General features: G+C 48.6%; 6 protein-coding genes across 13 annotated transcripts; 4 read left to right on the forward strand and 2 right to left on the reverse strand.

Moving 5' to 3' along the window:
- Nucleotides 1-1,532: 1,532 nt before the first annotated feature.
- On the forward strand, nucleotides 1,533-22,668 carry LOC139229720 (tubulin beta-4B chain). 2 transcript variants are annotated; one of them, XM_070861263.1, is made up of 4 exons: nucleotides 1,533-1,678; nucleotides 12,847-12,955; nucleotides 13,635-13,745; nucleotides 15,602-22,668. In XM_070861263.1, the coding sequence occupies exons 1-4, from the start codon at nucleotides 1,622-1,624 to the stop codon at nucleotides 16,660-16,662; spliced, it is 1,338 nt and encodes a 445-aa protein (XP_070717364.1). In that variant the 5' UTR covers nucleotides 1,533-1,621; the 3' UTR covers nucleotides 16,663-22,668. The 2 variants fall into 2 exon arrangements, with proteins under 2 accessions (XP_070717364.1, XP_070717365.1); XM_070861264.1 differs by lacking the exon at nucleotides 1,533-1,678 and adding an exon at nucleotides 2,889-2,969.
- Nucleotides 22,669-37,207: 14,539 nt separating this feature from the next.
- Nucleotides 37,208-64,073, forward strand: LOC139229719 (serine protease FAM111A-like). Of its 3 annotated transcripts, none has more exons than XM_070861261.1 (5): nucleotides 37,208-37,281; nucleotides 49,655-49,715; nucleotides 57,583-57,643; nucleotides 58,511-58,572; nucleotides 59,113-64,073. In XM_070861261.1, exons 2-5 carry the CDS (start codon nucleotides 49,677-49,679, stop codon nucleotides 60,949-60,951), a joined length of 2,001 nt encoding a protein of 666 aa, XP_070717362.1. In that variant the 5' UTR covers nucleotides 37,208-37,281; nucleotides 49,655-49,676; the 3' UTR covers nucleotides 60,952-64,073. The 3 variants fall into 3 exon arrangements, with proteins under 3 accessions (XP_070717362.1, XP_070717361.1, XP_070717363.1); XM_070861260.1 differs by having other exon boundaries at nucleotides 37,276-37,340; XM_070861262.1 differs by lacking the exon at nucleotides 37,208-37,281 and having other exon boundaries at nucleotides 57,410-57,643.
- Nucleotides 64,074-77,275: 13,202 nt separating this feature from the next.
- Nucleotides 77,276-145,649, forward strand: mdc1 (mediator of DNA damage checkpoint 1). 2 transcript variants are annotated; one of them, XM_070861265.1, is made up of 20 exons: nucleotides 77,276-77,595; nucleotides 80,182-80,691; nucleotides 82,860-82,938; nucleotides 89,368-90,008; nucleotides 100,285-100,386; nucleotides 104,032-104,121; nucleotides 109,176-109,265; nucleotides 113,461-113,550; nucleotides 121,548-121,637; nucleotides 122,746-122,835; nucleotides 127,212-127,301; nucleotides 130,759-130,809; nucleotides 131,870-133,191; nucleotides 136,265-136,456; nucleotides 138,330-138,512; nucleotides 139,635-139,760; nucleotides 140,750-140,860; nucleotides 142,856-143,087; nucleotides 144,098-144,161; nucleotides 144,794-145,649. In XM_070861265.1, the coding sequence occupies exons 1-19, from the start codon at nucleotides 77,466-77,468 to the stop codon at nucleotides 144,133-144,135; spliced, it is 4,257 nt and encodes a 1,418-aa protein (XP_070717366.1). In that variant the 5' UTR covers nucleotides 77,276-77,465; the 3' UTR covers nucleotides 144,136-144,161; nucleotides 144,794-145,649. The 2 variants fall into 2 exon arrangements, with proteins under 2 accessions (XP_070717366.1, XP_070717367.1); XM_070861266.1 differs by lacking the exons at nucleotides 144,098-144,161; nucleotides 144,794-145,649 and having other exon boundaries at nucleotides 142,856-144,070.
- A 791-nt stretch (nucleotides 145,650-146,440) lies between these two features.
- Nucleotides 146,441-185,067, reverse strand: cchcr1 (coiled-coil alpha-helical rod protein 1). Of its 4 annotated transcripts, XR_011587907.1 has the most exons (18): nucleotides 184,877-185,067; nucleotides 180,746-180,953; nucleotides 175,879-176,395; nucleotides 174,325-174,500; nucleotides 172,710-172,845; nucleotides 171,834-171,944; nucleotides 168,574-168,717; nucleotides 167,739-167,849; nucleotides 166,807-166,913; nucleotides 166,160-166,272; nucleotides 164,951-165,029; nucleotides 164,651-164,775; nucleotides 158,820-159,008; nucleotides 157,729-157,830; nucleotides 155,796-155,947; nucleotides 149,323-149,476; nucleotides 147,724-147,869; nucleotides 146,955-147,033 (listed from the first exon to the last, which is right to left on the reverse strand). XR_011587907.1 is itself a non-coding variant. In XM_070862184.1 (17 exons), the coding sequence occupies exons 1-17, from the start codon at nucleotides 184,944-184,946 to the stop codon at nucleotides 146,933-146,935; spliced, it is 2,595 nt and encodes an 864-aa protein (XP_070718285.1). In that variant the 5' UTR covers nucleotides 184,947-185,067; the 3' UTR covers nucleotides 146,441-146,932. The 4 variants fall into 4 exon arrangements, 3 of the variants coding, with proteins under 3 accessions (XP_070718285.1, XP_070718287.1, XP_070718286.1); XM_070862184.1 differs by lacking the exon at nucleotides 147,724-147,869 and having other exon boundaries at nucleotides 146,441-147,033; XM_070862186.1 differs by lacking the exons at nucleotides 147,724-147,869; nucleotides 171,834-171,944 and having other exon boundaries at nucleotides 146,441-147,033.
- A 9,965-nt stretch (nucleotides 185,068-195,032) lies between these two features.
- On the forward strand, nucleotides 195,033-211,696 carry tcf19l (transcription factor 19 (SC1), like). Its single transcript, XM_070862187.1, has 3 exons — nucleotides 195,033-195,333; nucleotides 197,946-198,738; nucleotides 210,400-211,696. Exons 1-3 carry the CDS (start codon nucleotides 195,033-195,035, stop codon nucleotides 210,653-210,655), a joined length of 1,350 nt encoding a protein of 449 aa, XP_070718288.1. The 3' UTR covers nucleotides 210,656-211,696.
- A 15,738-nt stretch (nucleotides 211,697-227,434) lies between these two features.
- LOC139230120 (POU domain, class 5, transcription factor 3-like) lies at nucleotides 227,435-245,891 on the reverse strand. Its single transcript, XM_070861962.1, has 5 exons — nucleotides 245,217-245,891; nucleotides 234,324-234,435; nucleotides 230,583-230,713; nucleotides 229,072-229,236; nucleotides 227,435-227,686 (listed from the first exon to the last, which is right to left on the reverse strand). The coding sequence occupies exons 1-5, from the start codon at nucleotides 245,889-245,891 to the stop codon at nucleotides 227,435-227,437; spliced, it is 1,335 nt and encodes a 444-aa protein (XP_070718063.1).
- Nucleotides 245,892-287,629: the final 41,738 nt, after the last annotated feature.

The raw sequence follows: 287,629 nt of genomic DNA on the forward strand, positions 1-287,629 counted from the left end.
AAGCTGACACTCCAGTGCAGAGCTGAGTGCTGCACTCAGAGGTGCCGCCTTTCAGAGAAGATGTTAATCTGAGGTCCCCCTGTTCTCTCAGGTGGACATAAAAGATCCCACGGCACTATTTTGATGAAGCGCAGGGAGTTAGCCCTGGGAGAGGTGTTCAAAATTAAGAGGGGTCTAGACAGAGTAGATAGAAACTTTTCCCATTGGCAGAGGAGTCGACAACCAGAGGACACAGAATTAAGGTAATTGGCAGAAGAACCAAAACAAACATGAGGAAAAACTCTTTTATGCAGCGAGTGATTAGGATCGGGAATGCACTGCCTGAAAGCGTAGTGGAGGCAGATTCAATCGTGGCTTTTAAAAATTGGATAAGTACCCGAAGGAAATAAAATTGCAGGTCTACGGGGAAAGGGTGGGGGAGTGGGACTAGCTGAGGTGCTCTTACAGAGAGCCGCCATGGGCTCGATGGGCTGAATGGCCTTCCTCTGTCCTGTAACCATTCTACCATTCTATCCCAGAACATAAATACTTGCATTTATATAGCACCTTTTATGACCACCTGCATGCCCCAAAGCGCTTTACAGCCAATAAAGTACTTTTTGAAGTGTAGTCACTGTTGTAATGTAGGAAAACGTAACAGCCAATTTGTGCACATCAAGGTCCCACAAACAGCAATGTGATAATGACCAGATAATCTGTTTTTTGTTATGTTGATTGAGAGATAAATATTGGCCAAGACACCAGGGATAACTCCCCTGATCTTTTTTGAAATAGTACCATGGGATCTTCTACACCCAACTGAAAGAGCAGATAAGGCCTTGGTTTAATATCTCATCCAACAGTGCAGCACTCCCTCAGTACTGCACTGGAAGTCTCAGTCTAGATTTTTGTGCTCAAGTCTCTGGAGTGGGACCTGAGCCCACAACCTTCTGACTCAGAAGCGAGAGTGCTAACCACTGAGCTACAGCTAACACTTGGATTTAGATTTGACTTATTGTCTCACAGTAAACCCAATAAGCTTTAAAAAAAAGTTTTGCTTGACCATCAAGCACCAAATGGTCCTGGGTCCTTACAAGTAATTTGGTAGAAGGATTAGAGGGGATTTGTGGAGAAATTCTTTCACCCAGCGAGTGCTGGAGGTCTGGAACTCAATGCCTGAAAGGGTGATAGGGGCAGAAACCCTCATCGCAGTTACAAAAGTACTTGCAGCTCCATTTGAAGTGCCGTAAGCTACAGGGCTACGGACCAAAAGCTCGAAAGTGGGATTAAGCTGTATAGCTCTATTTTTTGGCTGGTAGACACCATGGGCTGAATTTCAGACCTCCTTCTGTGCCGTAAAATTCTATGATTCTTTTAAGAAAAGGACCACAACTCCCAAAATCCCTTTCGCGGCAGCCCTGCATGACGTCATCCGGTAATTACTGCAACACCTTGGATCCAATGGCATAGGCGCTGCTGTCCCACGTGGTTCCACGGCCCAATAGGAAGCGGCGGTGCCGCGGCGTTTATAAGCTTTGTTGCGAGCGAGCTCCGGGAGCTGAGAGAGGTGCAGTTACACTGTGTGTAGGCGAGCATCGTTATAAATCCATCTTCCCCAGTGCAAATTAATAACACTTTTACAATGCGGGAGATCGTGCATGTACAAGCTGGTCAGTGTGGCAACCAGATCGGGGCCAAGGTAAATATGTATCCATGAATTTTTTTGTTGCAATTTTAATTCCCAACATTAAAACTGATTGATACAAATTTGCATTACAATAGCGAACATGTGCTCAACTCTGATATGCACCTTTTACTTTTAAGTTTCTTTCAAGGAATGAACTGTAGAAATATTTATTTCTCAAAAGGTCATTATGCTTTTGAATCTTTTCCTCATTAAAATATGTATTTCAAGTCTCCCATTTACACACGTGAGCCCATGGTTGGAGGGTGAATAATGGGGTCGCGTTGTGTAAGTAGCGCAAGAATTTGAAATGCAATCTTATTCTAAGCACCCGCTGACCAGTCAAATAGTCCATATGTGGATTGGAGGGATTAAGGATAAATCTGTTAAACCGGTTCAACAAAGCAATGAAACATTTTAAAATTGCATAGCTGTGGACCATCAGTGATAATATGTATGGGGTAGATATTCTATTTTAACCTGCAATGCTATTTTTATTTGCAAGCCACCACTAAAGAGATATTTCGCGCTGACCAATCGGTCCGAAAGGGGAGTTGCATTAGTGCAAGGATTTAAAAAATAAATATTCTCCAACCGTTTTAAGATTCATTGAATGTAACTAGTAATAAACCTCCTGTAATTACAAAATGTTAACCACTTTTAAATATATATATTTTTTTTAAATGCCAGGTGCCTGCCCCTAATCGCTATCCATTCTATCACATTGTGCGGCGGGATCAAATGAAGCAGAAAAAATAACTTTACAATATGGTTATTCCCAATTTCTACTGGGACCTAAAAAAAAAAATATTTTTAGCAAGGTGCAATTTCCTTGCGTTAATTTCCAGGGAAAGGAAATTGATTTCCTGGGACTTTTTGTTGCGAGAGTCAGTTTCCTTTGTTGAATCCTTGGGGAAAAGGGGAGGGATGATCTCCTGATCTACTCGGAATGGGGAACACTGCCAGTCCCTAGAGGGATGGACGTACCACTATTTTACACGATCGAGTTTCTTTCTTTTTTTTTAAATAAAAGAAACTTGGAAATTGAAGGGCAGCAGCTATCTGGTAACTTGCATTATCTGGTCTGCTATTGGTCAGTGCTTTGGAGGGAAATGGCTTCCGTTATGGACGCGCCAATGGGCTGAAGGAAATGTGGCGCCAAACGGTTCATTTTTTGAATTTAAATCTTTGAGTGCATCCCCCAAACCCGCCAGCTTGTTGTTGCCCTCTTTGCTCCCAACAATGGGATGGGATCGAGTCCAGATCAAAGGCACCCTGGTTGTCCCGCATTTTACTGCAACCATCGGTAATTACTTTTTTAAACCCCTTTAAGCAGCAATGCTGATCCCTCCTCGGGGCTTCTACTTTCATAATTTAAACTGATTGATGTGCTTAGTGGAACAGGCGCAACTTGCATTACTGTTCGGACAAAGTGGATTGGGGACGGTAACATTAACTGGATGTGTGTGTGTCTGTATGTAATTTTTATTTTTTTTTAGAATAGATTGGCTTATTTTGCTAAGCTGCAATCAACTTGGAAGCTGCACAGTGACTCCTCCCACCCCTTCCTTAGATCTACCCACCCACCCGTATGAACGCTCCAATATCATACCGTTATACAGCCGATGGAGAGCGCGGTTTCTGTCAAAGCTCTAGACTTTGATCCCTATTGCTGTAACGCTGACCTCATTTAGTGCCCTCGTTCCAAATCATTCATGACTTTTTTTTTTGGCTACAGATTTCGATTTAATCTTTTTTCCTCCTCACTTGTCAGATAGAATCTCTAAGCGCAAGAGGCCATTCGGCCCATCGTGTCTGTGCTGGCCCCTTTGAAAAGCCTTCCAATTAATCGCACTTTCCCCACCCCTGCTCTTCATCGTCCTCCAATGTTTTCCTTTTCAAGTAAATATCCAATTTCTGTTTGAATGTTACTATTACATCTGTGTCCACCACCCTTTCAGGCAGTGTTTAAAAAAAAAAAAAAATCTCCTAACCTAGTTCTAAGAAAGACCTGGTAATTGAATTGCAGAACAATCTGGCACCTTTTTTTTAATATTCCAATTAAAATTAAGTAATCGTCTGAGTAACCTGAGGGAACTAGTCAGTATTCAACTTGTAAGGAGATGTCTGCAGAATATATTCTGAATGGGCTCTTCGGTACACAAAGAAGCAGCTCCTTATACATGGTACTCCTTCTCCATCTCCACTAATGACTGGTAACACAGATTGTATATTATTGGTTGGGGCAGGGATTCATATCCTGTAAATACTTCAAAATGATTGCCAGCAGGCACACAAGAAAACTATTCTATTCTGCTGGTGATTTTTTGCACATTGGGAATCCTAGAAAGTGCACGTGGTTGTCAGATTCCTGTACTTGACTTGCCAGTATGTTTATTTCTGTTGTATACTAATAAAAGCCTGTCTACAATGGTGTTGTTATTTTCCTAGAGCAGTCTTTCAGAACTTTGTGTTGAAATGCTTGGGTGGTGGGGGAGCGTGGGGAAAAGTCGCTGGGGGTGTCCACAAAGTACATCAGTCACTACACTTTGGAAGCAATTCATTGGCTGCAACATTCTTTTGTTCATCCTGGAAACTGCTGTGAAACCCCCCCCCCCCTCTCAGAATGCTCTAGGAATGCACAGATGCTGTAGATTCTTTCTGGATGTTTGATTTTGGATGGGTGAAATTGGCTTCCTCATTTTTCTCTGCTGAGGAAACACTTTAAATCCTGCTCTTGTGCTTTGCTTGGGGTTTGGGAATGTGCCGATGGACTAACACTTGGTAGAAAGGAAATGGGAGGGTTGGGAAAGGTCCACTTGGGAACCTATTCGTCTTGTCAATTGGACCAAGGAAGGCAAATTAACTGGATATTAGCACTTTGCAATCAAATAAAGTACATTGTACATCCCTACATACGTGAACATTGTTGAAGGGAGATGAGGTCACAAGATAATCATTATAGTTTAAAGTAGGTTTTAAATATGTTGGCTGACAATGTGTGGAGGAATAAATGGGGCAAGCAAGTAGCGTTCTGTAGTTAAAATGGACAATGAAGTGTCTTTTATGGTCCATTTGTGGGTGAGGCTTATGTTGCTGAAATTGTGTCTGGCACACTGGATTTGTCTTGAAGATGGTGATGTATAATGGATTTCCCCAATGGCTTGGTGGGTAGAGGTGCCAAGGTCTGAAGTGTAATTATGTAGACCACTAGATGAGCAGGTATTGACTGGGAATAGAATCAACATGATCTTGATTGCTACCCAGTAATCCAAGCTGACCAGAGTGCGTCCATTGCAACTGTAATGCCCTCTACATTTGAATAGCCGTCGACACATGCTGTATATATTGATACATAGATGATTATCAGTTGGCTGAGGTACTAGAGGGTGGTTCATGTCTGTGCAATCGTGCCCCACTGATTTGGCACCAACTAAGATTAGCTAACTTGGCACAGTGGGTATTCATAGAAATTTACAGCACGGAAGGAGACCATTTCGGCCCATTGTGTCCGTGCAGGCCGACTAAGCTATCCAGCCTAATCCCACTTTCCAGCTCTTGGTTCGTAGCCCTGTAGGTTACGGCACTTCAAGTGCACATCCAAGTATCTTTTTAAATGTATTGAATTGAGATCTTCTGATCTACAGGATGATGCGGAGCTCAAATGTTGGACAGATTTGGTTTGACCATTTGGAGTTGAGACCTGGATTCTCACTTCTTACCAAACAGTCTTCCAAACCAGCTGTAGCATGGGTTGGATGGAACCCAACCAGTGCTTCATCTGTAGCAGCTTTTACACGCAGCCATTTGGGACTAAATTATTAGGTGCTCTGTACTGTGGTAGCTGAGCTGATTAATAGCCATTTGGGTCCCTCTGAAGACTTTCACTGTGTTGGACTGAGTCTCAGCCCTGTCATGCAACCAGATTGTGAGAGCAGTGTGCGAACTTAACTTTGTGCTTTGCCAAGATGAGTAGCAGCCTTCCTGTATTAAACATTCTCGCTGAGAGAAAATTATATTCTTGTCAAATGGAATCCATTGCTGGCAGTCCATTTGAAGCCTTGTCCCTTTTCAATTGAGGTTGAATCGGTCTGCCCCTCTGTCATTCCCCTCACCCCACTCCCTCCTATATCCTGCCCCGCTTCCTTGGCTGGATGAAGTAATGGGCTCGGCTCTGCTATGTGGGTCAAGCTGAATTTGTGTACCTTTTTCAGAAATAACTGCTTCTTAAAGCAGGCTTCTAGTTTGGGTTGTTCAGAGGTGTCACATTTCCTATCACACCTGATAGCTTGTGAGTTCACCATCATTCAAGTTCATCAATGGCTTGGTGGGTCAGAACATAAGAAAAAGGAGCAGGGGTAGGCCATCTGGCCCCTCGAGCCTGCTCAGCCATTTAATAAGATCATGGCTGATCTGATCATGGACTCGGCTCCACTTCCCTGCCCACTCCCCATAACCCTTTATTCCCTTATCTCTCTAAGGGCCTTTGCAGACTAGGAAGCTCCCAACTCGATACCCATTCTCTGCTGAGTTGGCTGATCTCAACTCTGGCAACACTTGATGCTACAACTCACCTCGATGTCCTTGGACTAGGGAGGGGGAGAACATTCAGTGTTCATGTACCCGAATGCTTTCCAGTGATTTTTTAAAAAAAATTGGAAATATGGCTGGAAAGTGGAGGCTATGCATGAATGTTGGGTGAGGATTGGGATTAGCTTTTGTTGGAGAACTACTGGCACGTGTAACTGGACCCATCTTCTGAAGGGGGGGGGGCGGCGGTGGGAAGAGATATAGCGTGTCTTGTCTCTCAAAACTCGCCTTGCCTTGTTGGCAAGGACAGCCTGGTGGGGGTGGGAGGTGTGGTGGAAAATCTAACCCTAGATGACCGTTGTGGGCAAATCTGACCTCTGGAGGAGAATGTGGAAGGCTAACATGAGGAGAGAAGTAAGCCATTGCATGTCAAAATCTTTTTCCTTTGACGCAGTGCTGGCTGGTTGCTCTGTCAGCTGTGGTTGAAGGCCTGCTTTGTGACCTGCAGAGAGGAGCTGATGGAGAGGACTCTGCACAATTGGATATAGTACTTTGAGGATAGAGAGGTGGTGGGGGCGGGGGGGATTATTTACTGGATATTAATATCCAGTAACCAATGAAAATAAGAACGTTGGAAGGGTGGGGGGCAGAATGAGGCATCAACAGGGTTAGGACTGGATGTGATGTGTTCAATTGCTGAATAGCCTGCAAAGATTCAAAGTTGAGGCATATGTGAAAACTCATCACTTGGGTGAAGTGCTGGAGGAAAGCAAGTGGCCACCCAGCATAAGTCTGAGCTGCCTAGAGTAGGGGTTAGGGAGGAGGAGGGCAGAGAGACAGGACCAAAGTCAGATTGTTTCATTGCATTCCTTTGTTCAAGTGCAGGAATTCTACTCTTTAACATTCCAGTTGTCTATCTGTAAAAAATTTTAAAAGCTATCCCTCATTCTAATATGCGATTTGAGCCATAGCGCTGATCAAATGGTCTCTGGACTGTTTAATGAGGGCACGAATCCCCCTCATAACATAAATAGGAACAGGAGTAAGCCAAACGACGCCTCGTGCCTGCTCCACCATTCAATAAGATCATAGCTAATCTGATCATGGACTCAGCTCCACTTCTCTGCCTGCTCCCCATAACCCCTTATCCCCTTATCAAATTTCTGTCTTAAATTTATTTAATGTCCCAGCTTCCAAAGCCTTATGAGGCAGCGAATTCCACAGATTTACAACCCTCACAAGAAATTTCTCCTCATATGTTTTAAATGGATGTTCCCTTATTCTAAGATTATGCCCCTAGTTCTAATCTCCCCCATCAGTGGAAACATCCTCTGCATCCACCTTGTCGAGTCCCCTCTCAATCTTATACGTTTCGATAAGATCAACTCATTCTGAATTCCAATGAGTAGAGGCTGAACCTACTCAATCTTTCTTTATAAGTCAATCTCCAGAATCAACCTAGTGAACCTTCTCTGAAGTGTCTCCAAAGCAAGTATATCCTTTCGTAAATATGGAAACCAAAACTACACGCAGTATTCCAGGTGTGGCCTCACCAATACCTTATATAGCTCTAGCAAGATTTCCCTCCTTTTATACTCCATCCCCCTTGCAATAAAGGCCAAGATACCATTGGCCTTCCTGATCATTTGCTGTACCTGCATACTATCCTTTTGTGTTTCCTGCACAAGTACCCCCAGGTCCTGCTGTACTGCAGCACTTTGCAATCTTTCTTCATTTAAATAATAACTTGCTCTTTGATTTTTTTTTCTGCCGAAGTGCATGAACTCGCACTTTCCAACATTATACTCCATCTGCCAAATTTTTGCCCACTCACTTAGCCTATCTATGTCCTTTTGCAGATTTTTTGTGTCCTCCTCACACATTGCTTTTCCTCCCATCTTTGTGTCGTCAGTAAACTTGGCAATGTTGCACTCAGTCCCTTCTTCCAAGTCGTTAATATAGATTGTAAATAGTTGGGATCCCAGTACTGATCCCTGCGGCACCCCACTAGTTACTGGTTGCCAACCAGAGAATGAACCATTTTATCCTGACTCTGTTCTGTTAGTTAGCCAATCCTCTATCCATGCTAATATATTACCTCTGACCCCGTGAACTTTTATCTTGTGCAGTAACCTTTTATGTGGCACCTTGTCAAATGCCTTCTGGAAGTCCAAATACACCACATCCACTGGTTCTCCTTTATCCACCCTGTTCATTATATCCTCAAAGAACTCCAGCAAATTTGTCAAACATGACTTCCCTTTCATAAATCCATGCTGACTCTGTCTGACTGAATTTTGCTTTTCCAAATGTCCTGCTACTGCTTCTTTAAGATAGTGCAGTAGAAAGGAACCTTTTGCCTTGAAGACAGTTACTTTGTTTTTTTCTGGTGGGATTTACTTGTGCAGGAATGCAGCTCCTGAGTAACCAGCAGGGTAGATTTATTTGTGCCTCAGTTCTTCAACCTCCTGTCGTAGGAAGGTGGAGGTTCCCATTTTGGGTGGGGCCTCTTTACTAGAGCTTGCTGCCGATATGTCCTTCTCTCAGCTGCTCCCCACCGCCCCCTCCACAAGCTGCTTCCTTTTTAATACGACGTCCGATTTGGGGAGGGTTCCCCACAACCTGCTGCTGATGCAGGTGTTGGATTTGATCGTGCTGCAACAGCAGGCAGGGTGTAGACATTGTTCAGGCAAGCACACATCGCAGGACTGTGTTTGGGCTGGTGGGAGGGGAAAGAGCAGAATGGTGATCTCGCTCCAAATGAAACACCAGATTAACTTGGCCTCTGACGGTTGGAAGATCTCAGATTGATTCCAAGATCAGCATTAAAATAAAATAATGTTTATTTTGTCTCCTAAACAATCTTCCTAATTGGATTTCTTTTCTTGGTATAAACTGTTGTCACTAGCAGTGAAAAGCAATGCCCTTTTGGATGGTTAATGCAATCCAATTTATAGATATCTCCCTGGAGAGAGCCTTTTGAGATTGATCAGCACTGGAGGATGAGAGCAATTTGAAATGATGAATTCAGAGTTGCCATATGGCAGGTCAATACAATTGATTGTTTAGGAACAGGAGCAGGCCGTTCCGCCATTTAGTTAGATCATGGCTGATCTGTATCTTAACTCCCATATACCCAGCAGGGTTCCATTACCCTTAATACCTAACAATTAATCTCCGTTTAAGAGCAGAGATTTTCTCCAATTAAATATTGGGAAGACTGAAGCCATCGTCTTTGGTCCCTGCCAAAAAAACAGCGTTCCCTCGCCACCGACTACATCCTTCTGCCTAGCATCTGTCTGAGGCTGAAACAGACTGTTCGCAACTTAGAATCATAGAAGTTTACAGCATGGAAGGAGGCCATTTCAGCCCAATGTGTCTGTGCTGGCCAACAAGAGGCTATCCAGCCTCATCCCACTTTCCAGCCCTAGGTCTGTAACGCTGCAGTTTATGGCACTTCAGGTGCACATCCAAATACTTTTTGAATGTGGTGAGGGTTTCTGTCTCTACCACCCTTTCAGGCAGTGAGTTCAAGACCCCCACCACCCTCTGGGTGAAGAAATTTTCCCTCTAAACCTTCTAATTTAAGTTTATGCCCCCCTGATTGTTGACTCCTCTGCGAAGGGAAATAGGCCCTTTCTATCCACTATATCTAGGCCCCTCATTTTATACACCTCCATGAGGTCTCACCTCAGTCTCCTCTGTTCCAATGAAAACAAATCCCGCCTATCTAATCTGCCCTCATAGTTTAGATTTTCCACTCCTAGCAACATCCTTGTAAACCTCTGTACCCTCTCCAGTGCAATCACGTCCTTCCTGTAATGCGGTGACCAGAACTGCACGCAGTACTCCAGCTGTGGCCAAACCAGTGTTTTATACAGTTCAAGCAAAATCCCCCTGTTCCTTGTATTCTATACCTCGGCTAATAAAGGCAGGGGAGTTATCCCCGGTGTCCTGGACGATATTTATGCCATCTTAGCCACCTTATCCGGGATCTGTGGACATGCACTCCAAGGTCCCTATGTTCCTCTACACTTTTCAATAATGTGTATTCCCTTTCCTTGTTAGCCTTCCGAAAATGCATTACCTCACACTTCTCTGGATTAAATTCCATTTACCACTGTTCTGCCTGCAGCTTTCTACTTCATTATCAACCACACAGCTGATTTTAGTATCATGCAAACTTCTTAATCATACTCCCTACATTGAAGTGTCATATTTGACCCTGAAATGAGCTTCCGGCCACAGATCCGCAGCATAACTAAAACTGTCTGTGTGCACCTCTAACATCACCCGTCTCCGCCCCTGCCTCAGCTCATCTGCTGCTGAAACCCTCGTCCGTGCCTTCGTTACTTCTAGACTTGACTACTCCAACACACTCCTGGCTGGCCTCCCACATTCTAAACTACATAACCTTGAGGTCATCCAAAACTCGGCAGTCCGTGTCCTAACTCGCACCAAGTCCCGTTCACCCATCACCCCTGTGCTCGCTGATCCACATTGGCTCCCGGTTAAGCAACGCCTCGATTTCAAAATTCTCATCCTTGTTTACAAATCCCTCCATGGCCCCGCCCCCTCCCTATCTCTGTAACCTCCTTCAGCCTCACAACCTTCTGCGATATCTTCACTCCTCTAATTCTGCTCCCTTGAGCATTCCTGATTATAACTACTCAACCATCGATGGCCATGCCTTCAGCTGCTAAGGGCCCTAAGCTCTGAAACTCCCTCCCGAAACCTCTCCACCTCTAAGACGCTCCTTAAAACCTACCTGGTCATCTGCCGTAATTTCTTCTTATGTGGCTCTGTGTCAAATTAATTTTTTTTTGTCTTATAACACTGCTGTGAAGCACCTTGGGACATTTTAATATGTTAAAGGTGCTCCTATAAATACAAGTTGTTTAATTGGCCCCCAGCCTCGATAGCTTTTGAGAGAGAGAGAGAGAGATCTTTCTGACATTGCGCTGTTGCTGGATTTCCCTGCCCCCTCCCCCCACCGCTGCCTCACAGTTTTGCGTTATCAATACCCGAATAGGCCATGGGATGTTTTCAAATTTGGATATGACTATAGTGGATTTATTTTTTTAGTTGGGAGAGGGGAAAGAGGAAGAGATGGAGGCTGTGGCTGCTTGCACATTTCCCTCATGGTAACAACGTGTGAAATGGAGTGGGCATGTTCTCTTGGTTGTTGCTGTGTGACCCGCCGTGGGCCTGTGTAAAGTGGGCGGCGCTTTGTGTGGATATAATTCCTGTTCTGTGTTCTTCCCTCTGCCCTCCCACTGTTGAATTGCTCCAGAAAGACTCAAACAATGGGCTATTTATAAATCTGCTGAGTGTTCTTTGTACTGTTGGGTGGGGGTGGCGGGGGGGTTGCTTACTGGTGCAGATGCCACTTAAAAACCCATTTAAATTATAGTGAGCCATTGAAATTGAGTAGTGTTTTTGAATGTCTGTAACCCTGCCCCCATTCCCCAGCCTGCATTTGCTTTTAATCCCTTGCCAATGTAGTTTCCCAGCTAGCTGAAGACCAGTGTTGTATCTTCCCAGTCCGCCACAATGGAGTGTCTCGCCAGTTGTACTGGTGCCCATTGTCTGTCATGCTTGGATCTGTGCCTGTTACTGTGCTGCAGCCAGGGAATGATCTCCCTTGATAATCAAGAGTCCTGATGGTAATCAGGAGGTGGCCATTAGCGTGAATGTTCCTCGCTGTTGATTGTGGCGCTGCCACCACCTTGTTTCTGAGACTTGCGGTGATCTTTACAGTGGTGCCATTTAACCCTCTGCATATGTGCCATCACTGAGGTGCTGGGCTGCAATGTCCTTTCCTTTCTTGAACAAGGCAGTGCTCTCGTTTGCTGGCAAAAGAGCAGGGGAGTTATCCCTGGTGTCCTAGCCAATATTTATCCCTCAATCCACATAACAAAACAAACAGCTTATCTGGTCATTATCACATTACTGTTTGTGGGAGCTTGCTGTGCGTGAATTGGCTGCCGCGTTTCCCACATTACAACAGTGACTACACTCCAAAAATACCCCATTGGCTGTAAAGCGCTTTGAGGTTGTGAAAGGCGCTTTATAAAGTCTTTTTCTTTCAAATTCACAGTCCTTTATAAGAGTTGTTAAAATTTCAAGTAGGAGAACAAGAAGCACCATGTCACTATTTATTGTATTAGTCTCCAATAAATCCAATCGTGAATTCAGGAGGAACCTCTTTACCCAGAGATAAAAACAGAAGATCCTCAAAATCTCAGCAGGTCAGGCAGCATCTGTGGAGAGAAAGAGTTAACGATTCAGGTCGATGACCCTTCGGCAGAACTCTTTACCCAGAGACTGGTTAGAATGTGGCACTCCCTACCAGTTAAGACGAATAACACTGGCGCATTTAAAGGGAAGCTAGATAAGTACATGAGGAAGAATGGAAGAGAAGGATATGCTGATAGGGTGAGATGAAGTAGGGTGGAGCATAAACACCGACATAGGCCAGTTGGGCCGAATGGCCTGTTTCATGTGCTGTGTATTCTATGACTGAACTTTTGGAATGGCAATGGGTGGATTTGATGTCACGGGTACTGTTTTTCGAGTTCAGAACTCACCTGTGCTGTGTGCGTGTGTATCTCCCAGGCTGTCCTAACTCCAGCCTCTGGTCTCCTCCACAGTTCTGGGAAGTAATCAGCGACGAGCACGGCATCGACCCCACTGGTAACTACCATGGCGACAGTGACCTGCAGCTGGACCGCATCAATGTCTACTATAACGAAGCATCAGGTACTGGCCTGTCTTCTGGTGCGGAGAGAGTACCCGTTTAGGGAACTGGGGGTTACTGCTTCTAATGTACACACCTGGGGGGAGGGGGGAAAGGAGAGGAGAGGAGAGCTGGGGGGGGGGGGGGAGGGGGGGGAGAGCATGCATTGAATCTTCAGTGACCCTGTACGAGTACAACTGCCTACAGAATGGCCGTGCCTGCATGTTAAGTCCTACATGTGAAATATAGCCACTTGGGTACCACTGGGTTCCTGTGAAACTATTCCAATTGGTACCATTTGCAATGCTGGACTACTGTATGGCTTAACTTGTCAAACGCTGGTTGCAATCTCATTTCTCTGGCACAGTGTAAGCCCCGTGGGTAAATAATGGAAATTGGTGGTGGGCAGTCTCCCAAATTGTGACTATATTCAGGAAAATGAAAAGGAAGTCAATACAAATAACAAAATATTCGTGGTCTGTGCAATGACGTGTACGAGACTGTTTCTTGGGGGGAGGGTGGGATTTTGCTGGATGATGGAGAAGGTAGTTAGAGGTTTTATGGATTTAAATAGTTCCACTGTAGACAGACTGGACTGAAGTCATCCTGGCCGATGCTCCTTATTTCAAAAAGTGGGTGGACTGAAGATGCCGTGCCCTTTTGAGGAAATTTACAAACAACACTGTCCTCTTTTACCCCCAGGAGGAAAATATGTTCCACGTGCAATTCTGGTTGACCTGGAACCTGGCACCATGGACTCTGTTCGCTCCGGACCGTTTGGGCAGATCTTCAGACCAGATAACTTTGTGTTTGGTAAGTTGAGGTTTTTTGAGTTTTTCCTTTGCCGTTGCTTTTTGCTTTGCTTTTAAAGTTGGGAAATCCCTATTTACTATCTGGGCGATCCGAGGGCCCTGCAGTTGCCACATGGGTGAGAAGATGGGCTTCTATTAATACCACGGAAGCTGGAGGAGTTTGGAGCACTATTGAGGCCTAATGGCTCCCTTCCTCTCCTCTTCCTAGTGTCAGGTTGTGGGTACAAGTTCCACTCCAGAGACTTGAGCACAAAAATCTGGGCTGACCTTCCAGTGCAGTGCTGTCTTTCAGATGAGACCTTAAACTGAGGCCCTCTCAGCTCTCGTGTGGATGTAAAAGATCCCATGGCACTATTTTGAAGAGCAGCTCGGGGAGTTATCCCTGGTGTCCTGACCAACATTTATCCCCTCAATCAACATATCAAATAGATTATCTGGTCATTTATCACATTGCTGTTTGTGGGAGCCTGCTGTGTACAAATTGGCTGTCATGTTTCATACAATACAACATTGACTATTCTTCTACTTGACTACTCCAACGCACTCCCACATTCTACCCTACGAAAACTTAAGGTCACCCAAAACTCGGCAGTCCGTAACCTAACTCGCACCAAGTCCTGATTACCCACAATGCCTTTATTTCAAAATTCTCATCCTTGATTTCAAATCTCTCCATGGTCTTGCCCCTCCCTATCTCTGTAATCTCCTCCTGCCCCAGAATGCCGCCCCCCCTCCCCCCTGCGAGATGTCTGAGCTCCTCAAATTCTGCCCTCTGGAGCATCCCTGATTATAATCGCTCAACCATCGGTGGCCGTGCCTTCAGCTGCCTGGGCCCTAAGCTCTGGAACTCCCTCCCTAAACCTCTCTACCTCTTTTTCCTCCTTTTAAGACGCTCCTTAAAACCTACCTCTTTGACCAAGCTTTTGGTTATCTGCTGTAATTTCTTACGGCTCGATGTCAAATGTATTTGTTTTGTCTTCTAACACTGCTGTGAAGTGCCTTGGTACGTTTAACTACGTTAAAGGCGCTATATAAATATAAGTTGTTGTTGTTTAATTGACTCCCAGCCTCGACAGCTTTAGAGAGAGAGACATGGCCCTCGTGGATTTCCCTTCCCCTCCCCCACACACTGTTTTGCGTTATAATGCCCTACTAAGCCACGGGATGTTTTCCAATTTGGAAATGACTATATTTGGGGGAATGTAGTGGATTTATTTTTTAGTTGGGGGAGTGGAAGAGGAGGTGTGGGAGCTGTGGCTGCTTGCACATTTCCCCGTGGGAACAACATGTGAAATGGAGTGCAATTGAGATAGAAGTGCAGGAATGTGGAGTTGAGGTAGAAGATCAGCCACAATCTCATTGAATGGTGGAGCAGGCTCGAGGGGCCGAATGGCCTACTCTTGCTCCTATTTATTATGTTCTTATACCGTTCCCACCTCATGGGGGGGGGAAAGGGAATAGAATGATGTGTTGATGGGATGAGATGAAGAGGGGTGGGAGGAGGCTCATATGGAGCAAAAACACTGGCATGGAGCAGTTGGATCGATTGGCCTGTTTCTGGGCTCTTAATGCCCTGTAACTGTTACTGAGTGAATTTTCAGGTTTTCTTTGGTACTGCCCCCTTTCTTGAATATGCTCAGTCATTGAGTATATTCAAGACAGAGATTGATAGATTTTTGGATATTAAGGGAATCCAGGGATATGGGGATAGTGCAGGGAAGTGGAGTTGAGGTAGAAGATCAGCCATGGTCTTATTGGATAGCGGAGCAGGCTTGAGGGGCCGAATGGCCGACTCCTGTTTCTGTCTCTGATTATGTTCTAATCTCGCCTTGCGTCTTGTTTTGTTTTTATTTCCAGGCCAGAGCGGCGCGGGCAACAACTGGGCCAAGGGCCACTACACGGAGGGGGCCGAGCTGGTCGACTCGGTGCTGGACGTAGTGCGGAAGGAGGCCGAGAGCTGCGACTGCCTGCAGGGCTTCCAGCTGACCCACTCGCTGGGCGGGGGCACGGGCTCGGGCATGGGCACCCTGCTGATCAGCAAGGTGCGCGAGGAGTACCCCGACCGCATCATGAACACCTTCAGTGTGGTGCCCTCGCCCAAGGTGTCAGACACGGTGGTGGAGCCCTACAACGCCACGCTGTCGGTGCACCAGCTGGTGGAGAACACGGACGAGACCTACTGCATCGACAACGAGGCCCTGTACGACATCTGCTTCCGCACCCTCAAGCTGACCACCCCCACCTACGGCGACCTCAACCACCTGGTCTCGGCCACCATGAGCGGCGTCACCACCTGCCTGCGCTTCCCCGGCCAACTCAACGCCGACCTGCGCAAGCTGGCCGTCAACATGGTGCCCTTCCCCCGCCTCCACTTCTTCATGCCCGGCTTCGCCCCGCTGACCAGCCGGGGCAGCCAGCAGTACCGGGCGCTGACTGTGCCCGAGCTGACCCAGCAGGTCTTCGACGCCAAGAACATGATGGCGGCCTGCGACCCCCGCCACGGCCGCTACCTGACGGTGGCCGCCGTCTTCCGGGGCCGCATGTCCATGAAGGAGGTGGATGAGCAGATGCTCAACGTGCAGAACAAGAACAGCAGCTACTTCGTGGAGTGGATCCCCAACAACGTCAAGACGGCCGTCTGCGACATCCCACCCCGGGGCCTCAAGATGGCCGTCACCTTCATCGGCAACAGCACCGCCATCCAGGAGCTCTTCAAACGCATCTCCGAGCAGTTCACCGCCATGTTCCGCCGCAAGGCCTTCCTGCACTGGTACACGGGCGAGGGCATGGACGAGATGGAGTTCACCGAGGCCGAGAGCAACATGAACGACCTGGTGTCCGAGTACCAGCAGTACCAGGACGCCACGGCGGAGGAGGAGGGCGAATTCGAAGAGGAGGTCGAACAAGACGAGGCTTAATTTTTTTTTTTAATTCCTCCGCCGTGTACATAAAACGTCCCCTTTTTTAAAAAAAAAACGATAACCGAACAAGGTCCGTGGGCTTGTTACAGGTTCCGCAGGGCTCGAGTTTGAAAAATCTGCCCATGTGGGAGAAAAGGTTTTCACACCGCGGCGAATACGGTCGTCATAACAACCGCCCGGTATCGTAAGGAATTCCGAAGCTTAGAACCACCCCGCGTAAATCCGAATCAATTGGCCCAATTCCTAGTTGCACGTTGCATTTGAAATCTGCTGCATTCGCTGTGTGAGTGTGGTGATGTGCATTTTTTTTTTGTTTTGTAAGTGGTTAATAAGCACACTTTAATTAAATTGGGTGTGGGGCGGGGGGGCGAATTAGAGAAACGGAAATTGAACGCTGGAAATCTAAAATTTGAAGGAAAAAAATAACAATGGTGGAAAGGAAAGTTGGGTGAAAGGAATTGTCCCCAGATTCGTCTGAATGAGTAGGACTAATTGGATAGCTCTTTCAAAGAGTCAGCATAGCAGTGATGGATTGAATGGCCTCATTCTGTGTACGCTATCATTCTAAGATCATGTAGGTTAGCACCAGAAGTATTAACTTTATCTCTACTCGATTCTGATTTCCATGCTCCCCACCCCCTCAAACCACTTTTGATTTAAGTGATCCAGTGTTGAACTCGAGCCCTGTGCTGCAATACATTAATCTACCGCAATGCTAAGATAGGGTTTTTTTTTTTGGTTTTCTTTTTTAAAAGATTTCTGAGCCGTGTTTTTCTACTTTTTACAGGATTTTTAGATGTCTCTCCCTGTGGCATGGCTGGCAGTTTAGCAAAGCTCTTGTCTAGTGCTGGGCACGCAACAGGGATGGTAGCATTCCTTGAAAATGCACAAAAGCAAAATACTCCCGGATGCTGGAAATCTGATATAAAACCAGGAAATGCAGGAAATACTCAGCAGGTCAGGCAGCATCTGTGGAGAGTAGAAACAGTTAACATTTCAGGCCAATGACCGTTTGTCAGAATGTACATCTCTTAAATGAAGCCAATTCCGCGCAAGTGAATAGAAATCAAAGGTGTCTTACAATTAATGGTTGCAACCACCCTTCTGTTCAACTGGCTGGGCACATGGTATCTCACTGCTTGTTGCTTGGCTAGTGTCTAAATCACGATGAGTAATTATTCATATTATTTGACCAAGACTCATCACACATTATTTGGTCTAAAATGTGGAACTGGTCTTGTTTGGATCGCAGTTGCACACAGTGCTAGTTGGAAACACTTGTTATACTAGGATGTACATGTCGTCATCGTCATAGGTAGTCCCTCGGAATTGCGGAATACTTGCTTCCACTCTAAAAATGAGTTCTTCGGTGACTGAACAGTCCAATACGAGAACAGTCCAATAAGAGAATGTGAGACAGACAGTCGTTGAGGGAAGGGGTGTGTGGGACTAGTTTGCCGCACGCTCTTTCTGCTGCCTGTGCTTGATTTCTGCATGCTCTCGGCGATGAGACTCGAGCTGCTCAGCGCCCTCCCGGATGCACTTCCTCCACTTGGGGCGGTCTTTGGCCAGGGATTCCCAGCTGTCGGTGGGGATGCCGCACTTTATCAGGGAGGCTTTGAGGGTGTCCTTGTAACGTTTCCGCTGCCCACCTTTGGCTCGTTTGTCGTGAAGGAATTTCAAGTAGAGCCTTTAGGAGTCTCGTGTCAGGCATGCGAACACTGTGGCCTGCCCAGCGGAGATGATTGAGTGTGGTCAGTGCTTCAATGCTGAGGATGTTGGCCTGGTCGAGGACGCTAACGTTGTGCGTCTGTCCTCCCAGGGGATTTGCAGGATCTTGTGGAGACTTCGTTGGTGGTATTTCTCCACTTGAGGTGCCTACTGTACATGGTCTATGTCTCTGAGCCATACAGGAGGGCGGGTATTACTACAGCCCTGTAGACCATGAGCTTAGTGGCAGATTTGAGGGCCTGGCATTCGAACATTCTTCCTCGGGTGGTCGAAGGCTGCACTGGCACACTGGAGGCGGTGTTGAATCTCGTCGGCAATGTCAGCCCTTGTTGATAAGAGGCTCCCGAGGTATGGGAAATGACTGGGGGGCAGTGCTGTGCGGCGAGCACGGGCTGGTGGAGGATCTTTGTCTTACAGATGTTTAGTGTAAGGCCCATGCCTTCGTACGCCTCAGTGAATATGTTGACTATGACTTGGAGTTCAGCCTCTGTATGTGTGCAGGCGTCGTCTGCGTACTGTAGCTCGACGACAGAGGTTGGGGTGGTCTTGGATCTGGCCTGGAGACGGCGAAGGTTGATCAGGTTCCCACTGGTTCTGTAATTTAGTTCCACTCCCAACGGGTAGCTTGTTGAATGTGAGGGTGGAGCATGGCAGTGAGGAAGATTGAGAAGATTGTTGGGGCGATGACGCAGCCCTGTTTGACCCCGGTCCGGACGTGGATTGGGTCTGTAACGGATCCGTTGGTAAGGATCGCGGCCTGCATGTTGTCGTGGAGCAGACGGAGGATGGTGACGAACTTTTGGGGTCAGCCGAAACGGAGGAAGGCGCTCCATCGACCCTCGTGGTTGACGGTGTCAACGGCCTTTAAGGTCAAAGAAGGCCATGTACAAGGGTTGGTGCTGTTCCCTGCATTTTTCTTGCAGGTGTCGAACTGTAAAAATCATGTCCGTTGTACCCCGTAGGAGACGAAATCTTCACTGGTTCTGGGAGGAGCTCCTCGGCCACAGGGAGAAGACCGTTGAGGAGGTTCGATCGACGACTTTTCCCGTGGCTGATAACAGGGAGATTCCTCTAGTTGCCGCTCGTTTTTAATAGCGACACTGACTCCATGGAGGCGGCGTTCTTCCTCTGGTTTTCCTTTCCAGAAGGTGGTGTAACTGCCACCTTGTTCCTTGAGTTGGCCTTCTCCTGACTGCAGGGTCTCGCTTAGGGTAACGACATTACCACCGAAGTGTCTTAAGTTCCCGGGTAACTGTGGTGGTGCGGCGCTACAGAGGATGTACATGTCCTCCGTCGGTGAGTCTCTACTTTCTAGAATTTAATTATTGGTTATCTAGTTTTACCCCCAAAAATGTCTGTAGTGTGGTATAAGAATGTCCATTTTACCCACAGCGTGCTTTTAATTTTGTACCTGCCTTGGCATGTACTTCCAAGACCAGATCATACATTTACAACCTCTTTATAGTCTAAATTGCATTCAGTTCAGTTTTTCTGACGCAAGTCAAGTTATTAATTTTTCTGTGGATCTGCTTGAAGCTCAGTGGCCTAGTCTCCTTTTCTTCTTAAGCAGTCCCTCAGAGTTGAGGGATGACTTGCTTTCCACACTAATGAGTTCTCAGATGACTGATGAGATCAATGCGGGACCTACAGTCTCTGTCACAGATGGGACAGACCAGTGGTTGAAGGGATGGGTGGGCAGGGTGCTTGGGTTGTCGTGCGCTCCTTCCGCTGTTTGTGCTTGGCTTCCGCTTGCTCCAGGCGAACGAGACTCGAGGTGTTCGGCGCCCTCCCGGATGCTTCTCCACTCTGAGCGGTCTTGGGCCAGAGATTCCCAGGTGTCGGTGGGGATGTTGCACTTTTTCAAGGAGGCTATGAGAGTGTCCTTGAAGCATTTCCTCTGCCCACCTAGGGCTCGCTTGCTGAGCTGGAGCTTTGAGTAGAACCGGGCATGCGGATGATGTGGCCTGTCCATCGGAGCTGATTGAGCGTGGTCAGTGCTCCGATGCTGGGGATGTTGGCCTGAGCGAGAACACTGGCGTTGGTGCGCCTATCCCTGCCAATGGATTTGCAGGATCTTGCAGAGGCAGTGTTGGTACTTCTCCAGTGCTTTGAGGTGCCTACTGTACATAGTCCATGTCTCTGAAGCATATAGGGGTGCGGGTATCAGTACTGCTCTGTCGACCATGAGCCTGGTGCCGGCTTTGAGATCCTGGTCTTCAAACACTCTCATCCGAAGGCTTGACTGGTACACTGAAGGCAGTGTTGGACTTCGTCATCGATGTGTGCCCTTGACACTGGCCTCCAGAGATATGGAGAATGGTCCACGTTGTGTAAATGAGCTCTGCTCCAGCCGGGAGCTTATTGAGGGTGAGATGGAGCATTGCAGCAAGGAAGATCAAGAATAGCTTTGGTGCGATGACCTAGCCTTGCTTGACCCCGGTCCGCACATGTATGTGGTGGATCCGTTGGTCAGGATCACGATGATGTCATCGTGAAGCAGGCAAAGAGGATGGTTACAAACTTTTGAGGGCAACCCAATTTGAAGAGGACGCCCCATAATCCCTCATGGTTGACGGCGTCAAAGGCCTTTGTGAGGTCAAAGAAGGTTGGTGCTGTTCCCTGCATTTCTCTTGAATTTGACGCATGGTGAAGATCATGTCTGTTGTGCCCCTTAGTGGGTGGAATCCGCATTGCGACTCTGGGAAGAGCTCTTCAGCCATAGAGAGAAGACGATTAAGGAGGATTCTTGTGATATCTTTCCCTGTGGTAGACAGCAGGGAAACTCCTCTGTAATTACCGCAATCGGACTTGTTGCCTTTCATAAAGAGGGTCACGATTACAGCGTTTCTGAGATCCCCTGGCATGCTCGCCTTCCAAATAAGAGAAATGAGTTAATAGATTTGTGCCAATAGTACTTCTCCGCCATGCTTTAGTGCTTCGGCGTGGATTCCGTGTGCTCCTGAGACCTTGTCGTTCTTCAGTTGTCGAATGGCCTTTTCAGCCTTGTGCTGGGCTGGGGTTGTACTAAGGTGGTGGCGAGTAGCATGCTGCGGGATGGAGCCGAGCACTCTAAGGCCTAGTCTCTAGCACCTAACCCTATCCACCATGCATAAAGCACAAGCACCATACCATAGTGTGTACATACACTTGCGTCGCTGTCTTTTGCTGTTGCCTCTTTCAGTGGCAACTACTTGTCCTCCAGTGGACAAGGTGCTGCAGGCCTGTTCCAGGACTGGTACTCACTTCTTGGTAAGATCTGGAGGAACTGAGGAATGGATGGAACTGCATAGTTGGAGCATTCACATTTTCAGATCTCTGATGTTGGGACCAAGGAATACTTCCAATCCCAACGCCAAGGCGCCAGAATCCCAGACCATCTTCATGCTGGCTCACTACTGGGTCTAAAAAAAAACCACTCAAATTATTTATTTTTAAATCCCCAAATTTGATCTTTATTCACTCGCCAATGGAATTGTGCTTGCTGTACAGACGAAAAAATCCTCTTCCCATTGCCAACTTGCCCGGCAACTAGTGAGATTGCTAGACGACCAGCAACACAGTAAATTCTTGTCATTTAGTCTCTCTTTATATAAGTGTGTCTTGTTTTTCAACTTCATGCTTGGAATTTAAACTGTCTGTGGTTGAAGTTTGGAGTTGACCTAATATAACTAACCACCACTTTTTCCCATCCTTAGCCCATCATTTAATGGCCATGGTTTTTTTAAATAAAGATTTGTTTTCATCTTCATAATTGCTGGCTGGCATTGAGGGATGAAGATAAGTTGCATTCCACACCGCCAGCCCTTCCCAGCGGAAGGACTTTGCAAATTGAAGCAGGGTTCTTAATTTGTTTTTAAATTTGAATTTTTGCTTTTAATTTCAACAGTTTGTGTGATGCCACTGGGAAAAGGGCATCTGTCTTTCAGGTGCTGGTGGCCATTTTGAGTTGTGACCATTTTGTGAATGGAGACCGAGGGGTGGAGTGAAGTTGTGTGGGTAACTCTTGCTGTTAAGCCTCAACTCTTGGAATAGCTACTGCTCAGAATTTTGACCTGGAAGCTCTCGAGCTTGTATTCATACTACTTGCTGAGCCCTTTTCAATCTTTCAGACTTGTGGTATTTTTTCCTCACTTTTCACAACTTTTTTGGTGTCTAACTTTTTAAATCTTTTTTTTTAATTTTCCTTTTTTTTGTTTTTTTTCATATTGAAAAATGTAGAGCCAGCCTGTTTCTTAACTGACAAATAAAACAATTTTCCTTTTATGCGATAAAGTCGTCTCCGTTGTTTTGTGTGTACCAGAAATTTCTGCAGCATGAGACTCACTGCACTCTGCTCATTTTTTTAAGGCTCATGGAAATTCACAAAATATTTTTAAAACATTGATAGTATAGTGGTTATGTTAATGCACCAACCACCCAGCTCACGGGGTTGGGGTAATATATTAGCATGAAAGAGGATTGGATAACTAACAGAAAAGAGAGTTGGGATAAATGGGTAATTTTCTGGTTGGCAGTCAGTAACTAGGGATCAGTGCTGGGGCCTCAACTATTTACAATTTATATTAATGATTTGGATGAAGGGATCGAGTAATATAGCCAAATTTACTAATGATACAAAGATGGGTGGGAAAGCAAGTTGTGAGGAGGACGCAAAGAATCTGCAATGGGATATAGGCAGGCTAAGTGAGTGGGCAAACATTTGGCAGATGGAGTATAATGTGGGAAAGTGTGAGGTTATCCACTTTGGTATGAAAAATAAAAAAGCAAATTATTATTTAAATGGAGAGAGATTACAAAATGCTGCTGTATAGAAGAATCTAGGGATCCTTGTACATGAAACAAAATGTTAGCATGCAAATATAGCAAGTAATTAGGAAGGCAAATGGAATGTTGTCCTTTATTGCAAGGCGGGGTAGAGTATAAAAGTAGGGAAGCCCTGCTGCAACTACAGGGCGTTGGTGAGACCAGAGCTGGAGTACTATGTACAGTTTTGGAATGATGGAGTCGAGGGTTCTGGGGGTCAGCTCCACTTTTCTGCCCGGTCCCAAGATCAGATTAGCCATAATCTTAGTGAATGGCCTACTCCTGCTATTTCTTATGTAGAATATCAGTTCACATCCCACCATGGCCGTTTGAGAAATCGAAATGTTTTTTTAAACAAAAAACCTGGAAATAATCGTGAAACACGGATGGTCATAAAAACCCAACTTGTTCACTACTGAAGGAGACCTGTTGTCCTTGTCCAATCTGGCCATGTGACTTCAATCCCGCACCAGCATCATTGTCCCTCAACGGCCCTAATTGTATCAAACTGCTGCCAGTGGTTCAAGAAGCACCACCACATTCACAACAACTAGGAATGGATAGACTTGCATTTATATAGCGCCTTTCATGACCACCGAATATCTAAAAGCATTTTACAGCCAATGAAATATATTTGGAGTGCAGTCACTGTTGTAATGTGGGAAACGCGACAGCCAATTTGAGCATTGCCAACTCCCACAAACAGCAATGTGATAATAACCACATAATTTTATTATGTTGATTGAGGGATTAAATATTGGCCAGAACCCCAGCGATAACTCTCCTGCTCTTCATCGAAATAGTGCAATGGGATCTTTTGCGTCCACCCGAGGGCAGACGGGCTTCGGTTTAACGTGTCATCTGAAAAACGGCACCTCCGACAGTGCAGCGCTCCCTCAGCACTGCACGAGTGTCGGCCTAGATTTATGTGCTCAAGGTCCTGGAGTGGGACTTGAACCCACAACTTTCTGACTCGGGCAGTGTGCTACCCACTGAATCACAATTGACACGATGGGCAGTACTTGCTAGCAACGCCCACATCCCATGAAATATTTGTAATTTTTGATTGAAATAACTAGTGTAGGACTAAGCCATCCAGTTCAGAAAGGTCTCTGGTACCATCATATGGTCCAGGCCAAGTTAGCAATGCCTGTAGTAGGAGTGCTGATCTCTACCTCTGATGGCAGGAGTGAAAGAAGGAAAGACTTGGATTTATATAGCCACTTGCACAACCCAAAACACTTTACAGCCAATGAAGTACTTTTTGGAGTGTAGTCTCTGTTGTAATGTAGAAAACGCAACAGCCAATTTGCACACCGCAAGCTCCCACAATCAGCAATGTAATAATGACTAGATAATTTTTTTTTTGTGAAGTCGATTGAGGGATAAATATTGGCCAGGATACCGTGGATAACTCCCCTGCTCTATGAAATAGTGACCATGGGATCTTTTGCGTCCAGTTGAGAGAGCAGACCGAGCCTCGGTTTAATGTCTCATCCGAAAGCCGGCACCTTCGACAATGCGTCGCTCCCTCAGCACCTGCACTGGGAGTGTCAGCGCAGATCTTTTTGTACTCAAATCCCTGGAGTGGGACCTGAACTCGCAACCCACACCTGGAATACTGCGTACAGTTTTGGCTTCTATATTTACGAAAGGATATACTTGCTTTGCAGGCAGTTCAGAGAAGGTTCACTAGGTTGATTCCAAAGATGAGGGGGTTGACTTATGAGGAAAGGTTGAGGAGGTTGGGCCTCTACTCATTGGAATTCAGAAGAATGAGAGGTGATCTTCTCGAAACCTATAAGATTATGAGGGAGCTTGACTAGGTGGATGCAGAGAGGATGTTTCCAATGATAGGGGAGACTAGAACTAGGGGGCATAATAGAATAAGGGGCCTCCCATTTAAAATTGAGATGAAGAGAAGTTTCTTCTCTCAAAGGGTTATAAATCTGGAATTCGCTGCCTCAGAGCTGTGGAAGCCGGGACATTGAATACATTTAAGATAGAGATAAGACAGTTTCTTAACTGATAAGGGGTTATGGGGAGCGGGCAAGGAAGTAGACCTGGGTCCATGATCGTATTAAATGACGGAGCAGGCTCGAGCGGCCGTAAGGCCTATTCCTGCTCCTATTTCTTATCCCGCGAAGGGGGACGATGAGGAAACCAGCTAGTTGCTGCTCTGGATTAATATCCAGTGAAAACTACCAAGCTACACAGTCAAATCTCTGCTGACTCTCCAGATTCAAGAACTACTAATGACTTGGATGAGCAATCATTTCCTAATCCTCGCGGAACAAATCCCAGTCTGAATGCTGCGCGGGCAGGGGGAGGGGATTGCCTTTTTCAAAAACAAGTCCTTTTGCTGGCAAGCTGTTGAAGGTCTCGGGTTTGATCTCTGCTGTTAGCTGATCTTGCCTGAAGGGGCTGCAATAGTTGATCTCTGTCAGCCCAGGGAAAATTGTATATAGTTCTCGTTCCCCTTGATTGCACCTTTGGTGGAGAGGATACAGCTTTACCGTGTGCCCTACAGGTTTACTTTTCACCGCCTTCGATATATTACGGTAGGCAATTACTGTTGCAAGGCACAATATAGGTATAATCAATTGAAACTGGAGCTACAGTTAAATAAACAACTTTCTGAGCAGATAGAATTCACCCACACTCGCTGCACCGATGGTGTTTGATAGATAAAGGAAGGATATTGTATGGGGAACTAAGTAGGACCCTGTTAACACTGCACTGTAATCACACTGTGGGTGGGCTGTTTCTCAAAGGATTTTACTTGGATCTGAAATGTTTGATTGCTTTGATGGTTTACCACAGGAAATATTTCAGCTAATCCTTCCCTCTTCAAGTAAGACTTAATCCTTCCCCCTTCAAGCACAACAGTCCAAAATACATTTTGTAAAAGTACAACTTGAATCTGGCATCACAAGGGCCTTCAAACTTCACAAAATAGGCCAAATTGGTTACAATCTGCTGTAGTCTGTGGGTCAAATAATAGAGCTAGGAACCTTTGGGTGATTTTCCCCTTTTAATGGCTCATCCCTGCTATCTCAATGGCTTGGTAAGTAAATGGTGTACTGGACTATACGCATAAAGAAAGAGTTGCTCATTGCGTTCTCCTGTCCACTCAGAAAATGGGAAAAACTATACCCTCAGACCAGATCATTCAGGCTAAAGCTTATGGTTGAATCTATTCATATGGAATATAATTACACAGAACCAGCAGAATTCTCAAAACAGTTTCTCTTTTTTTACTCTTGTCACAGCAGCTCTAAAATGGCTCGAGGGGTTGAATGGCTTACTCCTGTTCCTGTGTAATTCTTCTGTGTACAAAATTAACCTTTACTGGAGACTGAGCCATGGCCAATACAGCGGAGTCAGCTTACCTGGGGAAGAGGGCAGACCCTGGGGAGCACCGAGCTTTCTCACGATGGGCTTGCATCTCTCGCCCGACACCAGCACCAACTGCTGTAAGAAATCTTTAAACCCAAAGAAATTGCAAATTATTAAAGAAATAATGATTTTATTAAAGAAATACTAATGCCAGCTCAGCAGGCACCGACCGAGAGCTAAGGTCACAGCAAGACAAGACAGAAAAACAGGCCTTCAAGGCCTAGTTATGGCGATAAAGGATTTAGCAAGGAGCCTTAAAGATAAACAAGCTGTCTCTTGAAAGGGCAACCTGACATTCAGACAGAGCTGAGGAAGAAAATGACCTCATAAGTACACTTTCCCCGGTACTTGGACTATAGAATGGGTGAAAGATGATTGACACCAGATATCCACCAGCCCATCGAAATAAAATATAAAAATGGTTGACCAAGAGGGGGAAAGCAGGCAGTAAGGGGCGCAGGCTTTCTCAGGGTGGATGACTGCTGGCTGGATAACCTAACACCTCCCACAGCTCGAGGAACAACCCAACAGAGGTGACCGATGCAGCAGACTGCCTGGATCCACCAATCTAAGACCACCGCTCTTCCTCGCCCTGCGTCTGTCTGTCTGTCCGGTCGTTTCGCTCCACGTATGACCTCTCTCAACTGTCACAGGCTGAATGTCTATTAGCTATCTTAACCGTATGTGGTATCTGATTATGTTTAAAACTGGCTCTTTAATAAAATACCTTACGAATCCTAAGGCCCTTTTGGGTATCCGTGTGTGACCTGTGATCCTAATCTTACACCGCCGTGACCAGAGAGGGACGTGCAGACAAAAGCAAACTCACTGAAACGACACTGAATCATTGTGGGGCTTGCATTTTAAAATCACAGACCTTTCTAAGTTGGTACCGAATTGTACTTGAAATGAAAAGCAAGGAAATGTATCGAACGGAACTGCCGTCAGCACCCAAATGTAGTGTATGGGATTGCTGACCGCAGCTAAATGTACTGAACTGCTTTTGAATGTACTGTACAAATTTTTATATGAATAAAGTATATTTTGAAATTTTAAAAAAAGTTGGTTTGCCAGCTTGCTGTGTGCCATTGCAAAAACTGAAGAAAAGCTGGCAAGGAAAATTAATTACAGCACATTTTGAAATTCTGGAAAATGCACTAACAATATGTAAAAAAAAAAATCTATATTTGTTTGGGCGGAGGAGGGGGGGACATGTCCGTGGACCCTCTTGGAAAATAAGTGTTGCATTTTCGAACTAATTTTCAACCCCTCCCCCCATCAAAAATGTCTACATTCACCGTTTTAAATGTTTTATTTTTTGTGCACTTAAGACCTGCCTCCCCACCATATGGCACAGCAGATGGGATATTGAGTGAAGCTCAAAATTATGTGTCAGCTGTGGCTCAGTGGGTAGCACACTTTCCTTCTGAGTCAGAAGGTTGTGGGTTTAGGTCCCACTCCAGGGACCTGAACCCACTGTTGAGCACATAAATCTAGGCTGACGCTCCCGGTGCAGTACTGAGGGAGCGCTGCACTGTCAGAGGTGCCATCTTTTGGATGAGGCGTTAAACTGAGGCTCCGTTTGCTCTCTCAAGTGGACGTAAAAGACCCCATGGTATTATTTCAAAGAAGAGCAGGGGAGTTGTCCTGGCCAATATTTACCCTCATTCAACATAATAAAACAAGTTTATGTGGTCATTATCACATTATCACATGTGGGAGCTTGCTGTGCACAAATTGGCTGCATGTTTCCCACATTATAACAGTGACCACATTTCAAAAGTATTTAATTGGCTGCAAAGCGCTTTGAGACATCCGGTGGTTGTGAAAGGCGCTATATAAATACAAGTTTTTCTTTCTTTTCTAGGTAATGACAGGTTCATGTCCTACTGCACTTACATTGTAACTATTGTTTTTCACATGTCACACCTCAGTCCATTAAGTTTAAGTTTTCATTGGAAAATAAACTGAATTGGAGAACGTGATCCCAAAACACCAATAAATATGCTAAATTGAGTGTAATAAAGTAGAATTTGAAAAGAAAAATCTCGGGATATGGGTGTTACTGGCAAGGCCGGCATTTATTGCCCATCTTGAGATGCCCTTGAGAAGGAGGTGGTTGCCCATCTTCTTGAACCGCTGGGATGGGATTAAGCGGGTAGCATTTTCAGTGAGCGAGCCCAAGCATGATGGGCCAAATGGCCTCTTTCTGTGCTGTAAAACGGTATGATTCTAGGTGAGCTATTTCTTAAACATGCGAGTGCAAGACCACCAGTACTCCTACTGTCCCTTGTTACTTCATCTTCTGATTCTTGAGCCCTTTTATTTTATTTATACTTATATCTGAAATGAGCTTGCGGCCGCATGTCTGCAGCGTAACTAAGACCGCCTATTTACACCTCAATAACATCGCCCGTCTCCACCTCTGCCTCAGCTCATCTGCTACTGAAACCTTCATCCATACCTTTGTTACCTCTAGACTTGACTATTCCTTCTTTTTCTTCCTTCTCTTAGGCAGTCCCTCGGAGTCGAAGATGACTTGCTTCCACACTAATATGAGTTCTCAGGTGACTGATGAGCCCAATGCGGGACCTACAGTCTCTGTCACAGGTGGGGCAGACGGTGGTTGGAGGGACGGGTGGGGTGCTTGGCTTCTGCGTGCTCCCGGCGATGAGACTCGAGGTGTTCGGCACCTTCCCGGGTGCTTCTCCTCCACTTTGAGCGGTCTTGGGCCAGGGATTCCCAGGTGTCGGTGGAGATGTTGCACTTTTTCAAGGCAGATTTGAGGGTGTCCTTGAAGCATTTCCTCTGCCCACCTGGGACTCGCTTACTGTGTCGGAGCTCTGAGTAGAGCACTTGTTTTGGGAGTCTGTATTGGGCATACGGACGATGTGGCCCATCCATCTTAACTGATCGAGCGTGGTTAATGCTTCGATGATGGGTGTGTTGGCCTGAGCGAGAACACTGACGTTGGTGCCCCTATCCTGCCAATGGATTTGCAGGATCTTGCGGAGGCAGCGTTGGTGGTACTTCTCCAGTGCTGTACATAGTCCATATTTCTGAAGCATATAGGAAGGCGGGTATCATTACTGCTCTGTAGACCATGAGTTTGGTGCCGGGTTTGATGTCCTTGTCTTCAAACACTCTCTTCCTCAGGCGACTGAAGGCTGCACTGGCACACTGAAGGCGGTGTTGGACTTCATCATCGACATCTGCCCTTGTTGACAGTAGGCTCCTGAGGTATGGAAAATGGTCTACGTTATTCAAGGCCTCGTCATGGATCTTGATAATCGGGGGGCAGTACTGTGCGCAGTGGGAAGGTTGATAGAGAACCTTTGTCTTAAGGATGTTTAGTGTAAGGCCCATACTGACTATTCCAATGCACCCCTGGATGGCCTCCCACACTCTACTCTACATAAACTTGAGGTGATCCAAAACTCGGCTGCCCGTGTCTTAATTCGCACCAAGTCCCGCTCATCCATCACCCCTGCGCTCGCTGATGTACATTGGCTTCCGGTTAAGCAACGCCTCGATTTCAAAATTCTGCTCCTTATTTTCAAATCCCTCCATGGCCTCGCCCCTCCCTATCACTATAATCTCCTCCAGCCCCACAACCCCTCGAGATGACTGCGCTCCTCTAATTCGGCCCAGTTGAGCATCCCTGATTAAAGTCACTCCACCCTTGGTGGCCGTGCCTTCTGTTGCCTGGGCCCCAAGCTCTGGAACTCCCTCCCTAAACCTCTCTGCCTCTCTATCTTTCTTTCCTCCTTCAAGATACTCGTTAAAACTTACCTCTTTGACCAAACTTTTAGTCACCTGTGCTAATTTCTACTTATGTGGCTCGGTGTCAAATTTTTATTGCATAATACTTCTGTGGAATGACTTGTGATGTTTCACTACGTTAAAGGTGCTATATAAATACAAGTTGTTGTTATACTAGTTTATCTTCCGTAGCATTGTGCGCAGGGAGTCAAGAACAAGTGCAAGTGTAGTCTTCAGGTGATGTGTTGTGTCAGATTTGGCCACTCCGGCTAATCTTATTAATGAATAGGTTCGAGAGTCTAGTGTCAGCAACTTTAATACTTTATAACTGAGCAGTTATACCTATCAGGAAAGATTAGACAGGCTGGGGCTCTTTTCTTTGGAAAAGAGAAGGCTGATGGGTGACCTAATAGATGTGTTTAAAATTATGAATGGGTTTGATAGACATAGAGGTTTCTACTTGTGGAGGAGTACAAAACAGGAGGCCATAAATATACGATAGTCACTAATAAATCCAATAGGGAATTCAGAAGAAACTTTTATAATGCGCTACCACATGGAGTGGTTGTGGCAAATAGTAAAGATGCATTTAAGGAGACACTAGATAAACATGTGGGAGAAAAGATAAGGATATGTTGATACAGTGAGAAAAGGAGTGGTGGGAAGAGGCATGTGTGGAGCATAGCACTGGCATGGGCCAGTTGGGACAAATGGCCTGTTTCTGAGCTGTACACTCTATGTACATTCTACGTAAATTAAGCAACACAAGATCGTGTGTCCAACTTAAGACTGGTCAGCCTGTTGGATGGAACCTTGAGATGCCTGAAGTTTACGTCTAGTGCCCGATGTCCAAAGTGCTCACCCTTCACCAGGATGCTTGGACTTTTATGCACTGTAGTGATCCATCTGTGTCATCTGACCCCTCTTTGTTTCCTTGGCTGGGTTCTGGCGGGAAGCAATTATGAGACAGCTGGAACCTTTCTAATCTGTGATACACAAGGACACATTCCTTGGTGTCTAGCAGCATTCATTTGCTTTTCTTTAATGATGTTCTCATTATTCCCAAACCAACTTGCCTGCAGTTATTTCTTGTAGTTTCACTAGGTATAAACATCCCACGTTATAATATAATCCTTTCTATTACTCACTCTTGCTGAAGCTTATAATATGGCTAACGATAGACAAAGTTTGATCTTCTTCCCTTATCTCATTCTGTTCCATCTAGCTGGCTACAAGGAATGCCTCAGCAGTGTTGCCTTGGAAACCTGTCAACACTGAAATGCCTATCTTCATTTCTAACTTAAGCTAGTTCCAGTTTCCCTAATGTGCGTTATATCAGACATTTTATGTGAAAATATGTTAGCCATTTTAATATTATTATCTCTAAAACCTACATGGCACGCCAGTGGTTTGGATAATTGGACATGCTGATGTACTTCAGTCCCCACTTTAATGTTATACAATCTGTTCTTATTTTTACATTTCCAGTACAAATCCCTACATCCACATTTATAATGAAAACTGGCTTTGTAAAATTGCCATGGTGTAATGGCACCCTCCCACCAGCGGGTGCACTGGAGAACTTCCATGGACGGCAGGGTGTATTTAATTATAGTGGCAAGATTATGCAGATAGTTTTCAGTACAGGTATAACAATGGATATAAAAATTTATAAGGTGAAAGTTGACAGGTAATGCACACACATGTAAGATTCTTAGTACAGCACAAGGAAATATGATTTTCTTTTCTTTACTCAGAAAGGAAAAAGGACTTGCATTTATATAGTGCCTTTGACGACCTCAGGGCATACGAAAGAGCTTTACAGCCAAAGAAGTGCTTTTGAAATGATATCACTGTCGTAATGTAGGAAAGGCGGCAGTCAATTTGCAAACAGCAAGATCCCATAAACAGCAATGTGATAATGACGATGTAATTTGTTTTAGTGATGTTGATTGAGAGATAAATATTGTCCCAGGACACCGAGGACAACGCCCCTGATTTTCTTCTAAATAGTAGCTGTGGGATCTTTTACGATCACCTGAAAGAGCAGACAGGGCCTCGGGTTAACGTCTCATCCCAAAAGACGGCACCTCCGACAGTGCAGGACTCCCTCAGCACTGCACTGGAGTGTCAGCCTAGATTTTTGTGCTCAGTAGGGTGGTGAGATTGTGGAACTCGCTGCCACATGGAGTGGTTGAAGCAGAAAGCACTGACACGGAAGCTTGATCCACACACGAGGGAGAAGGGAACAGAGGAGTAAGAGGGCATGATGGGAAGAGGTAGTTAGAGTGGGAGGAGATTTGTGTGGAGCATAAACACCGGCATACACCAGTTGGGTGAAATGGCCTATTTATGTGCTATAGGTTCTATGTCAGATTCTATGTATTTTCTGTTTCTATGTTTGAATACATTTATTTAAACGGTAGCATAATCTTGAGAAGCTAGCAATGGAAATATTTCCTTTGACCAAGAGTGTGTGGGAGCAAAATTAACGTCACAGGGTGTCACAGCTATTAGAAAACAGAAAGGTTTACTGTGATAGTTTAAAGGATTCATTGCTTGTGGGCAAATCTGAAGCTTCCTGTCTGTCGGTTGATATTTCCGATTAGTCTGAAGACATAATATTCTCTGCTACAGATTGTAATAAATGCCTGTGTGTATGTGGGGTGTGGGGCGGGTGTGTGTGTGGTGGGGAGGTGGGTTTGGTGGCCGTTACACATTTTATAATTCAGATCGTTTTATTATTCAGATTATCTGAATGCCCCGGTGTCATCAAACAAAATGTCGAACAAAAGTGTCCCCTTTGTTGGAGGGGCACAACTAATATCCCCCAAATCATAAAAAAAGACAAATGAAACTTAACAATTTAAATAATAATGTTTCCGCCCATGTCCAGTACACACTCCAGCTGCCTGCTTCTCCTCTGTGGAGACGGAGCAGGCAGTGACCATCCACCAGGCTTTCTGCGACCGGTGGGCACTAGAGAGACTGTAGTACGTGGTGGATACAGGGAACAAAATTATAATTTGAAAAGATTTTTATGTTAAGTTTAATTATAATTTGGAACTCATTTAAAAAAGGGGCACTTCTCAATTAAGGGTTTCTGATCAATAATTGAATCATCCTAATTTGATTAACCAAAAGAGAGTACACACTACACTCCCTACTCTTTTTTAGTTATGTAAGAACATAAGAATTAGGAGCAAGAGTAGGCCATTCGGCCCCTCGAGCCTGCTCCGCCATTCAATAAGATCATGGCTGATCTGATCCTGGCCTCAACTCCACTTCCCTGCCTACTCCCCATAACCCTTGACTCCCTTATCATTCAAAAATCTGTCTATCTCCACTTTAAATATATTCAATAATCCAGCCTCCACAGCTCTCTAGTGCAGAGAATTCCAAAAAATTCACGACACTCTGAGGGAAGAAATTCTTCATTTCCGCTACAAATGGGCGACCCCTTATTCTGAAACTATGCCCACTAGTTCTAGATTTCCCCCACGAGAGGAAACATCCTCTCAGCATTTATCCTGTACAGCCCCCTCAGAATCTTATATGTTTCAGTAACATCACCTCTCATTCTTCTAAACTCCAATGAGTATAGGCCCAACCTGCTCAACATAAGAGAGCCCCTTCATCTCAGGAATCAATCTCCTTAAATAAGATCATAACAACTCGCTGTGTATTTATTTTCCACTTGTCCCCTCTGGTCCTTTTGCCAATCACCTTAAATCTATGTCGTCTGGTTATCAACCCTTCTGCCACTGGAAACAGTGTCTCATTTTCAGCCTATCAAATGATTTCGAACACCTCTATCAAATCTTCTCTTAAATAAAAGACTTGCATTTATACAGTGCTTTTCACAACCACCGGATGCCCCAAAACACTTCACAGCAAATGAAGTACTTTTTTTGAAGTGTAGTCACTGTTGTAATGTGGGAAACATGCAGCAGCCAATTTGCACACAACAAGCTCCCACAAACAGCAACGTGATAATGACCAGATAATCTGTTTCAGTGACGTTTATTGAGGAATAAGTATTGGCTAAGACACTGGGAAGAACTCCCGTGCTCGTCTTCAAAATAGCGCCATGGGCTCTTTTACATCCATCGGAGAGGGCAGACGGGGCCTCGGTTTAACATCTCATCTGAAAGACGGCACCTCCGACAGTGCAGCACTCCCTCAGTACTGCACTGGAGTGTTAGTCTCGATTTGTTTTTACGCTAAAGTCTCTGGAGTAGAACTTGAACCCACAACCACTTCTACCTCGCTACTCACTGAGCTACAGCTGACACTATAACTGTCGCTGCTCTGAGCATAAATTAAAATTGACCATTTTTAAAAAAGGACACAAACATAAGCTTCAAATTGTGACAAAACTGAAATAAAACATCAGATAATAGCTATGTAAATTATGTGTTTGTGTGCCAGCCAGTGACTCAGTTGGTAGCACACTCGCCTCTGAGTCAGAGATGGTGGGTTCCAGTCCCACTCTGGAGACTTGAGCACAAAAATCTAGGCTGACACTCCCAGTGCAGTACTGAGGGAGCGTTGCACTGTCAGAGGTGCCGTCTTTTGGATGAGACGTTAAGTCAAGGTTCCATCTGCGCTTAGGTGGACGTAAAAGATCTCATGGCACTATTTTGAAGAGCAAGGGAGTTCTCCCCCACTGTCAAAGCCAATATTTATCCCTCAATCAACATATCAAAAAAACAGATTAATTGGTCATTATCACATTGCTGTTTGTGGGAGCTTGCTGTGTGCAAATTGGCTGCTGAGTTTCCTACATTACAGCAGTGACTGCACTTCAAAAAGTACAGTATTGGGTATCGTAGCATTGTGGTTAGGTCACTGAACTAGTAATCCACAGATCTACATCAATGATTCTGGAGACAAGAGTTCAAATCGCATTGCAACAGCTGGAAAAATTAAATTCAATTAAATAAATTTGAAATAAATAGCTAGTGATTATGAAACAACTGGATTATTGTTAAAAACCCATCTAGTTCACTGATATCCTTAATAACATAACAAATAGGAACAGGAGTAAGCCATACGGCCCCTCTTGGCTGATCTAATCATGGACTCAGCTCCACTTCCTTGCCCACTCCCCATAACCCCTTATTGTTTAAGAAACTGTCTATTTCTGTCTTAAATTTATTCAATGTCTCAGCTTCCACAGCTCTCTGAGGCAGCGAGTTCCAGATTTAGAACCCTCTGAGAGAAGAAATTTCTCCTTATCTCTGTTTTAAATGGGTGGCCCCTTATTCTAAGATTATGCCCCTAGTTCTAGTCTCCCCCATCAGTGGAAACATCCTCTGCATCCACCTTGTTGAGTCCCCTCTCAATCTTATACGTTTCGATAAGATCAACTCATTCTGAATTCCAATGAGTAGAGGCTGAACCTACTCAACCTTTCCTTATAAGTCAATCCCCAGAATCAACCTAGTGAACCTTCTCTGAACTGCCTCCAAAGCAAGTATATCCTTTCGTAAATATGGAAACCAAAACTACACGCAGTATTCCAGGTGTGGCCTCACCAATACCTTATATAGCTCTAGCAAGACTTCCCTCCTTTTATACTCCATCCCCCTTGCAATAAAGGCCAAGATACCATTGGCCTTCCTGATCATTTGCTGTACCTGCATACTATCCTTTTGTGTTTCCTGCACAAGTACCCCCAGGTCCTGCTGTACTGCAGCACTTTGCAATCTTTCTTCATTTAAATAATAACTTGTTCTTTGATTTTGCTGTTTGAAGTGCATGAACTCGCACTTTCCAACATTATACTCCATCTGCCAAATTTTTGCCCACTCACTTAGCCTGTCTATGTCCTTTTGCAGATTTTTTGTGTCCTCCTCACACATTGCTTTTCCTCCCATCTTTGTGTCGTCAGTAAACTTGGCTATGTTACACTCAGTCCCTTCTTCCAAGTCGTTAATATAGATTGTAAATAGTTGGGATCCCAGTACTGATCCCTGCGGCACCCCACTAGTTACTAGTTGCCAACCAGAGAATGAACCATTTATCCCAACTCTCTGTTCTCTGTTAGTTAGCCAGTCCTCTATCGATGCTAATATATTACCCCCAACCCTTTTAGGTAAGGAAATCTGGATTCTTACCTGGGCTGGCCTACATGTGACTCCAGACCAAAAGCAGTGTGGTTGACGCATAACTACTCTCTAAATTAGCCGAGCAAGCCACTCATGCTCATCACCACCTTCCAGAGGGCAATTAAGGATGGCCATTAAATGCTGGCCTTGTTGGTGACAGCCACATCTCGTGAACGAATACATTTTTAAAAAGTACTTTGGAATGTTTAAGAAAGGTGCTGTATAAATTCAAGTCTTTCCTTTTCATTGACAGGATGTGGGCATACTTGCTTGGCTATTTCAAAGGGGCAGTTAAGAGTCAAAGACATTGTCTGGAATCACATATAGGCCAGACCGGGTAAGGGCGGCAGATTTCCTTCCCTAAAGGGGCATTAATGACAATCCACTCTTCTCTTCTTAGGCAGTCCTCTAGAGTCCAGGATAACTTGCATCCACACTAACGCGAAGAGCCACAATCCACGAGCTATATGGGCACCATTCTAGTTCTTTTAAAAATTCTAGATGTACTTAACAAAATTTATATTTCCCTAGTAACATGATAGGATTTGAACCCACAGACTAATTAGTGTACACCGCTCGATTAAACAATTTTACCACTATACTACCCTTCTTGTTGTGACTATATTCCCTTTCTGCAGCATGCACTTTCAGTTCCTCTCTGGGCTCCGGTGACGTCTAGCTCCGCCCCCTCCCGCGCGAGGAAGATCACGTGACAGCAGCAGCCAATCGGAGGTGGCCAGGTCGGGGCCGACGTCATTACCCCGGGCCTGCTGGCTCAGGCTTTTGTTGGTTGCCCGAGTGACGGCAGGTGAGTCAGGGCCGGGGGTCCCGGGGCAGCGTGCGAAACTCCGCGCTCTCTCCCTCGGGGTAAGTTGGTCAGTCGGTGGATCTGGTGAAGCCGCTGCTCCTCCTCGGGCCACGAAGCACAGGTCGAGGCCTCGCAGTGCCTCCGAGCGCAAGGCCCCCCGAGCACTGTCCCCGGGAGCGGGGCCCCGAGCACCCGCTGCAGGGCAGGGATGGGGAATTATCGCCGCAGGCCTCAGTCCCGCCCGGGCCTCCGACACTGATCGGGCCGAATTTACAGATTCCCCCATCTGCCCCTTCCATCCCCCCCCGGGAAATCTGCCCCATCCCCCCCCGCCCATCTGCCCCGCGCCCCCATCTGCCCTGTCCCCCGCCCCCCATCTGCCCCAACCCCCCGCCCCCCATCTGCCCCTACCTCCCCGCCCCCCATCTGCCCCTACCTCCCCGCCCCCCATCTGCCCCTACCCCCCCGCCCCCCATCTGCCCCTACCCCCCGGCCCCCATCTGCCCCTACCCCCCGCCCCCCATCTGCCCCTACCCCCCGCCCCCCATCTGCCCCTACCCCCCCGCCCCCCATCTGCCCCTACCCCCCCGCCCCCCCATCTGCCCCTTCCCCCCCCATCTGCCCCTTCCCCCCCCATCTGCCCCTTCCCCCCCCATCTGCCCCTTCCCCCCCCATCTGCCCCTTCCCCCCCCATCTGCCCCTTCCCCCCCCATCTGCCCCTTCCCCCCCCATCTGCCCCTTCCCCCCCCATCTGCCCCTTCCCCCCCCATCTGTCCGTTCCCCCCCCATCTGCCCCGCGCCCCCATCTGCCCTGCCCCCATCTGCCCCTGCCCCCCATCTGCCCCTGCCCCCCATCTGCCCCTGCCCCCCATCTGCCCCTGCCCCCCATCTGCCCCTGCCCCCCATCTGCCCCTGCCCCCCATCTGCCCCTGCCCCCCATCTGCCCCCGCCCCCCATCTGCCCCTGCCCCCCCCGCCCCCCATCTGCCCACCCCGCCCCCCCATCTGCCCCCCGCCCCCCCATCTGCCCCCCGCCCCCCCATCTGCCCCCCCGCCCCCCATCTGCCCCTGCCCCCCCCCGCCCCCCATCTGCCCCTGCCCCCCCCGCCCCCCATCTGCCCCTGCCCCCCCCGCCCCCCATCTGCCTCTGCCCCCCCGCCCCCCATCTGCCCCCCCTGCCCCCCATCTGCCCCTGCCCCCCCGCCCCCCATCTGCCCCTGCCCCCCCGCCTCCCATCTGCCCCTGCCCCCCCGCCCCCCATCTGCCCCTGCCCCCCATCTGCCCCTGCCCCCCCGCCCCCCATCTGCCCCTGCCCCCCCGCCCCCCATCTGCCCCTGCCCCCCCGCCCCCATCTGCCCCCCCGCCCCCATCTGCCCCCCCGCCCCCATCTGCCCCCCCGCCCCCCATCTGCCCCTGCCCCCCATCTGCCCCTGCCCCCCCGCCCCCCATCTGCCCCTGCCCCCCATCTGCCCCTGCCCCCCGCCCCCCATCTGCCCCTGCCCCCCCGCCCCCCATCTGCCCCTGCCCCCCCGCCCCCATCTGCCCCTGCCCCCCCGCCCCCATCTGCCCCTGCCCCCCCGCCCCCATCTGCCCCCCCGCCCCCATCTGCCCCCCCGCCCCCATCTGCCCCCCCGCCCCCATCTGCCCCCCCGCCCCCATCTGCCCCCCCGCCCCCATCTGCCCCCCCGCCCCCATCTGCCCCCCCGCCCCCATCTGCCCCCCCGCCCCCATCTGCCCCCCCGCCCCCATCTGCCCCCCCGCCCCCATCTGCCCCCCCGCCCCCATCTGCCCCCCCGCCCCCCATCTGCCCCCCCGCCCCCCATCTGCCCCCCCGCCCCCCCATCTGCCCCTGCCCACCCGCCCCCCATCTGCCCCTGCCCCCCGCCCCCCATCTGCCCCTGCCCCCCCGCCCCCCATCTGCCCCTGCCCCCCCGCCCCCCATCTGCCCCTGCCCCCCCGCCCCCCATCTGCCCCCCCGCCCCCATCTGCCCCCCCGCCCCCATCTGCCCCCCCGCCCCCATCTGCCCCCCCGCCCCCATCTGCCCCCCCGCCCCCATCTGCCCCCCCGCCCCCATCTGCCCCCCCGCCCCCCATCTGCCCCCCCGCCCCCCATCTGCCCCCCCGCCCCCCATCTGCCCCCCCGCCCCCCATCTGCCCCCCCGCCCCCCATCTGCCCCCCCGCCCCCCATCTGCCCCCCCGCCCCCCATCTGCCCCCCCGCCCCCCATCTGCCCCCCGCCCCCCCATCTGCCCCCCGCCCCCCATCTGCCCCTGCCCCCCGCCCCCCATCTGCCCCTGCCCCCCCGCCTGCCCCCCATCTGCCCCCCCGCCCCCCATCTGCCCCCCCGCACCCCATCTGCCCCCGCCCCCCCATCTGCCCCTACCCCCCCGCCCCCCCCATCTGCCCCTACCCCCCATCTGCCCCTACCCCCCCGCCCCCCCATCTGCCCCTACCCCCCCGCCCCCCATCTGCCCCTGCCCCCCGCCCCCATCTGCCCCTGCCCCCCATCTGCCCCTGCCCCCCATCTGCCCCCCCGCCCCCCATCTGCCCCTGCCCCCCCGTACCCCATCTGCCCCTGCCCCCCCCGCACCCCATCTGCCCCCGCCCCCCCATCTGCCCCTACCCCCCCGCCCCCCCATCTGCCCCTACCCCCCCGCCCCCCCCATCTGCCCCTACCCCCCATCTGCCCCTACCCCCCCGCCCCCCCCATCTGCCCCTACCCCCCCGCCCCCCATCTGCCCCTACCCCCCCGCCCCCCATCTGCCCCTACCCCCCCGCCCCCCATCTGCCCCTACCCCCCCGCCCCCCCATCTGCCCCTACCCCCCCCGCCCCCCATCTGCCCCTACCCCCCCGCCCCCCATCTGCCCCTACCCCCCCGCCCCCCATCTGCCCCTACCCCCCCGCCCCCCCATCTGCCCCTACCCCCCCGCCCCCCATCTGCCCCTGCCCCCCATCTGCCCCCTCCCCCCCGCCCCCCATATCTGCCCCTTTCCCCCCCATCTGCCCCTTTCCCCCCCATCTGCCCCTTTCCCCCCCATCTGCCCCTTTCCCCCCCATCTGCCCCTTTCCCCCCCATCTGCCCCTTTCCCCCCCATCTGCCCCTTTCCCCCCCCATCTGCCCCTTTCCCCCCCATCTGCCCCTTTCCCCCCCATCTGCCCCTTTCCCCCCCATCTGCCCCTTTCCCCCCCATCTGCCCCTTTCCCCCCCATCTGCCCCTTTCCCCCCCCATCTGCCCCTTTCCCCCCCCATCTGCCCCTTTCCCCCCCATCTGCCCCTTTCCCCCCCCATCTGCCCCTTTCCCCCCCCCATCTGCCCCTTTCCCCCCCATCTGCCCCTTTCCCCCCCATCTGCCCCTTTCCCCCCCATCTGCCCCTTTCCCCCCCATCTGCCCCTTTCCCCCCCATCTGCCCCTTTCCCCCCCATCTGCCCCTTTCCCCCCCATCTGCCCCTTTCCCCCCCATCTGCCCCTTTCCCCCCCATCTGCCCCTTTCCCCTCCATCTGCCCCTTTCCCCCCCATCTGCCCCTTTCCCCCCCATCTGCCCCTTTCCCCCCCATCTGCCCCTTTCCCCCCCATCTGCCCCTTTCCCCCCCATCTGCCCCTTTCCCCCCCATCTGCCCCTTTCCCCCCCATCTGCCCCTTTCCCCCCCATCTGCCCCTTTCCCCCCCATCTGCCCCTTTCCCCCCCATCTGCCCCTTTCCCCCCATCTGCCCCTTTCCCCCCATCTGCCCCTTTCCCCCCATCTGCCCCTTTCCCCCCCATCTGCCCCTTTCCCCCCCATCTGCCCCTTTCCCCCCCATCTGCCCCTTTCCCCCCCATCTGCCCCTTTCCCCCCCCATCTGCCCCTTTCCCCCCCCATCTGCCCCTTTCCCCCCCATCTGCCCCTTTCCCCCCCCATCTGCCCCTTTCCCCCCCATCTGCCCCTTTCCCCCCCATCTGCCCCTTTCCCCCCCATCTGCCCCTTTCCCCCCCATCTGCCCCTTTCCCCCCCATCTGCCCCTTTCCCCCCCATCTGCCCCTTTCCCCCCCATCTGCCCCTTTCCCCCCCATCTGCCCCTTTCCCCCCCATCTGCCCCTTTCCCCCCCATCTGCCCCTTTCCCCCCCATCTGCCCCTTTCCCCCCCATCTGCCCCTTTCCCCCCCATCTGCCCCTTTCCCCCCCATCTGCCCCTTCCCCCCCCATCTGCCCCTTTCCCCCCCCATCTGCCCCTTTCCCCCCCCATCTGCCCCTTTCCCCCCCCCATCTGCCCCTTTCCCCCCCCATCTGCCCCTTTCCCCCCCCATCTGCCCCTTTCCCCCCCCATCTGCCCCCTTTCCCCCCCCATCTGCCCCTTTCCCCCCCCATCTGCCCCTTTCCCCCCCCATCTGCCCCTTTCCCCCCCCCATCTGCCCCTTTCCCCCCCCATCTGCCCCTTTCCCCCCCCATCTGCCCCTTTCCCCCCCCATCTGCCCCTTTCCCCCCCCATCTGCCCCTTTCCCCCCCCATCTGCCCCTTCCCCCCCCATCTGCCCCTTTCCCCCCCCATCTGCCCCTTTCCCCCCCCATCTGCCCCTTTCCCCCCCCATCTGCCCCTTTCCCCCCCCATCTGCCCCTTTCCCCCCCATCTGCCCCTTTCCCCCCCATCTGCCCCTTCCCCCCCCATCTGCCCCTTTCCCCCCCCATCTGCCCCTTTCCCCCCCCATCTGCCCCTTTCCCCCCCCATCTGCCCCTTTCCCCCCCCATCTGCCCCTTTCCCCCCCCATCTGCCCCTTTCCCCCCCCATCTGCCCCTTTCCCCCCCCATCTGCCCCTTTCCCCCCCCATCTGCCCCTTTCCCCCCCATCTGCCCCTTTCCCCCCCATCTGCCCCTTTCCCCCCCATCTGCCCCTTTCCCCCCCCATCTGCCCCTTTCCCCCCCCATCTGCCCCTTTCCCCCCCCATCTGCCCCTTTCCCCCCCCATCTGCCCCTTTCCCCCCCCATCTGCCCCTTTCCCCCCCATCTGCCCCTTTCCCCCCCCATCTGCCCCTTTCCCCCCCCATCTGCCCCTTTCCCCCCCCATCTGCCCCTTTCCCCCCCCATCTGCCCCTTTCCCCCCCCATCTGCCCCTTTCCCCCCCATCTGCCCCTTTCCCCCCCATCTGCCCCTTTCCCCCCCATCTGCCCCTTTCCCCCCCATCTGCCCCTTTCCCCCCCATCTGCCCCTTTCCCCCCCCATCTGCCCCTTTCCCCCCCATCTGCCCCTTTCCCCCCCATCTGCCCCTTTCCCCCCCATCTGCCCCTTTCCCCCCCATCTGCCCCTTTCCCCCCCATCTGCCCCTTTCCCCCCCATCTGCCCCTTTCCCCCCCATCTGCCCCTTTCCCCCCCCATCTGCCCCTTTCCCCCCCATCTGCCCCTTTCCCCCCCATCTGCCCCTTTCCCCCCCATCTGCCCCTTTCCCCCCCATCTGCCCCTTTCCCCCCCATCTGCCCCTTTCCCCCCCATCTGCCCCTTTCCCCCCATCTGCCCCTTTCCCCCCATCTGCCCCTTTCCCCCCCATCTGCCCCTTTCCCCCCCATCTGCCCCTTTCCCCCCCATCTGCCCCTTTCCCCCCCATCTGCCCCTTCCCCCCCCATCTGCCCCTTTCCCCCCCCATCTGCCCCTTTCCCCCCCCCATCTGCCCCTTTCCCCCCCATCTGCCCCTTTCCCCCCCCATCTGCCCCTTTCCCCCCCCATCTGCCCCTTTCCCCCCCATCTGCCCCTTTCCCCCCCCATCTGCCCCTTTCCCCCCCCATCTGCCCCTTTCCCCCCCATCTGCCCCCGCCCCCCCATCTGCCCCCCTGCCCCCCATCTGCCCCTGCCCCCCCCCGCCCCCCATCTGCCCCTGCCCCCCCCGCCCCCCATCTGCCCCTGCCCCCCCGCCCCCCATCTGCCCCTGCCCCCCCCGCCCCCCATCTGCCCCTGCCCCCCCCGCCCCCCATCTGCCCCTGCCCCCCCGCCCCCCCATCTGCCCCCCCCCCCCGCCCCCCATCTGCCCCCCCGCCCCCCATCTGCCCCTGCCCCCCCCGCCCCCCATCTGTCCCTGCCGTCCCGCCCCCCATTTGCCCCCGCCCCCCATTTGCCCCCGCCCCCCATCTGCCCCTGCCCCCCCGCCTCCCATCTGCCCCTGCCCCCCCGCCTCCCATCTGCCCCTGCCCCCCCGCCCCCCATCTGCCCCTGCCCCCCATCTGCCCCTGCCCCCCCGCCCCCCATCTGCCCCTGCCCCCCCGCCCCCCATCTGCCCCTGCCCCCCGCCCCCCATCTGCCCCTGCCCCCCGCCCCCCATCTGCCCCCCGCCCCCATCTGCCCCCCCGCCCCCATCTGCCCCCCCGCCCCCATCTGCCCCCCCGCCCCCATCTGCCCCCCCGCCCCCATCTGCCCCCCGCCCCCATCTGCCCCCCCGCCCCCATCTGCCCCCCCGCCCCCATCTGCCCCCCCGCCCCCATCTGCCCCCCCGCCCCCATCTGCCCCCCCCGCCCCCATCTGCCCCCCCGCCCCCATCTGCCCCCCCGCCCCCATCTGCCCCCCCGCCCCCATCTGCCCCCCCGCCCCCATCTGCCCCCCCGCCCCCATCTGCCCCCCCGCCCCCATCTGCCCCCCCGCCCCCATCTGCCCCCCCGCCCCCATCTGCCCCCCCGCCCCCATCTGCCCCCCCGCCCCCATCTGCCCCCCCGCCCCCATCTGCCCCCCCGCCCCCATCTGCCCCCCCGCCCCCATCTGCCCCCCCCCCCGCCCCCATCTGCCCCCCCGCCCCCATCTGCCCCCCCGCCCCCATCTGCCCCCCCGCCCCCATCTGCCCCCCCGCCCCCATCTGCCCCCCCGCCCCCATCTGCCCCCCCGCCCCCATCTGCCCCCCCGCCCCCATCTGCCCCCCGCCCCCATCTGCCCCCCCGCCCCCATCTGCCCCCCCGCCCCCATCTGCCCCCCCGCCCCCATCTGCCCCCCCGCCCCCATCTGCCCCCCGCCCCCATCTGCCCCCCCGCCCCCCATCTGCCCCCCCGCCCCCATCTGCCCCCCCGCCCCCATCTGCCCCCCCGCCCCCATCTGCCCCCCCGCCCCCATCTGCCCCCCCGCCCCCATCTGCCCCCCGCCCCCATCTGCCCCCCCGCCCCCATCTGCCCCCCCGCCCCCATCTGCCCCCCGCCCCCATCTGCCCCCCCGCCCCCATCTGCCCCCCCGCCCCCATCTGCCCCCCCGCCCCCATCTGCCCCCCCGCCCCCATCTGCCCCCCCCGCCCCCATCTGCCCCCCCGCCCCCATCTGCCCCCCCGCCCCCATCTGCCCCCCCGCCCCCATCTGCCCCCCCGCCCCCATCTGCCCCCCCGCCCCCATCTGCCCCCCCGCCCCCATCTGCCCCCCCGCCCCCATCTGCCCCCCGCCCCCATCTGCCCCCCCGCCCCCATCTGCCCCCCCGCCCCCATCTGCCCCCCCGCCCCCATCTGCCCCCCCGCCCCCATCTGCCCCCCCGCCCCCATCTGCCCCCCGCCCCATCTGCCCCCATCTGCCCCCCCGCCCCCATCTGCCCCCCCGCCCCCATCTGCCCCCCCGCCCCCATCTGCCCCCCCGCCCCCATCTGCCCCCCCGCCCCCATCTGCCCCCCCGCCCCCATCTGCCCCCCCGCCCCCATCTGCCCCCCCGCCCCCATCTGCCCCCCCGCCCCCATCTGCCCCCCCGCCCCCATCTGCCCCCCCGCCCCCATCTGCCCCCCCGCCCCCATCTGCCCCCCCGCCCCCATCTGCCCCCCCGCCCCCATCTGCCCCCCCGCCCCCATCTGCCCCCCCGCCCCCATCTGCCCCCCCGCCCCCATCTGCCCCCCCGCCCCCATCTGCCCCCCCGCCCCCATCTGCCCCCCCGCCCCCATCTGCCCCCCCGCCCCCATCTGCCCCCCCGCCCCCATCTGCCCCCCCGCCCCCATCTGCCCCCCCGCCCCCATCTGCCCCCCCGCCCCCATCTGCCCCCCCGCCCCCATCTGCCCCCCCGCCCCCATCTGCCCCCCCGCCCCCATCTGCCCCCCCGCCCCCATCTGCCCCCCCGCCCCCATCTGCCCCCCCGCCCCCATCTGCCCCCCCGCCCCCATCTGCCCCCCCGCCCCCATCTGCCCCCCGCCCCCATCTGCCCCCCCGCCCCCATCTGCCCCCCCGCCCCCATCTGCCCCCCCGCCCCCATCTGCCCCCCCGCCCCCATCTGCCCCCCCGCCCCCATCTGCCCCCCCGCCCCCATCTGCCCCCCCGCCCCCATCTGCCCCCCCGCCCCCATCTGCCCCCCCGCCCCCATCTGCCCCCCCGCCCCCATCTGCCCCCCCGCCCCCATCTGCCCCCCCGCCCCCATCTGCCCCCCCGCCCCCATCTGCCCCCCCGCCCCCATCTGCCCCCCCGCCCCCATCTGCCCCCCCGCCCCCATCTGCCCCCCCGCCCCCATCTGCCCCCCCGCCCCCATCTGCCCCCCCGCCCCCATCTGCCCCCCCGCCCCCATCTGCCCCCCCGCCCCCATCTGCCCCCCCGCCCCCATCTGCCCCCCCGCCCCCATCTGCCCCCCCGCCCCCATCTGCCCCCCGCCCCCATCTGCCCCCCCGCCCCCATCTGCCCCCCCGCCCCCATCTGCCCCCCCGCCCCCATCTGCCCCCCCGCCCCCATCTGCCCCCCCGCCCCCATCTGCCCCCCCGCCCCCATCTGCCCCCCCGCCCCCATCTGCCCCCCCGCCCCCATCTGCCCCCCCGCCCCCATCTGCCCCCCCGCCCCCATCTGCCCCCCCGCCCCCATCTGCCCCCCCGCCCCCATCTGCCCCCCCGCCCCCATCTGCCCCCCGCCCCCATCTGCCCCCCCGCCCCCATCTGCCCCCATCCGCCCCCCCGCCCCCATCCGCCCCCCCGCCCCCATCCGCCCCCCCGCCCCCATCCGCCCCCCCGCCCCCATCCGCCCCCCCGCCCCCATCTGCCCCCCCGCCCCCATCTGCCCCCCCGCCCCCATCTGCCCCCCTGCCCCCCATCTGCCCCTGCCCCCCCGCCCCCCATCTGCCCCCGCCCCCCATCTGCCCCTGCCCCCCCGCCTCCCATCTGCCCCTGCCCCCCCCGCCCCCATCTGCCCCTGCCCCCCATCTGCCCCTGCCCCCCCGCCCCCCATCTGCCCCTGCCCCCCCGCCCCCCATCTGCCCCTGCCCCCCCGCCCCCCATCTGCCCCTGCCCCCCCGCCCCCCATCTGCCCCTGCCCCCCCGCCCCCCATCTGCCCCTGCCCCCCCGCCCCCCATCTGCCCCTGCCCCCCCGCCCCCCATCTGCCCCTGCCCCCCCGCCCCCATCTGCCCCCCCGCCCCCCATCTGCCCCCCCGCCCCCATCTGCCCCCCGCCCCCATCTGCCCCCCCGCCCCCATCTGCCCCCCCGCCCCCATCTGCCCCCCCGCCCCCATCTGCCCCCCCGCCCCCATCTGCCCCCCCGCCCCCATCTGCCCCCCCGCCCCCATCTGCCCCCCCGCCCCCATCTGCCCCCCCGCCCCCATCTGCCCCCCCGCCCCCATCTGCCCCCCCGCCCCCATCTGCCCCCCCGCCCCCATCTGCCCCCCCGCCCCCATCTGCCCCCCCGCCCCCATCTGCCCCCCCGCCCCCATCTGCCCCCCCGCCCCCATCTGCCCCCCCGCCCCCATCTGCCCCCCCGCCCCCATCTGCCCCCCCGCCCCCATCTGCCCCCCCGCCCCCATCTGCCCCCCCGCCCCCATCTGCCCCCCCGCCCCCATCTGCCCCCCCGCCCCCATCTGCCCCCCCGCCCCCATCTGCCCCCCCGCCCCCATCTGCCCCCCCGCCCCCATCTGCCCCCCCGCCCCCATCTGCCCCCCCGCCCCCATCTGCCCCCCCGCCCCCCATCTGCCCCCCGCCCCCCATCTGCCCCCCGCCCCCCCATCTGCCCCTGCCCCCCCGCCCCCCATCTGCCCCTGCCCCCCCGCCCCCCATCTGCCCCTGCCCCCCCGCCCCCCATCTGCCCCTGCCCCCCCGCCTGCCCCCCATCTGCCCCCCCGCCCCCCATCTGCCCCTGCCCCCCCGTACCCCATCTGCCCCTTTCCCCCCCATCTGCCCCTTTCCCCCCCCATCTGCCCCTTTCCCCCCCCATCTGCCCCTTTCCCCCCCATCTGCCCCTTTCCCCCCCCATCTGCCCCTTTCCCCCCCCATCTGCCCCTTTCCCCCCCCATCTGCCCCTTTCCCCCCCCATCTGCCCCTTTCCCCCCCCATCTGCCCCTTTCCCCCCCCATCTGCCCCTTTCCCCCCCCATCTGCCCCTTTCCCCCCCCATCTGCCCCTTTCCCCCCCCATCTGCCCCTTTCCCCCCCCATCTGCCCCTTTCCCCCCCCATCTGCCCCTTTCCCCCCCCATCTGCCCCTTTCCCCCCCCATCTGCCCCTTTCCCCCCCATCTGCCCCTTTCCCCCCCATCTGCCCCTTTCCCCCCCATCTGCCCCTTTCCCCCCCCATCTGCCCCTTTCCCCCCCCATCTGCCCCTTTCCCCCCCCATCTGCCCCTTTCCCCCCCCATCTGCCCCTTTCCCCCCCATCTGCCCCTTTCCCCCCCCATCTGCCCCTTTCCCCCCCCATCTGCCCCTTTCCCCCCCCATCTGCCCCTTTCCCCCCCCATCTGCCCCTTTCCCCCCCCATCTGCCCCTTTCCCCCCCCATCTGCCCCTTTCCCCCCCCATCTGCCCCTTTCCCCCCCCATCTGCCCCTTTCCCCCCCCATCTGCCCCTTTCCCCCCCCATCTGCCCCTTTCCCCCCCCATCTGCCCCTTTCCCCCCCCATCTGCCCCTTTCCCCCCCCATCTGCCCCTTCCCCCCCCATCTGCCCCTTCCCCCCCATCTGCCCCTTCCCCCCCCATCTGCCCCTTCCCCCCCCATCTGCCCCTTCCCCCCCCATCTGCCCCTTTCCCCCCCCATCTGCCCCTTTCCCCCCCCATCTGCCCCTTTCCCCCCCCATCTGCCCCTTTCCCCCCCCATCTGCCCCTTTCCCCCCCCATCTGCCCCTTTCCCCCCCATCTGCCCCTTTCCCCCCCCATCTGCCCCTTTCCCCCCCCATCTGCCCCTTTCTCCCCCATCTGCCCCTTTCCCCCCCCATCTGCCCCTTTCCCCCCCATCTGCCCCTTTCCCCCCCCATCTGCCCCTTCCCCCCCCATCTGCCCCTTTCCCCCCCCATCTGCCCCTTTCCCCCCCCATCTGCCCCTTTCCCCCCCCATCTGCCCCTTTCCCCCCCCATCTGCCCCTTTCCCCCCCCATCTGCCCCTTTCCCCCCCCATCTGCCCCTTTCCCCCCCCATCTGCCCCTTTCCCCCCCCATCTGCCCCTTTCCCCCCCCATCTGCCCCTTTCCCCCCCCATCTGCCCCTTTCCCCCCCCATCTGCCCCTTTCCCCCCCCATCTGCCCCTTTCCCCCTTCCCCCCCCATCTGCCCCTTTCCCCCCCCATCTGCCTCTTTCCCCCCCACTCCCATCTAAGTTCACCCTATCTAGTTATCAGAAACGGTAGGAGATTCGTCAGAGCTCCTGCACCTTTCATAGTCCCGGGTTTGATTGCTGCGAGAAGCACATGATGCTGCTGAAGTGAAACTAATGTTGTAAATTAACAATGGCAGATGGGTGAAGACCCTCTGGTCCATAGAGCCTGTCCCCCATAACTGTGATCCGTTGTGTATCACGATATATACACACACCCATGTGATTTCCTAGGAGTGGCAAAAAAACAGATTTTTTAAAAACCCAGGCCGATTTGGTGGTGTGAAGTCTGGGAAATTCCCCTCCGACCCATCTAGGTGATCAAAACTAGTCCAGGCGATCACTCAGGACTTCAATTCCCTTCAGCATCCACATTTTGTAAGAGATGATCTCTGCTCCAATCAGAAACGGGTTCCACGCTCACTTGAAGGAGTTCAGTGAATCGTCATCCATTGCACGATGCGGCTGCCTGTTGCAAAGACATCTAACCTAACTGTGGCCTTATTCAACTTAAAATTGAGACTCCTGGTCCTCCCTAACCTATTTAATTGGAACAAGCTGTCAACTGGAACATAATCTATTCCCTTCATTATCTTACAAATCTTATTGATTCCCCTCCCCCCAGTCTGTGCTTCTCTAAGGTACCAACTCTTTTAGCCGATCTTGAGAACTAAGTTCCTTTTATACTGGCATCTGTCTAGTGGCCCTCCTCAGCACCACTTCCAAAGCCTCTAACACATCCCTGACGCTGAAGATGCATTCTTTTAAAGTGGTCCTGATGCCCCACTTCAAGCTGCTTTTTTGGTACAGAATTATGTTTTGCTGTGGGGTCGTGTGGAGAGGTCCTGATGGTGAGACTGCCTCTTTTAAAGGGGCCCCAATGGTTTGATTTCCTCTCTAATACAGTTTTCCAATCTTCCTTCAGTGCTGTGAGATAAACGTACAGGATGAGTTCCTCAAGTGACGAAGGCAGCAGAACACCTACGGTACTTTTCTCATTTTCTTTATCAGCATGGTTCCTGGGTCAGCCGACACTGGGCTCTATTCTGCTGACAAATGCTTGATGTTGATCCCTCCTTTTTTTTCTAAAAGAAAGACTTGCATCGATATTGTGCCTTTCACGACTACCGGACATCTCAAATTGCTTTACAGTCAATGAAGTACTTTTGGAGTGCAGTCACTGTTGTAATGTAGGAAACGCAGCAGCTAATTTGTGCACAGCATCCCAGCATCCCCTTAGTCTGCATCCCAGCATATTTATCAGACCCTGGAGATTTAGTGACCTTCAATCCCATCAATTTTCCAAACACAATTTCCTGACTAATAAGGATTTCCTTCAGTTCCTCCTTCTCGCTAGACCCTCGCCCTAGTATTTCCGGAAGGTTGTGTCTTTCTTCGTGAAGACAGACCAAAGTATTTGTTCAATTGGTCTGCCATTTCTTTGTTCCCCATTATAAATTCACCTGATTCTGACTGCAAGGGACCTACATTAGTCTTCACTAATCATTTTCTCTTCGCATATCTATAGAAGCTTTTGCAGTCAGTTTTTATGTTTCCTACAAGCTTCCTCTCATACTCTCCCTTCCCCCTCTTAATTAAACCCTTTGTCCTCTGCTGAATTCTAAATTTCTTCCAGTCCTCAGGTTTGGTACTTTTTCTGGCCAATTTATATGCCTCTTCCTTGGATTTAACAATATCCCTAATTTCATTTGTTAGTCATGGTTGAGCCACCTTCCCCGTTTTATTTTTATGCCAGACAGGGATGTACAATTATTGAAGTTCATCCATGTGATCTTTAAATGTCTGCCATTGCCTAGCCACTGTCAACTCGAAGTATCATTTGTCAGTCTATCCTAGCCAATTCACGTCTCATACCATCGAAGTTTCCTTTCTTTAAGTTCAGGACCCTAGTCTCTGACTTAACTGTGTCACTCTCCATCTTAATGAAGAATTCTACCATATTATGGTCACTCTTCCCCAAAGGGCCTCGAACAACAAGATTGCTAATTAATCCTCATTACACAACACCAGTCTAGTATAGCCAGCTCTCTAGCTGGTTCTTTGACATATTGGTCTAGAAAACCATCCCTAATACACTCCAGGAAATCATCCTCCACTGTATTGCTACCAGTTTGGTTAGCTCAATCTATATTCGATTAAAGTCACCCATGATAACTGTTGTACCTTTATTGCATGTCTCCCTAATTTCCTGTTTGATGCCATCCCCAACCTCACTACTACTGTTTGGTGGTCTGTACACAACTCCCACTAGCGTTTTCTGCCCTTTGGTGTTCTGCAGCTCCACCCTTACAGATTCCACATCATCCAAGCTAATGTCCTTTCTTACTATTGCGTTAATTTCCTCTTTAACCAGCAATGCTACCCCACCTCATTAGAGCTAGACTGTTTGTCGGGGGTGATGTCAAGATTTTTGATAGGCAAGAGTATTAAGGGTAATGGAACCAAAGCAGGTGGAAGGAGTTAGGACACTGATCAGCCATGATCTAACTGAATGATGGGACAGGCTCGAGGGGCTGCTCCTGTTCCTAGAAGTAATATAAGAAATAGGAGCAAGAGTAGGCCATTTGGCCCCTCGAGCCTGTTCCACCATTCAATAAGATCATGGCTGGTCTGATCTTGGCCTCAGCTCCACTTCCCTGCCCGCTCCCCATAATCCTTCACTCCCTTATCTTTCAAAAACTTGTCTATTTGCATCTTAAATATATTCAATGACCCCAGCCTCCACAGCTCTCTGTCTGGGGTAGAGAATTCCAAAGATTTACGACTGAGAAGAAATTCCTCCTCATTTCTGTTTTAAATGGGCGACCCCTTATTCTGAAACTATGCCCCCTAGTTCTAGATTCCCCCACAAGGGGAAACATCCTCTCTGCATCTACCATGTCAAGCCCCCTCAGAATCTTATATGTTTCAGTAAGATCACATCTCATTCTTTTAAACTCCAATAAGTAGAGGCTCAAGTGGCTTAATAGGTGATAAGCTTTTGAAGAGGAGGATGCAGTGATATGGAGCTAGTGGCATTAGTATTGGATTGTTCTAGCAAAGAGGGATGTTGGGCTGAATGGTTCTCTTGTGCGCTGTACTGCTGTGGTATACCATTTACTATTTTGTATATAACCCCGAGATCCTACTGTAACCTAGTCTTTCAAGACTATAAGATCCTGGGCTTTTCTAATTTTTCCATCTAGCTTATTTCCATGTTGAGAATGGAAAAAGCCTGGAAGGGGTTAATGGTATTTGCGGCTCCACAACAGCACTCACTCGTGATGCTGTGACGATTTGTCTCAGTTAGTGATTTACTTCTGTTGATAATACCAACATTGCGGCTCATTGTTCTTTAAATGGAGAAGCGGTAACCTTGCAAGAGTAGCAATGTTACTTTTTTTTTAATTGAATTTACCTTTGTTTGAAGGGAGGAAGATGATGTAGTGATTGTTAGTAATATAATGCATTGCCTTGTTCAAATTGCAACTGGATAAAGGATTCTCCCCTCCCTCCTCCCTCCCCCCCTCCCCGCTTTCCCTAAATGTGCTGGTTGATGATCGGGTATAGAAACATAGAAAATAGGTGCAGGAGCAGGCCATTCAGCCCTTCTAGCCTGCACCGCCATTCAATGAGTTCATGGCTGAACATGAAACTTCAGTACCCCCTTCCTGCTTTCTCGCCATAACCCTTGATCCCCCGAGTAGTAAGGACTTCATCTAACTCCCTTTTGAATATATTTAGTGAATTGGCCTCAACTACTTTCTGTGGTAGAGAATTCCACAGGTTCACCACTCTCTGGGTGAAGAAGTTTCTCCTCATCTCGGTCCTAAATGGCTTACCCCTTATCCTCAGACTGTGACCCCTGGTTCTGGACTTCCCCAACATTGGGAACATTCTTCCTGCATCTAACCTGTCTAAACCCGTCAGAATTTTAAACGTTTCTATAAGGTCCCCTCTCATTCTTCTGAACTCCAGTTGATCCAGTCTTTCTTGATAGGTCAGTCCCGCCATCCCGGGAATCAGTCTGGTGAATCTTCGCTGCACACCCTCAATAGCAAGAATGTCCTTCCTCAAATTAGGAGACCAAAACTGTACACAATACTCCAGGTGTGGCCTCACCAAGGCCCTGTACAACTGTAGCAACACCTCCCTGCCCCTGTATTCAAATCCCCTCGCTATGAAGGCCAACATGCCATTTGCCTTCTTAACCGCCTGCTGTACCTGCATGCTAACCTTCAATGACTGATGTACCATGACACCCAGGTCTCGTTGCACCTTCCCTTTTCCTAATCTGTCACCATTCAGATAATAGTCTGTCTCTCTGTTTTTACCACCAAAGTAGATAACCTCACATTTATCCACATTATACTTCATCTGCCATGCATTTGCCCACTCACCTAACCTATCCAAGTCACTCTGCAGCCTAATAGCATCCTCCTCGCAGCTCACACTGCCACCCAACTTAGTGTCATCCGCAAATTTGGAGATACTGCATTTAATCCCCTCGTCTAAATCATTAATGTACAATGTAAACAGCTGGGGCCCCAGCACAGAACCTTGCGGCACCCCACTAGTCACTGCCTGCCATTCTGAAAAGTACCCGTTTACTCCTACTCTTTGCTTCCTGTCTGACAACCAGTTCTCAATCCACGTCAGCACACTACCCCCAATCCCATGTGCTTTAACTTTGCACATTAATCTCTTGTGTGGGACCTTGTCGAAAGCCTTCTGAAGGTCCAAATATACCACATCAACTGGTTCTCCTTTGTCCACTTTACTGGAAACATCCTCAAAAAATTCCAGAAGATTTGTCAAGCATGATTTCCCTTTCACAAATCCATGCTGACTTGGACCCATCATGTCACCATTTTCCAGATGCACTGCTATGACATCCTTAATAATTGATTCCATCATTTTACCCACTACTGAGGTCAGGCTGACCGGTCTATAATTCCCTGTTTTCTCTCTCCCTCCTTTTTTAAAAAGTGGGGTTACATTGGCTACCCTCCACTCCATAGGAACTGATCCAGAGTCAATGGAATGTTAGAAAATGACTGTCAATGCATCCGCTATTTCCAAGGCCACCTCCTTAAGTACTCTGGGATGCAGTCCATCAGGCCCTGGGGATTTATCGGCCTTCAATCCCATCAATTTCCCCAACACAATTTCCCCAACACAATAAAGATTTCCCTCAGTTCCCCCTCCTTACTAGACCCTCTGACCCCTTTTATATCCGGAAGGTTGTTTGTATCCTCCTTAGTGAATACCGAACCAAAGTACTTGTTCAATTGGTCTGCCATTTCTTTGTTCCCCGTTATGACTTCCCCTGATTCTGACTGCAGGGGACCTACGTTTGTCTTTACTAACCTTTTTCTCTTTACATACCTATAGAAACTTTTGCAATCCACCTTAATGTTCACTGCAAGCTTCTTCTCGTACTCCATTTTCCCTGCCCTAATCAAACCCTTTGTCCTCCTCTGCTGAGTTCTAAATTTCTCCCAGTCCCCAGGTTCGCTGCTATTTCTGGCCAATTTGTATGCCACTTCCTTGGCTTTAATACTATCCCTGATTTCCCTAGATAGCCACGGTTGAGCCATCTTCCCTTTTTTATTTTTACGCCAGACTGGAATGTACAATTGTTGTAATTCATCCATGCGGTCTCTAAATGTCTGCCATTGCCCATCCACAGTCAACCCCCTAAGTATCATTTGCCAATCTATCCTAGCCAATTCACGCCTCATACCTTCAAAGTTACCCTTCTTTAAGTTCTGGACCATGGTCTCTGAATTTACTGTTTCATTCTCCATCCTAATGCAGAATTCCACCATATTATGGTCACTCTTCCCCAAGGGGCCTCGCACAATGAGATTGCTAATTAATCCTCTCTCATTACACAACACCCAGTCTAAGATGGCCTCCCCCCTAGTTGGTTCCTCAACATATTGGTCTAGAAAACCATCCCTTATGCACTCCAGGAAATCCTCCTCCACCGTATTGCTTCCAGTTTGGCTAGCCCAATCTATGTGCATATTAAAGTCACCCATTATAACTGCTACACCTTTATTGCATGCACCCCTAATTTCCTGTTTGATGCCCTCCCCAACATCCCTATTACTGTTTGGAGGTCTGTACACAACTCCTACTAATGTTTTTTGCCCTTTGGTGTTCTGCAGCTCTACCCATATAGATTCCACATCATCCAAGCTAATGTCTTTCCTAACTATTGCATTAATCTCCTCTAACCAACAATGCTACCCCACCTCCTTTTCCTTTTATTCTATCCTTCCTGAATGTTGAATACCCCTGAATGTTGAGTTCCCAGCCCCGATCATCCTGGAGCCACGTCTCCGTAATCCCAATCACATCATATTTATTAACATCTATTTGCACAATTAATTCATCCACCTTATTGCGGATACTCCTTGCATTAAGACACAAAGCCTTCAGGCTTGTTTTTTTAACACCCTTTGTCCTTTTAGAATTTTGCTGTACAGTGGCCCTTTTTGTTCTTTGCCTTGGGTTTCTCCGCCCTCCACTTTTCCTCTTCTCCTTTCTGTCTTTTGCTTTTGCCTCATTTTTGTTTCCCTCTGTCTCCCTGCATTGGTTCCCATCCCCCTGCCATATTAGTTTAAATCCTCCCCAACAGCACTAGCAAACACTCCCCCTAGGACATAGTTTTGAAAGGTTGGCCGTTCTGTTATTTCTCAGTGGAAACGCCTTTTATAAATCAAATCCTGAGCTCCTAGAGGGTAGTGTCACCTGATGGAAGTGGTCATTGGAAGAAAAATTTACTTGCCTTAGAGGTTGCCAACAAAGGTTCACTAGATTGATTCCTGAGATGAGCAGAGATTGAGCAGATTGGGCCTATACTTGCTGGAATTCAGAAGAATGAGAGGTGATCTCATTGAAAAGCACGAGGTTCTGAGGGAGATTGACAGGTTAGCTGCTGAGAGATTGTGTCCCCTGGCTGGAGATTCTAGAACTAGATGGCACAGTCTCAGGATAAAGGATTGGCCATTTAAGACTGAGATGGGGAGGAATTTCTTCACTGAGGGCTGTGAATCTTTGGCATTATCTGCCTCAAAGGGCTGTGGATGCTGAGTCGTTGAGTATATTCAAGGCTGAGATAAACTTTTGGAGTCTAGGTTTAGGGGGATTGGGCGGGAAAGTGGAGTTGAGGTCGAAGATCAGCCATGATCTTGAATGGCAAAGCAAGCTCTAGGGGCCTATTCCTGCTAATGATCTTGTAACGGCTACAGTAGTGTAGTGCTGATTCTCCAACTTGTGCTCTTGTAGAATGAGGCACCCTCTTGGGGGTATACTCTGTGATCTCACATTCCCATTTGGGAGCTTAGACACCGTGCGTGTCTGAAGGCTATTAACTAATGGAATGTCCAACTCGTACTTGTCCAGTCAGAATCGTTATCTATTGCCCTAATAGCAAGCTGTTGCTGAAGCCCTGGTGGATTTCTTCCCTTCCGCTAGGCACCGAGGCCAGTTGTAATCCGGCTGTGAAGTGCTCTGTAGGTTACGGCACTTCAAGTGCACATCCAGGTACTTTTTTTTAATGTGGGGAGGGCTTCTGCCTCTACCACCCTTTCAGGCAGTGAGTTCCAGACCTTCACCACCCTCTGGGTGAAAATATTTTCCCTCAAATCCTCTCTAAACCTATTACTTTAAATCTATGCCCCTGGTTGTTGACCCCTTTTAAAAGGGAAATACGTCCTTCCAATCCACTATCTAGTCCCCTCAATAAGGTCTCCCCTTAGCCTCCTGTGTTTTGTTTGGAACAAACCCAGCGTATCCAATCTTTCCTCATAGCTAAAATTCTCCAGTCCAGGCAACACCCTCAAATCTCCTCTGCACCCTGTCTAGTGCAATCACATCCTTCCTGTAATGCGGTGACCAGAACTGCACGCGGTACTCCAGCTAAGACCGAACTCGTTTTTTTATACAGTTCAAGCATAACCTCCCTGCTCTTGTATTCTATGCCTCGGCTAATAAAGGCAAGTGGGAAGTGGGATTAGGCTGGATAGCTCTGTCGGTCAACGTGGACACGATGGGCCAAAATGACCTCCATGCTGTAGATTTCTATGATTGGTCCATTTCCCAACTGAGCAGTCAAAAGGAGTATGTTGACCGTAGCATTTTTAAAAACTGGAATAGTGCCACGCAAACCACCCCCAGAAACAGACCAGCATGACTGTTTCAGCTAAAATTTCAGACCTGATTGTTCCCGGCTCTCTTGGCACTGGGAGCTGCTTCAAAACTGTTTACTGTCGTCAAAGTTGATCTCCCGCCGAGTTTAATTGTATTATTTTAATTGGCATAGCATTGGTGCTCACATTGCAAAATTAGTGTCAGTTGGAGCTCATTTTAGTGTGCCGTGCATTGGCAGTGGCTTCGTGTTAAATGGGCTGCCGTCATGTGCTCTCGGCAGTGTAGAATGACCCCCTTGGGCGAGGTACTGTAGCATCTGCTGCCTCACAGAGCTGCACTCCAGCAAGAGTCAGAACTTGCAGGAGAAAGCTTGGGGACAGGAACCTCGGCTCCAATCTTACTGGCTGAATCTAGTGCGGCCTTTAAAATCCCCGTCTTGCATTATATTTTGCATTTTAACCAATTTATGTGGAAAAAAAATATATATATATTTACGAACTTTGTATTTTTTTGGAAGGGTTTCATGTCTGTGAACAAAAGTCCCCAGTAACCTCCTGGGGTGTTCCAGGACCTGATCTGTTGCGGCAAAGTTTACAGTCCAGGCCGAACCGTCAACAGACCAGATTGTTGGACCAGACACAGGGCAGGATTCCAGTTGAGTAACGCACAATGAATCCTTGTTTTACGCAGCCGCAAGATGCCAGTGGCCCCAGAAAGGATGGGCGATCTCTGCAAAGGAACGTAAAACAAGGTATGAGATGGTTTTTTAGACAGAATAGCTTGTGGGGTGGGGTTACAGATGCCTGGAAGTAGTTTGCCTGACCTAGATTAGAGATTAATGCACGGTGACGGGTGAGCAATTTCAATGCTAAAGGAGAACAGTTAGTTTAGTCAAAATTCACATTTCAAATGTGCATTTTCCAGCATAAAGCACAATTTAACAAATAAAATACACTTTTAAAATTCCCAAATTTATATTATAATAGCCATGCTTCTTTTGCAATGTATACTACAAAGGCATTAATAAGCTTTGTTTCCATTTTTGGAAATGAGATTTGCTTTTTTTTTTAAACTTAGATTTCTGCCGATCCCATATTCTTAGAGCTGTCGCCTTCTGCCAGGTGGGCAGAACAGGTGCAATCTTCACTTGAGTTCCGTTTTGCTGATGATTCATTTGAAAAACTTAATTGCTCCATTAAAAATAAGATAAAATCATTAGCCAGTGACCCCTTGCTGGAAGTGCATGTGTGGACAGTGAGTAGGAGTGGGATTTGACTGGGCTGTTGAATGGTCAGTCATTGCCCACTTTAAGACTCTTTCGCATGATGACCACTTGGCTGAGGTTTTGGAGGGCAGTCAGCACTTGTGGAACTGTGAATTCGAATTGATGCCAACAGCCTAGTGCAGGATCAATGTTTTCAGGAGGAGGGAGAGAATTGGCAGTAAGAAATGCTGTAATTTTAAAGAGAAAAGTCAGGCAAACACTTTATCATGAAACTCTGTTAACCTGGAATATCTCCCAGACCAGCTGTGTATTTCCATTCTTTTTCTGTTTGATTTACAGTTTGCCTTTTCATTCTGTATAAAATAACTTGCGTTTATTTTATTTTTCTTCCAGAACCTGATTGCTTAGTTCGATTTGCATTGTCTGGTGCTGAGGAACATTATCAGGACTGTCAGGTACAAATCAATGGGTGACAGATGTAGAATATGTAAATCTAGCTGTGCTGGTTGAGGCTGGTGAACACCTATCTGTTGCCCCTAATGGTGGTGAGTAGTGGGCATGAGGAAATGGTTGAGAAAGATGGCAGCCGGGGATGGGGGCACATGGCGGTGGCTTTGCTGATAGCTCAGTTAGTCGGTACACTGCCCGTTATGAAGCTGAGCACTCCAGAACAGGAAAGTCATAAGTTTGGTCACTGATCCCTCCTCGAGCTAGCTAACCTTGGGAGTACAGATGTTATTATTGGTCTCTGACCCTGAGCAAGAGAGGAAAAAATCAGCTGGGATTCTTGGTCCTGGTTACAATAAGAGGAAAGCAAGTATATTTGCATTCTGATTAAACAGAATGATGTTTGGTTGTAGTGGCACACAAATTTAACATTTAGGGTCGTACTTTAAGAACGGTTGCTTGGCCAGTAAGCGCTGCTGGTCTGTAGCTTGTTTAGACGAGAGAAAAGGGAAAAATACATAAATATTGTTAAATTCCTGTCTCTCCAGATCAAAAATGCCAGAAGCAAAAAGATGGGTGACTGTAACCCATGGGAAGAAAGAAAGCTACAAACGAGCAGGTATACTGAAGAGTCTGGCCCAAAGAATGGGAAAGTTCCCAAGAATGAACAGTTGGACAAATACTCAAACAAGAAGTGTGGAATGCAAAACCTCCAGAAAAAGGAGTTTACGTTCAGTGTGTGTGGGGATCCTGATAATATCCAGTACGCCTTTACTGGCGACCCAAACGACACCTTGCTCTTCGCATTGAATTCTTCCTGTGACTTTGAAGAAAAGGTGAAAAACGACAACACGATCCTCGCCTATGGGGAGGGCCCGCTGAAAGGGCTGGTGAACTTTGACATCCTCTGCCGCTATCTGCCGCAGCACTCCCACTTCCGCCTGCTGTTCCTGCGGACCCAGAGCCGCGGTGACTGTGGCGAGCGGCCGGTGGCCCCCGAGTACCCACGCCACAAGCGCCACGTCCTCTTCTATGTTGAGCCGAGCGGCCGGACGGCGGGCAACACCGCCCAGCGGATTGTCCTGGCCGACCGCATTGCCCAGGGCCAGACCAAGCTCTGCATCCTCGGCTTCGAGGGCGAGACCATCCGGGAGGCTCTGCTCAACGACGGCCGTTTCGACTCCAAGCTCGACGACGACACCCACAAGCTGCTGGAGAAGGTGGACCCGCCGAAGAAGATCCAGTTCAACCATGCGGTGGACGGGCTGCACGGCCGCAGCTTCCAAATCGAGATGAGCGGCTCCAAGAAGAAGGCGGTCAACGACGATGGCAGGAGCCCCAAACTGAAGGCCGGTAAGTCCGCCGAGTCAGCGGCACTGATGCCCAAGAGGGACTCTGACGGGAAAGCCATTGAGGGTGGCCGCAACCTCTTGCCAAAGTGGCACATGGAGGCCCGTCGCGCCACCGTGTTGAAGTTCAAGCAGTCTGTGTCCAGGAACGCTGAGCTGGCAAATGTCTCGGAAAGGCAGTACCTCAACCGGCTCCACCAGGAGGCCCAGTCGCCCGTGCCAGCCAGGGCCTTCCGCCGCATCACCGACCGCCTCTCCAGCGTGGGCTACGTCGCCTGGAAGTCTGCTGCTGCCCAGGGCAGCGGCACCTGCTTCCTCCTGAAGGACCGCTACGTGGTCACCTGCTTCCATGTGGTGGAAATGATGACCGAGGGTGTCGCCTTGGAAAGCTGGCCTGCCACGATCCGTGACTCTGCCGAAGTCTTCTTCGGCTACGAGGTGGATGGCCAGCGAGGGCAGCCATTGAAGCTGGTGGCCTGGCTGGAGATTTATGATCAAGCGCTCGATTACGCCGTTCTGGAACTGGAGAGTTCCCCTGGAGTGATGGGACTGATGGAGTTTTGTGTCACCGCGCCAGAAAGCGGCGGCCTTTACATCACCGGCCACCCAGAAGGAGACAAAAAGAAAATCTGTCCTTGCTCGCTCATGGCTGGTGATCAGACAGCCGGCTACGCACTGCAACATCTAGAGAGTTTAAGGTGCGGAATAACCAGAGAAGATGGTGAAAATTATACGCATGATATGGTCTTGATTGCAAGTCACGCTTTCAATAGACAGAAATACGCCAATGCGATTACATACAAAACAGACTTCCACTACGGTGCCTCGGGATCCCCGATATTTAACTCTGAGGGATCCCTTGTTGCGTTGCATTGTGGTGGTGAGACTTACAAGAAAAATAAGGACCCTGAGAAGTTCTACATTGAACTTGGAAGACCCATTACGCTTATTCTCCACAATATAATTTCCAAGAGTGACGATGCCATAACCGAAAATTCAAAGCAAATCATCATCGCGGTACAAAATTCCTTAAAGTGAATGTACACAGCCAGCGAACAGATCATCGAATCGATACTAAAATGCAGGAAAGAAGTGGGAAGGGCTATACACTGGATACGAAAGCTATGTCGAGTGTATGGAAACAGTACAATTGAGTTTTGTTTTGAAGGGTCCCGCCTGACTCACTAACCCGTCTTTTTCAGAACATAGATCCTGTAGTTTATTAGAATGCAATGATTTGGCTGACAGCCACTAGCTTGCATGTATTTTAAAGGGGCACTGTTGTCTAGCAATGGAGAAATATACTGTGACTCGTTCAGTGATAGGATGATGTACATTTACCCGAAGCTAAAGACTCGAAGAATTGCAGAGTTCGGTGTTTGGAGAAATGTACGAGGGGCGATTTTCGTAAGGCTTTTCTCCAGTTGTGGAACCTCATTATTCTGAAGCGTAGGTGGGAGATGGGGAGTGGGGGTTGCGGTGGGAGTGGGGGAGAGAATGTTGAACAAGGATTCTTTGAGACGGCTGTCTCTGGCTATTCTGACGGTGTTTATTTGCATGAAATCCATGTGAATCAATCTCTGCAAATCCATATCTTTTTGTTTCTGTAACAACTTTTTTTCCCCTCACCTCACTCGTCAGCCAAGTGGCCAATTGTGAGAGCCTAGAATGACTAGTGTCTTCAGCTGGTTATTTGAGGGTTGAGGTGATCACAGCCGAGCCCCACCTTTTGTTCACTTTTCAACACACGATAGCAATTGGGAACAAGGATCCTGGTTGGTTGATTCCCTTCCCAGCTCTGGTGCTTGGACTAATTTTAGTCCCAAGTTCGGCTCGGATTGTGGGGTTGAACCCGTCACCTTTTGGGATGTTCAGCCGACTTCCCCTACCGCCCCCCCCCCACCCAGGAGAGCTCTCTTGTGATCTTTGCGCCCAACTGGTTTATAAAAACAAACGGTTACTTCTGGTTTAATGGTGCTTGACCAATCCTGGACTGAGATTTAGTTTCTGGTAGATGCTTCAGATTTTTGAGTTGCAGATTGCTTGGTATATGCCATTGCGCCTAATTTCAAAACTGTAAACTGACCTGTTTGCATGTGATTTATAAAATGTTTTCATTTGATACAATTTTGTATTAGTAACTCCAATGTGACAATGATGCCCTTTTTAAGAATTTACTTTTTTTCTAAGTACTTGCAGGGACGTAGAAGTAGCTCAATACACATTCTAATGCAGTAGTTTAAGCTTTTCTGTTTGGACTACCCCCATGCAAATATTTACGCATTCCTGAATTCCCCCCCATCCTAACTCCAAAAGACAGGGTTAACTGTTGAAAGGAAATCGGTGCTATTGTGGCAGATTAGTATATATGAAGCTACAGAAACAACCTGCTAGTAAAACTGCAAATGTAGAAGTCAGATGGCTAGGTAGACAAATTTGCTTGCAGATTGCCTAATGTCCCTGTGTGGATCTCAAAGATCCCAGGTTGCAAATCGATGTTCTAACGCCGCTCTGAAAACGGTTATATAGGGCTTGTTTTTTTTCCTTTCAGCGCTGCATTGATGAGTATGCTTGCACTGTATCTGCTGCAGTGCCAAGTTTTCAATGAGGCTTGTACATAAAAAGGACGATTTAAATACAAAAAGGTGCCAAATGCTATTGGTAAAATTGTATCTGCCCACGTTATTTTGGTTTCCTCTTGTGTACTAGTATAGAGTAATGTCCTGCGAAACTGTTTAATGGGATGGCGGGTCCCTCTTTTGATCTATATTTTACTTGTAGATACACAAGGAAAATACTCCCTATTTGTTAAATGAAAAAGTGTTAGCAATAAGAACAAACGATTATAGAAGAAATTACCTATACCAATTTTTTAATTTGAACTCTACTAAAACTGCTATTTCGTGCCCCATATTTGTTCTGCAATTACTCTTTTTATTTTCCCCACCGAGTTTATATATCGGTACTCAAGGGAACTTTTTTTTAAAAAGAGACTTCAGCTTATCCCAACTTGCCCATTGTCATGTCAGCCATGACTGAGTGTTGACAAGCTCAATGATCTCGAGGGGTATCTCAGCCTGACCCTAGTGCCCTATCTGACATCCACATACATTCGTCTGCCAACGGCAATCACGGGAAAGCAAGTAAGAGCGGGAAACTGCTCATTTTTCTTTCTCCAACACAGCTACAGCTGACGTAAATTGGAGCCCCTCCACAGCGGGTCTCTGCTGAGATCCACTAAATGGGCATATGTGAGCAGTCAAACTCTGGGCCTTGCTGACCTGTATGGCAGCGTACCACGTCGATTGGTATATTTAGCAATAACATTGCATTTTTGGAGTGCTCCTGTACGTAACAAACAAGATCACCAAATGCTGCTGCTTCCCTCCCCCCCCCCCCCCCCCCCAAGTCAAAAAATTTTGCTGAATATACTTGGAAAATATTAGGCATTGGGGGCTGGCTTATTTAGTAAAACTGTGCTGTTCACCTCTCCCCATTATTCATGTGCGTGCCTTGGTGAGAGCTGACAGGCTGTCTGACTGATGGGCATCACAGCCAAGTCTCATCCTGGCTTCTATGCAAGTGTGTTTCCAGCTTTGGAGGGGGGGAGGGAGTGGGGGTGGGTAGGTGCCGCTCTGTATTGACCAGATGTTCAAAATCTGGTTCATTTAATTTTTTTTTTTCCTTTCCCTAACCCTGAAGCGCTGTAACCAGTCATAGTACTCCAACCACTGTGGTAACTCGACACAGTCTGGACATGGAACCTGGTCTGTGTGGATTAGAGAATAAAGTCTTTATTTCTGAGCCAGATGGCTAACAAAGTTTCCATGAAAAAAAGTATTCAGATAAATATTGAATATATATATATATATAAAATGGCAAAAGTTCATATTTTCTTTACATAAAGCAGAGATAAATGACTCAAAACATTTTTTAAACATTTGGTTAATAGCTTGAATGGCGCATGTTACTTTTTGTTGAATTGGGATTTCTTTTATAGTAGTGTTAGCATTGAATTTGTTACATAGAGCATAGTTACAGAATACCCATGAATCCATCATATATATATATATATATATAAAACACACATACACACACACACACACACACACACACACACACACGTTGGTCACAATAAAAACATTTCATGGTTAAATTTACTAGTGGCTAGTGTCTTATTTCTTAATACGATGTAGTATGTTATAGTATTAAATAACTTTCATTTATACAGCACCTTTCACAAGTCCTGAAGAGCTTTGGAGTCCATGATTCATGTCTTGAAGTACAGTCACTGTTGTAATAGAGGGAGAAGCAACGGCCATTTTGCACACAAATCCCACAAACAGCAATGAGATAAATGATGATTAAAGGATAAATATTGGACCAGGACACTGAGAGAAATCCCTGCTCTTCAAATAGTGCCATGGGATCTTTTATGTCTATCTGAAATGGCATATGGCCTTTGTTTAGAATCAGCACAGCAGGCAGCCATTCAGCCCATCATGCCTGGGCAAGCTCTTTGAAAGTGCTAACCAATTAGTCCCACTCCCCTGATCTTTCCCCACTGCCCTGCAAATTTTTCCTTTACGGATTTATCCAATTCCCTTTTGAAAGTTACTAATTAATATGCTTCCACCACCCTAAGGGAGAACCAGTGGATGTGTATTTGGACTTTCAAAAGGCTTTTGACAAGGTCCCACACAAGAGATTAGTGTGCAAAATTAAGGCACATGGGTTTGGGGGTAATGTATTGATGTGGATAGAGAACTGGTTGGCAGGCAGGAAGCAAAGAGTGGGAATAAACAGGTCCTTTTCAGAATGGCAGGCAGTGACTAGTGGGGTACCGCAAGGTTCAGTGCTGGGACCCCAGCTAATTACAATATACATTAATGATTTTAGATGAAGTAATTGAATAATATCTCCCAAGTTTGCAGAAGACACTAAGCTGGGTGGCAGTGAGAGCTGTGAGGAGGATGCTAAGAGGCTGCAGGGTGACTTGGACAGGTTAGGTGAATGGGCAAATGCATAGCAGATGCAGTATAACGTGGATAAGTGAGGTTATCCACTTTGGTGGCAAAAACAGGAAGGCAGATTATTACCTGAATGGTGACAGATTAGTAAAAGGGGAGGTGCAACGAGACCTGGGTGTCATGGTACATCAGTCATTGAAAGTAGGCATGCAGGTACAGCAGACAGTAAAGAAAACAAATGGCATGTTGGCCTTCATAGCAAGAGGATTTGAGTATAGGAGCAGGGAGGTTTTGCTGCAGTTGTACAGGGCCTTGGTGAGACCACACCTCGAGTATTGTGTGCAGTTTTGGTCTCCTAATCTGAGGAAGGACATTCTTGCTATTGAGGGAGTACAGCGAAGGTTCACCAGAATGATTCCTGGGATGGCAGGACTGACCTATGAAGAAAGACTGGATCGACTAGGCTTATATTCACTGGAATATCGAAGAATGAGGGGATCTCATAGAAACACACAATTCTGACAGGATTGGACAAGTTAGATGCACGAAGAATGTTCCTGATGTTGGGGGAAGTCCAGAACCAGGGATCACAATCTAAGTTCAAGGGGTAAGCCATATAGGACCGAGATGAGAAACTTTCACCCAGAGAATTGTGAACCTATGGAATTCTCTACCACAGAAAGTTGTTGAGGCTAGTTTGTTGGATATATTCAAAAGGGAGTTAGATTTGGCCCTTACGGCTAAAGGGATCAGGAGGTATGGAGAGAAGGCAGGAGCGGGGTACTGAAGTTGCATGATCAGCCATGATCATATTGCATGGTGGTGCAGGCTCGAAGGCCGAATGTCCTGCTCCTATACCTATTTTCTATAGGGCCAAGTTTCGGCCTGAGTTGCTTTTTTTTTTTGGAGCAACTGGTTTAGAATGGAGTATCTTAGAAATTGCAATTCTCGGCATTCAGTTTGCTTCAGTTCTCGTCAGTTAGAACCGTTTCACTTTGGAACAGAATTTTTTTTTCAAAAGGGGGCGTGTCTGGCCACTTACACCTGTTTTGAAAGTTTAGGCAGTGAAAACTTACTTCAAACTAACTTAGAATGGAGTAAGTGAAGATTTTTGTACGCTGAGAAAAACCTTGCCTACATTTTACAAATTAGATGTAGGGAATGAGAGGGAGGGGAGGGGGGTTGGTGAAGGGAAGTAATTAAATTCTACAATCATTCAACAGTCCTACTTATACAAATAAAGATCCAACCTGAATAAAAATTTATAAAGAAAGCAAAGATTAAATATTCCATTTCCTACCTGTGTGAAGCAGCAGCAGCCTTCGAGCTGCGGTGCTTCAGGCAGGCCTTCCTTCCATCAGTGGCTGGACGGCAGCCGAAGAAACATCAAGCAGCTTTCGAACTGCGAAGAGAACTGAGGCCATTCGGCCACGCGATAGGGGCGGCGTCAGTGGCTGGACGGTAGCCGAGAAAACATAAGCAGCTTTTGAGCTGCGAAGGGGACTGAGGCCATTTGGACAGGGAGAGGCAGACAGATAGACACTTTTAAACTTAAATTTGCAGAATGTGTGCTGTATTCTCAACACCACATATTATGCAATGGTTTGCCATTAATTCACTGCATAGGAGAGAATTGATTAGAGCTCACTGCACCAGGAACATCATAGCCCACAGGTTGATGGGCAGGAGACCTTCCCCACGTCAACAATATCGAGCCAGGTACTTGTACCTGGACATGAGCGAGGCTGATTGCGTCAACGGGCTGCGTTTCCGCTAAGATCTGTGATATGCTGAGAGCAGATTTGCAGCCCAGAGGCAGAACGCCAACTGCCTTGTCTGTTGCAGTGACGATAACAGCTGCACTTTCTATGCCTCGGGATCGTTTCAGGCTACAACTGGAGATGTGTGCGCCATCTCTCAACGTGCAATACGTGCCTGCATTTACCAGGTCACGGCTGCACTGTATACACGAAGGAATGACTTAATCAATTTCCCAATGACCGCACAAGCGATCCATGAGAGGGCTGCGGGCTTCTTCAGGATTGCCGGCTTCCCAAAGGTACAGGGCTACATTGATTGAACCCACATAGCCTTGCGAGCACCTGTGGAGGATTCTGAGCAGTACCGAAATAGGAAAGGTTTCCACTCCATCAATTTGCAGCTCATGTGTGACGATAAGCAGCGCATCATGTCAGTCGATGCAAGATACCCTGGCAGCACCCATGATGCGTTCATCCTACGCGACAGCGTTATATCTGACATGTTTGAGCAGCAGCCAGAAGGGCAGAGCTGGCTACTGGGAGACAAAGGGTACGGCCTGACCACCTGGCTCATGACGCCCATACGCGTGACACGGACAGAAGCTGACCGTCAATACAACATGGCGCACATTGCGACACGCAGCATCATTGAGAGGACCATTGGCACATTGAAACAGCGATTCCGATGCCTGGACCATTCCGGAGGACAGTTGCAATACTCTCCTCAGATTGTCGGTCACTTCACTGTTGTGTGCTGCATGCTCCATAACTTCGCCATCATGAGGCAGCAGGAGCTGGTAGTGGAACCAGAATACCTACGTGAGGGCCTAGTGCATGACAATAGTATTATGGAACAGCAGGATGTGGATGATAACGACAATCAGGAAAGCATGCAAGTGTCTGATGCCGAAGCACGAGGTCGAAGGAGGGCCGTCCATTGTGTTCCTTTAACGATTGCTCGAGCCTTGCGCCAGCAGCTCATCTCATCCGTGAACACTTCAACTAGTGATGCCTGAGGGCTCTGCGACCACTGTTGCGCATGGACATGTTTATTCTTTGCAGTTGTTCCTACGTTGTGTTGTGTTAATGGAACATGAAACAGTTTTAATGAAAAAATATTTTATTAAAAAGCTAATGTCACTAATAAAATATTTGTTGTATCAAACTTTACTTTTTAATATGACTCTTGAAGATCACTTAAAGACTTTAAGATCACTTATAAACTTGTAAAGTTACAAAATAATCTCAATGTGAAAAATCTTACACTCTTAAGATCACTTTTTAGATGCAAAATTAAATAAGTTACAGAATGTGAGAGCATTTACACTAAGATCACTTAAAAACCCTGAGATCACTTATCAGTTGTAAAGTTACAAAACTTGCAAAACAGTTTCAATGTGAAAAACGCTACTACAGCTACATCAAGACCAAAAAACAAAAGCAGCAAAGAAAGGCTGCAACTATGTCTCATCCACATCTCAGTGAATGTTCACTTCACCTCTTCATGGGGGTGTCATTTGATTGGCCGGGCTGTGTGCCCTTATTGCAGCAGCTACCTCTGACGGCCTGTGCTGTAATTTGCATGCCCTCCCTGACGGCCTGTGCTGTCGATTGCACTCCCTCGGACATTCCCTCCCTAAGTTCCCGTGTCATTACTGCTATTTCTCCCATCAGGACCGTCACCTCTTCACCCACTGCACTGACGCCACCGATGAGTGATCGGGTAAGCTCATTGGTCTCCACACCCAATGCCACAACCTGAGCCGCATCTGTTGCAAGCTGCATCTCAGGAGAGCGTGTCTCTGATCTCCTTCTCCTCTGCCTGGGTCTGCCTCGTGGCACCACTACACTGGGAGGTGCGGGCACGGACGGTGGGACGCTCGGTGTTGCAAGTGGTACCACTACACAGGGAGGCGCAGGCTGGGACTGTGGGACGCTCTGTGTTCCAGACGGCAGTACTAGAGAGAGAGGCTGGGATGGTGGGATGCTCTGTGTTCCAGACGGCAGTACTAGAGAGAAGAGAGGCTTGGGCTGGGACGGTGGGACGCTCTGTGTTCCAGACGGCAGTACTAGAGAGCAAGGCACCAGCTGGGAAGGTGGGGCGCTCGGTGTTCCAGACGACAGCACTTGATTGTGAGCTGTGGGCTGGGATGGTGGGTGAATGGGTGTAAACTGCTCCATGATATCACCAGCAGCACTGGGATTCGCAAAGTTGGAATCAAAACCATAGAAGGTGGAACCAGAACCTATGCGAGTGGGAGGCGCAGGCTTGGATGGTAGTGCACTGACTGTAGACTGCTGCATTACACCAGCAGCACCACTGGGACCCACAACATCGGAATCCAAACCATGGAAGGTAGAACCAAAACCTATGCTAGGGGTTGAAACTCTAATGCCCCTTGATGGGGGCTCATAAACATTAATTTGGAAGCTCTCCCCTGCAGGCATTTCAGTCATCGCTGCCATCATCCAGTCTGGATCATCCGCATCTGGTTGTACTGGTTCTTCTTCTGTATCTTCAGGATCCTCAGGGTTGGCAGCAGCAGCAGCATCAACATCATCATTATCATGTTCTGCAAAATACATCAGAACAATCAAATGTTTAACAGCAAGGGAGAGGGCAGGATGGATGGCATGAGTACTCTCACACATAGCAGGCCAGGCAGCAGGTTGATTTAAAGGGCCATGATGCATTTTCAGGACTTACCCTCTTCCTCGCGTGCGGGCCCAGCTTGTGCTGTACCGATTGCTTTTCTCCATGTACGACTCATCATAGCAGCTACCCTCTGTTCCAAGGGTGTCAGTGGATGCAGATTGGGCGTGCCTCCTCCTGTCCAAGTTGCTTCCCTTTTGTTGTGGGCCAATTTCTTCTGCAAAGAGTAAAATATAACTTTTTACAGAGTGCGTCTTTCTGCAAGGCGGGACATACAGATAGTCACGTTACAATTACGATTACATTAAAAATGGAAAATATTACTTACACTAACTACTTGACCAAGGTCGTGCCATTTCTTTTTACACTGGCTTCCAGATCTAATGGTATGCACCACTGCGCAGTAATCTTCTGCAATTTGGTTCCAGCGTTTCTTCATTTCTTTTGGTGGCACTTTTATGCGACCTCTGTTGCTAGTATCTAGCTCCTGCCATCTCTGCTCAATGACGTTGACTAATATCTCCACTTCCACATGCAAGAAATGCTTTGTTCTTGGTGGACGTTGTTCCATTGCAAAATTGAATTGACACTCTTATTTTTCAAAACACACAGTCCTTAATTTGCATGCACCAATGCAGCACCTGTTCTGCAAGTTTAGCAGTGAAAAGCTGCACTCACTGATTTCAGCTGTTGATTTATTCAACAGTGCTGCTAAAAGCACTCCTCCAGACACAAAAAAAATCACTAAAATTAAATCACAAGCCTTTCCAGGGGTCCATGAGACAAATCTTCACTTTTCCTCTAGCCCCTTTAAAAATGGCCGAGTGCCAATGTTTATGTGCCACTGCGCATGCGCGCTCGCTCCAACGCACACGCGCAGGGTTGCCGGCACGACGTCGCCTTATTTAAATTAGCCCCGCCCCCCCACTACTTGTAGAATCGGCGCGAGTCTGTTGCTCCGCCCCCCCGCTGTTCTGTGTGCGCCGCGCCAAGCTGCTGAAGACCTCCAGGGGGCCGCAGAATATGCTAGTATTTTTTCGGCACACTTTCCCGCGGGAAAAACAGGCGTCCAGGTCGGGGCTGCACTGTTCTAGGCGCGGCCCAAAACTTGGGCCCTATGTTTCTATGTTTCTTTCAGGCAGTGCATTCTGAATCACAACAACTCGCTGAGTAAAATAAATTCTCAATCCCCCCGCTGGTTCTTTTGCCAATTACATTAAATCTGTGTCCTCTGGTTACCAACTCTCGCCACTGGAAACAGTTTCACCCCATTAACATTAAAAGACAGAAAAGAGATGAGTAAAAGTGGAGGGCAGAGAAACCAAAGGCAAGAAACAAAAAGGGCCACTGAATATAAAAGGGCTGCAGGAGGGGTAAAAACTAAAAATCATGGTTTAAAAACTAGGATGAAAACACTCTACCTAAATGCACGCAGCATTCGAAATAAAGTAAATGAGTTGACGGCACAAATCATTACAAATGGGTATGATTTGGTGGCCATTACAGAAACATGGTTGCAAGGTGGCCAAGACTGGGAATTAAACATACAGGGTTATCTGACGATTCAGAAAGATAGGCAAGAAGGGAAAGAAGGTGGGGTAGCTCTGTTAATAAAGGATGATATCAGGGCAGTTGTGAGGGATGATATTGGCTCCAATAAACAAAATGTTGAATCATTGTGGGTGGAGATTAGAGATAGTAAGGGGAAAAAGTCACTGGTCGGCGTAGTTTATAGGTCCCCAAATAATAACTTCATGGTGGGGCGGGCAATAATCAAGGGAATAATGGAGGCATGTGAAAAAGGAACGGCAGTAGTTATGGGGGATTTAAACCTACATATCGATTGGTCAAATCAAATCGCAGGGGTAGCCTGGAGGAGGAATTCATAGAATGCATACGGGATTGTTTCTTAGAACAGTATGTAACAGAGCCTACAAGGGAGCGAGCCTACAAGGGAGCAAGCCATTTTGGATCTGGTCCTGTGTAACGAGACAGGAAAAATAAACTATCTCCTCGTAAAAGATCCTCTCGGAATGAGTGATCACAATATGGTTGAATTTGTAATACAGATTGAGGATGAGGAAGTTGTGTCAGAAACAAGCGTACTATGCTTAAACAAAGGGGACTACAGTGGGATGAGGGCAGAGTTGGCTAAAGTAGACTGGAAACAAGGACTAAACGGTGGCACAATTGAGGAACAGTGGAGGACTTTTAAGGAGCTCTTTCATAATGCGCAACAAAAATATATTCCAGTGAAAAAGAAGGGCGGCAAGAGAAGCGATAACCAGCCGTGGATAACCAAGGAAATAAAGGAAAGTATCAAATCAAAGACCAATGCGTATAAGGTGGCCAAGGTTAGTGGGAAACTAGAGGATTGGGAAAATTTTAAGCAACAGCAAAGAATGACTAAAAAAGCAATAAAGAAAGGGAAGATAGATTACGAAGGTAAACTTGCGCAAAACATAAAAACAGATAGTAAAAGCTTTTACAGATATATAAAATGGAAAAGAGTGACTAAAGTAAATGTTGGTCCCTTAGAAGATGAAAAGGGGGATTTAATAATGGGAAATGTGGAAATGGCTGAGACCTTAAACAATTATTTTGCTTCGGTCTTCACAGTGGAAGACACAAAAACCATGCCAAAAATTGCTGGTCATAGGAATGTGGGAAGGGAGGACCTTGAGATGATCATTATCACTAGGGAGGTAGTGCTAGACAGACTAATGGGACTGAAGATAGACAAGTTCCCTGGTCCTGATGAAATGCATCCCAGGGTATTAAAAGAGATGGCGGAAGTTATAACATTTGTTATAATCTATCAAAATTCTCTGGACTCTGGGGAGGTACCAGCGGATTGGAGAGCAGCTAATGTAACGCCTCTGTTTAAAAAAGGGGGCAGACAAAAGGCAGGTAACTATAGGCCAGTTAGTTTAACATCTGTAGTGGGGAAAATGCTTGAAACTATCATTAAGGAAGAAATAGCGGGACATCTGGATAGGAATAGTGCAATCAAGCAGACGCAGCATGGATTCATGAAAGGGAAATCATGTTTAACTAACTTACTGGAATTCTTTGAGGATATAAATGAGCATGGTGGATAGAGGTGTACCGATGGATGTGGTGTATTTAGATTTCCAAAAGGCATTCGATAAGGTGCCACACAAAAGGTTACTGCAGAAGATAAAGGTACGCGGAGTCAGAGGAAATGTATTAGCATGGATCGAGAATTGGCTGGCGAACAGAAAGCAGAGAGTCGGGATAAATGGGTTCTTTTCCGGTTGGAAATCAGTGGTTAGTGGTGTGCCACAGGGATCAGTACTGGGACCACAACTGTTTACAATATACATAGATGACCTGGAAGAGGGGACAGAGTGTAGTGCAACAAAATTTGCAGATGACACTAAGATTAGTGGGAAAGCGGGTTGTGTAGAGGACTCAGAGACTGCAAGGAGATTTGGATAGGTTAAGCGAATGGGCTAAGGTTTGGCAGATGGAATACAATGTCGGAAAGTGTGAGGTCATCCACCTTGGGAAAAAAAACAGTAAAAGGGAATATTATTTGAATGGGGAGAAATTACAACATGCTGTGGTGCAGAGGGACCTGGGGGTCCTTGTGCATGAATCCCAAAAGGTTAATTTGCAGGTGCAGCAGGTAATCAGGAAGGCAAATGGAATGTTGGCCTTCATTGCGAAAGAGATGGAGTACAAAGGCAGGGAGGTGTTGCTGCAACTGTATAAGGTATTGGTAAGGCCGCACCTGGAGTACTGCGTGCAGTTTTGGTCACCTTACTTAAGGAAGGATATACTAGCTTTGGAAGGGGTACAGAGACGATTCACAAGGCTGATTCGAGAAATGAGGGGGTTACCTTATGATGATAGATTGAGTAGACTGGGTCTTTACTCGTTGGAGTTCAGAAGGATGAGGGGTGATCTTATAGAAACATTTAAAATCATGAAAGGGATAGACAAGATAGAGGCGGAGAGGTTGTTTCTATTGGTGGGGGAGACTAGAACTAGGGGGCACATACGGAGGAGCCAATTTAAAACCGAGTTGAGAAAGAATTTCTTCTCCCAGAGGGTTGTGAATCTGTGGAATTCTCTGCCCAAGGAAGCAGTTGAGGCTGGCTCATTGAATCTTTTCAAGTCAAAGATCGATAGATTTTTAAGCAATAAGGGAATTAAGGGTTACGGGGAGAGGGCGGGTAAGTGGAGCTGAGTCCACGACCAGATCAGCCATGATCTTATTGAATGGCGGAGCAGGCTCGAGGGGCTAGATGGCCTACTCCTGTTCCTAATTCTTATGTTCTTATAACAAGTTTAACATCTTGCTTGAAAGAAGGCATCTCCGACCACACAGCCAGCATTCCCTCAGTACTGCACTGAAGTGTCAAGGTTATGTGCTCAATTCTTGGAGTAGGATGCACTTTAGCTTAAGGTGTTTCTTTTTGGGGAGTGGGGAGGAACTATAAATTACTCTGAATAACAAATGTTGAAACAATATTTAAATCTGGATACAGCATTACTGTTGTAACCATTCCATTTTTCTCAAGGCTATGTTTTGTTACACAAAGGTGTTGAAAGCTCAAACAGATTGAGCATAAGCCAGGAGCTCTTGTCTTTTTAAAACGTTTGCTGTTATTTATCTGCGGTTAATTGCTGCCTCATTGCATTTCTCAAACATCTGAAAGAACTTTGCATTCAATGAATTAGTCAAGTGCACTGACTGTCAGCATTTGCACATAGTAAAATCGCACAAATGACCAAGTAAATTTAAGTGTGGATTGCTATCCAGCATACTGGTTTTATTCAAATAGTTTTCAACAGCCACCTGAAGTACTGGACAAGCAGACAACCAAACAGTAAAAGTTATTTTAAGAAAACTGTCGATGTAGTGGGTTAGTGCAAAATTATTTTCATTTTAAAAGCATTGAACCATAAACAGAATATGCATTAAAAGTATGCATTTCCTAAAGTAATTAAACTATTAATTTTGTCTTTTTATTTCTTAAAATTGTCAGCAGTACCGCTGATGTATACCAAACCCATATTGTATGCAAGACTTCAAAGTTTTTGATTTAAAATTAAGATTGTGGTTACTTGGATCAGCCAAACTAGAAATCTGAAAAATCTTGACAAGCATTTAAAAAAAAAATGGGCTAACAAATCTTTTAAAAGGGCGACGGTATGGGGATGTGTATATTTGTTAAAATTGCTCCCTTTTCTAGAATAAAATAGGCTGAGTAGCATTTTTCACTTTTTAGAAAAAATAGCAGGCAGACCCTGTTGTCCTGGAACTTGGCAACTCTGCCCAGTTTAAAGTTGTTGCCCCTTCATTGCGTTCTATGGCAGGGCTCTTGGTGATACGGAGATCCTCCATCAGTATGGTAAGAAGGGACACCCTACTCTTGGGTCTCTATTTGGGAGGAAATGGAATTTCTCCCATCTCTGGTTTACCCCTCTGGAAATCGTTCATCCATCTTCTGTTTACCCTATTCCCCTTGGTTTCCCCTTCTTTGCCTGTTCATAGGTTTTTGCAACTGATGGTGTGGAACCACAAACAAATATTCTCAATTATAAGTGGACTCCACTTTTCTAGGGTACATTTAATACCTACAGGGGAACACAACCTTTATAGGGTAAATACAATAACTACCTTTATATATGTGTACAAATCGTTGAAGGTGGCAGGGCAGGTTGATAAAATGGCTAAAAAAGCATAATGGATCCTGGGCCTCATAAATAGAGGCAGAGAGTATAAAATCAAGGAAATTATAATGAACCTTTATAAAACACTGGTAAAGCCTCAACTGGAGTACTGTCCAATTCTGGCCCACAAGAGGAGTCAGAGGAGCCCCAATCTTCATAGGGTAAATACAGTAACTGCAAGTTGACCCAACCTTCATAGGGTAAATTCAATAACTATAGGGAGATCCAACCTTACAAGTACATATGAAGCAGGAGTAGGCCATTTGGCCTCTCAAGCCTGCTCTGCCATTCAATGAAATCATGGCTGATTTTCTACCTCAACTCCACTTGCCTGCACTATGCCCGCATCCCTTGATATCCAAAAATCTATCGATCTCTACCTTGAAACATAGAAACATAGAAAATAGGTGCAGGAGTAGGCCATTCGGCCTTTCGAGCCTGCACTGCCATTCAATGAGTTCATGGCTGAACATGCAACTTCAGTACTCCATTCCTGCTTTCTCGCCATACCCCTTGATCCCCCTAGTAGTAAGGACTACATCTAACTCCTTTTTGAATATATTTAGTGAATTGGCCTCAACAACTTTCTGTGGTAGAGAATTCCACAGGTTCACCACTCTCTGGGTGAAGAAATTTCTCCTCATCTCGGTCCTAAATGGCTTACCTCTTATCCTTAGACTGTGACCCCTGGTTCTGGACTTCCCCAACAGTGGGAACATTCTTCCTGCATCGAACCTGTCTAAACCCGTCAGAATTTTAAACGTTTCTATGAGATCCCCTCTCATTCTTCTGAACTCCAGTGAATACAAGCCCAGTTGATCCAGTCTTTCTTGATATGTCAGTCCCGCCATCCCGGGAATCAGTCTGGTGAACCTTCGCTGCACTCCCTCAATAGCAAGAATGTCCTTCCTCAAGTTAGGAGACCAAAATTGTACACAATACTCCAGGTGTGGCCTCACCAAGGCCCTGTACACCTCCCTGCCCCTGTACTCAAATCTCCTCGCTATGAAGACCAACATGCCATTTGCTTTCTTAACCGCCTGCTGTACCTGCATGCCAACCTTCAGTGACTGATGTACCATGACACCCAGGTCTCGTTGCACCTCCCCTTTCCCTAATCGGTCACCATTCAGATAATAGTCTAAGTCTCTCTGTTTTTACAACCAAAGTGGATAACCTCACATTTATCCACATTATACTTCATCTGCCAAGCATTTGCCCACTCACCTAACCTATCCAAGTCACTCTGCAGCCTCATAGCATCCTCCTCGCAGCTCACACTGCCACCTAACTTAGTGTCATCCGCAAATTTGGAGATACTACATTTAATCCCCTCGTCTAAATCATTAATGTACAGTGTAAACAGCTGGGGCCCCAGCACAGAATATACTCAACGACTGAGCATCTACAGCCTTCTGGGGTTGAGAATTCCAAAGATTCACCACCCTCTGAGTGAAGAATTTCTCCTTGTCTCAGTCCTATATGGGCGACCCCTTATTCTGAGACTGTGACCCATGGTTCTGGGCTCCCTAGCCAGGGGAAACATCCTCCCTGCATCCCTGTCAAGCCCTGTATTTAACTTTTAATAGGGTACATGCAAGAAGAAGTCAAGACGTCATGTGGTCAGAATGTCAGGTGTTCCAACCTTCAAGCATGCCTCCATGTAGAATTGACAGCCTACCTGCACTGTGTGTAAAATTGCTGTCTGGACTTTGCCCCATTTTTAGGAAACGCCATCTGGTGGGCGCAGTGCTCCGCGCATGCGCGAGCGGCGGGGGCGCGGGGACGCTACGGGATTTGACGGTTGGTCGGGTCGCGGGACAGAATCGGAGCTGGGGAAAAGAGTCAGAGACGGAAGAAAGACGTTGAACAAACACTGCCCCACCTTCCCCCAATATAAAGAGGAGCACGTTGAAACGAAGTAAAAAAAAGGGGTTTAAATAAAGCATAATAACGTGGAAAGGAGCGGATAAAACAAGTTGCCGTTTGAATTGACCAATCCGAAAAGTCGTTGCATTCGACCTCCTGACCCCCCGGCGCACGTCTCGCATAACCCCGGCTGCGATTGGTGCCGTGCTCTGATGACAGCGCCGCCGACCAATCGGCGCTCCGGTGGGGGGGGGGGGTGGGCGGTCGAGACTGACGTTGAGGCGGGAGCTGGTGACAGCCAACGGTCGGTGCGCAGGCGCACTGCAGGAAACGAAGTGGGCGGGACTATGTCAAAAGCGTCAGCCGGGAGGTGAGGGTTTAACGGACGGGGACGGCGGCCAATCAGAGGGATCGGTTGCCAGCACATGCGCAGAAAGGAAAACAGTCGGGGGGAAGGAAAAAAGTGATGAAGTTTTGAAGAAGTCTCTTTATTCCCCCTTCCCGCCTCCCCCGCCCCAGGTGGCAGAGAGTAAGCTGATTATTTATTGAAATGGACGTGTTGGTTCGTGTGAATGTCTGATTCGGGGAGAGACCATGGACCAGACGCAGCTGCTGAACTGGGATCCCGAGGAGGCGCAAGAAGAAGAGGAGAAGCTGAGAGCCTCTGATCGTGAGCCCATGGGCCGACTCAGAGTGTTTGCAGGCAGCCAGCGACCTGAGACCGGTGAGGGAGGCGGCCACTTCATAGGGTAGCGTGTGTGCGTGCTGTGGGCCAGAAGGTGATGGCAATATACTCAGTCACACATGCTGTGGTGATCAGTGCTGCTGGACAGGCCATTCCTGAGGGACTGTTCTTCAAATAGTAAAGAAAGAACTTGCATTCATCTAATTTCCAACATTACAACAGCGACGACACTCCAAAAGTACTTCGTTGGCTGTAAAGCGCTTTGAGACATCCGGTGGTCGTGAAAGGCGCTATAGAAATCCAAGTCTTTCTTTACGGCACCTTTCGCAACCTCAAGACGTCCCAAAGTGCTTTACAGCCAATGAAGTGCTTTTTGAAATGTGGTCACTGTTGTAATGTAGGAATTGCGGCAGCCAATTTGCGGCGCAGCAAGCTCCCGCAATCGGCAACGTGATAATGACCAGGTTTTTTTTCAGTGATGTTGATAAGAGGGATAAATATTCGCCAGGATGCCAGGGATAGCTGCCCTGCTCCTCTTCAAAATAGTGCCAAGCCAAGGGATCTTTTGCGCCCACCTGAGAGAGCCTCTGTTTAATGTCTCGGCCGAAAGACTGCATCTCCGACAGCACAGCGCTCCCTCAGCACTGCACTGGAGTGTTAGCCTAGATTTTTGCGCTCAAGTCTTTGGAGTAGGACTTGAACCTACGACCTTCTGACTCCGAGGCGAGAGTGCGACCAACTGAGCCATGGCTGACGGTGGTCATGGGGTCTTTTTACATCCAGCTGAGAGGGCAGACCGGGCTTCGGTTTAACATCTCACCCGAGAAGCAACATCCTGACAGCGCAGCACTTTCTTAGCACTGCACTGGATTGTCTGCCCATTTTTCTGCTCAAGTCTCTGGAGTGGGGACTTGAACCTGCAACCTGGCTCAGAGATGTGGTTGCGACCCACTGAGCCAAGGCAGACAACAATAACAACTTGCATTCACATAGCGCCCATAACGGAGTAAAAGATCCAAGGCACTTTGTGGGATTGTGGTCAGATGCAAATTGTCAGTCAAAGAATGAGACATTAGGACAAGTGACCAAAAGCTTGGTCAAAGAGCTCGGTTTTAAGGAGGTGGGGCGGTGTGGTTTATGGTGAGAATTCCGGAGCTTAGGGCCCAGACAGCTGGCATCTGCACTCTAGTCAAGTCAAAGCCCCAATTCCCTTGCACTGCTGGAGTGATGGCGTTTGCTCTCGGTGAAGACAGAAGTTTGTATAGACAACTGATCGAGCTGAAGGTGTGTTGGAAATAATTCAATATTTCAACAAGCAAAGAGAAAGGCGAAATAGCAACGAGTGAGTGGATAAAGAATGCATTCATTTATTTCATTTGTGCATTTTCGGGGCATTACGATAGTCACCGATGAGAAAGGGCCTATATAAAAAGCACAAATTCTTGGAACTGTTTGAAATACTGTTTTATATATCAGTGGGCCAGTAGCATCCTATGTTGGAGTGGTGATGTGCTGAATCTTGTGGTGGGATCTGGGGTTTTTGTGAAATTTCATCAAGCCCATGTTATTCTAAAACCAACTGCAATGAGGTGAGTGACAGAGGAGTGACTGTGTTGCTGATTTTTTTTCCTTTGTGGGAATATTTAACCTTCATCTCATGGTGAGGTCGGCAAGTAGGAATGCTACTGTATGCTACAGTACCCCAGCATAGGGAAAATTGGCTGGAGTTTCTACCCTTGATTCCTATTCACTGACTGGATGAAAAGTCTGGATATAGTGTCAGGACAGGTTGGACTACTATCCATGGTCAATATACATGTCAACACTTATGTTTTTTTTGAGGAGTGTGGAGGCTTGCTTATAAAGAAAGAAAGACTCGCATTTATAAAGCATCTTTCACGGCCTCAGTACATCCCAGAGTGCTTTACAACCCAAGTACTTTTGGAGTGTAGCCACTATTGTAATATAGGGAAACAAGGCAGCCAATTTGTGCAAAACAAGTTCCCACAGCTAGCCATGTGATAATGACCAGATAATCTGTTTTTGTTATGATGATTGAGGGATAAATATTGGCCCAGGACACTGGGAGAAAACTCCCCTGCTCTTCTTCGAAATAGAGGCCATGGGATCTTTTACGTCCACCGAAGAGGGCAGATGTCTTTTACGTCTCATCCGAAAGATGGCACCTCCGACAGTGCAGCACTCCCTCTGCACTGCGCTGGAGTGTCATAGTCTCTGGAGTGGGACTTGAACCCACAACCTTCTGACTCAGACAAGATTGCTACTCACTGAGCCACAGCACGTATGAGGATTGGCCGGATGGGTGAGGCACTGTAAGGTCGCTGTTACTTGTGGAGCCATTCTCCAGCACGTCCAAGATAGAGAAAATAAAAGGGATTGGGAGAGGGAATCAACGAGGTTGTAATATAGGGAAACATGGCAGCCAATTTGTGCACAGCAAGCTCCCACAAACAGCACTATGATAATGATTAGATCATCTGTTTTAGTGATGTTGGTTGAGGGATAACTATTGGCCCAGGACAGCACAATTCACATTTGTGCTTATAGGTGGATTCCCAATTTTAAAAAAATCATTGGTTCAGTTTGTTTTCTTCGCTCCCACAGATTATATGGTGTACAGAGGTGAGAATGTCATCGGCAGACACGAGAGTTGCCACGTCCACATTCCCGTGCAGTCCGTGTCCAAGAAGCACGCGGTGATTGAAATCGATGGGGATTCCCACCTGATCCACGACTGCAACAGCCTGAACAAGACCCGGCGGAAGAACGCCATCCTGAAACCCCACGTCCGCTACACGATCGATGACGGGGACCTCTTCCTTTTCGCGGATGTGGCCTGCCAGTACCTGCTGCCGCCGCCGGCCGAAGACGGTGATTCGGGGTCCGAGACCGGCTCGGAGTCCATGTTTCCCCAGGCGAGGTCGGGCACGGGGACTGACCAGCAGGAAGCGCGGCTGGAGAGCGGCGACATGATCCCTGAGGCAGCCGATAGTGATGAGGATTCGCTCCTGTTACCACCCACCCAGCCGTACCAACCCAAGTCGTCGATGTCCTTACTGTCCGACACCTATGTGAAAGAGTCCGAGGATGACGACACGCCTTGGAAGGGGACTGGTAAGCAGACTTGGCAATCTTAAGTTTCCCACATTCCCTTCTTTATTGCTCAAAAAAATAATAGATTTTGTTTTTAATTTACTCTTTTTCGGGTCCCTTTTCACTTTAAAAAAAAAAAAATTTGATGTCACCTCCATTTTTCTTTCCCCAACCCGAAAACATTGAGGCCACAAGGGAGTCAAAGGTTATGGGGAAGCGGGCAGGGAAGTGGGGTTGATGCCAAGATCAGATCAGCCATGATCTTATTGAATGGTGGAGCAGGCTCGAGGTGCCAAATGGCCGACTCCTGCTCCTATTTCTTGTGTTCTTACTTCTTTCGCTTTTTTCACATTAAAGAAAGAATTTGCAATTATACAGCACCTTTCACAACATCAGGGCACCCGAAAACACAGCCAGTTTCCACATGTACACTGACGCCACCCAGCGCTACCTCACTACCACTTCTTTCGACCCCTCCAAGGTCTCCAAATTGTCAGACTGCTTGACCGGTCTGGATGAGCAGAAATTTTCTCCAATTGAATGTTGGGAAGACCGAAGCCATTGTTTTTGGTCCCCGCCACAAACTCCGTTCCCTAGCTACTGACTCCATTCCTTTCCGCAATTTCTGTCTGAGGCTGAACCTTCCTGTCATATTTGACCCTGAAATGAGCTTTCAACCACATATCTGCGGTATAACTAAGACCGCCTATTTCCACCTCTGTAACATCGTCCATCTCTGCTCTTGCCTCAGCCATCTGCTACTGAAGCCCTCATCCATACCTTTGTTACCTCTAGACTTGACGCACTCCTGGCTGGCCTCCCACATTCTACCCTCCGTAAACTAGAGGCGATCTAAAACTCGGCTGCCCGTGTCCTAACTTGCACCAAATCCCGCTCACCCATCACCCCTGTGCTCGCTGACCCACATTGGCTTCCGGTTAAGCAAGGCCTCGATTTCAAAATTCTCATCCTTATTTTCAAATCCCTCTATGGCCTCTCCCCTCCCTATCTCTGTAATCTACTCCAGCCCCACAATCCCCCCGAGATGTCTGCGCTCCTCTAATTCTGCTCTCTTGAGCATCCCTGACTATAATCGCTCAACCATCGGTGGCCGTGCCTTCTGTTGCCTAGGCCCCAAGCTCTGGAACACCCTGCCTAAACCTCTCCGCTTCTCTACCTCTCTTTCCTCCTTCAAGGTGCTCCTTAAAACCTACCTCTTTGACCAAGCTTTTGGTCACCTGCGCTAATTTCTACTTTTGCGGCTCGGTGTCAATTTTTTTTGTCTTATGGTACTCCTGTGAAGTTCCTTGGGATGTTTCGCTACGTTAAAGGTGCTATATAAATACAGGTGATTGTTGTTGTCCCAAAGCGCTTTACAGCCAATAAAGTGCTTTTTGAAGTGTAGATTCTGTTCAAGATCTCACAAACAGCATTGAGATAAATGACCAGATAATCTGTATTTTTAGTGATGTTGGTTGAGGGATAAATATTGGCCCCAGGACACCAGGAAGAAATCTCACTGCTCTTCTTCAAAATAGTGACATGGCACTGGAAGATGGGAGTGTACAGATGATGTATCTCTGAATAGTGCAGATCACGATATCCTGTCAGTCGTGGCTCAGTGGGTAGCACTCTCGCCTCTGAGTCAGAAGGTTGTGGGTTCAAGTCTCACACCAGAGACTTGAGCACAAAATTGAGGCTGACACACCAGTGCAGTGCTGAGGGAGTGCTACACTGTTGGAGGTGCCATTCTTTGGATGAGATATTAAACCAAGGCTCCCTCTGCCCTCTTGGGTGGATGTAACAAGTCCCACAGCCACTATTTTGTCGAAGAGCAGGGGAGTTTTCCCCAGGTGTCCTAGCCAATATTTATCTCTCATTCCAACATCACTCAAAAATAGATGATCTGGTCATTTATCTAATTGCTAGTAACTACACTTCTTTCTTTCTGCTCTGTCGTTTTTGGCATACACCATAACAACAACAACTTGTATTTATAAAGCACCTTTAACATGGTAAAACGTCACAAGGCGCTTCACAGGAGTATTATGAGACATTTGAGGAAAGTTTTCTTTTGATCCCTATTTATAGAGCACAACCATAAAAGCAAATGTAAAGAGCGCCTGTACAGTTTTGTTACAAGTACTGAAACATGTTAATGAGAAATTGCATTCCATCTTGTATTCCAGGATCTTTCACTTCCCAAGATGACCAACATCCAAAAGCTTCAGTTTGCCAAACTCCCTTGGCTCATGTTGTCCCTGAAAGGTATGATTCCTGAACTTCCAGGGTGGGATATAACATTCTGCGGGCATTGGTAAAAACAATTGTGGTATTTCATCATCATCATAGGCAGTCCCTTGGAATCGAGGAAGACTTGCTTCCGCTCTTAAAATGAGTTCTTAGGTGGCTGAACAGTCCAATACGAGAACCACAGTCCCTGTCACAGGTGGGACAGATAGTTGTTGCGGGAGAGGGTGTGTGGGACAGGTTTGCCGCACGCTTTTTCCACTGCCTGCGCTTGATTTCTGCATGCTCTTGGCAATGAGACTCGAGGTGCTCAGCGCCCTCCCGGATGCACTTCCTCCACTTAGGACGGTCTTTGGCCAGGGACTCCCAGGTGTCAGTGTCACTTTTATCAGAATCCAGGGAATTTTGGTAAATTACAATCAATGCATCCACAATCCCTGCCGCTACTTCTCTAAAGACCCTAGGATGCAAGCCATCAGGTCCAGGGCATTTATCTGCCTTTAGTCCCATTATCTTACTGAGTACCACCTCCTTTGTGATTGTGTTAAGTTACACCCCCCCCCACCTGCCATAGCCCCTTGACACTCCACTGTTGGAATATTGTTTGTTTCCCCTACCGTAAAGACTGATACAAAATATTTGTTCAGAGTTTCTGCCATCTCCATGTTCCCCATTACTAATTCCCAGCTAATTTCGTAAGCCTCAGTAAATACGTCGACTATGTCTTGGGGTTCAGCCTCTGTATGTACGTAGACACAGGCATCATCCCCGTACTGTAGCTCGACGACATAGTTGGGGTGGTCTTGGACCTGGCCTGGAGACGGCGCAGGTTGAACAGGTTCCCACAGGTTCTGTAGTTTAGTTCCACTCCAGCGGGGAACTTGTTGATGTGGAGTATGGCAGCGAGGAAGATTGAGAAAAGAGTTGGGGCGATGACGCAGCCCTGTTTGACCCCGGTCCGGACATGGATTGGGTCTGTAATGGATCCGTTGGTAACGATCACGGCCTGCATGTTGTCATGGAGTAGGCGGAGGATGGTGACGAACTTTTGGGGGCATCCGAAACGGAGGAAGACGTTCCATCGACCCTTGTGGTTCATAGTGTCAAAGGCCTTTGTAAGGTCAAAGAAGGCCATGTATAAGGGCTGGTACTCTTCCCTTCATTTTTCCTGCAGCTGTCGCGTTGCAAAAATCATATCCGTTGTGTCACGTAGGGGACGAAATCCGCACTGTGACTCCGGGTGGAGCTCCTCAGCCACAGGTTGAAGAGCACTCTAGCGCCGACTTTCCCAGTGGCTGATAACCGGGAGATTCCTCTGTAGTTGCCGCAGTCCGACTTGTCCCCTGTTTTAATGATGGTCACGATCACTGCATCTCTGAGATCTCCCGGCATGCTCTCCTCCCTCCAGATGAGAGAGATGAGGTCATGTATCCGCGCCAACAGCGCCTCTCCTCTATACGTCAGTGCCTCAGCAGGGAATTCCATCCGTTCCCGTAGCCTTGTTGTTTTTGAGCTGTTTTATGGCCTTTTCTACCTCGTGCAGTGTTGGGGTTTTACTGAGGTGGTGGCGGGTAGCATGCAGGATGGAGTCGAGAACACTCGAGTCAAAGGCAGAGTCTCGATTGAGGAGATCTTGGAAGTGCTCCTTCCAGCGGGCCCTGACTGCGTCAGTGTCCTTGATGAGTGTTTCCCTGTTCTTGGTCAGCAGTGGGGTGGGGCCTTGGGCATTTGGATCGTAGGTGGCCTTGACTGCGATGAAGAATCCTCGCACATCATGGCTGTCGGCCAACTGCTTTATCTCCTGTGCTTTCTCCATTCACCACCAGGTTTTTTGTTGGACCTCAGCCTTAAGTCGTCTATTGACTCTGGATCAGTTCCTATGGACTGGAGGGTAGCTAATGTAACCCCACTTTTTAAAAAAGGAGAGAGAGAAAATGGGGAATTATAGACCGGTTAGCCTGACATCAGTAGTGGGGAAAATGATGCAATCAATCATTAAGGATGAAATAGCAGCGCATTTGGAAAGCAGTGACAGGATTGGATCAAGTCAGCATGGATTTATGAAAGGGAAATCATGCTTGACGAATCTTCTGGAATTTTTTGAGGATGTAACTAGCAGAGTGGACAAGGGAGAACTAGTGGATGTGGTGTATTTGGACTTTCAAAAGGCTTTTGACAAGGTCCCGCACAAGAGATTGGTGTGCAAAATCAAAGCGCATGGTATTGGGGGTAATGTACTGACGTGGATAGAGAACTGGTTGACAGACAGGAAGCAGAGAGTCGGGATAAACGGGTCCTTTTCAGAATGGCAGGCAGTGACTAGTGGAGTGCCGCAGGGCTCAGTACTGGGACTCCAGCTATTTACAATATACATTAACCATTTAGATGAAGGAATTGAGTGTAATATCTCCAAGTTTGCGGATGACACTAAACTAAGTGGCGGTGTGAGCTGTGAGGAGGACGCTAAGAGGCTGCAGGGTGATTTGGACAGATTAGGTGAGTGGGAAAATGCATGGCAGATGCAGTATAATGTGGATAAATGTGAGTTTATCCATTTTGTGGGCAAAAACAGGAAGGCAGAATATTATCTGGATGGCAGCAAATTAGGAAAAGGGGAGGTGCAGCGAGACCTGGGTGTCATGGTTCATCAGTCACTGAAAGTGGGCATGCAGGTACAGCAGGCGGTGAAGAAGGCAAATGGTATGTTGGCCTTCATAGCTAGGAGAATTGAGTATAGGAGCAGGGAGGTCTTACTGCAGTTGTACAGGGCCTTAGTGAGGCCTCACCTGGAATATTGTGTTCAGTTTTGGTCTCCTACTCTGAGGAAGGACGTTCTTGCGATTGAGGAAGTGCAGCGAAGGTTCACCAGACTGATTCCAAGGATGGCTGGGCTGTCATATGAGGAGAGACTGGATCAACTGGGCCTTTATTCATTGGAGTTTAGAAGGATGAGAGGGGATCTCATAGAAACATAGAAGATCCTGACGGGATGGGACAGGTTAGATGCGGGTAGAATGTTCCCGATATTGGGGAAGTCCAGAACCAGGGGACACAGTCTTATGACAAGGGGTAGGCCATTTAGGACTGAGATGAGGAGAAACTTCTTCACTCAGAGTTGTTAACCTGTGGAATTCCCTGCCGCAAAGAGTTGTTGATGCCAGTTCATTGGATATATTCAAGAGGGAGTTAGATATGGCCCTTACTGCTAAAGGGATCAAGGAGTATGGAGAGAAAGCAGGAAAGGGGTACTGAGGTGAATGATCAGCCATGATTTTATTGAATAGTGGAGCAGGCTCGAAGGACCGAATGGCCTACTCCTGCACCTATTTTCTTTCTATGTTTATTTATACAGTGCCTTTCACAACCGCGGGATATCTCAAAGTGATTTACAGCCAATTACATTGTTTTTGAAGGGTAATCACTGTTGTAATGTAGGTAACCCAGCAGCCAATTTGTGCACAGCAAGCTCCCACACAGCAATGAGATTTTTTTTTTTTCTAGTGATGTTGATTGAGGGATAAATATTGGCTTAGGTTACCGGGGATATCTCCCCTGCTCTTCTTCAAAATAGTGCTGTGGGATCTGGGATCTTTTACATCCACCTGGGAGAAAGGAATAGAAGGATATGCTGATAGGGTAAGAGGAAATAAACAGAGTGGGAGGCGGCTTGTGTGGAGCACAAACTCCGGCATTGACTTGATGGGCCAAATGGCCTGTTTCTGTGCTGTAAATTCTATGTAATTCTTTGTAATTATTTCTGCAGCCCCTTTCGAGCAGAATAACCTTGGGCTTAAATGAATTACTAGGCTCTTAAACATGGGAATAAGCACTCCATGTTTCTGAATGATGTCTTAGCCACTGGTTTTTGTAATGTTTGGATTAAGAGTGCTATTTTTAACTAATCTCACATTTATTAGATTAATTTGGTTTTGTGAGTGGTTGTGGTGCTGTTAAGAGTGGCAGAAATGAGGCCAGGTATCCAGAAAGAATGGTTGTAACAGATCCAGTATATTGTGTGAAGGGTACGATATAGTACGTTTCCCTACTTTAGAGTGTCAGCTGTGGATCAGTGGGTAGCATCATCATAAGCAGTCCCTCGAAATCGAGGAAGACTTGCTTCCACTCTGAAAGTGAGTTCTTAAGTGATACCCGCCGTCCTGTATGGCTCAGAGATGTGGACCATGTACAGTAGACACCTCAAATCGCTGGAGAAATACCACCAGTGTTGTCTCCGCAAGGTCCTGCAAATCCCCTGGGAGGACAGACGCACCAAAGTTAGTGTCCTCGTTCAGGCCAACATCCCCAGCATCGAAGCACTGATCACACTCGACCAGCTCCGTTGGGCGGGCCACATTGTTCGCATGCCTGAGTGGGTAGCTCTGCCTCTGAGTCAGAATGTTGTGGGTTCAAGTCGCACTCCAGGAACTTGAGCGTATAAATCTAGGCTGACACTCCAGTGCCGAGCTGAGGGAGCACTGCACTGTCGGAGGTGTCGTCTTTTGGACAAATATTAAACCGAGGTCCCGTCTGCTCTCTCAAGTAGACATAAAAGATATCATGGCATTATTTCGAAGAAGAGCAGGGGAGTTATCCCCGGTATCCTGGCCAATATTTATCCCTCAATCAACATAACAAAAACAGGTTATCTGGTCATTATCACATTGCTGTTTGTGGGAGCTTGCTTGTGCGCAAATTGGCTGCCGTGTTTCCTCCATTACAACAGTGACTCCATTCCAAAAGTACTTCATTGGCTGTAAAGTGCTTTGAGACGTACGGTGGTTGTGAAAGGACAATATAAATCCAAGTCTTTCCTTCTTTTACTGCAGTACTGAGATACAGCTGAAATGTGTACATTTATACAGGGACAGTATTGATTAACAATGTGTTATATTGTGTGGACAGAACAGTGTAGATGTTGCTCTTGGGGAATTTTATGGGCTAGTGAGAGTACGACATCAGAGTACGTGAAAAACCTGAAGGGTGAAATTCAAGTACTGAAGGCACAGCATTGGTGCCTTTCTAAAATATTAAAATTACGTATTCTGGTTAATTGTAAACACGTTGAGAGTTTGCAATTGGTGGATTTTTGATCTTAAAGGGGATAAAAACAAAGCGACATTTGGATTTTTAACAGACTAACCGGACCGCCGCTTCCCACCGCTGAGCACTGCACCCAGCGTCCTCCCATACTCCCTCCTAAAATACTGTCCCGAACTGCTTCCTCCCTTTCACTCCACTTAAAGCCTCTCCTTGCTGCTACACGAGGTGATTGTGGTCACTGCGTACGGTAGGCGAGAATTCCTGCTCTCCAAAGCCAACAATGCTTCCATTAGCAGCAGCAGCAGCAGGAGGAGGGTGGTTGAGGTGGCTTTGAGAGGGGACTGTGGGTGTGCACAAATTTGTATCCGCGTCTTGGGCCTTAAAATGCAGATGGTGTTTGTGTGAGCTTGCTACACCATCGGTCATGCTAAACCCTTCTAAATCACTGGTTAGGCCTCAGCTGGAGTATTGTGTCCAATCCTGAGCACCACACTTTAGGAAGGATGTCAAGGCCCTGGAGAGGGTGCAGAGGAATGGTACCAGAGATGAAGGACTTCAGTTACGTGGAGAGATTATGGAAGCTGGGCTTGTTCTCCTTCGAGCAGAAAAGGTTAAGGGGAGATTTAACAGAGGCATTCGCAATCATGAGGGCTTCTGATTGAGTAACTATGATCGAGTCGATAGGGAGAAACTGTTTCCAGTGGCAGAAGGGTCGCTAACCAGAGGACACAGATTTAGAAAGAAAAAAGATTTGCATTTATATAGCGTCTTTCACGACTACCGGACGTCTCAAGGCACTTAACAGCCAATGACGTACTTTTGGAGTGTAGTCACTGTTGTAATGTGGGAAATGCAGCAGCCAGTTTGTGCACAGCAAGCTCCCACAAACAGCAATGTGATAATGACCAGACAATCTGTTTTTGTTATGTTGTTTGAGGGATAAATATTGGCCAGGATAATACCAGGGCTAACAGCCCTGCTCTTCTTCGAAATGGCATCTTTTACGTCCACCTGAGAGAGCAAACGGGTCCTCGGTTTAATGTCTCATCTGTAAGATGGCACCTCTGACAATGCAACACTCCCTCCGCACTGCATTGGCGTGTCAGCCTGGATTTATAAGATAATTGGCAAAAAAGCCAGAGGCAAGATGAGGTGATTTTCTTTTTGCATCGAGTTGCTGTGATCTGGAATGTGTTCCCTGAAAGAGCGGTGGATGCATATTCAGAAGTAACTTTCAAAAGGGAATTGAATATATATAGTTGAAGGGGGGGAAATTTGTAGGGCTATGGGGAAAGAGCAGGGCAGTGGGTCTAATTGGACAACTCTTTCAAAGTACCGGCTGCAGTGCTTTATGATTCTATGGTCGAGGGAGGTTGAGAACTTTTTATAACAACTTCTTTCTTCCAGTGACGATGAAGGGGGAGACTCGTCTCGTTCCAACCTTCAGTCAATGCAGCTGCATTATGACAGTGACACCGACTTGGAAGAAGATCAACAGCCCGATGAAAACCGGACAGAACCCAGCAACGAGCAGTCAGTCGATTGCAACAATGTAAGTTCCAAAACCGGAGGCGTGGAGCAGCAGGAAGCCGATAACACGGCGCTGGTGACCGGCGTCGTTGCAGTCAATCATTTACACCCCGCCGAAGAAACGGCCAACCACTGCCCAGGGGAGGCCCTTGACCGTGACACGGGAAAGGTGAGCTCACGGGTGCCTGAAGCCTCAGCGCCTGCTGATCTCCTACTTCATTTCAGTCGGGACAGCGACAGTGAGCTGGAGGGGGAGCAGCAGTCGGTGATGAGCACCGGCGGCTCTACAGCACGCACCAAAATGGATTCCGGTCTCGCCATCAGCGCCGATACTGACGCCCAAGAGGCCGCGGCCAACCCCGGGAGCTTGATCGCTGCGGACGAGGAGGGAGAAAGCAGTAAAGCTGGTCGCTGCGCAGACGGCAATGCAGACACCGAGGGAGAAGCCAAAGAGACGGCGGGGGGCGCGGATAAGAGAGAACTTTCGGACATAAACAGTGATACCGATATCGACGATGGTAAGTGTATTGAGGGTTCTGGTTACCGCTGTGGGTTTTAATAATGGTTACCCAAAGCTTCATTGGATACATGCTCCATTGGATGTGGTACGGAGGCACCAGGTATGGTCCTTTGTGCTGAATTTGTTGCTCTTGCCTGGATTGGGAACTGTACCTTTCCAGAGAGAGGGAATGTCAGCCAGGATTCCTGCTCCTGGGTTGCTCTCCAGTAAACCCAGTGTACAAACATAAGTCATCATCATCATAGGCGGTCCCTCAATGAAGGACCCGATGTTCTAGTCCTGAACTCAATTGAGGGGGTGGAAGATACCTGTGCGTGGATTTTTCTAAAGTGTGGTGACCATTGCACACCAGCCACCACACGGGCTTGACAGAGCTCGGCCTTTATCCAGTGGCAAGGGTTAACCCGGAGACCTGCTCTGCTGCACGGACCTAGTGCGCACACATATTGCAATGTGGGCTGGCCTGTGCTGCCCCTGGGCCCTCGGCTCTTCTGGTAGGGGTAAGGGTTGGTTAGGGGTTTGAGAAAGGTTAGTACTAGTTTCTTAAATAACATTCCGTTCAAATCCCAAGAAGACATTTGTAAAACTACTGAACAAAATTGATTTAAAAAAAAAACATTAGTGCATAAGAAATAGGAACAGGAGTCGGCCATTTGGCCCCTCGAGCCTGCTCCGCCATTCAATAAGATCATGACTGATCTGATCTTGGCCTCAGCTCCACTTCCTGCCCATTCCCCATAACCCTTGACAACCTTATCGTTCAAAAATCTGTCTATCTCCACCTTAAATATATTCAAAGACTCAGCCTCCACAGCTCTCTGGGGCAGAGAATTCCAAAGATTCACGACCCTCTGAGAGAAGAAATTCCTCATTTCCGTTTTAAATGGGCGGCCCCTTATTCTGAAACTATGCCCCCTAGTTCTAGATTCTCCCACAAGGGGAAACATTCTGCATCTAATCTGTCAAGCCCCCTCAGAATCTTATACATTTCAATAAGATCACCTCTCATTCTTCTAAACTCCAGTGACTATTGGCTCAACCTGCTCAACCTTTCTTCATAAGACAATCCCTTCATCTCTGGAATCAACCTCGTGAACCTTCTCTCAACTGCCTCCATTGAGAGTCAATCAAGAGTAGGTGTGAGGATTCTTGAACTTATACAAGGAACAGATAATTTAAACTCAGGCCTGCGCCCCCCCACCACTAATACTGGTCAGTGATAGACATTGCTCGATAAATTGGCACCAGCTGATTTTTTTTCTGTCTCGTTCCTGTATTAGATGCAGGGCGGAAAGGTGCGTGCAACATTGAAAATGGGAGCAAGGCGGAAACTCAAAAAATCATAGTAGCCTGTGCTGCACACCCATGGGAGGAAAGACAAACATAAAAATTATGAGCAGGAGTAGGCAATTCAGCCTGCTCTGCCATTCAATAAGACCATGGCTGATTTACCTCAACTCCACCTTCCCACACTATCTCCATATCCCTTGATTACCTTAGTGTCCAAAAATCTATTGATCTCAACCTTGAATATACTCTACAATGGAGCATCCACACCCCTTTCGATTAAAGATGTTGAAAGATTCACAACCCTCTGAGTGAAGAAATTCGTCCTCATCTTAGTCTTAAATGGCCGACCCCTTATCCTGAGTCTATGTCCCCTAGTTGTAAACTCTTCAGCCAGGGGGAAACAGCCTCTCAGCATCTACTCTGTCAATCCCCCTCGGAATTTTAGACATTTAAATGAAATAATCTTTCATTCTTCTAAACTCCTAGTGTACTCGATCTCTCCTCATAGGAGAATCGCCGCTTCCCAGGAATGAGTGGGAGCGGAGGTGCGTTGACCAACTTGAGCCATGGTAAACTTGCACAAACACACGATAAACGCACACTATAGACACGTGCGGGCATGATGAGAGCGCGCGCGCGCACAACGCAAGCATGATATACATACGCATGCATGATACTCCCTCTCGCTCACATGCTTGCTTACACGCTCACACGCATGCTCACACGTTCGTGCACGCTCGCGCACACGCACGCACAAACGCGCGCGCACGATAAACACACACACACGTTAAATAAAAACGCTCATGCACGTGTGGCACGCACACGTGTGGCACACGTGCGCATGCAGATGCGTGCGCAGATACACACGCACGCACACAGATGCACGCACACAATAAACACACACGATACACAGATACGCGCACGCACACAAAGATGCACGCATATGCGCACACATGCGCGCACACGACACACATACGCGCGCACACATATGCACGATAAACACATACACACGATAAACGCACACATGATAAACACACACACGATACGCGCGCGCGCACGATAAACACACGATAGACACAGGCACACGATAAACATGCGCGCGCACACACGATAAACACACACGATAGACGCGCGCACAAGATACAAACACGCGCACGCACGATAAACGCGCGCACACGATATACACAGGCAAACACACACGGTAGACACAGGCACACACACACACGATAGACACAGGTATAGACACAGACACAGACACACGATAAACGCGCGCGCGCACACTCACTCACAGACACACACACGATACGCGCGGGCGAGCGCACATGATACGCACGCGCACACACACACGATACGCACACACACAATAGACACAGGCACACACACGATAGACGCGCGCGCACATTCACTGACACACACACACACACACACACACACACACACACACACACACGGTACACGCACGCACACGATATGCACACGCACACGATACGCACGCACAGGCACACACGATAAACACAGACACAGGCACACACGACAGACACACAGGCGCACACGACAGACACAGGTGCACACGACAGATACAGAGACACACGACAGACGCGCGCACAAACGCACGAACGAGACACATGCGATAAACACGCGCGTGCACACACTCACTCACTCACAGACACGCACACGATACACACATGCACACACGATAAACACACTGGCGCACACACGATAAACACTGGCACACGCACGATAATCTCACACACGATAAACATGCGTGTGCGCGCACACGATACACGCATACACACGCGTGCGCGCTCACACACGACAGACACGCGCACAGACACACGAGACACACACGATAAACGCGCGCGCACGATACACGCACAGTCATACGATAAGCGGCGCACACCCGATAAACACGCGCGCGCACGCACTCGATAAACACGCGCGATAGACAAGCGCGCACGCGCGATAAACACGCACACACACGATAAGCGCACGAAAACCACGCGTGCGCGCACAGATGCACGCGCGCACACGATTACCGCACACGAGAGGCACGCGCGCACGCCGATACACGTGCACAGATACGCGCGTACATACACAGATACGCGCGCACACAATACACACAGGCGATAAACATGCACGCGATAAACCGACGCACACGCGATAGACGCACACGCGATAAACCCACACGCGCACGATAGACGCGCGCGCACATTCACTCACAGACACAACAGGATAAACACACGCACACGATAAACACACGCACACGATACATACACAGGCACACATGATAAACACGCGTGCGCACGCGCACGATAAACACACGTGCACACACACGATAAACACGCGCACACAGATACGCACACGCACAAGATATACACACACACAATACAAACACGCACACGACAAACACGCACGCACACCACACACACATGCACACGATAAACACGCACACATGATAAACGCACGCGCACGATAAACACACGATAAACACGCACACACACACGATAAACACGCACACACAATGCACGCACACGATACACGCACGATTCACACACGCACGATACACACGCACGCACTATACACGCACGCACGATACACGATAAACGCACGCACACGATAAACGGACACAATAAACACGCGCACACGATAAACACATACACGATACATGTGCGCAGATACGCGCGCGCACAGATGCACACGATAAACGTGCGCACACACGATACACATACACGATACACACATACAATAAACACACACAAACGTACACACACACGACAAACACACGCACTCGCGATAAACCCACGCGTGCGCGACGCATGCACACGATGCACACACACAGATGAGCACACACGATAAACACAGATACGCCACACAGATGCACGCGCTAAACACGATAAGCACATGTGCGCACACACGATAAACACGCACATACGCATACACGCGCGCACACACGCGCACGATAAACGCACACACACAGTCATAATGGGAACAAAGAAATGGCAGACCAGTTGAACACGTACTTTCGTTCGGTATTCACTAAGGAGGACACAAACAATCTTCCGGATATAAAAGGGGTCAGAGGGTCTAGTCAGAAGGAGGAACTGAGGGAAATCCTTATTAGTCGGGAAATTGTGTTGGGGAAATTGATGGGATTGAAGGCCGATAAATCCCCAGGGCCTGATGGTCTGCATCCCAGAGTACTTAAGGAGGTGGCCTTGGAAATAGCGGATGCATTGACAGTCATTTTCCAACATTCCATAGACTCTGGATCAGTTCCTATGGAGTGGAGGGTAGGCAATGTAACACCACTTTTTTTTAAAAAAGGAGGGAGAGAGAAAACAGGGAATTATAGACCGGTCAGCCAGACATCGGTAGTGGGTAAAATGATGGAATCAATTATTAAGGATGTCATAGCAGCGCATTTGGAAAGAGGTGACATGATAGGTCCCAGTCAGAGTGGATTTGTGAAAGGGAAATCGTGCTTGACAAATCTTCTGGAATTATTTGAGGATGTTTCCAGTAGAGTGGACAAGGGAGAACCAGTTGATGTGGTGTATTTGGACTTTCAGAAGGCTTTCGACAAGGTCCCAGACAAGAGGTTAATGTGCACAGTTAAAGCACATGGGATTGGGGGTAGTGTGCTGATGTAGATTGAGAACTGGTTGGCAGACAGGAAGCAGAGAGTAGGAGTAAATGGGTACTTTTCAGAATAGCAGGCAGTGACTAGTGGGGTACCGCAAGGTTCTGTGCTGGGGCCCCAACTGTTTACATTGTACATTAATAATTTAGATGAGGGGATTAAATGTAGTATCTTCAAATTTGCAGATGACACTAAGTTGGGTGGCAGTGTGAGCTGCGAGGAGGATGCTATGAGGCTGCAGAGTGACTTGGATAGGTTAGGTGAGTGGGCAAATGCATGGCAGATGAAGTATAATGTGGATAAATGTGAGGTTATCCACTTTGGTGGTAAAAACAGAGAGGCAGACTATTATCTGAATGGTGACAGATTAGGAAAAGGGGAGGTGCAACGAGACCTGGGTGTCATGGTCCATCAGTCATTGAAGGTTGGCATGCAGGTACAGCAGGCGGTTAAGAAAGCAAATGGCATGTTGGAGGGGATTTGAGTCCAGGGGAAAGGAGGTGTTATTACAGTTGTACAGGGCCTTGGTGAGGCCACACCTGGAGTATTGTGTACAGTTTTGGTCTAACTTGAGGGAGGACATTTTTGCTATTGAGGGATTGCAGCGAAGGTTCACCAGACTGATTCCCGGGATGGCGGGACTGACATATCAAGAAAGACTGGATCAACTGGGCTTGTATTCACTGGAGTTCAGAAGAATGAGAGGAGATCTCGTAGAAACGTTTAAAATTCTGACGGGTTTAGACAGGTTAGATGCAGGAAGAATGTTTCCAATGTTGGGGAAGTCCAAAACCAGATAAGGAGTAAGCCATTTAGGACCGAGAAAAGGGAGGGAGAACAGCCAGTTGTCGTGGTGCACACTGGTACCAACGACATAGGTTATAAAAAAAAAAGGGATGAGGTCCTACGAGACGAATTTAAGGAGCTAGGAGCTAAATTAAAAAGTAGGACCTCAAAAATAGTAATCTTGGGATTGCTACCAGTGCCACGTGCTAGTCCGAGTAGGAATCGCAGGATAGCTCAGGTGAATACGTGGCTTGAGCAGTGGTGCAGCAGGGAGGGATTCAAATTCCTGGGGCATTGGAACCGTTTCTGGGGGAGGTGGGACCAGTACAAAGCGGACGGTCTGCACCTGGGCAGGACCGGAACCAATGTCCGAAGGGGAGTGTTTGCTAGTGCTATTGGGGAGGAGTTAAACTAATATTGTAAGGGAATGGGAACCAATGCAGGGAGACAGAGGGAAACAAAATGGAGACAGAAGCAAAAGACAGAAAGGAGATGAGTAAAAGTGGAGGGCAGAGAAACCCAAGGCAAAAAACAAAAAGGTCCAATGTACAGCAAAATTCTAAAGGGTCAAAGTGTAATAAAAAGGCAAGCCTGAAAACTCGGTGCCTCAATGCGAGGAGTATTCGGAGCCCAGGAGAGGGCTCTGAGCTAGTTAGAGTGGGTGAGAGCGCAGATGAACAGGACCCCAAGGAAGAATTCAAAAGGAGGAGGCAACAGAGCAGAGTAGCACTGGGGTAAGTGAAAACCACAAGGTGATAGGAAGGGACAATGAGCCCAAGTTTCCACATGATTTGCGCCTGATTTTTAGGAGCAACTGGTGGAGAACGGACTATCTTAGAAATCGCAATTCTCCACATTTTCTTTTCTGCAGTTCTAGTCAGGTAGAACAGTTCTACTTTGGAACAGAATTTTTTCTTCAAAAGGGGGCGTGTCCGGCCACTGACGCCTGATTTGAAAGTTTCCACAGTGAAAGTAGAATGGAGCAAGTGAAGATTTTTGTAGAACTGAAAAAACCTGTTCTACACATTAAAAAAATCAGGCTCAGGTTACAAATTAGGGGTCCAGAACGAGGTGGTGGGGGGAAGGGGGGTTGGGGGGAAGGGAAGTCATTAAATTCTACAATAAATCCTTATTTATACTTCTACAAATATTATACAAATAAATCCAACCTGAATAAACATTTATAAGCAAAGAAAAGATGAAATAAACCATCTTCCTACCTGTGTGAAAGTGCTTCAGCCAGGGAGAATTCTGCAGCCGTTCGTTGCCGCTGAGCGGGCGGGGGGGGGGTGTGGAGAAAGCCGTTCGTTGCCGCTGAGGGGAGGGAGGGGAAGGAGACAGCGGGTTGTTGTTGTGGAGGGGAGGGAGGGGAAGGAGACAGCCGTTTGTTGCTGCGGAGGGGAGGGAGGGGAAGGAGACAGCCGTTTGTGGGTGGGGAGGGGAAGGAGACAGTGAGAAGGGTAGCCTCAGTGCTGATGGCAATGTGCTTTTATTACAAAATGTTCAAAAATTAAACAGCTACAAAGAACTACAAAAATAGCCGAGTGGCAATGTTTTTTTTCACACTGAGCATACGAGAACGCTCTAACGCGCACGCGCAGAGTTGCCGGTAGGAAAAAAACTAATTTAAATAGTACCTGCCCCCTTCCACTTACAAAATCGGCGCGAGTGTAGGCTCCGCCCCCCTGGGCGCCGCACCAAACAGACAAGGAGCTGCAAAGCGCTCGAGAATAGCGCGTTTTTTTTCTGGCGCCGTTTTAGGCGCGAAAAACGGGCGTCCAGCTCGAGGGGCACCCGTTTTTTATCCTGTGGAAACTTGGGCCCAATATGTATGAATATAAAGGGGCTGCAGGAGGGGTCAAAACTAAAAATCGTGGTTTAAAAACAAGTATTAAAACACTCTACCTAAACGCACGCAGCATTCGAAATAAAGTAAATGAGTTGACGGCACAAATCATTACAAATGGGTATGATTTGGTGGCCATTACAGAAACGTGGTTGCAGGTTGGCCAAGACTGGGAATTAAACAGACAGGGGTATCTGACAATTCGGAAGGATAGACAAGAAGGGAAAGGAGATGGGGTAGCTCTGTTAATAAAGAATGATATCAGGGCAGTTGTGAGAGATGATATTGGCTAGAATGAACAAAATGTTGAATCATTGTGGGTGGAGATTAGAGATAGTAAGGGGAAAAAGTCACTGGTGGGCGTAGTTTATAGGCCCCCAAATAATAACTTCACGGTGGGGTGGACAATAATCAAGGGAATAATAGAGGCATGTGAAAAAGGAACGCCAATAATCATGGGGGATTTTAACCTACATATCGATTGGTCAAATCAAATCGCACGGGGTAGCCTTGAGGAGGAATTCATAGAATGCATACGGGATTGTTTCTTAGAACAGTATGTTACAGAACCTACAAGGGAGCAAGCTATCTTAGATCTGGTCCTGTGTAATGAGACAGGAATAATAAACGATCTCCTCGTAAAAGATCCTCTCGGAATGAGTGATCACAGTATGGTTGAATTTGTGATACAGATTGAGGGTGAGGAAGTAATGTCTCAAACGAGCGTTCTACTCTTAAACAAAGGGGACTACAGTGGATTTGGGCAGAGTTAGCTGTAGACTGGGAACACAGACTAAACGGTGGCACAATTGAGGAACAGTGGAGGACTTTTAAGGAGCTCTTTCATAATGCTCAACAAAAATATATTCCAGTGAAAAAGAAGGGCGGTAAGAGAAGGGATAACCAGCCGTGATAACCAAGGAAATAAAGGAAAGTATCAAATTAAAAAGCAATGCGTATAAGGTGGCCAAGGTTAGTGGGAAAGTAGAAGATTGGGAAAATTTTAAACGACAGCAAAGAATGACTAAGAAAGCAATAAAGAAAGGAAAGATAGATTACGAAAGTAAACTTGCGCAAAACATAAAAACAGATAGTAAAAGTTTTTACCGATATATAAAAGGAAGAGAGTGACTAAAGTAAATGTTGGTCCCTTAGAAGATGAGAAGGGGGATTTAATAATGGGAAATGTGGAAATGGCTGAGACCTTAAACAATTATTTTGCTTCGGTCTTCACAGTGGAAGACACAAAAACCATGCCAAAAATTGCTGGTCACGGGAATGTGGGAAGGGAGGACCTTGAGACAATCACTATCACTAGGGAGGTAGTACTGGACAGGCTAATGGGACTCAAGGTAGACAAGTCCCCTGGTCCTGATGAAATCCCAGGGTATTAAAAGAGATGGCGGAAGTTATAGCAGATGCATTCGTTAGAATCTACCAAAATTCTCTGGACTCTGGGCAGGTACCAGCGGATTGGAAAGCAGCTAATGTAACGCCTCTGTTTAAAAAAAGGGGGCAGACAAAAGGCAGGTAACTATAGGCCGGTTAGTTTAACATCTGTAGTGGGGAAAATGCTTGAAGCTATCATTAAGGAAGAAATAGCAGGACATCTAGATAGGAATAGTGCAATCAAGCAGACGCAACATGGATTCATGAAGGAGAAATCATGTTTAACTAATTTACTGGAATTCTTTGAGGATATAACGAGCATGGTGGATAGAGGTGTACCGATAGATGTGGTGTATTTAGATTTCCAAAAGGCATTCGATAAGGTGCCACACAAAAGATTACTGCAGAAGATAAAGGTACGCGGAGTCCGAGGAAATGTATTAACATGGATCGAGAATTGGCTGGCTAACAGAAAGCAGAGAGTCGGGATAAATGGGTCCTTATCGGGTTGGAAATCGGTGGTTAGTGGTGTGCCATAGGGATCAGTGCTGGGACCACAACTGTTTACAATATACATAGATGACCTGGAAGAGGGGACAGAGTGTAGTGACACAAAATTTGCAGATGACACAAAGATTAGTGGGAAAGCGGGTTGTGTAGAGGGCACAGAGAGGCAAAAAGATTTAGATAGGTTAAGCGAATGGGCTAAGGTTTGGCAGATGGAATACAATATCGGAAAATGTTAGGTCATCCACCTTGGGGAAAAAAAAACAGTGAAAGGGAATATTATTTGAATGGGGAGAAATTACAACATGCTGAGGTGCAGAGGGACCTGGGGGTCCTTGTGCATGAAACTCTTTTAGAGTCCTTGTGCATGAATCCCAAAAAGTTAGTTTGCAGGTGCAACAGGTAATCAGGAAGGCGAATGGAATGTTGGCCTTCATTGCGAGAGGGATAGAAAAGGGATGGAGTACAAAAGCAGGGAGGTCCTGCTGCAACTGTATAGGGTATTGGTGAGGCCACACCTGGAGTACTGCGTGCAGTTTTGGTCACCTTACTTAAGGAAGGATATACTGGCTTTGGAGGGGGTACAGAGACGATTCACTAGGCTGATTCCGGAGATGAGGGGGTTACCTTATGATGATAGATTGAGTAGACTGGGTCTTTACTCGTTGGAGTTCAGAAGGATGAGGGGTGATCTTATAGAAACATTTTTTTGTGTTGTGATCCTACTGTAATTCTATGTCAGCAGTGTTGGCAGTCTGTCAATGGTAGATTTTAGTGATTGTTTCAATGAGAGTGATGCTTTATATCTGATTGCAGATAGTAGTGAGTCATATGCTCTGCAGCCAACTCAGTGCTACACGCTGACCGTTTCAAGCACTCTGGATGAGACAGCGGGGGAAGGCGATTACACACCAGACGGTCAGTGTTTCCCAGATTCTGCTTTCCAGTTATTGTGTAGTTATTAATCCCTGGGGCTGACACACCAGTACAGTACTGACGGAGTGTTGTACAGCCGGAGGTGCCATCTTTCAGATGAGACGTTAAACCAGACCCCGTCTGCCCTCTCGGGTGGTCGTAAAAGGTCCCACGAGAAAGAGCAGGGGAGTTTTTCCCGGTGCCCTGGCAAATATTTATCGCTCCACCAGCATTCATAAAACAGATTTATTGCTCATTTATCTCATTGCCCTTTGTGGGAGTTTGCTGTGTGCAAATTGGCTGCTGTGTTTCCCACATTGCAACAGTGACTACACTCCAAGTAATACTTCATTGGTTGTAAAGCGCATTGGAACAAAACCAAAAGTGTGCTGCATAATGGGTATCTGTGAGTATAGGGGACAATGCAAAGAACTTGCATTTTTAGAACATCTCATCATGACCTCAGGACGTCTCAAAGCGCTTTGCAGCCAATAAATAACTTTTACATAACAACATAAACATAATAAATAGGAGCTGGAGTTGACCATTTGACCCTTCGAGCCTGCTCCACCGTTCAGTAAGATCATGGCTGATCTTCTACTTCAGCACCTTCCTGCACGATCCCCACATTCCTTAATTCCCTTCGTCCTCAAAAATGTATCAATCTCCCTGTCTTGAATATATTCAATGACTGAGCATCCACAGCTCTCTCCGGTAGAGAATTAGAAAAGATTCACAACCCTTTGAAGAAATTTCTCCTCATCAGTCCTAAATGGCCAACCCCTTATTCTGAGACTGTGACCCCGTGTTCTAGACTCCCCAGCCAGGGGAAATGTTTTCTCAGCATTAACCCTGACAAGCCCCTTATGAATTTTATATGTTTCAAGGAGATCATCTCTCATTCTTCTAAACTAGGGAATATAGGCCTAGTCTATTTAATCTCTCCTCGTGGGCCAATCCGCTCATCCCAGGAACCAGTCTAGTGAACTTTTGTTGCATTTCCTCTAAGGCAAGTATGTCTTTCCTTGGGTAAGGAGACCAGAACTGTACACAGTTGCCTTGAATAATTGTAGTAAGACTCACTAATGCCTTGAATAATTGTACTAAGACTTATTTACTCTTATACTCTAATCCCTTTGTAACAAAACCTAACAATCCATTTGCTTTCCTAATTGCTTGCTGTAACTGCATGTTCACTTTCTGTGATTCATGGACAAGGACACCCACGTCCTTCTGAATGCAAACATTTCCCAGTCTCTCACCATCTGTCATTAATAGAGATTGTAAATAGCTGAATCCTTATGGTACCCCACTAGTTACAGCCTGCCAACCCAAAAAAGTCACATTTATTCCTACTCTCTGTTTTCTGTCCATTAACCAATCCTCAATCCATGCTCGTATATTACCCCCAATTTCCATGAGTCCTAATTTTGTGTAATAACCTCTCTTGAAGTGTAATCACTTTTGTTGCAGGCAAACCCAGCAACTAGTTTGCACATGGTGTTGGTTTCACAACGACAGAACTGTTCATCTGCTTTTTTGTCCATTGATGTTGGTTGAAGGTAGTAAGTTAGTCAGGAGAGCTCCCTGCTCCTCTTCGAATAATCCCATGGGGTCTTTTAGTGGCAAAGTAGGAGAGTAATTGTTTTTTTTTAGTTGGCAGCTCTCCTCGGTTCATAACTGTTGGAACCCAGAGAGCTCTTGAGCCTTGCAGCTGTAGCCGTTGTGCATGTTATCAGCGGTATGATTTGCTCCTGGTCTCGGCGATCTGTTCTCCAACTAACGACAAGAAAGAGAGATGTGGATTTATTTAGCGCCTTTCACAACCACCGGACGTCTCAAAGCGCATTACAGCCAATTAACTACTTGTGGAGTGTAGTCATTGTTGTAATTTGGGAAATGCGGCAGCCAATTTACACACAAGCAAGCTCCCACAAACATGACCAGATAATCCGTTTTTTTTTGTTATGTTGATTGAGGGATAAATATTGGCCAGAACATCAGGGATAACTCCCCTGCTCTTCTTCGAAATAGTGCCATGGGATTTTTTACGTCCACTTGAGAGGGTAGACGGGGCCTGGGTTTAATGTCTCATCCGAAAGACGGCACCTCCGACAGTGCAGCACTCCCTCAGCACTGCACTGGGAGTGTCAGCTTAGATTTTTATTGTGCTCAAGTCTCTGGAGTAGGACTTGAACCCACAACCTTCTGACTCAGAGGCGAGTGTGCTACCCACTGAGCCACAGCTGACAGCAAGAACGTAGTCAGGAGGCACAGCAGAGGTGAGGGCCCAGGGTCAGCATGGGCCAGCCCACACTGCGATATGTGTGTGCATTAGGTCCGGGCAGCAGAGCTGGTTTCCAGTCGTCTTGGGTGATCCTTGCTACTGGACCAAGACCTAGCTCTGTCAAGCCCGTGTGGTGGCTGGTGTGCAACGGTCACCACACGTTAAAAAAATCCACGCACAGGCATCTTCCACACTTCAGGATGTAGTTTGGGATCTGGAATATGATTGAAACATCTGTAAACTCATCCATTTTTGGCGTGGAAGCAAGTCATCCTCGTTTCGAGGGACTGCCTCTGATGATGAGTCAGGAAGTGGAGATGTTCTGGTGTTTGCATGTCGTGAAGGCAATATTAGAAGTGATGTATGAAATCGGCAGAATTGTTGTTTTATTCTAATTTCCCCTCCCTCCGCCATGGTTTAATTGGTAAAGCTGCTCGCCGGTGTGTAACTGAGCCATTTAAATCAGGAAAGTCTCAGCTTCAATTACTAATCTGTGACAAATTAAACAAATCTCATCGGGACGGTGCCAAAATTGGCCTCGATATCCGTTGGGGGGGGGGGGGTGGCGGGGTGGGGAGAACGATCGGCAAGGCTGCTATACCTGGTTTATTATCTCGATTGCGATGCACCCCATGGTTAAATACTCTGCTGGGTCACTTGGGTGTGGAAGTGGAGAGTGTCGCCAATGCACGTAGACCCTTAGCCACGGACCGAGTCGACACCTTCAGAAGAGGAAATAATATTTAAAACCGAACATACACTTTTTAGGAAGGATGTGAAGGCTAGGTTAGGGTGCCGAAAAGATATACTAGAATGGATCCAGGGATGAGTGATTAGTTGTTGTGGATAGACTGGAGAAGCTGGGGTTGTTCTCCTTGGAGCAGAGATGGTGGAGACGAGATTTGATAGAGGTGTTTACAATCATGAAGGATTTAGATAGAGTAACTAAAGAGAAACTGTTTTCAATGGCTGAAGGGTCGATAACCAGAGGACACAGATTTAAGGTGATTGGCAAAAGAACCAGAGGCGACATGAGGAAAATCTTTTTTACGCAGCGAGTGGTTAGGATTTGGAATGCACTGACTGATAGGGTGGAAGGTAGCGATTCAATAGTAATCTTCAAAAGGGATTTGGATAAATGCTTGAAGGAGAAAAAATTGCAGGGATATGGGGAAAGAACAGGGAGTGGGACTAACTGGATTGCTCTTTGAAAGAGCCGACGCAGACTCGAGCGTCGAATGGCCTCCTATGCTGTGCTATGAAATATGAAGTCCCGCAGATCTTGGAAATTCCTCCTTGTGACGGCTGCAGTTGCTCCACAGATCTTTCACTCTCTCTCTCTCTCTCTCTCTCTTCCACAGCTGGCATTGCAGCAGGTGCAAACACTGAGGAGGAATCTACGCAGCTGTTCATCTGTCACTCTCCCACCTTCAACAAAGGGCCTTTCAAGGGTAAGTCAGGCATTCAGCGTTTACACTGTTCATAGGCCTTCAGTAACTTGCTTCAGAGAAATGTGTCTCAGCTGCGTTTGTCTCGTTTTATCGCTTAAGATAATAGTTCCAGCGAGAAATACCAACTAATTAAAGAGTCCCAACAGACACAGGAGATCAGTTCTACTGCAGATCAAAAGTAAGATGTACATTTATACAGGGTCTTTCATGACCTCAGAAAACGGTGTAATCACTTGTAATGTAGGAAATGCAGCAGCCAATTTGTGCAAACCATTCTCCACAAACAGCAAGGTGATAGTGGCCAGATAATCTTTTTGGTTGAGGGATCAGTATTGTCCAGAACACCGGGGAGAACTTTCCTACTGTTGTTCGAAAGATTGGTATGGGATCTTTTGCATCCACCGAACGTCTCAAACCAAAGACAGCACCTCCGACAGTGCAGAGCTCCCTTGGTACTGCACTGCAATGTCAGCCTAGATTTTGTGCTCAAGTCCCTGGAGTGGAACTTGAACCCACAACCTTCTGACTCGGAGGTGAGAGTGCTGCCAGTGCATAGAAACATAGAAAGTAGGTGCAGGAGTAGGCCATTCGGCCCTTCGAGCCTGCACCGCCATTCAATGAGTTCATGGCTGAACATGCAACTTCAGTACCCCATTCCTGCTTTCTCGCCATACCCCTTGATCCCCCTAGTAGTAAGGACTACATCTAACTCCTTTTTGAATATATTTAGTGAATTGACCTCAACAACTTTCTGTGGTAGAGAATTCCACAGGTTCACCACTCTCTGGGTGAAGAAGTTTCTCCTCATCTCGTTCCTAAATGGCTTACCCCTTATCCTTAGACTGTGACCCCTGGTTCTGGACTTCCCCAACATTGGGAACATCTAACCTGTCTAAACCCGTCAGAATTTTAAATGTTTCTATGAGATCCCCTCTCATTCTTCTGAACTCCAGTGAATACAAGCCCAGTTGATCCAGTCTTTCTTGATATGTCAGTCCCGCCATCCCGGGAATCAGTCTGGTGAACCTTCGCTGCACTCCCTCAATAGCAAGAATGTCCTTCCTCAAGTTAGGAGACCAAAACTGTACACAATACTCCAGGTGTGGCCTCACCAAGGCCCTGTACAACTGTAGTAACACCTCCCTGCCCCTGTACTCAAATCCCCTCGCTATGAAGGCCAACATGCCATTTGCTTTCTTAACCGCCTGCTGCACCTGCATGCCAACCTTCAATGACTGATGGACCATGATACCCATGTCTCATTTCACCTCCCCTTTTCCTAATCTGTCACCATTCAGATAATTGTCTGTCTCTCTGTTTTTATCACCAAAGTGGATAACCTCACATTTATCCACATTATACTTCATCTGCCATGCATTTGCTCACTCACCTAACCTATCCAAGTCACTCTGCAGCCTCATAGCATCCTCCTCGCAGCTCACACTGCCACCCAACTTAGTGTCATCCGCAAATTTGGAGATACTACATTTAATCCCCTCGTCTAAATTATTAATGTACAATGTAAACAGCTGGGGCCCCAGCACAGAACCTTGCGGTACCCCAGTAGTCACTGCCTGCCATTCTGAAAAGTACCCATTTACTCCTACTCTCTGCTTCCTGTCTGCCAACCAGTTCTCAATCCACATCAGCACACTATCCCCAATCCCATGTACTTTAACTTTGCACATTAATCTCTTGTGTGGGACCTTGTTGAAAGCCTTCTGAAAGTCCAAATACACCACATCAACTGGTTCTCCCTTGTCCACTCTACTGGAAACATCCTCAAAAAATTCCAGAAGATTTGTCAAGCACGATTTCCCTTTCACAAATCCATGCTGACTTGAACCTATTATGTCACCTCTTTTCAAATGCGCTGCTATGACATCCTTAATAATTGATTCCATAATTTTACCCACTACCAATGTCAGGCTGACCGGTCTATAATTCCCTGTTTACTCTCTCCCTCCTTTTTTTAAAAGTGGGGTTACATTGGCTACCCTCCACTTGGATCTGATCCACTGGATCCACTGGATCGGAACTGATCCAGAGTCTATGGAATGTTGGAAAATGACTGTCAATGCATCTGCTATTTCCAAGGTCACCTCCTTAAGTACTCTGGGATGCAGACCATCAGGCCCTGGGGATTTATCGGCCTTCAATCCCATCAATTTCCCCAACACAATTTCCCGACTAATAAGGATTTCCCTCAGTTCTTCCTTCTTACTAGACCCTCTGACCCCTTTTATATCCGGAAGGTTGTTTGTGTCCTCCTTGGTGAATACCGAACCAAAGTACTTGTTCAGTTGGTCTGCCATTTCTTTGTTCCCAGTTATGACTTCCCCTGATTCTGACTGCAAGGGAGCTACGTTTGTCTTTACTAACCTTTTTCTCTTTACATATCTATCGAAGCTTTTGCAGTCCATTTTACTGTTCCCTTCCTCTCGTACTCTATTTTTCCTGCCCTAATCAAATCCTTTGTCCTCCTCTGCTGAGTTCTAAATTTCTCCCAGTCCCCGGGTTCGCTGCTATTTCTGGCCAATTTGTATGCCACTTCCTTGGCTTTAATACTATCCCTGAGTTCCCTTGACAGCCATGGTTGAGCCACATTCCCTTTTTTATTTTTACGCCAGACAGGGATGTACAATTGTTGTAGTTCATCAATGCGGTCTCTAAATGTCTGCCATTGCCTATCCACTGTCAACCCCTTAAGTATCATTCGCCAATCTATCCTAGCCAATTCACGCCTCATACCTTCAAAGTTACCCTTCTTTAAGTTCTGGACCATGGTCTCTGAATTAACTGTTTCATTCTTCATCCTAATGTAGAATTCCACCATATTATGGTCACTCTTCCCAAGGGGCCTCGCACAACGAGATTGCTAATTAATCCTGTCTCATTACACAACACCCAGTCTAAGATGGCCTCCTCCCTAGTTGGTTCCTCGACATATTGGTCTAGAAAACACAGCAGAACCAATAGCAGAAATCGTGCTGAATTATACGAAGCAATCCCATTCTCCCCTTCACTCTCTGGCCTATTGACAGCCTGCTCCGTCTCCTTCCAAGGTGCGGTATGTTGACCACGTGCTAGACTTACTGAGTTTTGTCTTCTATGAAAAAGAGCTGCCTGCGCATCAGAAGAGAAAGAAGGCGTGGAAAGAGCTGAACAGGAGAGAGAAAGGTTTAAGACAACTACTCTGATGAAGGGAAGGAGTGAGTGAGGGAAGGCAGAAAAGCAAAGCAAACAACAGAAAGAAGGAAAGTAGTTGAGCCTAATCTCACCAACAGGAGATGACAATTCAACAGTTTCCTGAGCTCAATCTGGGACGCCCATGTCTCCACCAAGTTGCTTAAGGTCGTTTGCACTTCCTCTGCCTCAAAACTGCGGGCCACACACCTGGCTGATTGTCCATCACCAAGCCTGGCTTGCACATCTTGAACTTTCCTCTGCAGGGTCAAATCCTCTTAACCTCTAGGATGATGCTGGAGAATATGGATGATCCCAACTCCTCAATGGCCAATCGCCTTGGACACTATCCTGCAAGATGCTTAATAGACTTTTGATCTCTTAAGGTTGCGATTACCACCTCAGCTGCTACTACATTCCCTTCCCTTATCTTCAACCACCCCCCATTCCCAACCCCTTGCTCATTCACATCCTATCCCCTTATCATTATATAGCTTCTCCCTTGGCCCTCATTGCACTCTGTTCCTCCAATAGGACTTGATTCCTGCTCTCTCACGAGCCTCCACCTGATCACTCCATTGTATTTCCTTGCCCCAATGCTCCTCGACGTTCCATTGCACAACCTCTCTTTTCCCCCCCCCCCCCCCTTCTTTAAGACTGCTATCTGAAGAAGCGCACCCTGCAACACTCTATCCTCTCGACCCATCGCCATGTCTCTAACTTCTTTTCTTCTCTCGTACTTTAAATATGTAGTCATTATCCAGTTCCACGCTTACCTCTCCCACAATTCTGGGTGAATCCCTTCATTCTGGATTCCATCGAGCCCACAACACCCAGACTGCTCTGGTCATGGTCACCAGTGATGGCAGCCTTTGCAATTGTGACCCTGGTACATTATCCCTCTTTATCCTCCTCGAGCACTTTGTGGCGATATGGCAAATTGAGCCATCCCGTCTTCCTCCCCTGTCTCTCAGTGTCCCTTAGCATTGTTCCACTCCTTGTCTGACCAATGCACATTTACAACAATCACTTCTCCTCCTGTCCCAACACGCTTGCCTCCAAAGTATCACAAAGTTCTGCCTTTGGTCCCCTTTTAAGTCTTGGTTTACACGTTACCCTTCAACAACGTTATCCCAAGGCATGTGGTCACATTCCCAATGTATGCTGCTCAAATCCAGCTCTTGTTAGTCCAACTCCCAGTAATGGATTAAAAAACAGAAAATGCTGGAAATCTCAGCGGGTCAGGCAGCATCTGTGGAGAGAAAGCAGAGTTACTGTTTCGGGTTGACGACCCTTCGTAGACCAGAAACGTTAACTCTGCTTCTGCTGCTTCCTCTCCACAGATGCTGCCTGACCTGCTGAGATTTCCAGCATTTTCTGCTTTTATTCCAGATTCCAGCATCCGCAGTATTTTGCTTTTGTCCAAATAATGGGTCATCTGCAAGTTCCTCCAGTTGAACTGTGGGAAGACTGTTCATCTTGCAAAATGATCACCAGGTCAGCCCATCAAACATTCTGTATCCTTTGCTGGTTGTTGCATTTCTCCCACTCCTCCTGCACCTGATCGCTCAGACCAAACGGTGTCCTGTCAAACACTCTATCCGTCACCACAGTCCCTTCCATCTCCACAGTGATGTCCAACCTCTGCCGTTACCTCACCTCCATTGCGGATGAAAGAAAGAAGGGCAAGTCAATGAGCTCAGGCTAAGTGGGCGCGGAACCTGTAACCTGATTGTATTGGAACAATCGTGCTCTTGTCTTGAACAACGGAGCTGTAATAAGAGGAGCCTGAAAAATGTGTATTTTAGAAGGAAGTGATTTGAGCCGTGGGCCAAGTCTGATCACGCACCTGCTCTGTTCCTCCACAGGTGGCGCTGCGGCAGCGAGCAGCGCAGAGGAAGAGGCCATGCAGCCATTCACCTTTAAGTCTCCGGCTTTCGGCAAAGACCCTTTCAGAGGTAAGATTCAGACAAATGTACCCGTAGCGGAGTTTGTGACTTTGAGCTGGGTGATGCTTTCAGTGTCAGACCTGGGCCCAGATACAAGCCCCTCGTATTGCTCACGGAGAGACATTGGATGTTTCTGTGGGGTCCGACACATGCAGGGGTGGGATGCAGTGATTATGAGGCAAAATCTAGTTTCACACTGGGTACAACCTTCACAGTGTAGGATCTGTAATAAGAACATAAGAATTAGGAAGCAGAAGTAGGCTATCTGGCCCCTCGAGCCTGATTTGCCATTCAATAAGATCATGGCTGATCATGGCCTCAACACCACTTCCCTGCCCTCGCCCCATAATCCTTGACTTTCTTATCTCTCAAATATCTGTCTTATGTCCAATTTAAATATGTTCAATGGCCCAGCCTCCACTGCTCTCTGGGGTAGAGAATTCCAAAGATTCATGACCCTCTGAGAGAAGGAATTCCTCCTCATTTCCGTTTTAAATGGGTGACCCCTTATTCTGAGACTATGCCACCTAGCTCTGGACTCCCCAATGAGAGGAAACATCCTCTCTGCATCTACCCTGTCAAGCCCCCTCATCTTATATGTTTCAATAAGATCACCTCTCAGTCTTCTAAACTCCAATGAGTATAGGTCCAACCTGCTCAATCTTTCTTCATATGACAGCCCTTTCATCTCAGGAATCAACCTCTTCTCTGAACTGCCTCAAATGCAAGTACAGTATATCCCTCCTTAAATAAGGAAACCAATACTGTTCGCAGTACTCCAGATGTGATCTCACCAATGCCCTGTACAGTTGTAGCAGGACCTTCCTTACTTTTATCCTCTATCCCCTTTGCAATAAAGGCCAACATGCCATTTACTTTCCTAATTACTTGCTGTACCTGCATGCTAACTTTGAGTTTCTTGTACAAAGAACCCCAGGTCTCTTTGTACCACAGCATTTTGTAATCTCTCCCCATTTAAATAATAATTTTCTTTTTTATTTTTCCTACCAAAGTGGATAACCTCACATTTTCTCACATTATACTCCATCTGCCAAATTTTTCCCCACTCACTTAGCCTGTCTATATCCCTTTGCAGATTATTTGCGCCCTCCTCACAACTTGCTTTCCCACCCATCTTTGTATCATCAGTAAATTTGGCTACATTACACTCGGTCCCTTCATCCAAGTCATTAATTTAGATTGTAAATAGTTGAGGCCCCAGCACTGATTCCTGCAGCATCCCACTAGTTACAGTTTGCCAACCCGAAAATGACCCATTTATCCCGACTCTCTATTTTCTGTTAGGTAGCCAATCCTCTATCCATGCTAATATATTGCCCCCAACCCTGTGAGCTTTTATCTTGTGCAGTAACCTTTTATGTGGCACCTTGTCGAATGCCTTCTGGAAATCCAAATGCACGACATCTACTGGTTCCCCTTTATCCACCCTGTTCGTTAAATCCTCAAAGAACTCCAGCAAATTTCTCAAACATGATTTCCCTTTCATACAACTATGTTGGCCCCTCTTGATTGCGTTATAATTATCTAAATGTTCTGCAACTACATCCTTAATAATGGACTACAACATTTTCCCAATGACAGATGTTGCGCTAACCGATCTCCAGAATCCAGGGAATTTTGGTAGATTACAACCAATGCATCCATTATCTCTGCAGCCACTTCTTTTAAGACCCTAGGATGCAGGCCATCCGATCCAGGGTACTTGTCAATCTTTAGTCCTATTAGTTTGCCTAGTAGCTTTTCTCTGGGGCCGAACTTGGTGAAAGCCAAGGCCTGCCCAAGTGCTGCCCAAAAGATTGCAGAGACCTAGCGGTACTTTTCCAGGAAGATTCCTCTAAAAGATATGGCAGTACCGCCCGGTGGCAAAATAACGACTTACGCCGTGAATCTGGGCGGCAGCAGGCAGGAGCTCCCAATCTCGGCGGTAAATGCGATCCTCGCCAAAGTACTGCCGAGAATTGAGTCAGGCCCAGGGAAAGGAGGGGCGGGGGGATCACTTAAAATAAACATTTAAAAAAAAACACGAACATTTTCAGGGGACCCCATACACAGAAATCGCTGGGAAAAAAAAGTTAACTAATCTTTTTTTTTCTTACTTACCGTTGGGTTTAGACCTGTCTTCTCGCGTTCCTTTCCCCTGCTGCCGCCGTCTCCCGCCCGCACCAATATGGCAGCTCGGCGGGCGGGAGGGCACTTGCGCGCCTTGCACGCTATCGGCCGTCAACGGACGGCTCCCAGCGGTATTCCCCTCCCGCCATTGGGAGGCCGAGTGGAAACTGGCTCCAAAAAACTCGCCGGCAGCGGTCGGCAAGGCCACCAAGTTCGGGCCCATTGATTGTTTTACCCCCCCCCACCCCCGACAATAGCCCCTTGATTATCAATTTTTGGGATGCTTTTAGTGTCTTCTACCGTGAAGACCGATACAAAATGTTTGTTCAAAGTCTCTGCCATTTCCCTATTTCCCATTATGATTTTCCAGTCTCGTAGCGAGGAGATTTGAGTACAGGGGCAGGGAGGTGTTGCTACAGTTGTATAGGGCCTTGGTGAGGCCACACCTGGAGTATTGTGTACAGTTTTGATCTCCTAACTTGAGGAAGGACATTCTTGCTATTGAGGGAGTGCAGCGAAGGTTCACCAGACTGATTCCCGGGATGGCAGGACTGACCTATCAAGAAAGACTGGATCAACTTGGCTTGTATTCACTGGAGTTCAGAAGAATGAGAGGGGACCTCATAGAAACGTTTAAAATTCTGACGGGTTTAGACAGGTTCGATGCAGGAAGAATGTTCCCAAACCAGGGGTCACAGTCTAAGGATAAGGGGTAAGCCATTTAGGACCGAGATGAGGAGAAACCTCTTCACCCAGAGAGTGGTGAACCTGTGGAATTCTCTACCACAGAAAGTTGTTGAGGTCAATTCACTAAATATATTCAAAAAGGAGTTAGATGTAGTCCTTACTACTAGGGGGATCAAGGGGTATGGCGAGAAAGCAGGAATGGGGTACTGAAGTTGCATGTTCAGCCATGAACTCATTGAATGGCGGTGCAGGCTCGAAGGGCCGAATGGCCTACTCCTGCACCTACTTTCTATGTTTCTATCCTCTAAGGGACCAACATTTACTTTAGCTACTCTCTTTTTATACACCTGCAGAAGCTCTAAGTCCACAGCAAATTGTCAGTCTCCGAGACAAGATAGACGAGTGCAGCATAAATGGAAACAACCTTCCAGTAATACAGGTGTCAGGGTAACTGCCTCTTTTAGGGAAATTGTTGGGGACTTATACTCAGAATCTAACCCATAGTTTACAGAGCCTTCATGAACTGTGTCAAATTTATGACCAGCAAGATCTCTCAAACACCAAGACACCAGAGAGAACTCCCCTGCTCCTCTTCCAAAAATACTGCGAGATCCTGTTCATTCACCTGAAACAGCAGACAGGGCTTCGGTTTAACAACTCATCCGAAAGATGGCACCGCTGACAGCACAGCGCTCCCTCAGTCGTGCACTGGTGTGTCAGCCTAATTTTTGTGCTCAAACATGGGGTGACCTAATAGAGGTCTTTAAAAATGTGAGAAGTTTTGATAGAGTAGTCACAGAGAGGGGGAGAGCAAACCTAGAGGGCATCAGTAGAAGATAGTCACCAAGAATTCAAAGAGGGAATTCGGAAGAAACTTCTTCACCCAGAGAGTGGTGAGGATGTGGGACTCGCTACCACAGGGAGTGGTTGAGGCGAATGCAATAAATATATTTAAGGTGAAGCTAGACATGCATATAAGGGAGAAGGGAACAGAGGGTTGTGCTGATAGAATTAGATGAGGAAGGACGGGAGTAGGCCTGAAACAATGGCATAAACAATGGTAGGGTCTGGTTGGGCCGAATGGCCTGTATCTGTGCTGTATTTCCTATGTAAGTCTGTAGTGTGGCTTGAACCCAAAACCTTCTGACTCAGAAGTGAGAGTGCTCCCCACTGAGCATGGCTGACACCTGTAAGTAACTTGCAGGGGAAGTCACTCAGTTCAGTCTCGAGTGGGCACGGAACCTGTAACCTGAATGTATTGGAACAGTCACGCTCTTGTCTTTAGCAACGAGCTGTAAGAGAAGTCTGAAAAAGGTGTATATTTTAGAAGGAAGTGATTTGAGTCGTGGACCGAGTCCGATCATTCACCTCCTCTGTTCCTCCACAGGTGGCGCTGCAGCAGCGAGCAGCGTAGAGGAAGAGGCCACGCAGCCATTCATCTTTCAGTCTCCAACTTTCGGCAAAGACCCTTTCAAAGGTAAGATTCAGACAATTGTACCGATAGCGGAGTTTGTGACTTTGAGATGCTTTCAGTGTCAGATCTGGGCTCAGATGCAAACCCCTTGTATTGCTCACGGAGAGACGTTGGATGTTTCTGTGGGGTCTGACACATGCAGGGGTGGGATGCAGTGATTATGGGGCAAAATCTAGTTTCACACTGGGTACAATCTTCACAGTGTGAGGTCTGTAATTCAACACCAAATTGGCAGTCTTAGAGACAAGATAGACAAGTGTAGCATAAATGGAAACAACGTTCCAGTACTACAAGTGCTCAGGGTTATAGCCTCTTGTGAGCTATTTATAGGGGAATTTTACCCAGCATCTCACCCCATCATCATCATCATCATCATCATCATCATAGGCAGTCCCTCAGAATCGAGGAAGACTTGCTTCCACTCTTTAAAAATAAGTCTTTAGGTGGCTGAACAGTCCAATACTAGAACCACAGTCCCTGTCACAGGTGGGACAGACAGTTGTTGAGGAAAAGGGTTGGTGGGACTGGTTTGCCGCACGCTCCTTCCGCTGCCTGCGCTTGATTTCTGCATTCTCTCGACAATGAGACTTGAGGTGTTGGCCCCCCCCCGCCTCCCGGATGCACTTCCCTCCACTTAGGATGGTCTTTGGCCAGGGACTCCCAGGTGTCAGTGGGGATGTTGCACTCACTCAGAGGGGACCCAGCATCTTACCCACAGTGTACACAGCCTCATGAATTGTGTCAAAGTTCTGTGTCCTGTTCAAATACAATACCCTATCCATCACCACAATCCCTTATCTTTATCTGAACAGTGTTTTCCATCTCTGCTGTTATCTCATCTCCATTGTAATAGAAAGAAATTAATATTTATACAGTGTCTTCCATGACCTCAGGCCATCACATAATGCTTTGCAGCCAATGAAGTACTTTATAAGAACATAAGAAATAGGAGCTGGAGTAGGCCATTTTGGGCCCCTCAAGCCTGCTCTCCATTCAACAAGATCATGGCTGATCTTCTACCTCAACTCCACTTTCCTGCACTATCCCCATATCCTTTGATTCCCTTAATATCCAAAAATCTATCGATCTCTGTCTTGAACATACTCAAAGACTGAGCCTCCACAGCCCTCTGGGGTAGAGAATTCCAAAGATTCACCCTCTGAGTGAAGAAATTTATCCTCGTCTTAGTCCTAAATGGCCGACCCCTTATTTTGAGACTGTGACCCCTGGCTCTAGACTCCCCAGCCAGAGGAAACATCCTCCCTGCATCTACCCTGCAAGAATTGTTAATGTTTCAATGAGATCACCTCTCATTCTTCTAAACATTAGGCCTAGTCTACTCAATCTCTCCTCATAGGATTATCCCATCCCAGGAATCAGCCTGGTGAACCTTCATAGCACTCCCTCTATGGCAAGTATATCCTTCCTTAGGTAAGGAGACCAGAACTGTACACAATACTCCAGGTGTGGACTCACCAGAGCCCTATATAATTGCAACATTACCGCAGGTCAGGAGTGTTGGAGCTGGAGCGCTGGGCCCCTGGAGCATCGTGGGCTACCCCGACCTGCGAGAGAACACCACCACAGATCGGGAGTGTAGAAGCTGGAGGATGCCACTGCAGCTTCCATTGCAAACCTCTCCCAAGTGTGCGACGGCTTCGAGGTGGGAGACTGGGTGACGTCATCAGTACCCAGGTCGCCGTTTGGAGCGTGGGCAGGAACATCAGCGGGGCCCAGGCAAAGCAGAGGAGCCATGAGGGATTGTGGCTGAGATTTGATGGGTGATCGTGACGGAGGTTCGGCGAATGTTTGAGGCGGAGGTGCGGCGAGAGATCGTGGCGGTGGTGCGGCGAATATTTGTGGCGGAGGAGTGGCGAGGGATTGTGGAGGAGGTGCGGCGAATGATGGTACGGGGCCCAGAAGAGCCGCGGGCCCAGGGGCAGCACGGGCCAGTCCACACTGCGATATGTGTGCGCACTAGGTCCGTGCAGCAGAGCAGATCTCCAGTCGTCCTGGTTAATCCTTGCTAGTGGATAAAGACCTAGCTCTGTCAAGCCCGTGTGGTGGCTGAAATGCAGTGGTCACCACACGTTAAAAAAATCCACGCACAGGCATCTTCCATCCCCTCAAGTGGAGTTACGGACTGGAACATCGGGTCCTTCATTGAAACATCTGTGAAAGCAAGTCATCCTCGTTCGAGGGACTGCCTATGACATTATTGCAGTAAGACATCTTTACTCTTATACTCAAATTATTTTGTAATAAAGGCCAACATACCATTTGGTTTCCTAATTGCTTGCTGTAGCTTCATGTTAACTTTCAATGATTCAAGCCCCTCGTGTTGCTCACAGAGAGATCATCAGATGTTTCTGTGGGGTTTAATGCATGGGATGCAATAATTATGGGGCAGAATCTAGTTTCACACTGGGTACAATCTTTACAGTGTGGGGTCTGTAATTCAACACCAAATTGGCAATCTTAGAGACAAGATAGATGGGTGCAGTGTCAATGGAAACAACCTTCTATACTACAGGCTCTGTGTTACAGCATTTTGTTGATTATTTATAAGGTAGTTTTACCCTGCATCTAACCCATAGTGTACACAGCCTTCATGAACTGTGTTAAAGTTCTGTGTCCTGCTCAAAATCAACAACCTATCCACTGCAATCCCTTACCTTTATCTCCAGTGTTTTCTACATCTGCTGTTACCTCAACTCCATTGTAAAAGAATTTCATAGGATTACATAGGATGTACAGCACAGAAACAGTCCTTTCGGCCCAACCAGTCCATGCCAATGTTTATGCTGTAGTCTCCTCCTGTCTTTCCTCATCTAAATCTATCCCGCATAACCCTCTATTCCCTTCTCCCTCATGTGCTTGTCTAGCCTCAACAACAAAAACAACTTTTATTTATATAGCGCCTTTAACTTAGTAAAACGTCCCAAGGTGCTTCACAGCAGTGTTATAAGACCAAACAGATAAATTTGATACCCGCGCCACACAAGAAGAAATTACAGCAGATGACCAAAAGCTTGGTTAAAGAGGTAGGTTTTAAGGAGCATCTTAAAGGAGGAAAGAGAGGTGGAGATGTTTAGGGAGGTGGAGATGTTTAGGGAGGGGGCTTAGGGCCCAAGCAGCTGAAGGCACGGCCACCAATGGTTGATCAGTTATAATCGAGGATGTTCAAGAGGTCAGAATTTGAGGAGCGCAGACGTCTCGGGTTGTGAGGCTTAAAGAGATTACAGATATAGAGAGGGGTGAGATCATGGAGGTATTTGTAAACAAGGATGAGAATGTTGAAATCGAGGCGTTGTTTAACTGTTTACCAATGTAGGTCAGCGAGCACAGGGGTGATGGGTGATTGTTATTTGGTGCGAGTCAGGACATGGACTGCCAAGTTTTGGATGACCTCAAGTTTATGTTGTACAGAATGTGGGAGCCCAGCCAAGAGTGCGTTGGAATAGTCAAGTCTAGAGGTAACAAAGGCATAGATGAGGGTTTCAGCAGCAGAAGAGCTGAGGCAGGTGCAGAGGTGGGCAATGTTACGGAGGTGGTTTTAGTTGTGCCGCAGATATGTGGCCGGAAGCTCATTTCAGGGTCAGATATGATGCCTAGGTGCAGACAGTCTTGTTCACCCTCAGATTGATGCTAGGGAGAGGGATGGAGTCAGTGGTTAGGGAACGCAGTTTGTGGCTGGGACCAAAGACAATAACTTCGGTCTTCCCAATATTTAATTGGAGAAAATTTCTGCTCATCCAGAATTGGATGTCGGACAAGTAGCCTGACAATTTAGGGACCATGGAGTGGTCGAGAGAAGTGGTGGAGAGGTAGAGCTGGGTGTCATAGAATCCGAGAAAATTTACAGCACGGAAGGAGGCCATGTCGGCCCATCATATCCGCGCTGGCCGACCAAGAGCTATCCAGCGCTTGGTTCGTAGCCCTGTAGATTACGCCACTTTAAGTGCACATCCAAGTATCTTTTAAATATGGTGAGGGGTTGGGGTTCTGCCTCTACCACCCTTCCAGGCAGTGACTTCCAGACCTCCCACCCTCTGGGTGAAGAAATTTCCTCTCGTATCTCTTCTAAACCTCCCCCCCAATTACTTTAAATCTATGCCTCCTGGTTGTTGACCCCTCTGCCAAGTGAAACGGGTCCTTCCTATCCACTCTATCCAGGCCCCTCCTAATTTTATACATCTCAATCAGGTCTCCCCTTAACTTCCTCTGTTCCAAAGAAAACACACCCAGCATCTCCAATCTTTCCTCATAGCCAAAATTCTCCAGTCCAGGAAACATTTTTGTAAATCACTTCTGCACCCTTTCAAGTGCAATCACATCTTTCCTGTAATGTGGTGACCAGAACTGCACACAGTGCTCCAGCTGCGGCCTAACCAGAGTTTTATACAGTTCAAGCCTAACCTCCTTGCTCTTGTATTCCATGCCTCGACTTATAAAGGCAAGTATTCCATATGCCTTCTTATCTATCTGGCCTGCTACCTTCAGGGATCTGTCGACCTGCACGCCAAGGTCCCTTTGTTCTTCTATACATTTCAGTGTCATGTTCCCATGTCTTGTTAGACCTCCCCAAATGCATTACCTCACACATCCAGATTGAATTCCATTTGCCACTGTTCTGTCCACCTCACCAGTACAGTGATTTCTTCCTGCAGTCCGCAGCTTTCTTCATTATCAACCACACAGCCTATTTTAATGTCATCTGAAAACTTCTTAATCATACCCCCAACATTTAAGTCCAAGTCATTGATATGTACCACAAAAAGCAAGGGATCCTGCACTAAGCCCTGCGGAACCCCACTGGAAACATCCTTCCAGTCACAAAAACATCCATCAATCATTACCCTTTGCTTCCTACCTCCAAGCCAATTTTGGATCCAACTTGCCACTTTGCCCTGTATCCCATGGGCTTTAACCTTCATGACTAGTCTACCATGTGGGACCTTACCAAAAGCCTTGCTAAAGTCTATATATACTACATCGTAAGCACTACCTTCATCGATCCTCTTGGTTACCTCCTCAAAAAATTCAATCGGGTTAGTCAAACACGATCTTCCCTTAACAAATCCGTGCTGACTGTCCCTAATTAATCCTTGCCTTTCCAAATGTAGATTTATCCTGTCTTTCAGAATTTTATCCAATAATTTTCCCACCACTGGCGTTAGGCTGACAGGCCTGTAATTACTCGGCCTATTCTTTTCTCCCTTTTTGAACTGTGTCAAAGTTCTGTGTCTTGTTCAAAATCAACAATCTACCAGAATCTCTTACCTCTATCTCCACAATGTTTTCCAGCTCTGCTGTTACATAGAAAACATAGAAAATAGGTGCAGGAGTAGGCCATTTGGCCCTTCGAGCCTGCACCGCCATTCAATAAGATCATGGCTGATCATTCCTTCAGTACCCCTTTCCTACTTTCTCTCCATACTCTTGATCCCCTTAACCATAAGGGCCATATTTAACTCCCTCTTGAATATATCCAATGAACTGGCATCAACAACTCTCTGCGGCAAGGAATTCCACAGGTTAACAACTCAGTGAAGAAGTTTCTCCTCATCTCAGTCCTAAATGGCCTACCCTTTATCCTAATAATGCCTGTTTCACATAAATGAAAACAGAAAGGAGTGATATTTGAATTATTTGCTGCAACCTAAACTTCACAAACTGCTCTGTAACCAACTCCCCACATAATTTGGAGCATCCCCTTGCGTAATAATTCTACATGAAAAATTACCATCTTAAAATACATGTCGTAATACTGTACCAGTAATAGTTTATTATGAATTGTGAAATAAACCTCAATTTTCTCATGACTGTAACCTTCATGGGTCTTTAGTGACATGAAATAATAAAAGGCCACTCCATTCAACAGGCCCAGCAACAGATTATATATAGATAGTGGTGTCTTGTACTCCCACAACTTGTTTATTCTTAAGCTGTAAGAGTTTTAAGCCACAGAATCATCAATGTTACTTTCCCCTGGACCTTCCCTAATGCATCTTTTGAAGTAGTTGTGGGCTTACTATGATGTGGATTCATCTTCTCCTAGTACACTGAATGATTTGATTTTTTACTGTTTTTGTCTTTATGCGGGCATGTCGTCCATAGATCTATATTCCCTATGCTTACTGTGAGGTTTGTGTGACAACCGAGGCATACACCTACATTAATGTCGCTCAGCCACTTGTTGAGCTGCTAATCTGCATTTAAACCTGCAAGGTATATGAACTATTTCATTTTGTAACAAAATAATAAAGTACTGCCACTATAAGGCTACAACAGAACAATACATTCAATGTATTTCAAATTTAGTTAAGCCTATGGGTAACTACAATACATAAACAGTCAATTCTGAAAAAAAAAATCACATCAGCTCCATTGTAAAAGGATTACATAGGATATATTACCTCAGCTCCATTGTAAAAGGATTACATAGGATATATGGCACAGAAACAGGCCATTCAGCACAACCAGTCCATGCCGATATTTAGGCTCCACTTGGGCCTCCTCCCATCTTTCCTCATCTAAATCTATCTGGATAAACCTCTAATCTCTTCTCCCTCATATACTTGTCGAGTCTCCCCTTAAATGTATCTATACTATTCGCTTCAACCACTCCCTGTGGTAGCGAGTTCCACATTCGCACCACTCTTTAGGTAAATAATTTTTTTCTGAATTCCCTATTGGATTTCTTGGTGACTATCCTATATTGATGGCTTCTTCCCCACGTGGAAACATTCTCTCTCTATCAAAACTTTTCATAATGTTAAAGACCTCCACTTTATCTTCAGCATTTTTCCAAGAGAATCTAAAATTTCTGTCTGCGCTATTAATTGATCTATTTTGTTGCGAATGCTTCGTGCATTATAATGCCTTTTAGCTTTGATTTTTTTTCTATTTTTCCCTGATGTCACTGTAATCACCTTTGTTACTCTCTGTCCCTTCCCGACTCACTCTGCTTATTTTTACCCAAAACTCTGCTCTAGAGCCTTGACATTTCTCTTGCTGCTTTAAAATTTACTCTTTACTGAATCTGAATACTCTTCTTGAAGTGTAGTCACCACTGTTATAAGGTAGAGAAATGCAGCAGCTTTTTTGTGTACAGCAAGATCCCATAAACACCAGTGTGAAAATGACCAGATCATCTATTTTATAGTAATGTTGCTTGAGGGATAAATATTGAGGGATAACTATTGGCCAGGACACTGGGGAGAACTCCCCTGCTCTTCGCAATAGTACCATGGAATCATTTATACCCACCTGAAATAGCAGACAGGGCCTCGGTTTAACGTCTCATCCGAAATATGGCACCTCAGACAGTCCTGCACTGGAGTGTCAGCCTGGATTTTTGCGCTCAAGTGTGGGGTGACCTAATGGGGGGTCTTTAAAATTATGAAAAGTTTTGATAGAGTAGTCACAGAGAGGGGGAGGACAATCCTAGAGGGCATCAATATAAGATAGTCACCAAGAAATCCAGTAGGGAATTCAGAAGAAATGTCTTTACCCAGAGAGTGGTGAGAATGTGGAATTCGAGTGGTTAAAGTGAATAGTTTGGAGGCATTGATGGGGAAGCTAGATAAGCACATGAGGAGGAGGGTATAGAGGGTTTTGCTGATAGATTTAGATGAAGAAGTATGGGAGGAGGCTTGAGTGAAGCATAAACGGTAGCATGGACTGGTTGGGCCGAATGGCCTGTATCTATGTCATATATTCTACGTAAGTCTCTGTATTGGGGCTTGGACCTTCTGACTCGAGTGAGAGTGCTATCCACTGAGCCATGGATGACGCCTGTAAGTAACTTGTCGGGAAAGTCAATCAGCTCAGTCTAGAGTGGGCACGGAACCTGCAACCTAATTGTACTGGAACATTTGCACTCTTGTCTTGACCAACGAGCTGTAAGAGCAGCCTGAAAAACGTGTATATTTTAGAAGGAAGTGATTTGAGTCGTGGACCAAATCCAATCACGTACCTGCTCTGTTCCTCCACAGGTGGCGCTGCGGCAGCGAGCAGCACAGAGGAAGAGGCCACGCAGCTATTCACCTTTCAGACTCCAGCTTTCAGCAAAGGCTCTTTGAGAGGTAAGGTTCGGACAAATGTACCCGTAGCGGAGTTTGTGACTTTGAGCTGAGAGATGCTTTCAGTGTCAGACCTGGGCCCAGACACAAGCCCCTCATATTGCTCACGGAGATATCGTTGGATGTTTCTGTGGGGTCTGACGCATGTAGGGGTGGGACGCAGTGATTTAGGGCAAAATCTAGTTACACACTGGGTACAACCTTCACAGTGTAGGATCTGTAATTCAACAGCAAATTGGCAGTCTTAGAGATGAGATGAGTGCAGTCTAAATGGAAATAATCTTCCAATAATACAAACATTTAGGGTTATATCGTGGCATTTTCTCAGCATCTAACCCATAGTGTTCATAGCCTTTGTGAACTGTGCCAAAGTTCTGTGTCCTGTTCAAACACGACACCCTATCCATCACAAGTCCCTTCTAACTCCTGAGTGTTGTCTGCCTCTGACATTACCTCACCTCCATTGTAGAGGAAAGAAAGAACTTGCATTTGTATAGCTCCTTTCATGACCTTAGGACACTTTGCAGACAATTAAGAATGTTTGAAGTGCAGTACTGGTTGAAATGTAGGAAATGCAGCAGCCAGTTTACGCACAGCAAGATCCCACAAACGGCAATGAGATATAATAACTGATAATCTGGTTTAGTAATATTGGCCAGTGCACCGGGAATAACTCCCTTGCTCTTCCCCAAAATGGTGGCATGGGATCTTTTACGTCCACCTCAGAGAGCAGACGGGGACTCGCTTTAATGTATCATCCGAAAGACGGAACCTCTGATAGTGCCACTCTCACTCCGTTCCGGCACTGGGAGGGTCGGCCTGGATTATGAGTTCAAGTCTCTGGAGTGCGACTTGAACCCACACTCTCCTGACTCAGAAGTGAGAGTGCTACTCACTGAGCCATGGATGACACCTGTAAGTAACTTGCAGGGACAGTCAATCAGCTCAGTCTAGAGTGGGCACGGAACCGGCAACCTAATTATACTGGAACATTTGCACTCTTGCCTTTAGCAACGAGCTGTAAGAAGCCTGAAAAATGTGTGTATTTTAGAAGAAAGTGATTTGAGTCGTGGACCGAGTCTGATCACGCACCTTCTCTGTTCCTCCACAGGTGGCGCTGCGGCAGCGAGCAGCACAGAGGAAGAGGCCACGCAGCCATTCATCTTTCAATCTCCGACTTTCGGTAAAGACCCTTTCAAAGGTAAGATTCAGACAAATATACCGATAGTGGAGTTTGTGACTTTGAGCTGAGAGATGCTTTCAGAATCAGACCTGGGCCCAGATACAAGCCCCTCGTATTGCTCACTAAGAGATGTTGGATGTTTCTGTGGGGTCCGACGCTTGCAGGGATGGGATGCAGTGATATGGGGCAAAATCTAGTTTCACACTGGGTACAACCTTCACAGTGTAGCGTCTTTAATTCAACACCAAATTGGCAGTCTTGGAGACAAGATAGACAGGTGCAACGTAAATGGAAACAATCTTCCAGTACTACAGGCGTTCAGGGTCATAGGCTCTTGTCGTGCATTTGTAGGGGAATTTTACCCAGCATCTCACCCATAATGTACACAGCCTTCATGAACTGTGTCAAAGTTCTCTGTCTTATTTAAGCAAAACACCCTATCCATCACCACAATCCCTTTTATCTCCTCTGTTGTTCATCTCTGTCGTTACCCCAACTCCACTGCAGAATTAAAAAACCTGGGGGCCGAAATTCACCGTCCCCGAAGGGACGGCTACCGCACAGTTTGGGCGGGCGACCGATTAAAATAGATCGGCCGCCGCAGTCAGATGATTTTCCCTCCCCGAGACATATTCAGCGCGGGGGGCGGGGGGCGGGATTTGATCGATGTGCACTTCCGCCGGAAATGGTGCGGGCCGCTGGAAAGCCACCGGGATAGGGATTTACAGCTGCAAAAAGGTAGACCTTTTCCCAGCAGCGCCCCCGTGAAGTATTCGAGTCAGTTCTCGAACGGGACACCGGTGGAGTGTTGCTGTGATCGGGGCTCTTTGGTAAGGAAATAGTTTTATTAATTTTGTATTTTTATTTAAGATTACAGCATCCACTTTTATCTTTTAGTAGTTTTATTAATTATTAGTGTTTTATTTAAGATTACAGTATGCACTGTATGTATCTTTTAATAGTTTTATTAATTGTTTTGGCTCCATTCAACCTGCTGAGTGCTGCTCAGAGGTTTGCACGTACTGTTGTACAACTTTCAGGTCTGACTCTTTACTGGAGTCCTGTGGTCTGCAGAGACATGCTTGGCAGTGTTCACCCTGAGGATGGGAGGAGTGTTGGGAGGGTGACACCTGGTACACCTGCTCAGAAGCAGAACGGCACGCAGGAGAAGGCGGCGTCATCAGCACCATGCAGACAGGCAGCGGGCAAGGGAGGTAGCAGCCATGATTCATTCATTCTGCACCAGACCAGTGTGCCCGCTGTTTTCACCAGCCAGAATCAGGATTGCGGTTGTCTGCTTGGGGACAAGGAATATCCCCTATACACTTGGCTGCTTACTCCACTGCGGAACCCCACGACAGCGCCAAAGCATGCCTACATTGTGCCACCAGGTGTATCATCGAGCAGTGGATAGGCAGCCTTAAGCAGAGGTTCCAGTGCCTGGACCGCTCTGGTGGCACCTTGCAGTACTCTCCCCAACGGGTCTCCATAATTGTCGTGGACTGATGCATGCTGCACAACCTGGCCATCATGAGGGGACAGCCGCTGGAGGTCGAACCAGCAGTACCAACCTGAGGAGGAGGAGGCAGCGCAGGAGGAGGAGGAGGCAGCGCAGGAGGAGGAGGAGGGGGCGCAGGAGGAGGAGGAGGGGGCGCAGGAGGAGGAGGAGGAGGAGGAGGCGGAGGAGGAGGAGGAGGAGGAGGAGGCACACAAGCAGGAGGAGGAGGCGCAGGAGGAGGAGGAGGCACAGAAGGAGGAGGAGGAGGAGGGGGCGCAGGAGGAGGAGGAGGAGGAGGAGAGGAGGAGGCAGAAGCGGAGGAGGAGAAGGATCCCCGTCGCCACAGAGCTAGGAGGCGTTGACCCATTGCCACTCTGGAAGGGCCAGGTGCAGACTGGCCAGCACACTCCTGGAAGGGTATGTCCTCACATCTGGAGGTGTCCGACACCTCCCCTGCAATCTCCCTCCATGCATTATGTACTGCCGGTCTGCCAGGTCTCCCCATGTCAGGAAACAGTATTCTTCTTCTGTCCTCCACAATGTCCATCAGTGTCTCCAGCTCCATATCAGTGAACCTGTTGGCTCTCCTTGCACCTCTTACACCAGCCATCCTTCCAAACTCCTTCCCCACTCGGGGCCTTTCTGCAGACTCTGGCCTTTGCAGCTGGCTCATTAGTAACCCTTACCTGCATGCTGAATTTCTCAGTGGTCATAAAGCTCAAATCAAAACAGCCACACTACTGAAAAATCCACTTTGGAAGGGTTCATTAGCGCTGGAACATATTTGTTCACTTTTGGAGCTGAATATCGGGTGGCCCAGCCATTCAAAAATTTCGGCGCTAATGGCCACAAATAGGTGGGGGAGCACCAGCTTTCCAGCGGTACTGAATTTCGGGCCCCTGATATTCACATGGCATCTTTCCTGACCCCAGGACTTCCCAAAGCTCTTTACAGGCAATTAATTATTTTTCTATGGTACTCACATGTTCTTTAGGTAACCCTGAGAGCTAATTTGTGCATAGTAAGATCCTGCAAACAGCAATGAGATAAATGATCTGTTAACCTGTATTTGGCAGTATTGGTTCAAGAACCCTTGCCTACAATTTAGTTACCTAGGGCCCAAGTTTCCACATGATTTGCGCCTGATTTTTAGGAGCAACTGGTGGAGAACGGACTATCTTAGAAATCGCAATTCTCCACATTTATCTTTCTGCAGTTCTAGTCAGGTAGAACAGTTCCACTTTGGAACAGAATTTTTTCTTCAAAAGGGGGTGTGTCCGGCCACTGACGCCTGATTTCAAAGTTTCCACAGTGAAAACGTACTCCAAGCTAACTTAAAATGGAGCAAGTGAAGATTTTTGTAGAACTGAAAAAACCTGTTCTACACATTAAAAAAAATCAGGCGCAGGTTACAAATTAGGCGTCCAGGACGAGGGGGGGGGGGGGGGGGGGGGGAGGGAAGTCATTAAATTCTACAATAAATCCTTATTACAAATAAATCCAAACTGAATAAACATTTATAAGCAAAGAACCATCTTCCTACCTGTGTGAAAGTGCTTCAGCCATCGTTCGTTCCCGCGGGGGGGGGGGGGGGGGAGGGGGAGCCGTTCCGTTCGTTCCCGCGGGGGGGGAGGGGGAGCCGTTCCCGCGGGGGGGGAGGGGGAGCCGTTCCCGCGGGGGGGGGGGGGGAGCCGTTCCGTTCGTTCCCGCGGGGGGGGGGAGGGGAGCCGTTCCGTTCGTTCCCGCGGGGGGGGCGGGGGTGGGGAGGGAAACGGCTGCCTCAACTTTCTGAGGCTTCCTGCAGCCTTCTCACTGCTGCAAAAAGCCTCAGTGCTGATGGCAATGTGCTTTTATTAAAAAATTTTCAAAAATTAAACAGCTACAAAGAACTACAAAAATGGCCGAGTGCCAATGTTTCCTTCACACTGCGCGTGCGCGAACGCTCCCAACGCGCACGCGCAGCGTTGCCGGTAGGAAAAAAACTAATTTAAATGGTACCCGCCCCCTCCCACTTACAAAATCGGCGCGAGTGTAGGCTCCACCCCCCTGGGCGCCGCGCCAGGCAGACAAGGAGCTGCAGGGCACTCGAGAATAGCGCGGGTTTTTTTTAGGCGCGAAAAACGGGCGCCCAGCTCGGATGGGCGCCCGTTTTATATCGTGTGGAAACTTGGGGCCCCTAGAGTCTCGTCTGCAATGATGTCCTTGCTCAGCTCTGACCTTCACCTCACACTAACTCCAACCTGCCCAAAATTCTTCTGCCCGCATTCAGTCCTGCATTAAGTGCCACTCATCAATCACTCCTGCCCTCCACTGGATCCTTGTTCCCCAATGCATTGAGGTTAAAGTTCTATTCTCCTTTGCAAACCCCTCCAGGGTCTCGCCTTGCCCTATTTCTGCTCCTAGCCCTCGCTCTCTGGTTCCCTAGTTCTGGCCTCCTTTGTGTATGTTTCCTCTCTCTCTCCCTCGCCTGCTCTTTGCTCCACCAGTGGTAGCAGAGCATGCAACTATCTCGGATCTGCTCTTTTGAACTCTTTCTCGCTGACTCTTTCTCCCTTGTTGCCTTTTAAATGCTCCTCAAAGCTCATCATTTTTGACCACGCCTTCAGTACTATTCTGCATTACAACAGTGACTACACCTCAGTGGCTGTAAAGTGCTTTGGGATGGCCTGAGGACATGAAAGGTGCTATCTGAATGCAAGTTCTTTTTTTTAACTGTTTCTCTTCTACGAAGTGTCTTAGAATGTTTTCTGTGCTAAAAGGTGCCATATAATTGTACGTTGTTAAACAGTTGTCTTTAGCAACAAGCTGTAAGAAGCCTGAAAAACGTGTATTTTCGAAGGAAGTGATTTGAGCCGTGGGCCGAGTCCGATCACGCAACTCCTGTGTTCCTCCACAGGTGGCGCTGCGGCAGCGAGCAGCGTAGAGGAAGAGGCCACGCAGCCATTCATCTTTCAGTCTCCAACTTTCGGCAAAGACCCTTTCAAAGGTAAGATTCAGACAAATGTACCCGTAGCGGAGTTTGTGACTTTGAACTGAGAGATGCTTTCAGTGTCAGACCTGGGCCCAGACACAAGCCTCTTGTATTGTTCACGGAGAGATGTCGGATGTTTCCGTGGGGTCCGACGCATACAGGCATGGGATGCAATGATTATAGGGAAAAATCTAGTTTCACACTGGGTACAACCTTCACAGTGTGGGGTCTGTAATTCAACACCAAATTGGCAATCTTCGAGACAAGATAGACGGGTGGAGCATAAATGGAATGAACCTTCAATACTACAGGCGCTCAGGGTCATAGGCTCTTGTAATGTATTTGTAGGGGAATTTTACCCAGCATCTCACCCATAGTGTACACAGCCTTCATGAATTGTGTCAAAGTCCTGTGTCTTATTCAAATGCAACAGCCTGTCCATCGCCACAATTCCCCCCTTCTTTCTCCACAGTGTTGTACATTTTTTTGCCAGTAGAAATTCTGTAATTCCACCCCCAGTTGGCAGTCTCATCAGAGTTTAACCCGATCCTGACGTCCACACGTGCTGCTTCCAGCAGGGGTCGCTGGTTAGCCATCTGGAGTCAGAACCACGTGTTGATTTTTCCCTTCTCATCCCCCGACCCAGAGGTGATGCTGAAGCCAACTTCATTGGCCCCACTACCACCCTAGCTCAGAACAGCTAATTCAGCACAGAGCAGGGATTAAACCTGGCACCTCCGTCACAAACTGCTTTTACCAACAGAGCCATCGGGAAGTCTCACATTTAAAAAATATATATATATATAGTTTGTATTCTTTTTAAACTGGGCTGCCTTCTACCAATCCTGCTCTGGAGCAGTGACTGAAGATTGAATCTTGTCCAACTTTCTTTTCTTCCTGTTGCCCGATCAGCTTGGCCCCACTCAGCAGCGCATCTGACGACACTGCCAAGATCAGCAGCTTGTCACCTTGATGAATTATTGTAGCAACTTTTCAAACCAAAAAAAGATACCTTTTTTAAAGGGGAACCTCATAGAATCGTACAGCACAGAAGGAGACCATTCGGCCCATTGTGCCTGTGACTGCTCTTTGAAATAGTTCTTCAATGAGTCCCACTCCCCTGCTCTTTCTCCAGAGCCCTGCAATTTTTTTCCCTTCAAGTATTTAACCAATACTTCTTTGATAGTTATTATTGAATCTGCTTCCACCCCGCTTTCAGGCAGTGCATTCCAGATCACAATAACTTTCCTCATGGCACCTCTGGTTCTTTTGGCAATCACCGCAAATCTGTGTCCTCTGGTTACCGACCCTTCTGCCACTGGAAACAGTTTCCCTTTATTTACTCCATCGAAACCCTTCATGATTTTGAATACCCCTATCAAATCCTTAACCCTCTCTGCTCTAAGGATACCAATCCCAGCTTCTCCAGTCTCTCATAACTGAAGTCCCTCATCCCTTGTACCATTCTGGTAGATCTCTTCTGCACTCTAAGGCCTTGACAACCTTAACTGCAAATTTGTGGTGGGCAAATCACAGGCAGAGCCAGCGCAAGATGGAGTTTAAAAATATGCTTTATAAAGATATATCATAGTTGTCTTATTCAGCGTTGATCATTTGCAGTCCCTTGTATTTTGTGAAGTGGTCAAATTCAACAATTAAGTGATTTTAAAGAATATTGCGTATAATGTCTGTTCACTCTCGAAGCCCTTTGGCTTTTAATGAAACAAACCCACGGTTTCTTCGACCCAACGTGACTGGTGGCTTTTGTGTTGTTACCAAATGGCATTTTGATCATAAATCTTGCAGGTACTTCTTACTCAATAGTGCTACCAGGAGGCAGTTAGAGCAACTTTTTTTTATTAAATTCGTATTAATTTGAGTAGAATAAAATCGAGAGATAAAAACAGAAAATGCTGGAAATACTCCGTTGGTCCGGCAGCATCTGTGGAGAGAGAAATTGAGTTAATGTTTCAGGTCGATGAGCTTTTGTCCGAACTGGAAGAAGTTAGAAAATTAACAGTTTATAAGCAAGTACAGAGGCAAGGAAAGGGCCAGCGGGGGTGAGGAAAGAAAGAACAAAGGGGAAGGTCTGTAATATGGTGGGAGGCATGAGGGATTAAATGACAAAAGTGATAATGGGGCAAGGCAAGAGGGGGTTGTAATGTATGGATCCTTTGCTTGAGAATTCATCGCAACACATTGCTATTAAGAATTAGTTGGTTTATTAGCAAAAGGTTCAATAAACACGACTCGTTAACAGTTCATCCACCAAACTCACAACCACCTGCCTCATCGCGGATCCCCAGACCCAACTGGCTGGGGTTTTATTCACGTGACTGGCTAAACCACCCTGTGAGCAGACCCACAGATGCATACATTACAGGGGTGGTAATGGGACAAGTGAAGAAACAAAAGATGGGACCAAAGGAGGTGTAAATGGCAATAGCAGAACCATTACCAGGACTGATTTCTCCAGTGTGGTGATTTGGTGCGCAGTTGTGCTGTATAAGGCCGGGAAAGTTAAATTTTTTCAACTCCTGACCCGTGCTGGGTCAGCTGGCCGCCTCCTCTCGGGTGCCAGTGAGTTCGCTCAAGTTGTGCAAGGTTGTGGAGGCCGATCGCTGTTTAGTGACCCCACACTGCAAAGTGCACAGGTGCCAGATGAGAAAGGCTTTCCGGCTCAGCTGTGATTGAACAGCCTGTTGGCAATCAGTGTGAAGACTGGCGCTTGAATAATCAGTAGTAGAGGTTGGCTAGAACCCATGGAACCGTAGCCTGGGCAACAGTCAGAGCGAGCATCGAATAAACCCTTCGGTTTCCCTGCTGTGTCCATCTGCCCAATGTCCCGTTGGCTCATTACTCATCTTGATCAGCACGAACCAGATTGACATGAGTTGGATGATCGAAGATGTGTTCCTGTATTTACTAGCTATTTAAAATGGCATGCCAGTAGAGTTAGCGTCCAAGGGAGGGGCAAGAGTGAAGTTTAATAACTGCATTTACTTTTATTTTAAAAAGCGACAGGCTTCTGCCATTGGTTTTAGTGTGAGAAGGAAGTTGTACACCTCCCAAGTTCGCTTCCTGAGCTGTCAAGTTATCGGAGGTCTGCTGGGGTGGCAGTCGGAGGTTCCAATTTTCCAGTGTCCGTGGGCCAGGAAGCAAAAAGAAGAAACCAAGAGATTGCGTTTATACAGTGGCTTTCACGCCCCGGGATTTGAGGTTGTGAGAAGTACGATGTAAATGCCGGTTCTTCCTTTACATTGTTTTTAAGAGGCACCTTTATTTTAAAAAGGCGACCATTATTGGCTGCTACGATTTAAAATGCCTGCCAAGATTTATTTTTCCCTGTGTATTTTATTCGTCCACGTAAACTTAGTGGCACTTGTTCGGAGGATAACTCGAAAGGATGAGCCTCCTCTGCACTATATTCAATATCTTGCATACAGCTGTACTTTTTTTTCCCCTTTTCCAGAGCCATTTACTTCTGGTTTTGATCGAGAGAGTCAACTTGAAAAAGCTAAAGGTAAGGAACTGAACCAGAACTGTCTTCCAGCCAGTATTGAACAGCAGTGAGCTTGGGGAGGTGCAGCGTCTTGGGGCTACTGCACCGAGCGAGTGCAAGCCTGCGATTCTTGCAGTGAGCTTCATATCTTGGCTGTGTCTAATAATCATGGAGTGGTTATAAACGGCCTCATCACGAAGCCTGTGATGTTCGGTCCGGAGACTTGAGGTGGCCACGTCCTGATGTTGATGGAGAAGGAGGGGTTTGAGTCGAGGTCAGGGGTGCTTTCATACAGCTACTATCCGCCAGTTATAGATCAGTGCTTCCCTCACGCGGTGAATGGCATTTTTCCCCAGGAAAGAACAAACTTGCATTGATACAGTGCCTTTCACAACCTCCGGGAGTCCTAAAGTTCTTCACAGCCAGTGAAGTACTTTTTAAAATGTAGTCACTGTTGTGATGCAGGAAGCGCGGCAGCCAATTTTGGCACAGCAAGCTCCCACAAACAGCAATGGCCAAAATAATCTCTTTTTTTTTTAGTGATTTTGGTTGCGGGTTAAATATTGGCCCAGGACACCGGGGAGAACTCCCTTGCTCTTCTTCGAAGTCGTGCCATGGGATCTTTTACGTCCACCTGAGATGGCAGGCAGGGCCTCGGTTTAACATCTCATCCGAAAGAGACACTGGGAGTGTCAGCCTAGATTTTGTGCTCAAGACTGTGGAGTAGGACTTGAACCCACAATCTTCTGACACGAAGCCAAGAGTGCTGGCCACTGAGCCACGGCTGACACCTGTAGCGGTAACTAGAGCACTTGCGTTCTTGTCTTTGGCAACGTGCCGTAAGGGAAGCCTGAAAAACGTGTACATTTTCGAAGGAAGTGATTTGAATAAATACTTGGAAGGAGAACAAATTGCAGGGATGTGGGGAAAGAGCTGGGGAGTGGGACTGACTGGATTGCTCTTCGAAAGAGCCGGCGCAGATTTGGTGGATCGACTGGCCTCCTGTGCTGTACTATCCTCTGACTTTTTGATTTGAGCCCTGGGCCGAGTCTGATCACGCACCTGCTCTTTCCTTCCACAGGTGGCGCTGCGGCAGCGAGCGGCGCAGAGGAAGAGGCCACGCAGCCATTTGTGGCTGACGCTGTTACTCTGTGTCCTGTCGCAACTGCGGCGCGGCAGCGGGACCCTTCGGAGCCCGGTGAGGAAGACCTGTCGGAATCGAATTGTGAAGGCCAGCGGGCGGCCGAGGAGACCCAGCCCTTGTGCCTACAGAAGCAGGCCGCTGAGCCGGAGCGTGCGGCGGAGCACGAAGAAGCCTTTATCGCTCAGGGAACGGTCCCTGCCGCCAGCGCTGAGGACGGGCCGGCGCCCACGTTGGAGGAGCAGCCCGAAGGCTCCACCGAAGAAGAGAGCGGAACGGATCCGCCGGCGGTGACGGAGCAACAACCGGAGGCTCCTGAGGGCGGGGAGAGGGGCTGCAGCCAGCCGGTGAACGAGGAGGTGAATTCCCGGGCTCCGGCGGACCAGCAGGCGGCTCAGGCCGGCAAGGAGGTGAACGGAGAGCCTTCGGGAGATGCGGCTCCGGCACAAACGGCTGGAGATTCGCCAGCGAGCGGTGGAGGGGAAGCGGCCGCTCCTGGCACTGAGGAAGGTAGCACCGAGACTCCGGCCCCGAACCCAGCGCCGAGCCGGGCGGGCGGCAGGCGGGGCAGAAGGAGCGCTGCGGAGACCGGCGGCGGGCGCCAGGGGGAAATGGCCGTCCCTGGCGACAAGAGCGGGCGGCGGAGCGCGAGATCGGCGGCAGCCAGCAACGGGCGGAGCCAAGAGGCCGGAGGGAACGCCCGGCGGGGCAAGCGGAGGAAAGCCTCGGAGGCGAGCGCCGAGGAAGTTGACGTTGCCGCCGCGCAGGGCCGCGAGGCCGGAGGGAACGCCCGGCGGGGCAAGCGGAGGAAAGCCTCGGAGGCGAGCGCCGAGGAAGTGGACGTTGCCGCCGGGCAGGGCCGAGAGGCCGGAGGGAACGCCCGGCGGGGCAAGCGGAGGAAAGCCTCGGAGGCGAGCGCCGAGGAAGTGGATGTTGCCGCCGCGCAGGGCCGAGAGGCCGGAGGCAATGTTCGGTGCCAGCGGCGGAAAGCCCCAGAGGTGAGCGCTGAGGAAGTGGCCACCGCTACACCGGCGGGCCGGCCGAAGAGAGGCAGGGGCAGGCCGACCGTCTCCGCGACCATCACAGACGACAACCGCTGCCTCCCGGAGGAAGAGAGACCCCAGATTCCCAGCGCCCGAGGGCGCAGATCCAAACAGAAGTCCATGGCCGCACCGCAAAGTCAGGCCGAGAGCGTTGAGATTGCTTCCCAAACCGATAGTTTGCCGAATCAGCGCCCAGCGGGCAGAGGCCGGAGAAAGCAGGTGAGTGGCTCCTTCATAGTATTTATAGCACGGAAACGGGCCGCTCGGTCGAACCGCTCCATGCCTGTATTCAGGCTTCACTCGAGCCTCCCCCCTCCCCTCTTCATCAAACCCTATCAACATATCCCTCTATTCCTGCCTCCCTCATGTGCTTATCCATCCGCTGCTTAAATGCATCTGTTCGCCTCAACTACTCCCTGTGGTAGCGAGTTCCACATTCTCTCCACTCTCTGGGTAAAGAAGTTTCTCCTGAAACCCTGTTGGATTTATTAGTAACCATCTTGTATTTATGGCCCCAAGTTCTGGTCTCCCCCACAAGTAGAAACATCTTCTCTGTGTCTACCCAATCAAACCCCTTCATAATCTTAAAATCCTCTATCAGGTTGCCCCCTCAGCCTTTTTTCGAGAGAAAAGAGCCCCAGCCTGTTCAATCTTTCCTGATAGTTACAACTCTCAGTTCTAGTATCCTCCTTGTAAATCTTTCTTGCACCTACCATATCCTTTTTGTAATATAGAGATACAGCACTCTGAGTGTCATCTAAGGTTCTGTGTAAGTGTAACATAACTTCTCTAAAAGATTCCTCTTTTAAAGAAAGAAAAGAAAGACTTGCATTTATATAGCGCCTTTCACGACCACCGGCCATCCCAAAGCACAGCACAGCCAATGAAGTTCTTTATTGAAATGTAGTCACTGTTGTAATGTAGGAAATTAACATTGACTCTGAGTAGATGTGCTGCCTGGTGTGGCAACATAACGAGCAGTTTATTGGTTCAATCTGTTAGCCGATGCCAACCAATGAAATTAACCAATGAGTTCAGGCTGCGATATTTCAGCTAATGAGAGCAAAATGGGGCAGCTTTCTTGCCCCTGATTCTTTGAATTTATATAACACATTTCATGTCCATGAACACCCCAAAGAAAAAGAAAAAAGAAAGACTTGGATTTATACAGCGCCTTTCATGACCACCGGATGTCTCAAAGCGCTTTACAGCCAATGAAGTACTTTTGGAGTGCAGTCACTGTTGTAATATGGGAAATGCGGCAGCCTAATTGTGCACAGCAAGCTCCCACAAACAGCAATGTGATAATGACCAGATAAGGTGCGTTTGTTATGTTGATTGAGGGGTAAATATTGGCCCAGGAGACTGGGGATAACTCCTCCGCTTGCCTTCGAAATAGTGCCGTGGGATCTTTTACGTCCACCCGAGAGGGCAGACAGGGCCTTGGTTTAGCGTCTCATCCGAAAGCAGTCCCTCAGCACTGCACTGGAGTGTATTTGTTCATGGGATGTGGACGTCACTGGCAAGGCCAGCATTTATTGGCGCCCATGGGAAGGTGGTGGTGACCATGCAGATTGTGGTGAAGGTACTTCTACAGTGCTGACTTTGTCGTAGCGGTTTGGTACAACTGAGTGACTGACTCGCTGGGCCATTTGAGAGTGTAATTAAGAGTCAACCACATTAGGAACCAGGTCGCTGATTGGAGCGTGGGCAGATACAGCAGGAGCAGTGGGGTCAGGGCAAAGGAACGGCAAGAGTTCGTAGAGGGATGGGATCCGGGCCCAGGAGAGTTGGAGGTCGGGGCCCAGAAGAGGCGAGGGCCCAGGGGCAGCACGGGCCAGCCCACACTGCGATATGTGTGCGTACTAGGCCCATGCAGCAGAGCTGGTCTCCAGTCGTCTTGGTTTACCCTTGCCACTGGACCAAGCCTGTGTGGTGGCTGGTGTACAACGGTCACCCCATGTTAAAAAAAAATCCACGTACAGGCATCTTCCACCCTTTAAGATGTAGTTATGGACCTGGAATATTAGGTCCTTCATTGAAACACCTGTGAACTCGTCCCTTTTTGGCATGGAAGCAAGTCATCCTCGTTTCGAGGGACTGCCTATGATGATGATGGAGTGTCAGCCTTGATTTTTGTGCTCAAGTCCCTGGAGTGGGACTTGAACCCCCTCTACCTTTTGATTCAGAGGCGAGTGTGCCACCACTGAGCCACAACTTCACAGCCTGCGAGTTATTGTTGAAGTGTGGTCGCTGTTTGCAGGCGAACAGAGCATGGTCTCGCAAACGGCAGTAAGATGGGTGCGAACGTCACACATGAGTGATGGCAGTGTGCTCCGTCAGCAGCACACTGAAGTGTCGGCCCGGATCGTCAAGCCACGGCCCCCTGACTCAGAGTTGAGGGTGCTACCAACCGAGCCACGGCTGATGTTCGTCAACTCTCCTCCTGATTCTGCTGCACAGTCCATGTGTTGGTGAGAACGGGATCTGGCTCCATTGTGACGCCAGCTCCAAGTAGTAAAATATCCTGTCTGCGCTAGCTCGGCTGGAACGTGGGCACTCGAGTGATGTGTCGGAAGCCTGTGGGGCTTTACCATGGCAGTGGCTTCAGGAAAGCAGGCGTGGAAATAGACAAAAGCCCGAAAGGCATCTCGCTGTGGAAAGTACAGCGTGTAAACTCGAGCAGGGAGAAAGGGAAGAGATACCTTAACGACAATCTGTCCACCTTTTTTAAAAAATTAACCGCGCCCCCTTTCCTCCCCCCAACCCCCCCCCCCCCCCCTGGTCCCCGGCCAGTTCATGTACTCGCTAAAGAATCACAGAATCATAGAAATTTACAGCACGGAAGGGGGCCATTCGGCCCATTATATCCACGCCTAATCCCAGCTATCCAGCCTAATCCCACTTTCCAGCTCTTGGTCCGTAGCCCTCTAGGCTACAGCACTCCAGGTGCACATCCAGGTACTTTTTAAATGTGAGGGTTTCTGCCTCTACCAACCTTTCAAGCAGAGAGTTCCAGACCCCCACAACCCTCTGGGTGAAGAATTTCCCCTCAAATCCTCTCTAATCCTCCAACCAATTACTTTAAATCTATGCCCCCTGGTTGTTGACCCCTCTGCTAAGGGAAATAGCTTCTTCCTATCCACTCTATCTTGGCCACTCATCATTTTATCCCCCTCAATAAGATCTCCTCTTCCAAAGAAAACAACCCGTCTATCCAATCTTTCCTCATAGCTAAAATTCTCCATTCCAGGCAACATGCACTCACTTCCCTCACCTGCCTGTTTTTAAGGAATGCACGCAGCCCTCTTCACAGGAGACGGGATTGCCGTCGGGACGTAAGCGCCGCACACGGGCGACTAGTCCATCAGACAGTGAGAAGGAACCCAGCACCACGCCGCCGGTGACGACCCGTCGGCGAGCAGGCCGGCAGTCCTCTCGCACGTCCGCAGGCTCCGTCCCGGAGAGTGTCGCTCCACCCAAGGTAAGCAGCAGATTGTGAATGTTCACGAGTAAGGGTCGGGTCGCGGGTGGAGCAAGGGTCGGTCGGGGGGGCAAGGGTCGGGTCACGGGTGGAGAAAGGGTCAGGTCGGGAGGGGAGCAAGGGTCGGGGTGGGGGCGGGAGCAAGGGGGAGCAAGGGTCGGGCCGGGGTGGGGGGGGGTGGGGAAGTAAGGGTAAGGTCACGGGCAGTAAGCGTGTAAGCGTCACATACAGGGAGTTTAATGTATTACCAATGGAGCACAGCCTGAGAGGCTCCAGTCCAGCATGCTTGACAAATCTTCTGGAATTTTTTGAGGATGTTTCCAGTAGAGTGGATAAGGGAGAACCAGTTGATGTGGTATATTTGGACTTTCAGAAGGCGTTCGACAAGGTCCCACACAAGAGATTGATGTGCAAAGTTAGAGCACATGGGATTGGGGGTAGTGTACTGACATGGATTGAGAACTGGTTGTCAGACAGGAAGCAAAGAGTAGGAGTAAATGGGTACTTTTCAGAATGGCAGGCAGTGACTAGTGGGGTACCGCAAGGTTCTGTGCTGGGGCCCCAGCTGTTTACACTGTACATTAATGATTTAGATGAGGGGATTAAATGTAGTATCTCCAAATTTGCGGATGACACTAAGTTGGGTGGCAGTGTGAGCTGCGAGGAGGATGCTGTGAGGCTGCAGAGCGACTTGGATAGGTTAGGTGAGTGGGCAAATGCATGGCAGATGAAGTATAATGTGGATAAATGTGAGGTTATCCACTTTGGTGGTAAAAACAGAGAGACAGACTATTATCTGAATGGTGACAGATTAGGAAAAGGGGAGGTGCAAAGAGACCTGGGTGTCATGGTACATCAGTCATTGAAGGTTGGCATGCAGGTGCAGCAGGCGGTTAAGAAAGCAAATGGCATGTTGGCCTTCATAGCAAGGGGATTTGAGTACAGGGGCAGGGAGGTGTTGCTACAGTTGTACAGGGCATTGGTGAGGCCACACCTGGAGTATTGTGTACAGTTTTGGTCTCCTAACCTGAGGAAGGACATTCTTGCTATTGAGGGAGTGCAGCGAAGGTTCACCAGACTGATTCCCGGGATGGCGGGACTGACCTATCAAGAAAGACTGGATCAACTGGGCTTGTATTCACTGGAGTTCAGAAGAATGAGAGGGGACCTCATAGAAACATATAAAATTCTGACGGGGTTAGACAGGTTAGATGCAGGAAGAATGTTCCCAATGTTAGGGAAGTCCAGAACCAGGGGTCACAGTCTAAGGATAAGGGGTAAGCCATTTAGGACCGAGATGCGGAGGAACTTCTTCACCCAGAGAGTGGTGAACCTGTGGAATTCTCTACCACAGAAAGTTGTTGAGGCCAATTCACTAAATATATTCAAAAAGGAGTTAGATGAGGTCCTTACTACTAGGGGGATCAAGGGGTATGGCGAGAAAGCAGGAATGGGGTACTGAAGTTGAATGTTCAGCCATGAACTCATTGAATGGCGGTGCAGGCTAGAAGGGCCGAATGGCCTACTCCTGCACCTATTTTCTATGTTTCTATGAACATTTGCAAGCCTTTCATTAGCCACAAATGTAACTAGGCTAAATTAATTTTGCACACAATACCCTTTGCTGCATTTCACAGCACGTTTACACCTATATCTTTGAGCAGATAGTAGTGACCCACTGCTCTGCTCCCCTCCTGCAGACCTTCCTTCCCGTTAAAGCAGCTTATTATTTCCAGAAGCTTTCTTAGGGAGTTGAGCTGGTTGTTAAAAACATTTGGCCTCTGTCACTGACCCAGCTCACGGCATCTCTTCCTCCCCTATCTCTCTCTCTCTCTCTCTCTCTCTCTCTTCCCCGCCTTCCCCCTACTCCCAGATCATGTTCACGGGACTGGTGGATGAGAACGGGGAGAAGGTGATTAAGCAGCTTGGCGGCGAAGTGGTGGAATCGGTGCACGACAGTACTCACTTAGTCACAGACCGCATCCGTCGGACGGTGAAGTTCCTGTGTGCTGTTGCAAGGGGGATCCCCGTGGTAACCCCCGAGTGGCTGATAAAGGTGAGTTGTTACTTCTTTTTAAGTCTTGTATCGACATCGAAGCTGAGCTCGACCCTGTCCCGACTGATCCGCACTTAACCAGCATGTGTTAGAAAACGCGTGTCACCTTCCACACTTCCCTAGTTCAGTCTCCACCTTCAACTCATTCCTTCCCAGGACCTCCAAAGATGTCAGCCATGGCTCAGTGGGTTTGAGTCAGAAGGTCGTGCATTCAAATCCCACTCCGGAAACCTGAGCACAAAATCTAGGTGACACTCCAGTACTGTACTGCCCCTCCGACAGTGAAGCGCTCCTTCAGTACTGCCCCTCTGACAGTGCAGTGTTCCCTCATTATTGCCCCTCTGACAGTGCAGCGCTCCCTCATTATTGCCCCTCTGACAGTGCAGCGCTCCCTCATTATTGCCCCTCTGACAGTGCAGCGCTCCCTCATTATTGCCCCTCTGACAGTGCAGCGCTCCCTCATTATTGCCCCTCTGACAGTGCAGCGCTCCCTCAGTACTGCCCCTCCAACAGTGAAGCGCTCCCTCAGTATTGACCCTCCAACAGTGCAGTGTTCCCTCAGTACTGCCTCTCTGACAGTGCAGTGTTCCCTCAGTACTGCCTCTCTGACAGTGCAGCGCTCTCTCAGTATTGCCCCTCTGACAGTGCAGCGCTCCCTCATTATTGCCCCTCCAACAGTGCAGCACTCCGAGTACTGCCCCTCCGACAGTGCAGTGTTCCCTCAGTACTGCCCCTCCGACAGTGCAGCGCTTCCTCAGGTACTGCCTTTCGACAGTGCTGCACTCCTTCAGTACTGTCCCTACGACAGTGTGGCACTACCTCAGCACTGTATTCGTGTCAGCCTGGATTTTGTGTTCCAGTCTTTGGAGTGGGACTTGAACCCATGACCTTCTGTCTCCGAGGCAAGAGTGCTACCCATTGACACAGCAGACACCTAAACCAAATCATCGTGGGTAAATGAATTCGGGTTTTTGTTGCATTACTTAAGTAACTAGTTTTGATGTCCTTTCTTTGTTTCGTAGCTTGTGGTATAAAAACATTTCTGAGTCATTCTTTGTTTTCTCATTTGTTGTTGGGCTCTCGCTCGCACAATTTTACTCACCACCCCAAATGCTGGAAAAGTGTGGGAAGAGCAGCTGTTTCCTGCCGACGAGCAGCTTCTTAGTAGATGACAGCGAACAGGAGCAGAAGTTCAACTTCAAGCTGGCCGAGTCCCTGCAGAAAGCCAAGGAGCAGCTGCTGCTACAGGTAAGTGGCAGCCCTGCCCACTAACCCAGGAGAGGGGAACCATAAACCAGGCTGCGGGAGAGGGGAAACCAGGCTGCGGGAGAGGGAAGATCAGCACCTGAGGGAGGTCATGCTGGTGGGGTGAGACCATGAAGGGTGGGAGGAGCCTTGTGTGGAGCATAAGCACCAGCATGGACCAGTTGGGCTGAATGGTCTGTCTCTGCTGTACATTCTATGTAACTATAGTTTTCCATCCCTGGCATCACCCTGGTGAATCTACACTGAACGCTTCCTCTTGCTTTAATATCCTTTTTATAAGGTGCCCAAAACTTTACACGGTGCTCCAACTGTGGCCGAACCAATGTATTTAACTGGGAGGGACAAGAGTGATGCCAATGAGCAGAAGCTGTCGCAAGTCAGATTTCTCCCACCGGGGTGGTGGGGGGGAAATGACCATCTTCCAGTCACGTTAACTTTTGAACCTCATGGCGACCTCGGCTGCCCGTGTCCTAACTCGCACCAAGTCCCGCTCACCCATCACCCCTATGGTCGGTGACCTACACTGGCTCCCGGTTAAGCAGCGCCTCGATTTCAAAATTCACATCCTTGTTTTCAAATCCTTCCATAGCATTGCCCCTCCCTATCTCTCTAATCTCCTCCAGCCCCACAAACCCGAGAAGTCTACGCTCCTCTAATTCTGCCCTGATTGTAATCGCTCAACCATTGGTGGGCCGAGCCTTCTGTTGTCTAAGCCCCAAGCTCTGGAACTCCCTGCCTAAACCTCTCCGCCTCTCTACTATTTAAGATTCTCCTTAAAACCTACCTCGTCACCTGTGCTAATTTCTACTTATCGCACAATACTCCTGTGAAGCGCCTTGGGATGTTTCACTATATTAAAGGCGCTATATAAATACAAGTTGTTGTTGTTCATTAGATACTAAAAGCCGAACATGTTGCAATTTGAGGGGGGTGGAGGAACCGGCGATTCATTTGTTTCCGAATCCCATCAGGATTACCGAGTGCACATGACGGCGGGGGTGCTACCTGAGCCGAGCCAGATGGATAGCATCGTCCAGTGTAGCGGAGCGACCGTACTGCCCAAGATGCCGAGAGCGTACAAGGTGAGGCTCGCTGTGATGGCAGCACCGTGCTTATTGTTAGTGAAGACTGGAGTACCATGGCTACAGACTCATAAAGGATAAGGAGGGGGACCTGCACTGAAATTAGAAAGAAAGAGCTTGCGTTTGTTTATATATTTATTAATTAATAGAAATATATTTCATCATCATAGGCGGTCCCTCGTATCGAGGATGACTTGCTTCCACACCAAAAAGGGTTGAGTTCACAGGTATTTCAATGAAGGACCTAATATTCCAGGTCCCGAACTACATGTTGAAGGGTGGAAGCTGCCTGTGCGTGGAATTTTTTAACGTGTGGTGGCCGTTGCACACCAGCCACCACTATTTATATTAATCTGCAGGGCTATGGGGAAAGAGTGGGACTAATTGGACAGCTCTTTCCAAGTGCCGGTACAAACACAATGGGCCGAATGGCCTCCTTCTGTGCTGTAGGATTCTACAGCGTCTTTCATGACCTCACGATCAAAGCGCTTTGCAGCCAATGAAGTACTTTTTTTTGAAGTGCAGTCACTGTTGTAATGTGGGAAACACGGCAGCCAATTTGCGCACAGCAAGCTCCCACAAACAGCAATGTGATAATGACCAAATCATCTGTTATGGTGATGTTGGTTGAGGGATAAATATTGGCCAGGACTCCTTGGGAGAACTCCCCTGCTCTTTGAAATAGTGACATGGGATTTTCTACATCCAATTGAGGGCAGACGGGGCGCCTGTTTTTAACGTCTCGTCCGAAAGTTGGTTCCTCCGTCAGCGCGGCACTTGCTCAGTACCGCACTGTGGAGTGTCGGCCTGAAATTTGTGCTCCAGTGCCTACAGCCGACTGACTCGGGAGGCATGTGTGCTACCCACTGACCCACAGCTGTGACACACTTAGCTGCTGCTGGGTAGAGTGGCAATCGGGACATGTGAATGGATGCAAGGGTTGGTCTCAGCACATCTGGGCTACAGGCTTTTGCTGTTCCTGATACTATTTGATGAATCCTGCTGGAAAGTGCAAGACTTCTGCTGCGGAGAGGATTAGCGTGCGCTGCAATGGCCTTCAAGCATTAGGATAGTCTGCTGACAATCAGTGGGCTCGCAAATAAAGTCAAGCCTTGTAGATGGGATAGCAGAAGGCTGTTAGCAATGTACCCTCGTAAGAACCGTCACCTTCGAGGGCGGAGAGGATAAACACTCAATAGCGAATGCCAAATTCATTGTGACGGGGATCCTTCTCTCCGTGGCTCGGTGGGTAGCACTCTTGCCTCTGAGTCACAAGGTCGTGGATTCGAGTCCCACTCTAGAGACTGGAGAACACACTCTTGACTGGCACTCTAGTGCAGTGCTGAGGGGAGCACTGCACTGTTGGAGGTGCCACCTTTCAGATCAGGTGTCAAACCGAGGCCCTGTCATATTTCAAAAGATCCCATAGAACTATTCACAGAAGAGCAGGAGACTTGTCTTCTGGTGTCCTGGTTAAAATCCATCCCTCCCAAAATAAATTAATTGATCATTCATCTCATGGGGGCCTGCGACCACACTAAATCATTGGCTGTAAATCACTTCGGGACATCCTGAGGTTGTGAAAGGCGTTGTTTAAACGCAAGTCCTTTCTTGAATAAGAAATCGCCCATTTAAAATGGAAATGAGGAGGAATTTCTTCTCTGAGGGTCGTGAATCTTTGGAATTCTCTACCCTCGAGAGCTGTCGAGGCTGGGTCATTGAATAAGTTTAAGGTGGAGATAGATTTTTGAATGATAAGGGAGTCAAGGCTTATGGGGAGCAGGCAGGGAAATGGAGTTGAGGCCAAGATCAGATCAGCCATGATCTTGAATGTTGGAGCAGGCTCGAGGGGCCAAATGAGCTACTCCTGCTCCTGTTTCTTATGTTCTTGCTTTGCCTTTTTCACCCTCGGTGGCGTTCCCTTGTGAGTGGGTCGGCCTCCCGATAATAATGGGTTTGTGATTCTAACCCGGTGTTTGGATTTGAATGTGGCAGGAGAAAACCCTGGTGATTTCGTGCCCGGACGACCTACCCAAGTGCAAAGCAGCCCGGGACGCCGGCATCCCCGTAGTCAGCGCCGAATTCATCCTGACGGGGATTCTCCAGCAGACGGCAGACCTGGCGAGTTACCGGCTGGACGGGGGTGGGAACGGGGTGGTCGACAGCAAGCCAGAGAACAAAGGCAGAAAGCGGAGTTCCACAGCAGCAGCAACGCAGCCAGTCAGCGGTAAGAAGAGGAGGCGCTGACTGTTTTAAAACCAGGTGTAGGAATTTTAGTAAAGCTGTAAATCCATAATGTAATTAAAAAAGAAATGAAACTTCACTAATTGTTTTCATTCCCTATAGTCGGGCATGGAGCTCTTTTTCCCATTAAAAGGACTATATAATGAAATCTGTGAACTATGGAACCTTGGTTAACGGTATTAGCTGTCCTTTGTTCTGCAGGTGTCATTAATTTCAAAATGCCCGTTGTATGAACTGTTTTTAATTGAAAATAAATGTCAGTAGAATGGTGAGCTGTTTACCCAGCATCGATCGCAACAGAGAAACCATTTTATCCCTGGTCTGGAGTCATGCGAGTATTCAATCCCAGAGATAGAGCTGTTTCTCTGTCACTATGGATGCTGGGTAAAAAGCTTGCCATTCCACAAGAGCTGCCTCTTTCGCAAAACCCGCGACCACCTCTTGCTCACCTGCCCGTCCCATCTTTTAAGTTGTGAAAGAGCTTGGTGCATTGAAGGCTGTCAGTAGTTTGCAATTTGCGAGCATCTGTAGTTTCGGAGTGCCTCTTGTATATTTTACCATGTCCGTCATTCGGGTCTTTCCGAAAGTGCCTGTTTTTTTTTTGCAGGCATCCTGTTTTTTTTAGGAATGTCTGCTTATACAGGTTTCACTGTAATATGTGAAGACTTGAATTTATATAGCGCCTTTCACAACCTCAGGATGTCCTCAAGCACTTCACAGCCAAGCGAAATACCTTTGAAGTGCCGTCACTGTTATGTAGTGCAAGTTTGTCTTTTTATGTACCAGAAATGTTGCTGTGGCATCTCTCTAGATTAGAAAATCCTGAACTCCCTGTGGATCAGATGGACTGTTGCGGTGCGGTTAACCCACGAAACAAAAATAAGGAGTTTCTAATGACTTTGTTTAACTTGCTGATGATCATGTTTCTGTGAGACAAAATACCGAATAAACCTTCATTTATTTTGATACCTTGAAAACTACCTTTTTCAAAAGATGCCTATTTAGAAAATGGAAGCTCCGTGCGTGTTTGAAATTTGGACACTGACCTGCCAATTTGGTAAGAGTTTTATAAATTAATTAGTTTTTTTTTAATCTGGTGTCTTGTGCCAACAATCGCATGGGGTTACGTGTGAAGGACATCAATTGGGATCAGGTCCCGGACGGCTGCTGGCTCCCATGGAATTGTACCCAGAGTCATCACCTTCTGGAAATGAGGGCAGTGCTACAACTGAAACCTGTCAGGAGCGTAGCAGCCGACTTATCAGAAGGTTGCGGGTTTGTGCCAGCCCCCATTTCCCACTCCACCTTGACTTGGAATATTCCACTCATCTTTAATCCATTTTTTTTTTGCCAGCGTTGATGGAAATGCACAATGCTCATTAGTCCCATCAACCGGCCCCCTCAGTAATTGCTCCGTGATCACGGTGCAAGCTGTTGGCAGTTAAACACTTTTTGTTTCAAGTATCTTCGAACACTTAATTCCAATGCATCCCCCATACACGCTCAACAAAGCCCTCACTTGTGGTCGGGCTCAGGAGCCCCAGGCTTCTGAATGTGGTCAGAAACAGGAATACGTTCTGCTGGGTGCAATGTGCGAGTGTGGCTGGGGACTGCACTCCCAAATATATATCTGGGGTTCTGACGAAAGGTCATCGACATGAAACGTTAACTCTGTTTCTCTCTCCACAGATGCTGCCTGATGTGTTGAGTGTTTCCAGCATTTTCTGTTTTTACTCTATAATCTGGGGAATGTCTTCTAACATCTCTCTCTTACTGTGGCACAGGATACGAGAGCTTGTTATCCGACGAGCAATTTGCTTGCCTCATTTTGATACTTCAATGGTCACTGCTCGTCAACTTGTTCCTGCCAAGCTCCATTTTATACTAAAATGTACTGAAACCAAGTCCCAGGCACCTGCTTCCTATTCTAATTCATTCCTTCTCAGACCTGTAGAAATAGGCACAAGAAAGATTTACATTTGTATAGCATCTTTCATGACCTCAGGATGTCCCAAAGCACTTTTGAAGTGTAGTCACTGTAGCGTAGGAAACGCGGCTGCCAATTTGCGCACAGCAAGCTCCCACAAACAGTAATATGATTATGACCAGATAATCTGTTTTAGTGATGCAGATTGAAGGATAACTATTGACCAGGACACCGAGGATAACTCCCCTGCTCTTCTTTGAAATAGTGCCATGGGATCTTTTACATCAGCAGACGGGGCCTCGGTTTAACGTCTCCTCCGAAAGCCGGCATCTCTGCCAGTGCAGCACTCCCTCAGCGTCGCACTGGGAATGTCAGCCTAAATTATGTGCTCGAATCTCCGGAGTGAGACTTGAACCTATAACTTTCTGAGGCGAGCGTGCTACCCACTGAGCCACGGCTGACACCAGAAGTCTACCCTTCCTCCTAAGCCACAGCTGGTATCACTAAATTTGACCTGTGATTTCTGTCTCTTTCTCCTTTATTTTTGTCCAATCTTGGGTATTGTGTAGTGCCCTTCACTGGGGTTTGTCAGTAAAGATACAGTGAGCTCATTTTGTTTAAAACTCAGCCCTGCCTGATGGATGAAATAGCAAATTGAAAATAAAATCCATAATGTAAATTCATTTATTTATTGATTTTTTAAAAAGTTTTCTGTGAAAAAATAAATACAAACTGTACAGTTTACAATGGTAAACTAGAGGAATTTGAGGCAATTTCTCCCTGAAAGTGCGACTGTTGTTACTAAAACATTTCAGTTAAGCCATTGTAAAGTACGTCGTACAAAAAGCAATCGACGGTGTTAAACTTGAACAAAGTTGAATCTTGCACATCGGTTAGCTTAAAGGAAAATTAGTCTGCACTCTGGTGATGGATCTTACGCACATCCTTAACCAGAAATGAATATGCAATCCTCTTCCCGTGATACCTGTACTTCTACCAGTTTGTGGACTGTCCCGATTGGTTGCAACGCATAGTGTGTCGAGGCGCCTTGTGGGGGGCAAATTGATTTAAATCCGGCCTTTTTCCAGTACTGCTAAACCAGAGAGAGGGCAGATTTCGAAGTGAAAAGGTACTGCGGGCAGAGTAATGAGCCGTACAGGCCTCATTTGATCCATGACCTGTGCTATGTGAGGTGAGGGGTGACAAATGGTCTCGGCGTGCTTTGGACGATGGAGGGGAGGGAACAGAAAATAACCTGCTGTGTTTCCCACTCCTGACGGCTATCCAGTGCCTCCTCTGCTAGCAAGCCGGTGTCTCGTGCCACAAAGCATCTTTGAGCACAAGGGTGAGAGCAGGTTCAACTGCGATACGCCCCCCCCCCCCCCCCCCCTCACAGCCGAATAGCTTACCTGGGCTCACCCAATGAAGGATGGTCACTTGAGTAATGTAATGGAGGGTACCCCAGTATTGAGTCGGCACCTTCAGAAGCCGAGGAAGGATGAGACAAAGAGATAATTTGCAACAACTGATCACTGTACCGTGCAATAAAAAGTAGCTCTCACCCATAGACGACAGACTGGGTCTGCACAGACTGGGTCTGCACAGACTGGGTCTGCACAGCCTGGGTTGGGTCTGCACAGACTGGGTTGGGTCTGCACAGACTGGGTCTGCACAGCCTGTGACAAGAATCCTACAACAGACCTAGAAAATAGTACGGCCTTGAGAGAACAATGTGATGGAAAGAACAAGTGTTTCAGAGAGCTTACTGGAGGCTGTTTACTTATTCTTCATGGCGTTATAATTAAGCAGCGAGTCATGGAGACCTACGATCTGTCCACTTGGATTGGCTCAGGGGTGATCTTTGAGGAAGACCTGGCGGCTTGGACTTGCCCTTTCTCCTCCTACTCGGTCTCCTCTTCCTCGGTCGTGTCTCTCTCCTCTTGGTCCTCAATCACGGCCGCACTCAAGGTCTGCAGCTCGTCGAGAACCTCAGCGAGGGAGTCTGAAAAAGAAAGACTTGCGGTTATATAGCACCTTTCACGAACTCGGGACGACCCAACGAGCTTTTGAAGTGCAGTCACTGTTGTAATGTAGGAAACGCAGCACAGCAAGCTCCTACAAACAGCAGTGTGATAATGACCAGATAATCTGCTTTTGTTATCTCGATTGAGGGATAAATATTGGCCAGGACACCGGGATAACTCCCCTGCTCTTCTTCGAAATCGTGCCATGGGATCTTTTATGTCCACCTAAGTGGGCAGACGGGGCCTCGGTTTAATGTCTCATCCGAAGGGGAAAGGTGCAGTTACAGAAGTGAGCCCATTGCATCGCTCCCTACCTTGTAGGTTCCAGGCCTCCTTGCGCCTCTGCTGAAGGCCCTGCACCTTGCTGGCAGACAGTGCAACAAACACCAGCAGCCGTCTGCAGCTGACTCTTGCTGGATGTGCCAGCCTGACGCGGGCATTGTAACTGAGAGGAGTAGCTTTGTACCTGACTGACAACCTGTGAAGACAGTTGCTTGCCGCCACTGCCAGTTAGACGCGCAAGGGCTTCAGGCTTAACTACATTTATCATGGGGCGACTGCAGATTTTAAAAGCGTGATAATCCTTCCAGTACGCGGACGATGCCTGCGTCTGCGCACATACAAAGGCTGAACTCCAGGACGTAGTCGACGTATTTACTGAGACGTACGAAAGCATAGGCCTTGCGCTAAACATCCGTAAGACAAAGGTCCTCCACCAGCCTGTCCTTGCCGCACAGCACTGACCCCCGCAGTCATCAAGATCCACGGCACGACCCTGGACACCGTGGATTACTTCCCATATCTCGGGAACCTCCTATAAACACACAGTGCATCGAAATGTTTTCCACACCACATCAAGAATCAAAACTGTACAGCAAGGTGCAGGCATTGATGACGAGATACAACACCGCCTCCAGTGCAGCCTTTGACCGCCTGAGGAAAAGAGTCTTTGAAGACCAAGCTCATGGTCTACAGGGCTGTAGTAATACCCGCCCTCCTGTATGGCTCAGAGACATGGACCATATACAGTAGACACTTCAAGTTGCTGGAGAAATATCACCAACGATGTCTCCGCAAGATCCTACAAATCCCCTGGGAGGACAGGCGCACCAACATCAGCGTTCTCATTCAGGCCAACATCCCCAGCATTGAAGCACTGACCACACTCGATCAGCTCCACTGGGCAGGCCACATAGTTTGCATGCCAGACACAAGACTCCCAAAGCAAGCGCTCTACTCGGAGATCCTTCACGGCAAACGAGCCAAAGGTGCGCAGCGGAAACGCTACAAGGACACCCTCAAAGCCTCCCTGATAAGAATGCGACATCCCAATTGACACTTGGGAGTCCCTAAGTGAAGGAAGTGCATCCGGGAGGGGGCTGAGCATCTCGAGTCTCAACACTGAGAGCATGCAGAAATCAAGCGCAGGCAGCGGAAAGAGAGTGCGGCAAACCAGTCCCACCCACCCCTTCCCTCAACGACTCTCTGTCCCACCTGTGACCAGGTCTGTGGCTCTCGTATTGGATGTTCAGCCACCAAAGAACTCCATTCAGGAGTGGAAGCAAGTCTGCCTCGATTCTAAGGGACTGCCTATGATGATTCCTTCCTTGCTGCTAATGGCAGGGGGTGGGGCGGAGAGTGAACCGCCAACTCGAGCACCGACAGCCAATTAAAAATTCATACAGAATTCCACAAACGTTTTCGGGCAGTAGCTGGCCACTGTTCGTTACTGGCTCAGACGTAACACTCTGGAGTCAGAGAGTAGTGGATTCGAGCCTCACAGCGGGCTTTGAAAAGTAAGAACAGGAGGAGGCCATTTAGCCTCTCGAGCCTGCTCTGCCATTCCTTTCTTGGGCAGTCCCCCGGAATCGAGGATGATTTGCTTCCACACGAATACGAGTTCTAAGAGGCCTGATGTTCCAGATCCCAAACTTCTTTCTAGAGTGTGGAAGATGTCTCTGCGTGAATTCAATGAAATCATGGCTGATCTGCGACCTAACTCCATGTACTAACTTGCATTTCTACAGCGCCTTTCACGTCAACAGAACGCTTTTCAGCCAATGACTTACTTTTGAAGTCTAGCCACTGTTTTGTAGGCACCGTGGCAGCCAATTTATTGCGAGATCCCACAAATAGCAACGAGATAAATGACCAGTTAATCTATTTTAGTGGTGTTGGTTGAGGGATAAATGAGCTGCTGATTATTTACAGCAATTTAATTTCTATTTTAATTTACATTCCAGGAGATTTCGATTCCTTGCAGTTACCTTTACTGTAGGCCTTGCTTCTGACCTTTGAAGCCTGGGAGTGTGGTAAGGGTCTGGCCAGCTCCTCTTCATCAGACAGGGCAGCTGTGGAGTGGACAGCTGCAGCTCGGCTTTTCCTGAACTGGCTGAGCAGCCCTTCCTGCCTCAGTGTAGCCTGACAAACAAAGAAACACACACACGGGTCACATTTCTCCAGAGGCTGCAAGAATTCAGCTTCTTCATTTAATGCCGTAGAAACCAGGTCCCCAAGGACCGATCTGCTCTGAGTTCGCTGACCTTGGTTGGGTCCGTGTTAGGGGCACGACATGGGGCGGGGGGACTTTAACCTAACTCTCCGGGTGGGAATCCCACGGGATCGGGTGGAACGTGGGATTTACACCCTCCGCCTGACATTTCTCTCCACTGACTTTGACGGAGAGTGAAATCGTGGCAGGGTGTTGAACTGGCATAGCACCCGATCCCGTCAGATTTCCCGACGGGTGGGTGAGGTTAGAGTTGTCTCATGTCTCAGTACTGCGGAATGGGGAATAACAGAAGCATCCAGGGGTCCTGCTCCTGATCACTACCAGCTAGAAAGTGCAAATGTGCGGGGATTGGGGTGTTGAATTTCAGAGGCTCAAGAGGAGGAGGGTTAGTAGTGGAGGTTCGGGGGAAGAGATAGGTGGAGGCTCGGGGGAAGAGATGGGTGAAGGCTTGGGGGGAAGGAGGTGCGGAGCAGAAGCCGGTTATGATGCGTCCCTTTTTCTATCTATTGAAATCAGAGGCATTTGCGGACAGGCTCTTGTGAATGTGGGAATTACGTCATACGTATGACAAAACATCCTGCATTTATGCCCTCAGCAACTCTGGGTACATGAGGTGCTCGTGTATTGCTGATGGGCTTCAACATTGCCAAGGGCCTTAGAGTCTGCTACATTGCTAAGGACCAGGGTCTCCCACCCTGATGGCAGAAACCGGCCCTCGGCAGATAAAAGGCTTTCCCTTGTGCCGTTCCTACGGGCAGGCCCACTAACGCTGCTTCAGGTTATGCTCTCTTGTTCAGGATTTCCTCACCAGAAGAGTACAGCAAGCCTACAATGAATGATTCAGAAATGAGAACGCTACCAACTGAGCCAAGCAGACACATTCACTACCCATGATAAAGCAACTTTGATTTTCGGCTCTCACCAACATGGCAATCATTTAAAACAAACGTCTGCACTGTAACACACTACTGCTCACAGCATAACAGAGCTCTGCTGGCCTGGGCAAAGCAACAGCGATGAGTGAGACATTAACGGTAACACAGATATTTGCATAACAACTTGTATTTATATAGCACCTTTAACGTAGGAAGGACATTAGCTTGGATGATGTGGAATCTATATGGGTAGAGCTGCAGAACACCAAAGGGCAAAAATCGTTAGTGGGAGTTGTGTACAGACCTCCAAACAGTAGTAGTGATGTTGGGGAGGGCATCAAACAGGAAATTAGGGGTGCGTGCAATAAAGGTGCAGCAGTTATAATGGGTGACTTTAATATGCACATAGATTGGGCTAACCAAACTGGAAGCAATACGGTGGAGGAGGATTTTCTGGAGTGCATAAGGGATGGTTTTTTAGACCAATATGTCGAGGAACCAACTAGGGGGGAGGCCATCTTAGACTGGGTGTTATGTAATGAGAAAGGATTAATTAGCAATCTCGTTGTGCGAGGCCCCTTGGGGAAGAGTGACCATAATATGGTGGAATTCTGCATTAGGATGGAGAATGAAACAGTTAATTCAGAGACCATGGTCCAGAACTTAAAGAAGGCTAACTTTGAAGGTATGAGGCGTGAATTGGCTGAGATGGATTGGCGAATGATACTTAAGGGGTTGACTGTGGATGGGCAATGGCAGACATTTAGAGACCGCATGGATGAACTACAACAATTGTACATTCCTGTCTGGCATAGAAATAAAAAAGGGAAGGTGGCTCAACCGTGGCTATCAAGGGAAATCAGGGATAGTATTAAAGCCAAGGAAGTGGCATACAAATTGGCCAGAAATAGCAGCGAACCTGGGGACTGGGAGAAATTTAGAACTCAGCAGAGGAGGACAAAGGGTTTGATTAGGGCAGGGAAAATGGAGTATGAGAAGAAGCTTGCAGGGAACATTAAGACGGATTGCAAAAGTTTCTATAGATATGTAAAGAGAAAAAGGTTAGTAAAGACAAATGTAGGTCCCCTGCAGTCAGAATCAGGGGAAGTCATAACGGGGAACAAAGAAATGGCGGACCAATTGAACAAGTACTTTGGTTCGGTATTCACGAAGGAGGACACGAACAACCTTCCGGTTATAAAAGGGGTCGGGGGGTCTAGTAAGGAGGAGGAACTGAGGGAAATCCTTATTAGCCGGGAAATTGTGTTGGGGAAATTGATGGGATTGAAGGCCGATAAATCCCCAGGGCCTGATGGACTGCATCCCAGAGTACTTAAGGAGGTGGCCTTGGAAATAGTGGATGCGTTGACAGTCATTTTCCAACATTCCATTGACTCTGGATCAGTTCCTATGGAGTGGAGGGTAGCCAATGTAACCCCACTTTTTAAAAAAGGAGGGAGAGAGAAAACAGGGAATTATAGACCGGTCAGCCTGACATCGGTAGTGGGTAAAATGATGGAATCAATTATTAAGGATGTCTTAGCAGCGCATTTGGAAAGAGGTGACATGATAGGTCCAAGTCAGCATGGATTTGTGAAAGGGAAATCATGCTTGACAAATCTTCTGGAATTTTTTGAGGATGTTTCCAGTAGAGTGGATAAGGGAGAACCAGTTGATGTGGTATATTTGGACTTTCAGAAGGCGTTCGACAAGGTCCCACACAAGAGATTGATGTGCAAAGTTAGAGCACATGGGATTGGGGGTAGTGTACTGACATGGATTGAGAACTGGTTGTCAGACAGGAAGCAAAGAGTAGGAGTAAATGGGTACTTTTCAGAATGGCAGGCAGTGACTAGTGGGGTACCGCAAGGTTCTGTGCTGGGGCCCCAGCTGTTTACACTGTACATTAATGATTTAGATGAGGGGATTAAATGTAGTATCTCCAAATTTGCGGATGACACTAAGTTGGGTGGCAGTGTGAGCTGCGAGGAGGATGCTGTGAGGCTGCAGAGCGACTTGGATAGGTTAGGTGAGTGGGCAAATGCATGGCAGATGAAGTATAATGTGGATAAATGTGAGGTTATCCACTTTGGTGGTAAAAACAGAGAGACAGACTATTATCTGAATGGTGACAGATTAGGAAAAGGGGAGGTGCAAAGAGACCTGGGTGTCATGGTACATCAGTCATTGAAGGTTGGCATGCAGGTGCAGCAGGCGGTTAAGAAAGCAAATGGCATGTTGGCCTTCATAGCAAGGGGATTTGAGTACAGGGGCAGGGCATTGGTGAGGCCACACCTGGAGTATTGTGTACAGTTTTGGTCTCCTAACCTGAGGAAGGACATTCTTGCTATTGAGGGAGTGCAGCGAAGGTTCACCAGACTGATTCCCGGGATGGCGGGACTGACCTATCAAGAAAGACTGGATCAACTGGGCTTGTATTCACTGGAGTTCAGAAGAATGAGAGGGGACCTCATAGAAACATATAAAATTCTGACGGGGTTAGACAGGTTAGATGCAGGAAGAATGTTCCCAATGTTGGGGAAGTCCAGAACCAGGGGTCACAGTCTAAGGATAAGGGGTAAGCCATTTAGGACCGAGATGCGGAAGAACTTCTTCACCCAGAGAGTGGTGAACCTGTGGAATTCTCTACCACAGAAAGTTGTTGAGGCCAATTCACTAAATATATTCAAAAAGGAGTTAGATGAGGTCCTTACTGCTAGGGGGATCAAGGGGTATGGCGAGAAAGCAGGAATGGGGTACTGAAGTTGAATGTTCAGCCATGAACTCATTGAATGGCGGTGCAGGCTAGAAGGGCCGAATGGCCTACTCCTGCACCTATTTTCTATGTTTCTATGTTTCTATATTACAAGGCACTTTACAGGAGTATTGATAAATATTTGACACTGAGCCACATAAGTAGAAATCAGCGCAGGTGACCAAAAGCTTGGTCAAAGAGGTAGGTTTTAAGGAGCGTCTTGAAGGAGGAAAGCGAGGCGGAAAGGTTTAGGGAGGGAGTTCCAGAGCGCAGGGCCTAGGCAACAGGAGGCACGGCCACCAATGGTTGAGTGATTATAATCAAGCATTTATAATCGGATTATCTGGCCAAGAATCTACACCTCTTTTCTCTTGTAGATGCTGTGCATTTCCAACACTTTCTATAGCAAAAGCTTCTATAGATACGTAAAGAGAAAAAGGTTAGTAAAGATAAACGTAGGACCACTGCAGTCAGAATCAGGGGAAGTCATAACGAGGAACAAAGAAATGGCAGACCAATTGAACAAGTACTTTGGTTTGGTATTCATTATTCCGGATATAAAAGGGGTCAGAGGGTCTAGTAAGAAGGAGGAACTGAGGGAAATCCTTATTAGTCGGGAAATTGTGTTGGGGAAATTGATGGGATTGAAGGCCGATAAATCCCCAAGGCCTGATGGACTGCATCCCAGAGTACTTAATGAGGTGGCCTTGGAAATAGTGGATGCATTGACAGTCATTTTCCAACATTCCATAGACTCTGGATCAGTTCCTATGGAGTGGAGGGTAGCCAATGTAACCCCACTTTTTAAAAAGAGGGAGAGAGAAAACGGAATTATAGACCGGTCAGCCTGACATTGGTAGTGGGTAAAATGATGGAATCAATTATTAAGGATGTCATAGCAGCGCATTTGGAAAGAGGTGACATGATAGGTCCAAGTCAGCATGGATTTGTGAAAGGGAAATCATGCTTGACAAATCTTCTGGAATTTTTTGAGGATGTTTCCAGTAAAGTGGACAAGGGAGAACCAGTTGATGTGGTATATTTGGACTTTCAGAAGGCTTTCGACAAGGTCCCACACAAGAGATTAATGTGCAAAGTTAAAGCACATGGGATTGGGGGTAGTGTGCTGACGTGGATTGAGAACTGGTTGTCAGACAGGAAGCAAAGAGTAGGAGTAAATGGGTACTTTTCAGAATGGCAGGCAGTGACTAGTGGGGTACCGCAAGGTTCTATGCTGGGGCCCCAGCTGTTTACACTGTACATTAATGATTTAGACGAGGGGATTAAATGTAGTATCTCCAAATTTGCGGATGACACTAAGTTGGGTGACAGTGTGAGCTGCGAGGAGGATGCTATGAGGCTGCAGAGTGACTTGGATAGGTTAGGTCAGTGGGCAAATGCATGGCAGATGAAGTATAATGTGGATAAATGTGAGGTTATCCACTTTGGTGGTCAAAACAGAGAGACAGACTATTATCTGAATGGTGACAGATTAGGAAAAGGGGAGGTGCAATGAGACCTGGGTATCATGGTACATCAGTCATTGAAGGTTGGCATGCAGGTACAGCAGGCGGTTAAGAAAGCAAATGGCATGTTGGCCTTCATAGCGAGGGGATTTGAGTACAGGGGCAAGGAGGTGTTGCTACAGTTGTACAGGGCCTTGGTGAGGCCACACCTGGAGTATTGTGTACAGTTTTGGTCTCCTAACTTGAGGAAGGACATTCTTGCTATTGAGGGAGTGCAGCGAAGATTCACCAGACTGATTCCTGGGATGGTGGGACTGACCTATCAAGAAAGATTGGATCAACTGGGCTTGTATTCACTGGAGTTCAGAAGAATGAGAGGGGACCTCATAGAAACGTTTAAAATTCTGACGGGTTTAGACAGGTTAGATGGAGGAAGAATGTTGCCAATGTTGGGGAAGTCCAGAACCAGGGGTCACAGTCTAAGGATAAGGGGTAAGCCATTTAGGACCGAGATGAGGAGAAACTTCTTCACCCAGAGAGTGATGAACCTGTGGAATTCTCTACCACAGAAAGTTGTTGAGGCCAATTCACTAAATATATTCAAAAGGGAGTTAGATGTAGTCCTTACTACTAGGGGGATCAAGGGGTATGGTGAGAAAGCAGGAATGGGGTACTGAAGTTGCATGTTCAGCCATGAACTCATTGAATGGCGGTGCAGGCTCGAAGGGCCGAATGACCTACTCCTGCACCTATTTTCTATGTTTCTATGTAATGATAAAAAGGAAAAATAGATTTACACAGAATTTTATAGCACAGAAACAGGCCGTTCGGCCCAACTAGTCCATGCCGCTGTTTATGCTCCACATGAGACTCCTCCCACCATACTTCATCTAACCCCACCAACATATCCTATTCCTTTCACCCTTGTTCCCTAGCTTACTCTTAAATGTATCTCTGCTATTTGTCTCAACCACCCCTTGTGGTAGCAAGTTCCACATTCTCGCCCCTCACTGGGTAAAGAGGTTTCTCCTGATCTGTCTGATTGTGTGGCCTCATGTTCCACTATCTCGGCTATTTTGGGAGCCACTAATTCAGCCGCATGAGCCGTCTTTGAACCACGGGTGCCTCCTACCACAAGAAGGTTCTTGTCCCTTTCCAGCTCCCGCAGCCGTTTACTGAGACGCTGGATTTCCCACTGGTGCTGCTCGTCCTGTAGTTTTGCGCAGGCTTGCATTCGTTCCTTGTCGCGCGCTGCCTGCCGGTCCGTTTGGCGGAGAGTAACAACTGTATTAACAAAGAAAAAGGACAGCGTAATGAACAGTGACCCTCGCACTGGGGGCAAATTAAAGTGAATCAATGGGAGGGGGAGGGAGTGAGAATAGTTTGGTGAGACGCTCTCGCCCAGTGCTGCATTTTAGTCAGAACGTGGTACTTTGGAATTACACAGTCGCCCTCTGTAGGTACTGCACGGTTTACAGGATTCGGAGTATTGTTGAGGCTTGTTTGCATTTAGGCACAAAACGGTAGCAAAGGAGGGAAGAGGGAGGCACAAGAGGACAGAGTGCGCCACAGCAGGGCAGATGGAGGCACGGGAAGGGAAGAGGAAGACACAGGACAGAGACTGCCACAGGAGGGGCAGAGGGAGACACAGGAGGGACAGAGGGAGACACAGGAGGGACAGAGGGAGACACAGGAGGGACAGAGGGAGGCGCAGGAAGGACAGGGAGACGCAGGAGGGGCAGAGGGAGACGCAGGAGGGGCAGAGGGAGACGCAGGAGGGGCAGAGGGAGACGCAGGAGGGGCAGAGGGAGACGCAGGAGGGGCAGAGGGAGACGCAGGAGGGGCAGAGGGAGACGCAGGAGGGGCAGAGGGAGACACAGGAGAGAGAACAGGAGGGCAGAGGGAGACACAGGAGGGGCAGAGGGAGACACAGGAGAGAGAACAGGAGGGCAGAGGGAGACACAGGAGGGGCAGAGGGAGACACAGGAGAGAGAACAGGAGGGGCAGAGGGAGACGCAGGAGGGGCAGAGGGAGACGCAGGAGGGGCAGAGGGAGACGCAGGAGGGGCAGAGGGAGACGCAGGAGGGGCAGAGGGAGACGCAGGAGGGGCAGAGGGAGACACAGGAGGGACAGAGGGAGACGCAGGAGGGGCAGAGGGAGACACAGGAGAGAGAACAGGAGGGGCAGAGGGAGACGCAGGAGGGGCAGAGGGAGAACAGGAGGGACAGAGGGAGACACAGGAGAGAGAACAGGAGGGCAGAGGGAGACACAGGAGGGCCTCCCTATGACTGCAAAGCACTACATTCAATGCCTGTGATCATGGACTCAGGCTCAAGTGAAGGTACTTTTATCCTGGGTTAAGTGAGGTGCTAGGGACACATAGTCTGTGCTGACTCCAGTGCAAGCTCATCAGATTTGCAAAGGCCGGCTATGGTTTAAGAAAAAAAAGAGGCTACATTCAGCATGTATCTTTGCCATTGACAATCCCAGCTTCTTACTGCACCCAGTATAAAAACTGCTCAAACTGTGGGCATCTGGTGACTGCCAGGCTGATTCTTTACTTCTGCCCATGTGGCGTCACTTAATCAACAACTTGTATTTATATAGCGCCATTAACGTAGTAAAACGTCCCAAGGCGGTTCACGGGAGTGATTATCAAACGCAATTTGACACCGAGCCACAAAGCGATATTAGGACAGGTGAAAGAGAGAGGTTTTAAGGAGCATTTTAAAGGAGAGAGAAGTTTAGGGAGGGAATTTCAGAGCTTGAGGTCCGAGCAGCTGAAGGCACGGCCGCCAATAGTGGAGTGGATAAAATCGGAGAAGGTCAAGAGTCCAGAAATGGAGGAGCCCAGAGATCCCGGTTGTGGGGCTGGAGGAGATTACCGAGATAGGGAATGGTGAGGCCATGGAGGGATTTGAGAACAAGGATGAGAATTTTAAATGCGAGGCTTTGCCGGACCGGGAGCCAATGTAGGTCAGCGAGCACAGGGTTAAATGTTGCACTGCTCTGCTGGAGGGAGATCACACTCCAATTTCCCTCCAGCCCCAGCCCACCCCACTCACCAGCCTTGGTGTGCTCCCTCCTGGCCTCGTTGAGTCGTTTCTCCATTTCGGACAGCTGCTCCGCCGTGCGATTCGCCGCCTCCGCCACCTTCTCCCGAAGAGCTGCAACGACCAGCACAGGCCACGGGATGAGCAAATCGCTGACTGCCGAACATACCGGGAATCGAGCCACAGGCAGCGGCAAATGGCCGCACTTTGCTAACAAACGTCCCGGAGGGGAGGGTGGTGGAAGGGGCCTTATAGGGGCAGCAGTGGATGCTCTGACAGAAAGAGTGCAGGAGGCAGTGTGTGTGTAAAGGGGTATTTTCTGAGCAGATCACAGTGAAAGCAAATACCTCGCTGCAAGAAATTGCCTGCCCCAGCCACAGGGCATTACGCTCGTTACACCGTACGTTTACTTACTGTGCAAGGAATAATAGACACGTCTTTCGGATGAGATGTTAAATTGAGGCCTCGTCTGCTCGAAGGTGGACACAAAAGATCCCACGGCACTATTTCGAAGAAGAGCAGGAGAGTTTTTTCCCGGTGTCCTGGCCCAATATTTATCTCTCAACCAATATCACAGCAGCGATTATCAAACAAAATTTGACACCGAGCCACAGGAGGAGATGTTACATCAGGTGACCCAAAGTTTCCAAGAGGTAGGTTTTAAGGAGCATCATAAAGGAGAAGTGAGAGGTGGAGAGGTTTAGGGAAGGAATTCCAAAGCTTAAGGCTCCCGACAGCTGAAGGCACGGCCGCAATGGTGGGGCGAAGGCAAGGGGCCAGAACTGGAGGAAAGCAGCGATCTATGAGGGCTGTCGGGCTGGAGGAAGTTAGAGATAGAGCGGGGCGATGCCAAGGAGGGATTTGAATCCGAAGATTTAAAATGGAGGCATTGCCTGGTACCAGTTAGCGGGCACAGGGGGTGATGGGTGAACGGGAGGCTTGGTGCGAGTTAGGACATGGGTGGCAGAGATCAGGATGAGCTCGAGATGATGGGAGATGGAAGTTCCATAACCTTCACTGGGAAGATTAGTGGGTTTTTTCTCCTCACACTATGCAGGACGATCACTCCAGCCTCCTGCCGGTCTGGTGACGGAGACACTCGCCTTGTTCGTACTTCTCCTGCTGCTGGCAGAGCTCTGCCCTCAGGGTCTCTGCGGCCTCCCGCGTGTCCCCGAGTTGCTGCTGGGCCTCGTTCAGTTGCTCGGTCAGTCTCAGCTGGCACCGAGTCTTTTCCTCCAAGGCTTCCTCCAGCTGCTCCACCACTGCCAAGCAATCCTTTAAATCTGCGTCGACTAAAAAAAAAAGGGGGGGGAAAAAGTAAAGGAAAGTTATCCCAATGCACGTTTAGATTCTCAACAGAAACAACTTGTGCATATATATTATATATATATATATGTACATATGTAATATATATTATGTATAGAGCTCCTTTAATGTAGTATAATGACTCAAGGTGCTCCACAGGAGCGTTACAAAACAAAATGTGACACTAAGCCACATAAGGAGATATTTGGCTAGGTGACCACAGGAGAAGCTTAAAGGAGGAGAGAGAGACGGAGAGGTTTGGGGAGGGAATTCCAGAGCTTCAGGCCCAGGCAGCTGAAAGCACGGCCACCAATGGTGGGGCGATTAACATTGGGGATGCTCAAGAGGCCTGAATTAGAGGAGTGCAGAGATCTCGGAGAGTTGAGGCATGTTCCCTGTAATCTTTTTGCTGCTGAGCGGCCCCTTTAAGGGGCTACACAAACCATTCTAAACAATGCGCATGAGCGTTTTTTTGCACTGAAATGCCAGCAAGCCGGCTGCACAAGATCCCTGGAGTGCTGTGTGGCCACGTAGCTTAAAGGGAACATAGGTTGTAGCGCTGGAGGAGGTTACCTCTCCATCAGGACTAATTGACTGTCCTCCTTTACTTCTCTACCAGAACCAATTGTCTCCCCAGCTCTCCTGAAAGTGCTAACATAATCGGGTGCAGTTCCACGAGCATTAGAAACCCCCCTCACGCAAGCACCCACTCTTCATGTACGAGTCCAGACAGCGAGTGTCGGGAGGTTATCTGACCATGGAGTGCATTAACTCCCGAATCCAATCTTGTCCTCAACCCTCAGGACAGGGATCAGGAAAACCCAGGCCCTGGATAATTAAACATCCGCAGCGGAAACCCAGTCAAAACCAACTAACTCAGCACAGGCCAAGATAGGAAGCTTGGTGCCGAATGAGGCTGCCAAAAAAGGTGCATGTGTGTGAACTATCCACCTTCGAGCTCAGATGTGGCACCCCCACCAAGTGGTATCGAGAGTGGTATCTCGGCGCTGCCTGTGGGATCTTGCTGTGCGCAACTTGGCAGTAGTCTCTCCTGACATTACAACAATGACTACACTTCTACACATTTATATATGTATGTAAAAAATATACATATATATTGCAGTAAATTTCAAACGCACTGCTCTTCCTCTGTGAAACACACAACGTGTAAGCAACGGCACCTGCAGGGGTCAGAAGGCAGCACAGACCCATGAAAATACAGCTCCAAGTCTCTGGCATCCAGACTACTCCCCCCGCGCCCCACCCCCCCACCCCCACCAACCGACCCCCCACATCTCACCAAGCATTTCACAAAAGTGAATGCGGAGTGGGGGGGGGGCGGAGGGCTTGGTCTCACTGCCGAGGGAGGTCGAACTCTCCAGACAGGAGCAGGGAAACCTGATGATACCAAAGTGCTTTAAATTGTCGGCAAATTGCCAAGAGAGAGATCAAATGACAAGCTTGTGGCCATGGTGCAATCACTAGTTTGTGAATGGTGCTGGTCGCTGAGTTAAGTCCTTCACATCTGCCCGGCTCAGTCTCTGTGGTTACTTGGTCTCTCCTCTCTTGTCTGGTATCCTTTCAGCCCATCTGCCTGCTGGATCTCATTCCCTTCCTCCTCCTTTATAGCACGGGTCTGTGAAAGATTTGTGCTATCACCAGTACATACAAAAACCCATCCAGAAACCACTTTTAGTTTAGAAGCTGGTTGACTACTTTATGCCGTACGAAGTGGTGGGAGTGACAGGAGGTCATAAGAACATAAGAAATAGGAACAGGAATAGGCCATATGGCCCCTTGAGCCTGCTCCGCCACTTAATACGGCTGATCCGATCATGGACTCAGGTCCACTTCCCTGCCCGCTCTCCATAACCCCTTATCGGTTAAGAAACTGTCTATCTCTGTCTTAAATTTATTCAATGTCCCAGCTTCCACAGCTCTCTGAGGCAGCGAATTCCACAGATTTACAACCCTCTGAGAAAAAAATCATCTGAGTTTTAAATGGGCGGCCCCTTATTCTAAGATTATGCCCTCTAGTTCTAGTCTCCCCTATCAGTGGAAACATTCTCTCTGCATCCACCTTGCCAAGCCCGGTCATAATCTTATACATTTCGATAAGATCACCTCTCATTCTTCTGAATTCCAATGAGTAGAGGCCCAACCTACTCAACCTTTCCTCATAAGTCAACCCCCTCATCTCCAGAATCAACCTAGGGAACCTTCTCTGAACTGCCTCCAAAGTATATCCTTTCGTAAATACGGAAATCAAAACTGCACGCAGTATTCCAGGTGTGGCCTCACCAATACCCTGTATAACTGTAGCAAGACTTCCCTGCTTTTATACTCCATCCCCTTTGCAATAAAGGCCAAGATTCCATTGGCCTTCCTGATCACTTGCTGTACCTGCATACGAACCTTTTGTGTTTCATGCACAAGTACCCCCAGGTCCCACTGTACAGCATCATTTTGCAATCTTTCCCCATTTAGATAATAACTTGCTCCTTGATTTTTTTTTCTGCCAAAGTGCATGACCTCACACTTTCCAACATTATACTCCATTTGCCAAATGTTTGCCCACTCACTTAGCCTATCTATGTCCTTTTGTAGATTTTTTGTGTGCTCCTCACACATTGCTTTTCCTCCCATCTTTGTATCGTCAGTAAACTTGGCTACATTACACTCAGTCCCTTCTTCCAAGTCGTTAATAAAAATTGTAAATAGTTGGGGTCCCAGCACTGATCCCTGCAGCACCCCACTAGTTACTGCCAACCTGAGAATGAACCATTTATTCCGACTCTCTGTTTTCTGTTAGTTAGCCAATCCTCTATCCATGCTAATATATTACCCCCAACCTTGTGAACTTTTATCTTGTGCAGTAACTTTTTATGTGGCACCTTGTCAAATGCCTTCTGGAAGTCCAAATATACCACATCCACTGGTTCCCCTTTATCTACTCTGTTCGTTTTCGTTACATCCTCAAAGAATTCCAGCAAATTTGTCAAACATGACTTCCCCTTCCTAAATCCATGCTGACTCTGCCTGACCGAATTATGCTTTTCCAAATGTCCTGCTACTGCTTCTTTAATAATGGACTCCAACATTTTCCCAACCACAAATGTGAGGCTAATTGGTCTATAGTTTCCTGCTTTTTGTCTGCCTGCTTTTTTAAATAGGGGCGTTACATTTGAAGTTTTCCAATCTGCTGGGACCGGATAGTAATCTGAAGCTGCCGTTCCATCCATTTCCCCTCACTCTCCCTCTGCCTGGGGGCACTGAGGATAATTGCAACCCTGTTACCTCCACCGTGACTGATATCTGCTAACTCAGCACAAACCAGGGGCCCTGCTGAAGTCTCTGGTTTGGGACTTGAACTGACGACCTTCTGGCTCAGGCGAGAGTGCTACCCACTGAGCTCGTCTGTGTGGCTCGAATCCACACCCGGCAACGCAATTAGAAAGAACTTGCATTTATATAGCGCCTTTCACGGCCTCGGGGCATCTTAAAGCGCTTTACAGCCAACTAAGTACTTTTGAAGTGTAGTCACTGTTGTAATGTGGGAAACACGGCAAGATCCCTTAGCTCAGTGGGTGGCACTCTCGCCTGAGCCAGAAGGTCGTGGGTTCAAGTCCCAAACCAGAGACTTCAGCACAAAATCCAGGCTGAAACTCCAAGTGCGGTGCTGAGGGAGTGCTACTGTCAGAGGTGCCATCTTTCGGATGAGACGATAAACTCAGGCCCCGTCTTCCCTCTTAGGTGGACATAAAAGATCTCGCGCTACAATTTTGAAGCGGGGTTCTCTCCGGTGTCCCGGCCAGTATTTATCCCTCAACCGAAATCACTAAAGCAGATTATCTGGTCATTATCTCATTGCTGTTTGTGGGAGCTTGCTGTGCACAAATTGGCTGCTGCGTTTCCTACATTACAACAGGGACTATGCTTCAAACAGTACTTCACTGGGATGTGCTGAGGTTGTCAAAGACGCTATATAAATGCAGGTTCTTTCTTTCTGTAATGGTTATCCTCCCCCATCCCCCCCCCCAAACATCTTTTTCCTTGCCAACTTTCCCCTTTCCCCCTGAACGTGCTGACCCTATGCTGAAATGCATCCGATTGGCATTCCACCCTCGGGTCCTTCAATCCTTCGTGTACAGACCTTGGCATCAAGTGTCAACGGGCTCTTCTATTGCGGAAGGGGCAACATCAGAGACATGCCCCATCACATCCTCACCCCAGCTTCTTTCCTGCAAAGGGTAAACGCTTGGCCATCGAGTGCTGAAACCCTGCTTGGTTTTCCTCACTCTACAACCAACCCTTTCTCCATCGACGCCTCAGCCCATGTTGCGACCAAACAACTCCGCACAGAGCAAAGGCCAAGTGGTCTGTATAGTTTGCCTATTGGATGGGTAAACTCACCGAGCTGTCCGGACAGCTCTGGTTGTCTCATTAGAAACATGATGTGTGAGGTGGAGGCTTTTCACTTTATTGAGCTATGGAGAGCTGAATGGGACTGAAATATGGTCTGGTCAGTTTCACCTCTGGTCAGTTTCAGCACTATCGCAGGTACCGTGAATGCAGTTTGCGTTTCAGCAGGCTTGGTCACTTGGGGCTGCCTGAAAGGACTTAATGATGGCTAATCGCACTTTAACCAGGTGCAAACAGTTTGTCCCGAGACAATCATAGGAACAGGAGCAGGCCATTCAGGCCCTCGAGCCTGATCTGCCATTCAAATAGCTCGTGACAGATCTGTATCTCCCCGCCTTGGTTCCCTAACCCTATCTATCCATCTCATTTTTGGCATTTCCAATTGACTCCCAGCCTCAACAACTTTTTGGGGGAAGAGTGTTCCAGATTTCCACTAACCTTTGTGTGAAGACTTGCTTCCGGACATCACCCTTGGCCTGGCTCTGAGGGTGATGGCACTTGTTCTGGACTCTCCCCACTAGAGGAAATAGTTTCTCTCTACCTGATCAAGTCCTTTAATCATCTTAAAAACCTCCATTACATCATCCCTTAATCTTCTATACTCGAGGAAATACAAGACTAGTCTTATTGTGGATTAAAGAAAGAAATACTTGTCTTTATCTAGCTCCTTTTTGAAGTGTAGTCACTGTTGTAATGTGGGAAAAGCGGCAGCCAATTTGCACACAGCAAGCTCCCACAAGCAGCAATGTGATAATGACCAGATAATCTGTTTTTGTTGTGTTGATTGAGGGATAAATATTGGCCCCCAGGACACCGGGGATAACTCCCCTGCTCTTCTTCGAAATAGTGCCATGGGATCTTTTACTTCCACCCGAGAGAGCAGACGGGGCCTCGGTTTACCGTCTCATCTGAAAGACGGCACCTCCAGACAGTGCGGCGCTCCCTCAGCACTGCACTGGAGTGTCAGCCTGGATTTATGTGCTCAAGTTCCTGGAGTGGGACTTGAACCCACAACCTTCTGATTCTTGAGGCGAGGGTGCTACCCACTGAGACACAGCTGACATTAAGTGGCACCTTTCTAATTGACGCCTGCGGTAATGGCCGACGGTCAGCGCCATTTGGCCGATAGAACCGGCTGTCCGATGCAAAGCGATGGGGCAATTGTGGAGGTCACCCTTCAGGAGGATGACGCCGACGGTGTACCTACATTTTAGCCGGGCCTCGGTAACCTTCTTCTCGATCAGCTGGGAGTTCCGCTTCAACTCAGCCGCCAACTGGTCCCGCTCCCCATTCAGCAGCTCCAGCTCCTTCTCCAGATCCTCGTAGGAGCGCCTGTGGGAATAGAGCGGGAGAGCCATTGAGGGCGGGCAGATTGTCCAATCAGCTGTCTAAGGTCCCTGTAGCCTCATCCAGCAAAAAGCCGTGCAAAAAATAAACAAGGCCCGAGGTATGGAGGCACCATTGCACAGGCTTCCCCCCCACAGTGCGGTTCTGGCACAGCACTGACCTGCCCACGTCGGGTCCCGTCTCTCCACTTTTCTCCTGCAGTTGCAGCCGAACGAGAGCATCCTTGCGAGCAAGTAACCCTGGACAAAGAGAGACGGAAACCATCACAGACTGTACCCGCACGCAACGGGAGCTCCTCCCATCACAGCCGCTGACATCCTCCCGCCCCGTCCCGCTTACCCGAATGCTCAGTTTCATCGGCCTGTGCTACTTCTAAAGTCTGGGGGCTGAATTTTAGGCTTTTCTGTTTTCGGGACGAAAACACAGAGGTGGGGCGGGAAAGTTACCGGGTGGGAATAGTTTGTGCTTTGGCGAGGAAGTTTCGGCATCTGGGCCTTGCGTCAGGGCGCGCAGCGTTAAGGGAAGCTTGCACACTTTTTGTGGTGCAAGGATGGAAAACTCGCGAACTAAAGTGCTGGGCCGTGCTCTCCAAGGGAAGCCTGGGGGAACCTTAACAAAAACACACAATAACATTCCCAAAACATTGCCCACGCCACTACAACACAAATCGCTAAAAATGTTAAACACACAAACACTCGCACTTACCTTCGAAGTACTTCACCTTGCTCTGTGCCGCCGGTTATGATTTCCCAGGCGGTCATTGCGGGCGCACATCTGAGCAAAAGTCCAAACTACTGCTGGTGTCACAACCAGAGGCGTTGCACACCCAGCGCAACTCTTCCCGGCGGTACTGCTCAGCACCGCTGCAAAATGGGACCGGGGAATCGCGACGGGCGCAGGAGAATTCACCGCCGCCTTTCACGGCGCTCCGGGGCGAAACCAGCAATGCAAAGGACCGGAAATTCCAGCCCTGGGTGTCGGACAGAGGGTCCTGACCACTTTCAGCAACAAGAGCAGCAGCAAGTGGCTCAGTGAGCTTAACCAGTGAGCAGCTAAACAACACACGAGAGAGTAGCTGGCATCGCTTCCCAATTTGTGCCGATTTCAGCTGGGGTGGTGGCAGCCAGGGTTCGACAGGCGGGTTAGGGAGTGGGGGGGGGGGGGGGGGGGGGGGGGGGGGGGGGTGGGGGAGGGAAAGCTGGCCATCGAGCCCTGCTCCTCTTGGCTGTCCCTGCTGGAGAGCGCGTGGGTACAGACGTTGAAGGAGGAAAAAGACGCACCCGGTTAAATCGCCTCCTGACACGTCGCGCCCACATTTTCCCGCAGGGAGTTTGACCTGAATCGAATCTGATTGACAAAGGTCGCTCACCGTGGACGGTGTCAATCCGCTTGTTGGCAAAGGTCACCCTCTGAGCCAGGTTCACCAAACGACACAAGGCCTTCTTCAGTTCTGCCTCTTGGTCCAGGAACTTCTGGTAAACACTAAGGAGGGGCAAGAAACAAGAGGTGGATTTTGAGCTGACTGATGGCGTGGTGGGTCAATGGGCCATTCCAGCCTGAAGAACATAGTAAGAAGATAAGAAATAGGAGCAGGAGTCAGCCATTCGGCCCCTCGAGCCTGTTCCACCATTCAATAAAATCATGGCTGACCTGATCTTGGCCTCAATTCCTCTTCCCTGCATAACCCTTTACTCCCAGGCTCCATCCTTGACCTCGGCTGACTTAACCGGTCTTAATCTGGACAGTGGCAAATCGACTTCCTGCACCCTTAGGTCAGGGTGAACGCACACTGGGTAAGGAGAGTTTTGATGCCCTCCCTTTATGGCAAGTAATATTTGTGGGGAGGGAGGAGGGCAGATACTAGGGGGAAATTGGTGCCAATTGAGCAGCACCCCCGGACCAATCGAGGCCCAGGTCGTGCCGCTGAGGAATGGTGTTGGCCTTGGGCGGGCTGACCGAGGTTCAACATTCTGCATCCGAGCAACAACATGCAATTCAAGCGTCCCCTCCATCTACCTGCTGACGACCTCCTTGAGGCAGCACAGAGTATTCTCGGCTCGCTCTGCCTTCTCCCGAAGCCGCTCCGCATCGTTCTGAGCGCCGGCCAATTCCTCCCGGAGAGTCTGGAAGGAAAAACAGAATCGATTATAGACATGAGAGGGAGAGAGAGAAAGAGAGAATAAAGAGAAAGATAAAAAGAAACTGTTTAGCCAGTTCACACTGTACGTTAAGAGTCAGTGGAACCTGGATGGAGGTAACCAATCTTCGCTTTGAGCTGCGATGGTGTCCGGCCGTGCAGGGGTCTCGAGGACCCGTGCAGCTGGCTCACCGGCTTGTAAACGCAAAAACTGCGTATATGTGGAATTGTGAATGGGCAGCCCCGGTAAAGGGAACCCACTGTGAGAAAGGGAATCACCATTTCATCATGGTAATGAAGAACAGAAAGAACAAACCTGTGAAGTGTCGTCACTGTTGTAATGTAGGAAATGCGGCTGCCAATTTATGCACAGCATGATCCCACATACAAAGATGAGGTCATGACCAGATATTTTTTCAACTGATGTTAGTCGAGGGATAAATATTGGCTAGGATACCGGGGAATAACTCTTTGTGGGATCGTTTACGTCCACCTGAGAGGGCAAACGGGGCCTCGGTTTAACGGCTCATCCGAAAGGCGGCGCCTCCGACAGTGCAGCGCTTCCTCGGTACTGCACTGGGGAATGTCAGCCTAGCTTTTGTGCTCAAGTCTCTGGAGTGAGGACTTGAACCCACAACCTTCCGACCCAAAGATGAGAGAGCTACCCACTGAGCCACGGCTGACATGTAACGTCATGGTGAGGCACAGATTCAAAGCAGAATGTCATAGATGAAAGAACCTTCTAATATAATAAGCTATTCAGATTTTTGCTCTTACACACACACACACGCAGTCTCAGACGAATCCTCACCCGGTTTTGCATTCGCTCCATGTTCATCTCTGCGGTCCTGTCTTCTAAGCTGTGCAGCAGCACCGCTTGTTGCTGACCTTTCACCCTGAGCTCCTCCCCCAGGCTTGCAATCTGTACCGGTACAAGATTGTAGGTTTCATAGTAAAATAAATCTTCTCCCAGGTTAAGAACATCAAAGCAGAAATCCAGTCACATCAAGGGCACTACCTTCCCTCTGTGTGACCTGCCAAATTCTCCGGAAACGAGGCAGCTTCGAGGTGATGTACTAGGCATTTTCACGATTTTGGGGGAATTGGCAACTGATTCGGGCAAGTGGTTCACTGTGGTCAAGTATTCCAATAGCAGGCTACTATGATATAAAAATTAGGAATTTGGGAAGAAGAGAAAAAAGTTGGACAGAATTTTTTCATCGCAAGAGTAATAGAGTGGAATGAGCTATCATGGGAAACGAACTTCCCGCTCTTCTTCAAAATAGTGTCGGTGGGATCTTTTACGTCCACCTGAGAGGGCAGGCGGGGCCTCAGTTTAATGTCTCATCTGAATGACGGCACCCCCGACACTGCAGCGCTCCCTCAGCACTGCACTGGGGAGTGTCGGCCTGGATCAAGTGCTTGAGTCACTGGAGTGGGGACTTGAACCCACAACCTGCTGACTCAGAGGCGACTGAGCCGCGGGGCTGACACTACTGACTTGCACCCCTGGCAACTGGAATTTCCTGCACTTCCGACAGTGGAGGGGGCTCTGGGAATTTTCCAGGGCCGCTTCGTTTGTGAATCATAAAAAGGACACCAAGCGGACCAGGGACGGCAGCGAGACCGGCAAATCCAGGCCATACCTTGAGCTGGAGATGGTTGATATCGTTGACGTGACTGATCTCCTGCGATTTCAGCTGCACCATCAGAGCAAACACCTTCTCTCTCCAGCGAGTCACCAGCGATGGCCTCTTCCCGCTGTCCCCATCCTGGGTGTCCGACTGGACCTGGCAACACAAGACAGAAAGAATTCCAGCAACCCTTTGCCTACCATCATCCCCCGAATGGTGCTGCATGCACCAAAGAATGTCTGTCTCACCTGTAACAAGAGTCTGTGGCTCTCGTATTGGACTGTTCAGCCACCAGAGAACTCACTTTGGGAGTGCAAGCAAGTCTTCCTCGGTTCCGAGGGACTGCCTATGATGATGCTGCACGCAGGGATAGGATTTCTGACTCTCGCCCCAGTGCCCTCCCCAGTCTATGCATAACTAGCTGTGGCTCGGAGTTAGACGGTCGTGGGCTCAAGTCGCCCCTCCAGAATTTTACGGCTATGCCCCCCCCCTTGTTCTGGACTCCGTCTCTCCCCCCGGCCCCCCACCCCTCCCAACAGAGGAAATAGTTTATCTCCAACTCCTTTAATCATCTTAAACACCTTTATTACATCATCCCTTAGTCTTCTATACTTAAGGGAACACGAGCCTAATCTATGTAACTTATCCTCATAATTTAACCCTTTTAGCCCCGGTATCGTTCTGGTGATGGGCAATCTCAGCATGGCCACACCCTGATATACATAAGAATTAGGAGCAGGAGTCGGCCATACGGCCCCTTGAGCCTGCTCCGCTATTCAATAAGATCACAGCTAATCATCAGCCTCAACTCCACTTTACTGCCCTACCCCCGTATCTCTTCATTCCGCTAGAGTCCAAAAATCTAACCATCTCAGCCTTGAATATTACGAGTTACATGGACTATACAGCACAGAAACAGGCCATTCGGCCCAACCAGTCCATGCTGGCATTTATGCCCCACTCGAGCCTGCTCCTGTCTTTCCTCATCTAACTCTCTCAGCATAACTCACTATTCCCTTCTCCCTCATATGCTTGTCTAGCCTCCCCTAAAATGCATTGATACTATTCGCCTCAACCACCCCCTGTGGTAGTGAGTTCCACATTCTCACCACTCTCTGGGTAAAGAAATTTCTTTTGAATTCCTACTGGATTTCTTGGTGACTATCTTATACTGATGGCCTCTACTTTTGGTCTTCCCCACAAGTGGAAACACTCTTTTCGTATCTACTCTATCAAAATCTTTCATGATTTTAAAGACCTCTATTAGGTCACCCCCTCAGCCTTCTCTTTACAAGAGAAAACAGACCCAGCCTATTCCTCCTTTCCTCATAGGTATATCCTTGCATTTCTGGTATTATCCTTGTAAATCTTCTATGCACCCTCTCCAGTGCCCCCCCCCCCCCCAATTTGATGTCGTCCGTAAATTTAGAAATTGTGTTCTTGATTTCAAAGTCTAAGGGCCGGAAATTGATGGCCTTACTGCCCAATGCTACTGGCTGCCACCGAGTTTTTTAGCTGCTCTCCCCTCGGTGACGGATTCCTCTAGGTCCGACGGGAGGGGAGTACCGCCGGGAAACACCCGCTGGTAGCCAAGACACATAAGCGTCCTCCTGCCCGCCAAGCTGCCATATTGGTGCGGGTGGGAAGGACCGCTGTGTGGAGGCAGGTCTAACCCCGACAGTAAGTAAGACCTGCAAAAAAAGGTTAGTGTACATTTTTTTCAGGGTTTTATCTGTATGGGGTCCTCTGAAGGTGTTAAGGTTTTTTTTCCCAATTGTGAATATTTTTATTTTTCCCCTGGGGCCGACTCAATCCTCGGCGGCACTTTGTCGAGGATCGCATTTGCTGCTGAGATTGCGAGCTTCTGCCCGCTTCTGCCCAGATTGACGGCGTAAGCTGTTAATTGGCTGCTGGGCGGTACTGCCATCTCTTTTAGAGGAATCTTCCTGGCAAAGTCTCTCAGCGGCCATCAGCTGTCGTTTGGGTGGGCCTTGGCTTCCACCAGGTTCGGGCCCAAAATCGTTAATATAAATTGTGAACCGTGATCCCAGCACTGATCCTTGTGGAACATCACTTCCCACCTTCTGCCACTCTGAATAGCTACCCTTTACCCCTACTCTCTGCTTTCTGTCCTGAAGCCAGCTGGTTATCCATTCTGCTGCTTGTTCCCTGGCTCCACAGTCCCTGACCTTAATCATTGGTGTAATATGTGGCGCCTTAGCAAAGTCCTTTTTGCAAATCTAGATAAATTACATCTACTGCATTACCCTTGGCTACTCTCTTGTTACCTCTTCAAAAAATGCAATTAGGTTGGTCAAACAAGATTTTCCCTTTTGAAATCCATGCTGACTATTTATTATTATACCTTTCGGGTACAGAAGTCCCAAGATTCACAACCCTCTGAGTGAAGAAATTTCTCATCCCAGTCATAAATGGCCGACCCCTTATTCTGAGACTGCGTCCCCTGGTTCTAAACTCTCCAGCCGGGGAAGCAACCTCTCAGCATCTACCCTGTCAATCCCCTTCAGCATCTTAAATGTTTCAATGTGATCGCCTCTTAATCTTCTAAACTCCAGAGAGTATTGTCCCACTCTACTCAATCTCTCCTCATAGGACAACCCTCTCAATCCCAGGGATCAATCTAGTAAAAATGAATGACAAGCACAGGCAGGTGAGCCTGGGCAGCGATGGGTGAATGTGCTCTCTCCTATCCCCATTCGGCTCCCACCTGCCCACACTTCCCAGCAGGAGTCACTGGATGGATATCAGGAGTCTCATCGCCGAGAGCATGCAGAAATCAAGCGCAGGCAGCGGAAAGAGCGTGCGGCAAACCTGTCCCACCCTCCACGACTATCTGTCCCACCTGTGTCAGGGACTGTGGTTCTCGTATTGGACTGTTCAGCCACCTAAGGACTCATGTTTAGAGTGGAAGCAAGTCTTCCTCGATTCCGAGGGACTGCCTATGATGATGATGATGATGATGATCTGGAGCGGGAATACTAGCAGCTTTCTCCACCCCTAGCCCAGGAGCGCTGAGGCTAATTGTCCGGCTCCTACGACCACCCTTGACCGAGATGGCCTCAGTCCAGGCCAGGGACTGAACCCGCAGACTTCATGGTCTCTGTAGCTCAGTTCGGTGCTGTTGCTGTCTATTTTTTTTTTTAAAAACAGCATTGTCTAGTTGGACATTTGGTTAAAAATAAATCTTGGCGAGACCCCGATGGGAGTTTTCAGTCCCTGCTCCCCGGCTGGCCCAGTCTGTGGCCGGGTACCTTTCCGCTGCAGTCGTTTTCCTGGATGGTGAGAATGTCCGTCAGCGACGCCAGCCGCACGTTCAGGAGCTCCACCGTGGCTCTCAGCGTCTCGCGCTCCTTCTCCAAGTGCTGTCGAATCAAAGGGGCACACGACAGTAACTGGTCGGCCCGAACCGCTACAGAAACAAAGTACAAGCCCTCAGCACATGGACTGCCGCGGTTCAACGGGGCAGCTCCACTTCCATCACCACCTTCTCGAGGGCAATTAGGGACGGGCAATAAAAGCATGCCTCACCCACATCCCGTGAATGCATTGTTTTAAAAAAAGCAAAGCTGGCGGTAGTGAATCGACCGGCAGTTATACTAAAGGGGAGAAGGGGCCTGGATCGAGTGGGGATAGGAAGGACCTATTTCCCTTGGCAGAGGGGTCAACAACCAGGGGGCATAGATTTAAAGTAATTGGTAGATGGTTTAGAGGGGATTTGAGGGGAAATGTCTTCACCAGAGGGTTTGGGGAATCTGGAACTCACTGCCTGAAAGGGTTGTAGAGGCAGAAACCGTCACCACATTAAAAAAGTACTTGGAAATCCACTTGAAGTGGCGTAACCTACAGGGCTACGGACCAAGAACTGGTAAGTGGCTTTAGGCTGGATAGCTCTTGGTCGGCCGGCGCGCACACAGTGGGCCGAAACGGCCTCCTTCCTTGCTGTAAATTTCTGAGATTCAATGACTATATATCCCGCTTGATAGTCAGTTCCAATGGAATGAAATATGGAACGTGTCTGTAAAACGGGCTACCCGCCCAAGATGAATTACATCCCCAATAATTTCCCCCCTTGTTTAAGCCGGACTAAAACGATGCTGTGTGTCCATTACGACACCAGCCGTACTAACCTGCACCCTGTTGCTCAGCTGCTCCTTCTCCTGCTGGGACTCCTCCAGCTGCCTCTCATCCGGCACCAGTTGTCCGATATACGTGCGTAGTTGCTGGATCAAGCAACTCTGGGATTCCAACTCGCACGTTGTTTTGCTGAAATGGTGAAGGGAAGAATGAACTGGGGTCTAACGGCACTTTTCACAACCTCAGCAAGGCTGGGTCATTGAATATATTCAAGGCGGAGATAGGCAGATTTTTGAGCGATAAGGGAGTAAAAGGTTATGGGGAGCAGGCAGGGAAACATAGAAACATAGAAAATAGGTGCAGGGGTAGGCCATTCGGCCCTTCGAGCCTGCACCACCATTCAATGAGTTCATGGCTGAACATGCAACTTCAGTACCCCATTCCTGCTTTCTCGCCATACCCCTTGATCCCCCTAGTAGTAAGGACTACATCTAACTCCTTTTTGAATATATTTAGTGAATTGGCCTCAACAACTTTCTGTGGTAGAGAATTCCACAGGTTTACCACTCTCTGGGTGAAGAAGTTTCTCCTCATCTCAGTCCTAAATGGCTTACCCCTTATCCTTAGACTGTGACCCCTGGTTCTGGACTTCCCCAACATTGAGAACATTCTTCTTGCATCTAACCTGTCTAAACCCATCAGAATTTTAAATGTTTCTATGAGATCCCCTCTCATTCTTCTGAACTCCAGTGAATACAAGCCCAGTTGATCCAGTCTTTCTTGATATGTCAGTCTCGCCATCCCGGGAATCAGTCTGGTGAACCTTCGCTGCACTCCCTCAATCGCAAAAAGTGGAGCTGAGTCCAGGATCAGATCAGCCATGATCTTATTTAATGGCGGAGCAGACTCGAGGGGCCAAATGGCCCACTCCTGCTCCTATTTCTTATGTTCTTATGTCTTATGTCAAAGTGCCTCACCAAATAATTACTTTTGACGTATGATTGCTTTTGTTACGAACCCAAATGCTGCAACCAATTTGCACACAGCAAGATCCCACAAACAGCAATGTTGATAATGACCAGATTTTCTGTTTGCGTGATATTGATTGAGGGATAAATATTGGCCAGGACACCGGGGATAACTCCCCTGCTTTTCTTCGAAATAGTGACCATAGGATCTTTTACGTCCACCTGAGAGGGCAGATGTCCCATCTGAAAGATGATGCCTCCGACAGTGCAGCACTCCCTCAGCACTGCACTGGAGCATCAGCCAAGAGTTTTGTACTCAAGTCCCTGGAGTGGGAGTTGAGCCCACAACCTTCTGACTCAGAGGGAGAGAGTGCGACCCTCTGAGCCATGACTGAACAGAAATGAGATAACTGACTAGTTAATCCGTTTTGGTGATGTTGGTTGAGGGAGGAATGTTGGCCAGGACCCTGCTCTTTTTCAAATAGTGCTGTACGTTCTTTTACCTCCACCAAAATGGTTTAATGCCTCATCCGAAAAGCGACACCTGCAACAGTGCAGCACTCCCTCAGTATTGTGCTGGAAGTGTCAGCTTGCGCGCTGAAGCTCTGGCATGGAGCTTAAACCCATGGCCTTGTGAGCTCGAGGGGCAAATACAGTGCACTCAGCTAGATTGACGCAGCTAATAATCAGACTCGCTTACCTCAACTCCTGCTGCAAGGTGTCCCGCTCCTGACCAACTACCTCAAGCCTCTCTCTGAGGTGCGCCACCTCACACCGTCCCTTCTCTCGGCTCTGCCGCAGCTCTTGCTCCAATCCTGCCACCGTTTGCCGTAGTGCCGCGCGATCCTTGTCCTGAGATTCTGCCGAGTGCAAGAGCTGTTGGGATGAGACACACAAGGTTTTTTTTTTTACCCACAAGACAGGTGCAAAGAAGAAAGGCCGTTCGGCCCATTTTAGCTTGTGTCCCCCGAAAGGCCAGAAAAATCCCCCTGCAGCTTCTAACTGGCTCTTACTCGATTCCTGGGTTTCTACCTGCTTTACTCGATCCAGGAGTCCATTTCATGAGATAATCACTCTTTGCGTTTAGAAGAATTTCCTGATTTCAGTCCTGGCTCACCTTTTACTGGTTTGAGCCCGTGTCACCTTGCCTTCTTCCGCAATTTAATTTAAAGCAAGAGTCCAGATTTATCTTTGCTATTCCCTTAACTATTTTGTATACAGTCTCCGCCACTTATAGTGGGTGTGTTAGTGTTATCGCGATTTGCCTGCTTTAAGCTTTAGACGTTAAACCTAACTAAGCAAATGCCTCGCTTAACTGTTATCAGTTGCATCCAGGATCTCATCAGCAAGGTAATTGTACTTCAACAAGGTGAGAACAGCTCATTGAAACTGCTCACAGTTCCGACTTTGCCTGGAATCAGCAGAGCTTTTTAGAAATCGCTAAAAACTCATTGAACCACCCAAAATAGGCGCGCACTTAAAACCGTTATAAATGGCGGCTTTGTAATGCACTGGTAATGGGGAATGTTTGGCGCTATTTGGCCATGTGAGGTGCCTTTAATTAGCGCAGGTGCCTTTCAAATCCAAGCTTGGCGTCGATGAGCTCATTGATTCAGCTTATCTTCTCTCCTACGCTTTCCAGCCTTGAAATCAAGACTTGAATTTATACAGCACCTTTCAAGGATGCCCCAAAGCGCTTAACAGACAATGAAGTACTTTTGAAGTGCAGTCAGTGTTGTAATGAAAGAAATGCCAATTTGCGCACAGCAAGCTCCCACAAAGAGCAATGACCAGATAATCTGTTCTTAGTCCTGTTGATTGAGGGATGAATAGTGGCCCCAGAACACCGGGAACAACTCTCCTGCTCGTCTTTGAAATAGCCGGCCGTAGGATCTTTTACGTCCACCTGAGAGCAGTCGGGGCCTCGGTTTAACGTTTCCTCCGAAAGACGACACCTCCGACAGTGCAGCACTCCCTCAACACTGCCTAGATTTTGTGCTCAAGTCTCTGTGGTGGAATTGAACCCACAACCTTCTGACTCAGAGGCGAGGATGCTGCCCACTGAGCCACGGCTGGCACCTTGGTGTAATGCTGCAATAGGGCTTTTGTCCCTTCTCATTAATAAAAAGCACAAATGGGTGGGGGGTAATAAGCAAGCAGAAATGGTGCCTTTGAGGAGGCCCACTTTTTTTGTCGTGAGTGAACTGAGTTAAGGCACGGAATAGCAGCGACACCTCTCCTGCCCAGACAATACCTCGGCCGTGCGTTGCTGAGCATCCTGTATCCTGGCCATCTGCAAGCAGCTGTCGCTGCTCATTGCTTCCGCTTGCTTGGCCGCCTCCTCCTGCAGGGCGGACAGCTCCCGCCGGCAGCGCTCCCTTAGCTCTTCCAGCTCACCCCTCTGCTGCTCGGCTTCCTGGGCGGCCTGGGCCCGTTCCTGCGCCAGTTGGGCCTTCAGGTGCTGCGTCTCCGCCCGGTGCTGGGCCTCCAGCTGCTCCACCCGGGCCCGGTGCTGCAGCTGCAGCTGGCTGGCCTCCAGCCTCCGCTCCCGCAGCTCGGCCCTCAGCTCCCCCAGCTGCTCGCTCAGGCACGCCGCCAGGCCGTCCCTCTCGCCGATCGCGGCCGCCTGCTGCGCCGCCGCGCTCCGCAGCAGCCCCGCCGCGGCCGCCAAGCGGTGGATCTCCCGGCTCTGCTCGGTGACCGCCTCTGCCCGCTTGGCCAGCTGCGCGGACTGCTCGCGGCTCAAGCGGGCCCGCTCCTGGTCCAAGGACCTACGCAGATCGGGGAACAAGAAAACAAACGCGATGTGAAAGCGGATGCTGGCGATAACAAAGAGAGACTTGCATTTATATAGCACCTTGCACAACCGCCGGACCTCTCGACAGTAATTTTTATTTATATAAGCGCCTTTCACGTCGCAAAGTGCCTTGAAGGAGGTAAGAGAGGTGGAGAGGTTTAGGCAGGGAGTTCCAGAGCTTGGGGCCTGGGCAACAGAGGGCACGGCCACCGATGGTGGAGCGATTATAATCAGGGATGCTCAGGAGGGCAGAATTAGAGGAGCGCAGACATCTCGCGAGGTTGTGGGGCTGGAGGAGATTACAGGGATAGGGAGGGGTGAGGCCATGGAGAGATTTGTAAACCAGGATGAGAATTTTGAAACCGAGGCTTTGCTTAACCGGGAGCCACTGTAGGTCAGCGAGCACAGGGGGGGTGATGGGTGAACGGGACTTGGTGCAAGTTAGGACACGGGCAGCAGAGTTTTGAATGACCTCACGTTTACGTAGGCTAATGAAGTACTTTTGAAGTGTAGTCACTGTTGTAATGTGGGAAACGCGACAGCCAATTTGTGCACAGCAAGCTCGCACAAACAGCAATGAGATAATGGATAGATCATCTGTTTTAGTGATGTTGATTGAGGGATAAATATTGGCCCAGGACACCAGGGATAACTCCCCTGCTCTTCTTCGAAATATTGCCATGGGATCTTTTACGTCCGTTTGAGAGAGCAGACGGGGTATCGGTTGAACATCTCATCCGAAAGACGACACCTCCGACAGTGTCGCATTCCCCCTCAGCACTGCACAAGAGTGTCAGACTGGATTTTTGTGCTCATGTCTCTGGAGTGGGACTTGAACCCACAACCCTCTGACTCAGAGGCGAGAGTGCTACCCACTGAGCCACAGCTGACACAAAATAAAATACGAACAGAAAATGCTGGAAATGCTCAGCAGGTCGGGGAGAGAGGTTTTTCCACGGATGCTGCCTGACCTGCTGAGTATTTCCAGCATTTTCCCATTTAATAAGAAAATAAGCGTGCCGTGGATTTAAACAGCTCAGTGCTGCTGCTAGGATTTCAGTAAAGGAGACTTCAAGGCTTTGTACTCTGTCCATTTGCAATGTGAAAAGCAGCCAGCAGAACATAGAATTTACGGCACAGGCCATTCGGCCCAGACGATCCTGGTCTTCACTAAGCCAGCCGATCCCACCCAGCGATAGGGATGCGACAATGTGCCGGAATGTACTCTGGCTAAAGAGAGGAGTGTAATGTATTTGCTTCATGGGTTCTTTGCTTAAGGATTCTTGGCAACACATTGCTATTAAGAACTAGTTGGTTTATTAACAAAGGTTTAACCATCACACTACACATTACCAGTTCATCCACCAGGCTCACAACTGCATACCTCATCGTGGATGACCTAGACCCAACTTGCTGGGGTTTTATTGAGTCTTATGAACATCACATGACTGGCTAAGCCACTCACAATGCAGCCGCTCTACAACTATTTTTGTTGCAAACATTAATACAAGTGCCCCCTGATTAAAGGGGAGGGCACTAAAACCCACACATTAAACAAATTAAATTTTAGGGTTAGGGTTAGGGTTAGGATAACCTAACCCTAACCCTAACCCTAAACTTAAATCAAATTAAAATTTGGTTGCCGGGGGTGATGATGTACTCTAGTCCCTCCGGCGCCCACCTCTCGCGGAAGGCCACGAGCGTATCGGTGGACACAGCATGCTCCATCTCCAGGGACACCCTGGCGCGGATGTAACCGCGGAAGAGAGGCAGGCAGTCAGGCTGAACGACCCCCTCGACCGCCCGCTGCCTGGACCGGCTGATGGCCCTCTTGGCCGTGCCCAGGAGCAGTCCTACTCCGTGTAGGACTATTCCATGCAACACCCTCCAGGCAAAGTCCCCAATAAATAGTGGGAGGACTCCCGCGTTGAGTGCACTCCATTGGGAACCCCCGCCTCCTCCGGACAGCAAGCTGGTGCAACAGCTCTACAACTATTTTGAGTTGTATCAGTAATCAAGTGCCCCCGATTAAAGAGGGGGGCACACTCCAAAAACTTTTCAAGTTTTTGGGGGGGTTTTTTGGGCACTAAAATCAATTTTTTTCCCAAGTGCCCCCTATAAAAGAGGAGGGGGACACTAAAAACACCGGCAATTAAAACAAATTAAACTTTAAAACATAAAATCAAATTAAAATTTGGTTGCCGGGGCTGATGGCCCCCTTGGCCGTGCCCAGGAGCAGTCCTATGAGGAGACCCTCGGACCTACCCGCTCCCCTCCGCACAGGGTGCCCAAAGATCAGGAGTATGGGACTGAAGTGCAGCCAGAAATTGAGGAGCACCTCCTTTAAATAATGGAACAGGGGCTGCAACCTCGCACACTCCATAAAAACATGGAACACGGACTCTTCCAGACCGCAGAAATTGCAGGCGGCATGGGAGCCCGTGAACCGGCTTAAAAATGTGTTGCACGGGACTGCTCCATGCACCACCCTCCAGGCCAAGTCCCCGATAAACAGTGGGAGGACTCCCGTGTAGAGTGCCCTCCATCGGGAACCCCCGCCTCCTCCGGACGGCAAGATGGTGCAACCGTTCTGCAACTATTTTAGTTTTAGTCAGGTCTACAACTATTTTAGTTCAACAGCTCTACACTATTTTAGTGAAAACTATAAATCAAGTGCCCCCCTTAAAAGGGGCACTAGCAACCGTTCTACAACTCTTTTGGTTGGAAAACAAAACAATTAAGTCAAGTGCCCTCCAATCTGGGGAACACTCCAAACATTTTTCAACTGCCCTTTTTTTTTGTATTTTTTGGGGGGTTTTTTGGGCACTAAAATCAATTTTTTTTTCCCCAAGTGCCCCCTATAAAAGAGGAGGGGGACACTAAAAACACCGGCAATTAAAACAAATTAAACTTTAAAACATAAAATCAAATTAAAATTTGGTTGCCGGGCGTGATGATGCACTCCAGTCCCTCCGGTGCCCACCTCTCGCGGAAGGCCGCGAGCGTACCGGTGGACACCGCGTGCTCCATCTCCAAGGACACCCTGGTCCGGATGTAAGCGCGGAAGAGAGGCAGGCAGTCAGGCTGAACGATCCCCTCGACCGCCTGCTGCCTGGACCGGCTGATGACCCCCTTGGCCGTGCCCAGGAGCAGTCCTATGAGGAGGCCCTCGGACCTACCCGCTCCCCTCCGCACAGGGTGCCCAAAGATCAGGAGTGTGGGACTGAAGTGCAGCCAGAAATTGAAGAGCACCTCCTTTAAATAATGAAACAGGGGCTGCAACCTCGCACACTCCATAAAAACATGGAACACGGACTCTTCCAGACCGCAGAAATTGCAGGCGGCCTGGGAGCCCGTGAACCGGCTTAAAAATTTGTTGCACGGGGCTGCTCCGTGCACCACCCTCCAGGCCAAGTCCCCGATAAATAGTGGGAGGACTCCCGCGTAGAGTGCCCTCCATCGGCGACCCCCGCCTGCTCCGGACGGCAAGATGGTGCAACCGTTCTGCAACTATTTTAGTTTTAGTCAGGTCTACAACTATTTTAGTTCAACAGCTTTACACTATTTTAGTGAAAACTATAAATCAAGTGCCCCCCTTAAAAGGGGCACTAGCAACCGTTCTACAAAGCTGTGAGCATACTCACAGGTGCAAACATTATAAAGAGGAAAATAAATAATTAAACTAGCCAGGATTCCTTCCCATTCCCGATCAGTAGACAGTAGCTTCTTCTGAAATTGTGTATGGTGGTCAGACGACGACCGAATGAAGCTCAGCGGTGGTGCCCTCCAGAGTTGAATAGCCAGTGGGGAAAAAGCTGATTAGTGGATTCATCCCAATAAGGGAGCAACCTTTTTTTTTTACACCAATAAGGGATTAGGCTTTCCGTGCCCAGGAAGTTCAGTCAAGAGCCGAGGCTGAAGTTTTCAAACCACTGACGGTGCAGGTGACAGTAGACTCTGAGGAAAAGGCAGCAGGCGATCACAGCGGGGAGCGCGAGATGGTGGAAGCCAGCAGACAGCACTGCACTAGACCCAGAACAGGCCATGTAGAAAAGTACAGAGGACAACGGTGGAGAAAAGCACATCAAGGATGTACAAAAATTTAAGTGGGATACAGACAGCCAACCAATCAAATCTCGTATGGCAGATCTTGGTTTGATTTTTTACATGTATTGTGAAGATTTTTGTATATGGGCTGGGGGTTTAGGGCGCTCCTTACACGGTTGCATAATCATATATAGCCCACTCACTGGTTGTGATAAATCTACCCTGTCCCCTGTTGTAAAAGGCTGGACGCCTCCCGATCTATGGACACGCACCGTACCTGGCCCGACTGCAAGCCTTTCCCGATTCGCTTCCTGTGAGTCCTCTGAATGTATCCCTGTTTGACGTCCACTGTATATCCCTCAGCCGTTCGTTCTCGTGCCTCAGTTCCAGAATGTCCTTGGTAGCCTTGGAGAGAGCAACCCAGGGGTCTGCGTCCACTAACGGTGGACCTTTGAAGTGCGATGGGGGAATCAGGCCCTCCTGCCCTGCAGATAAAGAAGTGTAAAGGCTGCGTTCAAAAACCCTGCAACAGACCATTTGAACAGCAGCATCTCTTAGTCCTTCACTCAACTCCGGCTTAATTATCCTGAAGTAATTCAGTGATTAAAGCATTGTATTTTCTTCGGTCAGACCTGGAGACATTTTGTGAAGATTTTCCCTCAAAGCTTCAATACTTGGTCATTATCACATTGCTGTTTGTGGTAAGCTTGCTGTGCTCCATCTACCCGTGTCTCGCAGAGTGGGTAACCGCTTTGCGGAACACCTCCGTTCAGTCCGTGAGCGTGACCCTGAGCTTCCGGTCGCCTGTCACTTTAATTCTCCGCTCCACTCCCACTCTGACCTCTCTGCTCTCAGCCTCTTTCACTGTTCCGTTGAAGCTCAACGTAAACTCGAGGTACAGCACCTCATCTTTCGATTGGGCACTGCACACCTTCCGGGCTCAACATCGAGTTTATCAATTTCAGACCACAACCTCTGCCCCTATTTTATCACATCGCAACTGTTGATCATTCTGCCATTCCCATTTACAGCTCTTCTAGATCCACCTTTTGTTTCTTTACTTCTCCCATCATCATGTCCTTTTGCGTTGTACAATCCTACCTTTTGCCATTTAATGACTCCTGCCCTCTGTCCTATCACTGACCTTTTGTTCTTTCCACTTCCTCTCCCATTTTCCTGCCCCTGCACTTGTTTAAAATCTGAACCATCTCTAACTACTTCAAGATCTGAGGAAAGGTCACCAACCAAAAACGTGAACTCTCTCCTCTCTCTCCACAGATGCTGCCTGACCAATCGACTATGTCCAGCACCTTCTGTTTTTATTTCAGATTTCCAGCATCCGCAGTACTTTGCTTTTGTCTCAGAAATCTACAGTCTGTCCCATATGTCCATATCTCAGACACCTACTGTGCCCCATATATCCATATCCCAGAGAGCTATTCTGCCCCATATATCCATATCTCAGGGATCTACAGCCTGCCCCATATATCTATATCTCAGAGATCTACTCTGCCCCAAATATCCATATCCCAGACACCTACTCTGCCCCATATATCCATACTTAAGAGACCTACTGTGTCCCATATATCCATATCCCAGAGACCTACTCTGCCCAATATATCCACATCCCAGAGACCTACTCTGCCCCATATATCCATATCCCAGAGATCTATTCTGCCCCATGTATCCATATCTCAGAGACCTACTCTGCCCCATATATCCATATCCCAGATACCTACTCTGCCACATATATCCATATCTCAGAGATCTACTCTGCCCCATATATCCATACTCCAGGGACCTACTGTGCCTCATATATCCATATCCCAGAGACCTACTCTGCCCCATATATCCATATCCCAGAGATCTACTCTGCCTCATATATCCATATCCCAGACACCTATTCTGCCCCGTATATCCATATCCCAGAGATCTATTCTGCCCCATATATCCATATCTCAGGGATCTACAGCCTGCCCCATATATCCATATCTCAGAGATCTACTCTGCCTCATATATCCATATTCCAGACACCTACTCTGCCCCATATATCCATATCCCAGACACCTACTCTGCCCCATATATCCATATCTCAGAGATCTACTCTGCCCCATATATCCATATTCCAGACACCTACTCTGCCCCATATATCCATATCCCAGACACTTTCTCTGCCCCATATATCCATATCCCAGAGAACTACTCTGCACCATATATCCATACTCCAGAGACCTACTGTGCCCCATATATCCATATCCCAGAGACCAACTCTGCCCCATATATCCATATCTCAGAGATTTATTCTGCCCCTTATATATCCATATCTCAGAGATCTATTCTGCCCCATTTATCCATATCCCAGAGACCAACTCTGCCCCATATATCCATATCTCAGAGATTTATTCTGTCCCATATATCCATATCCCAGACCGACTGTGCCCCATATATCCATATCCCAGAGACCTACACTGTCCCATATATCCATGTCTCAGAGACCTGCTTTGCCCCATATATCCATATCCCAGAGATCTACTCTGTCCCATATATCCATATCCCAGAGACCTACTCTGTCCCATATATCCATATCCCAGAGATCTACTCTGTCCCATATATCCATATCCCAGAGACTTACTCTGCCCCATATATCCATATCCCAGAGACCTACTCTGTCCCATATATCCATATCCCAGAGTCCTACTCTGCCCCATATATCCATATCTCAGAGACTTACACTGAGGATGTAACTAGTAGGGTGGACAAGGGAGAACTAGTGGATGTGGTGTATTTGGACTTTCAAAAGGCTTTTGACAAGGTCCCACACAAGAGATTGGTGTACATTATCAAAGCATGTGGTATTGGGGGTAATGTACTGACGTGGATAGAGAACTGGTTGGCAGACAGGAAGCAGAGAGTCGGGATTAACGGGTCCTTGTCAGAATGGCAGGCAGTGACTAGTGGAGTGCCGCAGGGCTCAGTGCTGGGACCCCTGCTCTTTACAATATATGCTAATGATTTAGATGATGGAATTGAGTGTAATATCTCCAAATTTGCAGATGACACTAAACTTGGTGGCAGTGTGATCTGTGAGGAGGACACTGCATGGTGACTTGGACAGGTTAGGAGAGTGGGCAAATACATTGCAGATGCAGTATAATGTGGATAAATGTGAGGTTATCCACTTTGGGGGCAAAAACAGGAAGGCAGAATATTATCTGAATGGCGGAAGATTAGGAAAAGGGGAGGTGCAGCGAGACCTGGGTGTCATGGTTCATCAGTCATTGAAGGTTGACATGCAGGTACAGCAAGCGGTGAAGAAGACAAATGGTATGTTGGCCTTCATAGCAAGGGGATTTGAGTATAGGAGCAGGGAAGTCTTGCTGCAGTTGTACAGGACCTTGGTGAGGCCCCACCTGGAATATTGTGTTCAGTTTTGGTCTCCTAATCTGAGGAAGGACGTTCTGGCTATTCAGGGAGTGCAGCGAAGGTTCACCAGACTGATTCCAGGGATGGCTGGAATGACATATGAGAAGAGACTGGATCAACTGGGCCTTTATTCACTGGAGTTTAGAAGGATGAGAGGGGATCTCATAGAAACATATAAGATTCTGACTGGACTAGACCAGCTAGATGCGGGAAGAATGTTCACGATGTTGGGGAAGTCCAGAACCAGGGGACACAGTCTTAGGATAAGGGGCAGGCCGTTTAGGACTGAGTTGAGGAGAAACTTCTTCACTCAGAGAGTTGTTAACCTGTGGAATTCCTTGCCGCAGAAAGTTGTTGAATATATCCAATGAACTGGCATCAAGAGGGAGTTGGATATGGCCCTGACGGTTAAGGGGATCAAGGGGTATGGAGAGAAAGCAGGAAAGGGGTAATGAAGCAATGATCAGCCATGATCTTATCGAATGGTGGTGCAGGCTCGATGGGCCAAATAGCCTACTCCTGCACCTAGTTTCTATGTTTGTATGACCCATATATCCATATCCCAGAGACCTACTCTGTCCCATATATCCATATCCCAGAGACCTACTCTGTCCCATATATCCATATCCCAGAGACCTACTCTGCCATATATCCATATCCCAGAGACCTACACTGTCCCATATATCCATATCCCAGAGACCTCTGTCCCATATATCCATATCCCAGAGACCTACTCTGTCCCATATATCCATATCCCAGAGACCTACTCTGCCCCATATATCCATATCCCAGAGACCTCTGTCCCATATATCCATATCCCAGAGACCTACTCTGTCCCATATATCCATATCCCAGAGACCTCTGTCCCATATATCCATATCCCAGAGACATACACTGTCCCATATATCCATATCCCAGAGACCTCTGTCCCATATATCCATATCCCAGGGAGCTGCAGCCTGCCCCCTGGCGGCCCGATGTTTACCACTTTGGCCGCTGAAAGCGGTGGGCGGCTCCAGCCCGCTCCCCAGTCCCTGCCGGCTCCTCTCCGACATCGCGGCCCACGGTCACTCTCGTTATTTGTTTTGTGTTTCTCTTTAGTCTGGATTCCCCGGCGCCCTTTCTCCCTCGCTCTGTCCCGCTTCACATAACCGCCAAAGCTGCGTGTCGCACCAACAACTGTCCGGCCGGAAACCCCGTGCGGCATCTTTTTGCCGTCCGGCTGGAGAACCTCGGCCACAAGCCCCAATTAACGCAACTCTGTGTCTGCACACTTTCCAGTTCCAGCCCCATTAACACGGGAAATTGGACTCACAGTCCAACAGTGGCACAGGCTACCCAGCTACTTCGTTTAATTTCTGTTCTGTGATGGTGATATTAGTTGCTTCCTCCAATATGGTCCTAGGCCAATATTTTTCCCTCAATCAACATAACAAAGACATTAACTAGTCATTATCACATTGTTGGGGATGCAAATGGCACTATTTCGAAGATCATCATAGGCAGTCCCTCGAATTGAGGATGACTTGCTTCTGATCAGGTCTGGAGTCAGTCAAGGCTGCCCCTTCTCCTCTGTCTTGTTTGTGTGCTGTAGCGAGCCCTTTGCCGAGTCCATCAGGAAGGATGCGGGCATTAGTGGGATGACAACCCCAGGCAGCGGAAGCGCTCAGGTCAAGATCTCCCTGTACATGGACGACATCACCGTCTTTTGCTCGGATCCGCAGTCGGTCCGCGAATTACTCACAATCTGTGACCAGTTTGAACTGGCCTCGAGAGCGATGATAAATCGCAGCAAAAGCGAGGCCATGCTGTTTGGAAGCTGGTCCGACCGATCCTTTATTCCCTTCACCGTGAAGTTAGATTGCCTGAAGGTTTTGGGAATATGTTTCGGAGCGGACGGGGCATGCGTCAAAAACTGGAAGGAGCGTATCGCTAAAGTGACATAGGTAAAAAAAAGGGATGAGGTCCTACGAAACGAATTTAAGGAGCGAGGAGCTAAATTAAAAAGTAGGACCTCAAAAGTAGTAATCTCGGGATTGCTACCAGTGCCACGTGCTAGTCAGAGTAGGAATCGCAGGATAGCGCAGATGAATACGTGGCTTGAGCAGTGGTGCAACAGGGAGGGATTCAAATTCCTGGGGCATTGGAACCGGTTCTGGGGGAGGTGGGACCAGTACAAACCAGACGGTCTGCACCTAGGCAGGACTGGAACCAATGTCCTAGGGGGAGTATTTGCTAGTGCTATTGGGGAGGAGTTAAACTAATATGGCAGGGGGATGGGAACCAATGCAGGGAGACAGAGGGAAACAAAAAGGAGACAAAAGCAAAAGACAGAAAGGAGATGAGGAAAAGAGGAGGGCAGAGAAACCCAAGGCAAAGAACAAAAAGGGCCACTGAACAGCAAAATTCTAAAAGGACAAAGGGTGTTAAAAAAACAAGCCTGAAGGCTTTGTGTCTTAATGCAAGGAGTATCCGCAATAAGGTGGATGAATTAACTGTGCAAATAGATGCTAAAAAATATGATGTGATTGGGATTGCGGAGACGTGGCTCCAGGATGATCAGGGCTGGGAACTCAACATCCAGGGGTATTCAACATTCAGGAAGGATAGAATAAAAGTAAAAGGAGGTGGAGTAGCATTGCTGGTTAAAGAGGAGATTAATGCAATAGTTAGGAAAGACATTAGCTTGGATGATGTGGAATCTATATGGGTAGAGCTGCAGAACACCAAAGGGCAAAAAACGTTAGTAGGAGTTGTGTACAGACCTCCAAACAGTAGTAGTGATGTTGGGGAGGGCATCAAACAGGAAATTAGGGGTGCATGCAATAAAGGTGCAGCAGTTATAATGGGTGACTTTAATATGCACATAGATTGGGCTAGCCAAACTGGAAGCAATACGGCGGAGGAGGATTTCCTGGAGTGCATAAGGGATGGTTTTCTTGACCAATATGTTGAGGAACCAACTAGGGGGGAGGCCATCTTAGACTGGGTGTTGTGTAATGAGAGAGGATTAATTAGCAATCTCATTGTGCGAGGCCCCTTGGGGAAGAGTGACCATAATATGGTGGAATTCTGCATTAGGATTGAGAATGAAACAGTAATTTCAGAGACCATGGTCCAGAACTTAAAGAAGGGTAACTTTGAAGGTATGAGGCGTGAATTGGCTAGGATAGATTGGCAAATGATACTTAAGGGGTTGACTGTGGATAGGCAATGGCAGACATTTAGAGACCGCATGGATGAACTACAACAATTGTACATTCCTGTCTGGCGTAAAAATAAAAAAGGGAAGGTGGCTCAACCGTGGCTATCAAAGGAAATCAGGGATAGTATTAAAGCCAAGGAAGAGGCATACAAATTGGCCAGAAATAGCAGCGAACCCGGGGACTAGGAGAAATTTAGAACTCAGGATTTGATTAGGGCAGGAAAAATGGAGTACGAGAAGAAGCTTGCAGGAACATTAAGGTGGATTGCAAAAGTTTCTATAGATATGTAAAGAGAAGAAGGTTAGTAAAGACAAACGTAGGTCCCCTGCAGTCAGAATCAGGGGAAGTCATAACGGGGAACAAAGAAATGGCAGACCAATTGAACAAGTACTTTGGTTCGGTATTCACTAAGGAGGACACAAACAACCTTCCGGAGATAAAAGGGGTCAGAGGGTCTAGTAAGGAGGAGGAACTGAGGGAAATCTTTATTAGTTGGGAAATTGTGTTGGGGAAATTGATGGAATTGAAGGCCGATAAATCCCCAGGGCCTGATGGACTGCATCCCAGAGTACTTAAAGAGGTGGCCTTGGAAATAGTGGATGCATTGACAGTCATTTTCCAACATTCCATTGACTCTGGATCAGTTCCTATCGAGTGGAGGATAGCCAATGTAACCCCACTTTTTAAAAAAGGAGGGAGAGAGAAAACAGGGAATTATAGACCGGTCAGCCTGACCTCAGTAGTGGGTAAAATGATGGAATCAATTATTAAGGATGTCATAGCAGCGCATTTGGAAAGAGGTGACATGATAGGTCCAAGTCAGCATGGATTTGTGAAAGGGAAATCATGCTTGACAAATCTTCTGGAATTTTTTGAGGATGTTTCCAGTAGAGTGGACAAGGGAGAACCAGTTGATGTGGTATATTTGGACTTTCAGAAGGCTTTCGACAAGGTCCCACACAAGAGATTAATGTGCAAAGTTAAAGCACATGGGATTGGGGATAGTGTGCTGACGTGGATTGAGAACAGGTTGGCAGACAGGAAGCAAAGAGTAGGAGTAAATGGGTACTTTTCAGAATGGCAGGCAGTGACTAGTGGGGTACCGCAAGGTTCTGTGCTGGGGCCCCAGCTGTTTACATTGTACATTAATGATTTAGACGAGGGGATTAAATGTAGTATCTCCAAATTTGCAGATGACACTAAGTTGGGTGGCAGTGTGAGCTGCGAGGAGGATGCTATGAGGCTGCAGAGTGACTTGGATAGGTTAGGTGAGTGGGCAAATGCATGGCAGATGAAGTATAATGTGGATAAATGTGAGGTTATCCACTTTGGTGGTAAAAACAGAGAGACAGACTATTATCTGAATGGTGACAGATTAGGAAAAGGGGAGGTGCAATGAGACCTGGGTGTCATGGTACATCAGTCATTGAAGGTTAGCATGCAGGTACAGCAGGCGGTTAAGAAAGCAAATGGCATGTTGGCCTTCATAGCGAGGGGATTTGAGTACAGGGGCAGGGAGGTGTTGCTACAGTTGTACAGGGCCTTGGTGAGGCCACACCTGGAGTATTGTGTAAAGTTATGGTCTCCTAACTTGAGGAAGGACATTCTTGCTATTGAGGGAGTGCAGCAAAGATTCACCAGACTGATTCCCGGGATGGTGGGACTGACCTATCAAGAAAGACTGGATCAACTGGGCTTGTATTCACTGGAGTTCAGAAGAATGAGAGGGGACCTCATAGAAACGTTTAAATTTCTGACGGGTTTAGACAGGTTAGATGCAGGAAGAATGTTCCCAATGTTGGGGAAGTCCAGAACCAGGGGTCACAGTCTAAGGATAAGGGGTAAGCCATTTAGGACCGAGATGAGGAGAAACTTCTTCACCCAGAGAGTGGTGAACCTGTGGAATTCTCTACCACAGAAAGTTGTTGAGGCCAATTCACTAAATATACTCAAAAAGGAGTTAGATGTAGTCCTTACTACTAGGGGGATCAAGGGGTATGGCGAGAAAGCAGGAATGGGGTACTGAAGTTGCATGTTCAGCCATGAACTCATTGAATGGCGGTGCAGGCTAGAAGGACCGAATGACCTACTCCTGCACCTATTTTCTTTGCTTCTATGTTTCTATGAAACATAAACAGGGATGGTGGAAGCTGCGCTCACTCTCCATGGCAGGAAATAACCTGGTCATCAGGAGTGAGGTGCTCTCGGTGTTGTTGTACGTGGTGCAGGTCTGGCCCATACCCCGCTCCTGTGCCGTGGTAGTCACCCGAGCCGTCTTCCATTTCGTCTAGAGATCGAAAATGGACCGTGTCCGCAGAGACACGATGTACAAATCTCTGGACAAGGTGGGGAAAGGATGTTCCGAATGTGGCCCTCATCCTGATGGCCACCTTTGTGTGCGGCTGCATCAAGCTGTGCACAGACTCCCGGTACGCAAACACCAAGTGTCACTACGTGCTGAGATTCTACCTGTCCCCGGTGTTGTGAAGGATGGGTCTGGCCAGACTGCTGTGGAACGCTCCAACCAGTTGGACCATGCCTCAACACCTGTCCTTCGTAGAAAATCTTTGACCACAAGGCCATAAAGCAGTGGTTGGCACGCAAGGTCCTGGACGCCCTACAAAAGAAGGGGATGATGGATCCTGTTGGACGGTTTCCCAAGCAGACTGTCGAACTCATTTGACAGAATGTCTCATCGCCAGAGCTTTCACACAAGCACCAAGACGTGGCTTGGTTGGCGGTGAGGAGGGCCCTAACCATCAGATCCTTCATGCACAGCCGGGGTTTCAGAGACACGGCACTCTGCCCCTGAGTTGGCTGTGGTGCGGACGAGACTGTCATCCATCTCATTTGGGATTGCCCCTTTGCAAGGCAGGTCTGGAAGGAGATGCAATGGTTGCTGTCGAGGTTCATCCCAAGCAGCTCCGTAACACAGGACTCTGTGCTCTGCGGACTGTTCCCAGGGACGCACACTGAGACAGACATCATCTGCTGCTGGGGAGCCATCAACTCGGTGAAAGACGCACTTTGATCTTCTCGAAACTTGCTGGTCTTCCAAAGACTGGGTCTTTACTCATTGGACTTCAGAAGGATGAGGGGTGATCTTATAGAAGCATTTAAAATAATGAAAGGGATAGACAAGATAGAGGCAGAGAGGTTGTTTCCACTGGTTGGGGAGACTAGAACTAGGGGGCACAGCCTCAAAATACGGGAGAGCCAATTTAAAACTGAGTTGAGAAGGAATTTCTTCTCCCAGAGGGTTGTGAATGTGTGGAATTTTCTGCCCAAGGAAGCAGTTGAGGCTAGCTCATTGAATGTATTCAAGTCACAGAGAGATAGATTTTTAACCAATAAGGGAATTAAGGGTTTCCCTTAATTCAGGAAAGAACCTGGTCATCAGGAGTGAGGTGCTCTCGGTGTTGTTGTACGTGGTGCAGGTCTGGCCCATACCCCGCTCCTGTGCCGTGGTAGTCACCCGAGCCGTCTTCCATTTCGTCTAGAGATCGAAAATGGACCGTGTCCGCAGAGTAAGTGGAGCTGAGTCCATGGCCAGATCAGCCATGATCTTGTTGAATGGCGGAGCAGGCTCGAGGGGCTAGATGGCCTACTCCTGTTCCTAATTCTTATGTTCTTATGTTCTTATGTTCTTATGTTCAAAGCAAGGAGATATCCACGGCCGAGTGTTGCAGACTGGCGCAATCCAAGGTCCAGGAGTACGTGCTGAGGGACGCACTAAAAATTGGTGCAGTCGCCGCAAAGGCACGGTGGGGAAGAGCCACAGTTTAAGGCCCTTCCACCACGGTAAACCCAAGGGAAAGAATCAGACCCCCTCGGGCTGTACTTGTTAATCTGCTTGTATACATAAAGCACCATGTACTGAAAAACACCTGTGTTGTGTCATGTATAATGAAAGTCTCTGCACTTTAGTAACTTGTTTAGTAACTTGTAAAGAAATGTAAATGTATCCCCATCCGGTCCGTGTACTGCTTTCATCTGCATAGTGCTACATGTAACGTGATTCGTGATCGGTATTGAAATGTATCCTGGAATGTAATGTAAACCTGTTCTCATCTGCTCCATGTAATACCCCCATTTGCACAGTACTACATGTAACATGATTTATGGATTGTACTAAACTGTACCTTGAAATGAAATGCACTCTAGTGCATTGTATGGAACTGCTGTCAGCATCCAAACGAATTGTATGGAATTGCTGACCGCAAGGTACTGAGCTATTTCCCAATGTATTGTGAAAATTTTATATGAATAAAGTATATTTTTGAAAAAAAAATCAAAACGTTCACAGGTGTTTCAATGAAGGACCTAAAATTCCAGTTCCCGAACTAAATCCTGAAGGATGGAAGATGCCTGTGCGTGGATTTCTTTAACCTGTGGTGGCCATTGCACACCAGCCACCACACGGGCTTGACAGAGCTAGGTCTTGGTCCCGTGGCAAGGATTAACCAAGACGACTGGAGATCAGCTCTGCTGCACGGACCTAGTGCGTACACGTATCGCAGTGTGGGCTGGCCCATGCTGCCCCTGGGCCCTCGCCTCTTCTGGGCCTCTAACTCACGCCTCTCCTGGGCCCCGATCACGTCCCTCTACAATCTACGGCCTGGTCGAGGACACTAACGTTGGTGCGTCTGTCCTCCCAGGGGATTTGCAGGATCTTGCGGAGACATCGTTGGTGGTATTTCTCCAGCAATTAGATGTGTCTACTGTATATGGTCCACGTCTCTGAGCCATACAGGAGGGCGGGTATCGTTACAGTTCTGTAGACCATGAGCTTGGTGGCAGATTTGAGGGCCTAATCTTCGAACACTCTTCCTTGGACAGCCAAAGGCTGTGCTGGCACATTGGAGGCAGTGTCTGCCCTTGCTAGTAATAGGCTCCTGAGGTATGGAAAGTGGTCCACATTGTCCAGGGTCGTGCCGTGGATCTTGACATTAGAAACATAGAAATATAGAAAATAGGTGCAGGAGTAGGCCATTCGGCCCTTCAAGCCTGCACCGCCATTCAATGAGTTCATGGCTGAACATGCAACTTCAGTACCCCATTCCTGCTTTCTCACCATACCCCTGTTTTTACCATCAAAGTGGATAACCTCACATTTATCCACATTATACTTCATCTGCCATGCATTTGCCCACTCACCTAACCTATCCAAGTCACTCTGCAGCCCCATAGCATCCTCCTCGCAGCTCACACTGCCACCCAACTTTGTGTCATCCGCAAATTTGGAGATACTACATTTAATCCCCTCATTTAAATCATTAATGTACAATGTAAACAGCTGGGGCCCCAGCACACAACCCATTAGTCACTGCCTGCCATTCTGAAAAGTACCCATTTACTCCTACTCTTTGCTTCCTGTCTGCCAACCTGTTCTCAATCCACGTCAGCACACTACCCCCAATCCCATGTGCTTTAACTTTGCACATTAATCTCTTGTGTGGGACCTTGTCGAAAGCCTTCTGAAAATTCAAATACACCACATCAACTGGTTCTCCCTTGTCCACTCTACTGGAAACATCCTCAAAAAATTCCAGAAGATTTGTCAAGCATGATTTCCCTTTCACAAATCCATGCTGACATTGCCTACATTACAACAGTGACTACACTCCAAAAGCACTTTATTGGCTGTAAAGTGCTTTGACTTGTCCGTTGGTCGTTAAAGGCGCTATATAACACCAAGTCTCTATTTCTCCCCCCCACAATCATTATTTCTCAGTTTACATTTCTGACAAATGGTTTATTCTTGAGACATTAATTTGGCTTTTCTCTCTTCACAGATTGCAATGTATTTCCAGCATTTTTCTGTTTGTGTTTTAAAAGCAGTGATATGTATTTAGAACAATAATAGCACAGACGTAATGGGCTGAATAGCCTGTTTCTGTGCTATCACGTACTAAATTTCATAGAAACTTCATCACAGATACATGCCATTCGACTCAAGCTGACCATGCCAGTGTTTACGAGCCTCCTCCCATTCTCATTACCACTTCCCACCCTGCCCCGTATCCCTTATTCTTTTCTCCCTCATGTACACATCAAGCCTCCCCTCTTTCTATTTTTAGGAATGATGGAATAAAACAAATTAGATGAGTCTCATTTCAACTGTGTACAAAAACTTTCCTTATGTTTGAGAGATATGAATATATCCTCCAAATCCAATTTTGATTTTCTTGTCATTATTTGCTATAGAATTCATTTTGTTTGCATAACTTGCAATGGGTATTTATCAATATAAATGTTTTGAGTTCATCACACTTAACGTAGGCACTCACAGTCTGCCACTATGCTAAATGAAGCGATTCCCTGGAGTATGGTAATTCTGAATCAGTTCATTTTAATTCAGGTGTGCTGCTGATGCGGTACCCAGTTTTTCAGAGTATTTAGGTGATACAAAAAATTAGGTAGATGTAGCTATGAGAATTGCCCTAATCATGTAGACAGATAGTCCCTGTTACCTCTAGTATAATACTAGTGAAACACAGTCTGATCCTGTCTTTGTTCAACATTTGTACTCACACACTTCCCAGTATGAGTCTGTTGGATCCATCAAATGCATTCCAAATGCATTTACTACATATATGATGAAAATGTCTTCAAGTGCATATATTTCTATCAATCGTGACTCATTGGGTAGCACTCTCACCTCTGGATCAGAAGGTTATGGGTTCAAGTTCCACTCCAGAGACTTGAGAACAAAATCTAGGCTGACACTCCCCAGTGTAGTACTGAGGGAGTGCTGCACTGTCGGAGGTGCCATCTTTCATATGAGATGTTAAACCGAGACCCAATCTGCTTTCTCAGGTGGATGTATAAAATCCCGCGACACCATTTCTAAGAAGAGCAGGGGAGTTATCCCGTGTCCTAGCTAATATTTATTCCTCAACCAACACCACCAAAAAAAAACAGGTTATCTGGCCATTACCACATGGCTGTTTGTGGGAGCTTGCTGTGCATAAGTTGGCTGCCGTGTTCCCTACATTGCAACAGTGACTACATCAGAGCTCTGACAGCTCTGCCTGGCACCGTTCTCCGGCGTGCCTTGATCAAAGATGGCGGCACGGCGCTGATGCCAAATAGAAGGTTTCAGCGGCCCCTCGCGGGTGCGCACATGCGCGTGGCCGCCCCGCGGTCAAACGGCAACGCGACAAATCTCGCGAGGTCGCACGCCGCTGCTGCAGCGCGCCAATTTTCAAAGGCGCTTCCTGTAAACAGAGGAGGAGAAAGAGCGGAGCGGCAGCTGGTGGTGGTTGTTGACGGGACAGTCGGCTGTCGTGAGCGGGGGGAAATTGCGTCGAGGAAAGAAGAAGAAGAAAGGCAACGACCACCGTCCTTTCCCCTCCGCGTTTGGCGGACCCAGCGCAAGTTTTAATGACCTGACAATCGAGCCCCTCTCTCCCGGAGCTCAGGTTTTGATGACCTAACAATCGAGCCCCTCTTTCCGGAGCGCTAGTTTTGATGACCTAACAATCGAACTTCCGCTCTCCCGGAGCTCAGGTTTTGATGACCTAACAATCGAGCCCTTTTTCCCAGAGCGCTAGTTTTGATGACCTAACAATCAAGCCCCCTCCCTCCCTCCCCTCTCAGAGCGCAGATTTTGATGACTTAACAATCGAGCCCCCTCTCCCTCTCTCTCCCGGAGCGCAGGTTTTGATGACCTAACAATCGAGCCCCCCACCCTCTTTCTCCCGAAGCGCAGGTTTTGATGACTTAACAATCGAGCCCCCTCTCTCGCTCTCTCCCGAAGCGCAGGTTTTGATGACCTAACAATCGAGCCCCCTCTCTCTCTCTCTCTCTCCCGGAGCGCAGGTTTTGATGACCTAACAATCGAGCCCCCCCCCCCCCCCCCCTCTCTCTCTCTCTCTCCCGGAGCGCAGGTTTTGATGACCTAACGGCCGCTTCCCCCTCCCCGAAGGGACGATGCTGTCGGAAGTGCAGCCGTGTCTGCAGCTGCTGCGCATCGGCCCGGCGCCTCAGCCGAGGCCGGAGGCCGGCCCCGACCTCCCGGGCCCGCCGCCGCCCCCCGCCCGCGACCTCTACACTTTCCTGCCGGCCGGCCAGCGCTGCACCTTCCGCCTGGGCCGCCGGGCCGACCTGAGCGACCTGTGCCTGGGCTGGGGCCGGGCCGAGGAGCTCATCTCGCGGGTTCACGCCGAGCTGCAGGCCGATGGGGGCCCGGCCGGAGACTGGACGGTCCACCTGGTGGACAGGAGCACTAACGGTGAGGGAATCACTGGGGGAGAGGGGGAATTGGAGAGGGAAGCCTGATTAGGCTGAATTGAGTGGGCAGATACATGGCAGATGCAGTATAATGTGGATAAATGTGAGGTTATCCACTTTGGGGGAAAAAACACAAAGGCAGAATATTATCTGAATGGTGACAGATTAGGAAAAGGGGAGGTGCAGCGAGACCTGGGTGTCATGGTACATCAATCATTGAAAGTGGGCATGCAGGTACAGCAGGCGGTGAAGAAGGCAAATGGCATGTTGGCCTTCATAGCGAGGGGATTTGACTATAGGAGCAGGGAGGTCTTACTGCAGTTGTACAGGGCCTTAGTGAGGCCTCACCTGGAATATTGTGTACAGTTTTGGTCTCCTAATCTGAGGAAGGACGTTCTTGCTATTGAGGGAGTGCAGTGAAGGTTCATCAGACTGATTCCCAGGATGGCAGGACTGACATGTGAGGAGAGACTGGATCAACTGGGCCTGTATTCACTGGAGTTTAGAATGATGAGAGGGGATCTCATAGAAACATATAAAATTCTGATGGGACTGGACAGGTTAGATGCAGGAAGAATGTTCCTGACGTTGGGGAAGTCCAGAACCAGGGGACACGGTCTAAGGATAAGCGGTAAGCCATTTAGGACTGAGATGAGGAGAAACTTCTTCACTCAGAGTTGTTAACCTGTGGAATTCCCTACCGCAGAGAGTTGTTGATGCCAGTTCATTGGATATATTCAAGAGGGAGTTGGATATGGCCCTTGCGGCTAAAGGGATCAAGGGGTATGGAGAGAAAGCAGGAAAGGGGTACTCAGGTGAATGATCAGCCATGATCTTATTGAATGGTGGTGCAGGCTCGAAAGGCCGAATGGCCTACACCTATTTTATATGGAGCTGGGAGGTATAGGAAATAATCACAAAGGCTAATGCAACGCTGGCTTTTATAGCTAAAGAACTAGAATACAAGGAAGTTGAAGTTATGCTGCAGCTGTACAAAGCCCTGGTTAGACCACACCTGGAACACAGTGAGCCGCTCTGGGCACCACACCTTTGGAAGGATATATTGGCCTTCGGAGGGAGTGCAGCGTAGGTTTAGAAAGAAAGAAAGACTTGAATTTATATCATAGTCATAGGCGGTCGCTCGAAACGAGGATGACTTGCTTCCACGCCAATAAAGGATGAGTTCACAGGTGTTTCAATGAATTTATACAGCGCCTTTCACGACCACCGGACGTTCCAACGGAAACTCGGCGGCCAACAACATTCCCACAAACAGCAATGTGATAATGACTGGATCATTTATTTTAATGATGTTGGTTGAGGGAAAGATATTGGCCTCAGAACAGGGGGGTGGGGGAGAGCTCGCCTACACTTCGAAATTGTGCCGTCCACTTGAGAGGGCAGACGGGGTTTAATGTCTCATCTGAAAGATGGCACCCCCAACAGTGCAGCATTCCCTCAGTACCACACTGGAGTGTCAGCCTGGATTTTTTTTTTGTGCTCAAGTCTCTGGAGTGGGGATTGCACCCACAACCTTCTGACTCGGAGGTGAGGGAGCTACCCACCGAGGACAAGAGCATAGTGCTAATGGATAGGGTAGGAATGTGGTTAGGAGCTGATTGGGGTTGAGGGCATGTCCGGGGTTATGAGAGTAAAGGGGGAAACGGGCAGCTGGACAGAAATGGGAAGGGGCTAATGTGGAAGGGATATTGGTGCTCATGAGGTCAAGCGATGGTTTGAAGTTGACAAGGGCAGGGGCTTTCATTAGATAGCTAATGTGGGATAATGTAGAGAAGGGTAAAATGGGGAAAGGTGCTCATCAATGTGAAAGTCATTACATGTCAACCGCACTAAGTCCTCTAGCTGTCGCTGTCTATCATGACATTTGTAATTTGTGACCGAGGGGGAGTAGAAATATGAGCATCTTCCACTTTCCTTATTATCATCAAAATGGTAATTTGAGATGGCCATTCTGTTCCCATAGTGCCTGTGACAGATGGTCCATTAGAAGGTGGAATGGTATTGTTTAATGTGAGATCACACCTGCGATTTCCTCTCTTAACTAGAAACATAGAAATGTACAGCACAGAAGGAGGCCATCGTGTCCGCGCCGGCCGATCAAGAGCCGCAAGGCCCTCGGTCAGCAGCCCTAAAGGTTACATGTAAACCTATGAACAATGACGGAAAGGTAAAGAGCACCCAGTCCGCCCCACACAACTGCGGCGACTCCTTGTACTGAAACATTCTACACTCCACCCCAACCAGAGCCATGTGACCTCCTGGGAGAGATAAACTAGTGCAGCATTGTGGAGTGTGTGATCTCAGTGAGGTGCTGTGCACAGCCAGTTGCTTCCTCACTGGGAGGGAAAGCAAACCAGAGACTGCGGCGCCCAGCCTTGCACTTGTGTACTTTCTGGTAGCTATTTTCTGGGCTGCATTCGGTGCTTGCAAGCCGTTCTTTCATGCATAGACTGAAGGGGGAGGTGAGGGGTTGGTGGGAAGGGAACGAAAGAGCACATGCCTTTTTAAAAATAGCGTGTTTCATAAAAGGATATATATTTTTTAAACCCAAGTAAAATAAGACTAATGTCTAATATGTCTCTGTCATTGTAGGTACTTTTGTGAATGATATTCGCATTCCCAAAGGCCAAAGAGTGGAGCTTGCAGATGGAGACACAGTCACATTCGGCCATCCTGATGCCGTGAATATCCCGGAGGGCTCCTTGGCAAGTCAGCAGGACTCCGAGTTCTATTTCCTGTTTCAGAAGGTCAGCGTTCGCCCGGCGGACTTTGATGCTATAACCATCCCCAAGGTCCAGAAGCAATATGGATTCCGGCCCGTCTGCTCCACAGACAAGTGCATTTCCCCCCAGGGAGCAAGGATCCGGAGCTTCACCAAAGCCCCCGCTGCGTCCCGGGCAACGTTGATCCTGAACTCCATCGGGAGCATCAGCAAGCTGAAGTCTCAGTTCCTCACCTTCCGCTCGGACAAGGGAGAGAGGGGCCACTGCGCTGACACGAAGGGGGTTCTGGGGAAGTTTCAACAGTTCTCGTTGGACGGCCGCCGTTGCAACAACAGCACGGTGGTCGGTGCTCCGGCCCCAAAGAGGCCCTGCGACCGGCCAGCCACCAAGCACCGGCGGAAGACGGTTCACACCGTCCTCCCGGACCTCGAGCTGGAGGAGGAAATCCAGCGGTTTTCCGTGGAGGTGCAGCAGAGTGCCACTAGCCGTCGGCACTGTAAGTCAGAGTCTGACTTGGACCCAGATCTGTACCGGCAGCTGACTCTGGGCGTCCGGGAGTTGTCACCAGAACCGAAGCCGACTCTCAAGCAGCACAAACCGGAGCAGGATGGTGGGCACGTCCTCCGAGATTCGATAGAGAACGCACACATCACACCCACTGGGTAAGTCCCTACACGTTCCTGGAGTATAAAATATTACGGCCATGCTAGACGTGAATCCCTCAGAACCCAGACCGTGAATTGCCATTTACGTTTAGATACTATTACCCTGTGATCTCTGAAAACCAGGGAGAGGGGACCTGAGGGGGTGGGGGGTCAGCAGGAATATGTATGTGTGCGCTAGGCCCATGCAGCAGAGCCTGCTCTCCAATCGTCTTGGATCCCTTTGCCATTGGACCAAGACCTTGCTCTGTTAAGCCCGTGTGGTGGCTGGTGTGCAATGGCCACCCCACGTTTAAAGAATTCACACACAGGCATCTTCCACCCTTTAAAATGACGTTTGGGACCTGGCCCGCATTGGCTTTATATTTTAGTGGGAAGCAAGTCACTCTCGGCTCCGGGGGGGCTGCCTAAGAGGAAGAGAAGAATTATTGAGGTTACGATTTTGGCAAACTTCGTCAAGATACACGTTTGTTAATAATGTGCGAGTGCCCCGAAACCCCAGTTCCAGAAACGGTCGCTAGCATTTTGGGTTTTATAAATAGGGCCATTGAGTACAAGAGTAAAGCGGTTATGTTAACTTTGTACTAGACATCAATTCGGCTCTGGTTAGAATAGTGTGCCTTGTGTCCTAACTCGCACCAAGTCCCGATCACCCATCGCCCCTGTACTCGCTGACCTACATTGGCTTCCGGTTAAGCAACGCCTCGATTTCAAAATTCTCATCCTTATTTTCAAATCCCTCCCTATCTCTCTAATCTCCTCTAGCCCCACAATGCCCCCCGAGATGTCTGCACTCCTTTAATTCTGCCCTCCTGAGCATCCCTGATTATAATCACTCAACCATCGGCGGCCGTGTCTTCTGTTACCTAGGCCCCAAGCTCTGGAATTCCCTGTCTAAACCTCTCCACCTCTCTTTCTTCATTTAAGGCGCTCCTTAAAACCTACCTCTTTGACCAAGCTTTTGGTCACCTGCGTTAATTTCTACTTATGCGGCTCAGTGTCAAATTTTTGTCCATAATACTCCTGTGAAGCTCCTTGGGATGTTTCGCTACGTTAAAGGCGCAAGCTGTTGTTGTTGTTGTTAAAGGAAACATTAAAGCCATTGCCTTTGCATAGAGTACATTGACCAGCGATGGGACACTGTAGTCAGCAGCATCTGTGGAGCAGAGAAGAGATTTAGTAAGAGGTTTTTAAAAACAAAGACTTTCATTAGTGATGGTGTCATCAATTTAAGATGGTCAGTAAGAGTGTGGAGAAAGGTGTGGAGGAATTTCTTTATACGGAGAGTTTTACAGCTTTACCGCAAAGAGCAGTTGAGTCAGAGGCTAGTGCATCTTTGAAGGGAACAGTAGATACACTTCTGAAGCTGAAGAAGTTATCGGGCTATGGTGAGAGAGCAGGGCTGTTGGATTACTCCAGCAACGAGTCTTCACAGATGTGGCGGATGAATTACTTTCTCCATCTCTAAGTACGATTCTCTTAAGTTGAAATAAATGTGGGGCATAAATGTGCAGTGGATTGAATTGAGTGAAAACAGAGTTAGAAATCGACCTGGTGAGTAACATTAGAGGCATCCTTTTCCATGTCCATTTACCGTGTCAAATCAATTAAACTCCCAACAGATTGCCAGGATACAAAAGCAAAATACATCGGATGCTGGCATCTGAAATAAAAACAGAAGATTCTGGAAATCTCAGCGGGTCAGGCAGCATCTGTGGAGAGAGAGAAACAGAGTTAACGTTTTAGGTCGATGACCCTTCGTCAGAACTGGCGACGGTTCGAGATGAACAGATTGTTAAGGAGCACTGAAAGGGGGAGGGGAGAAAAGAACAAAGGGGAAGGTCTGTGATAGGGTGGAAGGCAGGAGAGATTAGAGAGACAAAGGGGGTGATGGGCCGACTTGAGATGGTAATGGCAGAAGTTAGAAAAAGATGAGTGTAGATAGGGTGTGAATGATGGAATAATTACCAGCTGTCATGGGAAACAGAGAAAAAATACATAAGATCGGGGGGGCGGGTTTAAAAAAAGGGGGGTAAAATATGGGCAGGGGTTATGGTCTGAAATCTTTGAACTCTATGTTGAGTTCAGAAGGCTGTAAAGTGCCTAAATGAAAGTTGAGGTGGTGTTCCTGGAGCTTGCGTTGTGCTTCACTGGAACAGTGTAGGAGGCCAAGGACAGAGATGTCGGAGCGGAGCGGAGAATTAGGGTTTACCACCTCTACGCTAGCCTTTCTGTGGATCTTCCCCTCATTCGTTTTAATGGTCAGGAGAATCGTGAGTACAATGGGAGACACCCCACCCCGGGCTGATCACTGCACAGGAATGATGCTAAGGCTTTGCGATCCATACATGCTGTACTTGGAACACTCTCCAGTTTTGATCACCGGTATAAAAGATAGACCTGCGTCGGAAAGGTGGCAGAAAAAAAAAAGTGTCAAGCTGATCCTAAATGTAAAGAGGATGAGCTTTAACGTTGCGCTAAACGTTTAGAAAGAATGGGCAAGTCCTAGAAGTGTATAAAATATTTAAACTGTAAATAAATGGGGTACGTTCAGATTTTGCTTCCAAGTGCACTAAGGAAGTAGAACTGTATTTATATAAAGGACACGACTGATGCCAACGATCAGGCAACAGTTGCGCATGCGCAGTTCCAGTGTTTTCTTTTTGTTTGTTGTTGCTGGACTTCCCAAAATGAGGAATAAAGAAGCGGATTTTGAGAATTCTGTCAGAACCGATAATTTTAAATAAAATTCGAACTATGAGTTTATTTTTAAAAGTTGTGCAGGGTCAGCTGTGGCTCAGTGGGTAGCATTCTCGCCTCTGAGTCAGAAGGTTGTAGGTTCAAGTCCCACTTGAGCACATAAATCCAGGCTGGCACACCCAGTGCTGTGCGGCGCTGCACTGTCGGAGGTGCCGTCTTCCGGGTGAGACCTTAAACCGAGGCCTCGACTGCTCTCGAGTGGACATAAAAGATCCCACGGCACTATTTGAAGAAGAGCAGGGGGGTTATCCCCGGTGTCCTGGCCAATATTTATCCCTCAATCAACATAACAAAAAAAACATTATCCGGTCATTATCACATTGCTGTTTGTGAGAGCTTGCTGTGTGCAAATTGGCTACCGCGTTTCCTACATTACAACAGTGACTAAACTCCAAAAGTACTTCATTGGCTGTAAAGCCCTTTGAAACGTCCGGTGGTCGTGAAAGGTGCTATATAAATCCAAGTCTTTCTTTCAAGACAGTGGTTCTTAAACTGGAAAAATCACCAGTAACATTAACCAAACTATAGTAACATTAATGACAAAGTTAAATGAATCCAGCCACAGTAACATGAATGAAGCTTTATTCGTGATGTGCTTCATCATGTCTGTTGTGGTGAACGTGGTTTTTTAAAATTTTGGACCTGAAGTTATGCACAGAATGCTTCTGCACAGCTTCTAGTTCGTTGGCAGCAGTCACTCCGTTATATAAATGGAAGTGATTTCATAAAAAGTAAATGATTGTAATTGTAGAATTTTCCAGCACATGAGGCCAGTATTCCCCATCAGCCCTGTGCCAGCTTGCTGAAGGAGCGGTCCACTTAGTCCTGTCATCCCCTTTAACAAACACCAGCAAAAACAGCCTTTGCTCAGAGTGAGAGATGTTCGCAATAATTATACCCAGCACATAATAGTGACTGCAAGCTAGGGTTTATAAAATTGGGGTTATACAAAATAAAATGATGTGTTGGGAAGGTAGAGTTAATGTTCGAGAGGGACCAGCTTCAGTCAGCTGAACTGCCTGTTGTCATTGCCGTGAAGTATCTTTTGTATACCTTGTAACATAACTGTGTTTGCATTAGACCAACCCCTCAAATCTCTGCCAGTTCTCTCCACAATTCTCTCCGTTTAATCTCACTCTCTTCTGTTTGCTTACCATAAGGGAGGGAGGGTGGTGGGGGAGGTGGAAGAGAGTGGGGAGAGGAGAGAGAAGGGGAGAGAGAGTGGGGAGAGGTGGAAAAGAAGGGGGAGGGAAGAGAGAAAGAGAAGGGGGCGAGAGGAGAGGAATATTCCTCTGTCAAGAACTATCTCATTCCCTTTTCGCAGTGTATATTGACTCTGAGCAATGGTTTGTGGTGGAGAATTCCACGTTCTAACCATCCCTGGTGTGAATAATAAAAAGCTAAATAACAGATGCTGAAAATTGGCAAGGCAACACAGGCTCCAACCGCCCAGGGGTCTGGCAGAAGATAAAAGTTGATACCAAAGTGAAGTTTTCATTTTTTAATCCTTGCCATTCCACTTGCCTCTCCTCCTTTAGTCCTTTGCGTGCACTCATTGTCTCGTGAATGTCTTTTTACTCTGCCTCCTTTTGTTCTCCTGCGCATATCACTTCTGCCATTTCCTGTTCCCCGCTTCACCATTTTGCAGGTCATTCTATTTCTTTTCCTGTTTGTTTTTCCTTCCACTTTCCCTCGTCCTGTTCCTTTTTTCAAAATGCCGTTCACCTGCTATATCTTTCGGTTGTGAAGCACGGCCTATACTTGAAACATGAACTGGTTTGTGGTTCCCTCGACAGATAATAAGGGATATAAAAAATAGGAGCAGGAATCGGCCATCTGGCCCCTCAAGCCTGCACCGCCATTTAATAAGATCATGGCTGATATGTTCATGGACTCAACTTCATTTCCCTGCCCCCTCCCCATAACCTTTGACTCCCTTATCGTCCAAAAATCTGCTATCTCCGCCTTAAATATATTCTATGACCCAGTCTCCAGAGCTCTCTGGGGCAGAGAATTCCACAGATTTACAACACTCTTGAGAGAAAAAATTCCTCTTCATCTCAGTTTTAAATGGGTGACCACTTATTCTGTCCCCTAGTTTTAGTTTCCCCTATGAGTGGAAATATCTTCTCTGCATCTTTTATACGTTTTGATAAGATCACTTCTCATTCTTCTGAACTCCAATGAGTTCAACCTATCTTCATAAGTCAACCCCCTCAGCTCTGGAATCAACCGAGTGAAACTTCTCTGAACAGCTTCCAATGCAAGTATATTCTTCCTTAAATACTGAGACCAAAACTGTACGCAGTACTCCAGGTGTGGCCTCACCAATACCCTGTACAGTTGTAGCAGGACTTCTCTGCTTTTATACTCTATCCCCCTTGCAATAAAGGCCAATATTGCATTTGCCTTCCTGATTACTTGCTGTACCTGCATACTAACTTTTTGTGTTTCATGCACAAGGACCCCCAGGTCCCTCTGTACTGCAGCACTTAGCAATTTTTCTCCATTTAAATTATAATTTGCTTTTCTATATTTTTTCTGGCAAAGTGAATAACCTCACATTTTCCCTCATTGTACTCCATCTGCCATTTTTTTGCCCACTCACTTAGCCTGTCTATGTCCCTTTGCAGATTTTTTATGTCCTCCTCACAATTTGCTTTCCCACCCATCTTTGTAGCGTCAGCAAACTTAGCTACATTATACTCTGTCCCTTCATCCAAGTCATTAATACAGATTGTAAATCGTTGAGGCCCCAGCACCGATCCCTGTGGCACTCCACAGTTACCGGAAAATGACATGTTTATCCCGACTCTCTGTTTTCTGTGAGTTAGCCAATCCTCAATCCATGCTAATATGTTACCCCCAACTCCGTGAACTTTTATCTTGTGCAGTAACCTTTTATGTGGCGCCTATTGAATGCCTTCTGGAAATCCAAATACACCACATCCACTGGTTCCCCCTTATCCACCCTGCTCGTTACATCCTCAAAGAACTCCAGCAAATTTGTCAAACATGATTTCCCTTTCATAAAACCATGCTGGCTCTGCTTAATTGAATTGTGCTTTTCCAAATGCCCTGCTACTGCTTCCTTAATAATGGACTCGAGCATTTTCCCAATGACAGATGTTAGGCTAACTGGTCTGTAGTTTCCTGCTTTCTGTCTGCCTCCTTTTTTAAAATAGGGGTTTGTGGTTTTCCAATCCGCTGGGGCCTCCCCAGAATCCAGGGAATGTTGGTAGATCACAATCAATTCATCCACTATCTCTGTAGCCACTTCTTTTAAGACCCCAGGATGTAAGTCATCAGGTATAGGGGACTTATCTGCCTTTAGTTCCATTATTTTACCGAGTACCACTTCTTTAGTGATAGTGATTGTATTAAGTTCCTCCCTCCCTATAGCCCCTTGATTATCCACTATTGGGATGTTTTTAGTGTCTTCTACCGTGAAGACCGATATAAAATATTTGTTCAACGTCTCTGCCATTTCCCTGTTCCCCATTATTAATTCCCCAGTCTCATCCTCCAGGGGACCAACATTTACTTTAGCCACTCTTTTTCCTTTTTATGTACCTGTAGAAACTCTTACTATCGGTTTTTATATTTCGTGCTAGTTTACTCTCATAATCTATCTTCCCTCTCTTTATCATTTTTTTAATTGTTCTTTGCTGCCTTTTAAAAGTTTCCCAATCCTCTGGCCTCCCACTAGTCTTGGCCACATTGTATGCCCTTGTTTTCAATTTGATACCATCCCTTATTTCCTTAATTAGCCACGGATGGTTATCTCTTGTCTTACAGTGTTTCCTTTTCATTGGGATATATTTTTGTTGCGAGTTATGAAATATCTCCTTAAATGTCTGCCACTGCTCATCAACCGTCCCACACTTTAATCTATTTTCCTCCATCCGCTTTAGCCAACTCTGCCTTCATACCTTTGTAGTCTCCTTTATTTAAGCTTAGGACACTGGTTTGAGATCCAACTTTCTTGCTCTCCAACTGAATTTGAAATTCAACCATATTATGGTCACTCATTGCTAGAGGATCCTTTACTAGGAGATCATTTATTAATCCTGTCTCATTATACAGTGCCAGATCTAAGATAGCCTGCTCCCTGGTTGGTTCCACAATGTATCTTTCAAGGAAACTATCCCGGATACACTCTATGAACTCTTCCTCAAGGCTGCCCTGGCCAATTTGCTTTGTCCAATCAATATGAAGGTTAAAATCGCCCATAATTATTGCCTGACTTGTTGTGCCACCAACGTTTTCTGTCTGTGTAAAGATTTTTTTTCTAACTTTCCCTTTAATTCTTTTTGTGAGTATCTTACATTTGTGTCCCTTTGTTACCGCCTCACCAAGCAGTGGATATAATCCATTTATTTTATAATCCTTCATGATCTGGAAGACGCCTGTCGGGCGACCCATTAACCTGCTTGTCTTCTAGTTTTTTTTAAAAAGCTTAACTCTTCATAATTTATAGAAATTTACAGCATGGAAGGAGGCCATTTCGGCCCCTCGTGTCCGTGCTGGCCGAATCTCACTTTCCCACTCTCGGTCCGTAGCCCTGCAGGTTACAGCTCTTTAAGTGCACATCCAAGTATTTTTTAAATGTGTGAGAGTTTCTGCCTCTACCACCCTTCAACACTGAGTTCCAGACCCCCACCACTCTCTGGGTGAAAACATTTCCCCTCAACTCTCCTCTAAACCACCTACCAATTATTTTAAATTTATGCCCCCTGGTTGGTGACCCCCCCCTCTGCTAAGTGAAACAGGCCTTTCCTATCCACTCTATCCAGGCCCCTCATAATTGTATACACCTCAATCAGGTCTCCCCTCAGCCTCTTTTGTTCTAAAGAAAACAAACCTAGCCTTTCCAATCTATCCTCATAGCTAAAATTCTCCAGTCCAGGCAGCATTCTCGTAAATCTCCTTTGTACCCTCTCTAGTGCAGTCACATCTTTCCTGTAATGTGGTAACCAGAACTGCATGCAGTACTCCAGCTGTGGCCTAACCTAGAGTTTTATACAGTTCAAGCATAACCTCCCTGCTCTTATAATCTATGCCTCAGCTAATAAAGGCAGGTATAACCGTATGATTGTAAACCCTCCCCCCGCTGCTTGACCGTGGTGACATCCTTTTAAATCTACAGTACACCATTTCCATTGCTTTTTTTTAATCCTTCTAACAATGGGGTGACTAAAACCATATTCAATGATCTTTTATAAATTCAACATTACCTCCTTACTATTGTATTCTGTCTCACTAGATGCAAAGTCAACGATTCATTCTATAATAAAAACAGAAAATGCTGGAAATCTCAGCGGGTCAGGCAGCCTCCGTGGAGAGGAAGCAGTGTTAGCGCTTTGGGTCGATGACCCTTCGTCAGGACTGGAGAGTGTTCGAAAAGAACAGATTCTGAAAGGGGGCAGGGGAAGAAAGAACAGAAGGTCTGTGATAGGGTCGAAGACAGGAGAGATTAGAGAGACAAAAGCCACGATGGCCCAAATTCAGATGGTAATGCCAGGAAAACATTAGAAAAACATTAGTCAAGATAGGGTGTGAATGGTGGGATTATGACCAACTGCCATTCGAGACGAGGAGAAAAAAAGAAACAAACAGGCTCTGGGAGGGGGAGGGAGGACGCTAAACACTCCTGCTGTAACTGTACAAAACCTCTAACCCTAAGGAGCGCTTTGCATATGATGTCCCAGCAGATAACTATAGCAATCCATTGTCCTTATTCACAAGGAATGAATAGGGAGAGCATCTTTTGGGTACCTTATGGGAGAGTAATCCCCCGTTTTGTGAGTTCCTTGAGTATAAAATATTACGGCCTTGCTCGACGTGAATCCCTCAGAATCCAAACCGTGAATTGTCATTGATGTTTAGAATGTATTACACTGCGATCTCTGAAAATCAGGGAGAGAGGACCTGAGGAAGGGGGCCAGTAGGAGTGTGTTTGTGTGTGTGTGCGCGCATGCTAGGCCCTTGCAGCAGCGCCTGGTCTCCAATCGTCTTGGATCCCGCTTGCCACTGGACCAAGACCTAGCTCTGTCGAGCCCGTATGGTGGCTGGTGTGCAACGGCCACCCCACGTTAAAAGAATTCACTCACCGGCATCTTCCACCCTTTAAAATGAAGTTCGGGACTTGGCTTCAGTCACCTTAGAACTAATTTTACTGTGGAAGCAAGTCATCCTCGACACCGGGGACTGTCTAAAATGAATAATCCCCCATTTTATAGTGAAAATTGATGTACCTGTACTTGCAAGAGCTTTTTTTCCAATAAAAAAATGTCCGATTTCTGAATTGTAGAGCCCCAGCAGCTCTAGCCTGCTCCAATAATGTCTTTGACACCTTGTGTCCTGGAATGGCTTTATTCACTGCAATGGGACGCACGATTTCAGGCCATCTTGACAGCCAAGCGGGAGCCACTCAAACCTGTGAACCCAGACCCCTGGCTGGTTTGGGGAGAACGCTCAACAAACATTCTGGACTTGAATTCCTACTGAGCAGAAAGTTACTTGCTTCTGGTGTCTGGTCACCCAGTGAATAGAGGGTCCAGGTTAATAATAAGCCCTTGTTTCTATAAAACCTTCGACTCAAACCTCGCTAGTTGGACTCCCTCAATAGCTCAGTGTTGCGAAGTTAGAAGGATGAATATGATCAGGGTTCCTGCGCATGTTTGCTCTCTTCCGGACGTGGGCGAAGAGAATCGGTTGGGTGGGTGCCTGTTATCTGGGCAATGCATATTATTCAGTTAATGTATATTATATATTTTGTGTACGTCTCTATATGTTGGGTGGACCTACATTTGCTGACCGTTTTTAGATGTAAATTCTTTGATTGTTTAATTTGTTGCATGTGACGTACATTTGCCCTTTTGTTCACAACCCATTTTATCTTCTATTATCTCCTCAATATCGACTGCAACAAAAACAAAGTCCCAGGGCGCTTCACAGGAGTATTATGCGATTTAAAAAAATTGACACCAAGCTGCACAAGTAGAAATTAGCGCAGGTGACCAAAAGCTTGGTCAAAGATATGTTTTACGGAATATCTTGAAGGTGGAAAGAGAGGTAGAGAGGCGGAGAGGTTTAGACGGGGAGTTCCAGAGCTTGGGGCTGAGGAAACAGAAGGCATGTCCGCCGATGGTGGAGCGATTACAATCAGGGATGCGGTGCGGGGGTGGTGGGCGGGGTAGTGGGAGGGGGGGGGGAGAGCGATATGGGGGGGGAGGGGTAGTGGGAGATGGGGGGGGAGGGGTAGTGGGAGATGGGGGGGGGAGGGGTAGTGGGAGATGGGGGGAGGGATAGTGGGGGATGGGGGGGAGGGATAGTGGGGAGGGATAGTGGGGGATTGGGGGGAGGGATAGTGGGGGATGGGGGGGAGGGATAGTGGGGGATGGGGGGGAGGGATAGTGGAGAGGGGGGAGGGGTGTTGGAGCTTAGAGATAGGGAGGGGCAAGGGCCATGGAGGGATTTGAAAACAAGGATGAGAATTTTGAAATCGAGGCATTACTTAACCAGAAGGCAACATAGGTCAGTGAGCACAGGGGGTGATGGGTGAGCGGGACTTGATGCGAATTAGGGCACAGGCTGCTGAGTTTTGGATCACCTCTGGTTTACGTAGGGTAGAATGTGGGAGGCCAGCCAGGAGTGCGTTGGACTTGTCAAGTCTAGAGATCACAGAGGCATGGATGAGAGTTTCAGCAGCAGATGAGCTGAGGCAAGGGCGGAGACGGGCGATGTTATGGAGGTGGAAATAAGCGCTCCATTGTAAAAACGATTGGATAAACCCGATGGACCGGCAGGGGACTGTAGCGAGGTCAGAATTCAATCCTTGGTCCGTGCTCCGTTAACTGATTTCAGCTGGGCCAATGCTGGGAACACTGATGTTTTGCTCCGTGGCCAAGAGTGGCGAGGATAATAGGCCAGGTTCCTGTTTGCAATCATTGTCGAGCAATTCCAACTGCTCGCTTTGGCTGCATTACAAACATCTTGATTTCCAGAATGAAGCTTGGTTCAAACAATTGTCAAAATGGACACTGTGCACAGTTTAAAAAAAAAATTAAGTCTTCAGTGCCTTTTTCATAAATGTTCTGTCCTTATTCCACACTCTCCAGCTAGGGGAAAGCAATCTCTCAGCCTCTACTCTGTCAATCCGCCTCAGAATCTTGTACATTCCAGTGGCATCACCTCGTACTGTTTCATACTGGCTCGGTGTAATACGTGTAATGTGTCTAAGAGCACTTCCACTTCCCCACCCACCCCTCCCCCCTCCGCTGGACAGGCTTTAGGAAAGGCCGTAGGTTTTGTCTGGTGCCAGAGTTTGGCAACCTGCATAAGACCATAAGGATTAGGAGCAGCAGTCGGCCATGCGGCCCCTCGAGCCTGCTCCACCATTCAGTGAGATCGTGGCTGATCTTTCACCTGAACACCACTTTACCACCCCATTCCCATATCCTTTGATTCCCCCGAGAGTCCCAAAATCTATCCATCTCCGCCTTGAATGTATTCAATGACTCAGCATCCACAGCCCTCCGAGGCAGCGAATTCTGAAAATTCACAACCCTCCCGAGTGAAGAAATGCCTCCTCATCTCAGTCTTCAGTGGCCGACCCCTTCTCCTGAGACTGTGCCCCTGGTTCGAGACACTCCAGCCAGGGGGAAATAACCTCTCGGCATCTACCCTGTCAGAGTTTTGTTTGTTTCAATGGGATCACCAGACTCACCAGACTGTACAGGCCCAATTTACTCAACACACTGTGTGAAAGGTTGCAGAAATGCTACAATGCCCTGACAAACCGTGATGCAGCGAATTGTCGTGCTGGAGTAGGGAAACGAGCGCCCTGACCCCGTTGCTAACCGTTCTGTGTTTTCTCTTTTTTTTTTGTCCTTTCAGAAAGAAGCGGGGCCGGCCTCGGAAGCATCCTTTGGGCACCATCCCCCTGGGCTCGAAGGTCATGTGCAAAGTCTTCACCCACACGCTCTACGCGGCCGAGCAGTGCGCCGCCGAGCGCTGCAGCCTGCCGCAGGAGGACACGGTGGAGTGGGTGCAGTGTGACGATTGCGATGCCTGGTATCACGTTGCCTGTGTGGGCTGCAACTACACCGCCATGAAGGAGGCTTCGGCCGAGTTCCACTGTGGCTGCACGTAACAGGAAAGGGAAAAATTTTTTTTAAAAGGGACACGATTTAATAACTTATCTTCCGGTCGGGGATCTCCGCGGAGCTTGGGTGAAAAAGGGGCATCGATCCGTTTCGCCTCCTGGCGCTTTCTTTCAATATCTGCGCGTCGAGGCGCCCAGCGGATTTCTAATTTTAAAAAGGGCCGTAAGTTCCTGTATTTAAATGACTTCCGTGTCTGATGATCGTGGCAGCTGATGAGTGGGACCAGTCGAGTGAATCGAAATGTTGCATTATTATTTTTGTTTCACTTATTACTTCTGCAGCTCCTCCAAGGGCTACCACTGTGGCAGACCCAATATTGTAGCCTCGGACAGCAGCACGGCCGTTTGGACTTTGCAAGATGCCTGAAGTTCGGGTTTGTTTTGATGTCCTTTGAAGGGGCGGGCTAGATCAGTGTGCCCTCAAACTTTCCTTCGCTTGTCAAATGCTCTAGATTAACGTCACTTGTAAAGCTCCGAGATTACCGTTCTCTTTCTGACTGCCCAGCATACTTTAATTTAAAAGCAAATCCTGCTGTCATCCATGGAGGTGCAGGCTTCTATTCTATTTAAGCCAAAAAGGGCCAATCCCCAATGCCTTCCTCAGTAGGTGCACTGCAGAGGACTGAGCCACAGAATAGCACAAGAATCCCAGGTGCAATCTGACCATTCAGCTCAGTGCGGCTGTAACCATGGCATCGTCGAGCAGGGAGGGGAGAGAATCCAGCAGGGTTCCTGTTCCCGATTGTTGTCCGATAGTCTTGTGTTGTAAATTGCCACGCGTGAGTGGAGCGAAGATTGGATGTTTGAACCCTTTGTAGTTACGTGCACTGCTGGCATTCCCAGTCCGGATTTACATGAAGAACGGGGCAACTTGGGTGAGGCCGTTCCAGCTGGCAAATGATACCTGTGGAACCATACCTCGGCATGGTCTGACACCTTCAGGAGATCCTTTTAGTAATAATCTGCTCGCTGTACCGTCAGACTGTGGCATTTCTAATAGGAGGCGCTTGTTGTAAATGTTATCTTTGACTGATGGATCTTTGAGGATTTGGGTGGGGAGGCGAGCAAGCGGGTGGCGGGTAACTGGCCTATGAGGGAGCGGGAATAGACTGGGTGGGCCCAGGCTCTTTGTGTCAACTCAGCAGAGCCCGGTGACTCCATCTGTGGACGAGGCTCTGCTGTCAGGAAGGAGAGAAGTTGAGTTCATCTCGTGCCTTTTCATATCCTCAAGATGTCCCTACACAACCAATGCATTACTTTTGAAGGGCAGTCCCTTTTTTTTAATATAGGGTGCCTGCAGGAGATTTCAATTGAATTCCTGTTCCACCTCTTGTTCATTTTCCACTTGAGTGGCCTCTGATTTGTTTGGTTACAGGAAACTCGAGTTGGGCAGTTGAAGAGATCACATGTGCACCAAATCTTCAATTCTGACTAGCTGAATGGGAATTAGGGAACATAACATAAAAAATAGGAGCAGGAGTAGGCCATTTGGCCCCTCGAGCCTGCTCCGCCATTCAGTAATCATGGCTGATCTGATCATGGACTCAGTTCCACTTCCCTGCCCTCTTCCCATAACCCTATATTCCCTTATCGCTCAAAAATCCATCTATCTCTGCCATAAATCTATTCCATGACCAGCTTACACAGCTCTCTGGGACAGAGAATTCCACAGATTTACAACCCTCTGAGAAGAAATTCCTCCTCATCTCTGTTTTAAATGGGCAGCCCCTTATTCTGAGACTGTCTCCTAGTTTTAGTTTCCCCTATGAGTGAAAATATCCTCTCTGCATCCACCTTGTCTAGCCCTCTCATTATCTTATTAATTTCAATAAGATCACCTCTCATTCTTCTGAATTCCGATGAGTATAGGCTCAACCTATCTTCATAAATCAATCCCCTCAACCGGAATCAACCTAGTGAACCTTCTCTGAACAGTCTCCAATGCAAGTATATCCTTCAAAACTACGCAGTACTCCAGGTGTGGCCTCACCTGTACAGTTGTAGCAGGACTTCTCTGCTTTTATACTCTATCCCCCTTGCAATAAAGGCCAACATTCCATTTGCCTTCCTGATTACTTGGTGTACCTGCATACTCACTTTTTGTGTTTCATGCACAATGACCCCCAGGTCCCTCTGTACTGCAGCACTTTGCAATTTTTCTCCATTTAAATTATAATTTGCTTTTCTATTTATTTCGGCCAAGTGGATAACCTCACATATTCCCGTATTATATTCCATCTACCAAAATTTTGCCCACTCACTTAGCCTAACTATATCCCTTTGCAGATTTTTTGTGGTCCTCCTCACAGTTTGTTTTCCCACCCATTTTTGTATCATTACACTCGGTCCCTTCATCCAAGTCACTAATATAGATTGTAAACAGTTGAGGACCCAGCACCGATCCCTGTGACACCCCACTAGTTACTGTTTGCCCAACCGGAAAATGACCCATTCATTCCGACTCTCTGTTTTCTGTTAGTTAGCCAATCCTCTATCCATGCTAATATGTTACCCCCAACCCCGTGAACTTTAATTCTTGTGCAGTAACCTTTTATGTGGCACCTTGTCAAATGCTTTCTGGAAGTCCAAATACACCACATCCACTGGTTCCCCCTTATCCACCCTGCAAAATGCTTTGCATAAAATTAACTTGATGCTTATGTACACCCGGTGTACCAGCAGCACCAATAATAATACTTCCCAAATGGCACACAATAATATGAGGAAAATTCTTGAGTCTCTGACAATGTCCAAGACTTATCTCTTCAGAGGACCCAAGTGCAGCCATTGGAAGCACGATAACCCCAGCCCTGTTTCTGGTGGCCGTCCAACTTTGACTGCTCTCCTCGGAGCCCGAGCGCCACTCATGTTGCCATCCAAGATTGCATGTTTTTTTTCCCCTGAATATACTTTATCTTTCAAAGAAAATGCAGTAGCTGAGTTGCACGAGTGAGCCTGACCCTGTGATGGATCTAGAATGTAACAGAGCTGAAATGAACTGATCGTTTTTGCAGATGCTTGATGCGTTGCTTCTGGCATCTGGATTTGAAACCCGGCCATGCTAATGCCACCCACACAAGCCTTCTCTTTCTGCTGGGTGTGTGACTTGCCTAAAATGGGTTTGGGCAATGCTGGTAATGCAGCAGACAAGTGTCAGCATAAATTGGCAGTCTCGCTCCAAGGCTACAAGACTCGCTGATACAACAGGATGTGTGCTCTTCTGAATACCTTTGGGGAAGAGGAGAAGGAACTTTATTTCTGATTTGGCCATGTGGTACCTGACCCGGGCACGCTCAGTGCAGACAATGGTCACCTGATCAGCTCCATTCTCTGGCGCTGACCAAGCTCTGCCAAAAAGTGCTTGTTGAACAAATTTCCTCAATTTCCCCCCCCACCCCCTCCTCGTGAATGAACGACTGTTACTACTGAAGTTAATTCAGCTTCTTCGCTCCATGTCACAGCTCAATTCTCGGCCAACATTCAGTTTTAATGACTGACTGTACCTCGAACAGCTACTGCCATTACAGCTGCCTCCCACAGATGGAGGTCGCCGCTCTCTGCCAGGTTCACTTTCCCGGATGTCGTCAGTGATCACCAGTTTCAGTAAACTTACTTTGAACATCTTTGGAAGAACCAAGAAAGGGCGTTAAAATGGCACCAATTGGGAGAACCCCCTTTTTCAAAGTAACCTGCATACTAAGTTAGAGCTGCACCAAATGCTCATTTATTTTTGGCTAGCATGGACCTCTGACTGTTCAGAGATTGAAAATCCTGTGTGTGTGTGTGTGAGCGTGTTGTCCATTCTCTTTGCTCCTTGCATCCTCAATGGGCAGCCAATCCTGGTGATGAGTTGATGTTTTCCCTTGCTTTATGATGTCACCTAGGGGAAGAATTAATTTGGATTATAGGAGATTTTCTGTAATGCAGCCAGGCATAAGAACATAAGAAATAGGAGTTGGCCATTTGGCCCCTTGAGCCTGCTCTGCCATTGATAACTGTCTCAACTGGCCTATGAGGAAGCGGGAATAGACTGGGTGGGCCCAGGCTCTTTGTGTCAACTCAGCAGAGCCCGGTGACTCCATCTGTGGACAAGGCTCTGCTGTCAGGAAGGAGAGAAGTTGAGTTCATCTCGTGCCTTTTCATATCCTCAAGATGTCCCTACACAACCAGTGCATTACTTTTAAAAGGCAGTCACTTTTTTTTTTAATATAGGGTGCCTGCAGGAGATTTCAATTGAATTCCTGTTGCACCCCTTGTTCATTTTCCACTTGAGTGGCCTCTTGATTTGTTTGATTACAGGAAACTCTTGAGTTGGGCAGTTGAAGCGATCACATGTATACCAGATCTTCAATTCTGGCTAGCTGAATGAGAATTGGGGAACATAAGAACATAAAAAATAGGAGCAGGTGTAGGCCATTTGGCCCCTCGAGCCTGCTCCGCCATTCAGTAACCATGGCTGATCTGATCATGGATTCAGTTCCACTTCCCCGCCCACTCCTCATAACCCTTGACTCCCTTATCGTTAATAAATCTGTCTATCTCCGCCTTCAATATATTCAATGACCCAGCCTCCTCCGCTCTCTGGGGTAGAGAATTCCAAAGATTCATGACCCTCTGAGAGATTTCAATTATGTGGAGAAGCTGGGGTTGTTCTTGGAGCAGAGAACGTTTAAGGGGAGATTTAATAGAGGTGCTTAAAATGATTAGGGATTTTGATAGCGTAAGTAGGGAGAAACTTTCCACTGATTGGTAGAAAGAAAGACTTGCATTCATATAGCTATTTTCATATAGCTATTTTTATATAGTACTTCATTGGCTGAAATGCGCTTAGGGACTTCCAATGAAGTTCTTTAGAGGTGTAGACATGTAGAACTGTTGCAATGTAGGTTACCCGAGGAAACAATTTAAGGTAATTGGCAACAAAAAAACCCACAGAGGAGGTGGTGATTTTTATTACAAGGCATGATCTGGAATGCACTGCCTGAAAGGGTGGTGGAAGCAGATTTTATAGTAATTTTCAAAAGGGGAGTGGATAAATAACAGAAAAGGAAAGGTTTACAGGGTCATGGGGAACAAGCAGAGGGAGGGGATGGGACTAATTGGATAGCTTTCAAAAAGCTGGCACAGGCACAATGGGCCGAATGGCCTCCTTCTGCGAGGTATGATTTATCCTTTTTCTAATGTAATTATTTTGTTAAGTTTACGGAATGTAGATATATTTCCCTAATTGTATATTCATTTTGTACATTTCCAAAGTTTGAAGCACTTAATTGTAGATCTTGCCGAATTATTTATTTTAAATGAAACAAAAAAGGGGTCTATCACCACCTCTCTCCACATCAAATTGTCTGCACCAGTCAGTTTTGATGTCTGCCCCTGTTAACTTCTGTGCGGGCGAGTTGGGAAGTAAATGAGAATTCTGCACATTTTTGGATTATAAATTGCATCAATCTGACGCTTCCTCTTCCTCTCCTCGTCCACTCCAAAATTAACCAGCACGGCTGATGAAACCGTGGATTGAATATGGGGGACACTTTATCATCAATATTACAATATCCTGGTTATTAAGGTTTGTTGTGTGATTTGCACAGTGACCTGTCAGCGTCGAGCTGACTGACAGGTTAGAGATTACTTTGTACTTTTATATATCTTGGTGCAGAAGGAGGAGGAGGGCAGATGGAGAGTGAATGCATCTTTTTAAAAAAAAAAAAAAAAAATTTTTTTTTTAAAGTTGCAATAAAACCTGAATGAGTAAGAGATTGTTGTATACGGTGGAATGTGACCTAGCAGATCACAACAGGATTGCATTATGAGCAGGGCTGCTCAAGTGAGCACAGATCGTTTCCATTTGGAAATGGTAGCCATGAAGTTCCCCTCCCAACCACAGCGCCCACGGGCCAAGGAGACATTCGGTTATGGTTGCCGCTGCTGCTTCCAGTCATTCCTGGTGGAAGCGCGTGTGCTGGGCGAGAATGGGATCCAGCTTTGCCGTGCAGTCTAGGTAAGCGCCAGTGAGAGACACGCGGGGAAGAAATGTGTCTCATCAGCAGTAGCTAATTGGCAGTAATTGTCAATCTCCATGTGTTCCACTGCATACGATGCAGGCGTGTGTGTTAAAGGTGCTAAATTGTATGTCTTGTCTTTCCAATGTCCCCTTTCACTGTAAATGCACAGTCGGGTGCATTGCGTGGATAGGGGGTGTGTGGGGTAAAATTGCTACACACAAACCTGGCAACAGGACCCATGGGGCAGGCCTGATGATTATGAAGATTATTTATGTTCAGAAGATGAGAAATGTGTCCAGGATTTGTGTATCAGTAATTCAGATTGAGTTGAGCCCCGCACAGTGTCAAGTCCGTTCACTGGCACTTAACAAGCGGTGAGTGCAGTACTCGACCTGACTGACCCCTGCTTTGTGCGAGAATCATGTTTTTAATGCTTTAATCAAATCAAATCATTGCAAGCCCTAAAAGGCAAAAAGATCTTTGTGGGAGCCTTGCTTTGGATTCACTATTTTCTCTCTCTATTTGAAAGGGGTCTATGGAATGTCGGGTATGTTTGATTGTACAGACAGAGAACCGAAATGCACAAAATCAGAAGGTTTTAACCAAAAAAAAGAACTGCATATATTGAGCAATCTGCATATATCAAGCAATCAGCATAAAGCGTATTCTATTTAGGTGAAGGTGTGATTTTAAACATGCATTTTGTAAATGGCACTGGATTTTATTTTACTCTGTCAGATTGAATTTGGTTGCAGACCCTTGTTTTCATCACCCTAACTGTCTAATATGAATTGTTTGGTTCTCTGAATGTAAAAAGATTTTTTGTATAACACTGCCAATGTTGAATAAATTAAACTCGTCAAAAGGTTTTGTGTTTTTTTTTGACACACAGCTGCTGCTGAAATTGCGCCAGGATCCTATCATGCTGCCCTGAGCTCATTGGTTATAAAGGTATAGTCTCGCATCGTGCTACACCTCAGAACAGGTGGTACCAACAATTACAAACCATAACCTTTGCCCATATTTGTGTGTTTTTCTGTTTATTTCCCTCTTTCCCACAGCAGCTGTTGATGAGTCTGCCATTTGTACCCGATCTTTTGTTTCTTAACGTCCCATTACCACCTCCTTTTGCCTCGCACCACCATCCCTTTTGTCTCAAATCTCTTTTGCCTTCCACCCGATCACAGACCTTTCCTTTTGTTCTTCTCCCTCCCTCTCCCCTCCCCCCTCCCTCTTTCTCCCCCCCTCCCTCTTTCTCCCCCCCTCCCTCTTTCTCCCCCCCTCCCTCTTTCTCCCCCCCTCCCTCTTTCTCCCCCCCTCCCTCTTTCTCCCCCCCTCCCTCTTTCTCCCCCCCTCCCTCTTTCTCCCCCCCTCCCTCTTTCTCCCCCCCTCCCTCTTTCTCCCCCCCTCCCTCTTTCTCCCCCCCTCCCTCTTTCTCCCCCCCTCCCTCTTTCTCCCCCCCTCCCTCTTTCTCCCCCCCTCCCTCTTTCTCCCCCCCTCCCTCTTTCTCCCCCCCTCCCTCTTTCTCCCCCCCTCCCTCTTTCTCCCCCCCTCCCTCTTTCTCCCCCCCTCCCTCTTTCTCCCCCCCTCCCTCTTTCTCCCCCCCTCCCTCTTTCTCCCCCCCTCCCTCTTTCTCCCCCCCTCCCTCTTTCTCCCCCCCTCCCTCTTTCTCCCCCCCTCCCTCTTTCTCCCCCCCTCCCTCTTTCTCCCCCCCTCCCTCTTTCTCCCCCCCTCCCTCTTTCTCCCCCCCCTCCCTCTTTCTCCCCCCCCTCCCTCTTTCTCCCCCCCTCCCTCCCTTTCTTCCCCCCCCCCCCTCCCTCCCTCAAAAAGGGCCACTGTACAGCAAAATTCTAAAAGGACAAAGGGTGTTAAAAAAACAAGCCTGAAGGCTTTGTGTCTTAATGCAAGGAGTATCCGCAATCAGGTGGATGAATTAATTGTGCAAATAGATGTTAATAAATATGATGTGATTGGGATTACGGAGACGTGGCTCCAGGATGATCAGGGCTGGGAACTCAACATTCAGGGGTATTCAACATTCAGGAAGGATAGAATAAAAGGAAAAGGAGGTGGGGTAGCATTGTTGGTTAAAGAGGAGATTAATGCAATAGTTAGGAAAGACATTAGCTTGGATGATGTGGAATCTATATGGGTAGAGCTGCAGAACACCAAAGGGCAAAAAACGTTAGTAGGAGTTGTGTACAGACCTCCAAACAGTAATAGTGATGTTGGGGAGGGCATCAAACAGGAAATTAGGGGTGCATGCAATAAAGGTGTAGCAGTTATAATGGGTGACTTTAATATGCACATAGATTGGGCTAGCCAAACTGGAAGCAATACGGTGGAGGAGGATTTCCTGGAGTGCATAAGGGATGGTTTTCTGGACCAATATGTTGAGGAACCAACTAGGGGGGAGGCCATCTTAGACTGGGTGTTGTGTAATGAGAGAGGATTAATTAGCAATCTCATTGTGCGAGGCCCCTTGGGGAAGAGTGACCATAATATGGTGGAATTCTGCATTAGGATGGAGAATGAAACAGTAAATTCAGAGACCATGGTCCAGAACTTAAAGAAGGGTAACTTTGAAGGTATGAGGCGTGAACTGGCTAGGATAGATTGGCGAATGATACTTCGGGGGTTGACTGTGGATGGGCAATGGCAGACATTTAGAGACCGCATGGATGAATTACAACAATTGTACATTCCTGCCTGGCGTAAAAATAAAAAAGGGAAGGTGGCTTAACCGTGGCTATCAAGGGAAATCAGGGATAGTATTAAAGCCAAGGAAGTGGCATACAAATTGGCCAGAAATAGCAGCGAACCTGGAGACTGGGAGAAATTTAGAACTCAGCAGAGGAGGACAAAGGGTTTGATTAGGGCAGGGAAAATGGAATACGAGAAGAAGCTTGCAGTGAACATTAAGGTGGATTGCAAAAGTTTCTATAGGTATGTAAAGAGAAAAAGGTTAGTAAAGACAAACGTAGGTCCCCTGCAGTCAGAATCAGGGGAAGTCATAACGGGGAACAAAGAAATGGCAGACCAATTGAACAAGTACTTTGGTTCGGTATTCACTAAGGAGGATACAAACAACCTTCCGGATATAAAAGGGGTCAGAGGGTCTAGGAAGGAGGGGGAACTGAGGGAAATCTTTATTAGTCGGGAAATTGTGTTGGGGAAATTGATGGGATTGAAGGCTGATAAATCCCCAGGGCCTGATGGACTGCATCCCAGAGTACTTAAGGAGGTGGCCTTGGAAATAGCGGATGCATTGACAGTCATTTTCCAACATTCCATTGACTCTGTATCAGTTCCTATGGAGTGGAGGGTAGCCAATGTAACCCCACTTTTTAAAAAAGGAGGGAGAGAGAAAACAGGGAATTATAGACCGGTCAGCCTGACATCAGTAGTGGGTAAAATGATGGAATCAATTATTAAGGATGTCATAGCAGTGCATCTGGAAAATGGTGACATGATAGGTCCAAGTCAGCATGGATTTGTGAAAGGGAAATCATGCTTGACAAATCTTCTGGAATTTTTTGAGGATGTTTCCAGTAAAGTGGACAAAGGAGAACCAGTTGATGTGGTATATTTGGACTTTCAGAGGGCTTTCGACAAGGTCCCACACAAGAGATTAATGTGCAAAGTTAAAGCACATGGGATTGGGGGTAGTGTGCTGACGTGGATTGAGAACTGGTTGTCAGACAGGAAGCAAAGAGTAGGAGTAAACGGGTACTTTTCAGAATGGCAGGCAGTGACTAGTGGGGTGCCGCAAGGTTCTGTGCTGGGGCCCCAGCTGGTTACACTGTACATTAATGATTTAGACGAGGGGATTAAATGCAGTATCTCCAAATTTGCGGATGACACTAAGTTGGGTGGCAGTGTGAGCTGCGAGGAGGATGCTATTAGGCTGCAGAGTGACTTGGATAGGTTAGGTGAGTGGGCAAATGCATGGCAGATGAAGTATAATGTGGATAAATGTGAGGTTATCCACTTTGATGGTAAAAACAGAGAGACAGACTATTATCTGAATGGTGACAGATTAGGAAAAGGGAAGGTGCAACGAGACCTGGGTGTCATGGTACATCAGTCATTGAAGGTTAGTATGCAGGTACAGCAGGCGGTTAAGAATGCAAATGGCATGTTGGCCTTCATAGCGAGGGGATTTGAATACAGGGGCAGGGAGGTGTTGCTACAGTTGTACAGGGCCTTGGTGAGGCCACACCTGGAGTATTGTGTACAGTTTTGGTCTCCTAACTTGAGGAAGGACATTCTTGCTATTGAGGGAGTGCAGCGAAGATTCACCAGACTGATTCCCGGGATGGCGGGACTGACCTATCAAGAAAGACTGGATCAACTGGGCTTGTATTCACTGGAGTTCAGAAGAATGAGAGGGGACCTCATAGAAACGTTTAAAATTCTGACGGGTTTAGACAGGTTAGATGCAGGAAGAATGTTCCAATGTTGGGGAAGTCCAGAACCAGGGGTCACAGTCTGAGGATAAGGGGTAAGCCATTTAGGACCGAGATGAGGAGAAACTTCTTCACCCAGAGAGTGGTGAACCTGTGGAATTCTCTACCACAGAAAGTAGTTGAGGCCAATTCACTAAATATATTCAAAAGGGAGTTAGATGAAGTCCTTACTACTCGGGGGATCAAGGGGTATGGCGAGAAAGCAGGAAGGGGGTACTGAAGTTTCATGTTCAGCCATGAACTCATTGAATGGCGGTGCAGGCTAGAAGGGCTGAATGGCCTGCTCCTGCACCCATTTTCTATGTTTCTATGTTTCTCCCCCCGCCTCCCTTTCTCTCCCCCCCCCCTCCCTCTCTCCCCCCCTCCCTCCCTTTCTCCCTCCCTTTCTCCCCCCCTCCCTCCCTCCCTTTCTCCCCCCCTCCCTCCCTCCCTTTCTCCCCCCCTCCCTCCCTCCCTTTCTCCCCCCCTCCCTCCCTCCCTTTCTCCCCCCCTCCCTCCCTCCCTTTCTCCCCCCCTCCCTCCCTCCCTTTCTCCCCCCCTCCCTCCCTCCCTTTCTCCCCCCCCTCCCTCCCTCCCTTTCTCCCCCCCTTTCTCCCCCCCTCCCTCCCCCCCTTTCTCCCCCCTCCCTTCCCTCCTCCCCCCCCATCCCTTTCTCCCCCCCTCCCTCCTTTTTTCTTCTCCCCCTCCCTCCCTCCCTCCCTCCCTTTTTCTCTCCCTCCCCCTCCCTCTTTCCCTGCCCCTACCCTTGGCTTTAAAAACCTGTTGCAACTCTATATAACTTTTTTCCAGTTCTGATGAAAGGTCATCGACCTGAAACATTAACATTCTCTCGCCACAGATGCTGCCTGACCCGCTGAGCATTTCCAGCATTTTCTGTTTTTATTTCAGTCTGTGCGGAGTTAGCTAACCCTAGGATTGGAGAGAGGCGGGCGGGGAGAGAGAAATCAACTAGAGTTCCTGATTCTGATCCCTGTCATGAATCCTGCTGGAAAATGGAGTGGATGGGATGAGGCTTTGTTGTGATCTCTTTCAAAGTCAAAAAGCCTGTTGTCAGTCTTTGGTCTTGGCTCGCATGTTCAGCGTCGACACTTGAATGATGACGCAAAGGATGGTCAGTGCCTGTGGAGCTGTACCCCAGTGTTGGGGAGGGAGGGCGAGCGACAGTGGAGAGGTTGGAAAAGGGAAGGCCAGACTCCAGCAACATCGTAGAAATAATCTGGCCACAAGCTTTAGGGATGGGCCAGAAATGCCACTGAATTCTGGTCCTTGATTAGGGTTATTTAATGTTGGGAGTATAGCGATTGATCTCAGATAGTTCCAAGATAATTTAGTGTCCCATTTGAGCACATTAGAACGTGCAGCAGTCATCGAGTAAATACATAAAAAGAATACAGGGAAAAGATCCTCTCCAGGGCATTTGTATTTGAACTATCTATGTTTTAGGTGTTGAGAGATAAATATTGGCCAGGACACCAGGGAGAATGCCCCCTGCTCGTCCTCTAAATAGTTCCATGAGGGGGCAGACAGGGCCTCTGTTCGTCTTGTCTGAAAGGGGGCATAGCACACTCTCTACAGAGTTATCAGCCTGGGTTATATGCTTAAGTCGCTTGAGTGGAACCTTCTGGCTCAAGAGAGTGAGATACCAACTGAGCCACGGTGTTCACTGGGAACTAATGAGGAATCAGTGCAATGAACCTTGAACTCAGCATAATGAACATGCGGGGAAGGGGTAAAGTGCAAGATAAAATAGCACTTATATTTTTTTTATTTAAAAGGATATTCTCTTTTAAAAAGGCAAAAAGTATTTAAGACATGGATTTTGTGCTGAAGTTCAATTCAATTCCAGTTCAAACATTACGCTCAACTCCCTCCCGGGAATGTATATGGGTAACTCTTCCGTAGCATGATGTGCAATGACTGATGGTAAAACAGAGAGGCATCCCACTGTCCTGCGATAACTCGAAAGTTAAAATACCCAAACGTTGCCAGTTGGCCTCGTGTCACAGTGTAAAAAAAAACTGTCTATGTAAAAACTGATTTAAAAAGCTCGAGGGCAGATGTGGGTTTACGTTCTTGAATGAGCAATTCTTATTTTTTTAAATCTTGCATCTTTCGAGTAAGTTTTATTCCACCCGCGACAAGTAAAAACCTAATTCTGCTTTTTATGTACTAATCGCTTCTGCCACGAGATGGCGATGTCAACCTTCGGCTACAACCTGGAATTAACAGTGAAAGCTTGCTGATGCAGACAAGACAATTCCCAACAGTCCAGGGATATTCACCAATTTGTCAAGGGCTCTTTTTAAGCCTGTTCCTGATCAAGAGCTTTGTTTGGAAATGCCTCTAGGTTGTAAGAGTTTCAAGCGAACAGCCATGAGTATAGGAGCAGGAAGGTCTTGCTGCAGTTGTACAGGGCCTTGGTCAGGCCACCGATTAGAAGGTCTCCTAATCTGAGGAAGGACATTCTTGTTAGTGAGGGAGTGCAGCGAAGGTTCACCAGACTGATTCCTGGGATGGCAGGACTGATGTATGAAGAAAGACTGGATTGACTAGGCTTATATTCACTGGAATTTAGAAGAATGAGAGGGAATCTCATAAAAACATAAAATTCTGATGGGATTGGATAGGTTAGATGCATGAAGAATGTTCCCGATATTGGGGCAAGTCCAGAACCAGGGGACACAGTTTTAAGGATAAGGGATAAGCCATTTAGGACCGAGATGAGGAGAAACTTCTTCACTCAGAGAATTGTGAGCCTGTGGAATTCTCTACCACAGAAAGTTGTTGAGGCCAGTTCATTAGATATATTCAAAAGGGAGTTAGATGTGGCCCTTACGGCTAAAGGGACCCCCTCTCATCCTTCTAAACTCCAGTGAATACAGGCCCAGCCAATCCAGTCTCTCCACATCACAGGCCAGACATCGTTCCTCAGTGGCAGAGCAATGAGCTCTGCAGAGGAACGGGCCCACCTAATGAATGGCTCCAAATGCTGGAGAAAGGCAGAATATTATTATTCAATAAAATAATTACAGGCTCTGAACACACATGTTTCACGATTATACAGCCCCTTCACCATAGAGAAACATCCCCACAGACATAAGGACAATGAACACCGAGCCAGAGTAGGGATAGCAGGAGCATGACCAAACACTTGGTCAAACAGATGGGTTTTAAGAAGTTTCTAACTGCAGCTGCTGTCTCTGTACCTGCCCTCCTGGGCAGTGAAGAGTGATGTCATCAAGGTCCAGGTCAGTGATTGGAGCATGGGCAGGTACAGCAGGAGCGGCGAGAGACTGTGGAGGGATGTGATCAGGGCCCAGGAGAGTGTGAGTTCGGGGCCAGGGACACTGCAATATGTGTCAGCACTAGGTCCGTGCAGCAGAGCAGGTCTCCAGTCATCTTGGGTAACCCTTGCCACTGGACCAAGACTGTCAAGCCCGTGTGGTGGCTGGTGTGCAAGGGCCACCACACATATAAAAAAATAAATGCACAGGCATTTTCCACCCTTCAGGATGTAGTTCAGGACCTGGGATATTAGGTCCTTTATTGAAACATCTGTGAACTCATCCTTTTTTGGCGTGGAAGCAAGTCATCCTCGTTTCGAGGGACTGCCTGCCTATGATGGAGAGAAAGCAGGAATGGGGTACTGAAGTTGCATGACCAGCTATGATCATATTGAATGGTGGTGCAGGCTCGAAGGGCCAAATCGCCTACTCCTGCATCTATTTTCTATGATCTAATTGAATGCCAGAACCGAGTAGAGGGGCAGAATGGCCTCCTCCTGCTCCGATTAAGTCAATGCACCAGGACTGCCCGCAGGATAAGGGAGCCAGATAGTGCAAGTCATAGGATGTCTGCCTCCAGAACTCCGAATTGTAACATGGGGTAAAGAAGGCGCCTTGTATCTCAGCCCCATTACACAGCACTCCACCTACACAGTGCCACTATTCATTCCCTCAAAATATGGAATTACTGATTCAACCTGCTCCCACATGCACTGCTGTTTTACTGAGCACTTTCAACGTTACCATAATTGTACCCATAAGCAGGAAGGTCGCGGCAGATACTTCTTACAGCACACGTTTAAGGTCTAAAACCCCAACTTACCCATCCCAACCAAGTAAAACGTTTTCAAATTATACACAAACACAAGTTGATGATTCCCATTCAAGCGTGACTGGTCCCACAATCTTCATCACCTCCCCATCGCCCCGCCTGCTGACTGCCATCTCTTACTGAAGATTGTGAAAAAGATGTACTTCCTTTACCTCCTGGTGTCTGGCAGAAGTACACCACACCTGCAACTAATCTCTCCTTCCTGACCATTCTCTGCTCCCCCTTCACTATGGTTAGCCATAGATTGTGGCGGAGGAGCGGCGAAATGTTTGTGGTGGAGGTGTGGCAAATGAGTGCGCGAGACCCAAAGAGCCAAGGGCCCAGGGGCGATATGTGTGCAGCAGAACAGGTCTCCAGCCGTCCTGGCTAACCCTTGCCTCTGGATAAAGGCAGAGCTCTGTCAAGCCCGTGTGGTGGCTGGTGTGGAACGGGCACCACACATTAAAAAAATCCAGGCACAGGTATCTTCCACCCCCTCAATTGGAGTTCAGGACTGCAATATCGGGTCCTTCATTGAAACATCTCAACTCATGTGGAAGCAATTCATCCTCATTCGAGGGACCGCCGATGGTGAGGACAGTCTCACCAGCACAAAAACACTCGTTGCTACAAGTCCCAAATGGTCATTTTCAAACCCCTCTTGCTTCCCCCATCCCCTTACCGATAAGAAAAAGAACTCCCATTTATACAGTGCCATTCAAGACGCCGGTAAAGCGCTTTGGGACATCCTGAATGGTGCTGTATAAATATAAAAGTTCTTTTCTTATTAGTAGGTGGGTGCTTTGGGGGGAGGGGTGGGGGGAGAGCAAGATGAGGTTGAAATCCCCACCTGCAGTTGAATAGCCCGCAGCAGTTGCATAGCAATGTCGGTCCGTGTAAAATGACCATTTTTGAAGTGCAGTCACTGTTATAATGTAGAAATGCAGCAGCCAGTTTGCGTACACAAATAGCAATATGATAATGGCTAGTTTTAGCGACATTCGTTGATGGATAAATATTGGCCGGGAGTAATTAAATCAGGAGTCGAAAACCCCTCCAAGACAGAGGCGCACAATTGCAACATCTCTAATGAGACGAGTTCTTATGGGAAAGAGAATGGGGACAATCATAAATCAGCCAAAGAGTAGTAAGGCTACTGGCGTGGATTTCTCAGGAGCGGGTTTGAAGTGATGGGTTTCTGCTCGTGTGGTAATGTTGAGATCGTGGCGGAGGAGCGGCGAGAGATCGTGGCGGAGGAGCGGCGAGAGATCGTGGCGGAGGAGCGGCAAATGGGGGCACAGGGCCCAGAAGAGCCGAGGGCCCAGGGGCAGCATGGGCTAGCCCACACTGCGATATGTGTGCGCACTAGGTCCATGCAGCAGAGCAGGTCTCCAGTCGTCCTGGTTTACCCTTGCCACTGGATAAAGGCCTAGCTCTGTCAAGCCCGTGTGGTGGCTGATGTACAATGGTCACCATATGTTAAAAAAAATCCAGGCACAGGCATCTTCCACCCTAGGAGTTCAGGACTGGAATGTCGGGTCCTCCATTGAAACATCTGTGAACTCACCCCTTTTGGTGTGGAATCAAGTCACCCTCGTTCGAGGGACCGCCTGTGATGATGGTAATGTTCGGTTGTCCAATTAAACAAGGAGCACAGCATGAGAAATAAATGGGATGGGGAGGGAGGAATAAATCCAACTCACACTGCCGGGGCCGAGGCAGAAACGCTGGAGAAACCGGGAGATAGAGATTGGTCGTGGGTATTGTATCTGTTGCCCGTTCCACACCGTCACCCAATATTCAGTTCCACCGAGTGCAATGAGGCTGAATATGGGGCGGGTGTAGGACAGGCAGTCGATGCAATACTGTCCAGTTTGCGGTTCTGACAAACACCAATTCTTGGGACAGGAGCACCATCACCAGAAGCCGAAATAAATCAGAGCAGGAAACACCATTGGCTCAGCACGCAGGCAGGCCGTGACACATAAATAAAAAAAGGCAGTCCTGATTGCGAAGAATTTTTTTTTTAAAAGCACCAAAGTACAAAAAGTTCTCGTACAAACCAGCCTGCGTCAGGCCTTCGAATTTGTTTTCTTTTTTCTTTAAAAAAAAAACATGGTCTTGATAGGTCACTGACATCGTGAGGCTAATTCCGATGCCGCCTCTGAAAGGGTCCTTGGTTTGCCGCTGGGGGGTTCCTAACTCGAGTGCAATGTCCTGGGCACGGGAGCGGCTTGTGTGGGCACGGTGTGGTGATACGACTCCCCCTCGTGGAACTGGGGCATGTAGATGGTGGTCCCGGTGTACCCCTGTGGGACGAGCGGGCCAGGCACGCCGGGCAAGGGGGGCAGCCCGTACCCACTGCTGGCCCGCCCCTCGTACTCCTCCCCGAACTGGAAGGCTGCCCGCTTTCCCTTCTGACGTCGATTGCAGAACCAGACTCGCACGACCTGCCGCGGGAGAGGAGAGGCACACACAGGGTTAATGCAGTTAATGACAACGGGGGCGGGGAGAAAGAGAGCGAGAGAGAGAGAGAGAATCAGGAACAAGACAAATCTCACACAGGACCCGAGAGCACAGAGTTATCTGCTTTAAAAAAAAAGTTAAAAACATCCATGAGTTCTAGGGTCAAGGTCAGATACGGAATCCTCATAGGCGGGAGCACTTGGCATTACTAGCTGCTACCACTAGGCAAAATTAAAAACAAATCTTTCTTATTCCCATCCTCGTGCAAAAAAAAATTTAAACATTTCCCTCCATCCCGCTCCCCCCCTTCCCAGATTTTTTTTGCCTTCCCGGGTAGTATCTCCCAAGTGGCTATTCTGAAACGAGGAGTTGTAGGAGGAGAATAGTGCCTCTGTGAGACAAGTGGGATGTGTCTCTGAAGTGGGTCTGGAGGTAGCCGAGGGTCTGTGTACACATTGAGGCAGGATGTGCAAGGGGAAAGCGTAGGATCGAGTGTCTGAACTGTAAAGTGGTTGGAGAGAGAAGAAGATGGCTATCGGAGAGATCTCTGGAATTATCTTCCTAAGCCTCTCCTTGAAGCCGCTCCTTAAAACCTCATTGACCAGGTTTTTTGTCACCTGTCTGAATATCTCCTTGGGATCCTTGGCTTTATTAATAGAACCATATAGAGTACAAAAGCAAGCAAGTTATGCTAAGCCTTTATAAAACACTGGTTAGGTCTCAGCAGAAATATTGAGTTAAATTCTGGGCACCACACTTTAGGAAGGGTGTCAAGGCCTGGTAGAGGGTGCAGAGGGGCTTTACTAGAATGGTGTGAGGGACTTGTTATGTGGAGAGACCGGAGAAGCTGGGATTGTTCTCCTTAGTGCAGAGAAGGTTTAAGGGGAGATTAAATAGTGGTGTTCAAAATCATGAATGGTTTTGACACAGCAAATCAGAAACTACTTCCAGTGGCAGAAGGGTCAGTAACAAAGGACACAGATTAAAAGGAGATTTGCAAAAGAACTAGAGGCAACTTGAGGAAACTTTTTTATTTTTTACATAGTGAGTGGATCTGGAACGCACTGCCTAAAAGGGTGGTGGAAGCAGATTCAATAATAATTTTCTAAAGGGAATTGGATAAATATTTGAAGCGGAAAAAAAAGTACAGGGCTACAGTTGAACAGCTCTACCAAAAGAACCATCACAGGCACAATGGGGCAAAATGGCCTCCTTCTGTGCTATGAGGCTCGGTGTTGAAGTTTGTCTGCTAACCGCTCCTGTGAAACGCCTTGGGACATTAAAGGCGCTATATAAGTGCAAGTTGTTGTTGGGAACCCAAAATTAATTTTTTTTTTAAAATCCCTCCCAGACCCCTCACACAACTTACATCCTTCTCCAGGTTAAGGTCATCTGCAATCTGGGAGATCTCCTGGGTGGATGGTTTCGGACACTTCATGAAGGTGGTCTCCAGCGTCCCCTTCACGTTATTATCGATGCTCGTACGCCGCTTCCGCTTTTGGGTCGGAGCCAGTGTTTGCTCAATGCTGCACAGCTATTTAAGAGGTACGTACATATATTTTTATTATTTTATTAAAAAAAAGATTTATACATAATGGCCTACTCAAAAACACATACGCCCGACCCCACTGCCTCATTTAATTGTTCACAGGTGAACCAGAATGAAAAGGACTGGTTGGCTATTCAACTGTGGTGGGCATCACAAAAGTGCATAATTGTGCTTTCCCGTGCGCACGACCAGACAGGGGTTTGGCGGGATGGGGGGGCGGGGAAGACTGACGACGTCAAATGCACGCGTGCACACTTACTTCCAGCAGTGAGCACTGGATGTACGAACATGCGAACACCAACAGGCAGGAAAAGACAGTCCGGTCCATCCCGCCTGTCCAACACAATTGCAATAGCTTGTGTATCACAATACCTACACTCTCCCACCCCACCCAAAACCATGTGATCTCCTCGGAGAGGCGAAAAAACAGGTTTAAAAAACCCAGGCCAATTTGGTGGGGTGGGGGAGGCGGTGGAGAGAGGAAATATTTGGGAAATTCCTCTTCAACCCCCTTAGGCGATCAGAACTGGTCTCGGAGATCAGTCTGACCCTGATAATTTTACACTGTATCTGCCTCACATGGATATGTTCTTTACAACATGGGCACCAAGATCATTGTAGGACCATCATTCTAGGACCCACCTACCCAGCTGAGATCAGCTTATGTCACAAATCAGGTCAAGGCCAAAACCTTGGCTCTCTGGTCTGAACAAAAGCTAAGTGTCAGACTAGGCAATGCACTGACTCTCCGGGCCATCAGGGGGAGCTCCCGAGAATACCAAGTCGAGCTCTTAACTCAGCAAACCACTTAACCACTTATGGCTTAACCACTTTTTTTTTAATTCATTCATTCACGGGATGTGGGCATCACTAGCAAGGGTAATATTTATTGCCCATCCCTAATTGCCCTTGCGAAGATGGTGGTGGACTGCCTTCTTGAACCGCTGCAGTCCGTGTGGTGAAGGTGCTCCCACAGTGCTGTTAGGGAGCGAGTTCCAGGATTTTGACCTAGCCACAATGAAGGAACGGCGATATATTTCCAAGTCAGGATGGTGTGCGCAACTTGGAGATGGTGGTGTTCCCATGCGCCCACCACCCTTGTTCTTCAGGAGGTGAACCTGAACAAAAGGTTCTGGTCGGCTATTCGACTGTGTGGAGCATCACAAAACACAATCCTGTTTTCTCATGCACCGTGCGCACAAGAGGTCTCAAGTTTGAGAGGTGCTGTTGAAGAAATGAATGCTTTTCCATGCTTTTCTGCTGCTCTCCCTCCCCACCCCCGTTTCTGTAACTGTGGCCAGTCAGCCCAGTGAGGACTGTGTTCCACTCACCTCCTGAAAGTTGTCATTGTCCTTTGCCTCCTCCAGCCACCGCTGCAGCAGGGGCTTCAGCTTACACATGTTCTTGTAGCTAAGCTGCAAGGCTTCAAACCTGCAGATGGTCGTCTGGCTGAACATCTTGCCTGGAGGGACAGCAAAAGAAGGCTTGAGAACTTATACCTGCGAACCCGGGTTTAAGCGCACACGAGGATTGCCAGAGACTAGATGGCAACTGGCCGGCGGATCGCGCAGATTTTCCGACCTATTCAGACAGGAGCTAAAATGTTGCCTTCTGTAGCATCGCCCATGGGTCAGTGGGTAGCACTCTCAGCTCAGAGTCAGGTAGTCATAGGTTCAAATCCCCACTTCAGAGATTGGAGGCCGTAATTTAGGCCGAAACCCTCCAGTGCCAGTACTGAGGGGAGCGCTCCACTGTCGGAGGAGACAGCTTTCCCATGAGACTCCACCTGCCTATTTCGAAGAAGAGCACGGGGCTTTCTCCCTGGATGTCCTGGGCCAATATTTATCTTTCAACCAACATCACTAAAACACATGACCTGGTCATTGTTCGTGGGAGCTTGCTGTGCACAAATTGGCTGCTTTGTTTCCTACGGTTACAACAGTGACTACACTTCAAAAGCTACCTCCCAGGCTTTGAAACATTGTCAAGAGGGAAGGGGATCATTTACTCCCAGATCGGACCAGAAGTGGGGGGGGGGGGGGAAGGGGATCATTTACTCCTCGTCTCTGTTCTTCCCTCAGTTCATCCGCTGCTGTAGCCCTCATCCATGCCTTTGTTACCTCTAGATTTACTTCCCACTAAACTGCTGACCACCTAACTTCCTTTTTGTGGCTCCCATGTTAGCCGACATGGTTAACGGTTCTCTGTCCTCAGGTACTGTTCCCTTCTCCTGCAAATCTGCGGTCATCACCCCTCTCCTCAAAAAAACAACCCTTGACCCCACTTTGCTTGCTAGCTATCGCCCCATGTCCAACCTCCCTTTCCTGTTGTTGCCTCCCACATCCGTGACCATCCCTTCAATCTGGTTTTCGCCCCTGCCACAGAACCGAAAAACGGCTCTCGTCAGAGTCACAAATGACATCCTTTGTGACTATGACAAAGGTAAACTATCCCTCCTCGTCCTTCTGGACCTGTCTGCAGCCTTTGACACAGTTAACCACTCCATCCCCCTCCTCCAACGCCTCACCACCATCGTCCAGCTTCTCTTCCCAGTCCCGCACCGTTACTTCTGGTGACCCCAAGGATCTATCCTTGGCTCCCTCCTATTTTATCATTAACATGCTGTCCCATGGCGACATCATCGGTGTCAAATTGTAATAATCTTGGGATGCTTCAGTACGTTAAAGGTGCTATATTGTTGTTGACGTAGACAGGGCCAGGAACAGGGATAATTTATTCCCAGACATGACCACCACCACCGAGCACACTAATGGCCAATAGTTATCACACCGTTAAACAGACAAAAGGAAACAATTAAAAGGCAGACCTCGATGTCCCACTTGAACAGCGCAGCCACGGAGATTTTGCTGAGCAGAAAAACCGCAAAAAGCTGCTTTCGCTTAAGCTGGTGCAGATGGCAACTCCAGAGTTAACTTGCCTGATTTGCATCCAGCACGAAGCATTTTGTGGGGTGGGGGGGATAAAGATTTTCCTGGCCACCAGCTTCAGTGGATTTGGCCTCTACATTGGTGTCAGCCCCAGCTAGGTTCCTTGATCGAGGCCCAGAGTAGACAGGAGCTGCCCATTGCAAAAGCAGCAGGCAGGCAAATGGAACGAGCCTTCCTTGCAATCACGTGAAGGCTCACCCTCCTTAAAGCTACAGGCCGGCCCCTTAATGGATCATGGTGGTGCCTCGATTCAATCCCTCATCCATGTGGAATTGCCTGATCTCAACCAAGGTGGTGCCATAATTGGCCTGGAGTGGTGGGGGGAGGAAAGAGAAATCTGGCTGTCCTCCCACTCTTTATTGGTATCTGACAAACCCTGCTGGTAAGGTACAAGTCCTGTGCACTACAGGCTGTGAATGGACTCACTGTGATGCCTTTCATAGTTAAATAGCAGAATGGCAGTCACCACCTTGACACATGAAGCATGACCACTTTCGCCGGGTATTGGGAGAGCAGTTGATATTTGTTGGATCATATCCAGAATATGTGGGTTGCCTTCAAGAGGGCAGGGGATGGGTGGGGGAAAGAAAGAGGGATTTAAAAAAAATGCAATGAAGCAAGGGGCAGGTCACAGACCGTGATCTAATCTCAAGGTTCAGTGCACAAAGAACTCAGCTTTTAGTCACTCCATTCAGAACTCACTCAGCCCTTGACGAGATTACAGCCCTTAACTCAATTCCATTATCTCCAAGCAGAATAAAAATTTCCAGTACTCAAAAAACCCAATGAGAAATGTTTTAAAACCGATCGCAGGTGGTCAGTTATAAAGACTTGCATTCATACAGCGCCCTTCACAACCATTGTACGTCTCAAAGTGCTTTACAGCCAATGAAGTACTTTTGGAGTGTAGTCACTGTTGGAATGTGAAAGTTAGGTGGGGAGCCACTGCGAAAGGTCACCTCACCAGGTCAGAGGTGAATGCACAATCCTTTGTTAAGTAAGTCGAGAATTGGAAGCTTTCTTTAAGCGAGACTGGGTGAGAAGCAGAGGGCAAGTGAGCTCTTACTGTTGGTCCGGTGACACCCTCCACAATCTATTCTCTCCAAAGCAAATCTGGATGTGTAACCACTTCACTGCTGCAGCTCACTGCATCCCCCAGTCTCTCACAGCCCCCCACACACACACTGGGGGATTAGAGCTGCTTTTTCAATTTGGTCAGATTATAGGGGCTGGCTTCCCATGGATCATACGGTTAATCTGATTTCCCAAGACTGGCAGCCGGCCCCACCTTTAACCTGAGCAGGCGAGTCTGCCGATGGTTTGTAGAAACCGGATAAAACAGCGCAAATACCAGGGACATTTCACAAGCAGCACCACCACCCTCCCACCCCAGAATCTGAATTAAAAGACCCTACTAATCCAAAAAGGTGCTTTGTACAAATTATTTTAGAAAGATGAAAAAAAAAGCGATTTAAAAAAAAAAAATCGAGAGAGAAATAAAAAGAGGGCAGACAGAGCCTTGGTTAACGTCTCATCATCATAGAGAGTCCCTCAAAATTGAGGAAGACTTGCTTCCACTCTAAAAGTGAGTTCTCAGGTGACTGTACAGTCCAATACGGGAATTACAGTCTCTGTCACAGGTGGGACAGATAGTCGTTAAAGAAAAGGATAGGGAATCTGGTTTGCCGCACGCTCCTTCCGCTGCCTGCGCTTGCTTTCTGCATGCTCTCAGCGATGAGACTCGAGGTGCTCAGCGTCCTCCCGGATGCTGTCCAAAAGACAGCACCTCTGACAGTGCAGGGCTCCCTCAGTACTACACTGGCACAATCAGCCCTAGTTTAAGTGCTCAAGTCTCGGGAGTGAGACTTGAACCCACGAGCTTCTGGCTCGGACGATAATGGCTGCCCACTGAGCCATGCCCGACACCCGATTACGCACCAAGTGGTGTGTTCACCGACTAATGCTTTGGGGGAGCCGAGATTCTTGACTTTTAAAAGGAAAAACAAAAAAAAAGGTAACATTTTCCACCGTGAGGCCATTTGACATCGTTCTCGCCGCTTCCCACTCCTCGGTATCCTACCAAAACCTTTTAATCACGTTCCGCCAAACTTGCATCAGACTCACCGTACAAGGCCCCAAGGGCCAGGCCCACCTCGGCCTGCGTGAAACCCATAGTGATCCGCTTCTTCTTCAGTTCTTTCGCAAACTGCTCCAAATCCTCTGAAGTGGGCGTTTCCTACAGGGGTGAGCAAAAAAAAACCCAGCTGTGACAGGAACTATTTAGTACATTAAACAGCAAGGTAATGGTATTGCTCTCCGAACTAATTCCAACTACCCCACCTCAGCCCATCTTTCCTGAAGGTGCTGACTACTTGCGGTCACACAGATTCACAAGTCACTCCGATCCTCCTCCCAACTTCCATCCTTCGCATGTAAGTTCACAGAGGAAGAGGCTGCCAATGGGGAAGGAAGGATTTATACAGTGCTTTTCACAACCTCAGGACATCGCAAAGCGCTTAACAGCCAATGAAGTACAGTCACTGTTGTAATGTAGGAAACTCGGCAGCCAAATTGCACAAAGCAAGCTCCCACAAACAACAGTGGGATAATGTTAGGTCACTAATACCAGTGATGTTGGGTGAGGGATGAATCCCCAGGATACCGGGAAGACCGCCCCTGCTCTTCTTCGAAATGGTGTCGTAGTATCTTTTACATCCACAGACTACATCTCATCCGAAAGACAGTATCTCCAACAGTGCAGCGCTTCCCTCAGCAGTGCACTGGAGTGTCAGCAACTTGCATTTATACAGTGCCTTTAACATAGTAAAACATCCCAAGGCGCTTCACACTACGATTATCGAACAAAAGTTTGATACCAAGCAGCACAAGGACGTATTTGGACTGATGACCAAAAGCATATAGATTCTTGTGCTCAAATCTGGAGTGGGATTTGAACCCACGACCTTCTGACTCAGAGACGAGAGTGATAACTCACTGAGGGCCAGACGGGGCCTCGGTTTAACATTCGATCCCCTTCCCTCACAGCAAAAGTCGGACACTGCTCCCACCGGACATGCTGCAGTATAGATTTTTGGATATTAAGGGCATCAAGGGATATGGGGATAGTGCAGGAAAGTGGCGGTTGAAGATCAGCCATGATATTAAATGGCGGAGCAGGCTCGAGGGGCCTTAGGGCCTACTCCTATTTCTTATCGATTTGGATTTGTACCTCCCTCACCAACATGGCATCCCGACCACCAAGCTGGCCGAGATCAGCTTCCGCAGCACAGCCAAAGGACTGACCCTGGAATATTCCTGAGCTACATGGCTCTGCTACTCTCGGGATAAATTTGCCGAGCCACCATAGATGCAGTAACAGTTACACTGTATGTGTACAGCCTCCATAACCGTCAGAAATCACCCACGCCCAATTAACGGGGCTCCGTGTATGACTGCTGTTTGCTCACCCATAGAGGAGCCATTTCCTCAACTGGTCTCTCCAAAGCCTGTGGGATTAGATGAAGATGGATGGGAGGAAGCTCGAGTGGGGCATAAACGCCAGCATGGACCAGTTGGGCTGAGCGGCCCATTTCTATGCTACAGATGTTTTTATTTTTATTTATTCATTCACGGGATGTGAACGTCGCTGGCAAGGCCAGCATTTATTGCCCATCCCTAACTGCCCTCGAGAAAGTGGTGGTGAGTCACCTTCTTGAACTGCTGCAGTGTGGTGAAGGTCCTCCACACAATGCTGTTGAGGAGGAAATTCCAGGATTTGACCCAACGACGATGAAGGAACGGTAATATATTTCAAAGTCAGGTTGGTGTATGGCTTGGAGGTGGTGGTGTTCCCATGCACCTGCTGCCCTGGTCATTCTAGGTGGTAGAGGTGACGGGTTTGGGAGGTGCTGCCGAAGAAGCCTTGGCGAGTTGCTGCACTGCATCTTGTAGATGGTACACACTGCAGCCACGGTGCGCCGGTGGTGGAGGGAGTGCATGTTTAAGGTGGTGGATGGGGTGCCAATCAAGCGGACTGCTTTGTCCTGGCTGGTGTCGAGCTTCTTGAGAGTTGATGGAGCTGCACTCATCCAGGCAAGTGGAGAGTGTTCCATCACACTCCTGACTTGAAAGTTCTCTGTAATTCTATGAAACTCTCAATCATTTGTAGAACATCTCCCTGAATCTGATTCAGACAGCAACTAGAGTATGGCTAAGGAAAGCACATTAGGAGGCAAAGCCCAGAAGGGACCATTTCAGTGTGAGAGGCACTTATCACCGTCAAGGAACGCAAATATCTGCGTGTATTTAGACTTTTTAAACTTCAGAGCTTGGGAGGTGGTGACAATTGAAGGAGCTTATTCCTTTTCAATGGAATAGATTACTCAGTTAGTTAGCAATACCTTCTACATTTTGGTAATTTAAAGAGGATTGGGGATTGACAGAGATTGGGGAAAAATTGGTCAGAAATTGACTACAAGTATTTTTGCTGTACACCCCAAGACTCGCATATAAAGAAAGGGAAAGCACTTGAAACATTGTACAGTATTAGAGAATTTTACAGCACAGAAACAGGCCATTCGGCCCAATAGGGCCAAGCTCCACTCGAGCCTCCTTCATCTAACCCTGAAGATGGAACATGCTGCAGTAAAGCATTTGTTAGCCCCACTGGACCAGCAACGTCATCACATTGATGCTCCCATGGGCACTACAAGAGCTAACGGGCAAAAATCCAATTAAAACAACTCATGGGGTCAGACTAGATTCAATGGGTAGCACTCAGGAGTCATACGGTCGTGGGTTTGAGTCCCGCTTCAGGGACTTGAGCACATATGCTAGGCTGCAACTCCCAGTGCAGTACTGAGGGAATGCTGCACAGTCAGAGGTCTCATCTTTCAGATGAGACGTTAAACCAACTCTGGCCCTTGCCTGCCCACTCTGGTGGATGTATAAGATCCATAGGCTCTATTCCAAGGGGAGATCTCCCAGGTGTGCTAGCCAACACTTATCTCCCAACATCACTAAATCAGGTCATTTAGTTTTTGGGTTCTTGCTGTGCGCAAAATTGGTTGCTGCGTTTCCTGTATCACAACAGTGCCTAGAGTTCATTGGCTGTAGTGCACTTTAGGACAACCAGAGGTCGTGAAATGCCCTCTATAAATGCTACTGCTTTCTACGTCTGTAACAGCAAGTATGGGAGTGTAAGCCATTTGTTCATAGATGAAGCTCAATCTTATCCTAACCAGACACCCTTGTTTACCAATTTTCCAACAGGACACTTGTTATTGGATTAGGAAGGGAAAACTCAGCTAATTCTCCACACCCTCTCCCCATTGTTCCAAGGTCTATTGTAGCCCCTACATCTCTCTCCAGCCTGCACCAACACACCTCCCCCGCCGGCTCAAGACAAGCTGCTGATAGGACCTAGGACCTCCCTGATCTGCATGGATCATAGTAGGTTTACCAATTGAGCCCTTTACACCAAATCACCTTAAGAACACAAGAAATAGGAGCAGGAGTAAGCAATACGGCATTTCAAGCCCGCTCCGCTATTCAATAAGATCATGGCTGATGATCAACTTCAACTCCACTTTCCCGCCCCAGCAAATAGAGTCCAAAAATCTATCGATCTCTGTCTTGAATACACTCAACGAGAGCCTCCACAGCCCTCTGGGGTAGAGACTTCCAAAGATTCACCACCCGTGGAGTCAAGAAAGTTCTCATCTCAGTCCAAAATGGCCGAACCCCTTATTCTGAAACTTTGACCCCTAGTTCTAGAGTCTCCAGCCAGGGGAAAGAGCCTCTTAGCATCTACCATCAAGCCCTCGAAGAATTTTATGTTTCAATGAGATCACCTCCAAAGAGTATAGGCCCATTCTACTCATAGGACAGCCCTCCCATCCCAGGAATCAGTCTAGTTGAACCTTTGTTGCACTCCCTCTATGGCAAGTATATCCTTCCATAGGTAAGGAGACTAAAATTGTATTAAAAAAATGTAAACACTGAATTAATGCAGAGTTAACTTTTAGGGCCACCGCTGATTCATGAAGCAGAACACTGCCAATGGAACATGGCACCCAGAGCGGATCAGTTATCTGGACCGAGTGGAGCCACCATTATGGGATTTGGTATCAGGAGAAGATCCAGAGTCAGGAAATTAAAGAAAAAAAACTTACATTTTTATAGCATCTTTCACTGAACGTCGCAAAGCGCTTTACAGCCAATGAAGTACTTTTGAAGTGTAGTCACTGTTGTAATGTGGGAAATGCAACCGCCAATTTGCAAGCTCCCACAAATAGCACTGAGATAATGACCAGATACCCTGGTTTTTTAATGTTATGTTGATTGAGGGATAAATATTGGCTAGGGCACCGGAGATAACTTCTCTGCTCTTCTTTGAAAGTGCCATGGGCATTTTTAAGTTCCACTTGAGAGAGCAGACGGGGCTTCGGTTTAACTTCTCATCTGAAAAATGGCACCTCAGACAGTGCAGCACTCCCTCAGCACTGTAGTGTCAGCTTAGATGCTTTTGTGCTCAAGTCCCTGGAGTGGGGACTTGAGCACACAACCTTCTGACTCAGGAGGCGAGAGTGCTACCCACTGAGCCACAGCTGAGAGGCTCTTCATCGAGCTTCCACGTGTAACACTACGCGTGTCTGTGTGCGCGCTCATGCAAGGTGGCTTCCCGTGTTGCTGGTGCTCCACTTTCCAGCAACACTAAGTAGGGGACCAAGAGGCAAAGCGCACCGCAGAACACTTCGCTCGAGCCTCAGCCCGAGTCAGAAGGGGTTCAAGTCCCCAATCCAGGCCGACACACCCGGTGCAGCACTGAGGGAGCTGCTGCACTGTCAGAGGTGCCTTTGGCCTGGTGAAAATCTGCTGTTGGTCAGCCCCTGTACGCCCAAGGAGCTGGTTTGTGTTTGCATGTGCCAGGCGATAAATAAACTGGAGTGTTCATTCAGAGATACCAGCACCACCCATTTCAAAGAAACTGCTGCTAAAACCATCGTCTCGGTTGATGACCTTTTATAAACAGTCTCCCATTAAGCAGTTTACTGCTCATTTAACCCATGAACTCCCTCAGTGATTGGTGTACATGTTTTTCTTCTACCTGTATTTAAGAAAATGATTCCTTCACTAATTTCTCACATACACAAGACAACAGTCAAACATTGAATATGCTGATTTTATAAATCAAGTGTGAGCATTATTTTATTTATACATTTTTTTTCCAAAGTTAGTCATCTGAGGCCACGAACATACTTAAATTCTGCAGCATTACTCCATTGTATTGCTAATATCCCTTAATTCAGAGCTTCCCAAACTTTACTTATTGTGTATCCCCTTCTTGAAGAAAAAATATTGCAGGGCTACAGGGAAAAGGCAGTGGAGTGGGACTAGCTGAAATGCTCTTGCCGTCGTGGGTTTGATGGGCCGAATGACCTCCTTCTGTCTGTAACCGTTCTATCATTCGAGATCTACCAGCTGCCCATGTACACCTACCAGCGCACAGCTTTAATATTTGAACCCCTTTAATGCCACCAAAAGCATTGTACGTTGGTACATCTTCAAGTAAATTAACTGCTTTATATAATCAAATTCCCAGAGTTTTAAAGCTTCGCCGGAGTGGTCTATTTTAAAAAATGCAGTAAATAAAATTCTCCCATGTAACCGCACACCCCCAGCCCCCAACCCCAGTCTCGGTTACATTTGGGAAACCCTACTTTAATTACTCTGAAGCGAGTTCTGTCATCCAGCGTTGACCTTTTACATTCAAAGAAAGCAAGCTCCAATGCCTTGCAATGTCCTCCTTTTTAAGTCCTTCCTCCCAACTTAAGCATGCAGTGGTGTTCCAGTCAGTATTTCCTCAGTTCTTCCCGCTCCCTGGTGCACCTGTTAGTTCTCCCTCCTTGTTTATTTCTCACTATTTAGTTCAGATGACAAAGAGTACACTTCCGTCTTTCCTTGTCACAGACACCGACTACTAAATAAAAAGGCAACAAACCCTTTTCTCCTGGATTCTCCAGACTGACCTAGCTAACACATCGGGTCTTCACATTCTTCTCAGGCAGTGCCACAGAGTTGAGGATGACTTGCTTCCACATGAGTTCGAAGGTGGCCGATAAGACCAATGCAGGCCAGGTCCTGAACTTCATTTTAAAGGGTGGAAGATGCCGGTGCGTGAATTCTTTTAACGTGGGGTGGCCATTGCACACGGACTCTTGGTCCAGTGGCAAGGGGATCCAAGATGATTGGAGACCAAGCTCTGCTGCATGGGCCACGCGCGAGTGCAAACACACTCATTCCTACTCTCTCCCTGGTTTTCAGAGATCGCAGTGTAATACGTACTAAACATCAATGACAATTCACGGTCAGGATTCTGAGGGATTCATGTCGAGCAAGGCCATACAGCAGCACAGTACAACTGCAAAGGGATACAGGAAGCACAGAACACAGGAGCCACTCTCCCAACATAGGGATTGGAGGAAAAAAATACATTTATATAGCGCCTTTCGCACCTCCCAAAGTGCTTTATAGCCAATGAAGTACTTTTGAAGTGTTGTCACTGTTGCAATGCAAGATTATACTGCAGCCAATGCGCGCACAGCAAGCTCCCACAAACAACAGTATGATAAATTGACCAGGTCATCTGTTTTTTTTTAATATAAAAGTGATGTTGGTTGAGGGATAAATATTGAAGATGACACCAGGGAGAACTCCCCTACTCTTCTTCGAAATAATGCTGTGGGATTTTTTACGTCCATCTACGAGGGCAGACGGGACCTCGGTTTAACGTCTCATCTAAAAGACGACACCTCCAACAGTGCAGAACTCCCTCAGCACCGCAGAGAATTGTGTGTTCGTATCTCGGAGTGGGGCTTTAAACCACAAGTTTCCTACTCTGAGGTGAGAGTGCTACCACTGAGTCAAGTCTGATAGCAGAGCAGGAATCCGGGCTAATTTATTTCCCTCTTTCCCAACCCAGAAATAGACTTAAGAAACATAAGAAATAGGAGCAGGAGTAGGCCATTTGGCCCCTTGAGCCTGCTCCGCCATTCAATAAGATCATGGCTGATCTGATCTTGGCCTCAACTCCACTTCCCTGCCCACTTTCCATAAGCCTTGATTACCTTATCGTTCAAAAATCTATCTCCACCCATCCTCGTTCAAGGGACCGCCAATGATGATGATAAAATATATTCAATGACCCAGCCTCCACAGCTCTTGGGGGTAGAGAATTGCAAAGATTCATGACCCTCAGAGAAGAAATTCCTCCTCATCGCCGTTTTAAATGGCCCCCTTATGCCCCCATGAGAGGACACATCCTCTCTGCATCTGTCAAGCCCCCTCAGAATCTTATACATTTCAATAAGATCACCTCTCATTCTTCTATACTCCAATTATAGGCCTGCTCAACCTTTCTTCATAAAAGACAACCCCTTCATCTCCAGAATCAACCTAGTCATCACCAGGACATCACCTCAGCTGATCTCAATCCTTCCCCCCCCAACCCCACCCCACAACTCTAAATTTCTCTCCACTACCATAAGATTCTCCTAATTCATTCAAACTCCCTGAGAAAGGCAGTCAGCCACAGGTAAAGATAAACACTTTGAAATCCACCTCCCCTCTCAAAAGGCAACTGATATGCTGGAGATTTACTCACTCTAACTTTGCAATCACATTATTCAGTCTGGACTGATTGCATTGCACACATGAAACATCCACTATCCCAAAATCACAAGAACCATTCCTGTTTCATTAAGGTTTTATAAAAAAAAATACTGTCCACATCTACATTTACCTGTATACCACTCAATGCTGTTCGATGGCCTATTGATCCAACTCAAGTTTTTGGTGGGATCTCACGTACCCAACTATACCATGGAAAAGGTATACTTGTACAATGAGAAGATATTATATATAGGTGTAAAAGATCTCAATTGTTGTTCCCTTCTCCTCCCATCCCACCCCTCCCCGATCCTTCACCCTCCCTCTCCGATTCCTCCTCCCAAAGCAGCTGGGCCAGGGTTCCACATGCACTCTCTGGAACCTGGTCAAAGTAGGCATCCTACACTCATGTGCAAGTCTAGACCAGACGATGACCAGGGTGGGATTCACAACTGAGCCCAACCCAACAGAATCGTAGAAATCGGGATACGGTAGCATAGTGTAGCATAGCTGGCACAGACACGATGGGCCGAATGGCATCCTTCTGTGCCGTAAATCTCCATGAGAGCAGTTATGTTGCTGGACTTGTAATTCAGAGACACGTATTCAAATCCCACCACGACAGCTGGGGGAATTTAAATTTAATTAATTAAATACATTTGGAATTAAAAAGCAACCATCAGTAATGACGACCATGAAACTGCCAGATTGTCGAAAAGACATATCTGATTCACCAACGTCCTTTAGGGAGGAAATCTGCCATCATTACCTGACCTGGCCTATGTGACCCCAGACCCACAGCAATGTGATAGAAAGGAAGAAGAAAGAAAGACTTGCATTTATATAGCGCCTTTCACGACCACCGGACGTCTCAAAGCCTTTTACAGCCAATGAAGTACTTTTGGAGTGTAGTCACTGTTGTAATGTGGGATTGACTCTTAACTGTCCCTTTGAAATGGCCGAGCGAGCCACTACAGTTGCACCAAATTGCTACGACAAAGTCAACACTGGGTATACCTTCGCCACATGGGCTGCAGCGGTTCAAGGCGGCGGCTCACCACCACCTTCTCAAGGGCAATTAGGGATGGGCAATAAATGCCAGTCTTTCCAGCGATACCCACATCCCGTGAACATTTTTTTCTTCAAATTGCAGCATAGAAGGAGGGCATTCGGCCCATCCTGTCTGTGCCATCTTTAGCCAAACTTTCCTGAAAGGAGGGGGGGGGGTGGGGGAGAGAAGAGAGAGGAAGAGGGTCACTGCCACTGATCAGGAGTATGAATCCTGGCTGTTTCTCCCCCTCCCTTCCCTAACCCTGGGGCATTGAAGGCGATTGTATTATCTTCCCCCTCCCCCTTGCTGAAATCAACTAATTCAGCTCCCAGGCAAGTTATGAACCTGGGACATTACTATTCTGTTCAACATTGCACAGCATAAACACTTTGATAAACATTTAGAAATTTAGAAACATGGAAACATAGAAAATAGGTGCAGGATTAGGCCATTTGGCCCTTAGAGCCTGCACCACCATTCAATATGATCATAGCTGATCATGCAACTTCAGTACCCCACCCCTGCTTTCTCACCATACCCCTTGATCCCTTTAGCCGTAAGAGTCACATCTAACTCCCTTTTGAATATATCTAACGAACTGGCCTCAACAACTTTCTATGGTAGAGAATTACACAAGCTCACAATTCTCTCATCTTGGTCCTAAATGGCTTACCCCTTATCCTTAGACTGTGACCCCTGGTTCTGGACTTCCCTAATGTCGGGAATATTTTTCCTGCATCTAGCCTGTCGAGTCCCATCAGAATTTTATAAGAACATAAGACCATAAGAATTAAGAACAGGAGTAGGCCATCTAGCCCCTCGAGCCTGCTCCACCATTCAACAAGATCATGGCTGATCTGGCCGTGGACTCAACTCTACTTACCTGCCCGCTCCCCATAACCCTTAATTCCTTTATATGTTTCTATGAGATCCCCTCTCATTCTTCTAAACTCCAGTGATTTGATTTAATTTTATATATATATATTTATATAAATAATCACGTCACTTTATTTTGGCGAGAAAGTATTCTGTTCAATTCGAATTGTCCTGATATATAGATATAGATATAAACTTGCCAAAATAAAGTGACCCTGATTGGAAACTAAAGTTCCCCCAACTTTCACAGGTGTATTAACAAAGCTCAGCCCCCCCCAAATAAAGCTTCTTCCTGGGAGTTTCAACTCTACAATTTCTGAATCTCTAGAGTTTCTGCCGATTTATACAACCCGGGCGCAAAGGAGGTGAACATTTCAGACCAGGTTACAACAGAGTCCACACAGACAGTTACCAGACTGTCCTCGGAGCCGCTTCGCCAGCCCGAAACTTAGGTTGGCCGACCTTTCCTATAGCTGTATATAACCGAATACGCGTTAGCTAGAAGCCAGCGGGAATATCGCGTCCTGGGAACGACCGCGGTGTATTGTAAACCAACCAACAAACACACAGTCCCAGCCCAATCTCTTACGATCTTTACGAATCCCTGTCTGAAATCCTAAAAGAATCAGTTGGCTGGGACAATTATTTGCAGGAATGGGGAGGGCTTTTAAAATCTTACTAGAATGAAAGAGAGCTGGAATATAGTGGACGGATTGTGTGGTGAAGAATTTAATTGAGATGATGTTTGACTCGCCCAGTCATGAACTTGGAGTGGTTTGAGAGAGGGGTTAGCATATAAACATTTAGGAGACTGGAATCTAAAAATAATGGAAACATGCCTTGAGCCAATGGAGTGGAAAGGACACTTCGTGGAAATTGAGAGAGATGGAGTCGGGTTTTGATTTGACAAGGTTTCATAGAAACATAGAAAATAGGTGCAGGAGTAGGCTATTCGGCCCTTGGAGCCTGCACCGCCATTCAATAAGATCATGGCTGATCATTCACCTCAGTACCCCTTTCCTGCTTTCTCTCCATACCCCTCGATCCCTTTAGCCATAAGGGCCATATCTAACTTCCTCTTGAATATATCTAAATGAACTGGCATCAACAACTCTCTGCGGGAGAGAATTCCACAGGTTAACAACTCTGAGTGAAGAAGTTTCTCCTCATCTCAGTCCTAAATGGCTTACCCCTTATCCTTAGACTGTGGCCCCTGGTTCTGGACTTCCCCAACATCGGAAACATTCTTCCTGCATCTAACCTGTCCAGCCCAGTCAGAATTTTATATGTTTCTATGAGATCCCCTTCTCATCCTTCTAAACTCCAGTGAATGTTGGCATTAGAAGATGGGCCATTCTCCGCGGGAGAGAGAGAGGGAGGGAGAGTTTCACTGGACCCTGGGCTGCCTTAGGGTTACTCACCTCGTCTCCGCTGTCAAGGGGAATCGCTTTGGTGTGGTCCTCTTCCTCCTCCAGCTCGGGGCTGCTGGAGCTGCAATCCATGCTGACCTGGGGGCTGGCGGCTTGAGTGCGGCTCTGGGCGGGAGGCACGCCAAGTTGGGGAGCCCCAGCGCCGGCAGAGGAAGAAGCAGTTTTGCTGGAGGGCGGGCTGGGAGCCGGCGGCGGGGCGGGAGAGGAGAGCTGGGCGAGGAAGCAGGAATTCCAGGGGGGGCTGTAGAAAGGGGGGGCGGCCGGCGGAGGCAGCGGCGGGTACTTGGCCTCAGCACCAGCCCCCTTGCAGTCGTCGTCCTCGTCTCTCTTGGGGGTGTCGTAGTTGCCGTCGGGCAGGATGTTGGGGGGGTAGTGGCCCATGAGCGAGCCGTGCGCCCAGGCTTCGGGGCCAGGGAAGGGGTACCAAGGTCTGGCCAAGCCAGCCGGCCGGCCCACCTCGGCGTACGGAGAGTCCGGGCTAGGGTGGCCGCAGTAGTTGCTGCCCTTGAAGCCGAAAGCGGCGGCGCCGCCGCCGTGCACCTGGATGCGATCCTGGGCGGCGGGCTCGGCCAACACGCCGTGGTTGTGATGGCGAGCCCCCGGGAGAGCTTCGCTGGACAGGGCAGCGAAGGTCCTGTTGATCTCATGGTTGAGGCGGCCGGCCATGGGTGGCTTTGGGCTTGGCTTGACTGGACTTCCAACAAATTCCCTCCCTACCCCACGCCTGGGCAAAAGCTTCAGGTTTTTGCAACCTCCAGTCCCCAGGAATGAATGACTCTCTGCTAAAAAAAAGCCACTTGAGCGGGGCAGGCGAGATCAATTGTCCATTTCAACTCCAATCAATGAACTTGGTCGATGTCTTGATTCAACAGGCAGATCAAATGAGATGGGGATTTGAAAAAAGGTAGGATCTTCTCTTCCTCCTCCCCCCCCCCCCCCCCCACACACTCTCCCACCCCCTGGGCAGTCACACAGGCCCTGCAACTCGAGAAGTTCGCTTCCCTATTTGTTTTTCCCTCTTCTTCAGATGTTAATTTCTTTTCCCCAGTCCCTCCTGGGGCGGCGCTCAGAAGTGCTATCTGCAGTTAGGTGTTGTCATTCAAAACAGAACGACAATAGGAAATTCGCCCAGCATCCTCAAAGGCCCTAGTTTGGTGGTGTCCCATGGGCAAGCTTTGTCTGCCACAAAGTTCAAAGTCGAAGGCGTGAAATATTGGAGAACAGTCGAGCACACAACAACAACAACAACAACAAAAAAGCACTGTTGCCTCCAAATCCTAGGCTGGGACATCCAACTCCCCCCTCGGAACGAGGAAGGAATTCCAAACACAACCCTCTTCCCCCCCCCCCCCCCCCCCTTCTCTTCCTCCCCCTGACAATGTATCAAAGGACCACCATTATCTTGTTAAAAAGGGCTGCCAAACATGCTAATGTTTCCCGGCCCAGACTCTCTGACTGGGCTCCCAATGGTCTCCTGTAGATCGGCTTCCGATAACTTTTTAACACTTGGCGTTGGAACACAAAAAAAGATATTTCTCACCTCTGCCCTCCCGCAGTTTCGGCCAGGAGTCCGGTGGCTTGCAGCAGTTAGTTGGCCAGGCTAGTAAAGACTGGGAGCGTTCAGCAGCCAGTTAATCGGTATTTTGCTTCTCTTCTCTTCCCCTGCCCATGTCTTTCCAAAAACCCCAAACAAGCGGCAGATTGACGCATTAAATCCTGCTGCACCCACCCCGGTCTGATTTCTAAAAAGCGGAGCCACTTGAACTTTTTACTCGGGAGAGTTGCTCATTTAGTTCAAGGAGAGTTCCTGCAATTGCTCAGCGAATTTAGGAAGAAATAATTTTGCATTTACATATTGCCTTTCCCAACCTCAGGACGTCCCACAGTCCTTTACAGCTTTTTGAACTGTAAGTCCCTGTTGTAAATGTAGGAAACGCGGCAGTCAATTTGCGCACAGCAAGATCCCACAAACAGCCACGTGATCATGACTAGATCATCTGTTTCCCTTGGTTCCCTTAGTATCCAAAGGGGGTGACCGGTTAGAATATAAGAACATAAGAAATAGGAGCAGGAGCAGGTCATCTGGCCCCTCGAGCCTGCTCTGCCATTCAATCATGGCTGATTAGCTCAGTTGGTTAGAGCGTGGTGCTAATAACGCCAAGGTTGTGGGTTTGCTCTACATGCGGGCCATTTGAATGCTATTCATAATTTTAATCCCTGGAGATGGAGCACACGGTGTCCACCGGTACGCTCGCGGCCTTCCGCGAGAGGTGGGCTCCGGAGGAACTAGAGTACATTATCACCACCGGCAACCAAATTTTAATTTGATTTTATGTCTAAAGTTTAATTTGTTTAATTTGCCGGTTTTAGTGCGCCCCCCCCCCCCCCACCCTCTGCCTTTTAGCCAGGGGGCACTTGTATAATTTCTATTTTAAGTGCCCTAAACCCACCCTCCCCCCCCCCCCCAAAAAAAAGGGGCACTGGAAAAAAAATATATTTTGGAGTGTGACCCCCCTTGCAAGGGGCATTTGTTTAAAGTGCACAACTAAAATAGTTGAAAAAAAATATCCAAAAGGCATCTCGGTTCAACGTCTCACCTGAAAGAGGGTATCTCTGACAGTGCAGCACTGGGAGTGTCAGCTAGATGACGGAGGAAGGAAAGAAGGCTTACATTTCTATAGCACATTTCACGACCATCAGCAGTCTCAAAGCTCCTTACAGCTAATGAAGCACATTTGGAGTGTAGTCACTGTTGTAATGTGGGAAACACGGCAGCCAATTTGCGCACAAGCAAATTCCCACAAACAGCAATGTGACAATGATGAGATAATAGAAACATAGAAACATAGAAAATAGGTGCAGGAGCAGGCCATTCAGCCCTTCTAGCCTGCACCGCCATTCAATGAGTTCATGGCTGAACATGAAACTTCAGTACCCCCTTCCTGCTTTCTCGCCATACCCCTTGATCCCCCGAGTAGTAAGGACTTCATCTAACTCCCTTTTGAATATATTTAGTGAATTGGCCTCAACTACTTTCTGTGGTAGAGAATTCCACAGGTTCACCACTCTCTGGGTGAAGAAGTTTCTCCTCATCTCGGTCCTAACTGGCTTACCCCTTATCCTCAGACTGTGACCCCTGGTTCTGGACTTCCCCAACATTGGGAACATTCTTCCTGCATCTAACCTGTCTAAACCCGTCAGAATTTTAAACGTTTCTATGAGGTCCCCTCTCATTCTTCTGTTTTTGTTATGTTGATTGAGGGATAAAGATTGACCAGGACACCGGGGATAACTCCCTTGCTCTTCTTCAAAATAGTGCCATGGGATCTTTTACATTCATGTGTCCCAGTGTAATGTCATTTGGGTCTGTAGTGTTTGCATGACTCAAAAATGCCTTCCACGTATTCCTGCTCCATCAGCAACCAGTGCCTGGATGGGTGATTCCTCGGGAATGCAGGGTGCTGGGGGGGAAGAAGGTCCATTTCTGGCCAGTGCAATTGCCCAGCCCCCAGAAAAATAACCCTTCTGCCGTCTTGTTTGGAATGTGAAAAGAAAGAAAGAACTTGTATTTATAGAGCGCCTTTCACAACCTCAGAATGTCTCAAAGCGCTTTATAGCCAACAAAGTACTTTTTGAAGTGTAGCCACTGTTGTAATGTGGGGTACGCAGCAGCCAATTGTGCACAGCAAGCTCCCACAAACAGCAGTGTGATAATGACCAGATAATCTGTTTTTTTAGTGATGTTGATTGAGGGATAAATATTGGATAAATATAAACATTGTGGGACGCCCCGACCTGTGAGAGAACACCACCGCAGGTCGGGGCTATAAATAGAGCTGGAGCGCTGGGCCCTGGAACAACATGGCAGAGGTGCGGCAAATGAGGGTACGGGGCCCAGAAGAGCCGAGGGCCCAGGGGCAGCACAGACCTGCCCACACTGCGATATGTGTGCGCACTAGGTCCGTGCAGCAGAGCAGGTCTCCAGTCGTCCTGGTTAATCCTTGCCACTGGATAAAGGTCCAGCTCTGTCCAGCCCGTGTGGTGGCTGATGTGCAACGGTCACCACACGTTAAAAGAATCCACGCACAGGCATCTTCCACCCCCTCAACTGGAGTTCAGGACTGGAACATGGGGTCCTTCATTGAAACATCTGTGAACTCTCGTGGAAGCAAGTCATCCTCGTTCGAGGGACTGACTATGATATGATGAAATATTGGCCCAGTGCACCAGAGAGAACTCCCCTGCTCTTCTTCAAAATAGTGGCTGTGGGACCTTTCACGTCCACCTGGGAGAGCAGACAGGGCCTCGGTTTAACATCTTGTCCAAAAGACAGCTCCCTCAGCACTGCACTGGAGTGTTAGCCTAGATTATGTGCTGAAGTCTCTTGGAGTGGGACTTGAACCCACAATCTTCTGACTCAGAAGCAAGAGTGTTGCCCACTGAGCCACAGCTGACACTGCAGGAATCACTTTAGGATAGGAGGGGAGAAGACCAGAGTCCTAATATTATGGGCTGGGGCGGGCGGGATTATTCCAAACAGTTTATGTAGTAGGTGAACATTGCTCACTTTGAACTTGTTGCTATTTAGTATGTGTGTGAGTCAATGTCGACCTTCCCCTGTAATTATGGAAAACTCCAGGCACCATAAGATATAGTGTGAATGTAAAAAGCCATATCTCAAATGAATTGGTAATGAAGATAATCCTGCAGTTTGTGCATTACTTATCAAAGGTGAGATGTTTAATGTAACACATACTTACACATACACACATAGAGAGGCATATAACATCATGCATTTATATAGCGCCTTTAACATAGTAAAACATCCCACGGTGCTTCACAGGAGTATTAGCAAATAAAGTTTTCCACATAAAGAGATATTACTTGGTCACAACCGTGGGTTTTAATGAGCGTCTTGAAGGAGGAGTGGAGAGGCAGAGAGATTTAGGGAGGGAATTCCAAAGCTTAGGGCCTTGGTCGCTGAAGGCACGGCCGCCAATGTTGGAGTGATTAAAATCAGGGATGCGCAAGAGGCCAGAATTGGTGGAGGGCAGATATCTTGGAGGGCTGTAGGGCTGGAGGAGGTTACAGACATAGGGAGGGGCGAGGCCATGGAGGGATTTGAAAACAAGGATGAAAATGTATACATGTGCACATCCACATACAGGCATGCGTACCATCACACACACACACGCCTGCATTCATACTCACACACGCATGCATACATACCACACACAGACACGCACACATGCATACATTAATAATGGCCACCCCCCCCCCACTCCCCCAGCATGCCCACACACACAGGCACATGATAATGAAGCGGCAAGATTTTTTAAAACTCCCAATTATCTTGTTTGTGTTTCGATTTTGAGAAATCCGTGAGTAAATAAAAGATCTGACTGCATGGAGTAAATTATTGGTTTGCAAAATGTATTGAATCAAATTAGACTTTATGTTATTGAAAGAGACATTTTTATCCTGCTGTAGTGGTATGCCAGGAATTGTACTGTGTTTACACACATAACAACAGTCATTCCACTCCAAAAATCATTCACTGTGTTAAACCTGTGACGCATTTTAATGACAAGATCAGCTGCGATATAAATGCAAGCAATTATTTGCTATCTTTGCGAATAGAGTGATCATCATCATAGTCAGTCCCTCGAACGAGGATGACTTGCTTCCACATGAGTTCACAGATGTTTCAATGAAGGACCCGATATTCCAGTCCTGAACTCCAGTTGAGGGGGTGGAAAATGCCTGTGCGTGGATTTTTTTAACATGTGGTCACCGTTGCACATCAGCCACCACACGGGCTTGACAGAGCTAGGCCTTTATCCAGTGATACCCAACTGATGATGTCTTGGTGCCGTCAATTCTATTTCCACTTTAACAATAATTCTGTCTTATACCTTTTTTTAAACACATTGTGATTCTATGAAAGAAACTGAATCAATGCACACTTAACTGAACACAGATCAAATAAAATGCCTTCAGCAGTTTTAATAGTTTCCCAAACTTCTTCATAACTTCTCTCCTGTACCTTTTAGCGATTCCCTCTTCATCTATCAAGTTACTCAGGTCCGGGCAACTCTCTATTACATGAGTATCATTCTTCTCGTTTCCAAGACGACCATTCTTCTCCTTCTTAGGCAGTCCCCTGCAGTCGAGGATGATTTGCGTCCACACTAAAATGAGTTTTAAGGTGACCGATGAGTCTAATGCGGGACCTACTGTCTGTCACAGGTGGGGCAGACGGTAGTTGGATGGACGGGTGGGTGGGCGGGGCGCTGTTTGGACTTGGCTTCCGCGTGCTCCCGGCTAAGAGACTCGAAGTTTTCGGCGCTTTCTCGGATGCTTCTCCTCCACTTTGAGCGGTCTTGGCCCAGGTATTCCCAAGAGTCAGTGGGGATGTTACATTTTTTTCAAGGAGGCTCTGAGGGTGTCTTTGAGCCCTTTTCTCTGCATTCCTGGGGCTCGCCTGCCGTGACGTAGCTCAGCATAGAGCGCTTGTTTTGAGCGTCTAGTATCGGGTATGCAGATGATGCGTCCCATCCATTGGAGCTGATCGAGCGTGGTCAGTGCCTCAATGCTGGGGATGTTGGCCTGAGAGAGAACGCTGACGTTGGTGCACCAATGAATTTGAAGGATTTTGCGGAGGCAGCGTTGGTGGTACTCCTCCAGTGCTTTGAGGCGCTTGCTGTAAATAGTCCATGTCTCTGAAGCATATAGGAGGGTGGGTTGACCATAAAGCTATCGTGTCAGCTGTGGCTCAGTGGGTATCACTTGTGCTTCTGAGTCAGGAGGTCATGGGTTCAGGTCCAGGCCAGGAACCTGAGCACAAAATCTCAGTTGATATTCTAGTGTAATACTGAGGGAGCGCTACACTGTTGGAGGTGCCGTCTTTTGGATGAGGCGTTAAACTGAAGCCTCGTCTGCCCTCTCAGGTAGACGTAAAAGATCCCATGGCACTATTTTGCAGGGGAGTGCCTCCTGCTGTGCTGGCTAATATTTATCCCTCTACCAACCTCACACAAACAACAAATTATCTGGTCATTATCACTCTGTTTGTGGGAGCTGGCTGTGCGCAAAATGGCAGCCGCGTTTCCTACATTACAACAGTGACTACACTTCGAAAAGTATTCCATTGGTTGGTAAGCACTTTAGGATGTCTTGAGATCATGAAAAGGTACTATATGAATGAAAGTCTTTTTATTTAATGGTTGAGCAGGTTGTATGGGGGTCTGTGGAAGGAAGGGACCTTATGAGCCGAATGGCCTTCCTTAGTGCCACACTTTTGTGTAGGTGCCCCACTCCCACCCCAAGCTCTGGTTGTGATGGGACAGTCTGGGAATGATTGGCAAAGCAGCAAGATCCTCTTCATATCTGGCCTCAAGTGTGATAGCACAGATTTATCTGACCGCAAAATATCTCCATACCAGTCGTATCAATACTGTTATCACACGCACACAATGGCAGGTTATTTAGAGAGGCTCTTGTGATTTAATTTCCAGTATAACACGCTTACTGAAAGGGTTTGTTGTCTGCGCAGTGAAGGAGACTTCAGAGTCACGTCATTTTGCCAGTTTGCTCTCCTTCTGTCCCTCAATTGTGCTGAGCTACGTTTCCATGGTGACTACAGGCAGCCCCTCCTGGGCCTTGCCCACGGGCCTGCATTCTCCAGATGCATAACCCGGTCTGCATCCTCTGATTTGAGATTACCACTCTTTCCACTTTTCCCCCTGTTGCAAACAAGGAAGAAAGGCTTGCATTTCTATAGCACCTTTCACGACCTTGGGATGTCCCAAAGTGCTTAAAACCAAATAAATACTTTTAAAGTGTAGTCACTGATGTAATGTAGAAAGCACCGAGGCCAATTTGCACACAGCAAGCTCCCACAAGCAGCAACAACTTGTATTTATATAGCGCCTTTAACGTAGTGAAATGTCCCACGGCGATTTTCAGGAGTATTATGCGATAAAATTTGGCACCGAGCCGAATAAGTAGAAATTGGCGCAGGTGACCAAAAGCGTGGTCAAATAGTTATGTTTTAAGGAGCGTCTTACAGGAGGAAACAGCGGGAGAGAGGCGGAGAGGTTTAGAGAGGGAGTTCCAGAGCTCAGGGCCCAGGCAACAGAAGGCACGGCCACCGATGGTTGAACGATTACAATCAGGGATGCTCAGGAGCACAGAATTAGAGGAGCGCAGACATCTCGGGGAGTTGTGGGGCTTTAGGAGATTACAGAGACAGGGAGGGGTGAGGCCATGGAGGGATTTGAAAATAAGGTTGAGAATTTTGAAATCGAGGCGTTGCTTAACCGGGAGCCAATCTAGGTCAGTGAGCACAGGGGTGATGGGTGAGCGGGACTTGGTATGAGTTAGGACATGGGCAGCCGAGCTTTGGATCACCTCTAGTTTACGTAGGGTAGAATGTGGGAGGCAAGCCAGGAGTGTGTTGGAGTAGTCAAGTCTAAAGGTAACAAAGGCATAGATGAGGGCTTCAGCAGCGGATGAGCTGAGGCAAGGACGGACACTGGCGATGTTATGGAGGTGGAAATGGCGGTCTTAGTTATGCTGCGGATATGTGGTCGGAAGTTCATTTCAGGGTCAGGTATGACACCTAGGTTGTGAACAGTGTGGTTCAGCCTCAGACGGGAGTTGGGGAGAGGGATGGAGTCAGTGTCTAGGGTACAGAGTTTGTGGCGGGGACCGAAATGACCAGGTCGTCTGTTTTTTAGTGATGTTGGTTGAGGGATAAATATTGGCCGAGGACACAGGGATAACTCCCCTGTTCTTCTTCGAAATAGTAGGATCCTTAACATCCACCTGAGCGGGCAGGCGGGGCCTCGGTTAAATGTCTCGTCCACAAGACAGAGCAGCGGCTCCCTCAGTACGAGCACCGGAAGTGTCACAGCACCATCAGAGACCGACCTTTCAGTCACTGCCCCCCTGCAGTCTGGAACTCGCTCCCAAACCTTGCCTTGGCATTGCCTCTTCCTGCTCAATGCCCACACGAGCAGAGCGACAGGAATGCAAGGTGTTGTGAGAAAAGAAAGTAAGACTTGCATTTATATAGCACCTTGCACGACCACCGGACGTCTCAAAGTGCTTTACAGCCAATGAAGTATTTTTGAAGTGTAGTCACTGTCACTGTTGTAATTTACTTGCATTGGAGGCTGTTCAGAGAAGGTTCACTCGGTTGATTCCCGGGGTTGACTTATGAAGACAGGTTCAGTAGGTTGGGCCTCTACTCATTGGTGTTCAGAAGAATGAGAGGTGATCTTATCGAAACATATAAGATAATGAGGGGGCTCGACAAAGTGGATGCAGAGAGGATATTTCCACTTATAGTGGAAACTAGAACTAGGGGACATAGTCTTAGAATAAGGTGCCGCCCATTTAAAACTGAGATGAGGAGGAATTTCTTCCCTCAGAGGGTTGTAAATCTGTGGAATTCTCTGCCCTAGAGAGCTGTGGAGGCTAGGTCATTGAATATATTTAAGGCGGAGATAGACAGATTTTTGAGCGAGTAAAGGGTGGAGCTGAGTCCAGGATCAGATCAGCCATGATCTTATTGAATGGCAGAGCAGGCTCACGGGGCCAGGTGGCCTACTCCTATTTCTTACGTTCTTAATCATCATCATCATTGGCGGTCCCTCGAACAAGGATGACTTGCTTCCACGAGTTCACAGATGTTTCAATGAAGGACCCGATATTCCAGTCCTGAACTCCAATTGAGGGTGTGGAAGATGCCTGTGCGTGGATTTTTTTTAACGTGTGGCTATTGCACATCAGCCACTACACGGGCTTGACAGAGCTTGGCCTTTATCCAGTGGCAAGGGTTAACCCGGAGACCTACTCTGCTGCACGGACCTAGTGCAATGGGGGCTGGCCTGTGCTGCCCCTGGGCCCTCGGCTCTTCTGGGCCCCGTACCCTCATCTGTCGCACCTCCTCCACGATCTCTCAACGCTCCTCCGCCACGATCTCTCACCACTCCTCCGCCACAAACATTCGCCACAATCTCTCATCCATCCTCCGCAGCTCCGCACCAAACGTTCGCCAAAACTCCGTCACGATCTCTCATCACTCCTCCGCCCTAATCACTCATCCCAAATCCACCACAACCTTCCATGCTCCTCTGCTTTACCAGTGCCCAGCTGATGCTCCTGCATATGGTCTTAAATGTGGGAAACGCGGCAGCCAATTTGTGCACAGCAAGCTCCCACAAACAGCAACGTGATAGTGACCAGGTAATCTGTTTATGTTGACTGAGGGATAAATTTTGGCCTAGGGCCCCAGGGATAACTCACCTGCTCTTCTTCGAAATAGGGGCCATGGGATCTTTTAACATCCACCTGAGAGAGCAGATGTTTTAAGACGGAACCTCTGACAGTGCAGCATTCCCTCAGCACTGCACTGGGAGTGTCAGCTTAGATTTTTGTGCTCAAGTTCCTGGAGTGGGACTTGAACCCACAACCTTCAGAGTCAGAGGCGAGTGTGTTACCCACTGGGCCACGGCTGACACTGAGCCTAGATCTCAGGTGTTTAGACTGAGCGTGTGTGAGACCCTCGAAAGGGGGGTGGGGGGGGGGGGCGGTGGCTGGAGGAGGGTCATCAGATTTCACTCTGCCTGTGCAATGGGCTCAGTGTCTCGAGAACTCTGTATGATGCAGTTCTGTTTCTGCATTTATTAATTTACTGCCATGATATCTCTCCTGCTGTATCTTAATAAAATAATGTCTTTCCACACTCATAGCTCTTTGTTCCTTTGGATTGCCAGGACTTTCAGGGAATGGAGGGTCCTGGGAATGTGTTTAATACTGACCAGTAGATTCCTGGAAGTGTGTTAATATTTAGAGGGGTTTACCAGGATTTATTAATATTGACAAGGGTTTCTGGGAGTATATTAATATTGATAGGTGTTTCTGGGATTTGAAAATTCTCACCCTTGTTTACACATCCCTCCAGGGCCTTGCCCCTCCCTATTATTGTAATTTCCTCCAGCCCCACCCCCGAGATATCTGCACTCTTCTAATTGAGCAACCCTGATTATAATCGCTCAGCCATTGGTGGCCGTACTTTAAGCTGCCTGGGGCCCCAAGCTCTGGAATTCCCTCCCTGAACCTCTCCACCTCAGGGGTTTACTAGGATGTATTAATATTGACAGCGAGAAGTGTTACTTTTTCAGGGGATTCTGTAGGAATGTGTAACTAAGTTAGAGGCTGATCCAGTTGAATGTGTGGAAGAGAATGCTCTGTCCCTGTGTTGGCATGTTTCAGTGGGTATTGGCTGATGGGACACTTGCTGGAGAGGTCTCTGTTTAATGGCCCCGGGGCTGCACATTCTCTGGGAGTGTCCCAGCGTAATGTCATTTGGGTCTGTAGTGTTTGCATGACTCAGAAATGCCTTCCACATATTCCTGCCCCATCAGCAGCCGGTGCCTGGATGGGTGATTCCTCGGGAATGCAGGGTGCTGGGGGGAGGAAGGTCCATTTCTGGCCAGTGCAATTGTTCAGCCCCCGGAAGAATAACCCTTCAAATTTCTGCCATCTCATTTGGAATGCGAAAAGAAAAAAGAAGAACTTGCATTTATATAGCGCCTTGCATAACCTCAGGACATCCCAAAAAACTTTACAGCCAATGAAGCACTTCTGAAACGTAGTTACTGTTGTAATGCAGGAAACGCAGCAGCCAATTTGCGCACAGCAAGCTCCTACAGACAGCAATGTGATAATGACCAGATAATCTGCTTTTTAGTGATGTTGATTGAGGGATAAATATTGGCCAGGACACCGGGGATAACTCCCCTGCTCTTATCATAGAATCATAAAAATTTACAGCATGGAAGGAGGCCATTTCGGTCCATCGTGTCCGTGCCGGTCGATCAAGAGCTATCCAGCCTAATCCCAATTTCAAGCCCTTGGTCTGTAGCCCTGTATGTTATGGCACTTAAAGTACACAGCCAAGTATTTTTAAAATGTGGTGAGGCTTTCTGCTGCTACCACCTTTTCAGGCAGTGAGTTCCAGACCCCCACCACCTCTGGGTGAAGACATTTTCCTCATATCTCCTCTAAACTTCCCCCAATTACTATATATCTATGCCCCCTGGTTGTTGACCCAGCCACCTAGGGAAACAGGTCCTTCCTATCCACTCTATCCTGGCCCCATCAGATCTCCCCTCAGCTTCCTCTGTTCCAAAGAAAATAGACCCAGCATCTCCAATCTTTCCTCATAGCCAAAATTCTCCAGTCCAGGCAACATTCTTGTAAATCTCCTCTTTTCTGTAATGCAATCACATCTTTTCTATAATGTGGTGACCAGAACTTCACACAGTACTCCAGCTGCGGCCTAACCAGAGTTTTATACAGTTCAAGCATAACCCCCTTGCTCTTGTGTTCCGTGCCTCGACTAATAAAGGCAAGTATTCCATCTGCCTTCTTTGAAATAGTGCCATGGGATTTTTCACCTCCACCTGGGAGAGCAGACGGGGCCTCAGTTTAACATCTCATCCGAAAAACAGCACCTCCTACAGTGCAGCACTCCCTCAGTACTGCACTGGAAGTGACAGCCTAAATTAAGTGTTCAAGTCCCTGGAATGGGCCATGAGAGTGCTATCCACTGAGCTATAGCTGACACCTTGGGAAGAGCCCTAGAGGTGACCATGGAATCATCATCATCATCATCATAGGCAGTCCCTCGGAATAGAGGAAGACTTGCTTCCACTCTAAAAGTGAGTTCTCAGCTGGCTGTACAGTCCAATATGGGAATTACAATCTCTGTCACAGATGGGACACACAGTGGTTGAAGGAAAGGGTGTGTCATGTATGTAACCACAATGTAACACCACTGTATTACTGTATACACTCAACCTAGATGCACACCTTGACCACAAGGGGTGAACTTGTGGGAGACACTGTTTACCTGATCACACAGGTATAAAAAGAGAGGTCCCACGCAGGGTCATCGACTTTGGAGTCCTAGGAATAAAGAGCTAAGGCCACCTGAGGAAGAGAGTGTTTGACGATCAGGCCCTCAAATCTGGCAGCAAGCTTATGGTCTACAGGGCTGTAGTGATACTCACCCTCCTATATGGCTCAGAGTCGAGGACCATATACAGCAGACACCTCAAGTCGTTGAAGATAAAGTGCAACATCCCCACTGACACCTGGGAGTCCCTGGCCAAAGACCACCCTAAGTGGAGGAAGAGCATCCGGGAGGGTGCTGAGCACCTCGAGTCCCATCGCCGAGAGCATGCAGAAAGCAAGCGCAGACAGCAGAAGGAGCGTGCGGCAAACCAGGCTTCACATCCACCCTGTAAAGTCCTTACTCTACAGTATGGAACCACATGAGATACATTCTGGGGACAAGGTCACTCTGTGACCGTAACTCATTATTCCTAGGACTCCAAAGACAATGACCCTGCATAGGACCTCACTTTTTATACCTGTGTGATCAGGTAAGGAGTGTCTCCCACAAGTTCACCCCTTGTGGTCAAGGTGTGCATCTAGGTTGAGTGTATACAGTAATACAGTGGTGTTACATTGTGGTTACATACATGACATCACCTCACCCGCCCCCCCCAAAGTCTTACTGGGATCATAGGTTTAGTCTTTCAGGTGGTCTACGCTCCCTCGTGGAGCGCCACAGTTGGGGCTCTGGTTGTTGGACACTGACGTGAGTGTCTGTCACCTGTGGTGATTCCGGCCTGTCCGGGCTGACCGCAGGGACTGTGCATTCTTCTGATTGCTCTTGTTGCTCGTTCACTGGCGGTGTTGTGAGCTCCATCTCATGGTCTTCTTCAGGTTTCTCCGTGTCGATGCTGAACCGTTTTTTTACTTGGTCCAGATGCTTACGGCATATCTGACCATTGTTGAGTTTTACCACGATGACCCTATTCCTCTCTTTGTCAATTACAGTGTCCTCAAGCCATTTGGGCCCCAACGCGTGATTGAGGACGAATACAGGATCATTTATTTCTCTACATCTCCCCCTCGAATTATGGTCATGGTACTCGTTTTGTGACTTGCGCTTGCCCTCAACTATGTCGGTCAGGACTGGGTGAATGACGGACAACAGAGTTTTGAGTGTCCGTTTCATTAATAGCTCTGTGGGTGGGACCCCCGTGAACGAGTGCAGTTGGGATCTATAGGCCAGCAGGAGACACGACAGGCGGCATTGTAGGGAGGGTCCTTGAATCCTGAGCATCCCTTGCTTAATGATTTGGACCACACGTTCCGCCTAGCCATTGGAGGCTTGAACGGCGCAGTCCTCACGTGGTTGATGCCATTGTCCGACATAAACTCTCGGAATTCGTAGCTTGTGAAACATGGGCTGTTTTCACTAACCAGGATGTACGGCAAGCCATGGGTTGGAAAGATCGCATGTAGGCTTTCCACGGTGATGGATGACGTGCATGAATTCAGAATGATGCACTCGATCCCTTTCGAGTACGCATCTACCACAATAAGGAACATCTTACCCGTGAACGGGCCCGCGTAGTCAACATGAATGCGTGACCATGGCCTGGTGGGCCAGGGCCACGGGCTGAGCGGGGCCTCCCTGGGGGCATTACCCAGCTGGGCACACACCGTGCACCTGCGAACACAGTGTTCCAGGTCTGAATCAATTCCAGGCCACGTGTAACTGGGCAATAACCTTCATCAGCACGATGCCTGGGTGCTCGCTGTGGAGTTCCCTTATGAATGCCTCCCTGCCCTTCTGGGGCATAACTACTCGGCTGCCCCATAGTAGGCAGTTGGCATGGATGGAGAGCTCACCCATCCGTCTGTGGAACGGTCTGATCTCCTCAGGGCATGCTCTGTGTGCGGGTGCCCAATCCCCAGTCAGGACACATTTCTTAATCAGGGATAGGAGGGGATCTCTATTTGTCCAGATTTTGATCTGGCGGGCTGTGATGGGGGAGCCTGCGCTGTCAAAGACATCGACAACCATGACCATCTCACCCCTCAGTGGTGGCCAGTGGAAGCCTGCTGAGCGCCCATGAGTAACTGGCTGGCCCCAGTGTCCAGCTCCATGCATACAGGGATACCGTTTAATAAAACCCTCATCATCATTGGTGGCGTTTTGGTATATGAACTATGAATACTCGTCACATGGCGCTGAACCTCAGCGTCCATCGATTTGCCCCAAAAGTCATCCTGCCTCAAAGAACCCTCTTCTGGTCCATTCACCTCATATATTAATCTGGTTGCAGACTTCCTGCCCATTCGAGCGAAGTGGCCACTGAGATTGCATTTCCTGCAAACAAACTGTTGAAATCTGCAAGATCTAGCTGAGTGTTTTCCCCCACACCTCCAGCATGAGTTAAAGTTTCCATTGTTGGGAACAAAGGGACTATGGGCAGGCATTCCGCGCTGACTGTCCCTTTGACTGCTCTTAAGTACCCTATTAGTGGGTGTCAATGGCTCCATCCTGGGCCGCATTGTCCACTGTGATGCGTGAATGTCCGTTCAGCCTGCCATTGTCTCTGTTGAAGTCCTACTCTGGGGTCTATTGCTGCCCAGGGAGTGTCGGAGTGCCCCTGCCTGCCTGCGGGGCTCTGAGTCGCATTGATGATGTTGACTCCCTGATCCATCACCGCGTTAGAGGCAGGATTGCGCCCGTATATTATTTTCGTCTCTTCCTCCCCCGCCATGAAAGTTTGAGCTATCAATGCCGCCGCTTCCAAGGCCAAATCCTTGGTCTCAATTAATTTGCAGAAAATTCCCACATGACCGATGCCCTCAATAAAGAAGTCCCTTTGCATCCCCCTCCTGCAGGCGTCTGTGAACTTACAGAGGCTAGCCAAACGCCGGAAGTCCGCTACGAAGTCCGGTATGCTCTGTCCTTCACGACGTCGGTGGGTGTAGAATCTGTGTCGGGCCATATGTATGCTTCTCGCCGGTTTGAGGTGCTCCCCGATCAATTTGCTGAGTTCGTCAAAGGTTTTGTCCGCCGACTTTTCGGGTGCGAGCAAGTCCTTCATGAGCACGTAAGTCTTTGGTCCGCAGCTGGTCAAAAGATGAGCCCTTCGCTTGTCGGCCGCTGCATCCCCCAGCCATTCTTTCGTAACAAAGCTTTGCTGAAGCCTCTCGACAAAATCTTCCCAGTCTTCCCCAACACAGTACCGTTCCTCTGTGCTACCGGTGGCCATTCTCGTGGGTCGTGAATTCCCGTTTCTCATCGCCAATGTAAAGTCCTTACTCTACAGTATGAAACCACACGAGGCACATTCTGGGGACAAGAGTAAGGACTTTACAGGGTGGATGTGAAGCCTGATTTGCCGCATGCTCCTTCTGCTGTCTGTGCTTGCTTTCTGCATGCTCTCGGCGATGGGACTCGAGGTGCTCAGCACCCTCCCGGATGCTCTTCCTCCACTTAGGGTGGTCTTTGGCCAGGGACTCCTAGGTGTGGGGATGTTGCACTTTATCTTCAACGACTTGAGGTGTCTGCTGTATATGGTCCACGACTCTGAGCCATATAGGGGGGTGGGTATCACTACAGCCCTGTAGACCATAAGCTTGCTGCCAGATTTGAGGGCCTGATCGTCAAACACTCTCTTCCTCAGGTGACCAAAGGCTGCACTGGAGCACTGGAGGCGGTGTTGAACCTTGTCCTCGATGTCTGTCCTGGCTGATAATAGGCTCCCGAGGTATGGGAAGTGGCCGCGTTGTGGTTGTTGATGAGTGGGGGGGCAATGCTGTGTGGCGGGGTCAGGTTGGTGGAGAACCTTTGTCTTACGGATGTTTAGTGTAAGGCCCATGCTTTCGTACACCTTAGTGAAGATGTTGACAATAGCTTTATCAAGGAGGCTTTGAGGGTGTCCTTGAAACGTTTCCTCTGCCCACCCGGGGCTCACTTGTTGTGTCGGAGTTCCGAGTAGAGCGCTTGCTTTGGGAGTCTCGTGTCGGGCATGCGGACAACGTGGCTGCCCAACGGAGCCGGTCGAGTGTGGTCAGTGCTTCGATGCTAGGGATGTTGGCCTGAGCGAGAACACTGACGTTAATGCGTCTATGCTCCCAGGGGATTTGCAGGATCTTGCGGATGAACCATCCCTGAGTGACTGTTTGAGATGAGTAGTAACTGAGTCATAGACCCAATCCGGCTCCATTACTCCTGGTCTCAGCCTAGCCTGCAGACCTAATGCTGTTATAAACGAGCTATTATCCAGTCCATCAGGGCCTGTTAACTGATGGGCGAGTGATTGATTGTGCTTTAATTGTGAGACTAATGGTTTCACTGTAGCTCTCTGGTGCGTAGATCTGTCTGACATCTGCTTGTCTGTTCGCCTTACCGCTCTTCATTGTCAGAATTCAATCTTTTTAAAACATTCCACAAAAGCAAAATACTGCGACTGTCGGAAATCTGAAATAGAAACAGAAAATGCTGGAAAACCTCAGCATCCGTGGAAGGAGAGACAGAGTTAATGTTTCAGCTCGGTGACATTTCATCAGAACTGTAAAAAGTGAGAGATTTAACAGGCACCGTTGGCAACAACAACTTGCATTTATATAGCACCATTAATGCGGAAAACAATCCCAAGGTGCTTAATCTCTCATGATTCCTCAAATTCTGGCCTCTTGAACATCCCTGATTATAATCGCTCAACCATCGGTGGCCGTGCCTTCAGCTGCCTGGGCCCCAAGCTCTGGAACTCCCTCCTTACACCTCTCTACCTCTCTTTCCTCCTTTAAGACGCTCGTTAAAACCTACCTCTTTAAACAAGCTTTTGGTCATCTGACTTAATTTCTTCTTTTGTGTCTGGGTGTCAAATTTATCTGTTGTGTCTGTAACGCTGCTATGAAGCACCTTGGGACATTTTACCACGTTAAAGGCGCTATATAAATAAAAGTTATTGTTATGATGTTCTGATGGAAGGGCAATGACCTGAAACATTAACTATTGTATCTCTTTCTCTTCACAGATGCTGCCTGACCTGTTGAGCATGTCTACCTCTTTCTGCTACTGTTTCAGCGTTTTGATTTCAGGTTTACAGCACCTGCTGTATTTTGCTTCTGTTGCACTCAGCAAGTGCCTAAAAATAAAAAAAACTGATGTCCTCAAACGTCCGTCAATAGCCTTGTCAGCTTGTCAATGCCCCAATAATGGTGTCAGTGTTCCTCTGATCCTCTCAGTGTTCCTGTAATCCACTCAATCCTCCTGCGATCCACTCAATGTCCATGTGATCTACTCAACATGCATGTGATCCACTCAATGGTCACGTGATCCACTCAATGTCCACATGATCCACTCAATGTTCCTGTGATCCACTCAATGTTCCTATGATCCTCTCAGTGTCCCTGTGATCCACTCAATTTTCCTGTGATCCTCACAGTGTCCCTATGATCCTCTCAGTGTTCCCGTGATCCACTCAATCCCCCTGTGATCCTCTCAGTGTCCCTATGATCCTCTAAATCTTCCTGTGATCCTCTCAGTGTCCCTGTGATCCTCTCAGTGCCCCCGTGATCCACTCATTCCTCCTGTGATCCTCTCAGTGTCCCTGTGATCCACTCAGTGTCCCTGTGATCCACTCAATCCTCCGGTGATCCACTCGGTGTCCCTGTGGCCCTCTCAATGTTCATGTGATCCACTCAGTGTCCCTGTGATCCTCTCAATGTTTATGTCGAGGGGGTGCGTGGAGAGGCAGTCGGGACTTCGGTGAGAGGCCTATAAAAGGCACAGCAGGGAGTCCGGGGCCCAGCGTCGAGGAGGTGCGTGGAGAGGCAGTCGGGAGTGCGTTGCAGAGGCCTATAAAGGCCCAGCTTGTACAGCTACAGGGAGAAGGCAAAAAAGGCGGTAAGTGATTGGCTGGTGATTGGTGAGTAGTTTTTCTTTTTTCTCTTCTATAACAGTGAGTAACTATTAACATTGTTGTTGCCAATTTAAGTGTATCTAAGGGTTAAGTCATGGCAGGAGAGCTCGGTCACGTGATATGCTCTTCCTGTACCATGTGGGAATTCAGGGACACTTCCAGTGTCCCTGACAACTACATCTGCGGGAAGTGTATCCGGCTCCAGCTCCTGACAGACCGCGTTGCGGAATTGCAGCTGAGGGTGGATTCACTCTGGAGCATCCACGAAGCTGAGAATGATGTGAGTAGCACGTGTAGCGAGTTGGTTTTACCGCAGGTGAAGGGTCCACAGCCAGCTAGGGAATGGAAGACCAGCAGGAAGAGCAGTGCAAGGAAGGTAGTGCAGGAGGCCCCTGTGGTCATCCCCTTGCAAAACAGATACACTGCTTTGAGTACTGTTGAGGGGGATGACTCATCAGGGGAGGGCAGCAGCAGCCAAGTTCATGGCACCGTGGCTGGCTCTGCTGCACAGGAGGGCAGGAAAAAGAGTGGGAGAGCGATAGTGATAGGGGATTCAATTGTGAGGGGAATAGATAGGCGTTTCTGCGGCCGCAACCGAGACTCCAGGATGGTATGTTGCCTCCCTGGTGCAAGGGACAAGGATGTCTCGGAGTGGGTGCAGGACATTCTAAAAAGGGAGGGAGAACAGCCAGTTGTTGCGGTGCACATTGGTACCAACAACATAGGTAAAAAAAGGGATGAGGTCCTACGAAACGAATTTAAGGAGCTAGGAGCTAAATTAAAAAGTAGGACCTCAAAAGTAGTAATCTCGGGATTGCTACCAGTGCCACGTGCTAGTCAGAGTAGGAATCGCAGGATAGCGCAGATGAATACGTGGCTTGAGCAGTGGTGCAGCAGGGAGGGATTCAAATTCCTGGGGCATTGGAACCGGTTCTGGGGGAGGTGGGACCAGTACAAACCGGACGGTCTGCACCTGGGCAGGACCGGAACCAATGTCCTAGGGGGAGTGTTTGCTAGTGCTGCTGGGGAGGAGTTAAACTAATATGGCAGGGGGATGGGAACCAATGCAGGGAGACAGAGGGAAACAAAAAGGAGACAAAAGCAAAAGACAGAAAGGAGATGAGGAAAAGAGGAGGGCAGAGAAACCCAAGGCAAAGAACAAAAAGGGCCACTGTACAGCAAAATTCTAAAAGGACAAAGGGTGTTATTAAAACAAGCCTGAAGGCTTTGTGTCTTAATGCAAGGAGTATCCGTAATAAGGTGGATGAATTAACTGTGCAAATAGATGTTAACAAATATGATGTGATTGGGATTACAGAGACGTGGCTCCAGGATGATCAGGGCTGGGAACTCAACATCCAGGGGTATTCAACATTCAGGAAGGATAGAACAAAAGAAAAAGGAGGTGGGGGAGCATTGCTGGTTACAGAGGAGATTAATGCAATAGTTAGGAAGGACATTAGCTTGTATGATGTAAATCTATATGGGTAGAGCTGCAGAACACCAAAGGGCAAAAAACGTTAGTGGGAGTTGTGTACAGACCTTCAAACAGTAGTAGTGATGTTGGGGAGGGCATCAAACAGGAAATTAGGGGTGCATGCAATAAAGGTGCAGCAGTTATAATGGGTGACTTTAATATGCACATAGATTGGGCTAACCAAACTGGAAGCAATACGGTGGAGGAGGATTTCTTGGAGTGCATAAGGGATGGTTTTCTAGACCAATATGTCGAGGAACCAACTAGGGGGGAGGCCATCTTAGACTGGGTGTTGTGTAATGAGAGAGGAATAATTAGCAATCTCGTTGTGCGAGGCCCCTTGGGGAAGAGTGACCATAATATGGTGGAATTCTGCATTAGGATGGAGAATGAAACAGTTAATTCAGAGACCATGGTCCAGAACTTAAAGAAGGGTAACTTTGAAGGTATGAGGCGTGAATTGGCTAGGATAGATTGGCGAATGATACTTAAGGGGTTGACTGTGGATGGGCAATGGCAGACATTTAGAGACCGCATGGATGAACTACAACAATTGTACATTCCTGTCTGGCGTAAAAATAAAAAAGGGAAGGTGGCTCAACCGTGGCTATCAAGGGAAATCAGGGATAGTATTAAAGCCAAGGAAGTGGCATACAAATTGGCCAGAAATAGCAGCGAACCCAGGGACTGGGAGAAATTTAGAACTCAGCAGAGGAGGACAAAGGATTTGATTAGGGCAGGGAAAATGGAGTACGAGAAGAAGCTTGCAGGGAACATTAAGACGGATTGCAAAAGTTTCTATTGATATGTAAAGAGAAAAAGGTTAGTAAAGACAAACGTAGGTCCCCTGCAGTCAGAATCAGGGGAAGTCATAACGGGGAACAAAGAAATGGCAGACCAATTGAACAAGCACTTTGGTTCAGTATTCACTAAGGAGGACACAAACAACCTTCCGTATATAAAAGGGGTCAGAGGGTCTAGTAAGGAGGAGGAACTGAGGGAAATCTTTATTAGTCGGGAAATTGTGTTGGGGAAATTGATGGGATTGAAGGCCGATAAATCCCCAGGGCCTGATGGACTGCATCCCAGAGTACTTAAGGAGGTGACCTTGGAAATAGCGGATGCATTGACAGTCATTTTCCAACATTCCATTGACTCTGGATCAGTTCCTATCGAGTGGAGGGTAGCCAATGTAACCCCACTTTTTAAAAAAGGAGGGAGAGAGAAAACAGGGAATTATAGACCGGTCAGCCTGACCTCAGTAGTGGGTAAAATGATGGAATCAATTATTAAGGATGTCATAGCAGCGCATTTGGAAAAAGGTGACATGATAGGTCCAAGTCAGCATGGATTTGTGAAAGGGAAATCATGCTTGACAAATCTTCTGGAATTTTTTGAGGATGTTTCTAGTAGAGTGGACAAGGGAGAACCAGTTGATGTGGCATATTTGGACTTTCAGAAGGCTTTCGACAAGGTCCCACACAAGAGATTAATGTGCAAAGTTAAAGCACATGGGATTGGGGTTAGTGTGCTGACATGGATTGAGAACTGGTTGTCAGACAGGAAGCAAAGAGTAGGAGTAAATGGGTACTTTTCAGAATGGCAGGCAGTGACTAGTGGGGTACCGCAAGGTTCTGTGCTGGTGCCCCAGCTGTTTACACTGTACATTAATGATTTAGACGAGGGGATTAAATGTAGTATCTCCAAATTTGCGGATGACACTGGCAGTGTGAGATGCGAGGAGGATGCTATGAGGCTGCAGAGTGACTTGGATAGGTTAGGTGAGTGGGCAAATGCATGGCAGATGAAGTATAATGTGGATAAATGTGAGATTATCCACTTTGGTGGTAAAAATAGAGAGACAGACTATTATCTGAATGGTGACAGATTAGGAAAAGGGGAGGTGCAACGAGACCTGGGTGTCATGGTACATCAGTCATTGAAGGTTGGCATGCAGGTAAAGCAGGCGGTTAAGAAAGCAAATGGCATGTTGGCCTTCATAGCGAGGGGATTTGAGTACAGGGGCAGGGAGGTGTTGCTACAGTTGTACAGGGCCTTGGTGAGGCCACATATGGAGTATTGTGTACAGTTTTGGTCTCCTAACTTGAGGAAGGACATTCTTGCTATTGAGGGAGTGCAGCGAAGGTTCACTAGACTGGTTCCCGGGATGGCGGGACTGACCTATCAAGAAAGACTGGATCAACTGGGCTTATATTCACTGGAGTTCAGAAGAATGAGAGGGGACCTCAGAGAAATGTTTAAAATTCTGATGGGTTCAGATAGGTTAGATGCAGGAAGAATGTTCCCAATGTTGGGGAAGTCCAGAACCAGGGGTCACAGTCTAAGGATAAGAGGTAAGCCATTTAGGATCGAGATGAGGAGAAACTTCTTCACCCAGAGAGTGGTGAACCTGTGGAATTCTCTACCACAGAAAGTAGTTGAGGCCAATTCACTAAATATATTCAAAATGGAGTTAGATGAAGTCCTTACTACCCGGGGGATCAAGGGGTATGGCGAGAAAGCAGGAATGGGGTACTGAAGTTGCATGTTCAGCCATGAACTCATTGAATGGCGGTGCAGGCTAGAAGGGCCGAATGGCCTACTCCTGCACCTATTTTCTATGTGATCCACTCAATGTCCCTGTGACCACTCAGTGTTCCTGTGATCCTCTCAATGTCCCTGTGATCCTCTCAATGTTCCTGTGATCCACTCAATGCTCCTTTGATCCTCTCAGTGTCCCTGTGATCCACTCAATTTTCCTATGATCCTCTCAGTGTCCCTGTGATCCACTCACTGTTCCTGTGATCCTCTCAGTGTCTATGTGATCCACTCAATGTTCATGTGATCAACTCAGAGTCCCTGTGATCCGCTCAATGTTCATGTGATCCACGCAGTGCTCCTGAGATCCACTTACCGTCCATGCGATCCACTCAGTGTTCCCGTGATCCACTCAACGTTCCGGCGATCCACTCATTGTCCCGACGATCCACTCAATGTCCATGTGAGCCACTTGATGCGCAGGCGATCAACTCAGTGTCCATGCGATTCACTTAATGTGCATGTGATCTACTCAATGTCCATGTGATCTACTCAACATCCATGTGATCCACTTGATGTCCTTGTGTTCCCCTCGATGTTCCTGTGATCCACTTAATGTTCCTGTGATCATCTCAGTGTCCCTGTGATCCACTCAATTTTCCTGTTATCCTCTCAGTGTCACTGTGATCCTCTCAGCGTTCCTGCGATCAACTTAATGTTCATGTGATCCACTCAATGTCTCTGTGACCACTCAGTGTTCCTGTGATTCTCTCAATGTCCCTGTGATCCTCTCAATGTTTCTGTTATCCACTCAATGCCCCTGTGATCCTCTCAGTGTCGCTGTGATCCACCCAATGTTCCCATGGTCCTCTCACATCCTTGTGACCCACTCAATGTCCTTGTGATTCACTCAATGTCCATGTGATCCACTCAATGTCCATATGATCCACTCAAGTGCCATGTGATCCTCTCAATGTTCCCGTGATCCACTCAGTTTAACTGTGACCCACTCAAAGTCTGTGTGAACCACTCAGCGTCCCTGCGATCCACTCAATGCCCATGTGATCTACTCAATGTCCTCGTGAGTCACTCAATGGTCACGTGATCCACTCAATGTTCCTGTGATCCAATTAATGTTCCTGTGATCATTCCAGTGTCAATGTGACCCTCTCAGTGTCCATGTGATCCACTCAATGTTCATGTGATCAACTCAGAATCCCCGCGATCTGTTCAATGTTCATGTGATCCACTCAGTGTTCCTGTGATCAGCTTGATGTCTCTGTGATCTACTCAATGTTCCCGCAATCCACTCAGTGCTCCTGAGATCCACTCACCGTTCATGTGATTCATTCAATGTTCCCGTGATCCACTCAACGTTCCGGTAATCCACTCATTGTCCCGGCGATCCACTCAATGTCCACGTGAGCCACTCGATGCTCATGCGATCAACTCAGTGTCCCTGCGATTCAATCAACGTGCATGTGATCTACTCAATGTCCCTGTGATCCACTCGATGTCCTTGTGTTCCCCTCGATGTTCCTGTGATACACTCAGTGTTCATGCGACCCACACAATGATCCTGTGATCTACTCAATGTCCATGCGATTCTCTCAATGCTCGTACGATCAACTCAGTGTCCCCGCGATTCACTCAATGTGCATGTGATCTACTCAATGTCTGTATGACCCACTCAATGTTCCTGTGACCCTTTCAATGTTCATGTGATACACTCAGTGTTCCTGTGATCCACTCAATGTCCATGTGATCCACTCAATGTCCACATGATCCACTCAATGTCCATGTGATCCACTCAATGCTCACATGATCAACTCAAAGTTCACGCGATCCACTCAGAGTTCATGTGATCCACTCAACGCACCTATGATCTATTAAATGTTCATGTGACCCACTCAGTATTTTTGTGACCAACTTAATGTCCCTGCGATCCATTCAGTTTTCCCGTGATCTACTCAATGTCCATGTGATTCACTCAACGTTCCTATGATCCACTCAATGTTCATGTGATCCACTCAATGTTCATGTGATCCACTCGATGTTCATGTGTTCCCATCGATGTCTACGTGATCCACTCAATTTTCATGTGATCCTCTCAATGTTCCCGTGATCCACTCAATGTAATCATGATCCACTCAAAGTCTGTGTGACACACTCAGCGTCCCTGCGATCCACTCAATGACCCTGCGATCCACTCAATGTACATATGATCATCACAATGTTCATGTGATCCACTCAATGTCCCTATGATCCACTCAATGCCCATGTGACCCTCTTGATGTTCCTGTGATCCACTCATTCTTCCTGTGATCCACTCAATGTTCCTACGATCCACTCAGCATTCATGTGATCTACTCAATGTTCATGCGACCTATGCAAAGTTCATATGATCCACTCAGTGTTCCTGTGATCAGCGCGACGTCCCTGTGATTCACTCAGTGTTCCCGTGATCCATTCAATGTTCCAGTGATCCACTCATTGTCCCGGCCATCCACTCAATGTCCACGTGAGCCACTCGATGCTCATGCGATCAACTCAGTGTCCCTGCGATTCACTCAACGTGCATGTGATTTACTCACTGTCCCTGTGCTCTACTCAATGTCCTTGTTTTCTACTCAACCTCCCTGTGATCTACTCAATGTCCCTGTGATCCACTCGATGTCCTTGTGTTCCCCTCGATGTTCCTGTGATCCACTCAGTGTTCATGCGACCCACGCAATGCTCCTGTGATCGACTCAATGTGCATGCGATCTCTCAATGCTCGTACGATCAATTCAGTGTCCCTGCAATTCACTCAATGTGCATGTGATCTACTCAATGTCTATGTGACCCACTCAATGTTCCTGTGACCCTTTCAATGTTCATGTGATCCACTCAATGTCCACACGATCCACTCAATGTCCACACGATCCACTCAATGTTCATGTGATCCACTCAATGCTCATCCGATCAACTCAAAGTTTACGGAATCCGCTCCATGTTCCTGTGATCAACTCAACGCAACTGTGATCTATTAAATGTTCACGTGACCCACTCAGTGTTTTTGTGACCCATTTAATGTCCCTGCGATCCATTCAGTTTTCCCATGATCTACTCAATGTCCCTGTGATCCACTCAGTGTTCATGTGTTCCACTCAATGTCCCTGCGATCCACTCAATGTTCCTATGATCCACTCAATGTTCCTGTGATCCACTCAATGTTCCTGTGTTCCCCTTGATGTCTACGTGATCCACTCAATTTTCATGTGATCCTCTCAATGTTCCCGTGATCCACTCTATGTAATTGTGATCCCCTCAAAGTCTGTGTGACCCACTCAGCATCCCTGCGTTCCACTCAATGACCCTGCGATTCACTCAATGTCCATACGATCTACTCAATGTTCCTGTGATCCTCTCAATGTCCCATGTGATTCACTCAATGTTCATATGATCCACTCAATGTATATATGATCCTCACGATGTTCATGTGATCCACTCAATGTCCACATGATCCACTCAATGCCCCTGTGATCCTCTCGATGTTCCTGCGATCCACTCAATTTCCCTGTGATCCACTCAATGCTCCTGTGATACTCTCAGTGTCCCTGTGAACCACTCAATGTTCCTATGATCCTCTCAGTGTCCATGGGATCCACTCAATGTTCCTGTGATCCTCTCAGTGTATACGTGATCCTCTCAGTGTCCATGTGATCCTCTCAGTGACCCTGCAATCCACTCAATGTTCCTATGATCCTCTCGGTGTCCCTGTGATCCACTCAATGTTCCTGTGATCCTCTCAGCGTCCATGTGATCCACTTAATGTTCCTGCGATCATCCCAGTGTCACTGTGATTCACTCAATGCTCATGTGATCATCTCAGTGCCCCTGTGATCCACTCAATGTTCCTGCGATCCTCTCAGTGTCTATGTGATCCACTCAACATCCATGTGACCAACTCAGAGTCCCCGTGATCTGCTCAATGCTCACATGATCCACTCGGTGCTCCTGTAATCAGCTTGATATCCATGTGATCTACTCAATGCTACTGTGATACACTCAGTGTTCCTGAGTTCCACTCACCATTCATGTGATCCACTCAGTGTTCCCGTGATCCACTCAATGGTCATATGATCCACTCATTGTCCTGATCCACTCAATATCCATGTGAGCCACTTGACGCTCATGCTATCAACTCAGTTTCCCTGTGATTACTTCAATGTACATGTGATCTACCCAATGTCCCCGTGATCTACTCAATGTCCATGTGATCTACTCAATGCCCCTATGATTCACTCGATGTCCCTGTGTTCCCCTCGGTGTTCCTGCGATCCACTCAATTTCCCTGTGATCCACTCAATGCTCCTGTGATACTCTCAGTATCCCTGTGAACCACTCAATGTTCCTATGATCCTTTCAGTGTCCATGTGATCCACTCAATGTTCCTGTGATCCTCTCAGTGTATACGTGATCCTTTCAGTGTCCATGTGATCCTCTCAGTGACCCTGCGATCCACTCAATGTTCCTATGATCCTCTCGGTGTCCCTGTGATCCACTCAATGTTCCTGTGATCCTCTCAGCGTCCATGTGATCCACTTAATGTTCCTGTGATCATCCCAGTGTCACTGTGATTCACTCAATGTTCATGTGATCATCTCAGTGCCCCATGTGATCCACTCAATGTTCCTGCGATCCTCTCAGTGTCTATGTGATTCACTCAATATCCATGTGACCAACTCAGAGTCCCCGTGATCTGCTCAATGCTCACGTGATCCACTTGGTGCTCCTTTAATCAGCTTGATATCCATGTGATCTACTCAATGCTACTGTGATGCACTCAGTGTTCCTGAGTTCCACTCACCATTCATGTGATCCACTCAGTGTTCCCGTGATCCACTCAATGTTCATATGATCCACTCAATGTCCCGATAATCCACTCAATATCCATGTGAGCCACTTGGCGCTCATGCTATCAACTCAGTGTCCCTGTGATTACTTCAATGTACATGTGATCTACCCAATGTCCACGTGATCTACTCAATGTCCATGTGATCTACTCAATGCCCCTATGATCCACTTGATGTCCCTGTGTTCCCCTCGGTGTTCATGTGATCCACTCAATGTCTATATGACCCACCCAATGTTCCTGTGACACTCTATGATCCACTCAGTGTTCCTCTGATCCACTCAATGGCACTGTGATCCACTCAATGTTCCCACGACCCACTCAATGTTCATATGATCCACTCAATGCACACGTGATCTACTCAAAGTTCATGTGATCCACTCACTGTTCATGTGATCCACTCAATGTCATTGCGACCTTATCAATGTGCACGTGACCCACTCAGTGTTCCTGCGATCCACTTAACATCTATGCGATCCATTCAGTGTTCATGTGATCCACTCAATGTTCCTGTGATCCGCTCCGTATTATTGTGATCCACTCAATGTCCCCGCGATCCACTCAATGTCCCTATGATCCGCTCAATGTTCGAGTGGTCCACTCAATGATCAAATAATCTACTCAAAGTGCATGTGATCCACTCAGTGTTCCTGTGATCCAATCAACGTCCCCGTGATCTACTCAAAGTTCACATGACCCACTCAGTGTTCCTGTGATCCACTTAATGTCCCTGTAACCTATTCAGTGTTCCTGTGTCCCACTCAATGTCCATGCGATCCACTCAATGTTCAGACGATCCACACAATGTCAATGTGATCCACTCCAAGTTCCTGTGTTCCCCTCGATGCCCATGTGATCCACTCAATTTTCATGTGATCCTCTCAATATCCCCGTGATCCACTCAATGTAACTGTGATCCACTCAAAGTCTATGTGACCCACTCAGCATCCCCGTGATCCACTCAATGACCCTGCGATCCACTCAATGTCCATGCGATACATTCAATGTTCCTGTGATCCACTCAATGTCTATGTGATCCTCTCAACGTTCCTGTGATCCTCTCGATGTCCCCGTGATCCACTCAATGTCCCTGTGATCCTCTCGATGTTCCTGTGATCCACTCAATTTCCCTGTGATCCACTCAATGTTCCTACGACCCACTCAACGTTCATATGATCAACTCAATATTCATGTGGCCTACTCGAAATTCATGTGATCCACTCAGTGTTCCTGTGATCCACTTAATGTCCCTGAGATCCATTCAACATTCATGTGAACCACGCAGTGTTCCTGTGATCCACCCAACGTTCCCGCAATCCTCTCAATGTCCCTTTAACCCACTCAATGTCCCTGTGATCCACTCAATGTCCCTGTGATCCACTCAATGCCCATATGATATACTCAATTTTCATATGATCCTCTCAATGTTCCCGAGATCCACTCAATGTAACCGCGATCCACTCAAAATATGTGTGATCCACTCAGCGTCCCTGCGATCCACTCAAAGCCAATGCGATCCACTCAACGTCCCTGCGATCCACCCAATGTTCCCGCGATCCTCTCAATGTCCCTGTGACCCACTCGATGTTCATGTGATCCACTCAATGCCCATGTGATTCACTCAATACCCATATGACCCACTCAATATTCACGTGATCCTTTCAATGTTCCCGTGATCCACTCAATGTAACTGCGATTCACTCAAAGTCTGTGTGAACCACTCAGCGTCCGTGCGATCCACTCAATGTTCATGAGATCCACTCAATGTTCATGTGACCCACTCAATGTGATCCTCTCAGTGTCCCTGTGATCCACTCAATGTCCCTGTGAACCTATCAATGTCCATTTGATCCACTCAATGTCCATGTGATCCACTCAAAGTCCCTGTGATCCTCTCGAAGTTCCTGTGATCCACTCAAAGTCCCTACGAACCTCTAAATGTCCATGTGATCCACTCAATGTCCCTGTGATCCACTCAATGTCCCCGTGATCCACTCAATGTCCCTATGATCCTCTCAATGTCCCTGTGATCCACTCAATGTCCCTGTGATCCTCTCGATGTTCCTGTGATCCACTCAATGTCCATGTGATCCTCTCAGTGTCCCTGTGATCCTCTCAATGGACCTGTGATCCTCTCAATATACCTGTGATCTTGTCAATGTCCCTGTGATCTTGTCAATGTCCCTATGAGCTTGTCAATGTCCGTGTGATCTGATAGGGAGGATTGATGAAGGATTGTGGCTGAGATTCGGTGTCTGATCGTGGCAGAGGTCCAACGAATGCTTGGTGCGGAGGTGCAGCTGGAGATCGTGGCGGAGTTGCGGTGAGTGATTTGTGGCGGAGGAGCGGCGAGGGATCGTGCAGGAGGTGCGGCAAATGAAGTTACGGGGCCCAGAAGGGCCAAGGGCCCAGGGGCAGCACAGGCCAGCCCGCACTGCGATATGTGTGCGCACTAGGTCCATGCAGCAGAGCAGGTCTCCAGTCGTCTTGGTTAATCCTTGCCCACTGGACCAAGACCTAACTCTGTCAAGCCCGTGTGGTGGCTGATGTGCAACGGTCACCACATGTTAAAAAAATCCACGCACAGGCATCTTCCACCCCCTTCAATTAGAGTTCAGGACTTCATTGAATCATTTGTGAACTCATGTGGAAGCAAGTCATCCTCGTTCGAGGGATCGCCTTTAATGATGATCTAATAGGGCCACCATAACTGTTCTCAGTGCCTTTGGGCTCGGATGCAACAAAAATATCAGATCAGCCTGGGTTCCCTCTGCCAACCTCTGAGAGCTGGCTCTTGCTGGAATGTGTGTGCGTGGTGTGTAAGTCTGAGGCAACCCTTTTACAAGGCTCCTCCAAGGGCACACCATCAATCCTGCTCAGTTCTGGTCGCATGAGGTACAGAGGTAACATCAGAGGTCTGGAATCGGCATTCAGAAGTGTCACGTGGCTGATCCCGGCTTTCAATACACTGAGTTATGAGGAAAGGTTTGTTAAACTCGCACTATTCCAACTTGAAGGGAAAAGTTTGGTGGCCGACTTTAAGGCGATGCTCAGTGGAATGGAAAAGGTTCATCCCGAGCAAGATTTCAAGTTGAAAAACAACAAAACTTGCCTTTACATTGCGCCTTTAAAGCAGTAAAACATCGCACGGTGCTGCACAGGAGCGATTATCAGACACATATTTGACACCAAACCACATAAGGAGATATTAGGACAGGTAACCAAAAGCTTAGTCAAAGAGATAGGTTTTAAGGGGTGTATTATTAAAGGATGAGTGAGAGATAGACAGGTTTTGGGAGGGAATTCCAGAGCTTGAGCCATACATAGACTGACACAGCACAGAAGAAGGCCATTCGGCCCTTCTTTCCTGTGCTGGTCTTTGAAAGCATTTTCCAATTAGTCCTATTGCCCTGCCATTTCCCTGTAGCCCTACACGTATAGAGCCAATTCCCTTTTGAACATTGCTATTGACTCTGCTTCTATCACCCTTTCAGGCAGTGCATTCCTGATCATCACAACTTGGCGCATCTCTCTCTCTCCCCCTCATCTCTCCCGCAGATTCTCTTGCCAATGACCTTTACTCTGTGCCCACTGGTTACCCAACCTCCTGCCACTGGAGACAGTTTTTCCTGTTCAGTCACCTGAGAACTCATTTTTAGAGTGGAAGCAAGTCTTGCTTGATTTCGAGGGACTGCCTATGATGATGATTTATATTTGATGACACATCGCTGGGAAGATCATCGCCCGCATAGTATTGAACCGACTCACAGCTAGTGTCTCAGAAATAAATCTTCCAGAAACACAATGTGGCTTTCGACCTGGTCGGAGCACAGCGGACATGATCTTTGCACTCAGATAAGTGCAGGAGAAGTGCATTGAGCAGGACATGGACCTGTACGCTGTATTCATTGACCTCACCAAGGCCTTTGATACTGTCAACAGAGCAGCGCTGTGGTCAATCTTGACGAAACTTGGGTGCCCAAGGAAGTTTGTCCACATCATCGAGCTGTTTCATGACAACATGACAGGTGAAGTGCTCTCAGACGGCACAACCAAGGCCCCATTTGCTATCTCAAATGGAGTGAAACAAGGTTGTGTACTCGCTCCAGTTCTGTTCAACCTATTCTTTACCTGCGTCTTGAACTATGCCATAAAAGACTTGGAGTTTGGGGGTCTACCTGAAATATCGATTAGATGGTTCACTGATCGACCTCCGTCGCCTTGCTGCAAGGACCAAAGTACGGAAACGACTCATCCTAGAGGCACTCTTTGCTGACGACTGCGCCCTTATGACACACAAGGAGAGTGACCTCCAATTCATACTCAGCAAATTTGCTGAGGCAACAGAATTGTTTGGCCTAACCATCAGCCTTAGTAAAACCGAGGTTCTCTACCAGCCTGCCCCTGGCACCACAGCACCTGCTCCCACAGTCTTCATCGGCAGTATACAACTAAAGTCAGTGGACAGCTTCAAGTACCTTGGCAGCACCATATCAAGTGATGGGTCCTTGGACAAGGAGATTGATGCAAGGATCTGTAAAGCCAGCCAGGCACTTGGTCGCTTGCGCACTAAGGTGTTGAGTCACCACCACATCCGACTGTCAACTAAACTGTTGGTGTATAGAGCAGTCGTTCTCTCAGCTCTCCTTTATGGATGTGAGACCTGGACACCCTACAGGCATCACATCAAAAAGTTGGAAGCTTTCCATATGCACAGTCTCAGATCTATACTCCACATACGCTGGCAAGACCGGCTGTCAAACTTTGAGGTTCTGGAGAGAGCACAATCAACTAGCACCGAGGTGATGATAATGCGAGCCCAGTTCCGGTGGGCGGGACATGTCATCCGCATGGATGAGTCAAGGATCCCTCATCAGCTTCTTCACGGCGAGCTCTGTGAAGGTCGAAGACACCAGGGGCACCCCCGCAAGCGCTACTAAGACTGCATCAAGGCTAACCTCCAGTACTGTGGCATCCGACCAAAGGACCTCGAGAATACAGCAGCTAATAAAATCCAGTGGCGAACCCTCACGAGGACTGCCTGCCAGACCTTCGAAGAAAGCCGATGTCAATGACTACATCAGGTGGTAGTACTGTCAGCATCAGGCACATCGACCTTCCCTTGTCCGACGTGCAAGAGACTATGTGCATCCAGAACTGGCCTATACAGACACTGAAGACACATGCCATTGATGACTAGCACATCAACATCTTTATTGGATATGACAGACTACCAAGAGACACATCCAGAAAACGTGATCCCAGGTCTGTGTTGACAGCAACAAGCATGTATACCGCACCTTCAACATAGAAAACTGTTCCAAGTGGCATTGCAGGGGTTAATCATCGCCCTTCTCCGCCCCTGCCCCAACTCATCCGCTGCTGAAAACCCTTATCCATGTATTTATTACCTCTAGACGTGACTATTCCAATGCTCTCCTGCCCGGTCTCCGAACTTACGCCCTCCATAAACTTGAGCTCATCCAAAACTCGGCTGCCCGTGTCCTAACTCGCACCAAGTCCCGCTCACCCATCACCCCTGTGTTCACTGACCTACATTGGCTCCCGGTCCAGCAACGCCTCAATTTCAAAATTCTCATCCTTGTTTTCAAATCCCTCTATGGCCTCGCCTCCCTCCCTCCCTATCTCTGTAATCTCCTGGAACCCGCTGAGATATCTGCTCTGGCCTTTTGAGAATCCCTGATTTTCATCGCTCCAACTTTGATGGCCATGCCTTCAGCTGCTTAGGCATTAAGCTCTGAAATTCCCTCCCTAAACCTCTCCGTCTCTCTCTCCTTCTTTAAGAGACACCTATAAACCTAACTCTCTGACCAAGCTTTTGGTCACCTATCCTAATATCTCCTTATATGGCTGTAAAGCGCTTTGAGACATCCGCTGGTCGTGAAATGTAAGTCTTTCTTTTTGTGCGGCTTGGTGTCAATTTTTGATTAATAATCATTCCTATGAAGCGCCTTGGGGAGGTTTTGCGTCGTTAAAGGCGATATATAAATGCAGTTTGCTGTTGCCAATACCACACTCACTAACCGAATGCACTTCAAAGCATTGGCCGATTTACTCAGCCCCATTCCACACAACAGGACCCTGGTGACTGGCTGAGGGATATTTACACTGGCTGGACTCCAGCAGATTGTCAAACAATCACCAGATTACCATTTACAATGGGGAGAGTGACGAGAAACTGACACACTTAAACCCAAGACAATTACTTTCCGCTTTCAGAAACCAGTGACACACTCTCTCTTTTAAAGGATCAGCATCCTCGGGGTTGCACGATAGCACCTGTGCGAGTGACATCATTCCGACATGATTTGCACTATTATGTGCACGTGAACTAAGAAATAGAACTGCAAAACCCATTTCTTATCAAAGGTATAAATGCAAAGACTTGGATTTATATACAACGCCTTTCATGACATCAGGAGGTCCCAAAGCGCTTTACAGCCAATGAAGTACTTTTTGAAGTGTAGTAACTGTTGTAATGTGGGAAATGTGACCGTCAATTAGCGCACAGCAAGCTCCCACAAACAACAATGTGATAATGACCAGATAATCTTATTTATGCTCCGTTAAGACCTACTTCTTTGACCAAGCTTTTGATCGTCTCTCCTAATATCCCTTTATAAGGCTCGGTGTCAAATGTTGTCTGATAACGTTCCTGTGAAGCACCTTCATAAAGGCCAGAGAATGAGATATTAGGAGAGGAGTCACCAATAGCTTTATTAAAATGGAGGGATTGAACATCTTAACGGAGGAAAGAAAGTCATGGATTTATGTAGCGTCTTTCACGACCACCAGATATCACAATGCGCTTTACAGACAATGAAATACTTTTGGAGTGCAGTCACTGTTGTAATGTGGGAAACGCAGCAGCCAAATTGCGCACAGCAAGCTCCCACAAACAGCAATGTGATAATAATCACATAAATCTGTTTTTGTTATGTTGATTGAGGGATAAATATTGGCCAGGACTCTGGGGATAACTCTCCTGCTCTTCAAAATAGTGGCCACAGGATGTTTCCCGTTCACCTGAGAGGGCAGAGGGTGGCCTCGGTTTAACGTGTCATCTGAAAGACGGCACCTCTGACACTGCAGCACTGCACTGGAGTGTCAGCCTAGATTTATGTGCTCAAGTCCCTGGAGCGGGACTTGAACCCACAACCTTCTGAGGAGAGAGAGGCGGTGAGGCAAAGGCCCCACCTTCTCTCTCAGGTGGAGGTAAAAGATTCCATGGCCACCAATCAATGAAGAACAGGGGAGGGGGAAGCTATCCTGAAGATCAGGCCACATTCCTCCTTCAGCCAACAGCACAAAAGCAGTCTAACTGCTAATTTATCGCATTACTGCTTGTGGGAGCTTGCTGTGCGCCAATTGGCTGCTGTGTATCCTTATATTACCACAGCGACTACATTTCAAAGTAACTAATGGGCTGTGAAATGCTCAGGATGTCCGAAAGGCAGGAAAGGTGCTATATAAACGCAAGTTCTATCTTGCGTTATACCTTTGGCAAAGAAAGAATTAAAATTTATTTAGTCAAGACATTCTAAAGCGCCTTTGGTAGAGGAGTAAAGCCCCCAAAAAAATCACGTGGGTTCAATCCCCGCTTTACAATATACTCTCGGTGGCTACGCTATTGCAGTACTGTGGGATTGGCACATTGGTGGCGTCGTTCAGATGAGACGTTGAACTGACCTCCCCCTCACCCCGCCCCCAGTCTCCCTGTGCTTGTTAGGTTACAGAACATCTCCGCAGGTCGGGGATGTTGGGGTGAGCCACTGCAGCTTCCAGCATGAGCCGCTCCAAGTGTGCGACGTCTTCGAGGTGGGCAACTGGGTGACATCACCGGGACCCAGGTCGCCATTTGGAGCGTGGGCAGGAGCATCGGCGGGGCCCTGGTAAAGCAGAGGAGCGGAAAGGTCGGGGCGGACTTGCGACGAGTGATCGGGGTGGAGGAGCGTTGAGGGATCGTGGCTGAGATTTGGTGGTTGATCGTGGCGGGGCTTCGGCGAACGTTTGGTACGGAGGTGCGGCGGGAGATCGTGGCGGAGGTGCGGCAAAGGCCTGTGGTGGAGGAGCGGCGAGAGATCGTGACGGAGGCGCGGCGAGAGATTGTGACGGAGGTGCAGCGAGTGAGGGTACAGGGCCCAGAAGAGGCGAGGGCCCAGGGGCAGCACGGGCCAGCCCACACTGCGATATGTGTGCGCACTAGGTCCGTGCAGCAGAGCAGGTCTCCAGTCGTCCTGGTTAACCTTTGCCACTGGATAAAGGTCTAGCTCTGTCAAGCCAAAAAAAAATCCACGCACAGGCTTCTTCCACCCCCTCAATTGGAGTTCAGGACTGGAACATTGGGTCCTTCATTGAAACATCTGTGAACTCATGGAAGCAATTCATCCTCGTTCAACGGACCGTCTATGATGATGACAGCTGGAATTTTCCGAGTGCTCTGGCCCCGATTTCACCCTCAGCCAACATCACCAAAAAACAGGGCCATTCATCTCATGGCTGTTTGTGGGATCTTGCTGTACACAAAATGGCTGTCGCGTTTACATGCCAACAGCTGTTGCTGCAATTTAGATAACTCACTGTGAAGTGCTTCAGGAATGTTTGCGAGTGATGGAATGAAGTCCTCTATTAATAGAAAGAATGAAAGACTTGCATTTATTTATATAGCGCCTTTCACGACCACCGGACGTCCCAAAGCGCTTTACAGCCAATGAAGTACTTTTGGAGGGTAGTCGCTGTTGTAATGTAGGAAACGCAGCAGCCAACTTGAGCACAAGCAAACTTGCACAAACAGCAACGTGAAAATGACGAGATCATCTATTTTTGTTGTGTTGATTGAGGGATAAATATTGGCCCAGGACACGGGGATAACTCTGCTGCTCTTCTTCGAAATAGCGGTCATGTGATCTTTTATGTCCACCTGAAAGGGCAGACGGGACCCCGGTTTAACGTCTCATCCGAAAGATGGCACCTCTGACAGTGCAGCACTCCCTCAGCGCTGCACTGGGAGTGTCAGCCTTGATTTTTGTGCTCAAGTTCCTGGAGTGGGACTTGAACCCACAACCTTCTGACTCAGAGGCGAGGGTGCAAACCTCTGTTTTAATAATGTCATGTTTTGCTTCTGCAGAGTACCTACTGCCAATCAAGGTGAGATCTGCTAACTCAGCATAGACTTGGGTCTGAACCTGAGCCCGTCCAACACCACCCCACCCCCATAACACACACACACACACACACACACACACACAAGCTTTCGGGATGCTGGTAGCTCAGCCAGCAACTGAAAATGCCCTTGGCCAGATTGCCATTGTCATGCAGGCATCAAGTCAAGAGCGGAGAGAAAGAGGGGTGATTGACAGCTCCTGATGCTGTGCGTCAGATAAGATGAGAAACACCTTCAAAGAGACAATGAGACTGTGCCTCTGATTAAACAGAGAGCCCCTCGACCTTTCTCCTCTGTCCTACCGAGAACTTAGCAGTAATTAACAAGTGCACAGAGACAAAAGAGAGCACTTAGACCCACCCTTCCCAACTGTCTCTCGCCTTCGTTCTGCTTCCTATCCGAACCCCGATGCTCTCAAACATTTCATTATTACGAGGCCTTTTGCAATGAATAGATTCTAAGACTCCACTTTCCTTTTACCCCTCGTTTTGTTCAATCGATGCCCGTTTTCAATATTGTAAGTACATGGGGAGGAGGTTGTACTTTATCAAGGAGGCTTTGAGGGTGTCCTTGAAGCGATTCCTCTGCCCATCTGGGGCTCGCTTGCAGTGTCGGAGTTCCGAGTGGAGCGCTTGCTTTGGGAGTCTAATATTGGGCTTGCGGGCGATGTAGCCCATCCATCGGAGCTGATTGGTTGTGGTCAGTGCTTCGATGCTGGGGAATCCCGAGCCCTCTCAAAGTGGAGGAGAAGCATCCGGGAAGGCGCCAAACGCCTTTGAGTCTCATCGCCGGGAGCACGTGGAAGCCAAGCGCAAACAGCGGAAAGAGCGTACGTCAACACATGCACCCCGCCCGTCCGTCGAACCACTATCAGCCCCACCTGTAACAGAGTCTGTCAATCCCGCATTGGACTCATCAGTCACCTGAGAACTCATATTAGTGTGGAAGCATCATCATTATAGGCAGTTCCTCGGAATCGAGGAAGACTTGCTTCCACTCTTACAATTAGTCCTTAGGTGACTGAACAGTCCAATAAGAGAGCCACAGTCTCTGTCACAGGTGGGACAGATTTACCGCACGCTCTTTCCGCTGCCTGCGCTTGATTTCTGCATGCTCTCGGTGATGAGACTCGAGGTGCTCAGCGCCCTCCCGGATGCACTTCCTCAACTTAGGGCAGTTTTTGGCCAGGGACTCCCAGGTGTCGGTGGGGATGTTGCACTTTATCAGGGAGGCTTTGAGGGTGTCCGTTTAACGTTTCCTCTGCCTACCTTTGGCTCATTTGCCGTGAAGGAGTTCTGAGTAGAGCGCTTGCTTTGGGAGTCTCGTGTCTGGCATGCGGACAATGTGGCCTGCCCAGCGGAGCTGATCGAGTGTGGTCAGTGCTTCAATGCTGGGGATGTTGGCCTGGTCGTGGACGCTAATGTTGGGTGTGTCTGTCCTCCCAGGGGATTTGTAGGATCTTGCTGAGACATCGTTGGTGGTATTTCTCCAGCAACTTGAGGTGTCTACTGTACATGGTCCATGTCTCTGAGCCATACAGGAAGGTGGGTATTACTACAGCCCTGTAGACCATGAGCTTGGTGGTAGATTTGAGGGCCTGGTCTTCGAACACATTTTTCCTCAGGCGGCCAAAGGCTGCACTGGAGGCAGTGTTGAATCTCATCATCAATTTCTACTCTTGTTGATAAGAGGCTTCCGAGGTATGAGAAATGGTCCACATTGTCTAGGGCCGCGCCGTGGATCTTGATGACTGGGGGGCAGTGCTGTGCGGTGGGGGCAGGCTGGTGGAGGATCTTTGTCTTACGGATGTTTAGCGTAAGGCCCATGCTTTCATACGCCTCAGTAAATATATTGACTATGACCTGTCTCTGTATGTGCACAGACACAGGCATCGTCCGCGTACTGTAGCTTGACTATGCTATATCATCTTAGGCAGTCCCTTGAATGAGGATGACTTGCTTCCACACCAAAAGGGATGAGTTCATAGATGTTTCAATGGAAGACCCGATATTTCAGTCCTGAACTCCAGGGGTGGAAGATGCCTGAGCGTGGATTTTTTTTTAACGTGTGGTGACCATGCACATCAGCCACCACACGGGCTTGACAGAGCTAGGATTTTATCCAGTGGCAAAGGTTAACCAGTACAACTGGTGACCTGCTCTGCTGCACGGACCTAGTGCGCATACAGCAGTGTTGCCCCTGCCCCTGGGCCCTCGGCTCTTCTAAGCCCCGCACCTCAGCTACGATCACTCACCGCTTCTCCGCCACAAACATTCGTCGCACATCCGCCACGATCTCTCACCATTCCTCCGCCACGATCTCTCGCCGCTCCTCCGCCATGATCTCTCACCGCTCCCCCGCCAAGATCTCTCACCATTCCTCCGCCATGATCTCTCACCGCTGATCTCTCACCGCTCCTCCGCCACGATCTCTCACCGCTGATCTCTCACCGCTGATCTCTCACCGCTCCTCCGCCACGATCTCTCACCGCTGATCTCTCACCGCTCCTCCGCCACGATCTCTCACCGCTCCTCCGCCATGATCTCTCGCCGCTCCTCCGCCACGATCTCTCACCGCTCCTCCGCCACGATCTCTCACCGCTCCTCCGCCACGATCTCTCGCCGCTCCTCCGCCATGATCTCTCGCTGCTGATCTCTCACCGCTCCCCCGCCACGATCTCTCGCCGCTCCTCCGCCATGATCTCTCACCGCTGATCTCTCACCATTCCTCTGCCATGATCCCTCGCCGCTGATCTCTCACCGCTCCTCCGCCACGATCTCTCACCGCTCCTCCGCCATGATCTCTCGCCGCTCCTCCGCCATGATCTCTCGCTGCTGATCTCTCACCGCTCCCCCGCCACGATCTCTCGCCGCTCCTCCGCCATGATCTCTCGCTGCTGATCTCTCACCGCTCCCCCGCCATGATCTCTCGCCGCTCCTCCGCCATGATCTCTCACCGCTGATCTCTCACCATTCCTCTGCCATGATCCCTCGCCGCTGATCTCTCGCCGCTCCCCCGCCACGATCTCTCGCCGCTCCTCCGCCATGATCTCTCGCCGCTCCTCCGCCATGATCTCTCGCTGCTGATCTCTCACCATTCCTCTGCCATGATCCCTCGCCGCTGATCTCTCACCGCTCCCCCGCCACGATCTCTCGCCGCTGATCTCTCACCGCTCCCCCGCCACGATCTCTCACCATTCCTCCGCCACGATCTCTCGCCGCTCCTCCGCCATGATCTCTCGCCGCTGATCTCTCACTGCTCCTCCGCCACGATCTCTCGCCGCTGATCTCTCACCGCTCCCCCGCCACGATCTCTCGCCGCTGATCTCTCACTGCTCCTCCGCCACGATCTCTCGCCGCTGATCTCTCACTGCTCCTCCGCCATGATCTCTCACCGCTCCTCCGCCATGATCCCTCGCCACGATCTCTCACCGCTCCTCCGCCATGATCCCTCGCCACGATCTCTCACCGCTCCTCCGCCACGATCTCTCACCGCTGATCTCTCACCGTTCCTCCGCCACGATCTCTCACCGCTGCTCTCTCATCGTTCCCCCGCCATGATCCCTCGCCACTGATCTCTCACCGCTCCCCCGCCACGATCTCTCACCGCTGATCTCTCACCGCTCCCCCGCCACGATCTCTCGCCGCTGATCTCTCACCGCTCCCCCGCCACGATCTCTCGCCGCTGATCTCTCACCGCTCCCCCGCCACGATCTCTCGCCGCTGATCTCTCACCGCTCCCCCGCCACGATCTCTCACCATTCCTCCGCCACGATCTCTCGCCGCTGATCTCTCACCGCTCCCCCGCCACGATCTCTCGCCGCTGATCTCTCACCGCTCCCCCGCCACGATCTCTCGCCGCTGATCTCTCACCGCTCCCCCGCCACGATCTCTCGCCGCTGATCTCTCACCGCTCCCCCGCCACGATCTCTCACCATTCCTCCGCCATGATCTCTCGCCGCTGATCTCTCACCGCTCCCCCGCCATGATCCCTCGCCGCTCCTCCGCCACGATCTCTCGCCGCTCCTCCGCCACGATCTCTCGCCGCTGATCTCTCACTGCTCCTCCGCCATGATCTCTCACCGCTCCTCCGCCATGATGCCTCGCCACGATCTCTCACCGCTCCTCCGCCATGATCCCTCGCCACGATCTCTCACCGCTCCTCCGCCACGATCTCTCACCGCTGATCTCTCATCGTTCCCCCGCCACGATCCCTCGCCACTGATCTCTCACCGCTTCTCCGCCACAATCTCTCGCCGCTGATCTCTCACCGCTCCTCCGCCACAATCTCTCGCCGCTCCTCCGCCACGATCCCTCGCCACTTCTCCACCACAAAACATTCGCGCATTTCTGCAACTATCTCTCACCGCACCTCCACACCAAACACTTAATAACAAGAGGTTATCCAATATTATCCCACTTACCAGCTCTAGGTCCCTAACCCTGCAGGTTACGGCACTTCAAGTGCCCATCCAAGCACCTTTTAAATGTGGTGAGGGTTTCTGCCTCTACCACCTTTCCAGGCAGTGAGTTCCAGACCCCCACAACCCTCTGCGTGAAGAAGCTTCCCCTCAAATCCCCTCTAAACCATCCACCAATAATCCTTAAACCTATGTCCCCTCGTAATTGACCCCTCCACCAAGGGAAATAGACCCTTGCTATCCACCATATCCAGGCCCCTCAAAATTTTATACACCTCAATGAGGTCTCCCCTCAGCCTCCTCTGTTCCAAGGAGCTTTGTGTGGTATACATCAATGATCTAGATTTGAATATAGGGGGCATAACCAAAAAGTATGCAGGCAACACCAAAATTGGCTGCATGGTTGACAATGAAGAGGAAAGTCATGGACTGCAGGAGGACACCAACCCGCCGGTCAGGTGGGCAGAACAGCGGCAAACGGAATCCAACCCGGAGAAGTGCGAGGCAATGCACCCGGGGAGAGCCAACAAGGAAAGGGTACACACATCAAATGGCAGGCCACCCAGAGGTGCAGATGAACAAAGGGACCCTGGAGCGCCTGTCCACAGATCCCCGAAAGCAGCAGGCCAGATGGACAAGGTGGCCAAGAAGGCACACGGAACGCCCGCCCCCACCGGCTGAGGCATAGAACACAAGAGCAGGGAGGTCACGCCCAAACCGTACAGCACACTGGCCAGGCCACAACTGGAACACTGCACCACAGGAAGTATGTGATTGCACTGGAGAGGGTGCAGAGGAGACCCACGAAGATGCTGCTGTAAGTATACATAACATTGCACTGAAATCCCACAGTGATGTAGACTATTGGTTATAATGATGATGCACATATAACATTAATTGCACATATTCAAAGATGGAATAAATACATAAAAGCAAAATACTGTGGATGCTGGAAATCTGAAATAAAAACAGAAAATGCTGGAAGTACTCAGCAGGTTGGAGATAAATATAGCTTGGAAACTCAATCTTATACTTCGGAGCTCAGCTCCTTCCAATCAAAGCTGTTATCCATT

The sequence above is a fragment of the Pristiophorus japonicus genome, chromosome 19, assembly GCF_044704955.1.
Source record: "Pristiophorus japonicus isolate sPriJap1 chromosome 19, sPriJap1.hap1, whole genome shotgun sequence".
Taxonomy (NCBI): Eukaryota; Metazoa; Chordata; class Chondrichthyes; family Pristiophoridae; genus Pristiophorus; species Pristiophorus japonicus.

What these genes read in the sequence shown, in the direction of transcription:
- LOC139230120 (XM_070861962.1), bottom strand. Translation starts at nt 245,891, where the DNA reads ATGGCCGGCCGCCTCAACCATGAGATCAACAGGACCTTCGCTGCCCTG. An exon ending in GGCCCTTGGGGCCTTGTACG is followed by an intron (nt 230,714 to 234,323) that starts GTGAGTCTGATG and finishes CTGTCCCTCCAG; the next exon opens with GCAAGATGTTCAGCCAGACG. An exon ending in ACCTTAACCTGGAGAAGGAT is followed by an intron (nt 227,687 to 229,071) that starts GTAAGTTGTGTG and finishes CTCCCGCGGCAG; the next exon opens with GTCGTGCGAGTCTGGTTCTG.
- cchcr1 (XM_070862184.1), bottom strand. Translation starts at nt 184,946, where the DNA reads ATGTCGGAGAGGAGCCGGCAGGGACTGGGGAGCGGGCTGGAGCCGCCC. An exon ending in AAAACGACTGCAGCGGAAAG is followed by an intron (nt 168,718 to 171,833) that starts GTACCCGGCCAC and finishes TTGTGTTGCCAG; the next exon opens with GTCCAGTCGGACACCCAGGA. An exon ending in GCAGGAGAAGTACGAACAAG is followed by an intron (nt 157,831 to 158,819) that starts GCGAGTGTCTCC and finishes TGGTCGTTGCAG; the next exon opens with CTCTTCGGGAGAAGGTGGCG.
- LOC139229719 (XM_070861261.1), top strand. Translation starts at nt 49,677, where the DNA reads ATGAGTTCCTCAAGTGACGAAGGCAGCAGAACACCTACG. An exon ending in AAGGCAGCAGAACACCTACG is followed by an intron (nt 49,716 to 57,582) that starts GTACTTTTCTCA and finishes TGTTTTACGCAG; the next exon opens with CCGCAAGATGCCAGTGGCCC. An exon ending in GCAAAGGAACGTAAAACAAG is followed by an intron (nt 57,644 to 58,510) that starts GTATGAGATGGT and finishes TTTTTCTTCCAG; the next exon opens with AACCTGATTGCTTAGTTCGA.
- tcf19l (XM_070862187.1), top strand. Translation starts at nt 195,033, where the DNA reads ATGCTGTCGGAAGTGCAGCCGTGTCTGCAGCTGCTGCGCATCGGCCCG. An exon ending in GGTGGACAGGAGCACTAACG is followed by an intron (nt 195,334 to 197,945) that starts GTGAGGGAATCA and finishes CTGTCATTGTAG; the next exon opens with GTACTTTTGTGAATGATATT. An exon ending in GCACACATCACACCCACTGG is followed by an intron (nt 198,739 to 210,399) that starts GTAAGTCCCTAC and finishes TTGTCCTTTCAG; the next exon opens with AAAGAAGCGGGGCCGGCCTC.
- LOC139229720 (XM_070861263.1), top strand. Translation starts at nt 1,622, where the DNA reads ATGCGGGAGATCGTGCATGTACAAGCTGGTCAGTGTGGCAACCAGATC. An exon ending in CTACTATAACGAAGCATCAG is followed by an intron (nt 12,956 to 13,634) that starts GTACTGGCCTGT and finishes TTTTACCCCCAG; the next exon opens with GAGGAAAATATGTTCCACGT. An exon ending in ACCAGATAACTTTGTGTTTG is followed by an intron (nt 13,746 to 15,601) that starts GTAAGTTGAGGT and finishes TTTTATTTCCAG; the next exon opens with GCCAGAGCGGCGCGGGCAAC.
- mdc1 (XM_070861265.1), top strand. Translation starts at nt 77,466, where the DNA reads ATGGACCAGACGCAGCTGCTGAACTGGGATCCCGAGGAGGCGCAAGAA. An exon ending in CGGCAAAGACCCTTTCAAAG is followed by an intron (nt 127,302 to 130,758) that starts GTAAGATTCAGA and finishes CCCCTTTTCCAG; the next exon opens with AGCCATTTACTTCTGGTTTT. An exon ending in TCAACTTGAAAAAGCTAAAG is followed by an intron (nt 130,810 to 131,869) that starts GTAAGGAACTGA and finishes TTCCTTCCACAG; the next exon opens with GTGGCGCTGCGGCAGCGAGC.